Source organism: Kogia breviceps, chromosome 8 (assembly GCF_026419965.1).
Source record: "Kogia breviceps isolate mKogBre1 chromosome 8, mKogBre1 haplotype 1, whole genome shotgun sequence".
NCBI classification, from domain to species: domain Eukaryota; kingdom Metazoa; phylum Chordata; class Mammalia; order Artiodactyla; family Physeteridae; genus Kogia; species Kogia breviceps.
The window spans coordinates 38,737,186-39,025,543 of record NC_081317.1 but is presented as its reverse complement, the minus strand read 5'-3'; the positions used below and the strand labels follow the sequence as shown (position 1 = coordinate 39,025,543).

The following is a 288,358-nucleotide window of genomic DNA, read 5'->3' as shown; positions in this document are numbered from 1 at the left end:
AATAAATTATTTTCCACCTCAATCTAGAGGCAGGTCATAATTCAGTCTATCTTTTAGTTCAGTTCTGTGCACTGGGTGAATGGGATTCTAAGGCAGCTGCTGAAGACTCCTGCCCTGAGGCTCTCCGGTTCCACCATTAGGACCGTGAACACTGGCGTGGGCTTGGAGGTGAGTACTTGCCAGACCCACTCAGATTGTTTCCAAGCCCTCCACTCAGACAGGGGCCAGAAAATCAGGGCGTGCTTTCTTCACCACTTCTCTTAGGAATCTAGGTTGGTTTTGCCGATGGTTGCTCAGAGCCTCTCATTCAGCTCAGTTGATTAAAAGGGAAGCCTCACTTATTTTTCCTCTGTTTTTTCTGTTCCAGTTTACTTAAGAGATTGGCTGATACACATTTGAAGAAAAAAATAATAATACTTCACCCTGACTCCAGGTCTGACTCCAGGTCTGACTCCTCTCTTTCTCTTTGTGGGAAATTGAATGAACCTGCCTATGATTTGAGAACATAAAGTGACCCAAACCCCTTCACCTACGTGCATAGTTTGATGCCACCACTTCTCAGGATTACTTTCTAAAACCCATAATACCAGATTGGATTAAAAGATATACCTTCAATGAATCCCTTTCTTGCCAGCCATCTGCCCTAACACTACTGAAGGGAGATGAGGGGGTACAAGGAGGCAACCCAATCTCAATGACTAGCTTCAGAATCATTTTGATTCTTAAAACATGCTGACCTGTTGTAAAAACAGAATAATTCTAGGAAACATAGTCCCCAAACCAGGTACAGTATAAATTCAAATGTCTTTAGCCAATTTCATCATACTCTTCTGAGTTTGAGTCCTGGGAAATTTTTAAGAAATTGGGATAATTTAGTCCACAAAGAAAGAGAAAGAAGCCGGAGAAGGTTTGAATGCCTTGAGATATAATAACAGCTGTTATAAGGGTCTTACCATTCATTTTTATTTATGTCCAATAAAATCAGCTTAACCTGCAATTATGTAGCTTTCAGTTAGAGAAAGATCTTAAATGTGTGGATAAATAAGCTTTGGAAGGCCATCCTCACTCACACTGGGGAGCTTTTTTGCTTTATTGGCAGCTCACCGGAGGCAGGGGAATGAAGAGATGGCTACCTGAGCTCCCTGGAGTCCTGAGTCCACCCTACTCATTCAACAGGCATTGACTGGGTATCTCTATTTGCCAGATACTTGTGAGATTAGGAGTACAGAGTGAATCAACTAAAATCCCTGCCCTAAGGAGCCCATGACCTGCCAGTGGAATCTGGTTTATACAGTCCTTTGAGAACTCTGTCCACCAGGTAAGGGGAAGTCACTCCCTTAAGCCAAATTCCTGCTGATCTGAGCATCTCTCAGACTCACCTGCTAATATAAGTGCAGCTGTAATTTAGCCTAAATCACTGAACACCAGGAATCTATGCCTTCCCTGAGAAGACTCCAGCCAGCATGGGAGGAAAGAGGGTTTTTTAAGCATCCTAGAAGTACCTTTACATGTATTATACATTATGGATGATTGAGGAGTAATGAAAGGAAGGAATTCCTACCCCAAATTGGAAATTTCAATGCTGATCTCTCTCTTCTGCAGCTGTAGTCAAGGCTTTGCTTGCCTGTCCAGGATCACAAGTTTTGTAAAAAAAAAAATCAAAGCGAGGGTAATATCAAGACTGCACACACTGAAATGTGAAAATGTGTCATATATTTCCCTTAGTTCTCTTAGAACTAGGTCATTAATAGCATGCTTAATTAACGACAATTTTTCATAGATGTGTAACAGTCAAGGTTCCAGTAGGAAAGAGTTGACATGCTCAAATTAGGATAATTCAAGAAATATTAAATCAAAGAACTATTTAAAATTTTGCAGGGAAACCACACGGAATAATGCAGTCCCCCGGAACTAGTGTCACTGTAACTAGACACTCGGGACTCAAGGGAAGAGAGGAAGGCATGATTACCAACCGGAAGGTGAAAATCCTGTAGAGGATGTCATCTTGAGAGGAGCTGCAATTTTCTGTCAAAGGGCACAGCCATCCAAGGCGAGCCCACAGGAGCAGGGATTCAGGAGAACAAATATCCCAACCTCACTCTCCTCCCTCCATCAGCTGAATCCAAGAGGGAGCTGGAGGGCAAGGAAGCCCATTTGTTCCATCCAGTTCATTACCATTAGGAAGAGAGCCGGGGAGAGTAGATGTGGACGGGCAAAGAAAGCATCCAGCCCAGAACCCGAGGTCTGAAAATGACAGTTCCTAGAGTCCCCCAAACAACTTTAAAATTATCACAGTCAACCCAGGGTGATTAAGAAACAGATGTAGCAAATTCTCAGTCCAAATTTGACCAACCTCCCAACCCAGCTTTCTGCCCCCCATGCACTCTTTTCCAGGCTTGTGTCATCAAGTGCCAACGGACATCCTTAATAAGTCACCGGAATGTGTTAATGAACTCAGTGGGTGGAAACATTTCACAAGGCATATGTCTGTCAAACCATCATCTGGTACACTTTAAATATCTTACAATAATTATACTCCAATAAAGATGTTAGAAATAAATAAATAAGTATCTTACAATTTTGTTTGTCAATTATGACTCAATACAGCTGAAAAAAATAATAAAATAATTTTTTAAAAGTGAGAAAAATAATGTCACCTGAAAAAATGAAGATACTGGTAACAATTTAGTAAATGTATTTAAGATAAAGGGTCAGAAGCATGATTAATAAATGGAGGAACACCCATAAATATTCAAAACCTTTCACAATTTTTTCAAATAATTCTTGCTTTTCTTCTCATTGTTCTATATATTCTATATTGTTCTATCTATATCTATAGATAGATACAGATTCTATAAAAATAGAATGAGACTTGCCATTCAAAATACCCAACTGAATACAAATATTTACCTTTTCTCTCTGAAAAACCCCCACTGAAATAATAAAATAAATATAAATAATTAAAATAAATCCATAGCAATTCCTGTAAACCAGAGAGCAGTGCCACCAGAAGATCAGATAGTGATAAATTTAGAGATAAAGCAGAAGGGAAGCAATTGATGGCAAACTTAATAGGCCTGAGGCACTCATAAACCCAAAATTAACAGGGAAGGACATCCCAAAGTAGTGAGGTTCTCCATTCAGAACTTCTGAATAATCCCAAGTCAGCAACAGAGGCCTGGAGAAGGGGCCTTTAGGGGGCTAAAATCTGACCATTGGCTCTAGCTTTCTGAAAGTGCACTTCTGGTGAGGCTGCGACCCTGGGTGGTTGCTGGGAGGCACCAAAGCTGATTTTTATAAGGGACAGATGATGGCCTTGTAACCCAGAACACAAGCTACTAGCACACCTGCCTTGTACCTGGCAAGAGAAGGAGACCACCGTACAGGCTGAGGCGCTGGAACCCACACTGGACACTGTCAAAAACAAAGTACAGCGAGTAAATTTGCAGCTCTAACTGGCTTTATTCAACAATTCCTGAATTGGGCAGCATCCAATCTAGCAACTTGAAGGACGGACGCTCAGCTCCTGGGAGTGGTACAAAACGGAAGGCTTTTATAGAAAGGAAGGTGGGGCAAGGAAGCCGTTAGCAAAAGAAACAAAAAAAGGTTAGTTTGGGCCAGGACACCTTCTTTTTGGGGGGTAGGGAACAGCACGGGGTTTATCGTGCAGATTGCCTCTTCTTCCTCTGGAGGTGGGGTGGGGGGTGGAGAGGACCTACCTGACCAATGACCTCGTTGGTGCTGAACAGAAAACTGGTTGATTAAGATTACATTTCTGGGGAAGGTCGTAACTGCAGTTAAGTTTGGTATTGAATCTAGGTTTGGCATCATGAACTTTAACACAAGTGACACCATCTTGGGCCTGTGGTTTTTCTCTTTAACAGCACTTCGGAGGGGGACATGGGCTCCAGGTCCACAAACCAGCTGATGCCTTTCCTAATTATTTCAATCAATATTAAATTTAAGAAATTTTGTTTTAAAAACATATGTGTAGTATAATCCCACCCTTCAGAAATTATTTCTGTACGTATGTGTGTACACCCACACCTAGATGCATAGACAGGTATCTATTTTAACGTTCAGAAAATATTAACACAGGTGTTTGGGGGATAATTGGATTTAGTGTGGTGTGTAGCCTTCTTTTTATACTTTTTTTTTTTTTTTTTTTTTTTTGCAGTACGCGGGCCTCTCACTGCTGCGGCCTCTCCTGTTGCGGAGCACAGGCTCCGGACACGCAGGCTCAGCGGCCATGGCTCATGGGCGCAGCCACTCCGCAGCATGTGGGATCTTCCCGGACCGGGGCATGAACCCATGTCCCCTGAGTCGGCAGGCAGACTCTCAACCACTGCGCCACCAGGGAAGCCCTACTTTTTATACTTTTTAAAACACACACCTGTAAAGATTGAATGGACCACAAAAGGTGACGTATCCTCCTTACTGTGTCAGAGCAGAACTGGGACACAAGCACAACTTCTTAATTCCTCTACTTGTGGGCCTGTGACTCCTCGGTCACACCAGCTGCAGCAACCAGCCTTAACAACCAGCAGCAGACCCCCAGGCTCCCAGAGGAACGTCGGGTGCCTGACTCACCAGCAAATGTAATTCTTAGAAAATTAGGGGCCAAGGGATGTGATGGGGGGCTCTAAGAAAATCAGGAAAAGACTGAACTTCCTGCCAACCTAATGGGTTAGAACTGAGACTCTTTGTAAGTGGACATCAAGACAAGAGGGGCCTAATCTATTCTTCCACGCTGAATCCATTATCGCTCTCAGGTGTTACCCTTCTTTTCAACTCTGTTCCCTCATTAGAAGGAAGACAGGAAGGAAGGATTGCCATTTATTTTTATATTTTTGTATCTGTATATATATTGCTATATATCTTTATATATTTATGTATCTCTGATTTGCTAACTCAGTCTTTTAATCAACTACTTTATAACACATATTCCAGTAGCAATTATTCCATTTATCTGACAATTTCTTTCTTCTCCCTCTATCCCACACTGGAACATAATCTCTAGGAGGGCAAAGAGAATACCTATTTTGTTTATCACAATATTTCCACTGCCCAGCACAGTCCAATGTCTATGTAATTAATTTTAAAATGTCCTTAGAGAACAGACTTGTGGTTGCCAAGGGGGAGGGGGGTGGGGGAGGGATGAATTAGGAGTTTGGGATTAGCAGATGCAAACTATTATATGTAGGTTGGATAAACAACATGGTCCTACAGTACAACACAGGGAACTGTATTCAATATCCTGTGATAAACCATAATGGAAAAGAATGTTTACAAAAGAATGTATATATATATATATATATATATATATATATATATATATATATGTATGTATGTATAACTGAAAGAGTTCGCTGTACAGCAGAAATTAACACAACATTGTAAATCAACTATACTTGAATAAAATAAATTTTAAAATAAAATTAAATAAATAAATGTCCTGAGTGTCTACCATGTGGCATTTCATCCCCTGGGTGCTGTATCTACATCATCTCATTTTAGGGACTTCCCGCAGTTGGACTAGATATTCTGAAATAGCTGCCCATCACAAAACACTCAAATGGTGGATGAATTCATCAAACACAATTTAAACCACGTGTTGTACTCACAAGAAAAGAAAAGACATCTCCACCCCACGTCACCCCACCCAAAACCCCAAACTTGAAAGCTTAAAATAGAACAAATTCAGTAGCTGGGGCTACACTGGAGTGAGAGCCAATGCTGATGTCAGGGACCCAGAGCCTCAGGAATTCACAGTCACGGGCATGGGAATAAGATACCGGGCCTTGAGTCCACTGAAAATGAGACTCTTGCAGAAAGCCAGGACCCCTGAAGTGGCTACAAACTCAGTGAAAGTGTGGGCAGGGGAAAATCAGCCAGAATCAAAGGGAACCCACAAGGAAACTTACCTGTCTCTACCAGCTCCCAGTAGAAAAATCAATAATCCCATAGTCTCCCTGGAGAGTCTGTAAACATAGGCCTGTTCACACAAGAAGCTGAGAAGAAATCCACCCTGGCTGGGAGGGGCTTTGCAATGTGTCCCCTTGGCTGGGGTCAACCACACATCCCCAAATTCCCTTCATCCCAGGTTTCCTGTCAGAGTGGGAGACAAAAGAGACCCTGTGGGAGATTTGGAGGCTGGAGGAGAAGCGGCAGCCATGTTGAAGCTCACACACTTCCTGGTTTACCTGCTGGTGCACCTCAACAGCGTGAGGCCACAGCCACTGCTCCTGCTTCCTCTGGACCCTCATCCGCTTCTCTGACTCCTGGGCCAGGTGTGTGTGTTGAGCTTCATGATGGAGAGCCCACACCACCAAGATCAAAGGTGGTGAGAACGGACATGGTTTTCGGTCTGTCCTCTGAGACTCCTGTTTCTGCAGTGGTCTGGCTTGTCCTTGCTCTTCCCCATGCTACAACCGTCCTCTCTTCTTCAGCACCGTGGGACTTGGCTCCAGCATCAGATGCAAAGACTGCAATCCCACAGAACCTGCTGAAATGGCAGCCACGAGTGCATAGTCAAGTGCTGCAAAAATCATATACGTGTACTCATCCTGGTGGTCCAACTGCTCTAACTGAACCCTGAGTGACACAGAATTTGGTACCTAAGTCTGGTTCTAGAGGAGCAGAACCTTAAGGATAGGTTCCCTGAATTGCTTCTGGGTTTTCTTTTCTTATTATTTTTTAAAAATTGAGATATAATTGACATATAACATTGTATTAGCTTTAGGTACACAACATAGTGGTTTGATACATGTGCACATTGTGAGATGACTACCACAATAAGTCTAGTTAACCTCCATCACCACAGTTACAATTTTTTTTATGATAAGAATCTTAAAACTCTACTCTCTTAGCAATTTTCAAATATATAGTACAGTATTATTAACTACAGTCACCATGGTGTACACTACATCCCCAGGGTTTACTCATCGTATAAGTGGAAGTTTGCACTTTTTGATCACTTTCCCATTTTGCCCATCCCCCCCCCCACCTCTGGCAACTACGAGTATGTTCTCTGTATCTATGAGCTTAGTTTGTTGGGTGCTTTTTTGTTTGTTTTATACTCTATACATAAGAGCATATGGTATTTGTCTTTCTCTGTCTGACTTATTTCACTTAGTATAATGCATGCCATCAAAGTCCATCCATGTTGCCACAATGGTAGGATTCTTTTCTTCTTTAATGGTGAATAATATTCCATTGTGTGTATATATATATCACATTTTCTTTATCCATTCATTCATTGATGTATGCTTAGGTGTTTCTGTGTCTTGGCTATTGTAAACAATGTTGCAATGAACATAACTGCAGTTATGATAGTGATATCATTTCCTTCAGATAAATATTCAGTAGTGGAATTGTTGGATCATATGGTAGTTCTATTTTTAGTTTCTTAAGGAAACTTCATACTATTTTCCATAGTGGCTGCACCAATTTACATTCCTACCAATAATGCACAAGCATTCCCTTTTCTCCTGTCCTCCCCAACACTTTCATTTCTTGTCTTTTGGTAATAACTGTTCTAAAAGGTGTGAGGTGATAGCTCACTGTGGTTTTGATTTGCATTTCCCTGATTATTAGTGAACTCTGGCACATTTTCATGTGCCTGTTGGCCGTTTGTATGTCTTCTTTGGAAAAATGTCTATTCAGATCCTCTGCCTTTTTTTTTTTTTTTTTTTTTTTTTTTTTTTTTTTTTTTTTTTTTGCGTTACGTGGGCCTCTCACTGTTGTGGCCTCTCCTGTTGCGGAGCACAGGTTCCAGACGCACAAGGCTCAGCGGCCATGGCTCACGGGTCTACCCGCTCCACAGCATGTGGGATCTTCCCAGACCGGGGCATGAACCCGTGTCCCCTGCATTGGCAGGCAGACTCTCAACCACTGCGCCACCAGGGAAGCCCTCTGCCCATTTTTAATTGGATTTTTTTTCCTGAGTTTGTATGAGTTCTTTATATATTTTAGATATTAACCCCTTGTCAGATATATGATATGCCAATATTTCCTCCCATTCCATAGGTTTCCTTTTCATTTTGTTGATTCCCTTTGCTATACAGAAGCTTTTAGTTTGATATAGTCTCACTTATTCTTGTTTTTTGTTTGTTTGTTTCATTCTTGCCTTTGTTCCTTTTGCTTTTGGTGTCAAATCCAAAAAAATCATTGTTAAGACTGTTATCAAGGGTTCTGGGTTTTCTGATGTTTGGTTCTCTGGTCTAATTAGATTTAAAGGCATTAATGACTCTGTTTCCAGTGGTAAAGAAGGGACTGGTCTTTAGTGAAGCAATAAAACAAAACAAAGTATTGTTTACAACACATATTCTTTCTTAGCTCTGCTCTCTGTCAACTGAAACTGTTCTGGTTCTTGAAATGTTTGCTCCAGACCTAAGATTAGAAATTATATAATTCTTCCAATCGTGTGCCTGAAGGCTAGAGTTAATGTATGATTTTCATGTTTTCTTTCATTTCTTAAACCTTAATTTAGCTTTTATCTTTATAAATATATACATAATTTTCTAAGCTTTTTTCTTTCCTGGTTGACCCATGCTCTTGAGTAACCCCATCATGACATGTCATTTGGTATCTGCCTACCCAGAGCCCCTTCTAAGGAAAATCACTCTACCAACAGCCCCTGCCACCTAACCTTAAAGCACGTGGGTCCTTTACACACTTGTCTTTGCAGATTGGGCTAGGAAGGGGAGGACCCTCGGGATAAGGGTGACACTGCAGAGGGACCAGGCTGAGTCTCTCTAATCTAGTTCATCTCCTGGTGTCTCCTGGGACAGAGCTGTTGGGACACCTTTTCCTCAGGGTCCCGTGTTTGGGGTGGTCCCTGATAGCTCCCCTTCACCTACACCTTCTTACCCCCACTCTATCTTGGGACATGAACCATTTTGAAAGTTGAAAGTGAAGTTGCTGCTGTGAGAAAATGAGTGTAGCGCAACATTCAGCTATGGACCTCACCAGCCGGCCATCAACTCACCTTATCCTTCTTCCTCAAACAGAAACACCTTTCTTTTCAAGTTGCTTTTGTTACAGAATTAAGGAAGTGGCTGCTAGGGCTTGGTGAGAAAATCCACCAAATGTCCCAAGTGTTGCTAATGCTCAGAAAGACAGGCTTTGTGTATGTTCTTGTGAACAAAGTTTCCTCCCATTGGTGGAAGAAATGCCAGATACACCAAGCATGGATAGTACCAAATTTATAGTTTCAACAGAGACAAAAAAGAAGAAAAAATTACCAGCAGAGACATGTCCTCTGGGAGAGATTTGGTAAATACTGAAGATTCAAGTCTCATCCCCCAATCCCATCCCTGTGGGGCCTTGTCAGCAAATTCATTGCCCTCCCAACCATCAAAGGAACACTTGTTTCTCACAGAAGAGCCCTCAAGAACCTCAAATGCAAAGAGAAAAAGCATTTCAACAACAATGGTTTCAGGGGAACTTTTCAGAAGGAAAATCTGCTCAACTAAAGATGGGGGATGGAGCTCTTCAGGAAATCTGTGACTCTCGAAGAATACTGGTACAAGGGAACTTTGAAGTGGTCCCTGAGGTTGCAGGGGACCACTAAATGGGCAAAAGATGGCAGGCTGGAAGCTCCACTATCAAGTTACTTGGACGAAAGTCGAGCTTCCTAAAAAGCGTGAAACAAGAACACATCATATGTTCAGGAGCAAGTGTTTGAGACGCCTAAGTGAATGTACCTTGTGACGGAGCTTTGTCGGGAGGGAGAACTTGAAGAAATTCTGAGAATGAGTCCAGGTTGATCATCCAAAGCCTCGTTCACATCAGCTAGAGCATATCTTCACAACAGGATTCACAGAGATCTGAAGCTGTAAAGCACGATGGTTTAAAGCAGCTTTATTAATGCTACCAACTTCAACATAAAGGCAATTGTGGCTTAGCTGTGCAGAAGCCATGCTGTGAGGCACACGTGGGACCCCTGCAGCTATCAATGCCCATGGCCAAAGCCAGCAGTGTGACACTGGGTCACAGATGCGTAAGGACATGTTATTATGTGGGAACCACACTTTTTAGCAAGCTCAGAAGAGAAATTTTTGAATTAATAAAAAAAGAGAGAACTGTGTTTTGAAATCCACTTGGGGATTCGATAAGTGACTGTGCCAAAAGCATTTTGAAACAACCTACAAAAGTGGATCTTGCAACTAGAATCCCGCTTGAGGAACTGTTAGATGACCAGTGGTTAGCAGGAAATATGCTTTCTCGGGCAAGATCAACCAATGTGCTGGAAATTCTTTAAGAGTGGAAAAACAACTCAAGAACTGATGAAGAAAACACAGAAGATGGAAAGAAGAGCAATTGCTCCATTCGAGGACAATCGAGAAGTTACCAACCCAGGGGAAGTGGATCTGGTGTCATAACACTTTGATTGAAGAGGAAAACCAGCACTCTGCTTGTGAAAATGTAGCTCCTGTGACCAGAAAGAAGGTAAAATGGCCTATTTGGACATGTTCTCTTCAGCCTCCACATCTTGCAAACTCTTTCCAATTGGGCTCAAGGAAGAGAAATCCATTGTGATTTTGAGCCAAGGACTAGCAACCAAAGGCACTATTATTTTTTTTAATTTATTTATTTATTTATTTATTTTTGGCTGTGTTGGGTCTTCATTTCTGTGCGAGGGCTTTCTCTAGTTGTGGAGAGCGGGGGCCACTCTTCATCACGGTGCACGGGCCTCTCACTATCGTGGCCTCTCTTGTTGTGGAGCACAGGGTCCAGACGCGCAGGCTCAGTAGTTGTGGCTCACGGGCCCAGTTGCTCCGCGGCATGTGGGATCTTCCCAGACCAGGGCTCAAACCCACGTCCCCTGCATTGGCAGGCGGACTCCCAACCACTGCACCACCAGGGAAGCCCCCCAAAGGCACTATTAAATCCAATGCCTTGTGTAGAACCAGAAAGTGTATAGTTTCCTCCCATGCTGACCAGTACAATGACAGGCTGCTCTTTCTAGTGATAAGATGAAAGGATGGGGGGAAAGGGTGGAGCTATGCTGAGCCTGTTAACACGCTGAGTCCTATGTCTGCCTGCCTGCAACCATTTAAAAGTGAAGCTGGTTATCTCCAGAGCAGCATGATCTGCATAAGGGGCGTTAAAGGACAGCCACTGATGGGCTTGAGGGCAGGCTGTGGCAGGAACCCAGTTGGGACAGATACAAGGGTTGTCTAGATAGGCAGAGACCCTCAAAGCACTTGGGAAGACTTCGGGGTATTCTCACTCAGTTTTATTTATATCAAGTTGTATATAGTCACAATTATTTATACAGGAATACAACTGGCCAGATATGATCATGGAGGTCCCAGATTAGATGCACTTTGCAAGAGAAGACTTTGTTAGGAAATCCCCTATAATCTTGACATAGGCTTTACAGGAAAGTGCTCTGGCCATTCACACATGTTCTCATGGTTTTAGGTTGCTAGAGATTGCTCAAGACAACTTATTTTAAACTTGGAAAAATATATTTTCTAACTACTTACTATTAACCAGCTGCTAAATTCCCCATACATTGATAGAATTAATTAAAAGTAAATGTTAAGCTTACCTCCCTTGGCCCCTCAAAAAGTGAATTTTGCAAGAGCAAGGGGAGATTCACTGCTGCTGGCAATGTAAATCAGAACAAATTTTCTGAAAGTTATGGAGCATATACCAAAAGCCCTCACAACATGCATATCTTTGCACAACATCTTTGGCCTTGGTTTTCTCATCTGTAAAATGAGGACAATGATGTCCCCTCCTCAGATTGCCATGCGACTACTGAAATTCTGTGTTCAGATCAGCTGAAATGAATAGCTGCTCAGTAAATGCCACTTCCATTTCTCTCTTACCTGTGGTAAAACCCCATCTTGTTTGCCACCGTGTCCCTTTGCTGAAGTCCTGCATATGTACAACTCGGTGGATACCATGACTACTTGTGTTATAGTTAGACCTGGTGCCTTGTGGCATGTGCTCTGAGATGGCTTTTAAACAGGGATGATAAGCAAGGTAAGTCTGAGGCCAAGAAGCCAGATGCAAGCAGCTCATGAGACATTAAATCCATGATGTCCTCACCCTGTTAGCTTTGTGTTCTGATCAAATATGCCTAGAAGGAGACAGAAAATGCACCATGACTATCTGCGGTGTACCCAGGACTGTCACATGTGTGATCTTATTTAATCCCTACAGCAACCAGATGGAATAAAACATTTTTAACTCCACTGTAATGGGTGTTACTGTAATGTAACATGGTGGATGAGGCTCCGCAGCTCAGAGGAAATGAGTGGCTCCCACATGGCAGTCAGAGGTAGATCTGGGGTTTAACCCAGGTCTTCTGACTCTGAGACCCATCCAGAGTCACCACCCCAGGAGGACTTCTGAGTCCATTTCTGACCCAGTCAGCACTTCTGTGTGCAGGCATCATGCTAGTTCTGGGAAGGCACAGGGCAGTGAGCCAAAGCCCTGGCTCAGCACACAAACTTGGGTTTCCACTGGGGAGTCGATTTGTGGGGAACAAGGAAATGCACTGAGGGGAGCCCCTGGGGTTGGATGGTCAGAAGATCCAAGGAGACTGTACTTGAAATGATACCTGGAAGTATCAACCCTGTAAACATCTCAGGGTGGGGAAGACCTAGCAGAAGAGCAAGAAGAGCAAAGGCCTTGGGGTGGGTGGGGAGTGAACAGGGAGGGGATGGAGGAGAAAGAAGGCCAGTGTGGCTGGACAGAAGGAAGAATGGAGAGCGTGAGAGAGGCAGGGGGTGACCAAGGTCTTGATCAGCCAGGGCCACGTGGACCAGGTTGCGTTGTACTCTGAAGTGTGGAGGGATACCTTTAAAATGTTTTTAGCAGGGAAATGACACCATCTGATTCATAGTGTTTAGAGACTTCCCTGGCTTATGTGTGGGGAGTGGGGCGAGGGCAGTACCACCAGCTTGGGGGCTGTTACTGTACTTCCACAGTGAGCTGGTGGCGCCTGGCCAAGGGCAGAATCAGGAAAATGCAGCAAAGTGGACCCTTTTGCTATTTTTGAGGTATCACTGAGCCAACTTGCTAATGAGTTGAGTCTGTGACGATTGGGAATAAGGGTAGGGGTAGGGGAAAGAAAGAATTTGAACAAGGTGGGTGGTGAGGCCATTAACTGAAATAGGGAGGCCAAGGGAAGAAACAGATAGGACGCTGGAGATGAAGAACTCTATTTTGGTTGTGGCAAGTTAGAGGTGCTGGTTAGATACCCAGATGAATACAGGTAGGCAGCCGAACTGACCTTTTGCCCTACGGAGTGATCAGAGTTGGGTTGTATCAACTAGGAAGTGAGTACAGAAGAGAGAGAGTCTGGGTCCTTGTTTAGAAAGTTGGAGCAATGATGCTGCCTGCTCTGCCTTAAAGATGGTCTTGACTAAGATTGAATGAGGTGAGTGCAGACTTCTGTTTCAACGTCAGGGATCGTCACTAAGCTGCAAACACCACACCACCATTCCTTCTTCTCAGAGATAAGATGGCTGATGAAGAAAGATGGCTTTGTGGAGAAGCTCTCCTACGGTGAAGGGTTGGAAGGGGTGCTGGAGTGATCACCATTCTCCCCTCCAGCACCAGCTGGTTTCTCTGAGTCCTGGCCTCATTTCAATGAGCCTGGGACAACTAAAAATAAGTTGGTCTTCTTCCCCATCCTGTCCTGTTTCCGTGAAGCCCATCACCACCGCACAGAAATACGTAACACGACGGAGCCCATCATGTTGTTGAGATGCTCGTGAAACTTTGGGGCAGTTGACCTGAGAAATGTGAGTAATGCCAGTGCTTCCTTTTCTCAAACTTTATAGGCACATATTTCTCCATGGAGAATTTAACACATGGGAGTTTTCATTTTGTAATTTCCAGATGTTCTGCTATTATCTATGAGGAAGACAAATACCATTTATTTTCTTTGTTTGCATATTAAACACACACACACAACCGTCCTCTCATCTAGCTACAAAGCAGAGGATATTTTTTTCTTTGATCTTTATCTTTCCTCTCGCTTTGAATACAGATCAAGCACGGAAAATTTCCAGTCATAGGAATAATTCCTCCCAAAGCTGTGATGCAAATGAGGAGGGGGTGGTAATGATGTACACCTGGATACAAGGCTGATCACTAATTGTGGCATCCAGGGGGGCAAACACTGGCCTGGGAAGGCCGCCCCCACACTGTGTTCACCCCTCCACAGCTTGTCCAGCCACTCAGCCACCCTGGGCTTCATTTCCCACCCTTCCAATAAAGAGGATGAAAGCATTCATTCTCTCCCCAAAGATGCCATGGAAAGGGCGTGTGAGAATCCACTGTGTGTGCTGTGTGGTCTAGGTCACTCTAAGATGGAAAATGTAGGAACGGAAGTATGAAAGTAAAAAACATGCTTCAAGGAGAAAGTCTTCTTTGATCTCACTTGGTGATTAAATAAATCAGTATTATTCACCCAATACATATGTTTCCCACTCATTCCCTCAAAAACACTATATACAAGTAATATTATAAATGTCTATGTACATATATGTCGAGACACACATACTTTTCATACGCAATTAGACACAAGGACACTGTAGGTTGCATGTATATTAAACATCTTTTCTGAACTCCTACCCTGTGCCAGGGTCTATGCTAAGTGCCATGGTTTCAAAAATGAATAATGCACAAAATATCTTTTCTTGTGGAGTTCACTGTCTAATAGTGGATACAGAGTTCTAAATGATCTCAGCCTGCTTATCAAGGGCAACATTAAGCATTTTGTTCAGATATAGAGAACATTCAGGGGAGATTCAGAGCACTACTATCTTGCAGAAACTAGAGGCTGAATAATGGCCCCCAAAGATATCCACGTCCTTACCCCCGAAGCCTGCAAATGTGTTACCTTAAAGGCAAAGGGACTTTGCAGATGTGATTATCCATGTGGGCCCAATGTAATCACAAGCCTCCTTATATGAGGGCTGCAGGAGGATCGGATTCAGAATAAAGAGATGTGACAACAGAAGCAGAAGTTAGAAGGATATGTTTGAAGATGAAGGAAGGGGCCACAGGCTGAGGAATGTGGGTGACCTCTAGAAGCTGGAAAAGGCAAGGAATGGATGGCTCCCTCTGAAGCCCCCAAAAAGGTATCAGCCCTGCTAATATCCTGAGTTTAGACTTCTGACCACCAGAACTGAGAGAGAATAAATGTGTGCTGTTTTAAGCCTCTAAATTTGTGGTAACTGGTTATGGGGGCGACAGGGAACTATTGTATTGATAGAAGGCTAAGAAGGGATTCCTGGAAGAGGTCAGATTTTGGTTTGAAAACTCAGTAGAATGTTTCAGGAAGCCAATACAGGGCAACAGGTTGGGGCAGCCAGAGAGGAGAGCATCTCAGCAGTGGGTGAGAGTATAGAAGCAGGTGTGCTACAGAGGCTTCACTTTAGTTTTTTGTTCTGTTCTGATGGTAGAGGGTAGTAGAGAGGAGGGAGAGGTTACACTAAGCCGAGGTGACACTAAGGCCTTGCATGGGGAATATCAGTTATCTTTGGCCACAATAATGCTGCACAGTACAAGATGCCAAGACTGTAGCTTTAGACACCAGCCATTTCTAATTTCTCACAAATCACTGGGTCATCTGGGGGGCTGTGCTGATGTGAGCAGACCCAGCTGATTTAGTTGGGCTTCTCACACATCTGCGGTCAGACAGCAGGTGGGCTGTGGGATGGTTGGTCCAGGTTGACCTCAGCTGGGAGGTCTTGGCTCTCCACGTGTCTCTCACATCCTTCCAGGGGTGTATCTTGGGTATGTTCTCTCAGTAGTAGCAGGGTCAAAAGAGAAGAAGCAGAAATTTACAAGCACTTTTCAACCTTCCTAAAGATTATTACCATCCCTGGTGACCTAAATGGGAAGATTATTAAAGATTATTATTAAAGATTATTACCATCCCTGGTGACCTAAATGGGAAGGAAATCCAGAAAAGAGGGGACATATGTATACATCTAGCTGATTCACTTTGCTGTACAGTAGAAACTAACACAACATTGTAAAGCAACTATACACCAATGAAAATTAATTTTTAAAAAAAGAAAAAGTAAAGGGGAATAAAAGGTTACAAACCCAGTTATTAAATAAATAAATCATGGGGATATAATGTACAGAATAGGGAATATAGTCAATAATATTGTAACAACTTCATAATGTATAAAAACATTAAATCACTATGTTGTACAACTGAAACCAATATAATATTTTTATGTTAACTGTAATTTAATTTTTTTAAGTGAAAGAAAAAAAAAAGATTACTGCCAACCCATTGGCAAGAGCAAGTCACAAGGTGTAATCATTTGCTAGGGCTGCCATAACAAAGTACCACAGACTAAGTATCTTAACACAACAGAAATTTATTTCCTCACAATTCTGGAGGCTAGAAGCCCAAGATCAAGGTGTTGGCATGGTTGTTTTTTTCTGAGGCCTCTCTCCTTGGCTTGTAGATGGCCATCTTCTCCCTGTGTCTTCACGTGGTCTTCCCTCAGTGCATGTCTGGGTCCTAATTTCCTCTTCTTATAAGGATACCAGTCATATTGGATTAGGGCCACCCTAATGACCTCATTTTAACTTACCTGTGTAAAGGTCCTATCTCCAAATACAATTACATTCTGAGGTACTGCTGCGGGGATTAAGACTTCAACATACGCATTTGCGGGGGGGACACAGTTCAGCCCAGAACACATGGCTTAGTCCAGAGTCAGTGTGAGAGGGGGATACCAAAGGGTGTGGACCCTGGAAAGCATGAAAATTTGGGACCATTAATGTAATCCATCTACCACGCAAGGAATTGAGAATTTTGATTGAGATTCATTACATGATTGGAAGCCTGAGGACTTTTAGCTGGGGAGTATAATAAAAATAGATTGCATTTAAGGAAATTATAGTTCCCAATATATTCCTTGCTAAACAGAACATTGATTTACAGAATAGTAATAAAAGTAGGTTCTAAATGTCATGGCTTTGATGCAACATACTGATTTCAGTTATCTATTGCAAAGTAGCCCAAACCTCAGTGCCTTAAACAACCATTTATTGGATTTCATAATTTTACGGATCAGGAGCTTGGGCTGGACTAGCTAGGTACCGCAAAGCCCCGAGAGACAACTTCCAAGAGAGAGAAAGTAGAGGATTGCAGTCTTTCAGGGTTTGTGGCCTCTTCTCCATCCTGGAAAACTAACCCACACACCTATGCATGGCACCCAGGGTCTCCCAGCCTGGGCTCCTGTGTTCCTTGGTGCTACCAGCAGCAGTGGGTTCCATACCCACTGAAAAGAGGTGGAAAGAATGAAGGAGGACGACCTTCTGGCCCTTTCCTCTTGGTTTTATAATTCTACTAGCCTCCTCCAACAAAGGAGTGAGGGGTCTGGGAGAACATCGTTCCAGCTCCTCGGCCCCACGAGAGCCCGGAGGTGGGGCTGAGTTCCTGGAAGGCTTTTTCCTTCCACTCGCTCCTCTCAAAAGTGTTCACTTCTCCCGAATCTCCTCAACCCACCTCCCCTGCTCAAAAGAGAAAGGCAGTTAATCTTCCCGCTATGCACACTGGAATTTATGTCTGGGATTGGGGTCCCCCAAAGTGGACTCTGAGACGAGGACTCAAGTGCAAGAAGTTAACTTGGGAGGTAATGCCAAGAAGCACCAGTATGGAGTGGGAAAGGGAAGGAACCCAGGAGAGGACGTGTTAACCAGCAGATAGCCACGATGGGCAGCCAGGGCTCACCCTTGCTTACCTCTGGGGATGCCGTAGAGGGTACCTCAGAGTTGGCCCATGCATATGGCATGGAAGCCGGGATATTGACTTCCAGCCCCACCCATCCTGGCTGACGACTGCTCTGAGGCACCAGCTCCCCTGCACATTGCACCTGCCCCAGGAATGGGCCTAGCAGCCAGAGGCAGACTCAGGCAGAGCCACAGATGCTCCTGTAGGAAGCTGCCAGCATGTGCAGGGCAGGAACAGTAAGTGGTGAGGGGATAAGGATGGGGCACCAACCATGCCTGCCAACAACTCATACCCAAGGACCCACATCATGGCCTTTTTTACCAGTTACATCACTGAGACGTTTTTCTCAAATAAGAAGAAAATCAAATTTTGAATGTAGTATGTATCTTCAGCAAAATAAAATATAATGAGAGAAGTTAAAACAGTACAGAAAAGTAAGGAACCAAAAATAAAAGTCAGTCTCATCTCTGTCTCCGTACCCCATTCCACAGAGGTATTCACTCTCTTAACTATTTTCTGTTTTAAATGCTTGGTTATAATCATCCCTCTAAATCATATACTTAGGCAGGAGGTCCTCATTATCCAAGGACAATTGGCACCAGAAAAAAAGCCACTTAAAGTGAACCCATTTAAAATGGAGATCAAAATTTCACAGTAAATGGTGATTAGGAGATTATCTTGGAAACTGAAACTAAAAGGATAAAAATAAGTGTATTTTATTTAATTAAACTTTTACTATAATGGCAACTGTGCACTAATTCTTAGAAAGAATAAAGAATAAATCAAACATTTATAGGGTTTGGGGAGTAATTCTGCAGACAAAATTGCATAATAGCAGGATAAGACATGGTTCGTTTCATATTTGACTTTCACTGTTTAATCATAGACTGGTCATTTTTGCAAAGAGCATTTGAAGACATCATAAATTCCAAGCACTTCTCTTTATTGTGTGATATTCAAATGCATTTCCTATGAATGACTGCACTGTTGTCAACCTGCTCAGCTTTTCCCTTCTCAGTTGTTAACCGGCCTCACTCCACCAAGTCCTTGTTTGTCCTTGACTTTGAGTGTCATTCACGAAGCTGTCCTGTATCACTTTAGAGTTTACATAAACTCCTACATCTTATCTAAGGTTTGCAATTGACTGAATTAGTGTAATAGGTGCAGATAACTGCAAGAGTCAAGAAGGGAAGATGTTTTAGTAGGTACTAATTTTACCAATATTTATATAGTTTTTTAATATACGCATACTTTGACAACTTTTGATTCCCTACACAACCTCATAAGTACAGAGACCAGCATAATGAATATTCAGATAGCAGGGAGCACTGTACCTCCATTTCTTAATTTACCAACTTTGGACAATATCCACTGACACTCCCACTGTGAAAGATGGGAAATCACTGCCCTTGAATTGCCTGCTTCATCCCCACTCTCCGAACCGCTGGATTTTTGTTGTATAATCTTATTCGTTCTTCTAGGTTTGCCTTTATACTTTTAGATGTACTTAAACTTCTATTTCCTGATCCAGAAACATTAACCATCTCTTGACTCTGTCCCTGAGAACCACTGTCTTGAGCCACCAGCAGAGCTTGCCCAGAGGACCGAAGAACATGGAGACACATGTCAGAAGTCATGACCACTGCTGTGCAGGCCCCTGTAAGGCAGTTGAAATAGCAGTTGATTCCGACCAGGTCTCTAGATCTGTTCTGTTTTCAGTTTCATGGGGAAACGGAAGTTGTCGACTGTGCCAGAAATGCACACCCGTACGCAGCAGAGAAACCATCTTTTATATGACAATCTATTACGAAAATAGGAGCTAACGTCAATGATAATTTTCAAACCAATGTGTCTATCCCGTAAAGTGAATTAAACCTAAAATCTGAAAGAACAGTAACCTTGAGGGCAGAAGTTTCCAAACCTGGTAACACATCCTAAGCACCGGAGAGACTGATTTCCCGGCCCCACTTCTGGCCTCTGGGAGGAGGGCTGGGGAATCAGGCTTTTCATCAGGAATGCCAGGTTTCTGATCCTTCGGGAGCCACTGCAGCCCAGGGCCTCACAAGAGCACTTCCGGACCACCTCTGTAGAGGTGGTCGGTTGTCCTGGCTAAAGCCACAGGCACTAAAGGGGGAGGAGGAGGGGTGAGAGAGGGGAAGACAAGTAGTGTGTACCTCACCCCCACCTAGCGCCAGGCCAGGCTCTCCACGTGTTTTGCCCCCTTTCATTCTCACAACACTGCCATGAAGTATTAATATTCCCATTTCACAGATAATAAAACTGAAGCTCAAAGAGGTCAGGCAAATTATTCAGGTCATTTAGCTTATAAATGGAAAAACCAAGATTCAAACCCATGTAACTTGACTAAGCAAGACCATTTCCGGCTACAGAATGGAGAAGATGGTGTGATGGCTTGAATTGGGTCCCCTCAGATTTCATATATTGCAGCCCTAACCCCCAGTACCTCAGTTTCTGACTGTACTTTGAAATAGGACATTTTAAAAGATAATTAAGGGCTTCCGTGGTGGCGCAGTGGTTGAGAGTCCGCCTGCCGATGCAGGGGACGTGGGTTCGTGCCCTGGTCTGGGAAGATCCCACGTGCCGCAGAGCGGCTGGGCCCGTGAGCCATGGCCGCTGAGCCTGCGCGTCTGGAGCCTGTGCTCCGCAACGGGAGAGGCCACAGCGGTGAGAGGCCCGCGTACCGCCAAAAAAAAAAAAAAAAGATAATTAAGATTAAATGAGGTCATAAGGGTGGGCCCCAAGCCAGTAGGACTGGTGTCCTCGTAGGAAGAGGAAGAGACACCAGGTATGCAGCAGTGCAGAGGAAAGAACCGTGAGGATACAGGGAGAAGATGGCATCTTCAGGCCAAGGAGAGGGGCCTCAGGAGAAACCAAACCCGCAGCACCTTGACCTCGGACTTCTAGCTTCCAGAGCTGTGAGAAAATAAACGTCTGCTGTTTAAGCCAGCCCATCCGGGGTATTTTGTTATGGCAGCCCTGGCAAATGAATACAGAGGGGAAATGGAAAACACAAGGAGGAAGAAGAGAAGGGAAGGGAAAATAAAAGAAAGGGAAGCAGAACAAGTAAGGAGAAAGCATTCATTCTTGGTTGCACTTGGGATTTGGGGGAGGAGCTTGCACATCATGAATCTGTGGAAGAGCAGCGAACAAAACTTGGAGGAAGCCTCCTTTAACCACTGACAGGGAGGCCCCTAGAATGAGCTGCACATGGACATGAGCTCTCTACACGTGTCCCCATCCCTCCTGAGCATCTGCTGGCCCCCAACAAGGGATGACCTCTGCTTCCCCACCTCCTGCACTTGACATGACCGGATGCCCCAAATGGAGGCATCAAGAGGAAAACGTACAGAAGTCCAACCAAACAGTCAGATTCTGTTTTTCAAATGGGTTTTCAAATTCATCATGGAGGGATGGTTCACATCTGTGTTTTTCCCAGCTTTGCAGCGCTGTGTTTTCCCCATCCTCACTGCTACTGGTTCTGACTTCAAAGGTCCAGGGAGTTTTTAAAGAAGCGAATTGAAGACAAGCAGCTTTGTCTCCATCAAAAGAGGATTCCACAAAGCAGCAGCAGCCCTGCACACAGAGTGTGTTGATTGCTCCACGTTCAGAGTTAACAGCCTGTCAGCTGGGGAGGGGTCCGCCCTGGTAGGGCCGAGGCACCTGCCGAGGTGTGTTCACAGCAGATGCTTCCATCTTGCTTTAATGTCATCTAATCATTAGAGGAAGCGGAGCTTAAAAGAGATTCTGTCTGAGGATGCAAAGGGCTGAGCACCTCACACTAGTAGCTGAGAAAGTAGGGTCTTCAAAGATGTGATAAACTCATAACCACAGGGAAGTATTGTTAGTGCTAGGGAGAGAGGATTCTTTTTTTTTTTTTTTACTTTGCATTAGAGATTCCCAGAAAATAGGACAGTTTGGGGTTGTTTGCTTGTTTTGGCTTATAAACAACAGGAATTTATTTCTCACAGCTCTAAGGCTGGAAGTGCACAATCAGGGAGCCAGTATGGCTCGGATATGGCAAGAACATTTTTCGGGGTTGTAGATGACCAACTTCTCTCTGTGCCCTGCCGTGGTGGAAGGGGTGATGGAGCTCTCGGGGGTCTCTTTTATAAGAGCACTAGGCCCAGTCATGAGGGCTCCACACTTGTGACCTCATCACCTCCCAAAGCCCACCTCCTAATACTAACACACTGGGTGGGTTTAGGATTTCAACATATGAACTGGGGGAAGAGGGGGACACAGACAGACCACAGCACAGGGTGACCAGGGAAGGCTCCTGTGAGGTGTTTAAGCTGAGATCGTCAATGAAGTGGGACTTCTGTGGCTGCAGGTCTTAGAAACACAGATCAGAGTCGCAGGCACACACACCCTGAAAGAACGTGTTGACTTGCCTAATAAGAAAGTTGAGGATTGGCTGGCTTCAAACATGGCTGAACTTGGGACAAGGTCACTTACCGTGTTATTAGTTTGTGTTTGGCTCTCACTGTGTTTTTCCCCTCTGAGTACCAGAAATGTAGTCATGCCTTCCTTGTTTCCAGACTTCAGAGAGTTGTGTTATAGGGAAAACAGCAGGAGTTGCCTGTATCCCACTCACCTTTTGTTTCCCTGAAACATGGTGTCCTTGGGAGGGTGCCTGCGTGTGGGAGCCTCTAAAACACACCCTGAGATAAGAACTTCAGTGCCCATAGCTGTTTGGGAGGCATTGTCAGCAGCACCGTAGGAGTGAGGGGAAGTAAAGGAGGGCAGGAAATGGGCAGGTTACCAGCATGGGTGACTGGAGCTCACGCCCACCGGGAAGCTCTGTGAGATGGTGTAGACAACGCCTCTGAGATATCCCAGTCGAGAGGGATATTTATCCACGAAATCCCATCCATCATTGGTTGAGGGCTGTTCCTGGGGGTCATTAACAGCCCAGTACTTCAACCTGCCCTGTGAGCAGGCCAGGAGGCTGCAGAGGCCGTGCACTTGCAGTTGGAAGGGGCTTGGGAATCATGAGGGCTGGGGGACTTGGGTGGGACACCACAGTCTCTGCCCCAAAGGTTATGCTGAGGGAAAAGAGAGAGGTGAGTGCCTTTGAGGACCATGAGAGAGAGGAAGAGAGTTCCCAGGAATGAAGGGGTCAGGTGTCCCAAAGACTGGCAGGTTTCACACATAGGTTGGTCAAGACCTAAGGTTATGGGCCCCAGAGAGGCAACAGGACTGGACTGGCCATCCTGTGTTTGTCTTCTACATTTTTGGGACCCAGGAATTGTTCCTGCCACTGGGGTTTAGCCTCCTAGGGTGCACTTCAGAACTACCAATCAGAAGAGACACCCAACGAATATTAAAGGACACTCAACCAATCAGAATAGATGTCCAACAAGTTAGAACTGACATTCAATGAGTCAGAACCAACGATGGCCATTAACAATAGGTTGAATAGATAGAATAGCTCTAGCTGTAGGGAAACCCAGACCTAAACACAGGCTTGAGGTCAGTGAGCTCTGAGTATCAGTTCCCAGCCTCCACTTCCCGCATCCTTTCTCTCCTCCACATTGTCTCTCAGCAACTCAATACCTTCATGTGGCCCAGTGCTCTTTGCTTCAGAATTCTCACTCAGGAAAGTCTCGTTTATCAGTCATTTACACTATAGTCTGAATTTAAGACACTAAAGCATCTGAACAGTGAGCTTCATCTTGATTGTGGAAGAAAAGGCAGAATCTCCGTGAAAGACACATCTACAACAGGTGAATTTGCCCTGAAACAACCCCATGGTGACAGCCCACAGGGGTAGCCTATTAAGTAGGACAATCTTACTTTAGTGTTTTTAGGGATATTGCTGCCTGCCCAGACCTGTCACAGCTATTGGGTCTTCTGTCCCTCACATGTCAAAGTCTGATGACCACCTAGGTTACCAACTCAGCTCTTCCTTACCAACCTACCCACACATAACACGGTCTCACCAGAAACCAGCTCTGTGATTTATTATTCCACCAGGCAGTGAGAAGTCTCAGGCCTTTAAAAAAAATTTTTTTTTGGTTGCATTAGGTCTTTGTTGCTGCACACAGGCTTTCTCTAGTTGCGGCAAGGGGGGCTACTCTTCATTGTGGTGCGTGGGCTTCTCATTGTTGCGGAGCATGGGCTCTAGGCACATGGGCTTCAGTAGTTGTGGCTCATGGGCTCAGTAGTTGTGGCTCGCGGGCTCTAGAGTGCAGGCTCAGCAGTTGTGGCGCACGGGATTAGTTGCTCTGCGGCATGTGGGATCTTCCCGGACCAGGGCTCGAACCCATGTCCCCTGCATTGGCAGGCAGTTTCTTAACCACTGCGCCACCAGGGAAGTCCCCTCAGGCCTATTTTAAACAGAAAGTCCTGTGCCAAGTACAAGACGGTGACAACCAGGTTCCAAAGAACACCATGCGTGTGCTCTTGGTTATCTTGGATTAGGTACGGAGCTGCGGAAGGGTCAGGAAGAACTCCTGTCTAAACTTCCACAGCAGCATCGGGTCCCTCCTTACTGTTCCCACAGCTACAACTCACCTGAGACTGCATGTCATCTCAATCAGTCCCCCAAACCCGAGCAAGTTCTCCACCCTGACTTCCAGCCACCACCCAACACCCTGTCCTGGATTTTGCTGCAGATGTTTCATTTGAAAACACAGCTTGAGGTGAGCCATTCCCCCCCAGCTGACCCTCCCCTGGGTTCCTGCTGCCTATTCAGAAGTTCCAAGCACTGAACCTGGACTCAAGGTAATAAAAACAACTGGTGCCCTGCAGCTTTCCTGCACTCTCTTCTCCCAGTTCCAGAGTCCAGGGAACAGACCATCCCAGCCTCAGTGGGTAAAACAACAGCCCTTTACATGCCCATGGATTCTGTGGATCAGGAGACAGAAGGGCACAGAAGGACAATTTACCTCTGCTCCGACGCGTCTGGGGTCTGAGAAGACTTAGAGGCTGGGGTGACCCAGTGTCAGGAGATTGGAGTCACCTGAACGCCCAGGCCTGGGCTGGGAGGACAGGAGTGCTTGCCAGGGTGCCTCCGTGCAGCCACTCCATGTAGAGCGGCTTCCTCCTGCCCTGGCAGGCTCAGCAGCGTCAGGCTTCATACACGAGGGCTCAGATGCCATTGGTGAGTGTTCGCACCTGCAGGGCAGGAACGGCAACTCCTCTTACGGCCCGGCCTCAGAAGTCCGGTGATGTCACTTCCACTGCATTCTGATGACTACATACAGGGCATGGCCACAGGATTCAAAGGGAAGGAAATTCGACTACACCTCTTGATGGGGAGAAAAATACGGGCTCATCTTTGGAAAATACGATCAGCCGCATACCTCAGAGTCAGAGGACACATTGGCTGTTAGCCAAGCATGCCCACTCTCCCACCTCTTGTCCCTTAGCCCCAGCTGCCTAAGTCCGACACACCCCTCAAGGCCCACCACAAATACCACCTCCTCCATGAAGCCAGTGCCCCTGCCGAAAGTAAACTCCTCCTCCTCTCCACGGCCCATGCTGTAGCTGTTCTTCTCAGGTGTCTACCCTCTCCTACCCTGCAGCCTAGGTGTCTGGGCCTGCCCTGGCTCATGCCCCAAGCTCCCTCTGGCCCTTCTGTGTCTGAGCATTGGATTGACCCGCAGCAGGTTCAAATCCCCTACGTTTTCCAAGAGGGCACTGTGCACCGTGAGGGGCCAGAGTAATGGGAACAACATGTGCCGGACATGTGTCTGTGGATGAAATATGTCTCTGGAAAGTTTAGCAGCCTTTGAAAGCAGCCCAAGCCTGGCCCAGCCCCAGCTGGCATGCTCTGGAGGACAAGCTGGGCATTGTCACTTGTACTGTCCAGGCCCACGTTCTCACCCACGGCTCCTTTAATATGATGCTCTGAAACGAGGTTCCCCAACACGAGACAGACATCGCCACCAGGGCTGCATGGGGCAGGCTGGCACACAAGCTCTTGGCTGTACAAATTCTCGGGTCCTATGGAGCCTCGGGTCAATCTGAGACATCTTTTCCATCTGGTCAATGGCACTCATGTGAAAGACTGTGGCTGCTCCATCTTCTTTTTTTTTCCAGCTTTATTGAGGTATAATTGACAAATAAATTGTAAGATGTTTAAAGTGTACATCATGATGATTTGATATATGTATACATTGTGAAGGGATTCCTCCCATCCAGTTAATTTCCTCCATCTTCTTGATGAAGTTCTGCAATTTATACACAGGGGTCAGATCCAGCCCATTGCCTGCGTTGGTAAAGTTTTACTGGAACACAGCCATCCCATTCATTGCATTTTGTCTATGGCTACTTTCCCACTACAGTGGCAGAGTTGAGTGGTGGAGGAGATCATGCCGCCGGCAAAGCCTAGAATATTTCCTATCTGGTCCTTTAAAGAAAAAGTTTTGCCCAGCCCTGCTCTAGATGCTCCTGGATGCCCTCACCACCCCCCAAGTCTAGAGATGGGTGTCAGGGAGGAACAGGACCAGCTGGCATGTCCCACCTTTCACTCCACTCAACCAAAAACATAGCCCAGGAGTTCAAACAGGGAGGAGAAGACTTCAGAAAGCCCATGAGAAAGAGTCCCACATAATGAATGGATCAAAGGCATAACAAGAAAGAGACCCCTGGGACCACCAGGCCACCCAGCCTCTGCTTCTCCCATCTCCCCCTATAGAAGGTGGGAAAGCTCCCTTTCCCCACTTTAGTAAGAGCTGGGATTGGTATTGTACTAAGGGAAAACCCAGAAAAAGAACAAAAAAAGAGGGTTGGGGTACGTCAAAGTCTCAGGAGTGAACCTGTGTACAAATGAAGGAGCATGCTGCTGAGGGAAGGAAAGTCCAGCTCCAATCAGCCAAGCGAGAACTTCCCCCAGACTCAGGGCCTGCAGCCCCCCTCCACCAGGCTGGGACGCAGTGGCTGGCTGGCCATGAAAGCTGGGTCCTCACATAAGATTCAGGTCCACTATACAAGGTTCTGGTTCTCTGGGGTCCTTTCCCATCCCAAATCACAGCTGTCACCACTGTCCCAGGACCCCTCTTATAGGACTAGTAGACCCATTCTTCATCGCCACGGTGAACCACCCGCCAGACGAGTCCCTACAGAGGGACACTCTTATTCTTGCCTACCTGCAGGAGACAGATGGAGACCCTCCCCTGAGCCCAGGGAATGCTCAGATGCTTTCCTTCTCAGGGGATCAACTTGTAGACTTTTCTTTAAGGAAGGAAGCTTGCTGAATCCTAGTCCATAAGGCGTTCCAAATAATGAGTTCCAAGAGTGAATCTGTCACTTGCCAGCTTTGTAACCTCGAGCAAAGTACTTAAATCTCCTGAGCTTCATTTTCTTTTTCTGGAAATGGGATAATAATACCACCGGGATGATTAAATGATATATATGAGGCCCTTGGCACACAGGATAAATGAAGGCTTTAAACAAATGGAAACAGTGGCACGTATGTGACAGGGGAAGTTTCCTTCTCTCACAGCACCCCTTGGGAATATCCCTGTTTTCTCCCTTTTAGCCCATTTCACCCAATTTGTCTTTATTTTTCCCCACAGAAATTCCTTTCTCTTTTTATTCCATTCTTAAGGCAATAAAGAATAGGAGATACATTTGTAAATTAAATTTCTATTTGATTAATTATACTATATTGAAATTATTATACTAAACTGAAATTATACTATATTAAAATTTGGCAGAACAGTCCTTTACCTCTGCTTCCTTTCTTTCTTACCCCAGACCAAAATTAGCCCCCATATGTGGAGCCAAATTTATTTATGAATACATATATATATGTGTGTGTTTGTGTGTACCTGGTTTGCATAAAGATGTAACTAAATAAAACTTTTAAAATATTAGGACTGAATGTCAAAAGACCAGGATTCAAGTCCCTGCTTTACCACAAAAATTTTGTATAACCTTTGGAGAGTCACCTGACCTCTATGGGCCTCAGTTTCCCCATCTGCAGCATAAGGGATTTAGACTAGATTTTATTATGTCCTTGCTGTATTATAGGATATACACTGTGAGAAAGGGGTTTGAACCAAAGGATCTGAAGGCTCTTCTGATTTGGAGCCTATCAGTCATTGCTGAGTCAAAGCTGGCAGGCTCCTGGAAATGAGAAAAAAAAATTTTTTTTGCCAATGATAGAATTTATTTTATTTTTAATTGATTTATAATTAATTAATTATAAAATTATTGAATTAATTTTAATAATCTAATTAATTTAAAATAATTAATTTTAAAAAAAAATTTATAGTTGATTTACAGTGTTGTATTAAGTTCAGGTGTACAGTAAAGTGATTCATTTATACATACATATATTTTTTTCAGATTCTTTTCCCTTATAGGTTATTACAAAATATTGAGTAGAGTTTCCTGTGCTGTACACTAGCTCCTTGTTGTTTATCTATCTTATATATAGTAGTGTGTATATGTTAATCCCACACTCCTAATTTATCCCTCCCCCTCCCTTTCCCCTTTGGTAACCATAAATTTTTTTCCTATGTCTGTGGGTCTATTTCTCTTTTGTATGTAAGTTCATCTGTATCATTTTAGAAACCAGTTTTTAATTTGATTTCTTCTTATGTCAGTCCTCCTCATTTTTGCTCTCTCCCCTAATCATGTAAACTTCCCCTGCAAATTTGCCCTCAGTCATCCTTCAAAGAAAAGAAAGTCTAAAAGAATCTGCAAAATCCCTGATTATCGGAACTCAGCATTCTGTGGGTGTTGGGCATTTTCAGAACATACGCCAAGGAGTGGGACTCTCAGAGGTGATCAGCTGTGTGCCATGAAGCCAAATGTGTGTGTGTGTGTGCGTGTGTGTGTGTGTGTATATATATATATATATATATATATATATGTGATAAATATATGTATGTGTCCTTGGTTTGCATAATGAAGTAGCAAAATAAAAAGGAATTATTTCTAAAGGCATCATAAACGTCATCTTCAGCAACTTCCAGAAACCACTGACTGGGTGGGGTTAGTGCCCTGCCTCCAGTTAGTAGGTCCATTTACCTGAGTAAAGGTACATGAGTGAACTTATTAGGGAAATGTGGGTTATGGTAATGATTGCACCACTTGGTAAGTTTACCCAAAAATAAAATCATCGAGTTGAACACTTGAAATGGATGAACTATATGATATGTATACTGTACCTCATAAAGTATTGTTGTAATTCTAAAATTCACAAGTTTGTATTTTAAAATCCTTTTTTCATGACCCTGCCTCTGAGCCTCACTAAATCAGCTGGGTGAACCATACTGCATTTTCACCTAATTGTTGCCAAAGGTTTTACACTAAAAATGTGGAAGCTTCAAATACGGAGCTAACACTTTGAATCCCACAAGACCTACGCAGAAAGGTTTTTTTAAATTAACAAGTCTCCAGCTTTGATACACCTGCAAGGTGTTCGTATTTCTGTAGGCTGGGGTCTAATTGGTCAGGATTTTTTATCATACTTTCTTCTCTCTTCCTCTAGAGCCTCCTCCTGGGGAAAGAGAGACAGCTAGACAGTCAGAAGTGTTTGAGGCAACCTGCAATAGGGGCCCTATTCATTCCTGCACTCCCCTTCACCCAGCACATAGTAGAAGCTCCATAGTTATGTGCTGAATAGAAAGGCAGGGCATTTGTATTTCATTTGGGAAACATACATGGTCCACCTCCCAAGCACCTCCAAGGCAGCAGCTGGCTAAACACAGCAACAGTGAGTCAAATTTGTGTTTGCAGGGGAAACAAATAATTAAAACAGATCAAAGACTCAATGTAATTATTAGAAACATGCTCATCGTTGTTCAGTGGCCACTGAGGATCTCCACTCTCAAAGATGAAGAAAAGGCCACAGGCAGTGTTTTAAAACTGTCTTCACTCCCTAACCCCATCCCTTGGGTTTAGTTCTCTTTTTCTACTGAGGGGCTGACATTTCCTCTTGCCATATTTGCAACCAAAGGATCAGTCCCCTTCTTTCTCAGCCTGTTGGCCTCTTGTACATCCTTTAAGACAACCTTAAATGCCACGCCCTCTGGGAAGCTGGTCCTGGTCCCTCGGGGGTCAGGCTCACAGCTGTTGGAGCACTTCCTACTGCTTTGCTCTATGACCAGAGATGAGGCTGCTGACTCTGCCCCAGGACCTAGGCCCCATGAGGGCAAAGCCAGTGGCACTCACCTCCTTGGCCTTTTGACTGCCCACAGCGTGCAGGTACCCAGCCTGTGCAAAGAAAGGCTCACTCAGACACACACCACTGACTCAACAATGACAGTGTCTCTTGCCCTCCTGGAAGGGTCCACCACACGCCCCGCTGCCTTACGTATCCAGCCTCACTCGCCTCTAGAGTCACCAAGAAGAGAAAACATTCTGACCTAATATTTGCTCCGCCTCTAAACTGTCTGAGCTAGTTTTCACCTGGTTCCTCCCTGTCCTCCTCTGCAAAGCCATGCCTTCCATTCCATCCTTTTCCGTTTCTTTGTTGCATCAAATATCCGCCATCTCGCCTGATGCCCTCCCCCTCCTTCACTTCTTAACCTCTCAGCAAACTCCAGTCAACTTTGCCCTCGCCTCCCTCTCACACGCACCAGCATGCACACATGGCAGTGACAGGGGAAATGATGCAGGAAGGGAGGCGGAGAAGAGGAAACCAAAGAGGGAGGATCCAGGAGGGGACACTGGCACAAACACCACGACATATTGGCGGCCCCGGGCTTCTGCCATCAGCCTTCTCTCCAGGCAATCTCATTCCGCCTCTAAGTTTCCGTTAGGAGCAGCACGACCCACAGGCCACTCGGGTCTTTGTCTTCCCGGGAAGGGTCGCCAAGCATGTAAACTTTACCCTTCCCTCCCCGCCCTTTCCATCTGTCCACCCTCCATGCCCATCTCACTTAACGGCACCCCACCACGTGTGTGGGGGCCACACATGGCCGCTCAGGGGGCCCCGGCATCAGGCACCAAGGCCCAGTCGCTAAGTCTCCAGACTGATTCTTTTTTTTTTTTTTTTCATATTTTCTATTTCTTCCTGGTTCAGTCTCGGCAGGTTGTGCATTTCTAAGAATTTGTCCATTTCTTCCAGGTTGTCCATTTTATGGGCATAGAGTTGCTTGTCGTAATCGCTCATAATCTTTTGTATTTCTGCAGTATCAGTTGTTACTTCTCCTTTTTCATTTCTAATCAGACTGATTCTTGAATCCTTCTCTCCTGCCACTACTTTCTTGGCTCTCCAAGTCCCCGACAGGCAACCTTACAGAGCTGACTCCAGCCTCACCTTCAGGTGACATTTGGTCACGTCACCTGCTCATCTGCCTTCGCTGGCTCCTCATCACTCAGAGGTTACTGTCCCCAGCCTCGGTGTGGCCTTTGAGACCTTCTAAAGCCCTCACTCCGAACCTTCCTGCCACCCCCCACCCTTCCTTCCAGCCTCACCAAATGACTCGCCCCTTCTTACCCCACCATGCCCACCCTGCTCTGTGTCTCTACAAGTGGTTTTTTCCCCTTCTCACCTTTAGAGATCCAGCTCCCTTTCCTTGGCGCTCACGGCACAGTCACAAATCTAGCACTTCCTGCCCTGCCTGAGTGGTCGATCTGTGTTTGCCTGTCTGTGTCCCCATCCAAACTGTAAGGATTCTTAAAGCAGGGACTCCAATTTGCTCACCTTCACATTGCAGTGCCTCACATACTGCCTGGCACATAGTAGGCATCTTAATAGGTTTCCATGTTATTCAGCTATGGTAAAGCCAACAGATCGGGAGAGGATTGCCATTGAAAAAATAGTTGATTACTCCCAGTTCCTAGGAGAAGAGGGCCCACCGCACCTCAGGGGCCACGTGGAGAAGCACCAGGATGCATCAGGAGGCAGAGGGTGTGAGGGGAAAATATGGATGAGAGACTTGATTGTGGTTTCCACAGAAAGCAATGGGTGAGGCAAGGCAAACAGGCTTAAAATTGGCTCGTTTGAATAGTTTCAGAGCACTCAGGTGGGGGAAGGGGTTTTCCTAATTGCCTGGCATCTGGCCCTTGGGTGATAGGGCAAATGGATAGTGGCCCTAAGTGTGAAAATCCAGTAAGGGAGGTAGTTGGGGGGTAGACTCTGGATTAATCGCTTTGGAATTGGAAAGGCACCCCTGGGAGGAGGACATGTGAGGCAATGAGGGAGACAAGACAGCAAGGGCAGGCGATTCAGGCATATTTTCAGTTTGTCCAGAACAAGGTGTGTCTGACATATGCACGCAGGGCAGACGTTAAAGCATCAAGTTTACAAGATGTTTAAAAACATGGTTGGGTAAATGGATGGATGGATGGATAGATGGCTCATGTGCTAGTAGTTTCAGACAGTCTAGAGAGATCACTAAAGCATTTTGATGTTCCATCCTTTAGTTTTTTGCATATTGCAGATATAGGAGAATTATGATTTGTCTGTAAAACCATTTTCAGAAAAACTTGAGAAATAACAACAGTTTTGTTTCATAGCCTGGCTATGGTATATATATTTTACAGATACCATTTATTCACAACTTTTTCCTTCTAATTATGGTTAAATATGAAACTCACTGTAGTTCTAAATTGGGTGAGAGGAGTGGGGTGTGGAGGGGGAGTGTGGAATCTATATTCACCATCCCAATAAATGCAATAAAACTGCAATATCCTGGTTTTGAAGAGCTCATTTGCGCTATTAGAGTCCCAGACCTGAGTGGGATGTTCAAGCTCAGATGGGAAGCAGACTTTAGGAAACTGAGCCTCAGAATGGTTCAGTGGCCTCAGAAATGACTGCGCTGAGACTGACACCCCAAGTCCCCTATGCCTGATGCCCAAGGCTCTCTCTGTCTCTCTGCAGCTGCAGATACAAATGTTTGCCACCAATTAACAAATTACTGATTTCAAACCTAGTGCAAAGATGTTTCAAAAGGAAGCCACAGTCTGGACACAGAGCCGGAAATTCAACTCTCAGACACATCCCAGAAATATCCCTGCTGTGTGTTCCCCACTTTAATCTGTTTTCTGTGATTATAAGGGGATTTAAACTTTTTTACAATGCCATTACCAATCTCATTTAAAAAAAAAAAAAAAACATCCTGCCAGGGTACATAATCCAAGTTAATATAAATCCAAACAAATTCAAAAGGAAGAAAGATTGTATTTAGAAGATGGAAGAGAGCAAACCATCGCCATTACTGAAATCTCATTTTCAATGGCTTTGGTCCACACTCAGAATAGCATTGAAGACCATTAGAGATGCTCAGAGGCGAATGTGAAGCTGAGATATCCACGTCTCCCAAAAGAAAGGCACAGGGGCTCGTGTAGCGTGGCCTTTAGCTGGAAGCTAATAAAAAGTGGGGAAACAAAACACATTACTGCAGTCAGGACAAATGAGACGGTATTTGGTTAAGCAGGCCACACAGTTTATTGCCTACTTCTCAGGCCCCAGTTCATTAAGCATTGCTGTTGAAAAGCATGGTTGATCCAAGTTCTAAATGAAGCGGACGCTCTTGGCAATGAGAGATTTGGGTAACTGCAGACTAAACCTGTTTAGTTGTTTTCCCACAGGTGACAGAGCACAGGGGACAGAGACCAAGCAGTCAGCACGCCCAGCCCCTCAATCCGGGGACATACAGCAACCCTGCTCAAAAAATAAGGCATCGTCAGGGACCTGGGGGCACTTTGTGCTGCCACCATGTCTCTCCAGCCTCCAACACCAAAATCACATCTCCCCTGGCTTTGTTAGTTCACTGCTATTTTCTCTCTGCTGGGCTAATCGCAACAGCCCCACTGGGGCAGTCGCTGTCTTCACCATGGTGACCATGTTTTTCTCTTTCTGTCCTGCCACTGCCCCTGCACCAGGACCCCTAGGTATCTTGTCTCTGGATAAATTTGCTAACCTGCAGGAAAACTTCCAATTAAAAAAATATATATCCTACTCCCCACCCTGACCCCTCAAAATTCCTTGAAGGATTTCTTTTTTTTTTTTTTGTGATACGCGGGCCTCTCACTGTTGTGGCCTCTCCCGTTGTGGAGCGCAAGCTCCCGACGCACAGGCTCAGCGGCCATGGCTCATGGGCCCAGCCGCTCCACGGCATGTGGGATCTTCCCGGACCCGGGCACGAACCTGTGTCTCCTGCATTGGCAGGAGGATTCTCAACCACTGCGCCACCAGGGAAGCCCCTTGAAGGATTTCTAATTCCAGCCCCAGCACCTGTTAAAAACATAGTCCCAGGTGACTGCAATGCATACGCCAGGATTAAGAGCCCTGAATATTATCTCTACTTATTATACAGACGTTATTATACTGAAATAATACTTTGCATACACTGGATTAGTTTGAATATGGACTAGACAGTTGATGATATTATGAAATTATTGGTAATTTGCTTAGGTGTGATACAACACTATGATTGTTAGGAAGATTTAAGTACACACTCATAGAGATAGAGAAATCATACATAGAAAAATGTAAATCACTGAATCTAGATGGAGCATATGAGGGTGTTCATTTTACTATTATTTCAACTTGTCTCACACTTGGAACATTTTCATAAGAAAACGTTGAAATAAGAAAAAAGTCAAATACATATTATTATAAAATACTTATTATAACTACAATTTTTAAAAAATATTAATTAATTAATTAATTATTTATTTTGGCTGCACCAGGTCTTATTTGTGGCATGCATGCAGGATCCAGTTCCCCAACTAGGGATCGAACCCAGGCCTCCAGCATTGGGAGCATGGAGTCTTACCCACTGGACCACCAGGGAAGTCCCTATAACTACAATTTATAATATGAAAAAATTTTAATTTTTATTACATACAGATTTCCCATTTCAAGATATGCTAATCATTCAGAAATCTAAGAGAAAGTGACCAAAAAAGTGTCCTCTGCACAGACTTCAGGGAAGGCAGTTCAGGAATGTTCCTCAAAAGCAATTCCACTGCTAAGAATTTAGCCTACACAAGTAAGAAAACAAAGGGAGCTCAGACGTATGAAGAAGGATATTCAATGCAGCACAGTTATAAAAGCAAAAACACCCCTCGATTGCGGGCTGACATAGCCACAGGGTGGAGTAAGACTCAGCCATTACAACTGAGGTTACAGATCTATGTGTGTTAACCTGGGGGAAGATGTCCACAGTTGAAAAAGGCAGGTTAGGTACAGACAGGCAGACACATACAGACAGGGAGACATTATACCTTTTTAAATTTTGGGTCTTCAGTCTTTGTTTCTTGAAAATTTTTAAATGCTCATTTATTACTTTTGTAATTAGTCAGGGAAGAAAGGCCATTTCCATTTGGGAACCAAAAGGACTCATGCCTTGTGACCCAGAGTAAATCAATGGGGCACAGCATGTGCCACAGGGCCCTGCCGGTCCCCAGGGAGAGGAAGGATCGCTCTTGACAGTTTCCTGCCCGTCCTGAGGGAACACGTGCACCCGGACCCCTCCCAGGGACGAGAGGGTGGACCCAGTATCCCAGCTCTCAGGCTCCTGCGAAGGAAGACCACAGGGTGCCATGCTTCCCCTCCTCCCTCCAGGCTGCCAGGCTGCATTTCATAGTTTGACTGAGAGTGTGCCATCCCGTCTGTCTCTCTACAAACAAATGGAATATTCTGAGCTTCCAGCATTTGGAGGCACACAGCTTGCATGTTTTTAGGAAGAAAAATAAACACTGTGTATGGTAACAACGGAGTCCTGATGGAGAAAACATGCTGCCATCCAGAAGCACTGGCACAGCCCAGGCCCCAGACTGCCGGCAGGTAGGGACCGGCCTGGCAGTGAGGGGGCACAGGCCTGGGGGCGAGGAGCATCGGAGGCTGTGTGTGCACGTGCCATCGGGAGGACACACTTATCTGGTCATGTCCCCCCCGCTCCTGAAGAACAAAAGGCACATGTTGTTTTTCCAGTGGCGACAGTCAGTTGGTGGCGTCCAATTCCCTCTGGGCACCCAGTCACGACTCCCATCATTCAGGTTCGCCCCTTCCCCCCAACCCTCCCCCCACCTCCTCCGGCTGCTCTAGGGACTGGAAGGAATCGACATGAGCTCACACATGAGTTTCCAACCCATTCCTTAGGACCACTGAGCAGTGGTTCTCAAAGTGCCGTCCTGGACCAGTAGCATCCACCTTGCAGGGAGCTTGTGAGAAATCCAAAGGTGTAGGCCCCCCCCGACCTACTGGAGGGGGGATGGGCAAAGGCAAAGAGCAAGAGTGTGGGCCCAGGAATCTGGACCCACTTACCAACTGTCCAGAAGGCTCACCCAGTGGGTTCTAGTGACGCCTCTTTGGCCAGCACTGTGTCCTATGGACACTGCTCCCTGCAAGGAAGACTGGGTAACGTCGCTATTTCATCGGGCCCATTTAGTTGGGGCACAAACACACGCACACACGCATCCCCAATAAACCAGGCTTCAGTCAGTGAGGAAAAAGGGAAAGAAGGCTGCTGGGAGTTGAGGTGGGGGGAGCCTGCTGCCTTTTGTGTCTCTTCTTCATCCTCCCTCTCTCGGCCTCTTATAGCAAACGAACCACGGAGAATGGTCCACCATCTACACTGGCAGACTGGAGGGTGCTGGAGTTGTGGGCTTTCCTGCAGCGTTCATCCACTTCATCCCTGATCACCTTCCGTGTAAGGGCAGGAGAAGGTAACCCCCTCTCTGTACTCTCTCTTTTCTCATCTTAGGATAATACTCCCTTTGGTGGCAGTTCACTCCTGACGTTAGAAAGATGTCCTCACCTTTCCTCACCAGAGTCCTTTCCATATGAGCTACATGCTAGCAGATCCTGGTCTCTGTCCTGAGCAGGAGCTCTGTGTGTGGTGCCCACAGGGAGGGCATCTTTATTCAGCCTGCACAGTCCTGTCTGAGCCAAGGACCAGCCGGCCGCGCCACTGCTGACCTCGCCAGCCTTCTCCTTCCCCCTTGCCACCTTCTAATCTGACCACACTGAGCGCCTGTGTGTCTCTCTCCAGGCTTTTGCCTACTGTTTCTGCTGCTCCGAATTCTCTTCCGTGGCTTCAGAGTCTGAAGTTCATCCCACAGGTCCCAGCTCAGACAGAACTTCCTCCAGGAAGACTGACCTGACCACACAGGCCCAGGTGAGATGCTCATCCTCTGAGCTCCTCTTGTCCACCCCAGCCTGCTTGGCTATCGTTCATTGCTGCTCTTCCTCACATCCCGTAGACCAAATGACCCAAGGCTAAGGCTGGAACAGCAGTAGGCAGGAACCTCGTTCTCATAAGAATAGAGCATCCTTCTCATACGGTAACTGACCTAACTGTCCCCCGGCACCAGGATCACCAGATGGGCTATTTTTGAGACTCTTTCGTAAAAAGAAGTCATTGGGCCGTAGTTGATAAATGAGCAGTGAGCAGAAAGAAGATGGGAGAAAGCTGAGTCAGTCTCTGGATTTTGCATGAGAGTCAAGAAATCACCACCCACCCCTACCAAAGTTGTCCCATATTCTCCCCCCGACAGCAATGGGCAGCTTGACTCCCAGGCCAGGCTCTGAAAGCAGGGCCTCATCTCTCCCACTGGTGCCTGCTTCCCTTCCTTCTGCCTGGGGGTTTCCTACGAAGGCCTCCTGTGTGGCCAAGTGATGATCAACTGTCTCCAGGCTCCCTGTTATAATCAAACGGAGAACCCCAGGCAACATGCGGCAAAAGTGAAATAGGTGTTAAAGAATACATTTCTCACCAAGAGGCCCGTGGGCTGCCAGAGCCTCCCAGGAAGCTTGCACCTGATGCCAAAGCAGGCCTGGGCTGTTCTGGGAGTAGTGGCCCAGAGAGGGGTTGACCTTCCTCTCTCCCCAGTCGGCACATGGACTAGGTCAGGCCCTCACTTATCTGCAGATAAAACCACCATTTCCCGCAGAGACATGAACCCCTATTCCCAAGGGAACAGAACAATCACAATCATGTTCTCCCCGCTGCTTTACCACCCCTCCTACGACTTTTTATTTCTTCTGGGTGCTCTCTTCCTCATTTAAAGGCTGTAGACCAGAGTAGCTTGGGGAGATCTTTGTAGCATGTGTTCCCTAGTAAACAGTGGCGAAAAGTAAAACCTGATAATGGAAAAAACAACATCAAAGGAAAGGAGAGGCAAGAACAAACACTTGTTTAACCCAGTATGTGCCCTGCGCGGTAATAGCTTTTCTCATTCATTATCTTAATACCCACAACAATCTTCAGAGGTAGGTATTACCGTATTACAAATGAGACGATTGAAAATCATAGAGGTTCAGTAATTTGTCCAAGATCACACAGAAGAGGCAGGAAATCCTAAAATGATCACTTTTTTTTTTTCTTTTGTTCGTGACTTTAAGGTGGCTGACCTGCTCCTCTGCAATGTGAAGTCCATCTGCCTTCAAAAGACCCCTCCTCCCCCGCCAACGGCTCACCCACTCCCACCCAAGCCCCTGGCTCGCAGGAGCCTTTGTGTCTGTTTGACAGACCACGGGAGAGAAAGCTGGTCCAGGCACAGGTCAAGCTGCAAAGCTTTTTGGAATGAGGGGTTTAAAACTCACCTTTTTTTTGAATGATTCCAATTCTGAGAGAAACAAATGCAAACCAGAATTCTTTGGCTGCAGTCTTTTGGAATATCTGGACACTTTTCCCAGAATGTGACATCATTTTCCTTCCAGACTTCAATGTTAAAAAGAGCCTGGCAAACCCCTTGAACTATTGTCTCCTTCAAACACAATAGGGATTGTATGTGTGTTTACCACTTGGAAGAAACGCTCTGTGGGACAAGACATGCTGACAGCCTGTTCCAGTGGCTAAGGGGATCCTTAGACTTGTTGAACTTACACTGAACAGACACACCTGCACACACACACACACACACAGGCCACTCTTGCGTGGTACAACCATTCCAAACCAGCTGCTAGTTTTAAACAACCCTATGAGGTGATCAAATTGACAAAACTCAGCAGGAAGCCACATTTTCTCTCTCCCATTCAGGTAGATCAGGCAAAAGTGCCTGATCAGGAAGAATTTTAAGAAGGTGCCATCTTAAAATGTCTAACTGCTTTTCTGCCTGGATGGGCCCAGCAGATTTTGTTCAAGGAAGAGTTGCTAGGTGACCTTCCTGGCTCTTTAAAGGTGACGGCATAGGCCTGCCCTGGGCCTTAACAAAGGCCACTCCTTCTAGAATCACTTTCCATGCAGAGCAGGCTGCCGGAGAGACGTGAGGACATTTGCTGTAGAGCAAGGACACCTCCTGGGAGCACAGGGATAGGGAACTGACCTGAGTCTTTGAGGTTCATGATTCTAGAGTCTCTCGGTTGGACTGGAACATTCTGGCCATGGTCAACCGGCAGGATAGGATCAAGAGCTGGTCAGAAAACAGGCGTTTGACTGACAAGCCCAGCTCAACACCAGGACCAGCTGGCTGGGCAGCCCTCCTAAAGCAGCTGCCCTGAACAAAACAGGCAGAACCTTCAGAAAGCATGTAAGTGGTTTCCTTCAGAGAAGCACAGAGGCTGCCAGGGATCTGAGCGAAGGGCTTGGGGGAGAGGCCTGACATTCGGAAACAGGGCTGATCCCTTTAAACTGAACAAACCCGTTCTGTAAGGTGGGCAAGAGGGTGACTGTGGCTCACCTTGAACGTTACAGGAAGACATCATGCCCGTCACACCACTCCTGGGTCTGTGCCCTAAGCTGGTCAAGTAGGTCATTCAGGTTACACCCCGTGCCGCACACTCAGCCTGTAGTAGAGACAGATTGGGCGTCCCCTGCTGGACTTCTTTCCACTCCAAAGACTGAGTGCCTTGCCTGCTTCTGGGGAAAGGGGTGTTGACTACAGAAATGAGCCCCGTTGAGGGTCACCAGGGAGCGCACAAGACGCCCAGTCAGATTTGAGCTTCAGATAAACAATGAAGAAGTTCTTAGTGCAAGAATGCCCCAAATATCACACTGCTGTGTATCTGAAATTCAGGTGTAACCGGGCATCGTATCTTTTTGTCTGCTAAACCTGGTGGCCCCAGTCTCACTGCAGAATCTGCTGTGGTCCTGTTTTCGTTGTATTCTTCCCATGCACCGAACACAGCCCTCTGCCTTCTTCCCGTGAATCAGAGGAAGTGATTGGGCTGAGCGAGGATGAGGGTCCCTACCCTCATGGGTGTGATTTTTTTTTTATTTAGTCAGGAGGGGAGGAGGATATAAAAGAATTGATGCCTTAGGAAAATAGGTTTGAAGACCCAGGAGGCCCACGGGAGCTGTGGACTTGAATTCCTACCATTCTTTGTGCCCTGCTAAGCCCTGGGACAACTTAATGATCCCATCTGTTATGTTTTCCTTTTTGAATCTTTTTTTTTCCCCCAAAACTTAAATCAACAGTAAGCAGGGCCCAAAGTCCCATAACCAAGCTGTTCAGTCACCTGCTAACTGCCCCTGGTGAGGGCGTCACACCCACACAAATGTCCCTGTCCATCCCACATCCACATCAGAGATGACCAGCTGGGAGGAGGAGTGGCTGGCCCTCCTGTGAGAGCAGAGGTGGGGTGGCCCGAAGCTCTGAAGGGCGTGCACCCTGTGGGAAGCTCTCCTGGCCGCACCTCCCTTTGCATCCTTGGGCCAGACCCAGTGCACCAGCTGGTGCAACTGTTTTTGAGCATCATCACGCCCAGGGCCAGCAGGAAAGAGCGCCCAGCAGAAGAGCCTGCTTGAGTCTGTGCAAAGGCAACTGGAGACCCCAGCCTGGGGAGGCCAGCCTCATGTAACAGTGACCTCCAGACCAAGGCCGGCCCCAGGGACCTTTGCAGGGCAGGCCATCACCAGCCTGCTCTCCTCTGAGCCACCCCCACCTACCCATCTCTCCCAAGGGTCCCAGGACAGAAGGAGAAGCCCCAGTTTTGAAGGGGCTTTAAGGAACATCTATCTCCTTCCACCTCCAGTTTCTGTCCTCATCCCTGCTTGCATCCCTGCAGAGACAGGGAACTCACTCCTCCTCAGTCAGCATATCCCCCCCCATTCATCTCCTTTCATTGAGTCCAAACCCATCAGTGCCCACAGTTCCACCCAGACCCCATCTAGAGCCCTGTACCAGGGGCCCATCTAGAGCCCTGTAGTCCTTCTACTGTACGAAACCTGTACCAATTTGTTGAGCAGTTCTCAGCCTTTTGGGGGTACAAGCATGAAACAGTTTCGTTTTTCGCCAAAGATTTTTTTACTGAGGTATAACTGACATATAACATTATATTAGTTTCAGATGGACAACACGATTCAATATTTGTATATACTGCAAAATGATCACCATGATAAGCCTAGTTAACATCTGTCGCCATACATAATTACAAAAAAATATTTTGCTTGTGACGAGAACTTTTAAGGTCTACTCTCATAGCAACTTTCAAATATGCAATACAGTATTATTAACTATAGTCACCATGCTGTACTAACATCCCCAGGACTTACTCATCTTATAACTGGAAGTATGTACCTTTGGACCCCCTTCACCAATTTTGCCCACCCTCCATCCCTGCCTCTTGCAACTACCAATCTGTTCTCTGTATCTATGAGCTTGGTTGTTCTTTGTTTTTTTAGATTCCACATATAAGTGAGACCACACAGCATTTGTCTTTTTCTGACTTATTTGTAATAGGGAAGAACAAATCTGACTCCATATTAGATCTGTTCCTTTTCCTGTGCTTAGTCATGCTGGCTTCACACCTTTTGTAAAAGAATGTTGCCTATAGCCTGAAATATACAGGATAGCCTATTCTCAGGGTTCTGACCTTTGAGTCCATTCATATAGAGATAAAAAGTTGCAGAATATCGTTTCCTGACATATGTGGACAGCTGCAAGAACAAAGGATTCCGACTTCAAGAAGTTTAACTAAGTTTGCACACCACTCCCTCACTTGGCCTTTGAAAGTGCCTTGCTGAAACCCTTCAGAGAGTTCGGGGTTTTCTGGGCATAAGCCAGCCATCTCCTTGCATGGCCCTGCAATAAACCTTTCTCTGCTCCAAACTCAGACGTTTCAGTTTGTTTGGCCACATGAACTTGCATTCCGTAACAATTTCGCATAACATAATGGTCAATAATTTTTGTCAATCATACTGTGTCAAATCTCCCATTTCCTTCCCTCGATGACATTTTGAGTTCATACATATATTTAACTTTGATCCAAGCCTCATCTTCTCCCTCCTCCAGTGCTGACTTGAGGGAGACCCTGAGCACATGCAGGGAAGAGTTTGTGGCTGAAATTCACATCACCCCTGGTCTTTGGGTCCACGCCCCTCCAGCATGTGGGGGTGAGGAGCAGGGAGAGGCAAATGAGCAAGTGTTTCTTTAGTTCACTGGGTCCCACTGTAGCCTTCTTTCTGTTGGTTGCCTCTGCTTCTCGGACTGAGAGTTAGCGACAAGATTTGGTCCAGCTGTAAACCTCCTGGTTGGGTGGCACAGCTTTTCTGGCTCACGTCGAGGGGCTGTTGGTGCCCTCTGGGGGCAGGTGTTTCAGGAAGACTGTGTCTGCAGGTTCTTCCTCATGGCACAGTTCCCTGCAATCTCCTAGTGCCCTCAGCTTGATACCCACCAGGGTTCTTGGCCTTCACCAAGCAATGGAAATTGACTAGAAGCCAGACAAGAAATTCAGGCAACGCTTTACTGGGGTCCCTGCTGCAGCAGTTGTAGGGGGTGGGGGGGAGCAAGAACAAACAACAGGTTCCCTTGCTTGCTTGCTCCCTGAGGTGCAGGGGTGTGTCCAGGGGGTCACACCGGAGGGGAGAGGCCTCGGTGTTTTGCCCACCCCTTAGGCGGTGTTGAGGGCTGGGGGCAGGCTCAGTACCCTGCTTTTGCTCCCAACACCCTGATTTTTGCTCCCGGCTCTTCTGAAAGGGCAGTTCAGTTGGTTTTTGTTTTTGTTTTTGTTTGTTTTAGCCTTTTGTATCTTTTGGTCCAGAATTTGCCCCAACTGCACATGCACACTGTTATTTTTAGTCCCATATAGTTTCTTTGTATTTTGTAGCTGGAGGAGAGGTGTGTCCATGTGCAAGCACTGCAGCACTGCAGCAAAGGGTCCCAGGTCCCAGGCCTGTCTCAGGCTCATGTCACCAGCATCCAGCCCACGGCCCTGGAGTAGGGTAGGCCCATCTGCTGGGTGGTGCCCTCGAGGAGGATGCTGGAGAAGCAACTCCATGGCTGCTCCCACAGCTCCCCCTCCCTGGTGCACCAACACCTAAGCACCCCTGTCTCACCTTGCCTATCCCGTCCACTGGCTCAGAGAACTCTGTTCACTGGTAATCTCATATGTATCGAAGGCACAGATATGACCATGCTTAGTGAAAACAGCCGGAAAATTCCACCTTTCTGATATTAAAGAGTTAAAATGGCCAAGGTCACTCCAACGGAATGTAACATTGGAGTAGATTCAAAACGCAAGGAAAATAAGACTTACATGGCTGAGAGCACTGTGGAGGTGTGCAATTCTCTCTCTGCATCTTGAAAGTGTCTCCCCACAAATATGGACAAAAAACTGGCTGAGCTATTCAAGTCCAACTGGGTCAGGCAACTTCCCAGAGCACCCGGCAGTTATGGAAGACAGTGCTGGGCTGCTTCGTGGTTTCATCTGCTATGTTTTTATCTCTTTTCTCCCCAAACTTAAACCAAACTGTTATTCCACATTGAGAATTCATCACACGGAAAGCCTTAAAATTCAACCCATTCTGCACCATTGACTTTTCTGAATGAGGAAAGCATATTTTCCTCATTCTTGTACTCTCATAACTCAAAAGGGGTTAACATAAACTTTCCATGTGCTGGCAACAAATAAAAAGCAGCACCTTGAAGCTGAAGCCAAACACGAAAACGTTTAACTCAAAAGCAACAGGAAAGGTGGTTAGTGTTGTTTATCCAAGGAGATGAGTTGCAGCTTCATTAGACACACACAGAACTCATCACATGGGAGCTGGAAGGCTGGTGGGTTTTGTTTGTTTTCCCTCCTCTGGATTAGTTTTCTGTTGCTACACATTTAGCAGACTAAAATCACTCCAAATGTAGCTGATTAAAACAACACAAACATATTACCTCAGTTTCTCTCAGTCAGAAGTCTGGGCCCAGGAGCTTAGAGGGCTCTGCATGGCCTGAACTCACACAAGGCTGCAGGCAAGGTGTCAGCAGGGCTGTGATGCTCTGGGCACCAGCTGGCTTCCAAGGTCATTCAAGTTGGCAGATTTCCTTTTCCTGGAGAACTGGAGTCCCACTCCTTTGCTCTGGGCCAGGGTCGCTCCCAGCTTCTGGGGCCGCCCGCATTCCTCGGCTCACTGTCTCCCCACTTCCATCTCCAAAGTCAGCAACGGGTGCTTCAGATCTCTCTGACGGATCCTTCTGCCTCCTTTCTCTGAGTCCTCTGCCTTCCTCTTCTGCTTTTAAGGGTTCGTGTGATTACTTTGGCACAACCAAATAATCCAGGATAATGTCCCTATTTTGAAGTCAGCTGGTTGGTAACCTTAATTACATCTGCACAACCTTTCAGCAGTACCTAGATTAGTGTTTGGTTGAATAACCAGGGAATGGGAATCCTGAGAGACATAACTAGTATTTTACTGATCACACTCTTCTTGCCCTCTCATTTGCTAACTTGGTTTTTAGTTTAATTTTCTTCTTGCATAGATGGAGATCCAAGCAATTTTAGTACAAATTTCACTTCCTTTCCACTCTTCTGATTTGGGGGGTATTGGGGTGGCAGCATCTCTGCCATGGCAGAAAAATCACTGGACTTACACACCACACAATCACATACCACACCACACACACCACATACAAATACATACCACACACACATACAATATACACACCCCACATACACACAAACATACCACATACACACCTCACCACACACACACACACACACACACACATCCTACATGACTCATGCACATCTCTTAACAGGAGATCAGCTGGAAACTTTTAGGTCAGGAAAAAAGATTATGAAAATGGTACCATTTGTTCAAACTACTTGGTTAATGAGGACATTTCTGTAAAGACAGGTATTTTCCACTCGCCCACAATGGGAGGTAGAGGGGCGAATGTTCCAGAGGGTGAGGGGCAGTCACCCAGATCTCTGTGAGGACTTCCAGTAGGACGTGTCTCTATGTACGATCAATTTGCCAACATTATCTGCCTTAGGTAAATTTTCTGCAATGTGATTGCCTAAATTAAGGTGATTGCCTAAAATACCTTCCATTCATATGTGTAACAGAAATCGGAAACACTTTGCAGAGGTTTGAACAACATGCATGAGTAGACAAGGGGCTCCGCACTCTCCACTTCCCCAGGCTGACCCTCCTTAGGGACTCACTCAGCAAATTCATTAATCAGGAATTTGTTTGCAGTTCTGGTGGGAAGGAAAATTATTTGTCAATTGCCCTAAGACCTGCTAGCCTCGGAGAACTGCACTCTGTGACATATTGACGTAGCCTAGAATCCTTAGTTGAAACGTCAAGATCCATAGTGCACAAGCACTCGTTAAATCCAAACCCATGATGACAGACAGAGCACAGGTAACTCTGGTGTGACTATCTCTGTCCGTTTTCCCTCCTGGATTATGGAGCAGGTTGCGGCAGACCCTGGCTCAGAGGGAGGGTGGGCTTGTTTCTGAGGACTCCTAGTGGGCCTCTCACCCAGGGCCAGCTAGTGGCCTGAGGGATCTGGGGGTCAGCTACAAACTCATCCCCAAAGAAGGGAGTTGAGAGGCAAACCTAAGAAACCCAACTGGTTGTTGGATCCAGAAGTGAAATCAGGGGTTGATACCCTCCCAAAGATTCTTTAGCTTTCTACAACATAACACTAATCCCATTGCTTATTTGCTTAAGATCCATCTGTAGCTCCCCACTGACCTATGGAAACAAACTCCATAGCATAGCTTCCAAATCCCTTCATGACCAGAGCACCTCCCCACATCTCCTCGCCTTCCCACCTCCAGCCTCTGTGTACCTTGTTCCCTCTGCCTGGGATACCTGCACCTTCCCCCACCTGCTCTGCCTGCACGCCCCCTCTGCCAGCTCCCTTCTCCACTTTTCAAGACCCAGCATTCTTTTTTTTTTTTTTTTTTTTTTTTTTTTTTGCGGTATACGGGCCTCTCACTGTTGTGGCCTCTCGCGTTACAGAACATAGGCTCTGGACGCGCAGGCTTAGCGGCCAAGGCTCACGGGCCCAGCCGCTCTGCGGCATGTGGGATCCTCCCGGACCGGGACATCGGCAGGCGGACTCTCAACCACTGTGCCACCAGGGAAGCCCCCCAGCATTCTTTAAGATCCAGCTGGGTCTCACATCCCTGCACGTTTCCCAGAGGCCCCCTTCGGTATTGGTTGTTCCCGTGTGCCCCCTCAGCACTTTTGTCCCTTCTCCTGGCGTCATGTTCTGTCTTGCATCGCTGTTGTTTATTGAAACCATGCCCTTGCAGATAAGAACCACGCCTTACTCCCTTTCACATTCCTTTCACTTACCACAGTGCCATACACATCAGTACTGAATAAAATTTTGACAAACGAATGAGTGAATGAATACTCTCGATTAAGAGCTGCCAAGCTCATAGGCAGATTTTCTATGTGTCTCAAATCCAAAGGCAGGTGGAATTTCTCCTCCAAGAATACAACAATTAAATCACTGAGGCAATAGGAAAGGAAAACTTTTTTTTTTTTTTGGATAGATCTACCAAGAATAGAAAGTACAACTTCTAAACAAAGGATAGGAACATAAACATAAAGCTTTGAAAAAAAAGAAAAATCAGTCCTGAGGTGCTTTGCTACAATTCTGCAAAATAATCAAAATCTTAACCAGTATTTGGGCAATGACTTGACATTTTGTGCCTTTCAAAATACAAAATGTACCAGCACAACTGCAGACCAATGATCAGACAACTAGTGTCACTGAAAAGTCCATTACCAAATCCCATCTGCCCAGATTTCTCATTTCACACGTGCTATCATCTTGCTGCTCTCCTATGCCACCACTTAAAAGCCTCATTATTAGGCATGGGGAGTGCATATTTGGATGGTAGAGTATTTGCAATGATCCTTTAAGGTGCTTCCCAGAGCTATAAAGTCAAAGCTATAAATGGCAAGATGGTTAATGTTAATTGTCAACAGAATATGAAACAAGTCTGAAATTGAGTCAGTTCTGCTCAGCCTAAAATGATGTGCCAGCAGAGTGTACACATCAGAAAAGATCTGATGAGGGGGCAGTTCAAGGAGCAGAGTCAGAAAGCTGAGTGGCCTCAGGCAAGCCATTAAGCTCTCTTGGACTGAATTCATCTTAAAAACAGTGGGGGACTCAATGACCTCTGAGGGTCTTTTCAGCACTCAAGATTTTATGGAAGGACAGAAAATTTCTGAAATACTAAGTAGAATAAATGAGAGTCAAATGGCCCACGACCCACAGAGTTACGCTATTTACTGAGCTGTTATTTTGTCCCGGGCTTTATACATGACACTCTACAGATTTGGATTTCTATAACCTCACAAGTTGTAACAGTATTTGGTGAATTAATTAAATAGACAGTAAATTCTCCGTCCAACACAAACTATTCCAAATTAGTAAAGTAGACCTATGAAAGGGCATCCTCAGCCCCATAAGTTATTTAAATCAGACTCTACGCAAACAACAATGTGAGTGACTCCTCAAGCCCACACCAGGCCCTGTGCCCCTCCCAGCGATAACCCTGATAAAAGGAAACATTCATTTTCCCAGGAGTATTACCATCTAGTTTCATCAATAAGGACAACAAAATAGAGACATGGGTCTGACAAAGATGCAAAGGCTGAATTAGCCAGGTACTAAGAGCTGTTGGGTTTGCCCTGCTAGTGGTTCACTGATGAAAGTGTGTCCGATTTCCACAAAGTCTAGTGACATTTTTGACCCCAAAGGAAGAGGCAATTTCTAGACAGTTTTAGGCAAGATACAAAGACGATAGAATATCTCTTGCTTTCCTTTCCTCTGTTATAAATGTGCATTATTATCTTGTGGGAATAGAGTGGACTAAATTCCTGAGTTGCATCATTTTCTTTCAGCCAATAGGTTGCCGCTCTTACTTCGGGTCTCTCTAACCTCACCAGCTGTGATAGTAGTACTTGGTGAATTAATTAAATGGACATTAAATCCTCCACCCAATGCAAACTAATCCCAAGTTAGAAAAGTAGAACTATGAAAAGGCACCCCTGGTTCCTTTGAACCAAGTCAGATAATTTGAAAGAATCCACAATTAATAAGATCCCAGGCCTCTGAAACTGGGACACAAAAACAAACGTACTGTGGACAGCTGGCAAACACAGGGGTAGTGCTGATGAGCAGGGAGGCTAAAGATGAAAACAATCATTTGAAAGATCTATGGAGAACTCGCACCTTGGGTGTTATGACATCTGTCCCTAGTAAGTTCTTGGGCAGGTGGCTTTGACTTGGGGTGGGGGTTATTTGAATATTAACATACCAAAAATGAAAGGTAAAGTCTTGCTCTGCTATGCCCAGCTTCTACCCCTTTGTCATCCTGTGTGGACTTGTAAAATAACACAATTTTTGAAACAACTTTCCACTTCTCTAAGCCTGCAAAAGTAAGTTTCATTGTTGCTGCACAAGTTGACACTTGCATACAATGCAAAACTGCCCTGTGAGTCACAGCCCTGTCACTGCCCCTGATTCTGCATTCTTCGGCCCATTGATTTTACTCATTAGAGTGCATGACTGTCTCCATACAAAGCCCCCCTTGCACTACCTGTACAGTGGATCCCAGGCAGGTGCCTAAGAGGTAACGGACACACTGTAAAGTGTGGCACTTCCCTTATGAGGGAACTCTCACAATCCATTTTATTAATCAATGGTTTCTCATCATGTTGATCCTCTAGACTTATAAACAAGTAGCATAGGAGATATTTTAGACATATATATAATTATTATATAATAATAATATATAATTATATATATACAATTATATAATAATTATATATATATAATTTTTCTCAGGACCTGCTTTTTTCTTTCCTTTTAACAACAACAAAAGGTTTATCATGGGTATAATTGGGGAACTGGACCATGTAGTGGCTGAATTGCTATCTGAATTCCATCACGCTTACCCACAAGGAGGCATATGACGGGGGACAGCCCATAAACAGAGCTACTCCTGGGAAGTTAAATGTGACGGCCATCCTGCTATAGTTCCTGAGTTAGCGAGGGTCCTGAGATTTGACTTAGAAGTATTGCACTATACCTGTTCCTTGAGGGTATAAGCAAAATGGCAGGCCCATGTAAATAAGCCATGCTTGAATCATACTGGCCATGAAATGTACTCCCTGGTGAGATACTGTGGAATCTAGGATGACAATTTTGTAAAACCCCTAATGCCAGTTCTTACTAGTCACTTTCCTGCTTGACTTGAATAAGAATCAACTGATTTTCCAACATTTATTAGTTGTGTGATCTTCAGCAAGTTCGTTTCCACATCTGTGAAATGGGTATAATAGTACCTGTCATTGGGTTGTTGTGAAGATTAAATAGACATACACATAGTACATAGATTGTAGCATTGTAGGTACTCTGCAAATGCTAGCCTTTATTATCATCAAAGTGAAAAGCATTATTTTATTCACTCCAAGTATAGGACAGATCGACATACTTTGGAGTGGTCTTACTAAAAGGTTTTGTAAATTTGATGGGCTTATCTGTAAATATATGTGAAAGTTCCCATGTCACAGTAACTAGAAGTAAAACAATGTAGAAGAGTCCTAGAGCTCTCTTCCTGTTCAGGATGCTTGTGCTTTTGGGTTTGGTATACAAACCCGAAGAATGACCCATGGTGGATGTCTTCTACAATGCAGGCAAAAGTGCACCTTGTCAAAATGGTACAGCGGCAGTTACCCAGCTTTCCAGTTGATACTATGGCACTCATACCTTTAGAATTACCAAAACTTGAGGATGATGCAAGCCAAATTTAGCCAGCCAATGAATAAAAAAGTCTCTATAAAAATTTGGCCAAGGGGCTTCCCTGGTGGCACAGTGGTTAAGAATCCACCTGCCAATGAAGGGGACACAGGTTTGAGCCCTGGTCCAGGAAGATCTTACATGCTGCAGAGCAACTAAGCCCATGCGCCACGACTATTGAGCCTGCGCTCTAGAGCCCATGAGCCACAACCACTGAGCCTGCATGCTATAACTACTGAAGCCTGTGCATCTAGAGCCCGAGCTCTGCAACAAGAGAAGCCACCGCAATGAGAAACCCACGCACCGCAACGATGAGTAGCCTCTGCTCGCTGCAACTAGAGAAAGCCCGTGCACAGCAACAAAGACCCAATGTAGCCAAAAGTAAATAAATAAAATAAATAAATTTATTTTAAAAAAGAAAGAACATGCCATGGAATATACTTTAAAAAAAATTGGCCAAGAACTCAATCATAAACTAATACAAATATAAAGCTGGAGTGTTTAGGTTATCTTATTCTTGTTTTGTATTATACAAAGGCTATATTCCTCCAACTAAAATTCAATCTAGAAAAACAGGTAATTGTGGGTTTATTTCTAAAGCTTATTTGTTGGCCCTGTCAGTTAAAGTGATAATGAAGCTACATAATAAACTATCTTCCCAGTAAAAACATAAATTCTTTAAAGAAAACAAAACAAAACAAATGTACTTTAGGTAAGTCTATGAGACAAAATGTACTCTATGTAAAGTATGTTAGACAAAATTCTTTTCCCTCACCATCACAGGTATAAAAGTAGCCTTGAGGGAAAGCAGAAAAGACAGAGAAGGGCTTGTACTAAACCATTACTTATTTTGTTAAACATAAAAAAGACTCCAGGGTCTTTTTCCTTTAAAAAAAATAGATAGATAGATAGATAGATAGATAGATAGATAGATAGATAGATAGATAGATAAAATGGTTAGACACAAAAACTGGATGGACCACCTTCCTCCTAACCACCCATAAAAATACTGATTTGGAAAATAGGAGAATCATTCCATGGGCGAAAAAAGAAAATGTTTCCATTGAGACCGTTTTCATGAAGCACCCAAGAGAGTGCTTCACACACACCCGATACTGTCAGGTTTAGCTCTGCCCACACACCTTGGGGACCCTGTGGTGCATAGTGATAAAACAGTTGCATATTTTTCCAATATCATCAAAATTTCTACACAAGGCTGGCGGGGATGGCTCGTTTGCAGAGGTAGCACAGGTCACCGATTACTCCCTGTGAGAAAAGCACAGGGTGGTCGGCAAAGGGGCCGAGGGCGGGTCTGAGCCCTAACTCTGCTATATACTAGAAGTCCAGGTAAGTCATATGGCCTAAGCCCCACGTTCCTCACATATTAAATGGCAATGCTAATGTATCTGTTTAATAGTGTTGTTGTGATGCTCAAATGAAGTAACTTTTAGGAAAGCACTTCTTAAACTTTAAAGAGCTGTTGAAATGCTCTTTAATCTATGAATCTTGTGTGGATGAAAGGCAGGGATCTGTAGTTCCAATCAGTGGGTGGATGGAAATTGGTAACTGAGTAATATTAAAACTTCATCCCATTGTATTTGCTCATTGGTCTAACTGACGTAACTCAACAAAGATATCTCTGTTCCCTCTCAGCTTGCTCCCTGGGTCCATCTTGTTATATGATGCACCTTTGAGGAGGTATTCACTTTCAATATTAATATTTCACAACATTTGTGTCCTCCATTACTACCTTTTTTTTTTTTTTAGCGGTACGAGGGCCTCTCACTGTTGTGGCCTCTCCCGTCGCGGAGCACAGGCTCCGGACGCGCAGGCTCAGCGGCCATGGCTCACGGGCCCAGCCGCTCCGCGGCACGTGGGATCCTCCCGGACCGGGGCACGAACTCATGTCCCCTGCATCGGCAGGCAGACTCTCAACCACTGCGCCACCAGGGAAGCCCCCTCCATTACTACTACAGAGAACTTTCAAGATGCTGAAAAGTCAGCTCGTGGGATAATATTCTTTCTGAACAAACCAATAACAGGTCTCATCACTGGAGGAAATAATTCCTGAGTTTCAAGTAGGCAATGACAAAAATATGTCTTGTTTCTGGCCCAGTAAACTTTTCTGGCAGACACAAAATGAGTTTGTCTGACATGTTTGAGTGGCTATCTGCTGGTCTTGCCTTCCCATGGTGTCTCTTCCTTTTAACATCTCTTAGGACATATGCTTTGGGTGGAGCCACCCCCTTCGGGAATGGACACTGAAGGTTGCTGGGTTTTCAGGTAGGTTTCAGACATACACACCTGTGTAACAGACATATCTTTTCCAGTAACAGAAAATTCAATTTTAAACAGCCTACACCTTGAAGGTGATTTATAACTGACGCAATTGAGATTTCACAAACAGCTTGACACAGGGCTCAAGTGAGAGAAAGATCCAGTTTCCCTCAATGTCTTGCCTCTGTTCCTTCAACACTGGCTGTCTCGGGCACGCTCTCCTCTCAGGGCTGTATGGTGGCTGCCAGCAGTATATCGTTCCTTACCAAGAAAGGGTCTTTGCTCCAGCACTACCTTCTCAAGTCCCAACAATCATTCTGTTTGGATTGGCTTAGATGGTGTGCCTGCCCCAGACGCTCAGCAGAAAGAACAAGCTGGCTGGCTCGGCTCAGATCATGGGCTCCATTCCTTAAGTAGGTACCTCAGAACACACAGATCTTGAAGGCTGGTTAGGGCAAAGGGGAGTCTGGATGTGTGCCCACAGCATCCTGTAAGTGATCTGGGTTAAACAGTGGTGTCGTTTTTGATATTTTTTCATCTTGTGTAGCTCTTCAGGAAGGGGAAATAAAGGTTGGCAAAGGTAGTTATCATTGGACATTCCTCTATATTAAATACAAATTATAATCCTTTAACAGCAAAATTTTTAGATTCTGAAATTTATCCTATCCAATTCATGCACTCTGTTTCAAGTGCCCACATTTTGAAAGAAAAAGAAAACAGATGAAATGTCAAACATTTCTAAGAATTAAAAGGAGGAAAACAGGAGAAAAGTCATAGATAATACGAAGAATAGGAAAGCGTAAGTAATTTTAAAACATGACACTGTAAATAGAGTACATAACTTCACTATTTTATTATGAGCACTGAACATGAAAATACATTTTCAGTCTTAAACTTCTCTACTTAATTACACCTTCAGCTAGAGAAAAAAAAGCTTGCAGAGAAGTCAACCTATTTTCAAAGGTGTAGACTTTATTAAACACTAGCCTTTCCACTTTAATTTCCAATAATGAGAATCTCTGCCTTTTATAATTTCTTCACATTTGCCATTTATCACAGATCTTTATGTGGCCTAAAAGTACACTAAAAATATTTGGAAGATCAGCATCATAATTACCCCGACTGGATTTTCCCTGCTGCTCACCTCACCTTCGCTGGGCACTCCATCAATGGTGTCTTTGAGAAGGAGAGTAGAATCCAGTTGATATTATAAAAATAAACCTTCCTAAATATTTGGAGCCATATCTCTTCAGCCCTTTAAAGCTGTCTGGGTTTACAGGTAGGAGGGCACTACAAATCCATTTCCACTTCACAGGGCTGAGTATGCTGTGTGCAGATGCACATCCACAGAGACCCCTTCAGTACTCACCAAGGTCAACCATGTCCCAGACTCCCAAATACCACTCTGACTGGCCTGCATGATGCCTCAGATGCCACCATAACAGGGCCAATTCACTTAGATTTAAGTACTGCATGTTTAGCAAACTCAAATTGAAAGAAAGGTTGAATGACTCAATGCCCCCAATAACCAGCCATGCTCTGAAGACTTGATCAGATTTGACAGAGGGTGCCAGCAGGTCCAAGAGCCTGAGTATAAAGAAGGCTTATGAGGTAGAATGGGCAGAATAAATGGCCATGGGCCTAAGTTACTGTTCAGGGTCTAGAAAGAGGAAGCCACCACAAAGGCAGACCAGTATAGGTAAGTAGAAGTGCTTTATAAACATCATTAATAGCGGAAAACAACTGAATTGTAACATTTGGAGGACTAAATCTTCAAAACACTAACGCTCGTAAAGAAAATGAGACTTTCTTCTTAGTTTCCCTTTTTCTATGCAGGAATTTGAATATGCTTTAACCAGAGAAATGTTTACTTAATAATTAATGACAATATTCTGTCATGTAAAGTAGAATAGCCTTTCAATTAAAATATTGCTTCAACAGGTTTTTTGCTAATGGAGAGAACTAGGGTTTACATATAGCTACTAAACTTTCACCAAAATAAGAGAAAATTCATTGATTTTCAATTAATATTTTGTAATGATTAAAATACATATGGGAAAATGAAAAGACTTATAAAGATACATTTATAGTTTCATTACAGTTTATTTCTGAATCATGCACAAAAACAACTCCATTAGTACAATTATTGTATTATCCATTTCAGTGCTTATATTAATATGATCATCTTAATTTGGATACTTGAAATTCAGAAGCATCATATCCATTGCGGTTCATATGCTCTCCAAAGTGGAACTCCAGCTTACTTATTTGTAATTAGGATTCAAACAAATGTCCATGTTTCTAAACACCACACAAAAACAAAAGTGGCAAAAGTGGCAGAGACTGATTAAGAAAGATTCTTAACGCAGAACAAAATCCTGTATTCAAACAACACTATGACTGCAATAAAGGAAAAGCCATTGTGAACCATAGGTTTTTGCCAGACAAATTTTATAAGCTCAAGAAAGAATGACCCTCGAGCTTTTAATATTTCTCATTTTGGGAGGAAAGGCAAAGAACAGCATCTCCCCTTCTTTGGTAAGAATAGGAGGCTAGTTGTCAGGAGACCTGGGCTAAAGCCCTGGCTCTGTCCCTCAGTGACCCTGTGACCTCACCTGATCTCTGCCTATTTTCTCGATTCTGCAAATTAACTTGATGTCACTCATCCCTGGTGCTGAGAAACTGCGATGCTGAAAGAGCATGAGGTCATACCAGTGACTCTCACAGTGTGGCTCCTGCAGCATCACCACCTGAGAATTTTTAAGAAATGCAAATTTGGGGGCCCCACCCCAGAACAGAATCAGTAATCTGTGTTTTGAGAAGCAAGTCCAGGTGATTCTGATGCACACAATATATACCGTATACCAGGGGTCCCCAACCTCCAGACCGGTACTGGTCCTCGGCCTGTTAGGAACCGGGCCGCACAGCAGGACATGAGCAGTGGGCGGGCGGGTGGGCCAGCAAAGCTTCACCTGCCACTCCTCATCACTCCCCATCGCTCCCCACTTCTCCCCATTGCTCCCGATCGTTCGCATTAATGCCTGAACCATACCCCCACCCCACCCCCACCCCCACCCCCGGCCTGTGGAAAAACTGTCTTCCATGAAACTGGTGCCTGGTGTCAAAAAGATTGGGGACCACTGCTGTATACAGTTTGAGAACCACTGCATTAGATCAAAACTACAGTTAAGAAATTCACAGTTCCAAATTCAATGTAAATTAAATAAATCTAAATTCCATAATAGACTCAGTTTATCAGCCACATTAATATTCAGGATTATGGCACTGAAGGCACCTCAATCATTCTTTGAAAATCTAAAAAGACATAGCTACAAAGGTAAAATTTAGGGCCTTTTTAGCTACAAATAGCCTATGAAACTTAGTTTTATCCCTAATTAGGAAAGTTAGGATTTTAAAGTATTTCTTACTTTTCCAAAGCTATTTATTGTTAAAGGAAAACGTCATTTCCTAACTATAAAGACCTTCTCTTCAATCTTGTGAATAATTATTTAATAAAAGGCATATTCAGGTTTGTAAATATACTAAAAGATATGCCTGATCTATAGAAAATATTATAGCAGTACATGGTAAGGGGTTTTTACACTGCTAACATAAGAAACACACGTTCTGAGTTATTCTGCACATTCCAGTAGCTGCAGTTGCCTTTCACACAAGACTACCTTGGTTTTTAATGTCTAGTTTTATAAGATCCAAGAGAAGTGCACATACACACATTGTGGCTCCATAATCCACCCTCAGAAAAAATTATAATTATATATGTAATTACTTTCTATATATAGAAATAATAAAATAACCTTATGAATTGTTAAATTATTAAATAAATAATACTTTACCTTGCTAGGGTATCCTCATCTTTCAGGTCACCACACATTAAGAGGGCTGGTTCAGTTTCACAATCTATTTAGTCTTTATTTTCTGACATTAATAAGAATTAGGCTATTTAGAGAAAAGACCTCATTATCAAGGCCCCTTGCTATGTTTTTAAACATGGTTCCTCTGACACCAAAAAGAAGCTACACTGTGGATGAAATGCCTCAAATAAAACAATGAAAATCATTGATTTGGAAAATGCAAAACTCAAAAAAATGCTCTTTTATAATTTCTTTTCCATAATTACAGGTTTTTCAAAAGAGATTTTTAAAAATTCTCTTCCGGAATAAGTGAAGATAATGTGCCAAAACCAAAGTACCCGAGTACTGGCAAGAGTCTGTTCATAAGTTATCTTTTTGGATTTGTTTTGTTACAACAGAAACTTAGTTCTTAAAGCACTTATCCAAAGACCCTGGACTTGTTTTATTTTACTTGAGGAAAAAGACATTCCTGCAGCAGGACAGCTTAAACTTGGGAAGATGTCACTACAAGAAAAGGCTGGAAAAAAAAAAAAAGAAAAGAAAAGAAGAGGCTGAAATTCACTGTCATCTTCTAGGACTCGGTTACCAGTGTCTGCATGCCCTGAATTCACTTTAGCACATCTAATAAAAGCACAGCTCAGGAGGTGCTATATAAGCTTCATATACATTTAACACTGGCTCGTAGCCTCACTGAATTTTTAAAGCTTTTTAACAAACTGACTGCAGTGATAGACTTTAGGTGCAGCCATGAGACACAATTTTAGAGAAAAGAGCTGTTCAAGTATATTTTTTATGATAGACAGGTATACTTATACTATAAAAAACTTAACACTAGGGCTTCCCTGGTGGTACAGTGGTTGAGAATCCGCCTGCTTAATGCAGGGGACATGGGTTCGAACTCTGGTCCGGGAAGATCCCACATGCCTTGGAGCAACTAAGCCTGCGAGCCACAACTACTGAAGCCCACGTGCCTAGAGCCTGTGCTCTGCAACAAGAGAAGCCACTGCAATGAGAAGCCCATGCACCACAAAGAAGAGTAGTCCCGGCTCGCTGCAACTAGAGAAAGCCCGCGCACAGCAACAAAGACCCAATGCAGCCAAAAATAAATTTAAAAAAAACTTAACACTAGTAAATTAAGCATTTTTACAAATTTTTATCAATGTTTTCAGATGTCAGATTATCATAATATTCCCCCAAAGATTCTATAGACCAAATAATCTGAGCTGGTTAAAAAGAATGAAAAAATGAATGCAACATTTAATAGAGCTTTTATTTGTTTAACTTGGTAAATGTAGAATGTAATGGTTTCAAGGAAAACTCTGGAGTATTTCAGTCACAACTCAACAGTTAATATGATTCTGAAGAACAGTCTTATCTTCAATATCTACCCACCCTTACACAGACACATCTACAGGAATCCATGTACATACATATTAGTTTTCAACAACCCAGGATTCTCAACAACTCTAGAATTTAGATTTTATATTCTCACACACTTCAAAATTATCCATTTGATGCAGGATATAACCATAAGGAGATGAAAATTCATGCAATGATACTCAGGTTTTGAAAAAGTAAATCCAATATTTGATACTTCAATGCTATGTAAAGTGCATTGAATATCTAAAATAAAACAAATGCCAATTTCATCATGAATTAATAACATATTTATTGTCTTGAAACCAAAGAGGCCCAAGCTGCTTTCTGTCTTTCTGAGTCACCTCTCTATACACTCATTGCTCTCAAACTTCCTGTGTAATGAAAACCAAGATATTTCATTTCTTCTATGCAGTTCACAAGAGATGGCAAAGGGCTCAAGGTAGGTATGTTCTTGATAATTCAGAGTCAGAAAGTACTTCTTCTTGTGCAGAAGGTTCATAGTCTCCTGCATTTTCAGCCAATTCAATATCTAACTCATCATTACTTTCTGCACTGTAATCAACTTCTTCAAGGAATCGAGGTTCATCTTCATCCAAAACATAAGTGGTGGGGCTGTAGCCAAAGCACATGGAACACACAAGATTTCGTTAGTTTTCAAGGCTCTAATATAAGATTATTTGGCCATGCCGGATTAACTTTGATTTCAATATAATATAAGTAATTTGGGTTAATTTTTAAAATGTTACCCAAATAAACAAATTAAGTAATTTGTAATAGTGGAAATCTATTGCATTGATAATAAAGGGTGAAATGCTAATTTCTAATTATCTGACAAGAGTGTCAATATATATGCTACAATTAGATAGCTACAAAAAACAATGGACTCTCTCATTAGGTTACTTCTTTGAATGATTCCATCAATTTGCAGACTCTGAAAGTGTATTTTAATCACTATAAATCAAGTAACAGATAATTTCAACAGGCTTTATAAGAAACTGTGGTATCTAATTGGTTCCTCCAGTAATGCCCTGAAACCACTTATTCTAAGTCTGTAAAGTAATTATTTGCCATAAAAACGGCCCATATACCCATCCTCACAGTTTCCACTGGTCAAGAATAAAAATGAAAAACAAGTGAACACTCCATACCCAGATTAATTACTTTCCCTTGGGACACAGAAGAAGATATTTGCTAAAAGCACTAAGTGCTTCTAAATATTTCATTAGGCAGGCTGTTTGGGATTAAGACAACCCTTCCACTAGGGTAACATATTCTTTCCTCTTCAAAAAAAAATCACAGTATTCTGATTTCTCCCAATTGGGGAGATTTTACACACACATACACACACACACACACACACACACACACACACAGAAAAAAAAAAAGAAACACTACAGAAACATTTCAACGTCCCCATTTTGTGACCAAAACGATCTCAGCTTCATATATATATATATATATATGTTTGCTTATATCCCACCTCCTTCCCATTGCTGATACAATTAAAAGCTATAAAATCAGACAGTAAAAGGGGAACAATAATCTTGTCAAATGAGCAGAGAGATATTAGGCACCTAAAATAAAAGAATTCCTGCAACTGAATATTAAATTCAGTTCAGATATCTGGAAGTTTAAACAGGAAAGACAAGTTAATGGATTATATTGTTCTAATTTTCTGAGACAAGAAGGCAAAACTCATCTGGTGAGAGTATCTTTTTTCCTAGAATTGTTTTAATCTTGCTAATTAAGGAAAAGAGAATAACACATTGCAAAACCACCTTGATCTTGTATAGTAAACTTCCTCTTAAATGCTGAGAGCTTGCACCATGATACAGTAGTCCTGATAAATCAAGCTGAATGGTTTGGAAGGTTGTGTAAGACTTTACAATGCATCTAACATTCACAAGAGCAATTTCACCATTATGCAACTAAAATATCATCACTCTGTTAGGTTTTTAGAAGAAAAAAGTTGCATTAAAAAATTCTTTGACTTTAAAATGACAATTATTCTCTTTCTTTCTTTTGAAAAACTGTTAATTCATTCCATCTTGACCTTGGTGTTTCAAATTCTCAGGTTGTCCCAGGGAAGCTACATACTAAAATATTAATCAATTTGAACAAAGGGAAAGAGTTTAAAGAAAAAGCCTAGTCTTATAAGCTGTAAGTCAATAAGGAAACTGAAGGAGAGAAGTTAATTTAGGGACAATAAAGATGCCCAGGATCAAGCCACAGAAGCTTCCAGAAAATAAGAAGACTTGAAGCTGGTATCAGATGCTGGCAAGAACTTTCAGACAGAGAAGCACAAGCTGGAAGGCAAGCTCCTGGAAATTCAGAAGAAAACCCACAATAAAGAACGTTCAGGGCTCTGGATACAGAAAATAATTTAAAACTGTAAGTTCTTGGTTTTGGCTTATTCATATGCCGCCTGTGACATGAACTCCATTCACGTTCTGGCATCACCCATTCTAAGAGCCAGGAGTGGACTAGTTTCATGTTCTTAGCCCACTGCTGTAACCCACACTGGCCCTGATATTTGACTCCTGTTTCTGTGGATCCTAACAAAATCATGTTCCTAGCCCAGCTTCATTAAGGTCTACACCACAGCTGAAATATTCGGTACATCCTGCAATGGTAACGGGGCCAACAGTGCTAACTTATGGTGGGGAGGGGGGCAGAGGGGACAGGATAGGTCAGTAGATCTGGGTTTAAGGAACTAGGGGGATACTGAGATGAGGAAAGAGAAGGAAGAATACAACCCCCATCGCCCACTGAAAGCAGCCTTCTTACTGGCACTTTAGATGTTCTTCTTTTATTAAAGCCCACCTGCCCTTTCTCTATACATGCCCTTTGTACCCTGCACATTCTATCTGATGCTTCTCATATGCATTTGAAACCATCTATTGAGGGCCTGCCTTCTCAGTACTAAATCATAGGTGTCTCTTGGCACCGCCTGCCGGCTCCCAGACTACCTGATACACTGTAGCCCTGAACATATGTTTGCTGAACTCTATGAGAAGCCACAAGGTTGACAAGATCATCCATTTTCATATCATCCAATCCCAGTGATTTTACCTTAGTGAAAAAACTTAAGGCACTAGATCAATCCTAACAACTCAGCTTTACTTTTATTAATAATTCCAACATATGTTTTGAGCACTTTACAACTTAGGAAGTTCCTGCACACACATGATCTCACAATAACCTTCACTTCAGAGAAAGACTAAGGTAATTTGCCCTAGTGTTATAAAACAATCCGTTTATATCAGCAGACAGGAATTCAAATATTATTTTAATCATTAAAACATCTAATTTTTTTATTGGGGTACAGTTGTTTTATAATGTTGTGTTAGTTTCTACTGTACAGCGAAGTGGAGTTCCCTGTGCTATACAGCAGGTTCTCATTAGTTGTTTATTTTATACATATTAATGTATAGGTGTTAATCCCAATCTCCCAATTCATCCCACCCCACCTTTCCCCCCTTGGTGTCTAATCAACATTTAATTATTTCCCATCACTACTACATTGCTTTTCCCACCACTACTTCCTTGTTCCCCTCATTTTCTTCACATATGTTTACTCCTTTTGCCCTGTTTTTGTTTCATTCTAGTAGCTGTTCCATATATACCTGCCTTAATATCCTTCTATTCTGGATTTTAGAAACATTTCATTCTAAAAGAGAATAGCATTTTAATTCAAAAACAAATCCTCCTCATGCTGCTACAGGGAAAATCTCAAAACTTTCCCCCAAAGGGGATTCTCACAGGACAAATCATTGAAATTCTCTGTTGTATGGTATCGTTATGATGTGGAAAAGGTTTATTAATTCTGCTTCATTCAGATTCAGAAAGTTTTCTGGCTATCCTTATGTTAAACTATTAAGCACTGCACAAAATTAAACCTAAAAAATTGTCTCCCTCAAACATACGCTCATCTGCTGCCATTACAGCTGTTCTGACATCCGAGACACCAGGGTGTAGACCCTCAGCTCTGTTACCTGTACAAGCACGGAGGAAATATGGAGTTGGAAAGTCTGGGTTTGTGCCTCTACTCCTCTGTTAACCAGCTGCGTGATCTTAAACAAGTCACTTACTTGCTCCAAGCACCAGTTTTTCTCAAGTGTAAAGCAGCCCCACCACCTCACAAAGTGGTCTGGCTCAAATTAGATAGTAAATGGGAAAGCATTTGAAACTCCTAAGCTGCACAAATATAAAATGTCATTATGACATTAATAAAACCTACCTTGTTAAAGAAAAAAAGTAAATCAATCTTTCTCAATTCCTAAAGAGTCCAGGTGATGGGCTGCGCCAAGCCCAGCAGACTAAAAATGCTGCCTTACCTTTGTAACTCAGGATCCTCCCTTAACCCTGCACTCTTTTACAATTCTGAGATCAACCTACCTGTTTTCAGACAGTAAAATTTTAAAATAAATAAATAAAGATACCCTGGAATTTGTAAATAAGTTTTAGAATTTCTGAAACTTATTTACAAACAGAAGAATATTCCATTGCCCACATTGTCAGAAATTTGTGACTCGCTGACTGTGTCTTTCGTGTGTTGAAATGTTAAGTCTAAGGTGAAAGAAAATCTCTATCTGCACAAATATTGGAGAGTATTTTACTTATATAATTTGATTCCTACCCTATAGCCTCTACTAAATATCACAGTTAACAAAATTATCCATAAAAAACACAAATAACAACTTTTGTCAGTCTTAAGTGCCCACGGCATACATATAAGTACTTGCACGCACATTCACATGCAACACACACACACACACACATACACACACACATGACTGTACAGAATGTTTAAAAAGAGATTACCTATTTGGAAAAAAAAGGAAAGTAAGTTGCTAATTTACTGATACTTTGTTGGAAAAAAAGTGTAACAGTTGCCTTTGGTTAACAGTAAGTCACTAAACTCCAACTTAGTTTGCTATTGATCTAAAAACACTCCTTGTGCATAATGAGAGCATTAAATGGTTTATTCTCAAATAATACAGGACAGCTCCAAAAACTGAAACCATTCCCTTTCAGTAATTTTGCTTAGTCATTTGGAAGATGCAAGATATAAGGAAAGTACAGGGGAATTTTGGAGTTAGACATGGATGCAATTCCTGGTTCTGTCAGGATTTACTAGATGGATGACCTTGATAAATTCATCTCTGAGCCTCGATCTACACACATATGTAGAGGGGTTACAATTCCATCTGTCTCTGGTCATGCTCAGTAGAACATTAAAATCTCTGAGATAACAATCCAACTTAACAGAAATTCGGAATGGGCACGCGTGTTGGGGGTCCCAAGACCACCCCAGGTTTAGTGATTTGCTAGGGAGACTCAACAGGATTCAGCACGGAGTTGTATTCAAAGCTATGACTTATTACAGTGAAAGGATACAAAGAAAAATCAACCAAGAGAAAAAGTACATGGGGCAAAGTCCAGAGGAAACCAAGGGCAGGCAAGGGCAATGGCTAAGAGGCAGCGTAGTCATCAGAGCTTTCAGCAATTTCAAAAGGATGAAGGCAAAAATTGGAGTTCAGAGCTGCGAAGTTTCCTGAAGGAAGGGAGTTACAGAGATGTGACCCCCAACAATTCTGACCTAGAGGTATTTGACAAATTCTTAAAATACACAATGCAAGAAGCGGAAAAGCAAAGCAGAAAGTAGCAAAACAAATAAAACAGAAAATAACAGAATTTTTGGCCCTCTTGTGGTGCTAAAGAAAGGAGAAACACTGGGCCTTCAATTGTGACCTCTGGAGGGCTACAACTTAGAAAGGGGGGAGGGGTGAACCGAGAATTACACAAGCTTCATAAGTTTTGCAAACCCATCTCAAGTCAGCTCAGCTCCTCACTCATTTGGGGCGATCTGCCCTACTCTACGGCCTGCCGGAGGACAGTATGAATCCTCTTTGAATGAATATGTACTCTTCTTATTCTGATATATTATATTCTTATTTTGAAGTCTCAAATAGACACCTATGTGAGAAGAATAACTTCATTCTTCCAAGAGGCTACCAAGAATTTAACACATAAATATCTATAAATATATCTGGTCATCCAATGTCTTGTCCAGCTAAGTCTTAGAGACTAACAATGACTAACTTGACACCTACCTGAATCTCAATGATAAGGATGATCATTGCCTCCTCTTATGATAAGCCTCAAAGCTTTCATTATAGTCAAATCTGGCCTGTGGTCCTAAGTGCTCACTTAAGTCCCAGTTATTTTTCTAGATGATTTCAATTTCCTCTCTATTTGTGGGTACAACACCATTCACTGACTTAGTACAAACACACAAATGGTTCACTTTCAGTTATAAGCAACTATGATTTCCAGGGGACTTGGAAGTTGTGATATTATCTTCAATTACATGGCATGATTTATCTGCCTAGAAAATATTCCAGTAGCAATTATAGCTATAAGAATTTTCTACGTGGTAGTAATAAATGACTCTCATATGCAAACCAGACTCAAATATGTGTATCACAGTCATTAAAAAGGAAGATCCATTTTTAAGATTAGCTTGATTAAATGGTAAACTGTACATTAAAAATGATGCACATTAATATTAGTAAGCTTTACTATACTAGATATTGCTGTGAACATTTGGCCACAAATGATCTATACTGACAGACTCTTCTTGACCAAACTTGAGGCAGGGTCCTCTGAGTCCTCTTTCTGACTTGGCCCTGACCTGGGTCTCTGTCCTTAGTTCAGTGGCTCTGCCTGCTTATTCCAGGTTTACCAAGAATCTTGCTGAGTCTGTTAATCCCTTACTCTCGGTATCTGATCACCCTGGCCTGCTTTCAGCAAAAATTCTGTCATGCCCATTTAGCCAGAATCTCCCTTACCCCTGATGTTTCCTCTTAGAAATTTTCCATCCACAAATTCCCACTCTATACCTCAGCTATAAATCTCCACTCTTCCATACTGTATTTCAGAGTTGAACTCAACTCACCCCTACTGCAAAACCCCACCGTAGCAGTCCTCCTGAATTAAGTCTGCCTTGCTGTTCTTTAACAAGTATCATGAATAATTTTTTTTTCTTTAACAATATTAATTTAATTTTCTCAGAAGAAAAAGTTCTTATATATTTACAAATAAACACTAGCTTCACATAAAGAAAGTGTGGTTAATTGGAGGATACTGTTTCATTCTAATGTTAATAGTGTGCAGCAATCAGTTACCAGTAACTTCCAGCTATCCTCTCTTATACTTCTAGGGACAGGGTAGAGCCTTCAACTAAGAACATTATGATGTTAACTGGTCCATAGACCTGTACTCATTTCCTATACCTTAATAGAAATGTACTCTACATTTATCAAAACACATCAAATTAGATTTTTAAAGAAGCATTCACACAAAATAGAACTAATGTTAAGCATGTTTTAAAGGCTTTCTTCAGCTTAAGTCCTATTAATTTTATTAGTTGCATTAGGAAAAATTTATCATCAACTTTTCTTATGTCTTTGTATATGCACAAAAAGGAATTAAGTAGTGATACATGGATGAATCTCAAAAACAAAGGTAACTGAAAGAAGCCAGACACAAAAGTCACATACTGTATGATTTCATTAATTTGAAACATCTAGAATAGGTTAATTCATAGAGGCAGAAAGCAGATTAGTGGTTCAGGGGCTGAAAATGCTGCTTAATGAGTATGAGGGTCTCCTTCGTGGGTGATTAAAAAAAGTTTGGGTACTACAGAGGTGATTGATGGTTGTAAAATATTGTAAACAAACTAAATACTATTAAATTGTTCACTTTAAAAATGGTAAATTTCATGTTGTGTGAATTTCACCTTAATTTAAAAAAACAGGTCCAAATACAGTTTGATTATAAGATAATAAGTAGGCTTCATTTAAACACGGCTATATTTTTTATTACAATAAAACACTGTATAGAGTTTGGTATTTTTCAACTTCACTTTCCCATAATGTTTCAAACATACTTAAAACCATATGCCTATTATCCTGAAATTTAGTCACCATCACAATTTCCTAATGAGAAGTATTGTTAAACACTTTATCAGTTTTCAAATCCTTTAAAAGAGGGCCACTGAGAATACTGCTTAGTTCAGGTAACAGGTAAAATAAAAACACTTTTGTTAAGTTCAAAAACACTATATAGCTGTGTATGGTCAGGCCACTCAAGATGGCTGTTCTCTTGCTCCCTGTACATCCCCCACTCAAGGAGTGCCTGCCTCTCACCCACACCCTACTGGCATGACTGACCTTCCCTCTTAATCACAGAGCCTAATAAGTAACTTGCCCTATGCCCCATCCTCCCACCCCTACCCCCAGCTTAGTGACCTTCTACTCTTCAGATCAGAATGGCTCCACCTGCTAGTTTATCAAAGGGGCTGTGAGGGATGGGCTCTTCTGCTTGTTTCCCTGGTAACTGGTGAGCCAATCTGATGCCAATTCTCTGTGTAACTGGTAACACCCACCCCCACCACCGGTAGTGAAGACTGCGGCCATGTCCTGCCTGCTGTCTCTTTCCAGGACCTTGCATCGGACATGTAAGAGTCACTATCCAATAAACCAAAGATATCTTTAGCTGTCAGTGGGCTCGCTCTTTGGTTTTAAGGCTGGGCAATTACAAGGTGTGCAGGACTGTAGGGTGTAGCCTAACAAGCTTTAAGTTTTTAAATGAGTTCTACCAACATCCTCAGCTTTGACCTAAAAGAAACACACCCCCTAGGAAAGACATAATGCAGACTTAAGTGTTGTATGAAATGGAATTTTTTTTTTTTTTTTTTTTTTTTTGCAGTACACGAGCCTCTCACTGTTGTGGCCTCTTCCGTTGCGGAGCACAGGCTCCGGACGTGCAGGCCCAGCGGCCATGGCTCATGGGCCCAGCTGCTCTGCGGCACGTGGGATCCTCCCAGACTGGGGCACGAACCTGCGTCCCCTGCGTTGGCAGGTGGACTCTCAACCACTGCGCCACCAGGGAAGCCCTGAAATGGAATTTTTATTACACAACAAATACAATTGGGTAAAATTAAAATGATTTGTGTGTGGCAATTTCCAACAAATGCCCTAAGAATATAAAACATAATTAATTTTCAACCACAGGCTTCAGTGAGAAGCAAGTTCTATAACTTAAGGTGAACATAGTGGACCTCAAAAGCCACTAAGATGATGGGAAAAAAAATAACTTTTTAAAAAAGGATAAACCTATAAAAAAGAAAACTGGAGAGGAGACAATAGCAAAGAAGAGATATCAACAAAATGTTGGAGGATGGAGGAAGATGGATGAAATTAGTAGGTCTGAGTTCTAACTTCCTCCAATTTGCTGAGCATCTACAGTAGGGGAAGCCAAGGAAAAAATGCCGATTTGTATTACAAAGCCCTAGAACAGTTCAGGAATTGAAGATAATGGTTATATGGGGGAACTGAAAACAGAATTGGTTAAAAGGTATTATAAAGAGCAATTAGAACTTTAGATCCCCTTGCTTGGGCCATGCCCTAGTTCAAAGAGATGGAAAGGTGACTTTCTAAAGACTTTTTATCAGAGAGGCTATTCACTTAGGGCAAAAGACAGAAATGGGGTAAAGGTGAGGAGAGTAAGTGAAAGTTTGCTCAAAATAAGTCCTACTAGGCTCCCAGAATGCTGGCTTATGCGTCTGGGCAATATTTCTCAATTTCTAAAAATCATGCTCCCAAGTTTTTTCTAGAGTTTTTTCCCGCTAATCCCCCCTTAATTAACTACAATTAAGAATTAAAATGATAAATTTCACATCAGATTAGACCCAGCTAAAGGAAGCATGGGTGAATTAAAGGTTGGTTAGAAAAAACATCCAAAAAAAGCAGATGGACAAAAGAATAGAAACTTATTCATGACAATAAAAGACACAGAGGATATAGTTAAAAAGGTCAAACTTAAAAGTAAATGGAGGGGCTTCCCTGGTGGCACAGTGGGTAGGAATCCACCTGCCAATGCAGGGGACATGGGTTCGAGTCCTGGTCCAGGAAGATCCCACATGCCATGGAGTAACTAAGCCCATGCACCACAACTACCAAGCCTGCGAGCCTAGAGCCCATGCTCTGCAACAAGAGAAGCCACTGCAATGAGAAGCCTGCGCAGAGCAATGAAGAGTAGCTCCTGCTCACCGCAACTAGAGAAAAGCCCACGTACAGCAACAAAGACCCAGGGCAGCCAAAAATAAAATAAATTAATTTAAAAAAAAAAAAGTAAATGGAGTCCCAGAAACAGGGAGATATTGGAGCAGAATCAATGTTTGAAGAGAAAATGGCTAAGAATTTCCCCAAACTGATAGAAGACATCAAGCCACAAATTTAAGCAATCTTGTGAATCCCAAGCAAAATAAATAAAATCACATCTAAGTTAAACCCCTAAATAACTAAAGACTAAGAGAAATTCATAAAAGCAACTTAACCTTAAAAGATAGATCACGTTCAAAGGGGCAACAATCAGACTAATGGCTGACTTGACAACTCAGTGGTAGAAGACTGAAGACAATAGAATGATTCCTCAACATGCTGAAAAACGTCGCTCTATCCAAAAAAACACCCCTCAAAAATGAAGGTGAAGACTTAAGAGTATTCCTTGAGTAGAAGAAAAATTACCCCAGACAAAAACTGATACAAAGAAAGAAATGAGAAAAGGGGCGGGGAGTGGTGAGGCAGTAAATGTGTGGTGAGATCCAATGACTGCATAAAACAGTAATAACAGCTACAAAGTGTAAAATGCTCATAGTATACTCTATCTGACAACAGCAGTACATATATTGAGAGGGGGTTAAATGGAGTTAACATACAAAGGATCCTATATTGTCCCAAGAGATAAAAATTCACATTTATATTGACTTTGAATATAAATAAGAATATGTTTTATATAATATAAATGTAAAAAGTTTAGTTTAAATAAATCAAATATAAATCTTTTTAAAAACACAGGGCAAGTAGAACAAACAAAGCAAATAATAAGCAGGTAGATTTAAATATAAATATGTCAATAATTATAATAAATGTAAATGAACTAATGTTCCAATTAAAAGATAACTGTCAGACTAAAATTTTACAAAAACAACTATATTCTGCTTACAATATATTTACATATAAGGAGACAGAAGGTTAAAAACAAACACTAAATAAAAAGAAAGCTAGTTATAGCTTATATACATGTAATACCAACATGGTTAAAGAATCTGTCTGCTTTTTTTTTTTTTTTTTTTTTTTTTTTGTGGTATGCGGGCCTCTCACTGTTGCAGCCTCTCCAGCCGCAGAGCACAGGCTCCGGACGCGCAGGCTCAGTGGCCACGGCCCACGGGCCCAGCTGCTCCGCAGCATGTGGGATCTTCCGGGACCGGGGCACGAACCCGTGTACCCTGAATCGACAGGCGGATTCTCAACCACTGCGCCACCAGGGAAGCCCTGTCTGCTTTTTAATATAAAGTCTTATATTCAGAAGTTTTAAGCATTCCAAGTAAAATAATTTTACAGATCAGTAGTTTTTAAGCTTTGTTCAACTTCTAATTGATTTTTAGATTCCAATTATTGTTTTTAAAACTAAAGTATCTTCTATTAAATGAAGCATTGGTATATATACTAAATGGAACAACTGGGAAATTATTTTTCGTAATTATCAAAGATTCACTTTGAATAAGTCTCTTACCTTTTTCTTAAGTTTATTTAAACAAACTCAAATGTTATGTGCCAAATACCTACAGGTTTATGGTGTTGTGAAGACTAATTATTTGTCATCTATAAATGAGTCACTGATTACCTTGACAAAGGCATTTAATGTTTACTATTCTTGCCGCTGCAATGATTCCAAGTTTACTTGATATAAATTGCCTATAGAAAATAAATTAGTTCACAACAAATAAATACTCTACCTTGAGAAACAGTTAGTTAAACCTGAAGAAGATAAAACTAAATTGAGAGCTACTATGTGGCATAAAACCATCCACATTGTACACAGAAACAAAAGCATAAATTTGACAGGGGAAGATGGGTTTGAAGGATTTTTAAGGGTCAACTCACTAAAAAAAAAATGGGAAGAACTTATATTCATTCAGATGATACCTCAGGTTCACATTAAAACCAGGAAACAGAAAGTTACCAAGGACAAAGAAAGGATCCAGAAGAGTACAGACAATAAAGAGAAAAGGACAGGAAGGTAATCTTAGTAAAAGTAAGTGGTTTCCTAGTTCCATCTCTAATTCCATCATTTGCCTTTTTCACTCCAATATGAAAAAGTGGCTTCACCTGCTTCTGATTCCATATTCAATCATCAAGACCTCTCCATTGCCACCTGATACTGTCTCCTCAAACAATCATTGCCACGTTACCTCCTTATATGAGCTCTCATCCCCTTCTCAAACATGAATGATTCCAAACAGTTTCCTCAAGGGTTTTCTTGCCTCTACCTTCCCAGCTTCAATCAAATCTTTACACTATTTTCAGGCAAAAACCACCAATTAGCATACTCCACCCAGTGGCTTCAAAACTGCCTACTGCTTAAAGGATAAAGTCTAACATCCTTACACTGATATTTAGGGTACTGTAAGACCTTTCCCCCAACCAACAAGCAATCCAACCCAATTGAATCTGAAAATCTTATGTAGCAACCTACCACTTCCTCAACTCAATATGTGACTGCACTATGCAAGGCACCATTAGACAATGTTGAAAGGCATAAATATGGTCCCTGAGGTTAACTAGAAGTTAGCTAGGTAGGTGTGACTGACAGACTTCTCTCAGAAGCTGGTTTAGACAAGTACATGCTTTGAGATCCTTATTATCCTTGCTCTAACCACAGAGCAATGATAGATAAAATATAAGACAGGAAAATAAAAAAGACACAGTTGCATACAGAAACAAGATAAACATCTCCTTGGACCAGAAAAAGCATAGAGGCACAAAAATAGGTTATGGGTCTCTGAATTCCAGGTCCAAGAGCAGGCAGCAGTAGCTCCTTCAAAATAACAGGGAGGCTTAAGTGTCCTAGAGCCAGGGAATTAAATCCAGACTCATAGCAGTCGAGCAGCTGGAGTGAGGCTTTCCACTTTAGAAAGGAGGCTGAAAAAATAAGGCTGAAACTTCTGCCTAAGGCTAAGATTTTATAAAGTTGCAATTATTAACTCAGAAAAGAGACAAAGCAGCAAAGTCAGAATCCTCATGAACACAGTCACTTGTCCAGCAAAATCCCCAGTATTGTTGAAGGACGGGAAGTAGGAAATACAAGACTAATAAAATGCTAGTGTAAGCTAATATAAGCTTGGACTGGAGCCTAGAGAGGGCCAGGTAGAAGCAACACAAAATCATTAAGGGATTAAGGGCAGAGACTTGAAAAAGCTGGGGGTTTGGGGGAAGCTCTCATTTAATATGAGCTTGCAAGTTACAAAACTCTTGAGAAACCGTGATGAGCTAACAACACAAAAATAATGGCATAATCTACAAATGACTATGAAAGTGTTTAGGGTCTTCAAAGAAGGGAAGAATAGTAGCCATAAGAATAAACAAGGAATGATGAAATTTTAAATGCAGAAACAAAAAAGAACCAATTAGATGTGAAATATATAATCTTTAAAATAAAATACTCCCATGAGATAAACTTTAGACCAGAAACAACTAAATTTAGTGAATTATAAAATGCTACTGAAGAATTTACCTAGACTGAAGTAGAGATAGAAAATGTGAAAAAGTTGTTAAGAGACATGTGGAGAACAGACAGAGATGCTCCAGTGTAGGAATTCTGGAAGAACAGAATAAAGGAACTGCCAAAGCAGCAATTTTCAAAAAAAAAAAAAGGTTGAGATTTTTTTCAAAATTGAAGAGTCCTCAAATTAAAAGTACATATTAAGTGTTAACCAAGGTATATTCTTTTTAATATACCACTCCTAAACACAATGCACTGAAACTGAATAGCACTGAGGATAAGGATAAAACCTTAATAAACAAGTGGAGGCATAGACATTTTGGTAGAGGAAAAAGCAAATGCAAAGACGTTAGGATGATAAAAAGATTTTCATGTTCTAGAATAGCACTACTCAAGGTATGGTCCACAAATTCTTTGTTATTGGTCCATGGCAACAAAAGCCTAGGAATTAAAATGAAGTGTTCAGAAACTTTTACAACAATTTTACATAAAATTATGTGTCTGGTGACTCTAATAACAGGAAATTGGAGCTTATATTTGCATTCCTTGGGGTGCCCTCTTCCATTTGTATAGTACTTCATTCTTACTGAATTTTAGTCAATTATCAATCCATAACAAATTGGAAAATAAAAACAAGACCTTTGCTAGTTTAGGAGTACTGTCATAAAAACTAAAAGATGGTCAGTGCGGTTGGAATGGTAAGAATACAGAGAGAGAGTAGGACAAGCTAAAGGGGGAAAGAAAGGTAAAGATAGCTCTTTCTGGACCTCAGAGACTCTGATAATGGATATAGGCCATATATGTGGAAAATAACTGAAGGACTTTAAGCAGGAAAGTGACTACTTCGTACAAAGAAACTGGAGGATACAAAAAAGTAGGGAAAGACCAGTCAGAGGCTATTGGAGTAGAGCAGGCAAGAGATGATGGCAGCCTGGACCAGTGTAATGGCAGAAGTGGTGGAGAGAAATAGAAAGACCTGAGAAATATTTTGAAGGTGAAATCAAAAAGCCCCAGGTGATGGACTGGATTAAGGGTAAGAGAGAGAGAAGGAGATGCCAAGAATAAGATTTCTTACAAGAGCAATTGGGTAGAGGGAGGTGGATACAGATGAACAGGTTTGTTTGGGGAGAAGTAGGAGAACAGAAGTCACGAGTTGAGTTTTAGACAAGTTAATTTTGTGTCCAAGTGTACAAAGTCAAGTCAGAAGTTGGATACGTAAATCTAGAGCTCAGAAGAGAGGTCTGGAAGATTATATGTATTCTGGAGTTATCAAGACACAGATGTAATTTAAAATCACTGGAATGAATATCACTTATGGAAGTGTGTAGGGTGAGAAGTTGAAAGAGGAGAAAAAACAAAGAAGATAGAGAAGAAACACTCAAAGGAAAGTTTTTGAACACCACAACCCCCGTTTTTGGTCTCAACAAACAAACCCAACTGATCTGTGTTACATTTACTATAGCTTTTATTTCCAAGGTAATTGTTATCAGTGATTGCCAATGCACAGCAAAACTAAAGGATGATTATCAAAAGCTAGGAGAAAGAGGGAAAGGTAAGAAATATGTCCAACCTCCCTCCCACCCATTTTACCAATAATGCAAATAATGACAAGAATTTACAATGATTCTTGAAAAGTTTCCAAGAAGCAATAAAAAGGACAGCCAAATGAGTAAGCAATCATTATTAAATAAGATTTTAAAATCATAAATGACAGGAGCTATGAGGAAACGATCTTTGTCAGTCTTGGTGGTGGGGGAGCAGTCTTAAAAGCAATGAGTATATACCAATAACTCCATTGGAAACTTTGGAGCTAGCTAGTTTCATCTTCAACCAACAATCAGAACCTCTCTCATTTCTCCTTATTCACTCTACCTGTATTAGAAACCAACTAAAACAAAAGAAAATAAGAATAACAGAAATCTACATTCAAGAAGCAGCACTTTGAATAACTGGACACCAGTAGTATACATTAGAAGTATCAACCTCAAAGAACAACTCCAGAAAGCTCTGCAGTCACCTTTTCCCTCAACTTACCATAATACCTGGTGCTTACAATACAGAAGTATTACACTAGCATAAGCTTCTAAACATTTTGAATTTTAATACATCCTGCATAGGATTTATCAGTTATCATTCCTTGCTTAAGAACATATACAGTTAATACTTCTCTTCTATAAAATCCACACTAACCTTCCCACGAAACTGAACACCTGCTCCCGTAATGCCTTCTTCAACATTAGCTTTTCTAAGCTCCAAGCAATCCTTTCCACCTTACCTAAATTAGTCTACTTCTTATTGCCAACTTTGTTTTCTTCATGTTAGCTCCTATTTCTTTACCAAGCCTCATTTACTATCTTTCAAGTCCTAGCCTAAAACTTACTAAATTAAGAAATTCATTCCACATAAATCCAGGTGATTTTAAATTACTTACTCAGTAACTTTTTTCTCAATATGTCTATGCAATTTTTAAATTTTGTAATTTTAAATATATTAATGTATTTTCTGTATTTTTTATAATCACCATCATGCCCCTTCACAAATGTAAATTGTGCTTTTTCTATTATACTGTCAGCTCCTTTCAGAACACTGTCTTTTGGGGAATAACAAAAGTATGAAACACAACGAAGAGCTCATGCCATGAGACCATTCTGTCAGGCTGGGAGAGGTGTCTGTTCTAACTAATGTGCAGAAATGAACAGAGTCAATAAAAATGAAGAACTAGGGGAATATGTTCCAAACAAAGAACAATAAAAATATCCAGAAGTAGATCTTAATGAAATAAAGGTAAGTGATTTACCTGATACACAGTTCAAAATAACGGTCATAAAGATGCACACCAAAGTTAGGAGAGTAATGCATGAACAAAGCAAGAACTTCAAAAAAGAGACAGAAAATATTAAAGATTCCCAAACAGAAATGATAGAGCTGCAGACTACAATAACTGCACTGAAAAATGCAATACGACAGTTTCAACAGCAGACTAGATCAAGTGGAAGAAAGGATCAGCAAACCTGAAAACGGCAGTGGAATTTTTTCAAACAAAGGTGCAAACAGAAATAATGAAAGAGTGAAAATAGCTTAAGATATGCATTATAGGGGTTCCAGAAAAAGAGCAGAGAAAAGGAGGCAGAAAGGTTATTCAAGAATTAATGGCTGAAAACTTCCCTAACTTGGGAAAAGAAAGAGATGGCAGACAGCTGGATCTAGGAAGCCTAGAAAGTACTAAAAAAGATAAATCCAAAAGGACTCACACCAAAACACATTATAATTAAATCATCAAAAGTTAAAGACAAGGAGAATCTTCAAAGTAGCAAGAGAAAAAGAAACTCATTACATACATAGGAACCCAGATAAGACCAAAAACAGATTTTTCAGCAGAAACCTTGCAGGCTAGAAGGGAGTAAGATGATATACTTAAAGTTCTGAAAGGAAAAAATTGCCAATCAAGAATACTCTACCTGGCAAAGTTGTCCTTCAGAACTGAAAAAGAGATATAAGTTTTCCAGATAAACAAATGATGAAGGAGTTCATCAACACTAGACCAGTCTTAAAAGAAATGTTAAAGGGAGTTCTTCAAGCTGAAACAAAAGGATACTAATTAGTAACAGGAAAACATGAAAGTATAAAACTCACAGGTAAAGGTAAACATATAGTTAAATTCAGAATATTCTAGTATTGCAATGGTGATGGTACATCACTTATAAATCTAGTTTGCAAGTTAAAAGGCAAAAGTATTAAAAATAAATGTAATTACAATAATTTGTCAATGGATATACAATGTGAAAAGATGCAAATTATAACATTAAACAAAATGTGAAGGAAGGGGAAGTCTTGGTATGCATTTAAAGTTAAGTAATTATCAGATTAAAATAGACTGTTTATATTTTAAATGTTTTACGTAAGAGCGGCAGCCTTGGCAAAAAAGAAAAAAAAATGTTTTATGTAAGCCTCAGTGCACTGCCAAAACCTATAGTAGATACACAAAAGATAAAGAATTAAAAGCATACCACTACTGTAAGTCCCCTACATACAAATGAGTTCCATTCTGAGAGCACACTCGTAAGTCCAACAAAATTAGCCTAGGTACCTAACTAGCACAATCGGCTACATAGTACTGTACTGTAATAGGTTTATAATATTTTTCACACAAATAATACATAAAAAACAAACAAACACAAAAAATAAAATATTTTTAATCTTACAGTACAGTACCTTGAAAAGTACAGTAGTACAGTAAAACAGCTGGCATACAGGGGCTGGCATCGAGTGAACAGGCAAGAAGAGTTACTGACTGGAGGAGGGAGAGGAGAGATGAGAGATGATAGAACTGAAGGATCACCAGCAATAGGAGATGGAGGGCAAGCTGCAACTTCACTCATGCCTGACACTGATGACATAGGTTCTGGTTCCTTGCTGGATTCAATTCTATCTACCCTCTTGAAAAAATGATCCAGGGATGTCTGGGTAGTAGCTCTTTTTTTCTCATCATAGGTGACACAGCAGCACTGGATTGCATTCTGAACAGCTGTTGCAACCTTTGTGTACTGTTCTACATTCGGCTCCTGTTCCTCAAAACTAACAGTGCCTCCTCAAATAAAGAAAATCCCCTTGCCATTTCTGGTGTTGTGAATCTCTTTGGTTCTTCAGTTACTTCTTCTTCTTGTCTCTCTTCATCCTTTCTCTGGGTCTCCAATTCCATCAGGTCTTCATTAGTAAGCTCCTCATGTTGCACAGCAAGGAGTTCAATGAAGTCGTTCCCTTGCAGATCTAGCTTGAAATAAAGATACTGTACTACTGTACTCTATACAGTACTATACAGTAAAGTACAGAAAAGCACAACCACTTGTAAAGGATGCACGCAGATGACAATGTACACCAGACACATGAACTAACTTACATGATTGGACATGTGAACACACGTTTCCATCTTTGAAAGTTTGCAACTTGAAGGTTCGTGTGTAGGGGACTTACTGTACAGAAAATTATCAAATCACAAAGGAAGAGAGGAAGAGAGGAAGAAAGAAACAAAGGAATTACAAAATAACCAGAAAACAAAATGACAACAGTAGGCCCACACCTACCAATGATTACTTTAAATGTAAATGGACTAAATTCTCCAATCAAAAAAAGGAGTGGCTGAATAAATAATAAAAGAGACCCAACTATATGTTGCCTACAAGAGACACCTCAGTTTCTTAGTTTTAAGGACACACATCAACTGAAAATGAAGTGATGAAAAAATAAATTCAAATAGGAACCAGAAGAAAGCAGGGGTAGCTATACTTATACCAGAAATAAAAGACTTAAGCAAAAGACCAAAAAGAGAAAATAATAAGGTCATTATATAATAATAAAAGGATTGGACTTCCTTGGTGGCACAGTGGTTCAGAATCCGCCTGCCAACGCAGGGGACACAGGTTTGAGCCCTGGTCCAGGAAGACCCCACATGCCACGGAGCCACTAAGCCCATGCACCACAACTACTGAGTCTGTGCTCTAGAGCCTGCGAGCCACAAATACTGAGCCCGTGTGCCACAACTAAGGAAGCCCGTGCGCCTAGAGCCCATGCTCCACAACAAAGAGAAGCCACTGCAATAAGAGGCCAGCGCACTGCATGAAGAGTAGTCCCTGCTCACCACAACTAGAGAGGAAGCCCGCATGCAGCAACAAAGACCCAATGCAGCCAAAATTAAATAAACAAAAAAATAAATTTTAAAAAAAATAATAAAAGGATCAATTCATCAGGAGGATATAACAATTGTAAATATTTATGCACCCAACATAGGAGCACCTAAATATATAAAGCAAATATTAACAGATCTGAAGGAGGGAACAGACAGCAATATAAGAATAGCAATGAACTTCAAACACCCACTTTCAACAATGGATAGACCATCCAAGACAGAAAATCAGTCTAAAAAAAACCACTGGAATTAAACTACACATTAGACCAGACGGACCTAACAGATATATTGAACATTCTATCCAAAAGCAAAAGAATACATAAACACACATGGAACATTATCCAGGGTAAATCATATCTTAGGCTACAAACAAGTCTTAATAAAGTTAAGAAGACTGAAATCATATTAAGTCCAACCACAATATAAAACTAGAAATCGACTGGGAATTCCCTGGTGGTCCAGTGATTAGGGCTCCGTGCCCTCACTGCTGAGGGCCTGGGTTCAATCCCTGGTCAGGGAACTAAGATTCCATGAGCTGTGCGGTGTGGCAAAAAAAAAAAAAAAAAAGAAAGAAAGAAAAAAAAAAAGAAAACTAGAAATCAATTAGGAAAACTGGAAAATTCACAAGTACGTGGAGATTACACAACATGTTCCCAAACAACCAATGAGTGAAAGAGAAATCAAATAATATCTTGAGAGAACTAAAAATGGAAACACAACATACCAAAACTGATGAGATGCAGCAAAAGCAGTTCTGAGGGAAGTTTATAACAATAAATGCCTGAAAAAAGAAAGATCTCAAATAAATAACCTAATTTTACACCTCAAGGAACTAGGAAAATAAGAACAAACTAAGCCTAGACTTAGCAGAATGTAGAAAATAACAAAGATCAAACAGACATAAATGAAATAGAGACTAAAAAGAAAAAAAATCAATAAAATTAAGAGCTAATTTTTTTAAAAGATAGAATAGACAGTGAGACTTTCCAAAAAAAAAAGAGAGAGAAATTATAAATGAAACAGGAGACATCACATCAGATACCTCAAAAATACAAAGGATCGTAAGAGACCACTATGAACAATTATACACCAACAAATTGGACAACCTAGAAGAAATGGAAAAAATTCCTAGAAACATACACGCTACCAAGACTGAATCATGAAGAAATTAACAGAAAATCCGAACAGACCAATTACCAGTGAGGAAACTGAATCAATACTCAAAAACCTTCCAAGATAACCCCAAGACTAGATGGCTTCAATGATGAATTCTACAAAACATTTAAGTAAGAAATAATAGTAATTATTTTCAAACTCTTCCCAAATTAAAAGAGGAGGGAACAATTCCAAATTCATTTTACAAGGTCAGCATTACCTTGATACCAAAATCAGAGAAGAAATTTTAAAAAAAAGAAAATTATTGGCCAATATCCCTGATGAACTTAGATGCAAAAATCCTCAATAAAATGTATTAGGAAATCATATTCAACAATACATTAAAAGAATCATACATAAACCATGATCATCTTGCACCCTGAGATGCAAAGATGGTTCAACATATGCAAATCAATCAATGTGATACACCACATTAACAAAATGAAGGATAAAAATCATATAATCATCTCAATAGATGCAGAAAATCATTTGACAAAATTCACCATCCATTCATGATAAAACTCAACAAACCAGCATAATAAAGGCAATATATGACAAGCCCACAGCTAATGTCATACTCAACGATGAAGTACCAAAAGCTTTTCCTCTAAGATAAGGAACAAAACAAGGATGCCCGCTCTCACCACTCTTATTCAACACAGTACTGGCTTGAGCAATTAGGCAAGAAACAGAAATAAAATGTATCCAAATCAGAAAGGAAAAAGTAAATTTTCTCTATTTGCAGTAGACAAGATATCATATAGAATCCCTGAAAACAGCATAATGTTAGAAGTAATAAATGATTTCAGTAAAGCTGCTGGATACAAAATCAATATACAAAAACCAGCTGCATTTCTATACATTAACAATGAAACATCAGAAACAGAAACCAAGAAAACAAACTTACTATAGCATCAAAAATAATAGTTAGGAATAAATTAACCAAGAAGGTGGAAGATCTGTACACTGAAAACTGTTAAGACACTCTACTCTTATGTTCAAAGCAGTATTATTCACATAGTCAAAGTATGAAAACAATCTAACTGTCCATTGATGGATGGATGGATAAAAATGTGGTATATAGATATACAATGGAATATTATTCAGCCTTAAAAAATAAAGGAAATCCTTTCATTTGCTACAGCATGGATGAAACTGGAAGGCATTATGCTAAGTGAAATAAGCCAGACAAAGACAAATATTGCATGGTGTCACTTACATATGAAATGTTAAAAAAAAAAAAAGAATTGGAACAACTCAGTAACAAAGAGTAGGAAAGTGGTTGCCAGGGGATATGGGGCAGGCAGAGGACACAATAGGAAGAGGTTAGTAAGAGTGATACAAACTTTCAGGTGCTGAGATGAATAATGTCTGAGGAAGTAATGTATAACATGGTGACTATACTAGATAACACTGGATTGTATAATTGAAATTTGATAGGAAAGCAAAACTGAAAAATATTCCCTCACATATGACACAAAGGTAAACATGTGATGTGATGGATGGGTATGTTAATAACTCAGTGGGGTAAATCCTTTCACAATGTATACATATACCAAATCATCACAGTGTACATTTTAAATATCTTACAATTTTATTTGTGAATTTTACCTCAAAAAGATGGGGGGGGAGAATACATGAAATAACTTAAAAGTAGGCTTCTAAACATTAATGAGGACAACTTTATTTATACTTATTTATAAATCAATATATTTATATTTATTTCTATTATCATTTAACAAGTGTTTTGAAATATAGAGAATGCAGAGGATCACTGCCTCAATTATCACATTATATAAGAATCAAGTTCTAATTAATGTTTTACTACACTTAAAACTACTAAATTGATATATATATATAACATAGCTTGGCAATAAATTAACAAATCTTATGTCAATGTTCAACAATAAAAATCATGTAGGTTCTATAAAATGGGACTATTCCTACCCATATGTATCAAACTATAAAATGTTAAACTCTGGTACTATGATTAAGAATTATGATACTAAATTATCTCAGCCAATAACTGATCAAATTTTACATACACTGAATTTTAGGAGCAAAAGTTTACCTACTCAGAAGGATACTACTTGGCAGATGTAGTTATATTTTCAGAGGGATATTAAATTAGCTGTTTCTAGTAGATGTAACCAGAAGGTGACTGGAAAGCCATCTGATATTTGTAGATTATCAACAAAATAAAATTTCTTTTGAACTATGAATCTTGGCTCCAAGCCTTCTTAATTTACATATTATCTGATATAAGTAACTGTTTTCCACACTGTTTATTTTTAAGTTAAAAGTAAATCATTAAGATCACTAAAACAGCATTCCAAATATAAGGATATTTCATTAAACTTTTATCCAAATACCAACCAATGTTAAAAGAAGCAAGACTTACGTATATTAATTCTAAAAATGCTCCTGGCTGTCAAAATCTCTGTGCCTTTCCTCTGCGTAACTAATTTAATGAAGTTTAACAGTATACTACCATACAACAAAAGAATAAAACAAGTATGTCTTACCTAGTTACTTTGCAGCTCGAATCAATCAAGTCATTTTCAAAGTCAAGCAGGCTAGAAGGCAGATTATATTCCAGTGGGGATGTCAGTCTTTTCAAACGCAATAGACCAACACAAAATTTTGCTCCCATCTCTTCCAATTCTCGAGTACCAATCTGTAAACCCTAAAAATAAAGAAATAATAAACATGCAACTAGGACATTTGCTATCCTCTGGCTATATCTCATTAAAATTACATTAAAGGAATTTGTAACTATATTAATAAAATAAAAGGCTGGCACTTTGTATGAACCTAGGACTCATAAGCACAGTGTCTTAACAACATAAGATTATTTTAAGTCTCAAAAGAAACTGTCTTAAAAAACCGTTTCTAAAATGTCTATGCTCGTTCACTGCATGCAAACTATTTTCACCAATGGGGAGGAAAAAACAGATAAACACCTTGTGGTTAAGTTATTCTTGGAGCTCATGGGTGAAATTATATTTTTACAAGATCTTGCTAGTACTTCTTGTAATCTACTACTTGTATGCTGATGTTGAAATATTATGGTGCTACAATCAAGGCTCCAATTTGTATACTTGAACATTAATTTATACATACTTTTCCTGAATGATAAAAAGAAATTGCTGAGTAAAAAACAAACAAAAGAAAGGTAACTATGTCAAAAAATATTCAGACGAATCTAACCTAATGAGGCAGCAGTAAAATAAGTTCTTATGTTCCATGTCAGTTAAGAATGCCCATTTCAAAGTTGGTCTACTAACGTAAAAACAAAATTTTACCACAACCCTTTTTTAACCAATAGTTTTTCAGTAAACAATATAAGATTTACCGAAAGTTAAACATTACCAAATACAAGGATAAAAATGGACTGTAAATCAAGACGTTGCTTATCACTTAATTTTCAGATGAAAATGAATCTCTAAAATAAATGCAATCCTTACACCAACAAAGGTTGTGGGCGTAGATGAGAGCAGACTAGATTTTCAATGACCAGACTAAAAGCACACAGTAACTGAAGAGATAAATTATAAAAACTGTTATTTACTCTATGTAACACATGCCTTCATAATAATGATTGACTGATTGTTTAAATAGTTTGGCCATCTCCAAATATTCTAAGAAATGTGACCTAACTGACTTAGAAAATGCATTTGCCTTCTTAATCTAAAAGCTTTAGAAAGGCTATGCCTATTTCTGAATTAGCTCATCAAAAATAAAAATAAAGAATATTTGAAGCCTAATTTGAAGTAATATAAGAACATTCTTGAGGGTGAAGAGATTTGTTTCTTAAAATATTATTAGACTTACACAATTTATTAGCTAATATTAAAAAGTTTGAAAAGTATACATTATGTGGAGGGGGGAGGATGGGGGTATATGGGAATTCTGTAGTTTCCACTCAATTTTTCTGTGAATCTAAAACTGCTCTTTAAAAAGTTTATTGGGGGCTTCCCTGGTGGCGCAGTGGTTGAGAATCCGCCTGCCGATGCAGGAGACACGGGTTCGTGCCCTGGTCCGGGAGGATCCCACATGCCGCGGAGCAACTAAGCCCGTGAGCCATGGCCGCTAGGCCTGCGCGTCCGGAGCCTGTGCTCCGCAACGGGAGAGGCCACAACAGTGAGAGGCCCGCATACCGCAAAAAAAAAAAAAAAAAAAAAAAAAAAGTTTATTGGGACTTCCCTGGTGGCGCAGTGGTTAAGAATCCGCCTGTCAACACAGGGGACACGGGTTCGAGCCCTGGTCCGGGAGGATCCCACATGCCGTGGAGCAACTAAGCCCGTGCGCCACAACTACTGAAGCCCACAGGCCTACAGCTCATGTTCGACAGCAAGAGAAGCCATTGCAATGAGAAGCCCGTGCACCGCTATGAAGAGGAGCCCCCGCTCGCCGCAGCTAGAGAAAGCCTGGGTGCAGCAACAAAGACGCAATGCAGCCAACAATAAATAAATAAAAATAAACTAACATTTTAAAAAGTTTATTAATTAAAAAAAACTTTAAAAAAGTATATGTTATGATCAAAGCACTGAATTTTAGATGTAAAACCTTAGCTTATTATTAGTAGTAAGACATACTTCTCTCCATAGGAGTTTTAAATCAATGTAACTCTATCACTGGAAATCATGTAAAGTATATATATGTCAATGTAAATCGTATAAAAGAGAAATGACTATATATTAGGTATCTATTTTATTTTAAAAATTTTATAATTTTTAGAAAACTCATCTAATGTTTTATGTTTCAGAATTTACTTTAGTAATTTTTTAAATGTCGTTTTTTCAATGACTAAATAAATTTATCAGAACACAAAAAGAACATCTAAAAAAATCCAATGAAAGTCTATCAGTAGAATTCAAATATAGTAAGAAAGTGCTATTATTATGCAACAGATGATTTCAAGGGGCATGCAAGTCTCAGCTTCCCTGACTTCTTCTCTCCCTACTCCCAGAGACTAGTTTCATAGACACTGACGCTTTAATTTACCTTCTCCAGCCTGACTGCATCTCTTTAAGAATAATTTATAGTCTATTTCCCTAAATCATAGGAACTATCTATGGTCCTTTACAAAAAAGACTGTCAAGCTTTTTTCCATCCCACACACTTACAGTCCACTAAAGCAATGATTAGGAGGCAGGGTTTGTGGGCTGGAGTGCTCATGCTCCTCTCTTACCACAATCGTGCTTTTGGTAGGCTAGAAGACACTGTTTTACAATATTTGAAGAGATTTCAAAAGAGCACAGTTTGGAAGAATAGTATACTGTGGTCAACCTAAATCTTAGGGAAGAGTCACTCTACGGAAAGTACTGAAATTTCACTAAGTTCTACCCATCTAGGCCCCCAAAGTTTGAACGCCAGTTGCAAAATCTATACAATTTTCTTCCAGTTTGTTACAGACTGGAAAAATCATTTAAGCTCTCCACTTGAACATTTTGGCATCAATCATAGTATGTTTACTACTTTTTTTTTTGTGGTACTTTTTTTTTTTTTGCTGCTACATTTTTAATACTAACCAATTGGAAGATTTTTAACTCTTTCTAAACATAAAGTTATAATCACTTTTATGTGAGGTATATGAAAATCACTATGAGATTCAGATTCCTCTTGCCCATGTCAAAAAAACAAAACATGGGCTTCCCTGGTGGCACAGTGGTTGAGAGTCCGCCTGCTGATGCAGGGGACACGGGTTCGTGCTCCAGCCCAGGAAGATCCCACGTGCCGCAGAGCAGCTAGGCCCATGAGCCATGGCCACTGAGCCTGCGTGTCCGGAGCCTGTGCTCCGCAACGGGAGAGGCCACAACCAACAGTGAGAGGCCCGCGTACCACAAAAGAAAAAAAAAAACACAACAAAACAGAATGAGTGGAATAATTAGCATGACACCTGAAAAGCTTTTTGTGACAAGGCAAGAAAAATAAATATCCGGGTTTACAGTTGCTTACCTCAGGTCCAATTCATTGCCTTTTAAATTCTCAATCTTTTGTGGTACATACATACAATGGAATATTATTCAGCAATAAAAAAGAACAAAATAATACCATGTGTAGCAACATGGATGGACCTAGAGATTGTCATACTGAGTGAAGTAAGTCAGACTGAGAAGAACAAATATTGTATGATATCGCTTATATGTGGAATCTAAGAAAATGGTACAAATGAACTTATCTACAAAACAGAAATAGAGTCACAGATGTAGAAAACAATCTTATGGTTACCAGCAGGGAAACGCAAGGAGGGATAAATTGGGAGATTGGGATTGACAATATAAACACTACTATATATAAAACAGATTAACTAATAAGGAACTACTGTATAGCACAGGGAACTCTACACAGTACTCTGTAATGACCTGTATGGGAAAAGAATCTAAAAAAGAGTTGATATATGTATATGTATAACTGATTCACTTTGCTGTACACCTGAAACTAACAAAACATTGTAAATCAACTATACTCCAATAAAAAAAAATTTTTTAAGTTCTCAAACTTTAAAATTAAAAAATTCAAAGTCACCTAACATTTAATTACTCTTAAATTTCAAAAGTAAAGTCTGAACTCATTGTTTCCCATAAAAGCCTATGGTACCACAGAAGAGGAGTCATAGTAAAGACTTAGTGATTAGTGAAGGAATATACATTTAAAAGTCACACACACACACACAAAATCTAAATTAAAAAAACTTAATGTCATGTGTTTATTTCTAAATGCATAAAATATATTTACATCCAATAAATTAAAATGATAGAACATTTTATTAATAATGTACTACTTGCACAGCTCATTATAAATTACTAACCATTATTTAAATGTGTATTACAGCATGCTTTCTTAAAAATTATGACTGTAGGGCTTCCCTGGTGGTGCAGTGGTTGAGAGTCCACCTGCCGGTGCAGGGGACACGGGTTTGTGCCCCGGTCCGGGAAGATCCCACATGCCGTGGAGCGGCTGGGCCCATGAGCCATGACCGCTGAGCCTGCGCGTCCGGAGCCTGTGCTCCAAAACGGGAGAGGCCACAACAGTGAGAGGCCCGCGTACCACAAAAAAAAAAAAAAAAAAAAAATTATGACTGTAAATAGACTCAACGAAGATTTCATAAGGATCCAAAGCAAGCTATTTAGTTCAGAGAAGTAAAAACAAACAAAAACTGTTCTTAAGATCACATATAATTCAATTCCATTATTGCAAGTTATATTTAGCTCAGTATAACAAACATATCATTTAATACATCTTGAAAACTACTAGAGCATATATGGAAGACTTGAAATATTTTTATTGCTGGAAGTCCTGAGATGTTTTACCTTATATTTTCCCTGATCACAGCCACACAAAGTACTCTCCATGGTATAGCTTCTTTGTACTCCTATCTCTCTCCAAACTACAACACGTGCTGTAGATTCTTTAGATTTTTCTACTACGAAGCTACAGCTGCTCATGCAAAATGCTGGGGCAATATGACTCAGAATCTTAGGCAAAGTCTGCAAAGATAAGAATGATAAAATATTTCAAGAGCTTTCTTTTATTGTCATTTAAAATTATTTTAATTTCTAAATTTTGAAAAATTTTTATGAAAGCATAGTCATTAGAGTAGTCACGTGGATCTTCTTCTTATATCCCTTGCTATTCAAAACACTGAAAGAATCCTCTTACTAAATTAGACTTTTCTGCTTTCCTAGACAATATTAATCAGAAAATAGAATGAACAAAAGGATAATATTCAGTAGCAACCAATAAGTGGAATAAAACCATGTAAAAATGTTTTAAAATACGAAGAAAAACATATTTCAAAAAATGAAGAAACTTTAGTCATGAAGATGTCTTGACTAAGAGATTTAACACTGTAAACGTCAATCACCCCTAAATGAAACAATAAAGCTAAGACAGTCACAGTCTAAATGCCCACAACATTTTTGCAACTTAAAATTATTCTCAGGTTCACGTGAAAATGAAATATAGCAGTATATCCTGGGGAATTCTGAAAGAAAAGGCTATGACTAGAGAAATAATCTGACAGATAATTACGTATCTAACATTAGTTAAATGATGATACTGTATAGGAATAGATGCATCTTTAGAAAGAGAGTTCAGAATTAGAACCAAAGGTATTTGTTAAAATTAGTATTATTATTAGTGAGGAACATTGATCATTCATGAAAAGCTGACACAACTGGTCAGCCACTGAGAAAAATCAGCTGAAGTCACTCTCCATTGAATTAACTCTAATTAGATTGTGAATTTAAATTTTAAATTAATAAGTTAAATTTCTAAATGAAGCTACAAATAGTAAACATAGAACTCCACTTTTAAAATCTTAGCAGAAGTCTTTCTAAGCCTCAAAACCCAGAAGCTACTTAAAAAAAGAAAATCAACAAATATGATAAAAGTTTTAAATCACTATACATCATAAATGAAATATTTTAATATACTTATAAAGAGTACACTTATAAAGTTATTTTTTAAATGATAATTAGATACTTGTACAAAAGTAAGCAGAGAATATGAGAAAAGGCTATTTTTTAAAAAGAGAGAGATCATAATTGGCCAAACACAGAAAAAGATACTTGACCTCATATATTATAATTACAGATACACAAACTAAAACCATCAGATATGTTTTTCACCTGGCAAAGATGACAGTAAGATGTTTGGAGAAACAGCACTATCATTCACTGGGGAGTATCAATTTGTACAATCCTTATGAAAAACAATGTGGCAATACTAATGAAGTGACCACAACCAAGGGACAGTGAATAAATACATTTTGGTATAGCTGTACAACAATAACAAAAATACACAATGAAAATCTTGTGTGGCTATCAAAAAGATGAAGACAGATCCAGATATGAGGACCTAGAAAGATGGCCAACAAACATTATGTGAAAAAAAAGTTGCTGTGGAGCGTTAAAAAAAATAAAAACCACAAAAACTTGATATACTATGTTCATATACATCTATGAATGAATGTGCTTAGAGGTAAATCTCACAATACACATGGTGAAAGTGATTAGTGATTAATTGAGAGAAGATGACTTTCACTCACTACTTTACATTTCTGGAGTGTTTCCATTTTTTAACATAACTCTAATCATTTTATTTATTTGGGAAAGAGGAAGAAGAGAGAGGACACCAAAAAGAAAACGTGCTTTGAAGTTTTGCTAAGGGGAGTGGTATGTTACTGAAACTTGTTTTTGGAAAATAACCTGGGTTGCTTGTTTAGGCGTAAATAAAGTAAGAGAGACACTGTGACAAAATGAAAAGCACACAGTACGTAAAACAATAGATCTCCCTTCAGTCCTAGGCAGACCTCAAAATATACCCATACATGTGGAAACAAGGCCTGTAACAGATAGCTTTATAAAATCGGCAGAGGAAGGAGGTGCTGTTTAATAAATGGTGCTGAGACAAATGATTATACATGGGGAAACTAAAATCAGACCCCCACATTTCATACAAAAATAAATTCCAAATCGATTAAAAATCTAAATGTGAGAAGCATTTTTAGAGGAAAAACTTTCAGTTTTTCAAACTTGAGTATGATATTAACTGTGGGTTTGTCATAAACAGCCTTTATTATGTTGAGATATGTTCCCTCTATACCAACTTTGATGAGTTTTTAACATGAATGGATGAATTCTGTCAAATGCTTTTTCTGCATCTATTGAGATGATCATGTGATTTTTTATCCTTCCTTTTGTTAATGCGGCATATTACAATGACTGATTTGTGAATATGAAACATTCTGCATCCTTAGAATAAATCCAACTTGATCATGGTGCACGATTCTTTTTATATATTGTTGGATTCGTTTTGCTAATATTTTGTTGAGGATGTTTACATCTGTATTCATCATACATACTGGCCTGTAATCTTTTCTGTAGTGTCTTTGGTTTTGGTTATCAGGGTAACGTTGGCCTTGTAGAATGAATTTGGGAGTGTTCCCTCATTTTCTGTTTTTTGGAGGAGTTTGAGGAGGATAGGTAATTAGCTCTTCTTTACATGTTTGGTAGAATTCCCCTTTGAAGCTGTTGGAACCTGGACTTTTGTTTGCTAGGAGTTATTTTATTACTGATTCAATTTCACTACGAGTGATCAGTCTGTTCAGGTTATCTATTGCCTTGGCCAAAAAGTTCCTTTGGTTTTTAAGTAAAAATAAAAGACACATTTTTCATTTTCACCAAGAACTTTATTGAACAATGTATTCACCCTTTTGTTCCACTACCTTCTGCCATTTTTCAGGCAACTTCATAATTCCATCTTCCCAAAGATTTTTATCTTTCTGAGCAAAGAACTGTTCCAGGTGCCTTTTACAGTCTTCCAGGGAATTGAAATTTTTTCCATTAAGAGAATTTTGTAAAGACAAAATAAATGGAAATCCGAAGGTGCAATGTCTGGTGAATACAGCAGATGAATCAGAACTTCCCAGCCAAGCTGAAACAGTTTTTGCCTGATCATCAAAGAAACATGTAGTCTTGCATTATCCTGATGGAATATTATGCATTTTCTGTTGACTAATTCCGGACACTTTTCATCGAGTGCTGCTTTCAGTTGGTCTAACTGGGCACAGTACTTGTTGGAATCAATTGTTTGGTTTTCCAGAAGGAGCTCATAATAGAGGACTCCCTTCCAATCCCACCATATATACAACATCACCTTCTTTGGACGAAGACCAGCCTTTGGTGTGGTTGGTGGTGGTTCATTTCACTTGTCCCACAATCTCTTCCGTTCCACATTGTTGTACAGTATCCACTTTTCATTGCCCATCACAATTTGTTCTAAAAATGGAATGTTTTCATTACGTTTCAGTAGAGAATCTCACGCGGAAATAAGGTCAAGAAGGTTTTTTTCACTTAACTTATGTGGAACCCAAACATCAAAGCAATACACATAAGCAAGCTGGTGCAAATGATTTTCAACGTTTGATTGGGATATTTTGAGTATGTCGGCTATCTCCCATGTGGTATAATGTTGATTTTTCTCAATTTGATCGCTATCAACTTCAACTGGTCTACCTGACCGTGGAGCATCATCCAGCAAGATATCTCCAGCACAAAACTTCACAAACCACTTTTGACACGTTCGATCAATCATAGCACCTTCTCCATACACTGCACAAATCTTTTTTTGCATTTCAGTTGCATTTTTCCCTTTCTTGAAATAATAAAAACTAATATGACAAAAATGTTGCTTTTTTCTTCCATTTTCAATATTAAAATGGCTATACAAAAATTCACCCATTTTGATAAGTTTTTTAAATGCATGCTGACATGACAGCTGTCACGATACAATCTAACAAAATTATTCTGAATGAAGTTAAAGACAACTAAATACTACTAGAGCCATCTTATGGAAAAAAAACAAACTTTTTGGCCTACCTAATATATCTTCCTGATTCAGTTTTGGAAGATTGTATATTTCTAGGAATTTATCCATTCCTTCCAGGTCATCCGATTTGTTGGCATAAAACTGTTCATAGTATTCTCTTATTTTTTTGTATCTCTGTGATATTGGTTGTAATTTCTCCTCTTTCATTTATTTTGTTTATTTGGGACCTCTCTACTTTTCTTAATGAGCCTGGCTAAAGGCTTATCAATTTTGTTTATCTTTTCAAAAAAAAAAAAAAAACAGCTCTTGGTTTCACTGATTTTTTCTATTTTTTTGGGGGGGGGGCGGGCTGTCTCAATTTTATTTCCACTCTGATCTTTATTATTTCTTTCCTTTTGCTGACTTTGAGCTTTGTTTGTTCTTCCTTTTCTAATTACTTTGGATGATAGGTTAGGTTGTTTATTTAGGATTTTTCTTGTACAGGATACAAGATTAAAATACAGAAATCCATTGCTTTTTTATACACTGATAATGAACTATCATTAGTTCAGGAATCCAAAACTAATTCCATTTAAAACTGCATCAGAAAGAATAAAATACATAGGAATAAACTGAAAGACCTATACTCTGACAATTATATAACACTGATGAAGGAAACTGAAGATGATACAAAGAAATGGAAAGATATCCCTGTTTATGAACTGGAAGAATTAATATTGCTGAAATGTCCATACTACTCAAAGCAATCTATAGATATAATGCAATCCCTATCAAAATATCTAGAATACCCAGGACATTTCTCAGAGAAGTACAACAAATAATCCTAAAATTTATATGGAACCACAAAAGACTATAAAGCAATCTGGAGGAAAAAAAAAACAACAACAAAGCTGGAGGTATCACTGACTTCCTGACTTCAGACTACACTACAAAGCTACAGTAATCAAAACAGGAATGTACTGGCACACACACAAAAAAACCTGACATATCAAGCAATGGAATAGAGAGCACAGAAATAAATGCACTAACATATGGTCAATTAATCTATGACAAAGTAGGCAAAAATATACAATAGGGAAAAGACAGTCTTTTCAATAAGTGGTGGTGGGAAAACTGGACAGCTACATGTAAAAGAGTGAAATTAGAAACAGTTTCCATATCGTATGCAAACGTAAACTCAAAATGAATTAAAGACCTAAATGTAAGGCTGGAAACCATAAAACTCACAGAAGAAAACATAGGCAGAACACTCTTTCATGTAAGTCACAGCAATATTTTTTTGATCTGTCTCCTCAGATAAAGGAAACAAAAACAAAAATAAATAGCTAGGACCTAATTAAATTTAAAAGCTTTTGCACAGCAAAGGAAACAACTGACAAAATGAAAAGACAACCTATGTAAAGAGAGAAACTATCTGCAAATGATATGACTGAAAGAGGTTAATATCCAAAATATATAAATAGCTCATACAACTCAACATCAAAAAACCCCCAAACAACCCAATTAAAAAATGGGCAGAAGAACTGCATAGATAATTTTCCAAAGGAGACATACAGATGGCCAACAGGCACTTGAAAAGATGCTCAACATTGCTAATTATTAGAGAAATGCAAATAAAAATCACAATGAGGTATCACTTCACATTGGTCATAATAGCCATCCATCATCAAAAAGTCTATAAATAATAAATGCTGTAGAAGGTGTGGAGAAAAGGGAACCCTCCTACACTGTTGGTGGGAATGTAAATTGGTACAACCATTATGGAGAATAGTACAGAAGTTCCTTAAAAAACTAAAAATAAAGCTACCATATGATCCAGCAATCCCACTCCTGGGCACATATCCAGAGAAGACAAAAAACTCTAATTCAAGATGATACACACACCTCAATGTCCACAGCAGCACTATTTACAATAGCCAAGACATGGAAGCAACCTAAGTATCCACCAACAGATGAATGGATAAAGAAGATGTGGTGTATATTATACAATGGAATACTCTCAATAAAAAAGAATGAAATTTTGCCATTTGAAACATCATGAATAGACCTGGAGGGTATTATGCTTAGTGAAATAAGTCAGACAGAGAAAGATAAATACTGTATATTATCATTTATATGTGGGACCTAAAAAATAAAACAAATGTATATAACAAAAGAGAAACAGACTCACAGGTATAAGGAACAAACTAGCCATTACCAGCAGGGAGACGGATGGGGTAGTGGCAAGATAACAGTAGGCAATTAAGAGATACATGCTATGTATAAAATAAACAATGCATGAACAATACAAGGATATACTGTACAGCACAGAAAATACATCCAACATTCTATAATAACTTTAAATGGAGTATAATCAACAAAAATAGTGAATAACCACACTGTACACCTGTAACTAACGTAATATTGTAAATCAAGTCTACTTTAATTAAAAAAATGTGAAAAGCAAAAAAAATTAGAAAAAACATTTAAAGTGAAAAATCTGAAACAAAATGGCAACATTTACTGAATCTGAGTAGTTCCTGTATGTTAAATTATCTTCTGTAGTTTTATGCGTGTTTGAAATTTTAAAATTCCTGCCTTATCTGTCATAATTACCCTGTATCCCACATCTTCCACAACATCACATGAAGCTGCATTGTCATTCGTGTGCCACACTGTCTCTTTGATGCTGCAGCCATACATAAATACATTCTTCTTTCGGGAGTGGCCATGATAATCACAATAAACCTTGAAAAGATAATATATTTTAAAAATAAAATCCTTCAAATTCATATATTGCCAAGTAAAGCTAGCTAATATGAAGCCAATAAACAGTTCTGTGTTCCTTTGTCCTTTTATTGTAACTGAGCCACCATTTAACAAGTAGAATCAATAAAAGTAATAATACATATCTACTTCTGGAAAGGATCTATGATTAATCCTAGAATGGCTAAATCCATTGCAGGTAGGTCCTGCATCAAGCCACGAGTTCCACTCTTTCTTTTGTATCTATTATTCATCACTTAAAAAATAATTCAATTACAGGTCAAATCTACAGCTGCACTCATCACTGCCCCAAGGGTTGTTAAAATATTTACCTAATTTAAGAGAACATAAAAAATGCTTTCATGAAAAACATTTTAAAAGGGGTATGGTTTCACTTTAATTTTTAAGAGCATCATTTTAAAAATAGAAAATGGACAGATATGCATGCCAATTTTGTCCCTCTGCAAAGTGTTCTATCTTTCCCAAAGGAAGATTAACTCATTTAAAGATTAAAATAATGGAAACATTCTAAACAAAAGTTGCTGAAAACAGAAGAAATACACATACACAGTTCAGGAGAGCCTCCCACCATGCCTATACTACCTTTCCTATGTGTATAGTCGAGACTTACCTGCTTTAGAGTTAGCTAAAGAGCTCAGAAATAAGTTTCTACTAGTTTGAGAATTTGGAAGATACCTATTGTACTTTTACCTTGATATTGTTCAAACAGTGAAGTTAAATAGCTAAAACTTACAGCCAGTAGTTACCACTATTCATAAACAAAACAGAAAAGTAAAGGGCTCATGAGAATTATAAAAATTAAATCTAATAAAATAAGAATATGGATACATTGTATTAATTTGACAACATAATTAATACACAATAGATAACAAAGATGTTTTAAAGAAACTGCTTTTGAAATTAACACCCAGCTTTTATAACCAGAAAATAATCTACAAAATACTAACTTACAACATAATCACCTCTTTGACTATACAAATAAATATTGCCACTTACCAGTGGTAAACGCTTCACTGCAGCCAGATATTGCAGCAGACCCTTGGCATGATAAATTGTAGGATGTAAATCTGGATTTGGACTTTGCCATTGCCTATTCAAATCCTCTCCACTTAAAGAACAGCGGTGACTACACATATGTAAACACAATGACAAACATTGGTACCAATAAACTCTTACATACACTTGATTTAATTTTATGATTCTATTCCACTAAATATTTCAAACAGGTATAAATGGTGTGTTCACCAGAATGCATACTATAGTCAGTAAGTAAACATTTATTTAGCATTTGCTATGTGCAAGATCTTGTGTTACATGCATTTAACTGTGGTAAGCTTGCAGTTTTATAACTCAAAATTTTCAAGCTATAGGAGAAATTCTCCATTCTGGGGTTTTGTTCCATACACCATAAAATTTATTCATGGTCATATTTTCCATTCTGACTACATAATAGTCATTTCTTATGCTAACATTCTGTATTTTGATTGTATCAGTTATTATTAAAAGTGCTATCTGGGACCTCCTTCTAAGAAAGATAAGTATTGTGTATGAAAAGCACACATTCTTGCAAAAATTCAAATACATTTTCATTAATCATAGGTATTAAGTATTAAAGCTACTGAGCAAAAATTTAAGCAAACGGTCAGAAGGTGATAACAGAAATATAAACAGATTTCTAACTGGTCAATATGTTTCTGAATAGAAACATAAAATCTAGACATAAAATCTCATTCTAGTTCCATAATCATACTACCTAAAAAGAAATTATTCTATTTTTTTAATTCAAAAATTTCCTAAATATGAGAAATATTCATGGTTCTTTTATTGAATAAATAAATATGGTGTCCTCGACTTTGGAGATGCTCATGACAGTTAGACTAACTCCCCCTTTTCAGAAGCACTAAAGAGACCTTGGTCTAATTGACACAATAAATGAACTGTACCAACTATAAGCCACCTCCACTTAAAAAGTAACACTCCAATATTTCCACTCTAAAGAATTCCTACTCATATCAAGAAGAGGTTAGCAGATGGTGCCAATATTCCATATTAGTAGAAAGAGATCCCAGAAGATTCTAAATCTTAAAACAACCTAAGATCATGCCATGACAAATAAAAAGGACTATAAGACGATGTGCTAAAAATCTTTTTCATATCCCAATACTGTGATCTTTCTAAAACAATCCAAGCAGACATACATTTTATAAAATCATATTCTCAATGAATAGATACAGAATTTCTCAAAATATCATAGTACTAATAATATACAAATTATATTTTCATTTAAAAATTTATCAGATTAATTCTTCACTAAATTTTTTTTGTTCTAGAAAAATCTCTAGATTTCTTTTTGAAATTAACATGGATGCTATTATTTCAATAAGTTTATACAGGACAGCCACAACAATCTATAATATTTCTATGACTATTGCTTAACTTACTTTCCATTGATGACACCATCTGGATTTAGCATAGGGACAATTTTAAAAATATAGGATTCTCGTAAGCTCTGAGCAGTAGGGTTATTACTCATGAGATACTCCAATGTTCCTTTCATTACCCAACTTGCATTAGTCTCTCCAGGATGCACCCGAGCAGATAAGAAAACGTAAGGGCGATTTCCTAAAGTAGATATAAAACCTCAAATTAAAATGAATGTCTACTAAAAGTCTGTACGATGTTTGACTTTGGGGCTTTAGAAATATTTCTACTCAATTGTGAATACTGATATAAACTCAAAGTAGAACTCACTGTGCACCTACTATATATAAGCACTATACTAGGCCCGCTAGAGAAAACAGATATAAAAACCATATAAGTCATGTCTTATATGAACATAACACATTAAATAGTATTTGAGTCATTTATTTCACAATGATTAATCTAACATATAAAATTAATTTTTAAATATTATCTTGGTTTCATAAAGAACAAGTATTAGGGGAAAATAGATGAAATATAAATTTATTTTTCATAAAGTCATGGAAAAAAGAAAGAAAATATAATCTTATTCCTGTTTTATAGTCGCTATGATAAGCACAGAACAATAGGTATATCTGCTCAGAGATTTACAAAGAAAAATATTTTTCACTATACATTTAGATATACAGGGCTACAATATAACCATTCAGTTCATCTGCTCATATTTTCATGAATAGCAAGCTCTTTCTCTTTCCTGAAAATATTTTACCTTCTTAACAAAATTAGAACAGTCTTCTTATATGTATATATATTTTTTACCATAGCTGTACATTTGAGGCAACTTTAAAAACATAAATGGCAGGGAAAAACAAGTAGCTATTCAGTACTAGCATCAAAATACTTGATAGGTTTATGGTAGTTTTATTTATAAATAAAATTAATTGTAAAGTCTTAATCTGATGGTATAATTTGTTATACTATACTTTGGGTATGACTTCTAAGAATAAGAACTACAGAATATTAGTATCAAGAGACCTCAGACATCATCTCAGGCAGCTCCCTCACATGAGGAAACTGAGGCCCAGAAGTGGGCCCGAGCTAGGCAGTAACAGGACCCAGACTAGAACCCAAGACTTCTGATGCCTATTCCTATTACTAATGCCCTTACAAAATAGTCATGAAGCAAAGAAAAATAAGTAAGAATGATTGGTATTGTGAGTAAAGAAGACAAACTTACTGAATTGACAGATATGTTCATAATAATTAGACTCTGGCATTGCTGTTATAGTCACCAAGGGACAGCTGTTTCCAGACAGGGTTTCACATAACACATCTTTTCGAAAATAGATTTGCTGAGGATTGTGTGCTGTTTCCAATTTTTGAAGATGCATCTTAATAAAAATTTAAAAGCAAAGTATATAATCATTTAAAAACTCCCTATGATAAACAGAAATAAATGCATCCAGATCTTGAACATAACTAAAAGTGAATCAGATTCCTAATCCCTTCTCCAGGGATTAGGGTCCAGATGCAGTTAAATATCAGTATTTGGGAATTTGAGAAAGGGGATAGATACAGTTTAGATATCCTTAATAGTGTGATATAACCAGTGGGGTCAGTGGCAGTGGCCTGTAAATAAGCACATTAGTATTTCTATAGCAAAGCATATGAAGAGTCACGCTAAGTAGAATCAATATTCTAAATAAGCTCACATCAATTCAGGCCAGGCTTTGCTGCCAAATGGGTTATGAAAATGCTTTTGGTTTTCAAAGACTTCTGAATGTTGAAATTTTGTGACTATAGATCTGTTAACGGCAACCTAAAATATGGAGAATGAATATTATGCAGCACAAATTTTTTAACAATCTTTCCTGATTTCAAGATTAATAAAGGCTCATTGTAAAATGTCTGGAAGACACAGAAAGTACAAGAAAAAATTTTAAACACCTATAACTGCATCACCTAGATTACTACTAACAAATGCCAATATATATAAATAAAACTGTAATTACATGTAAAAGACTTTTTATAATCTGATTTTATCATTTAATAACTTATACATTCACATTAAGATATTCAAAATTATAAGTATTATGCCATATCATTAAACATGTTGAATATATGTCTTTTGAAAACACAAGTTTTAATGGTTTTAGTATATGGTCACACCAAAAATAAATTGTTCAATCCCTTATTTTAAAGATACTTAGTTGGTTTCCCAACTTTTGCCTATGTTCGTTCACATAATCATGATTTACCATGTGGTCACTATTTCTGGGCTAGAAACTATGCCAGGCATTGGGGATATAACAATGAATAAATGGTCCCTACCCTAGAAAAAATATACAGTGCTAAGAGAGCTTGAAATAAGAGTCTGGGCAGGGAGGAAAGGTCTTCTAGAAAAAAATTACATTTAAAGTGAGATCCAAAGGATGAGTGAAATGGATAGAAAGTGCACTGTAGGCAGAAGGAAAGCATACAGGAAGACTATGAAATAAGAAAAAAGAAGGACATTTCAAAGAACTGAAGAAGATTCATTATAGCTAGACCAGAAAGAAAAGGGTATGAAATCGAGAATTTAACACAGAAGGAAGGGCCTGGTAGCCCAGTCCTTCCCAAAGCATAGTATTTGGTAATAACGATAACTAAGTGATATGTGGATAACCTTTAAAAAAATTTTAATAGATATGTATTTTATTGTGAATTAGAAAAAAAGTGTAGCACATTAAGCCTGTAATTCCACAGATATTAACTTAGGATGAGGATAATCTTTAAAGAGTGAATTACTTTAAAGTCTATTTAAAAATATTAAGTAAATAACAGTTCAAACAGTATGAAGAAATGGCCAAAACTGTGCAAAATAGTGGAGAAATGACTGAATGAGCTATGGTAAGAATTTTAGACTTCATACAAATGGCAAGAGAAATCACTAAGGAGTTTTAAGGAGCAGATTTATACGATTAGATTTGCCATCAAAGAGCCCTCTTGCTACAGTGTGATAAAACAGTGATGAAGAGGAAAGGGGATACAAGTGAATTTTGGGACACCAGTCAGAAAGAGGGTGGCATAAGTCCAGGTGAGAAACAATGATAATGCGTGGAAAAGGTCGTGGCAGTGGGACTGGAAGAAAGTAGGGGCATTTAAAATATACTAAAAAGGTAACATCAGTAAAGGACAGTAACAAATACCATGTAAATAACAACACTATATTTCTGATGCTATGTTATTCAGCACAGAAAGGTATCGGTTTACACCTTTACTGTAGGTTGGAACCTTACTAAAATAGAGTGAGCCTCATTTAATGTTCTCGGACTTGACATTTCTTCTGCTCTATGGACTATGTTTTTCTCTCATTTTCTCCTCTCTCATAATTTGGAAACTTGTTTCTAATCATAGTGTTCCACCTCCTTTCTGGGTAAATTGATCATACGAAGCTTCATGATCCTTGATCATTAGGACAGACATTCTGTTCTGAGTATAAATCTGCCACGGTAATTACTTGAATTTTTTGTTTTACAACGCAAATAATCAAAAAATCTCAAAAGAACCCACAAAACAACTCTTATACCCCATATTCTAAGCAATCTGGATCTAGGACTCCATATGAAACCATTAGAAGAACTCACAACAGAAAAACTTAAATTGCATATACATTTTCTACTGTTACATTTTCTGTGAGATTCAATGCTTTTCATTAAAAAAGTAGAAATCTCACCTAGTTAAAATTTATAAATTGTGATTTGTGGATTTCTACCCAAAGTGGAAAGTAAAAACATGTCATATTTCCATAGTATTTCTATTAAATAAAAATGAAGACTATATTCCCATTTTACTTTAATGATTTCAATAAATATTGTATTATTTCCTAAAGTCATCAACCCTGAATCTTTTTCTTATCTTATTTAGATATTTAATTAAAGCAATTTTTCTTCAATTATCTGACACATACACATACAACACAATAATGGTCACAGTACAACTTAATGAGTTCTCACCTGTAAAGTTGAATATGTATATGGATAGTGATAAGCAAAGTAGCACACATCATCTTTATGTGGAAAAATGACAGTGAATGTAATTGTATAGTAGGATTTTCCCTTTTGCCCACCTGCAGCAATTGAACTTCTTGAGAAGTGATTTCTGCAACAGAAATGCATGTTTATTTCATCCACACCAAAATTCTTATTTTTCTTGCTATTTTAGTAAACAGAACTTCAGAAAAAAAAAGAAAAACCATGGTTTGTAAAAAAAAGTTTAAATAGTCTTAATAATTAGACTTGGGGGACTTCCCTGGTGGGCTAGTGGTACAGACTCTGCCTTACAATGCAGGGGATGCAGGTTTGATCCCTGGTCATGGAACTAAGATCCCACATGCCGTGGGCAACTAAGCCCTCGCGTTATAACCACTGATCTCACATGCCTCAACTAGAGAGCCTGAGTACCACAAACTACAGAGCCCACGCACTCTGGAGTCCGCTTACCACAACTAGAAAGAAGCCTGTGTGCCACAATGAAAGATCCCACATGCCGCAACTAAGACCCGATGCAGCCAAAAATAAATTAAATAAATAAATAAATAATAAATCTCTAAAAAACTATCAGTATGTTGTTTAAAACAAAAATTAGACTTGGTACTAAAGAAGCAGTTAATTGCTATCAGCCAACATCATGACTTTACACTTCTGGATTTACTAATTAAATAGAGCTACTTCTCTATACATCAACAGAAGTTTTAGACCACCATTCTTTGATAGCCATACACATTACTGGATCCAGGCAGTGATCACCAATGGCTGCTACAACCATTGGATGAAAGGCTGACGGATCAGACAATACCTGAATTCAATGATCAATTTTAAAATTACAAAAGAATAAATAACCAGAGATGATATGTTTCCTAATATGATGCAACAGGAATTCCCTGCACCATCTATGAAGTATTCTTGTCAAAAATGAAACCTGAAACTGATAAAGCTTCTACATCTAACTATGAGTTTATAGGAGATTGGTGAGATAGAAGAATTCATTAACACCACAGGGATACAATCAGCAAAATCCAAAATGTGGAAAATCCTGCATGACAAATGATCTAATTTCTTCAATAAATAAAGGAGAAATTTTAAAATAGTGAAGAAGGAAGCCTATAAATTAAGAGACTTAAAGGATATACGTGTGATCCCTTGGTTGGTCTGATTTAAACAAACCAACTATAAAGTAACATTTATGAGACAAGTAAGTCCATACATTGACTGGATATTTTATCATATTAAGGAATTTTCTTAGGTGTGACAACGGCCTTGTGGTTAGATTGTCTTAAATATGTATCTCAAAAAGACAAAGACCTTTGAAGTATTTATGGATAAAATATATCTGGAAAAATATAAGGATAAAATATGTCTTAAAAAATTCAGTGTGGAGGTAGGGGTGAAAGTATAGCTAAAATGAAACCATGTGTTGATAATTGTTGAAACTCAGTGATGAATACATGGGGCCTCATTATCCTATTATCCGCTTTTGTAAATGTTTGGAGATTTCCATAATAAAAAGTTTTTAAAACTACATATTACTTTCCAGACTTTAAATATCATTGAGATATGATGACCTAAAGATGCTTTGGTCTATCAACTTCATTTCTAAAATTCCAAATCACCTTGTATTATTTAAGCCATGAACTGAAGAAAACCCATGGCCTATATAGATTACTTATTCATGCACACAGACATTCAAGGTAGATCACAACCTTAGAACTACCCTGGGATCAGACCTTCTAATATAATCTTATAAAAATTAAGCTTGCTATTAATGAAAATAAAAGAACACTGACCTAAAAGAATGGTAGAGTCTTCATTAACTTAGCCACTACAATCTTGAATAGATACTCAATGACAAGGTGCTAAGAGTTGAGGAAAATGCAAAATAAGGTCCGGAAGTAGATCCTGCCAACTCTTTTACTCCAAAAGCTTAACATCTAATTGGGGAGGTAGTCAGGTCACCACATTACAGCTACATGGCATTTTATAGGTTATATTCACTCACATACTCATGGAAAGCAGTTTTATTCTCATTTTACAGATGAGACAAAGAAGTATCAAAGGACAGTGCAAAAACAGTAGTTTTTAATCCCCACTATCTGGATTTCAGGCTTGAGGAAAGCAACTAGAACAGTGCTTGTTACATAGAAAGTGGTTATTAAATATCTGTTGAATTGGCCTGACTTCCAATTCCAGATCTGGAAGTAACCAAAAGAAAAAATAAAAACTAAACAAACAAAAATCCTTGCCATCACCCCTTACATAAAAAAGAAAAACCACCTGAGATGCTATGACCATTCACTTTAAAGTGTGAAAAAGAAAAGCATTCATTGATTGATTTCTATTGTGCAAAAGAAAAGCATGAAAGAAATACTTTTTGAAAAACACTGTTTCACCCCTTAACAATTTAAATCATTCTGCCAAAAGCTAACCAAGCACTTCCCAGATAATCACTGCTCCACTCCAACTTATGAGAAAGAGATAAATGATAAAGTATATTTATATTAGCCTACCATTAAAAGAAATATGAAATTCATTCAGGTGAAGAAGAATTACATATAACCTTAGGCTTCTTTCCCTCATTTATTTACTATTTATTTTGCTACTAAAATGGGGAAAACCCTACTGAGATTAATTCCAAGGAACAATTTCTTTCTTAGAAAGTAACAGCACTTAAGATCTAGTTTTTCCAAAACCCTATCTAAACCATTAAAAACAGTTTAATTTTAGAATTATTCTTCTTCTAACAGACAAAACTAAAAGAAACGGAACATTAGTGCTAGTTAAGCATAATATAAAAAGTCAAAATCCACTAAACAGAAATGCCAGAATTAAGATTAATAACAGAGAAAAACAGGGATGTCAAGTGCATTCAATAGTGGATAGAAGTTATCTTGAAATGTATTACATGCAGAAACAGCAAAAATGCAAAGCAAGGCATATGATAATCCTAGATTACTTAGTCATGAATTGAAGAATAATCCAATTATTCCACTGAAGCAATAAATGATTTCTAGCACTTATTTTAACTTAATAAATAGATCACCTATTTGAAGTCAAAATTGAACTGTGAAAGTAGAAGTAATGTAACTGTGGAATACATCTCCAAGTAAAATATTTTGGAAGTTAAAATGAGGTAAACATTTGTGTGCAGAAAAGAATTACACTTAATATCACCAGAATAATAATAAAAAAAAACCACTGTAAATTATTTCCTAGAGTTTCTAATTTCAGTCTTACTCAATGAAGTATCCAGAGTTTTAAAGCTAAAAAAGCTGAGAACACATCTAAGTGGGGGAGGCAAGATTTGGACCTAAGTCTGTCGTCTGTCTACAAAACACGTTTTATTTCCACAAAATATATCCCCATAATGGATCTCAAATTTTTAAAAACTCTGTTGGAAGTAATATTAAACCATATCACCAAATTCAAAGAACACAATAACTTTTTATCTTTGAACTGAAATAAGACGAATTAATATTTCATTCTGTAAACTGATGTCCTATTATTGTCAGAATACTTACTTATAGTAACAAATGTCAGTCCCCACACGAATCCACCATGGTCTAGCATTTAACGCTTCCTGAACTGAATACATGAGTGGTTGCATACCTTTGACAGAGAGAAAAAAAGAGAAAATTATTTCCAGAATTTTTGAGTTAAAAATTAACCCTGCCATTGTAGAAAGCACCAAACATTCAGGAAAGCTAAAAGAAAATACATTTTAGTTTTTCAGTATACATTTAAAAAATCTGAGATCTTTCTTTAAAATCTCCTAAATCAATCAATGATATATTTTATTTCTAGTTTTAACTAAAATGGAGTTACAACTTCAATGAGTGAAAAGTCATTAAACATTTTTCTATTATCTTTTCTATAGTACATCAATTATATACATCATAATTATAATGTATAATTATATATAATATATAAAAATTATATATATGTAATACATATTACACTAAAAATTATACATACATTCCTTATAACAAGTGAAACAGACAAAAATATATATTAAATTAAATATAATCACCCCTCTCTAACTCTCCATAGATTCCCATCTACACCAAGGTAGGGAAAACAATGCCACTAAAATGGCATGACTGTTTTCTTCCTCAGCCTTCTCCATACAAATAGGTGTTTATAGCATGGAGAAGGAGAGAGGGGATGAGGAGGAAGAGGGACTGTTAACAAAAACAGAATTAAATATATAGTATATTTTCTTAGGTAGTTTTAGAAATATACTTTCCATATCCACTTTAAAATTATTTTAAAGGTTTCTAACAGGAATTAACAAAATTCATATGTTAATTTTGGGAAGGTTGACAATTTTTATTGAGATCTCATTCAACTTTCATTTCTTCATTTTCTTGCTACAGAACCATTATGTTAAACTTATCTCTGAGCATTTTTATTAGTCTTTAATAGTCTCTTGGGTTTTCTAGGCATGCAAATCATATCATTTGTAACTTAAAATATTTTATCTCCTCTTTTAGTTTTTTTTTTTTTAAGAAGATGTTGGAGGTAGGAATTTTATTTATTTATTTATTTATTTTTGCTGTGTTGGGTCTTCGTTTCTGTGCGAGGGCTTTCTCCAGCTGTGGAAAGCGGGGGCCACTCTTGATCGCAGTACGTGGCCCTCTCACTATTGCGGCCTCTCTTGTTGTGGAGCACAGGCTCCAGACGCGCAGGCTCAGTAGTTGCGGCTCACGGGCCCAGCTGCTCCGCAGCATGTGGGATCCTCCCAGACCAGGGCTCGAACCCGTGTTCCGTGAATTAGCAGGCAGATTCTCAACCATTGGGCCACCAGGGAAGCCCCCTCTTTTATTATTTATAACAGTTACTTTATTTTCTACTTTTATTATATTTAAAGAAATGAAAAAAACTCAAAAATGATTCTGAATATAGTGGTAAGAACAAAACTTTGTCTTGATAATTTTAATCAAAATACTTTGCCATTCAATGCAATTATCTGCCTATTGTTTTTTAACAAATCAACTTTATCTTATTTAAATAATAGAAAGAGCTAACACTGAATAATTTCTATGTGCCAAATACTGCTCTAAGCATTTTTACATATGTTAAGTCATTAAATCCTCATAACAACCCTCTGTGGTAGGGTGCTATGATTATTCCTATAACTGGAGCAGTTTCTACCATAATTCTTATTACATTTAAGTGTTTTTAATTATTTCATCAAATGTCTTTTCAGCATCCAGTAACAGAATCACATGGCTTTTCTCCTTTTGTCTCTTGATGCAATAAATTGATAGATTTCCTATTGTGAACTATCCTTGCTTTCCAAGAAAATGCTATTCTTTTACTGCTGTATGATTAAATTAGCTAAACCTCATTTTTGAATTTAAAAATTGGTCTTTAAAAAAAATTACCTTTACCAAGCATTGGTATAATATTATACTAGCTTCAGAAAAACATATTAAAAAGCTGTCCATCACTTATTAGAATAAAAGTAAAGACTATTTTTTTGAAGTAAATATAATTTAGCTGGAATATCATCCTGATATGGTGACTAATAAATACATTTTTTATTTCGTTTTCAAGTTATAGTCTGTTCAGAATCTATACTTTTTTCAATCAATTTCAGTATTTCTATGTTTTGTTCTATTTCTATCTCATTATTTTTGGCATTTTAAAAATTTCTCTTCTCTATCCTTTTGGTTTTATTTTTTGTTTTTCTAATATCTTTAGTACTTATTTTTTGAGTAGTTAAAAACTGAGTACTTGAGCAATAACTTATTTTCAGTCATTTTTATTTTAAATAATGCAGTTATTAAAGGCATTCAATTTTCCTCCAAATACCAGTTTAGCTATGCCCCATAAGTCTATAAAGTGTTCTCCTTTGCTATACTTTCTAGATCAGAACCATCCAATTAAGCTTTCTGCCAGAATGGAAATGTTCAATATCTGTCTGCACTGTCCAATGTGGCAGCCACTAGCCATGTGTGGCTATTAAGCACAGGAAATAAGCCTAGTGTCACTAAAGAACTGAATTTTAAATTCTCACAATAACTGTCTTCTAATCAGGTTGTAATTCTCGGAGCTTTTGCTCTATCTATGTGGGTGCCATGTGGTTATGGCTGTTGTAGTGTATAAGAGGTTAGTGTCTGTATAGCAAATGAAACCATCAACAAAATGAAACAGCAACCTAACAAATGGGAGAAAATATTTGCAAATCATATATCTGATAAAGGGTTAATATCCAAAATATATGAAGAACTCATACAACTCAACAGCAAAAAAACAAACAATCTAATTGAAAAGTAGACAGAGGATCTGAACGGACATTTTCCAAAGAAGATATACAGATAGCCAACAGGTACATGAAAAGGTACTCAACATCACTAATCATGAGGAAAATGCAAATCAAAACCACCATGAGGGCTTCCCTGGTGGCGCAGTGGTTGAGAGTCCGCCTGCCAATGAAGGGGACACGGGTTCGTGCCCCGGTCAGGGAAGATCTCACATGCCGCAGAGTGGCTAGGCCTGTGAGCCATGGCCGCTGAGCCTGCATATCCAGAGCCTGTGCTCTGCAACGGGAGAGGCCACAACAGTGAGAGGCCCGCGTACTGCCAAAAAAAACAAAACAAAACAAAACAAAAAACCACCATGAGATATCACCTCATACCTGCTAGAATGGCTATTATCAAAAAGACAGGAAATAATAAGCATTGGTGAGGCTGTAAAGAAAAGAGAACCCTTGTGCACCGTTGCTGGGAATGTAAACTGGTGGAGTCACTATGGAAAACAGTATGAAGGTTCCTCAAAAAGTTAAAAATAGAACTACTGTTTGATCCAGCAGTTCTACTCCTGGGTATTTATACTAAAAAACTAATTCAAAAAGACATGCACTGTTCCCCACATGCTCATTGCACCATTACTTACAATAGCCAACACATGGAAGCAACTTAAGTATCCACTCATGAGTGAATGGGTAAAGAAGATGTGGTATGTATATAATGTATGTATGACTGTGTGTGTGTGTGTACATAGTGGAATATTATTTAGCCATAAAAAAGAAGGAATTCTTGCTATTTGCAACAACATGGACAGACCTTGAGGGCATTATGCTAGTAAGTAGGACAGAGAAAGACAAATACTGTATGATCTTGCATATGTGTGAAATCTTAAAAAAAAAAAACAAACTCATAGATACAGAGAACAGAATGGTGGCTGCCAGAGGCAGGGGCTGTAGGGGTTGGTAAAGTGGTCAAAAGGTACGAACTTTCAGTTATAAAACAACTAAGCCATGGTGATATAATGTACAGCATGGTAACTATAGCTAATAATACTACAGTGTGTTTTTGTAAGTGGCTCAGAGAATAGATCTTAAGAGTTCTCATCACAAGAAAAATAAAGTGTAGTGATGGACGTTAACTAGACTTACTGTAGTGATCACTTCACAATATATACAAACATTGAATCATTATGTTGCACACCTGAAACTAATACAATGCTATATGTCAATTATATCTCAATGGAGGGAGAGATTTGCAATTATTATAGCATTTTCAAGGACTGCAACTTGTAAATACACAATATCCAGTCAGTGCTTTTAACCCTGAATTATTCTTTGTCTGACATTAATATTACCACTTTTCCTTTACTTTATTTGCATTTACCTAGTTTATCTCTGCCCAATCATTTCTTTCAATATTACTTTATCATTTAATTAATAAACACACACACACACATATTCTCCGACCCTACAAATTGTATATAATTTTTGATATCTGATTTTTGAGGACATTTTGGCTCATTCATAGTCAGTAATGACAGACAAACATTTCATTTCATTCCTTCCATCTTACTTTCTTTCTACTATTTATTAGGGGTTTTTTTCCTTCTTTACAACTTATTTCACTTGCTTGGTTACATTTTTCCACATTTCCTTTTCTTCTTCTAACATTTGAAAGCTTTCTTTTGTGTTTCTCAATTCCATTTCCCATCCTAATAGTTATGATTAACTGGTATTTCTCTAGTATACTGTTATCATATTAAATAACTAAGCAATCCCATCAAGACACGTTAGCTTTCACTTCTCCCATATCATCCCTTTTAGAACGTTTTCACTTAACACATTTTATAAATTTCAAGTCTTCTATCTTGAGATCTTTTTCCTCATTTATTTTTCTCAGACAGGGTTCAGGGTAGCAGATTTTCTGAATTATACATATACACAAACATGCAGTTTGTTGGCCGTGACAAACAAATGACAGATTTTGCAAAAGACATTTGGCGCTCCTCTAGCTTCTAGCACCACAGATGAAAGTCCAACACTAACCTAATTTTTTCACACGCATAACAACATAATGATCAAGAGCATGCGGTCTGTAACCAGACTACCTGGGTTTGAATTCCCACTTTACCACACACCACATGCATGATCCTGGTCAGATTACTAAACCACTCATGCCCCCTTTTTCTCTTCTGTGGATAACAACCTTGCTAGGTTGGTTTGTTGTGTGGATTAAGAGTATCACATGTGTTAGCACCTAAAGAAGGCCTGGAACATGATAAATTTTCAATAAACATTAGCTGCTGTTATTATCAATATTATTTAAGTACTGTAACCAGTTCTTTTAAAGTGGAAGTATGTTAAGATTTTCTCTTTATATCTGAAACTCAGGTATTTCACTGGTACATATAAAAGATTCCTGTCTTCCTTATTTCTTCCTAGGAGTCAGTCAGTGAGGCATTTCAATCCAAAATTTCAACCTCTTTCAGGCACACAAAACTCATAGTAATGGTTAATTATAGTCAGGTGGAACAAGGTTCAGGCTGAAGTCAAAGGGCATAAAGATTTATCTGAAGTGTTCTAATTTTATAACAGACAATGTATTCTCTTATTACTTTTAAAATGATGGTTAATTCTGGTCACAGTGAAGGGAGCTATATTTGGAAATTCTGACTATAATGTAAACCATCTGAACAAAATAGGTTGCCCCAGTAAGAATAAATCAAATGAGGAAACTCAGATTGAATAAATCACAATCTACTCTACCTGATACAGAAAGGCCATATTTGAGTAACTGATTTAGTCATTAGCCAAAGGATAAACTTTTACGTGTATAAAATAAATATGTTAAGAACTGTCAAGCTTGTCACTTGAATACAATCAAAATATTAAACTGCCAGAGTGAAACCAACATCCAATGGCACTAGTCTCTAATAATATCTATGTAAAGGCTTAAGTTGTACTGAGTACATGCTCAGTAACAAGTGCAGATACAATGAAAGACAAGGTGTTTTAGGCCCTAATCATCAAATGTATTGTGAATCACTGACTCAAAATTTTCAAGTTGAAGCTAACACCATCATTTAACAGATGAGGGAGAGCTTGAATAACCTGAAGTGACCTATCACAAGCTGCATATATATTATCAGTAACTTTACAGAGAAAAAAACATATGCCTCTAATATGGCTGGTATCATAGCAGAGAGTCATACTAAAAACAGGAAGATGAGATTCTTGGTCTGGAGGGTAATGGTAGCCACTTGAATCAGAATCACTCCACACATCCTCACCAAGAACAAATAAATAAATTCAACAAGTAGCACAAATAAAAACCACACATGCCCAGGCTTTCAGCATTACTGGAAGGCAGAATATGACAGACTTCAAGGTGCCTTTATGTAGAAAAATGGGTAAAGATATACCACAGAAGTGGAAACAATAAAGGAGGGATTGAAATCATGAGCTCAAAGTAGATTGCAGGCTAAAAAATACTAAGTGACATGAAGAAGGAATTTTGTGAAGTCACAATTTACAGTGAAAATATAGCAAGACACAATATCTTTGCACCAGATAAGACCAACCTCTTATATAAGGCAGAAACTACAGGAAATACAGGAGAAGTATTAGAAACATACTACTTATAGCAGATGCTAACACTCCACTCTCAGTACAAGACAAACCGATTAAACAAAAATTAAGAATATTTATATAGATCTAAATAACATAATTAACAAGGCAAATCTTATATAGATATGTTGAACACTGTATCCTGACAGTAGAGAATATACCTTCTTCTAAGAGTATGTGGAATATTCACAAAAATTGACTATATATTAGGTCAAAAGGAAATGTCAGTAAGTTCCATAAAAGAGAAATATTACAAACAAAATTCTGATCACCATGTAATAAAACTAGAAATTAAAATCAAAATGAAAAACAAAACAAAACGGGAGGATACCCACGCAGAGGCAGGGGAGACAGGTTGACTTGGGTGTCAGATCTTGAAAGGGGTGCGGAGGGCATCTGCCCGAAAGTGCAAAGGACAGACTGTTATGTACACTGGAACTGATCAAATAAATAAATATATTAAGAATAGTAGAAGCCAAAATTCTCCATGTTGGAGAAGGAAGTTGTAAATATGGAAAGAAAACTAGAATAAATCCTGTGCAAGTGAAGGTATCAGTGTAACTTCATGGAGATACCGTGTGTGTGCTTATGTGTGTGTTTGTGTATAACATACACACAAAAAAATAAACATACAGATACGTATAAATTACTACCAATGAAAATTTCTATATAAACGCTTTTATATACAAATACATATTCCCTAGCTCTATCCATGGACAGGTCCAATAACAATGTACACACTATGCATACAGATCTTATTTTTAAAATACCATTCTCCAAACCAGGGCTTTTTGAAGAAACGACTGTTGAAAGGCAAGATGAGCCCTGAGCATCTTGTGCCAAAAAGCAAGGACACCCATAAAGAATGACAGGAACATATCAAAAGAACACACAATGCAGCATGAAGGGATCCCAATGGCCAAATCCTGGGCAATTTAAACATCAAAATAAATAATGATAGCAACAAATTACAACCCACTGAGTAAAACAGTAAACAATTCTATACTGATATTAACATGTAAAATACTTACTAACTACAAAGAGAAGAAAGGTAACTTTACAATGGAAAAGTCTGGCAGACACCAACTTAATCAAGTGAATAAATTATTACTATCAGTAATAAAACAAAATCCTGGGTCACCAAAACACAATGTCACTTCTGTGATGTTCCTCCCAAAGATGCCTAATTTGAATCAAATCATGAGGAACATGAGACAACTCCAAACTGAGAACCATTCTACAAAATAAGTGCTATAATTTTCAAAAGTGTCAAGGTCATGAACATTAAAGACCGCAAAACTGTTCCTGACTAAAACAGTCTAAAGAGACTTGACAACTAATTACAACATGTGGTTTGAGCTGAATCCTTGTGCTATTAAGGTCATTAATGAGAAAACAGGTGAAACTTAAATGGGGGGGGGGTCTAAGGATTAGATGGGATTCATATATCAATGATAATTTCCTGATGTTGATAGCTATCCCATAGTTACATAGAAAAATGCCATGTTTGCACAAAATATACTGAAAGTGTTCTAGGGTGATGGGGCATCACTTTCGAAGCCCAACATGTAGATAAAGGGTACAACTCTTCTGTAAGTTTGAAATTATTTCCAAAAAAAAATTTAGAAAACAATGATCATAATCTGAACTACAGTCTTCTTGTTATATATTTTGTGCGTGTCATTTTATGTTCCTAATAGGATCTTCATAGTTCATTCATACATTGCCTCATTTATTTAATAACTATTTACTGAACATCTACTAAATGCCTTACTATAACTAACAGTGGTCAACAACAGATACTGTCCCTGATCTTGTGGAATATACAAATAATTTGCGGGGAGGGGCACATAGAGAGGAAAAGTATTAATCAGCCACATACAAAAACAACATAAAACTGTGAAGAGCGCCCTAAAAGGAAAAAATTACAAGCAACATTTATCAAGGGGACTAAGCCAGTCTGGGGAGTCAGGGAAGACTTCTTTAGTCAAGAGATAGCTCAACTTTCAAGTATGGAATTAACTAATGTGAGCAAGGTGGGAATGCTACAGAATTGACTCCAAAATTCTATTTTGTTGCCTGGTTCCACATATGTTCAATTTATATAAGAGAGTGGTTAAAAATCTTCATATATCTGGAAGATATGGGGGAGGAAGGGCAGGGGGAGAAAGAGGGAGCTTGTGACTAAAGCTCTAAGTTACTAAAACGCAAGACTGCCATCTAATGGTAATTTGAGCAAACCCCTTTCAAGTAAGGGGGGGGTGGCGAGAGGGCGGAGGGAGTGACGGATTACAACAGATATATCAGTAGTATATAGTGATATAAATTCTCACATACAAACTTACAAATAAGATCATTCATTGTGAGAAAACTAAGAAAACTAATATTTAATAGAATCACCTAAAAATTCTCCAAGAAAAGGGCAACTTGTGAAACAAAAGAAACTATAATTCTGCTCTTTTTTGAGGGACACTGCCAAAGAACAAGACCTCTATTGGGCACATCTGCTAGAAGAACAAACATTTAAATACTCCCCCAAGGAGCATGTCCCAATGGGGAAAAAATTTTTTTTTTACAATTTCCTAATTAATATTATTTCCTGACTTCAATCATGCATGGCAATTAAATAAATTCTTCCAGCTGAAGATGCTTCCACTGCAAATATCTTCAGTCATCATTACCATCCCTGAAGTGAATTCAATATGAATCTCATGACAATTAACATTAACTACATAGCTGGTTATCATTTCTTAAAATGCTGAATTCTAATTTACTAAAATATTGGTCTCTCCCTTCTTCTAACTCTACTGATGTTCAGACAAACCAAGATTTGCTGTATGTTGCATTACCCTAACAAATCTAACAGTAGATTCATTTAAAAATTACATCTACCTAACAACTCTTTCTACAGCTTCTACCAACCTCCTAGTTAAGTACGTACAAGTATAGGAAAATAAAAGACTTAAAACAGACAACTTCTTGTCAGAATCTGGGAGGAATCTCTACTAAACTTAAGACAGATGGAGCAGGACTGAAAGAAATCCAGTACAGAATATGCCTCACAATCTATTTTTATATATACATATTTTAGTTTCCCACAGCTAAAAGAAGTGTTGTACTACACCTTGTAGGCCCTCAAAGAATAACACATAAAGAAAATAAAGAACAGCAAAAATAGAAAACATTTTAAAAGTATTAATTATAAAAAGAATTTTAAATAGGTTAAAATCACATTTTAAAAGTCAAGGGTCGAACAAAATGCAACCTCTATTTACAAAAACAATCAGTAAAGATGTATCAAACAAATTCAAATCAACATAATATAAAAATACAATTCTGGGCAAAAGATACTGAATGGAATGAATGTGACTATTTTATACTGTTAATGGGTATATACAAAAGGAACAGGAAAAGTTATAAATGTCTATGTGCCAAATGATACAGCATTAAAATAGAAAAAAAAATGTATATATTTTAAATACCTCATTTTAAATGAGGTATTGACAGAAACATAATAGAAGTGAAAGATTGTTGAGTTTTCTTAAGCCTTGGGAAAGTAGACAAGATAAAAAATAAAAAGGATACATGTGGGGCGCGGCAAAGCGTTGCCGCAAAGCAGGGTAGAAAAAGCTGAGTCATCCATCCTGTAGCCAGTGCGCATGCGTTGAGATATGCTAACAAGGTTTTAGAGCAGTAACCAGTCCGAAGGCGACGTGTAATTATGCCTTCGATATGAACCAATCAGAGACTTGCACAGTATCCTGAATCTTATATAGGCAGCTGCCGTTACGGCTGCGGGGTCTTCCTTCCATCTTTCTCTAACCAAGCTGTACTCCAATAAAGTGTGATACGAGAAGAATCTAGCGTGTGGCGACTGTTATTCTGCTGGTCAGACGCAGCTCGCCATAGATACAGAAAACTGAATAAACAGATTTATAACAATAAACTTAACAATGTATGTTAAATTATGTTGCCAACAAAGAATACATATTTTCCAAGAACCTGTGAACACTAAAATTGATCAGATATTAAGCCATGAAAATTATTTCAAATCATAAATTTCACATCTATGAATAAAATTGATTAAAATTTGAATGCAATGAGAAAAATTATAGCCAAAATAATTTAACCAACTAAAAATATAACAAACCCTTTTCTAAATAATTATTGGGCCAAAAGGGATACCAAAACCAAACACAATTAGAAGCCACCTAGAAAATTACAAGGTCTTAGTATCAAAATCTGGAGGGGAAGGGATACAGAACTAAGTTGTAATCGAGAACAAATCCAAAACCTAAACGCTTGCAGGAGACTTCCCAAGATGGCAGCGTAGAAAGACCCTGAGCTCAGCTCCTCTCGGCGGCACACCAAAATCACAACTATCTGCAGAACTACCTATGAAAAAGACTAGAACCTACCAGAAAAGATCTTCTACAACTAAAGATATAAAGAAGAACCACAAAGAGACGGGTAGGAGGGGGAGAGTCATGGTATAGTCAAGATACATGCCCCTCAGTGGGCAAACAACAAACAGGAGAATACAATTGCAGAGGTTCTCCCCAGGGAGCAAGGGGTCTAAGCCCCACAAGAGGATCCCTAGCCCAGGAGTCCTGTGCCAGGAAACAAGCCTTGAGAATGTTTGGCTTTGAAGGCTAGCAGGGCTTAAATTCAGGGGGGCTGGAGGGCTGTGGGAAACAGACGCTACTCCTAAAGGACACACACAAAATCTCACACGTTCCAGGGACCAGAGAAAAAGAAGTAATTTGAAAGGAGCCTGGGTTAGACCTAACTGTTGATCTTGAGAAGTCTCCCAGAGAGGCAAGAGGCAACTGGAGCTCACCCTAAGGACACAGACACTGGGGGCAGCCATTTTTGGGCGCTCGTTCTATCAGACACTGGTGCTGGCAAGTATCACTGTGGAATCCTCCCTCTAGCTTATTAGCCCCAGGACCCCAGGATTCAACAGCCTGTAGCCACCGGTTCTGGGACACCTGAGGCCAAGCAACTAACTGGGACAAGACATACCCCCACCCACCAACAGGCAGGCTGCCTTAAGAACCCCTGAACAGACAGCTGCCCCAGACACGGCTGTGACCACCAGAGGACCCAGGACCTGGCCCCACACACCACTGTGCAGGCACTAGATCTGGGACCCCCAGGGCCCTATGGGCAGAGATTCCAAAACCCAACTCCACCTACCAGCAGGAAGCTGACACTGGCCTCAGGACCAGCCTCACATACCACTGGACAGGCACCAGCCCCAGGACCCACTGGGCCCAGCCCCTGCCCCAAAACAAGCCTGCTCTAGCCTCAAGACCAGTCTCACCCACCAGTGGGCACTCACCAGTCCCAGGACAACCTCAGCCCTGAAGCCTTCCAGGGCAGGACCCAGCCCAACCACTAGCAGGCCAGCACCAGACCTGGGACAGTTGGGCCCTAGTCCCACCTACCAGCAAGCCAAGACACGTTTCAGGACACCCCAAACCCTGCAGCCAGCTTTATCAGGAACCAGCCCCACCTTCCAGTGGTCTGACACCAGCTCTGGGACCCCTGGGCCCTCTAGCCAGACCCCAGGACCCAGCTCTGCTTGTCAGTAAGGCCAGCCCCAGCTCCAAGACCTGGCTTCAGCCACCAGTGTGTGAGCACTGGCCCCAGGATCTCCTGGACCCCAACTCTGTCCACCAGTGAGCCAGCACTAGCCCTAAGGCCCCCTGGGGTTCCAAAGCCAGCCACCTCACGACCCAGCCCTACCAATCAGTGACTGGCAGCCTCCACACAAGGCAGGGCTTGGCAACCAACCAGACCAGGGGCCAGCCACACCTACCAGTCCACCCACAGTGGTCAGCCCACAACAGAAGGACCCAAAAAGCCCATATAGGAGGCACCACTAGAGCACACAGTTCTAGTGACCAGAGAAAAGTACACAGCTGGGGTGCGTAGAACATCTACAAAAGGGTACTTTTCTAAGGTCAGGAAACATAACCAACATACCAGATACATAAAAACAAAAATAACAACTTAGGCAAAATAAGTTGACAGAGGAACACATTTCAAATGAAGGAGTAAGATAAAACCCCAGAAAAAGAACAAAGTGAAGTAAATATAGGCAATCTACCCAAGAAAAAGTTCAAGGTAATGATCATAAGGATGATGAAAGAACTCAGGAGAAGTAAAGATGCCCAGGGCAGGAAATTATAAGTTTTTAACAAAGAGTTGGAAAATATAAAGAACAACCAAACTGAGATGAAGGACACAATAAATAAAACAAAAATTACACTATAAGGAATCAATAGAAGACTAAATGATACAGAGGAAAAGGATCAGCAACCTGGAAGACAAGAATAGTAGAAATAGAAATCACTAATGCTGAACAGAAAAAAGAATAAAAAGAAATAAGGACAGTTAGAGACCTCTGGGGCAACCTTGAGCATACTAGGATTCACATTATAGGAGTCCCAAAAGGAAAAGACAAAGGAGCAAATAACACATTTGAAGAAATAATAGCTGAAAATTTCCCTAACCTGTGAAAGGATACAGACATCCCAGTGCAGAAAGCACAGAGAGTCCCAAACAGGATCAACCAAAAGAGGACCACACCAAGACACAATGTTATTTAAATGGCAAAAACATTTTAAAAGGAGAGAATATTAAAAGGAGCAAGGAAAAAGCACTAAAAGGGAACTCCCATAAGACTATCAGTTGACTTTTCAGGAGAAACTCTGCAGGCCAGAAGGGAGTGGCATGATATATTTAAAATGATGAAAGGGAAAAACCTACAATCAAGAATATTCTACCTGGCAAGGCTCTCATTCTGATTTGATGGAGAGATCAAATGTTTTGCAGACAAGCAAAAGCTAAAAGAGTTCAGCACCAACAAACCAGCTTTATAAGAAATGTTAAAAGGACTTCTGTAAGTGAAAAAGAAAAGGTTACAACTAGGAACATGAAAATTATGAAAGGAAAAAGCTCATCAGTAAAGGCAAACATACAGTAAAGGTAGTAAAACAACATGTACAGAGCTAGTAGGAAGGTTAGAAGACAAAAGCTGTAAAATAAGCTATATCCACAATAAGCAGTTAAGGAATACACAAAACAGATGTAAAATATATATGATATCAAAAATGGTAATTGTGAGGAGAAAAGAGTACAAATACATGGTTGTTACAATGCATTTGAAATTAAGAGATCACCAACCTAAAATAATCATGTATACAAATACAGATTGCCACATATAAACCTCATGGTAACAAGAAAACAAAAATCTATAATAGATACATTCACAAAGAAAAAGGAATCCAAACATAACACTAAAGATAGTCATCAAATCATAGGGGAAGAGAACAAAAAAAAGAAACAAAAAAGACCTACAAAAACAACTCCAAAACAATTAACACAGTGGCAGTAAGTACATAAGTATCAATAATTACTTTAAATATAAATAGAATAAATGCTCTAATCAAAAGACAGAGAGCAGCTGAATGGATGCAAAAACAAGACCGGTAATATATGCTGTCTACAAGAGACTCACTTCATATCCAAAGACACAAACATATTGAAAGTGAGGGGATGGAAAAAGGTATTCCATGCAAATGGAAATCAAAAGAAAGCCGGGGTAGCAATACCTGTATGAGACAGAACAGATTTTAAAACAAAGACTGTGACAAGAGACAAAGAAGGATATCATATAATGATCAGGGGATCAATCCAAGAAGAAAATATAACAATTACAAATATATACACACCCAACATAGGAGCACCTAAACACAAAGAGCAAATATTAACAGACATAAAGGGAGAAATCAACAATAACACAATATTAGTAGTGGACATTAACACCCACTTACATCAATGGACAGATCATCCAGACAGAAAATCAATAAGGTAACACTGCCCTTAAATAACACGTTAGAGCAGATGGACTTAATAGATATATATAGAACACTCAGTCCAAAAGCAGCAGATAACACACTCTTTTCAAGTGCATATGGAACGTTCTCCAGGATAGATCCCATGCTGGGCCACAAAACAGGCCTCGGTAAATTTAAGATAACTGAAATCATATCAAGCATCTTTTTTGACCACAATGCCATGAGACTACAAAAAAGAAAAAAACACAAACACATGGAGGCTAAACAATATGCTCCTGAACAACCAATGGATCACTGAAGGAAAAAAAACCTGGAGACAAATGAAAACAAAAACACAATAAATCCAAAATCTATATAATGCAACAAAAGCAGTTCTTAGAGGGAACTTTAAAGGAATACAGCTTACCTAAGGAAACAAGAAAAATCTCAAATAAACAACCTAACTTTAAACCAAAAAAAAAAAAAAAAAAAAAAAAAAAAAAAAACCTAATCCTACACCTAAAGGAAAAAGAACAAACAAAACCCAAAGTTAGTAGAAGGAAAGAAATCATAAAGATCAAGAATTAATAAAAGAGACTAAAAAAAACAACAGAAAATATCAGTGAAACTAAAAGCTGGTTCTTTGAAAAAATAAACAAAATTGATAAACTTTTAGTCAGACTCATTGAGAAAAAAAGGCCCAAATCAATAAAAATCAGAAATAAAAAGGGAGAATTTATAAGCAACACCACAGAAATAAAAAGAGTCATAAGAGATATGCCAGTAAAATGTACAAACTAGAAGAAATGGACAAATTCCTAGAAATGTACAATCTCCCAAGATTGAACATAAACAGAGCAATTACCCATAATGAAATTGAATCAGTAATTTTAAAACTCCCAAAAAACAAAAGTCCTGGACCAGATAGCTTCACAGGTGAATTCCACCAAACATTCAGAGAAGAGCTAAAACCTATCCTTCTCAAACTATTCTAAAAAGTTGCTGAGGAAGGAATACTTCTGAAATCATTCTACGAGGCTAGCATCACCGACACCAAAATCAGACAGAGATCACAAAAAAAGAAAATTACAAGTTAATACCACTGATGAACATAGACTCAACAATCCTCAACAAAATATTAGCAAACTGAATCCAACAATATGTTAAAAGGAAACGATACACCATTATCAAGTGGGATTTATTGCAGGGATGCAAGGATGGTTCAATATCCACAAATCAATCAATGTGATACACCACACTGATAAATTGAAGAATAAAAACAATATGATCATCTCAAAAGATGCAGAAAAAGCTTTTGATAAATTTCAACATCCACTTATGATAAAATCTCCACAGGAAGTGGGTACAGAGGGAACATACCTCAACATAATAAAGGCCATATATTATTAGCCCACAGCTAACATCATACTCAATGATGAAAAGCTGAAAGCATTTCCTCTAGGATCAGAAACAAGGATGCCCACTCTCCTCACTTTTATTTAGAAGTCCTAGTCACAGCTTTCAGAAAACAGATAGTAATAAAAGGAATCCAAATTGGAAAACAGAAAGTAAAACTGTCATTGTTTGCAGATGACATAACATTATATATAGAATATCCTAAAGACACCACCAAAAAACGACTAGAGCTCTTCAATGAATTCAGTAAAGTTGCAGGATTCAAAATTAATATATAGAAGTCTGGTGCATTTCTATACACTAACAACGAACTATCAGACAGAGAAATTAAGGAAACAATTCCATGTACCAACGCATCAAAAAAGCATAAAATACCTAGGAATAAACCTACCTAAGGAGGTAAAAGACCTGTAATCAAAAAACAAAACGACACTGATGAAACTGAAGAAGACACAGATGGAGAGACACATCATGTTCATGGATTGGAAGAATCAGTATTGTTAAAATGACCATACTACCCAAGGCAATCTATAGATTTAATGCAATCCCTATCAAAATACCAATGGCACTGTTCACAGAACTAGGACAAATCAATTTAAAATTTGTATGGAAACATAAAAGACCCTGAATAGCTAAAACAATCTTGAAAGAGAAGAACAGAGCTGGAGGTACCACGCTCCCTGACTTCACACTACAATACAAAGCTTCAGTAATCAAAACAGTATGGTACTGGCACAAACATGGATACACAGATCAATGGAACAGACCGGGAGCCCCAAAATAAGGATGCACCCCAATGTTCATATTGTTTACAATAGCCAAGATATAGAAGCAACCTAACTGCCCATGAACAGATGAATGGATAAAGAAGATGTGGTGTACACACACACACACACACACACACACACACACACACACACACTAAATACTACTCAGCCATAAAAAAGAATAAAATTTGCCATTTGCAACAACATGGATGGACCAGGAGGGTATTATGCTCAGTGAAATAAGCCAGACAGAGAAAGACAAATACTGTACTTTATCATGTATATGTGGAATATAAAAACTAAAACAAACTAGTGAACATAACAAAAAGGAAACAGAATCACAGATATTGTGAACAAACAAACTAGGTTACCAGTAAGGAGAGGGAAGGTGGGAGGGGCAAGATAGGGGCAGGGGATTAAGAGGTACAAAGTACTATGTATAAAACAATTAAGTGTCAAGGATATTGTACAACACAGGGAATAGAGCCAATATTTTTAATAACTATAAATGGATTATAATTTATAAAAATTTGGAATCACTATGTTGTACACCTAAAATTAATATTGTAAATCAACTATACCTCAATTAAAAAAATACTCTAGGGCTTCCCTGGTGGCGCAGTGGTTGAGGGTCCGCCTGCCGATGCAGGGGACACGGGTTCGTGCCGCGGTCTGGGAAGATCCCACATGCCGCGGAGCGGCTGGGCCCGTGAGCCATGGCCGCTGAGCCTGCGCGTCCGGAGCCTGTGCTCCGCGACGGGAGAGGCCACAACAGTGAGAGGCCCGCGTACCGCAAAAAATAAAATAAAATCAACAAAAACCCTAAATGCTTGATCATCAAACAAAAATAAATTTAAACAAATTTAAGCAAGTAAACTAGAAGTTAGAAAGAGAAAAAATATCAACCTGCAGGGAGAACAAGGGAGAAATTAATAAATTAAAAAAAAAAAAACTTTTAAAGGAAATAATAAAACTAAGAGCCAGGTTTTTAAAATAGTAAAATAAAACATATTACGTTTTAAGCACACACACAAAAAAAGGAAAGCAAACAAGGGGACATGCAAGTACACATACTACAGATATCACATACAACTCTCTGCTAGTGAATTCTGAAAATCTAAATGTCACCTTTGTAAGAAAAAATAAATCATCAAGACTGCCTCAGTAAAAAATACAAAACTAGACTATATGGAGTCACATAAAACTGAAGAAGTTACTTAGATGCTCCCTCTCCCCCCGAAAAAGGGGCACAGAATCAGACTACTTTAGAGGTGCATTATTTCCAAGTTTCATGAAAATATATAAATGCTATTTAAACTGCTCCAGAACACTGGGTAGGGAAATAAAAGCTGTTCATTTAAGTGTTCAATGTTAGCATTAGCCTGCTTCCAAAACTATAAAAAGATAGTCCTCCAATCAGGAAATTGTTCTGTCTAACTTATGACCAATGATATAAAAACCTTTAAACAAAATACTAACAAATGCAAAATATTTGTATTAAAGATTAACTCACAGGGCAAAACAGACTAATTTCTGAAACTCAAGGATGTTTTACTATTAGAAACATTATTAAATAATTATAATACAGCACATTAACAGCTCACAGCATTATATGGTCACATTGATAAATGCAAAAAGTGAAATAAAATATTTCTAATTTTAAAAAATCGGTAAAAATAGCAATTCTTTAGTATAAGAAAGAATATATATCCCAAAACGAGCTGACATACACAACATAAATACTAGCAGGATTTCCCTGGCTGTCCTGCGGGTTAAGACTTCACGCTCCCAATGCAGGAGGCATGGGTGCGATCCCTGGTCGGGGAACTAAGATCCCGCATGCCGTGGGGGACCGCCACAAAACACACACACACAGACACACACAGACACACACAGACACACACACACACACACACACAAAGAGCACTCACATTAAATTCAAAATCAAACAAGGATGCCCAAAGTCTCCTTTTAGTTTAAACAATCTCAAAGTTCCAGCCAAAAGCAATGAAACATATACGATATAACTAGGGATAAGGAGAAATTCTAGGGACCTACCAAGAAAATTCAAAATATCAGCTGAGAAACTATGAGAATTAATAAGAAACTAAGGAGTCTGATTTTCAAGTAAACATATAAAAATCCTTAGCTTTCTTAATTATAAATAATAACAAGCTTGAAAATAGGGAGAAGTACTCTTTCACAACAGAAAAAAGAAATACATAAAATACTTAAGAATGAAGGTATACTTAAGAAATATATGGAACTTACAAAAAGAAAGCTAAAAAATTTAGGTGAGAACATAAAAAACTTGAGTAAACAAATACACCATGACCTAAGTGGCAAGATCGAATACAATAAAAGAAATCCAATTTCTCCCACATTATTCTATAAGTTTAATGCAATGGAAATTTGGGGCACTTGATAAAATTACTCAGAATGATATTCAGAATAAACTATTCAGGAAAAATAAAGTTAGAAAAAGTTGTTAAATTGTTTTTGAAAAAGACTACAGGATGTTAAACTATATTATAAAGTCAAAATAATTTTAAAAACAAAATGGTTCTAGAGCAACAATGATGTTACACAAGACTGAAAGGTCAGAATAATTAAAATCAAGTGGTACTAGAGCAACACACAGCCCCCAAACAAATGCTAGTATATCGTGAAGGCCACAGCTTGTGAGAGTTGTGGTGTTTCAAACCAAAAGGGATACACAGTATGACTAACAGGTCAGAATAATTCCACCCAAATTCAGAAAATCATAAATTATGAGTAAGCAATAGTGTGATACCTTAAACCAGTTTCTAATCTGTTTTTTTCTAAAGTGACCGTTTTCTATAACAATATAACAGGGCAACAATGTACAATGTCTTCTGAGTGATCTTCCCTATCCTGTTTTTACTAGTGGGTCAGGAATAGAGTTGCAAATGAGTTACAAATGTAAACGTCTGACAACTCAATGAATTCATCAACAACAGTTTAAAACTCTTTTGAGAAAGAATTAGTTCAGCTAAAGCTGCTTAACTACAAACGATAGGATTACGTTTGATCCCAATTCACAGAATATACCAAAATAAATCCTGCATGGATGAAGTTAAATATAAACACTAAAATCATACTATCAAATGCACTTCAAAGAAGCTGAACTAATTCAACACTCCCACCAACACTGTAAGGACCCATTTTCCCTAGTCTTCACCAACATAAGTTCATTTCCTTTGAGAAATTCTACTTGGAGGAATTTATGGCAAAGCAATAATCAGAAACATACACACAAAAAAATAATTAAAGATATCTATTGCAACACAGCTCCTAATTTTGAAATGTTGAAAAAGCCAAATTCTCATCAATCTCTTATCATTTAAAAAATTATTGTACATTACTCAATAGAATACTATACAAACATCAGTAATGATGTTGCTGAAAATATGTAATGGCACGGGGAAATGTTTTTACAATATATTGTGTAGTTTAAAAATATAGTTTACAAATGAGTTTTCATATTGTGATCCCAAATCTATAAAAGGGTAAAATTTAATTTTAAAATTATGTGAATGTGAATAAGTTTAAGGATGGCTAACAAAATGCTAAACAGCAGATTTTTTTCTTCTCTTTTCTTCTTAGAGATTCTTCTCTAAAGTGTATTTTCTTTACCAAATTCCCTAATTTGGACAGTGGATCCCATAAGATCCACTGTTCCTAATCAGAAAAAAAAAGAAAACACATTTACAGCTGGCAGACAAATTCCACTTCTGTGAATGTGTAACTAAATTATTATACACACAAATATTTAGTACAATGTTTATCTCAGTAGTATTTAAAATAGAAAACAATTAGAAACAACCTAAGTTGTAATAGGTTCACTAAACATTGTAATCATTTCATGATGTAAGTCAAATCATAATGCTGTACACTTTAAAGTTACACAGTGCTGTAGGGTCGGTCATATCTCAATAAAACTGGAAGGAAAAAAAAAGCAAGTCCAACAACAGAATGTTTGGATAAATGAGTTACAGAACTTCCACAGGATGTCCATTAAACTCTGCTTCAGATGGATATTTAATAACCAGAAAAATACTGACAATATAAATATAATGTTTGGTTAAAATACAGACTATGAAACTGCATGGGTTGTGAGCATTATTTTTTTAAAATAAATACATAACTATATGTATGGAGAAATCACATACTGCATTATTTTAAAAGCTGGAAAGAAACAACAAACATTAAAATAAGTTTATCGGGCTTCCCTGGTGGCGCAGTGGTTAAGAATCCGCCTGCCAATGCAGGGGACACGGGTTCCTGCCCTGATCCAGGAAGATCCCACATGCCGCGGAGCAACTAAGTCTGTGTGTCACAACTACTGAGCCTGCACTCTAGAGCCCACGTGCCACAACTAGCAAAGCCCGCGCGCCTAGAGCCCGTGCTCTGCAACAAGAGAAGCCACCACAATAAGAAGCCCATGCACCACAACGAAGAGTAGCCCCTGCTCACCGCAACAAGACCCAACGCAGCCATAAATAAATAAATAAATAAATAAAATTTATAAAAAATAAACAAATAAAATAAGTTTCTCTGGATGATGTACTGTTGATGGTTTTAATTTTCTTAACAACACTGTGTTTTCCAAATTCTCCACAAAGTAGGTTTGGAAAGGATGATATACATACAAAAATACCCAAAGGGCAGGAGAAACTTAAAAACTAAAGCAGCCATCTGTCTCGTTGTTTTGATTTAGTTTTACAGAATTTTATTCATTTTAAATTTAAAATGACACTAAAGGAAGAAATTATCACACAGAAGTATAGTTTTTTTTAGAGAGAGAAGCATCACTCCAAAATGTGTGCTTTTAAGTGTAAATATTAAAATATTTTAATGAAGCTTAAAGTAGTAAGTACTATTTTATAAAAGTGAATAAATAAATACAGTTAGTAAAAATGCCATCTACCTACAGCGCTAGTATTTGAAACCCTGGCTTTGGTAATCCAGTACAGCTATGTAAGATGTAACCATGAGAGGAAATCTGGTGAAGAGAACATGGAACCTTTCTGCAACTTCTACAATACTTTAACGTTTTATGAATCTATTCAAAATAAACAGTTAAAAAGAGACTGCTTTATGTAATTCTCTTCTGGATGAACAGACTTTATTAAAATATGATTTTAAGCAGCATACATAATAAATCTTTATAGCTGTATTCAATTTGTATGAAATCAACCTCACTTATTACATTTTAAAGGGCTTGCTTTTATAAAGGTAACTCTTTTCACCAAAAAAGCAAAGCTTAGCTTATGTCAAATCTTGCATAAATATCTGAATTTTGAAAACTAGAAAAAACAAAAGAACACTGAAACTTAAAAAACATTAGTAATTTTTCAAAAACTTCTATCCTACAGTTACAATGCCTGCATGCCCTCTAAATTGGGAAAGAAAGTTGTCTTACCATAATTAAATTGACTGTTGGACTTTTCACAGTTAATGATGTTGAACCTATAAGCAATGCTTGGTCGCATTCCACTGACTTCAAAGTAAAACCACTGATGATAATGATTACTATTTATATCTGAGTTCAGAATAAGGTCATATTCATTTCTGAAAACAGAAAATAAACAAATTTGATGAAAATTAGGAAAATAATCTGTGCACATACAAAATGGGAAAATTTTTAATGACTTACTTTCTAATTTGAATTACTTTGCGCAGATTCCCAGATTCAAATTTGGAGTTAAACTTCAAAATATCTCCATCTTCTGGAGTGGTATAACTAAATGAAATTTTAAGTGAATAATAAAATACATTGCATTTAAACAAGTGAGCAAAAAATAAAACAACACTACAGATTAATAATATACCATTATTGCTGCCTCACCCTCCTCATTATTTTTAAACCAAAGAACAAAACCAACACAAGCAAAATACAAACTTCGGCTAATATTTAGAGACAAAAAAATTATAATTACAAGTAGAGATTTGTTCCCACATTTATAGTCAGTGTTAATCACAAAAATTTTAGAAATCACTAAGAAGTTATGAATAAGGTAGATTTGTTTTTCATTTTTGAGAGTATTATTTCAAATTCAGTCATTAGCTCTGACATAACTTTACCCTAACTCTCTAACAAAAATCTTTTTTAAATGTTTTATTTCTTCCAAATGAGACTACTGAAATATGAAACTTCCCCAAAATATTAGAATTTTGAGGGAGAGGGAAAAACCACGTGCAGGCTGATTAAATTTCTTATTTGATAAACAGTAGTCACCTTCATCATTTTTCATTTTCACTTATTTACTTATATTTAAACCATAAAATACAATGGTATGAGTGATAATCCTAAATTGGAAGTGATGTTAAAACATCAAGGATCACAAACAAATGGCTTCAAAGGTCAGGCAAGTAACTTAAAGGACTGAAGCAGATTGTAAGCAGTAAGAGACAAAAGAGAGAAGTGGGGACTGTGGAGAGTTAGGAAGCATATGTTCCTTCTAAAGGGAATGGTAATTTGTTGTCCTAAGGAAATGAAGGCTCAGTATTACAGGACAAAATTTCAGCATTCATGTGATATCTCCACTCTCTTAAGTGGAGGTAATTTCAGTTTTTAAAAATGAAGCATCAGTTTGTGACCTTCCCTTATTAAACCCATTAAAAGCCCACCTAAGATCAAATAAAAGCTTGCAATATATTCAATTTAAGTAAATAAACATGATTTACATTACCATTACATCTCTGCTAAAAGATGAAAACGTAGTGAGGGTTAACTAGGTGGAAGTTAACTATATTTTTTTGTCTTTTAAAAGAACACTGAAATTTTACAGTAGGAATAAAACCAATAAAAGTAAAACAAACAAAAAGCATACTTACTTTGGGTTATCTAAATCATATACCACTCTATCTATTATATCACTCTGATGTATTAGCCTCTCAATATCTTGGGCAATTTTTGTCCTGAAATCATAAAAAAGAAGTTTGACCAAAATTCATTATTATCTCCCAAGTTTTGGATAAAAAAGTATAAAATGATTAAAAATATTTCTTAAAAATGATCACTCCTCTACATATTTTATGTACAAAAAAAATCAATTCATAACATGACAAAAACCAGTATTTTAAGTCTGAGTTACAGAAAATAGCTACAAGGCCAATAGTTTTCAAAAAAAAAAATCTTGAATGTCTATTATGCTTTTCTACATAGAAATTCTTAATCTAGCAGTTACACAGTTAAGCATGATTTATTAATTTTTATTTTACAAAAAATAACTCATCACTCACAAAGCAGTATATCAAGAAAAAAACCCAGTATCAAAGGATTATGATATAAATCCTTGATTTAGAGTCAATGTTGTAACTTTCAAAAGTCAAATTCTTTCTAAAGAAACAAACTTTTAAAAAGCTATTAATTATAATAATAACAAATCCAAAATTTATGTCAACCAGATCTCCAACAATGAAAGAGATGGCACTTACACACATACCATAGCAAAAAATACAAGTGTTCAAGTATGGTGAATGACTAATTACATCCATTTGTTAAAATAATTTATTAAATCTTAAGGTTGATATCTACCACAAATGTGCAAAAAATTAATACTTACAAAAGTTTGGGGCTTTACTTAAGGAAAATGGTATTAAAAGGCTGATATAATAGCTCAGTTCTACAGCAATGTTCTGTAATGTAAAACAAGGTAAAAAATCTCGACACCTACAGGGCCAGCAGGTGATGTACCTGAGACCTGTGGAAAACTGGGGAACGCAGACTCTGTCTAAAAACAACTGAATGTTGCCAGGTAGGAAACAGAGGTTAAGGATGTCATACCAATTTTCTGAGAAACAGGAGAAACTTGGATCTCTATGTGGAATCTCTCAAATGTTAAATGTTGGCATTCATTCAAAAAACAAAAACAAAAACCTCTGCAAGTGAAGCTAAAATCACGAGCAAGTTGAATATGGCCTACAGGCCACTGGTTTTCAACCTCTGACACTGCATTTTCGGGGATATAACTCCCCATTTATATTAAATTTAGATTAGACCTAAAACTAATACCTGAGGGAAATCTTGCCCTGCCCTCAGACCTCATTAATAAAGAGGGCAATTAGCCTTTTATTCATACATTTGTGTTAAGCAGCCCAGCTTTCATAAAAGACATCCTTCGTTACTTTACCTCAGCTGCCTATTAAAATATATGGCTCTCTAGTCAAAACAAAACATAAGTATTTTCTAGGTACCCTTAGGGACTATAACCTCAAACTATTGACATTCATCATCAAAGGCTTGGCTCAGAAGAAAATAATTTGTGTTGGCTCAGAAGAAAATAATTTGTGTAAGGCCATCTGAAAAATTTGCAGCCCATTCAGTCTAGTAAATACTCAAATGTTCACATGATATGTGGCCAACACCAAAATTGTACTTTTGTTAGGTTTCAACCATTACAGAACAACATTATGAGAAACAATTTAGTACACCTCATTGCTATATTTACTCAACCATCAGGATATTATGGGATATGTTGTTCATTACATAAGTGTTCTCTGAGGACCCGTAGAAGATATTCTTCATGAGTATGGTATAATCACATATATATGATCACTATGTATGAATGCCTAACAGGATGGGCTCATGACGTAGACCAGGCTGACTCTTGGCTCTGCCATTTGCTAGCAGTGTAACCTTGGATAAGTTCCTCAAGAATCCTAAGCTTCAGCATGGTCTTCCATAAAACAGGAGAAATAATAGCAATTTCCTCATAGAGCTGTTATACCATTAAATGACATAATTTATAAGCATATACACACTGCATACAAAGTGCTTTTTACTTATTTCTGTGTCTGGCCCGTAAAAACCCCCCAATATAAAAGTTTTCTGCTAGTGTTGCTCCTATTAATATTTCTATTATCTCCATTCCAGAAGTACATGAACCATTCTAAACATGATATAAAGAAATCCAAGGTTTTGCTTTCCTTATTTTACTTTTGCCACAATTCCTTCACCTACTTTTTAAATTTTAAATTTCTCAACAGGTAATATATTGACCTGGTACAAAAATCAAATATTACATAAAAGTATAAAATGAAGACTCTCACTTTCAACACAACCCACACTGTTCATTTATCCAGTTAACTACTTTTATTACTTTCCTTCTTCAAGCACCTTGATTATTTTATTTAATAATACATCTTGTAGCTCTTTCTATCAGTGTACAGAGATCTTTTTTGTTTTTTAATCATTGCAAAGTATTCATAGAATGGATATACTGTAATTTATTTAACTAGTCTCTAATCGATGGACATTTGAGTTGCTTCCAATCTCAAAACAATGCTACAATGAGAAACTTTGAACGTAGATGTGCAAACTACATGTGTAAATGTACATATATATTGTATATATATATATCATAAATTTTCAGATGTGGGATTAATGTGTCAAAGGAATTTAATTTTGATAGACTGTCAGACTGCCCTCCACAAGAGGTATTATCACTTGAAAATCCCACCATCAATGTATGTGAGAGCCTGTTTCTCCACAGCCTCATCAATAGAATATACTGTCAAGCTTCCACATTTTAGCCAATTTTTGATATGTGGGAAATGATATCTCAGTACATTTTAATTTTCATGGTGGGACGGGGGGAGGGAGGTCCACGAGGGAGGGGATATATATGTACATAGAGCTGATTCACTTCATTGTACAGCAGAAACTAACATAACATTGTAAAGCAATTATACTCCAGTTAGAAAAAAAAAGTGTCTCTTACTTTGAAAAATGCTGAACATATTTCTGAGGTTAACAGTCACCGTGTTTCTTTGCCATTTTTTTCATTTTATTTTGCTGAAAGTATTTTCGTAAAATACCTTAAATGCTTTTTTAAAACAAGGTAACATGAATTATATTTTATAAGAAAATATCTATTATTATAAAATACAGCTAGGCAATTTTTCTAAAACATACAGAAAAACAATGGGAAGAAAATCAAAATGCTAATTTTATGTAATATGAAAACAAGGAAAATACACCAAAAAATGCTAAGCACACTTTAAACTGAGATTCTTCATTTTAATTTTTGATCCAACTTAAACCAGAAATATGGATTTCAAGTAATCATCATTATGTATTTACAATAATTTTTTTAGATGTCAGTGCATTATCCACATTGAGATATGAATCTTAAAATGGATTCTTCCCCTTCCAAATGAGGTGAAGAGATTTTTAATGAAATTTTATTCATTTATTTTACTTTCTTTTAAAAAGATCAGTGATTACATACATGAAAGATTATGATAAAGTAGAAATTCAAAATGACAAAAAGATATTTTCACTGAATAATTTTAAGGAATCTAATGCTTCCTTTTCTGAAAATGATAAAATAGTAAATCCTCATTAATTCTGACATCAGTCATTTACAATGTTACTGCACTCAGATAGGGACTGAGCTAAAAGTTGACATTTACAAAATGTTTATCATTTGCTCAAAAAAATAAGTTTCAGAAGATGAGGCAAATAAGATAAACTAGAATCAATATCCTCAATGTATTTCAAAAAAAAGGAAGCACTTCTGAGTATTTTAGTAATACCTATTACCTGGCCCATATTTGATATTTTATTACAAATACAGAACCATAAAGCCTTCAGACTACCTAGCTACAGGGGTCAGCAAACTTTTCCCATATACGGTCAGACAGTAAATAGTTTAGGCTTTGCAAGGCACATGGTCTCTGTCACTACTATCTAACCTTGCCACTGTGGTGAAAAAACAGCCATAGATAGTACATAAACAAATAGGACTGGCTGTGTTCCAATAAAACTTTATTTATGGACACAAATATGAATTTCATATAATTTTAATGTGTTACAAAATATTATTTTTCTTTGGATTTTTTTGAGCCATTTAAACATATAAAAACCATTCTTCGCTGGTGGGCTGAACATAAATACTCAGTAAGCTGTATTTGACTTGTGGGCCATAGTTTGCTATCCCTGGTCTAGATGAACTATCACTTTCTTGATCGTGACCTTCAAGAAATACATTAAAAAAATCACAGCCCTATATATACACACACACACGCAAGCATACACACACATACACACAAGCATACACACACATACACACACACACAGCTGAAACAAAAAGTTTATAAAACAATACCTGGCTGCACTAGATGTGACACACTGTTACTTTCTCTTTCAATACTGGCTACTAATGGACATCAACCCACAGTTTCAAAAACAGTGACCTGCTTTTAGTTAAGAAAATTGGTATCTGGAGAAATAAAGTGATTTGTTCAAATATACACACACAAAGTCAGTGGGAGAGCTCAGTCTAGAATCCATGTGTTTCAACTTGCTTTTCAGAGTATCCTGACCTGCCAAAACGCCTCACCACGCCACATGGCCTCAGCACTCTCAAGTCAAGTCCAATTGTCCAAGTATTGCCGCTACAGGCATTTGTTCTTCCAGTCTCAAATTAATGTCACCTGAAGGAACAAATAATTCTGGTTTTCTACCCATTATTCAAAAATGATGGGAGAAAAGCAGCTTTGACACATTGTATCTCTCAGCATCAGGATGACACTGCCCACCACAAATTCCACATAACTACTACAAATATTTGCAGAGTTCATAAAATAAGGAGAAAAAGAGTAAAACAACCCTCAAATATGAGAGTACTGCTGCCTAGTATGTATTGATAATTCAGAAACATTTTAAGTATATATTTTTTGCATTAGTTGTATCTAAAGCAATTAATATTACTGGGGAAAGTCCTACACATCTAAATAAACAGAATCACAATGTTTGGTTTCATTGACAGAGTTATATTCCTGCCTCACATCAAATATCCGACACCCATGGAAATTTTGACAAATGATATGAAAATGGAAATTATGACAAAAAAGATGAAAGGTGTTCTTTGAAACACTCACAGTCACACAAAATATATAATGATGCAGCAAAAGAGACTAGCAAAGGTTAGATTACTTCATAATCTCTGACTTATTTCTGCTGCAACAAATCAGAAGGCAAAAAAATATTTTTATCAAGGTGATGAAAATCAGTGGGGTAAGAAATCTTTGAAACTTCCAGGAGTAATGGATCATCTAACCCTCCGAGGTGTTTTAGGGTCCTATTTTTCTCATTTTAAATTTTCCAGAGTGGATGAAGGAAACCGGGTTGTAAATCATTGGGTTTTCTGTGTTTTCATTTCCTTGAGCTCCATCTCCTTTGCATTTTAACTTGCACCAACACACCCACCTTTAGAACACATATCCCAACTCTGAGTGACCTTTTTATCATTTATCATGCTGTTTAGTTTCAAAATTATATCTTAAAGCTTTGGTTTGAATAATATAACAAACTCTGTGGTATATTACCCTGTGTAGAGAGGCAAAAGAAAAAGTCAATTACTTCAGGAAAAAAATCTGAAGGTGGCCTAATATACTCAAGAGGTCGAACTTCTAATCTGTTGATTAGATGCGTAAAGCAATCACAATGTCTGTGTTTCAAGAATGAGGTGAAAGAATTCACCATAAATATGAAGAAAGAGGGGAGGACTGAGAAGAGTCACAGTAATTCCAGTCTGTATAAACTTCTCCTCTACCAGGAAAGGCATAGTCCTGGGGAGACAGCAAGTAGACTATGGGACTGTGGGTGGAAGAATCCTCTCTTAAAGACCCAGCCAGGCAATGACAAAGCCCAACACTAGAAAAAGCTGCTCAAAGAGGACAGAGGCCACCAGAGTTGGCCTCTCAGAGTTGAGGGTGTAGCTCCCCACCCGCAGCACAAACGTTTTGAGAACCCACAGAGTAGGTATAACAACTATTCCTGGCCATGATACATTTATTTGCAGTATAGCTACACTTAATTAAAACAAGTTTCTTTACTTATCAATATCAATAAATGTATCAACTGAAAAGGTGATCTAATGTTAATCAGAAGCTCTGCTTAGCAGGAATTTATGTCTTTTATTAGCACAAATGGGTAAAATACTTAAATAAAAGTCTTGACTGAGAAAAGCTTTCATAAAAAAGTCCATGAGGGGAAATAAGAAGGATCCTTGGTAGTTAAATTAAGGCTGAGAATCAGAGACCTATATAATAGTTATAGCCCAATTCCACAATCTTCCTTCCTTCTAATCTTACTTCAGATATTATAGGCTAATAAGGAAAATTAAAACTTTCAGACTGAGGCAATTTAATGAGGAAACTTGCTGTCAGTATTTAAAGAACGCTTAAAGTTCAGGAAGTGCCTTCTGTAGTCAAGATGACATCTTTGACTTTCAGGAGATAGAGAGGCTAAGCGGTGATGCTGAAAAGGAGAAAAATCTAGCCGCTGACTGATTCTGACTCATGCCAGGCATGTCAGTTCAGGTCCTTCAAAAAGCAAATGCCAGACACAATCACAATCTCTTGCAGCCAACTGTGCAAGAGATCTATTAGGGGAAACACGTGTGAAAAACAAAGGGGAGGGGGAGCAGTAGTTAGGCGTGAAAGGCCTTCAGGTCTGTCCCAAAAGCAGATTTTACCTCTGGGAAGAAAGAGAACACTGAGTAGGAAAGCCTCACACTGCAGTGCAGCTCTGCACAAGTCTCGACCATGCAAACAAGAAGCCACAGAGCAAAGACTGCCTATGATCAGATCCCCGCATTGGTCAGGAATGGCTCAGCTCTAGTACCACAATCATGGTCAGCCAAAGGCTGAAGCAATGCAAAGAGGACATGGTCTCAGCAATAATACCGCAAGGGATCTCCAAAATACAGTGGCTGAAGGCTGGGGGCAACTACAAGCCTCACAGAGGGTTCTCTCAGGAAGGGAGAGATGAGAAACTCATTGCCATGGCTGCCACAGCCCACCCTTGTGCTGCATGGATCCACTTCTCCACCCATCTTTGGAGAGCAGCTGCTCCACAGTTCCTGTGGGCCTCTACTAAAGAGACACTTAGAAGAAAAACATGGGGCTTCCCTGGTGGCGCAGTGGTTGAGAATCCGCCTGCCGATGCAGGGGACACAGGTTCGTGCCCCGGTCTGGGAAGATCCCACATGCCGCAGAGCGGCTGGGCCCGTGAGCCATGGCCACTGAGCCTGCGTGTCCGGAGCCTGTGCTCTGCAACGGGAGAGGCCACAACAGTGAGAGGCCCACGTACCACAAAAAAAAAAAAGAAGAAAAACATGAGCAGGACAAACGCTGTCCCCATCCATCACTGCAGTTACTCTCAGGGCTGCAACTCATCTCCATCCTCCGATGTCTATCAAAATTCCCCTCTGCCTCACCTATCACACCTCTGCAGGTCTTGGTAACTGATGTGATTAAGTGACCCAAACATTCCTTAGGTGTCTGAGACCCTGGCAATCATATCATCCTCATTCCAGGGTGGCCGTCATGTGTCCACTCACACTTAAAGTTAGTGGATCACTTGAGTGCCACCCATAGTCAACCTGCTGCCATTGTGTAGAAGCAATCCTACCTCCTTTAGCTGATCTGGGTCCTGTCTGCTGGTCCTAGACACAAGAGACTAAAGTAAATCACTGGCAACCACAGCTTGCAGTCAGACTGTACCTTGCTATGTCCCTGTGGAAAGACTACACCCACTTTGGGACTAGGACTACTAACGCTGCAGAGCTCAGAGGCGCAGGGACACACGCCTGCACAAAGTTCCCCAGCGGGACACTGTGAGCTACGGTAAGTAGGACTATTTCTGTTTCCACCTTCTGCTTCCCAAACCCATTAGTCTTTCTACTGGGGATACAGAACCAAATGGAAGTTTCTAACTTAGTGCCTATACTGCATCCTGAAAGACTGCAGCCCATCCTTGTAGAGTATTTCCTCTGAGTTGGAGCTTCATCTGTGCCTTCTGAAGGCCACTCCAGCACTCCAAGAGGCCTGTCGCCTCTGGATGATGCAGTCTGTGATACAACCAGTGGAGGCAAAGGCCCACCCTCCCACGTCCCAGCAAAGTCAGTCCCTTGTTCTGATGCTATGTTGTATGTGATTCCATACCTATGGATCAAGGAGTCAATTGGTAGCATTAAACATATACTAAGTTGCCAAGTAAAAATGATTAATTATATTATTTACTAAATATAAAAAATAAATAAGACACAGGTGTTGCCTTAAAGGAGCTCATAGTCTAAGGAGGATCAAATATGCACAGTAATGTCTTCCTTCATCATTACATACCATACTCATAGCAAGAACATATAAATGTTCTTAAGTACTGGTAAGCCACCATCACAAACCCGTAATCAGAACCTCTGAAAATAGTCAAGTTGCACCAAAAATGTATTTACATGCCCAATATTCACTAGTTGGCAACAGTTAATACTAATCATTATTTTTAAAATTAATTGGCGATATTTAATAAGTTCAGTTCTATGAATCCCAAATTTTTATATTATATATTTCCAATTCCAAATTTTACAACAAAATAATGCTGCCCATATTGCTATTTTTAGATTATATACCTAAATCAAGTTCAAATAATAATCAAATTACTAAATTAATATATAACTAATATAATATTTTTTCAAAGACTACTAAATAATCTTTTTATATTTTCAGAATCATTCTAAATAGAAAATTTCTAAATTGTACAATGGTTAGGTTTATTATGCTGGCTTCATTTGAATAGGTAATGAACTTAGAAAATAAAGTAAACCCATACAGATAATTTCAAAACAATGCAAAATTTCCAAAGCAGGATAAAAAAATGACACTAACTTTATTTTTTTTCTTTTGATAGGCAAGAAGTAGATTTATTACTACAGGATGCTTGTGAGGGATACAAGCAGGCAGGTGAGGGGGCTCTGCCGACACTAACTTTAATTACGAGTAATTTTCTTCCTAAATACCCAAAGCAGTTTTTTTTAGCATGCTCCATATTTTGACAATGATCTTGTTTATGAGGAAGAGGAAATCTGCAACTCACCTTTGTACACCGTAAGGTCTTTCCAAAATAGGCTCTTTGAATGGAGGAGGAATGTGACCAAAATAATCAGGATAAGCCACCTCTGAATATTCTGGGACAGACTTTGTACTTTTCACAATCTCAATATAAAGATCTGAGTCATGGAGTGTTGGTCCATCAGGAACTTCAACTAATGCTTGTTCCACTGAGGCAGTAGACTCAGTGTCTTCATCATCCTCAGTTTCGACTCCAGTACAGCAAAGCTTGCCTAGCTGAACAGTTCTTCCCTCAAACAGAACATTCCCACAAGTAGCCACGTGTGAACATGCATTAGCGCACATAAGGGCAGTGACAGGGAGACTGTAGTCCTTCTTCATTCCTGCAGTAAAACCCGGGGCTGTTTGAGAAGGAATATTCTGCAATGTAATTCGGTCCAAGGCCTTCACAATATCATTGTTTAAGCCATGGCCCGATGAAATAGTTCTATTTTGATCACCACCTAGCTGCTGTTGTAATGTTCTGTCATTATCTTTAATGTCTTCTTTTGCCAGATCCACACAGGCTGGTTTCTTATTATCTTCATCTCCTTTAGGAGACACAGTCGCCTTCATTACAATTCCTTTTCTTAAATTGCTGGAATTCCCAGATGCTTCCTCTCCTGCTGTGGGAACAACAATAGGGCCACGCACTTTTCCCTCAAATACAAAAGCTTTTGGTTCTCTGGAGATTAAATCATAGTCCTTTAAAAATAAAAAAAATAAGTTTAATCTTTTATATGTAAATATTTACACGTATTAACAAAACTAAGATCATATTCATTTTATATGCTGATTCAGAAACCTAACATTTGAAAATTTTAAAGATGGATAAAACAGGGTATATTTTACTTTTGCTAATAAAAGACAAAATGTTTAACCAGCACAAAATTCATTACACTTATTTTACTTTTTCTATTATAAAAATAGTGCCTATATATAACAAAGATGAGAAATTTTAGAAAAGTATAGAGACATTAAAATCATCTGAAATCTGGGCTTCCCTGGTGGCGCAGTGGTTGAGAATCCGCCTGCCGATGCAGGAGACACGGGTTCGTGCCCTGGTCCGGGAAGATCCCACATGCCGCGGAGCAACTAAGCCCGTGAGCCATGGCCGCTAGGCCTGCGCGTCCGGAGCCTGTGCTCCGCAACGGGAGAGGCCACAACAGTGAGAGGCCCGCATACCGCAAAAAAAACAAAACAAAACAAAACAAAAAAATCATCTGAAATCTATTAAAGGAAACAGAACAGCTAAATTGTTATTCACTAATTCAACAGATATTTAGAGTGTTTGTTTTGTGCCAAGCACTGTTTCAGGCACTTAAGACCCATCAGTTAAAAAAAAAGAACTCTTCCCTTTTGTAGCTTATATTCTACAGAAGGAGGGGAGAGGACTGTCAATAGAAAAAGTAATAAACATGATACAAATACATTTTATGGAATGTTAGAGGGTAAAGTGTTAAAGCAAAAGAAGAGGGGGGAAGGGGTAATGTGGACTGGGAGTGCCAGGGGGGGTGGCAATATTAATGCCATTGATTAGGGAAGGCTCACTGAACAGATATAAGCAAAGACAGAGAGGGCTGCCGGTTCCCAGACTCCTGAGTGGGAGAAGGCCTGGTGTGGTCAGAGAACAGCAAGGAGGTTAGGATGGCTGGAACAGATGGACCAAGATGAAGTCCAAGAGGTAAAGAGGACCAGATACTGTAGGGCCTTGCAGACTATTGTAAGAATTTTGCTTTTTACTCTGAATGAGACGGGGAGCCAATGGAGGGTTCTGAGAAGACGAGAGCCATGACATGACGTATTGGGGGAGGGGGGTGGGGAGAAAAGACAAAAACCAAAACTGTAGTGCAGGCTCCTTAACCACAGCATTTAGGCATTTGGGGCTACGTAATTCTTTTTTGTTTAGTTTGGTTCTTTCTGCGGAGGAGCAGTGGGGGCGGGGGGTAATAGAAGCAGGAAGACCAATTAAGAGTCCTCTGCAGTAATCTACGGAAGTTGTTAAGAAGTGGTTGGATTCTAAATGTATTGTGAGAACAAAAAGACATGATATCCTGATAGACCAGATACAGGGTAAAAGGTACAAAGAGAGGTCACAGATGGTACCAAAGTATTTGCCTGAACAACTGAAAAGCATCAGGAGTTTAGCTTTGGCATGTTAAGTGTGAGCTAGTCACATATAGACAAGGATGTAAACCAGGCAGCTGAATGTATGCATTGAGAATTCAGAAGAAAGGTGTATGCAGAAGATGTTACTTTGAGAGTCATTCACATACAGATACTACTCCAAGCCATGAGACCGGAAATCATCAGTGGAAAGAAACAGACAGATAAGAGAAGAAGACAAAAGACTGTACACCTCGGTATACTACAATCTTAAGAGGTTGAGGAGATGAAAATGAAACAATAGGAGATGGAGAAGAAAAAGCTGGGCTGGAAACATGAAAACCAGGAAAGAAAAGTGTCCTGGAAGACAAGTAAAAAAAAAGGATGCTGCTGACAGATCAAGTAGCCTTTACTCTTTTTATACTTTTAGACATTTTTTTGGTCTATGTAAGACTGTATCAAAAAAAAAAAAACTCAATGAATTTAACCTTTGTTCTATTGCTGGGCATTAAATCCTTCACAGAATATGGAAGTATTTAAACAAAAAAATAAGATGTATATTTAAGCCATTTCCAAAATTTTGCTATTATAAAGAACTCTGCAATGAACATCCTTTTGCATAAATTTTTTGTTTAGGATAATTTCCCAAGCACTGAAATGGAATTACAGAGCCAGATACTATAATCAATTTTAATGTTTAATACAAATTGTCCAAATGCCTTCCAAAAATACTTATATTAATACTATTCCCAGTAACTGTATATGAGAGTATCTATTTCAACTTTTCTCTTCCTTGACAACATTAGGTACTATAGTTTTTAAAAATTTTTTCTAAAGTGGTAGATAAGAAGTATGGTCTTGCCGCCACTTTAATTTGCATTTCTTTGACTAATGAAAAAGCAAACAATTTTCCATATATCTATTAACCAGTTTATTTCTTCATAGGTAATATATTTGTTCCTGGAATATAGGGATTTTCTTGTTTTGCAGTATAAATTCTCACATTTATTTACAAACACACACACACACACACACACACACACACAAACATACACAGCGACACATCCCTTAACCCATTTTTGCAACAATTTTTCTGGATTTACAATTCATCTTTTAATTTTGTTTAACTTCTACACACACATTATGTAGTCAAAATTAAGACTCTCTTCTTTTGTGATTCATTCCTTAAATATCCACTGTATAAAAACCAAGGATTCAAATATAATTCACTTTTGGCCTCTGTACTATATCTAATCCAAGGAGACAAGGAGGCACAAAGGAGGTAATGGGTAAGTGTCTCTGCATTAAAAGGGCTGAAAGGAAAAAATCTGCATTTAAATCTGTTGTAGGAAACCTGGTGGGCTAGGTATCTACCCCACAGAAACATTTACAACTGTTGGAAAATATATTAAAATATTTTGGGAGTTCCCTGATGGTCTAGTGGTTAGGATTCAGAGCTTTCACTGCTTTGGCCCAGGGTTCAATCTCTGGTCAGGGAACTGAGATCCTGCAAGCCACACAGCACGGCCAAAAAAAAAAAAAAAAGATATTAAAACATTTTAAGTATGACAACAAGTGAATAAGAAAGCAAGGATTAAAAATCAAATAGTAAGTGAAGATGGGATCCCAAAGTTGTAAGACTGAAGCTGGCTTTCACTTGAAAAATGTTTGTTAAAACAGGTGACCTAGGGTATAGGTCTTGCCATCTCAAAAAGTATAAAGAACAGGAGAGTAACCCAGAGCTTGCATAAAGTGGGGAGTCCAACAGAAGATACCCCTCCCATAAAGAGGAACCCCAGAAAACTAAACCTTCAATATACAGGCCCTAGAAATACCCTACCACAAAACAAATATAGCAAGGAAATTCAACTGTCTCAAACCTTAGCACTTAAGAGGGTGAAGAATAGTACTACTCACAAAATGGTACCAAAAGCCTGCTATCACACCACATGAATTTGCAGCCTGAATTCACATTATCAGGGTGGTCCAAAAATCCCCAATGAGGAATTTAATCTATTACAGTGCTTGTCAAAAGCAACAACAACAAAAACTTCTGGAATTTCCACAAAATTATAAAGAAACCGAGCAGCTCATGGTAAAAAAAAATTTTTTTAAATGCAAGAAATTCAGACACTAAAACTATAAGACTAAGGAATGCCTATATTTAATATGTTCAAAGAAATGAAAGACAAGAAACAAGAAGTTAAAGACTGATGAAACATTTTTTCAAACCTTCTAAAAATCAAAAACAAATTTAAAATGCCTAATGTATGTTTCTAATGACAGATTAGATGGAGCAAAAATTAGAACTGAGGAACTGGCAGACTGTTCTGATGAAATTACCTAAATGCAGCACAGAGAAACAAAAGAGAAGGAAAACATTTTTAAAAGAGTTAAAAGATATGTAAGAGAGTTAGAAAATCTATATTCAATTAGAAATGCCAAAAGAGAAGAGAGAAGGAAAGAGAAAAAGGCAGTATCTAAAGAAGAGAATAAAGAATTTTTCCAAATCCTATGAAAAAAAAACACTCACAGATTCCAAAACACAATGAATCCCAAACAAGACTTAGCAAATATGTACACTTAACAAACATTTCTGGGAAACTGTAGAGCACTGAAGCTAAAGAAACAATCTTACAAGTCACCAGAAACAATTTCTTATAAAGTGAAAACATACACTCAACCCATCAATTTCACTTGTAGGTATTTATCCAAGAGAAATGAAGGCATATTTCCTACAAAGCTTTCCTACAAAAAAGCTGTGTACACACATGGTAGTATTAATTGTATTCATGATAGCCCCAAACTGCCAACATTCCAATACTCATTAAGAAGTGAATGAATAAAGAAATTGTGGTATATTCATACAATGAAATACTACTCAGCAATAAGGAAAAAGAAAACACTGATAAATGTAAAACACAGGTGAATCTCAAAAACATACTGAGCAAAAGAAGCCTTACACAAAAAAGTACATACTATATGAGCCCAGTTTTGAGAAATTCCAAAACAGGCAAAATTAACCTGGAGTGACAGCATATCAGTAGTTACCTGGGCAAGAGATGAGGATATTGTCTAAAAAGAAACCCAGGCAGAATTTCTGGGGTGACAGAAACAATTCTACATCTTGACAGGGTTGGTAGTTTCAAGAAGAATTACAAAATAAATACATTTTTGGACCAAAAAAGAGACAGATAGACAGACGCTATAAAACATTTCAAGCAGGAGGAAAGCAATTCAAACAGAAAGTCTGAGAAACAAGAAGAAATAAAAAGTAAAAAGGTAGTGAAAATGTGCATAAATCTTAAACACTGAAACTAAACACAAAGCAGTAGCATCATATGAGGTTTTTTTTTAAAGCTAGAGTTAAAATATAAATTCAAAGCATGTAAGTTTTGAAGGTTTGGAAGGTGTATATAAAGTATCCTAAGTTTCCTTTTATAATTAAGAAGAGAAAAGAAAGATCCTAATTAACTTCAGAATTTAGTAAATACATATATTTACTATTTTATCAAGAGTAACTAGAGGGCTTCCCTGGTGGCACAGTGGTTAAGAATCCACCTGTCAATGCAGGGGACACGGGTTTGACCCCTGGTCCAGGAAGATCCCACATGCCACAGAGCAACTAAGCCCGTGCACCACAACTACTGAGCCTGTGTTCTAGAGCCTGCATGCCACAACTACTGAAGCCCACGTGTCTAGAGCCCGTGCTCCACAACAAGAGAAGCCACCACAATGAGAAGCCTGTGCACTGCAACGAAGAGTAGCCCCCACTCGCCATGACTAGAGAAAGTGCACATGCAGCAACGAAGACCCAACACAGCCAAAACTAGAATAAATGAAGTAAATAAATTTTTTTTAAAGAGTAACTAGAATTTTTGCATATATGTCAAACTTACACTTTAAATGAATGCAATTTGTTGCACATAAATTATACCTCAAGAAAGTTGAATAAAATTAAAATAACGAGACTGTATAGTTTTCATATAAAGGTGAAAAAATTATACCTCAAGAAAGTTGAATAAAATTAAAATAACGAGACTGTATAGTTTTCATATAAAGGTGAAAAAACTAAAAGGAGGAAAAATAATCCAAACAAAGGCAAGAAAAAGACACAAAGACACAGAGATGAAACAAATAAAAATACAAAATAAGATCTCACAAATTCAAATATATGAATAATTATATGTAAGTGATCTAATAAATAGCAAAGACTCAGACTTCAGTTTTTAAAATCCAACTATATGCTGTTTAAAAGATAAACAGCTAAGGGTAACAAGAAGTTGGTGAAAAGATTTTTTTTTTTTTTTTTTTTTTTGTGGTACGCGGGCCTCTCACTGTTGTGGCCTCTCCCATTGCGGAGCGCAGGCTCCGGACGCGCAGGCTCAGCGGCCATGGCTCACGGGCCCAGACGCTCCGCGGCATGTGGGATCTTCCCGGACCGGGGCACGAACCCGTGTCCCCTGCATCGGCAGGCGGATTCTCAACCACTGCGCCACCAGGGAAGCCCGTGAAAAGATTTTTAAAGATACCAGGCAAGTAACTAAAATTTATGTAACTATATTAATATTTATTTTTTTAAAAAAACTTTTTGCCTTAAAGTCTTACAGATAAAAACTAACTTCAATAAAAGGTTCAATCTGAGGGTATTCCCTGGTGGTCCAGTGGTTAAGAATCCACCTTCCAATGCAGGGAACACAGGTTCAATCCCTGGTCGAGGAACTAATATCCCACATGCCACAACTGCTGAGCCCGTATGCCTCAACTAGGAGCCCGCATGCTGCAAACTACAGAGCCCACATGTTCTGGAGCCCATGCGCCGCAACTAGAGAGAAGCCTGCGCGCCACAATGAAGAGCCCATGCACCGCAAGGGAAGATCCTGCATGCCGCAACTAAGACCCGACGCAGCCAAAAAATAAAAGTTCAATTTGAAAGGAAGAGAAATCAATTTACATTTATACACAATAAATAATAAGCCTCCAAAAATATGTAACGAAAACTGACAGAGCTGCAAAAAGAAATATATTTGCATTCATAATGAGAAATCTTTAACACACTTTTCTCAGTAACTGATAACATAGGAATAAAAATCCTTAAGAATAGAAAAGAGCTTCTAAACACAATTAACAATCTTGTCCTATTAGGCAAACATACAACCGTGCCTAACTGCAGCAGAGTTCTTTTCAAAGACATGAGAAATAATAACAAAAATTGACCATATTCAAAGTTATATGCCTCAAAAATTTCAAAAGATTATAATCATAAAGGGTATGTCCTCTCATCCTACTACAATATGCTAGAAGTCAATAAAAAGATAAATAAAAAATTGGAAATTAAAAAGCAAATTCTGACATTACCAATGAATCAAAGGAAAAATCATAATGGAAAAAAGTTTCAAAACAAAGATAATGAAAGCACTAAATTTCAAAACCTGTGTGATGCAACTAAAACAGTAATTAGAGGGAAATTTATAGCCTCAAAATGTAAATATTAGAAGAGAAGAAAAGCTGAAAATTACTGTACATCTATCTTAAGATGATAATAAAGAGAGAGAGAGAGAGAATGAAAGCAGGAAATATCAAGACATGGCACTGTACGCATATCATTTAGAAATATGGGGACTAACTTCAAAAACATATGGAAAGGTGATTGTAGGAAACAGCAGATAGGAAGGAGACTACAGTTTTTCCTGATTAGACTATGTAAAACTATTTGCTTTTTAAACTTTGACCATGCATAACTTTAATAAAAATTTAAAACCAAATTAAAAAGCGGGGAAAAAAATAAACATAACGGAAGTCCATATGGTAAATGTCATCATGCCACCACAGATGTATGAAAACAGAGCTGTGAAAATGCAGGATTTTGACACTTCTAATATTCTGCTATCAAGAAACAAAAGAAAATAAAACTATACTTGTCCCTACAAATAAATAATCATAGCTTTAAAAGCATGTGTAAGGCCCCCTTAAAAAAGTCTGTTGCTAACTACTTTAATAATTCTTTATGTGGACTCCAAATGCACTCATTCTGCCTCTGTCAGGCCATTGAATAGTAGCTTTAACACATCTGGAAACAAAGTGGGTGGTGTTCAGGTAAAAACAAACACATTAAGTAATTTTAAGCTTCAGTGGTTGATGTTGAAAGTGACATGCAAATCCAAGTGCAAAAAGTCATAATCAAAATTAATTCCATTTCTTTTTAGTATCTCATGATCTGCCATCTCATATTATGGTATCATCTGATACAATGATAGCTGAAAAAAATTATTTCAAACACTTCCTATTTAGAATCAACCAAATATTTTTAATTCTCAAAAATACATCACTTAAATATTGCTGCCTATACATAGTTCCAACACACACTTAAAAAATTAGACAGTAAAGTGTTTGAACAGTGTATTCCTCTGAAACTGAAAAATGAGAAAGAGTGCCAACACAATTACTTTAGAATGATTTTCCAATTACGTACATAGAAGAAAATGTGCTACTTCCTGCAACATATACTACATACATAGAGCTAACTATTCTACTTTAAGCTTTAAAAATATGGCATTAATAAATATGTACTATCTGAAATATTGGAATTAAGTTCTTTTGCTTAAACACAATAAAAAGGGGTATCTCACTTGGGAAGAATCCTCAGAGCTCTTAACACTCAGACACACCTGTCTTTACCATCTGACCCTGGTCACACCAAGTCAGGCCAAAAGTAGGAGTCTGTTCTAGGAGCAGCCAAACTAAAGGACAAGTTGGCCAGCTCTTCAAAGGTGCCAAGCAGGAAACCATCACGGGTGACCTATTCTGGTTGTTGAACTAATAGGCAAATGTACAAGTATTCATCAACATAATCTACAAGAAAAGAACTGGCTTGTGAAATAATGAGAATCAAAATCCTGACCTTAACACCTGTTAACAAACTAGTCATCTCTATTCTCACATCAAAAACTCCTACAGTTTTTACTCACATTATATAATTCTTATATGTATACAAATAGAGAAGAAAATAGGTCATTTCTTCACAGAATAATCAATTCCTTCCCCAAACCCCTTCCACAATATATTTTTTCTGCTTTAAATTGGCAGTATTTGTTATCTCTGGGGTTTTATTTTAAAGTGGTTCTTAGTTGGGCACAAAAGTGTGAAAAGAGCAGCCAGATACTTCCTGTAGGTGGCATGAAAGAAAATCACCCTGTATCCTTTCCCAAATGCTTCTTCTTGTCTTCTTCTTTGACAAGTAACCTCTCCTTCATTCCTGCCCTCTTTCTACTACCCCTGATTTCAACGTACCTTCCAACATACCCCAAATCTATGGGGAGTACCAAGACACTGGGGGAGGGGGAGAGGGAGCAACTTGCTGCTTCTTCTATTGCATCCAAAAGCTCATTAGTTCCCAAAGAGAAACCTGAATAATTAGAACTGTGAAATGTAAACATTAGCTAGCAAGTATTTCTGTTTTTATTTCTCACATATAGCTTCACATTTAAGTCTTTTTCTTTGAGCAACCAGGAATTAAGTATGTGAAACTTGGCAGGGTCGGGGAGAGGGGGTTTGCAGCAAGAGCTAAATAAATCTAAGATTATTAGTTCAAACCCTTTTACAGTTAAAGATTCTGGGCAGTTTCAGGGACTTACTCAAGAACCCACTACAAGTGAGCAGCAGAGTGAGCGTAAGAAACTATATTTACTACTAGCCATCAATTCAATCAGCTTTACTAGCTGTGTAATCCAAGCTGAATACTATATTCTAGTAAATAAATGAGGGTAAGAAATGTTAACAAGAAGTCACTGTCCTTATGAAGCAACTTAGATTCAAAGACTTCCAGTTGTCCTCTTTCCCCGACCTTCCATGCTTATATGGTGACTATCAGGAAAAACAATTCAACAAGCATAGACTACATTTTTAATTAAGCATTTTCTCAGCTCTCATCTCCCCTCAGTTGAAAGCAACTGATAAAAATAAGGCTTTAACATAAGATTCTGAAATGCCATTTTAAAGATTATTTTTTAAAAGAATAAAAAACTATGTCAATTAACTTGATAAACAAAAATGATTTAAAAATTTTACAGCTAGTCCAAAAATTAAATGGCCTAGTCCCCTCGTTTTGCTAACAGCAATTTGTAGCTCAGAATGCTGAAACAACTGTCTGATGTCACTCAGAAAAGCAACACTACTTTCATTTTTTAGAAGTGAAAACAGTGATTATAGCTCTAAGAAAAAAAGAACTTTTTCTTAAAATTATTTAAGATGCTGAATTTTCTGTGTACCTGAAAATCATCAACAAGCTCAGGGAAAAGGTGTTCATACATTTTAAGTTCTTCTATTGTTCGTCCTGGTTCTTGCTGGGGTTTTAGTTTGTTAATATCCGTTTCAATATCATCATTCTGAAATAATAAAAATAGTATGTCACCATTTAAGAAAAACAAAACATTACAAAATACATTTCAGATTTAAAGCTTTCCAAATTATTAATTACATGTACATAGAGAATAATCACTGCAGAAGGTTGTATTAATTTCATTGTAAATTAAAATTTGCTTATGTTTTTTGGTTGTTGTGTTATTGTTATTTTGGTTGTTATGTTGTGTTTTCTATTCATCAAAGATTATTCTAACATAGCATGGTATTTGGGCTCCTCAAGATAGAAAAACTAACATCAAGATCGAAACTAAACTATGTTCCTCCCCCAATCTCCCCAACTGCCATCGTTTTGCTCAGATTAAAGGGCAGTAAAACTTAAGAAAACTAAATTGAAAAACGTAAGTATATGATGGTGGTGGTGATAATCAAAATAACTAAATTTTATAGAGCAATGAAAATATGTAAGGGACTATGCTAAGGATTTTACATAATGATCTAATTTAATCTGCATAAGAATACTATGAAGCAGATAGTATCATGACCTCCATTTAATTAAAGAGGAAACTGAGGTACAGAGAGGTTAAGTGGCTTGCAAAGAGAGGAGCCAGCATGTGAAATCACTAATCAGTGATTTCAAAGAATACACTGTTAGTCAATATAACTCACTGCCTCAAGAGCACTAACGGTTATCACACACCCTTAGAAAAGCTCATTACCACCATTCACTCTGTTTTTCAGGGGAAAAAAAACAATGAGGAATGGAACAACAGCCAAAAATGATTTCCATGTCCCTTTGGGAAAAAAAAAAGAGGGTAAATGTAAAGAAATATGACCTCGGAGGAATAGGATATGTATCCAGGATCAATTTGATCTGTACGTGTACAAAGAGCTAATGTACATCATGATGGAAAGACAAGTGTGAGTTACCTACTATCCAAGTTATTTTCTAGGACCCTCAACTCTGGCCTTACACAAATACAAATCCATCGTTACCTTCACTGACAGCTAAAGAGAGATAATAAGACCACTTATTTTCAATTGGTAATCATCTTCAATTTTACATTTATCTATCAGAGTAAAGTACTTATTTTTCAGACTTAAATTCATTCTACTATGTGTCAATCCTTAAAATGCTTTATATACATGTACCTGATTATATTTATATATTGTCATATTAACACATAATTTTAAAAAGAACAATATACTATATATTTCTCACATTTCATATTCAGGGATTTAGCTATTATTTCTTTAACCAATAAAAAGATTTTCCCCATTGTCATAAATAATAAAGACTGGTTTTATTTAGAGTATCATATTAATTACTGTATCATAATTGTGTAATTATTATTACATGAATATATAATTTCATATATCCTTAAATTCTGCATTGATGAACCAAAAAATGTAACTTTCTTGGTTAGCATCTATTAAAGTAGATAATACTTTCAAAATAATAAAAAATTTTTAAAAGGTATTCCTTACTCTAAACATATTTGTAGTTCAATATTCATTACTATTTTATGAAGATATCGCTTTACAAAGTAGCTATTTTAAAAATTAAAAAAAGATTTTCCTATAAAAGAGGCACAGTGAGGAAAGAAAACTATACTTTGAGAGGTCAATAGCAAGAAATTTTGTGTTTTGGTTCGGGGAAAAACAAAGATAAAGAGCTCCTGACAGACTCAGAAGAAATAAACCTCCTACTACTCCTTAAAGTTCTTCTAAAATTAAGGAGAAAAAAAAAGAATGCATTGAAGCTTATATACTGACAAGTCCTGGAAATCTGGAGACGACTCTTCTACAACAGAACCTCCAGGTTTCTACAAATACTCCAAACCCTGAAAAATCTGGGGCAAAGAGAATTGAATCACTATGGTGAGGAAAAAACAGTCTCTATGACTACAGTCACATTAGAACACAGATATTAAAGCCACTACAATGTAGCAGGTTCACCTAAAGCATGAAAAAAGTGATGTGATTTAGATAAAAAGGAAAAACTAAGGAAAGTCCAAATGTAACAGACAACGTGAGTAAGAAGCAGACAGTGGTAAAGAAGAAAAATAAGATAACACAGCTCAGCAGTGTCAAAGAGCCAACAATTCTGTAGCCCTTGCAAAAAAGTAATATTTAGCAGAGCAGAGTGGTAAAGAAAGCAAACATTCACACCAGACTGCTTTATTCTGCATCTTGGTCCCACCTCTTATCAGCTACACCGATAACCTTTCTGTACCTCTGGTTTCTAATTATCAGCCCTGTAAAGCTGAGGTAATAATACCACATACCTTATAGGATTACTATCAGGATTTAATGGTTACTACAGGCATACCTCGGAAATATCTCAGCTTCAGTTCCAGGCCACCACAATAAAGCTAATGTCGCAATAAAGAGAGTCAGACGAATTTTTGGTTTCCCAATACATACAAAAGTTATGTTTATGCAATACTGTGGTCTATTAAGTGTTCAATACATTATGTCTAAAAAAACAATGTAAATACCTTAATTAAAAAATACTTCATTGCTAAACAATTATAACAGTAACATCAAAGATCACTGATCACAGATCACCATAACAAATATATTAATAATGAAAAAGTTTGAAATATTGTGAGAATCACCAATGTGACAGAGACATGAAGTGAGCAAATGCTGTTGGAAAAACGGCACCAACAGACTTGCTCCACACAGGGTTGCCACAAACCTTCTTCAATTTGTTAAAAACACAGTATCTGCTAAGCTCAATAAAGGGAAGTGCAATAAAACGAGGTATGCCTGTATATGTAAAGTGCATGGACTAGCACAGGATTAACTGTTCAATAAATTCAATCTATTATTTTTTCTTCTTATTATAACTGCTGTGTTAAGGTAAAATGGGGAAAATGTGAGCAATCTCGAATACCCCAGTGAATAACGCTGCCAATAACTATATTTTATAGATCTGACTGTCAAAAAAGACAAAGAAATCTGTGGAAATGTTCTAAATTAAAGGAGACTTAATAGACATGACAATTAAATGCAATACCTGATGCGAGATCCTATACTGGAGAAAGAAAAAAAATCTTTTAAAGGGGATTATTAGATCCACTGACAAAATGGAATGTGGATGGTAGATTAGATAAAAATGATATATCACTATAAATGTATTAAGTTGGTAATTGTATTGTGGTTATGTAACAGAATACAGTCAGTCCTCCATATCCACAGGTTCCCATTCCTCAGATTCAACCAACCATGGATTGAAAATATTAAAAAAAACAAAACTCCAACAAGTAAAACATGAATTTGCAGCACGCCAGCAACTATATACACAGCATTTACTTTGTACTTACAACTATTTACATAGCATTTACATTGTATTAGGTATTATACGTAATCTAGAGATGACAAAGTATATGGGAGGATGTGTATAGGTTACATGCAAATACTATGTCATTTCATATAAGGAACTTGAGCATCTGTAGATTTTGGTATCTGAGGTGGGTCCTGGAACCAATTCCCCCTAGGACACTGAGAGATTACTATATCACTGCCCTTAGAGGAAATATACACTAATGTATTTAGAGGTAAATGAGCATGATACATAATATATGGAACTTATCCCCATATGATTTTTTAAAAAATTTTAAATAGGTATTCATGCATACACACTGACAATTTCCAAGCAGAAAAATTAGAATCACTGTTATAAATTCCTATTGAGTTCTACTTCCCTGCCAATCTCCATTTTTACATCTGTAGTGGTCACAACAGATATTTTTAATGAGGACCCTGAGCCATGAAGAATAAATTACACTCAACATACTTTGTTTTTAATACACATGGAATCATACATAAAAGAAAGGTTTCCATCAAAATACAAAACTTTAAATTATAAACTTAATATTAATCTAGGAAATTTTACTATCTCTAAACACTCACTTCCCAAAGAATCCAAACAGTTGATTTTAATATACCTCCTATTATCTAAGGAACACTTTACATGCAGAATAGAAACTCTTCTAACTTGGATCCTACCAGTTCTTTCGCCATATCAAGTCCAGAACCACCAACACAGTTACCCCAGATTTTTGCCTTGAACACCAGAGCCTGCAATGTTTTTGTCTTTGTAGCTTCTTGAGGCCAGGATGCATGCCATCACATTGTCTAGACTGGCTACCATGACAATTTCGCCAAAGCCTGCCTTGGTGATCACATCTGGTGATAATAAAACTAGTTCTACATCTGCTATTAAGATAGAAATCTCCTTCCAGTATCTTAGATCCTATCTCCAGAGAGAGTCAAATACTCAGTGTACCGCAATTTTGATGTAGCATTTCAAGACAAAAAGGCCCAAGCAGACAAGAGTCAAATGAACCCCCTGTGCCCCCAAAAGGCATTAAGCTAAACAGTTGAAAAATAAAGGAGTTAAGATGTTTTTCTGCATATACTAAAATGGCACCCCCCACCACTTAACAAAGCAAAATGGGTTGCCACCTAAGAGTCTAAAAAAACAACTTTCCTTCAACCTTAGGTTTCCTTAGACTTTAAAATCTAAGTCAGAAAGGTTAGATAAAATCTTCCTTGTCAGAGAGAGTTAAAATAACTTATTTTAAGGCCCTTTTCAGACTAATGTATTCAAAGCAACATTATTTTCCTTTCAATAGCTTAGCGTCCATAGTCATCCATGATAAAAAGATGTGGACAAAACAAATTAATCCACTGTTAGCTATACATATGTACCCAATCTTTGTTCTATACCTGTGAATACAATTTATAAAGTTGACTAAACACAGAAATTTATACCAACCTTAAAATTTTTATCTAGGTCATCTTCATTTTCGGTTTCATTTTCAGCTTCTAAATCAATATCATCGTTGTCATCACTTTCATCTACTACGTCATCCACTGTGATACAAAATGTGCTATAAGTAGGTCAGAGGTAAGCATTCTATAACATGCACATCTAAAAGTAGAATGTTATATATATATATAACACTGGTATTTCAATCACCAATGGAAAAGTAAATGAAATTTCCTTATAAAAAATGTCTCTGAGGTTGTTCCAGGTGTTGAAAAACCTATGAGATGAAGTGAAAGTACTTCAAAATTTGGAAAAGCACTCTAAAAATGTAATGTTGTCAAGTTCTAAAAAATTAACAATGTCTTACATTGCAACAGCCTGAATGAAACACCTCATTTCCTGTTTATGATAAATTTCAATAACTTTTCATCCATTTACAATTCACTCCCCATTTATTTCTTTCACCGACTGCCATGTACCATGCACTGTGTTGTGTGCTGGGAATTTTTTAAAAGACGTGTAAATATACTCCCTGCCTCAGGGAGCTTATGAAGTTAAAAAGAGAAAGAGCAAAAAATAATTATAATACAAAAGGTATACACTAATGAAGGCGTATACTTAAAAATGCCATGGGAATGGAATAATAAATGCAAACTGCCTAGGGCCAAGGTTATTAGTGATCACTTCACAAAACAGGTAATAATTAAGCAGTATTTTGGAGAAAAATATAGCAGCTTTCTGGGTGGACATAAGAGTATGTGAGTGTGGCTTTTAGGAAGAAGAAATGATAATTTAAATTATATCTTTGGAAAATAAGTTAATCGTGACTTAACTTGTATGCTTGAGAAAGTACTAGGAGAAGCAAATAAGAATGAGAAAATGAAGGGTATGATAGGCCAATTAGTTTAGATTTTCACCCGATGGAAGATAAGCACTGGGGATTTTAAAGAGGAGAGTGATTTAACTTACATTTTTCAAAAGATCACTCTGGCAGGTATAAGAAAGGGAGCATATATATGGAGGGGGACCAATTAACAGAGGAAAAGACAATAACTGTCTGGACCAATACAGCAGTAATGGGGATGAAGAATGAATATGCATTAGAGAAACACCCAGGAAACAATGCAAAAGGACATGAGGACCATAGAGGTGGGGGACACAAGGAAAGAAGAGTAAAGGAGTACTCTGAGAGTACTCATGTAAGCAAATGAGTGCATTAAAACAAAGTAGAGAATATTTTTAAAGGACATTTTTCTAAACTTTGTTTTTATCTTTTTACTCTATTGAGGAATAATTGACAATATAACTGTATATATTGAAAGTGTAAAATGTGATGATATATGGTAAAATGGTAAATCATGGTAAAATGATTATCAAGATGAAGATAATATGTCCATCACCTCACATGGTTAACACTGTTAACACTTTGTGTATGTGTGTGTGCGTGTGCACGTGGTGAGAATGCTTAAGATTTACTCTCAGAAACTCAATACACAATGCCGTATTATTAACTATAGTCACCATGTTGTACATTAGATCCTCAGAACTTAATCTTCTTAAAACTGAAAATGTACACCCTTTGACCTTATCACCCCATTTACCATTCTCCCAGCCCTTGGAATCCAACTTTCTATTCTGTTTCTATGAAATTTTTTTTTTTTTTTCAACGATTCCACATATAAGTGATACCATACAGTCAGTATTTGTCTTCCTCTGCCTTGCACATTTCACTTAGCATAAATGCCCACCAGATTCATCCATGTGTCCATGTTGTTGCAAATGGCAGCATTTCCTTTTTTTAATTGGCTGAATAATATTCATATATATGATATATGTACATCATATATATGAATCACTTTTCCTTATCCATTCATTCATGGAAAGACATTAAGGTTGTTTACAAATGTTGGCTATTGTAAATAATGCTGGAATGAACATGGATATACAGATTCTTTAAGGTAAGGATTTTGATTCCTTTGGATATATACCCAGGAGTGGTTTTGCTGATATGGTAGTTCTATTTTTAATTTTTTGAGGAACCTCCATGTCCTTTTCCATATTAGCTGTACCATGTTACATTCCCACCAACAGTGTATAAGGGTTCTGTTTTCTCCAAATCCTCGCTATTTGCTCTCTCTTCTTTTTGATGATAGCCATTCTAAGAAGTGTGAGGTAATATCTCTTTGTGGTTTTGGTTTGCATTTCCCTGATGATTATTGATGTAAGGCAACTTTTCATTATCTACTGGCCATTTGTACATAATTCTTCGGGAAAATGTCTATTCAAGTCCTTTGCCCATTTTTAATTGGACTATCTTCTTTTGTACTATTCAGCTATGTGAGTTCTTTGTATTTTTTTGATATTAAACCCTTATTAGATATATAGTTTGCAATTATCTTTTTCCCATTCTGTAGGTTGCCTTTTCAATATATTGTCTCCTTTGCTCTGCAGAATCTTTTTAGTTTGTTGTAGTCCCACTCGTTTATTTTAGCTTCTGTTGCCTGTGCTTTTGTTATCTTACCCGAGAAATCACTGCTAAGACCAATGTCAAGGATCTTTTCCCTTAAGTTTTCTTCTAGGAGTTTTATACTTTCAGGCCTTATATGTAAAGTCTTTTATCCATTTCGAGTCAATTTTTGTGAATAGTGTAAGACACGGGTCCAGTTTCATTCTTTTGTGGATACCTAGTTTTCCCAATACCATTTATTAGAGACTGTCCTTTCCCCATTGTGTGTTCTTAACACCCTTATCAAAAACTCGTTGACCATAATATGTTTGGGTTTATGACTGGGCTCTCTAATCTGTTCCACTGGTCTATGTGCCCTGCTTTATTTGAGTACCATACTATTTTGATTACCATAGCTTCACAATAGCTTGAAATCAGGAAGTGTGATGCCTCCAGCTTTGTCCTTCTTTCTCAAGATTGCTTTGGCTATCTGGGGTCTTTTGTGGTTCCATACAAATTTTAGGATAGTTTTTATATTTCTGTGAAAAATGACACTGGAATTTTGATAGGGATTGCATTGATTCTGAAGATCACTTTGGTCAGCATGAACATTTTCATATTAATTCTTCCAATTCAAGAATACAGGATATCTTTCAATTTTTTTGTGTGTCTTCTTCAATAACTTTTAACAACTTCTTATTGATCAGTGTATAGGTCTTTCAATTCCTTGGTAAAACTTATTCATAAGTACTTTATTGTTTTGGATGCTATTGTAAATGGGATTGCTTTCTTAATCTCTCAGATAGTTCATTATTAGTGTGTAGAAATGCAACTAATGGTTTGTATATTAACTTTGTGTCCTGTACCTTTACTGAATTCATTTATTAATTCTAACAGTTTTTTGGTGGAGACGTTACAGTTTTTTATATATAAGATAATGTCATCTGCAAACAGATGATTTCATTTCTTACTTTCTGACTTGGATGTATTTTCTTTTTTCTAGCCTAATGGCTATAATTAGGATATCTAGTACTATATGCTGAGTAAAAATGGTGAGAGTGGGCATTCAGCTTTTGTTTTTCTGTTGAACTCTTTATGTCTCTTTCACTTCTGAAGGACAACTTTGATGGGTTTTTTAAATTTATTTATTTATTTTTGGCTGTGTTGGGTCTTCATTGCTGTGCGTGGGCTTTCTCTAGTTGCAGCAAGCAGTGGTTACTCTTCATTGTGGTGTGTGGGCTTCTCACTGCAGTGGCTTCTCTTGTTGCAGAGCATGGGCTCTAGGCGCACGGGCTTCAGTAGTTGTGGCACATAGGCTCAGTAGCTGTGGCTCACGGGCTTAGTTGCTCCACGGCATGTGGGATCTTCCCAGACCAGGGCTTGAACCCACATACCCTGTATTAGTAGGCAGATTCTTAACCACTGCACCACCAGGGAAGTCCCAGGTAAAGTGTTTTTGATTGAGTTTTTTTCTTCAAGCAATTTGAATATATCATCCCACTCTCTCCTGGCCTGCAAGGCTTCTGCCGAGAAATCTAGTAATAGGTTTATCAGTATTACCATGTAGACAACAAGTTTTTTCTCTAGTTGCTTTCAAAATCCTCCCTTTGCCTTAAGAGCCTGATGAAAATGTCTTGGTGAAGATCTCTTACGGATGAACCTATTTGCAGATCTTTGAGCTTGTGCACCTACATAGCCATATCTTCACCAGATTTGGTAAGTTCTCGGGCACTATGTCTTTAAATCAGTTTTTTGTCCCTTTCTCTCTTCTTCTTCCGAGACTCCCATTACACAGATGTTGTTTCACTTAATCGTGTTCCACTATTCACATAGGCCTTCTTCACTCTTTTTCTTTCTGATTTCTTTTTCTCCTCTGACCTTATAATATCATGAGATCTGTCTTCAAGTTCACAGATTCTTTCTTTTGCTTGATTGAGCCTGATACTGAAGTTCTCTACTGCATTATTCATTGTATTCTTCAGGTCCAGAATTTGGTTCTTTTTATGATTTCTTTCTCTTCGTTGAACTTCTCATTTTGTTCATGTATTGTTTTCCTAAGTTCACTGAATTGCTTCTGTCTTCTCTTGAAGTATCTGAGCTTCTTTATTTTGAATTATCTTTCAGATAACTCACATATCTCCATTTCTTTAAGTTCAGTTACTGAAAAGTTACTGTGTTCCTTTGGCAGTGTCATGTTTCCTTGCTTTTCCAGGTTTCTGAAGGTTTTGTATTGATGTCTGCACATCTGAGGATGCAGTCAACTCTTCCAGCCTTTTTGGACTGGCTTGGGTAGGGAAAGACTTTCACCTGCAGGTAACTGTAAGAACACCAGCTGGGTAGCATGCAGCATCTTTGCTTCCTGGGAAGGCACAGTGGTAGCATCTTTATGCAGCTCCATCAGTTGAGGTCAACATCAGCACTGACTGTAGGGGTCTTCTGTGGCCTATACTATGGAGGTCCTTAGGTAGCAGTGGTGACTAGAGCTATTGGGATCCTCAGGGGCAAAGGCTGCTAGGGTCTTCTTGTACTCCTCTTTTCTGCCTATATGAGGAAGTTCTAGCTAAAGGGATCCCCCTTGGCATCTGATCTGGTATGCTGGATCTCACAGCAGTAACAGAGCCAGCCAGGGTCCTACAATCAGGTGCATATGGAACTACCACAAAGCCTGGGTCCTTGGGCACTGGTGCACTTGCTGTGGCAGTGGCATTGGTGTCTAAGATGCAAGAATGTGCAGCTCTCATGAAAATGAGGTCTGGAGCTCTGGGGCTCACTGTAGTTGAGTCCAGCTGAGGGGAGATGCAGCAGCTATATGAGCCCACAGCAAGAGCTCCATACCCAAGGAACAAATGCAAGAGGCAGGACTCCAGGCAGCTCAGTCAGCTGAAATCAACTTTGGTGAAGACTTGGGAGGCCTCGGAAACAAAGGCTATAAACATCCACAGCAGCAAGGCTCACTGGGATTCTTCTGCTGTCCTTTTCTCCATGGGGTAAAATTCTACTGAGGGGAACCCTCTGGTACCAAGCTGCTCTGGACTGGGGGATGGGGTGGAGATAAAATGCTTCCTGTACTTTTCTATGTGGCCATCCTCAAGTTTTGAGTTCTGCACGGTTTCTGATGCTTCTTCATTGAAGTTCAGAGCTATCCCTGAGATATTTTCATGAGTTTTTAGTTGGTTATTTATTGTTTTTGCTGCATTTTCAGGGGAGACAAGTGTTGGGACCTCCTACCCCTCCATCTTGCTGATGTAACCTTCTTTAAACTCTTTTATACTTCCATTTCCAATCTGATTTATTACAGCAAAGATTATAAATTCCTCCAACCCAAGTATCTGTTCTCCTCTCCTTCATTTCAGTAACAGAACCTCTGAGTTTTAGCTAGAGGTTATAGATTCCAGCATCCCTCACAGTAGTTACAGCCATATGACTAATTTTTGGCCAACAGTATGAGGCAAAGTTGTAAATACAAACTCCAGATCACATCCTTTAAAAAGAAAATTGCCCTCTCCATTTTCTTCCATTACCATTTTCCACATACACATGAGGAAACCACCATAGGAGATGATGAAAACAAAAAGAATCTTTTTCCTTTGATGACCTGGTAGACAGAGGCCTACTGTCCAGGATCACCTACCCATCTACTAGATGGGTATGTGAGAGAAAAAAAAAAATCTATCTCATGGCAGTGTAGCAAATAGGCTCTGGAGACAGAATACCTAATTCAAATCCTGGCTCCTTGAGTTATTAACTACTTGACCTTGAGCAATTACATAAGTTATTTGTGTCTCAGTTTCCTCATCTATAAAATGGAGATACCTACACATACTGTTCTTGGGAGACTTAAAGGAGTTAATATATATAACATGCCAGGCAAAGAGTATGTGCTATATGGGACTTCCCTGGGTGGTGCAGTGGTTAAGAATCCGCCTGCCAATGCAGGGGAGGGACATGAGTTCAATCCCTGGTCCAGGAAGATCCCACATGCCATGGAGCAACTAAGCCCGTGTGCCACAACTACTGAGCCCATGTGCCTAGAGCCCATGCTCCACAATAAGAGAAGCCAACACAATGAGAAGCCCATGCACTGCAACAAGGAGTAGCCCACACGCAGCAACAAAGACCCAGCACAGCCAATAAATAAATAAATAAATTTTTTAAAAAGAGAGTATGTACTATAAAAATGCCTGTTATTACTATTGTTGCTTGAGGGACTGTGGTACTGTACTGGGTCACTGTGTAATAGCAGCTCAGTCTATCCTAACAAACAGAGTTACCAAATTGCTCTAAATTCTTTCAGAAATAGACCACACAAAGTAAGTATTTATATTGCATATAGTAACTGGGTCTATTATGTCAATGTACTAATGCCAGTTAGTCATGGATAAACATAGGAAAAACTGACATTTGGAAAAAGAACTTTTAGGAAAAAAGAATTCAGAAAAGCACTGAATTCAGAAAAGCCTATTGCAAACAAGAAAGACAACTCCTTGGATAGGGAGAAGGGAAAATGCAGTTCAGCATCAAAAAGAAAATATGTTTTTAATTTTTAGGCAAACCTGTCAAATATCTTCCTTTATAGGTATTTTCCTTTGGTTTCATACTCCAGGTGTGAAATGTCATATAGCTTAGGGTGTCTGAGACCTTCTTTTCTATTCCAATGATCTATTCTTGTACCATCACCAATAAATATCAATTATCATAACTTAATCTCACAATTAAAATCAGGAAATATAAATCATCCTTGTTGTTAGTTTTCAAAATGTCCTTGGCTCATTTATAGTGAAGACAGAAACAGAGGAAAAAACTTAAATGGCTATCAATAGGAAACCAGTTAGATAAATTATACTATATCTGTATGATATAACAATTAAAAGGTACAAGTCAGCACTTTCCATAAGGCTTTGGAAAGTATATTTCAAGGGGTTTATTGTCCTATTGCTCCTATAAATGTGATCTTTCCCTTTGTGTTTTCTGTTACTGTTTTTTGTTTATACATACATATACAGACACACATGCACGCGCTTGCACACACGAAGGAAAACTAGTGAATTTTATTCATCTATCTTGTAAACAGGACTTCATTGAACTTTTATCTGGTCTAAGATACATTTTATAATTGATTTGCTTGGATTTTCCACATGAGCAATAACATCCTCTGCAGACACTGATATAACTTTATCTCACTCTTTTAATGATTAATACCTTTCCTTTCCCTGTCTTACTGACTTGGCCAGAGTTTTCAAAACAATGTTAACTAATAATGGTTGAGAAAGGCTTCCTCTAACACTTCATAACTATATGTGATGTTGGTTGCTGATGTGAGTTAGATAATACTCAGCTAGCATGGAAAATATTCCTTAAGAAATTTTATCTGGAACTAATAATGATTTTTATCAAAACTCTTCATGGCATTTATTAAGATAATCATTGGTTTTCTTGCTTTGACCTACTGATAAATTTTAATTAAAGTCTTAATATTACAATAACTTACTTTCTAAAATAATCCTTACTTCTTCAAAGTGTCCTTTATCTGAAAATGCCACTCAATTCAATTTGCTAGTATTTTAGATTTTTATATTTATTTTCATGAGTGACAATGATCTGTAAGTTGTTTCAGGTTATTCTTACCAGGTTTTGATTTCAGCAACATACTAGCTTCTAAACCTTTCTTTTTTTTCTATGCTCTGGAAAATAAAGCATAGGAAAATTTCTTGAAAGTTGAGAGAACTAATCTATAAAGTCATCGTTGTTTGGTGTCTTCACTGAAGGCAACTTAACTGTATATTCAGTTGTGGGGTTTCTACTATTTAAGTCAATTTTAGTTATTTATATTTTCCTAAAATATTGTCCATCTCAATCATATTTTCAAATGTATTAACAGGAGCTATCTTTAGCATCCACTTAGATTGACTGGATCTCCTCTATTTAACTTGCCAAGAACTTAGAGGTATATTAAAATCACCCACTAATGCTGTGTTTCTATCAATTTCTCCATATTATCCAAATAATTATAGCTTTATTTACCTTTGTTCTAGTGCTTGGCACACTTGTTATTATCTAGCTTGTATACAATCATCTTTGATATCTTGCTTTAAACATTTTGTTCTGTATTTATATTTTGTGGGGTAGTAATAATGTCTTCCTCACCTTTCTTGAGCTGAGAAAAACAGATACACAGTTGCCAATCTGTTTATGTTAAGCTTTCAGTCTTGCTGTTTTAGAATTTCCAGGATGTATCAGCTACTTAGATTTTGGTGGGTTTTTTTTTTTTTGCGTTACGCAGGCCCCTCACTGTTGTGGCCTCTCCCGTTGCGGAGCACAGGCTCCAGACGCGCAGGCTCAGCGGCCATGGCTCACGGGTCCAGCCGCTCCGCGGCATGTGTTATCTTCCTGGACCGGGGCACGAACCCGTGTCCCCTGCATCGGCAGGCGGACCCTCAACCACTGCGCCACCTGGGACGCCCTAGATTTTGTTTTAAACCCAACCTGAGAGTCTCTTTTTTTTTAATGGGAGTATTTTATCCTTTTAGATATCTTATTACTGAAACTGATTTGCTTGTTCTCGCTTTGTATTCAGCATTCTTCAGATTTTGTGCATCTTGGAAATTTTCTTACTTGTCTATAGCAGTGATGGATGGACCTCTTCAAGAATCTTTTCCAGGGCTTCCCTTCCCTGGTGGCGCAGTGGTTGAGAGTCCGCCTGCCGATGCAGGAGACACGGATCCGTGCCCCGGTCTGGGAAGATCCCACATGCCGCGGAGCGGCTGGTCCCGTGAGCCATGGCCGCTGAGCCTGCGCGTCCGGAGCCTGTGCTCCGCAACAGGAGAGGCCACAACAGTGAGAGGCCCATGTACCACCAAAAACAAAAAAGAATCTTTTCCAAGAAGGATTATACATTATTTTATACAGAATTTAAAAGGGTTCTTAGTCTCTAAGGTCCAGCCATGGATTCCTATGGTTCAGTAGATTCTAGTCTAAGGATCTCTGCTCTAGGTGTTACTTTTACATTTTGAAACACATATTTGGGCCACTATTTCTATAATTACCATCTTAGAAATACAACATTATAATTTAAGAAATCTATGAATATAAATTGCAAAAGATACAGTTTACTATAGCCGTATATTATGTATCTTTCACCAAAAATTAGTTGATATATTTCAGAATAATAGTAGAGCAACTATTTAGTATTACATAATTAACAATTTGTTATGTTAAATACAATTACTCTACTACCATGTCTTCTGCATTCTTGACTTAATTCATCACTGGCCTGGCTGAAGTATTATTTCAAATAATTACTTCAGAAGGGTTCCTGGACAATATGCTTTTGTACCCTTGCATATCTAAGAATATGTCACCTTCACATATGGGTGGCTTCTAATAAGGGTTCAGAAATCTTGAGTCAGAACTCTTTTCCTTCAAATCTCCAGAGTCTGCTTCACTATCTTTTGGCATTAAATGTTTAAGAGAATAAGTCTTGAGGCCAGCTCAATTCATCCATTAACAAATGTTAAATGCACATTTATTATGCAAAAATAACTGCATAACTCATGCAATCTAATGCATGCTGAGGATAAAATGAAAGTAAAAACAACAGTCCTAGCTTCATGGAATTTACAGTCTAACTGAGGATAGTAAAAAAATAATGAAAATTGTGATAAATGTAATGAAGCCTGATATGTGAGAAAATGATGGAGACCAGGGTGTTTTCCTTGTGTCTATGCAATTGCTATTAGAACCCTGCTCTCACATCTTATTCATGAAGGCTTCTTAGTCAATTAAAGTCTCCATTTCTAGTTCAGTGATCCATCAGTCTGAAATGATGCAGAAAAGCAGCCCACAGAAAAATATTATCTCTGTCTTTTTTTTCCCTATGTTTGATATATTCCCTGCACTACAAGTCAGCTTTCTCTATCCATGTGATTATTCTGGACACTGAACAAAGAACACTCCGGAGCATATCCTATCTCTCTCCCAGTGTTACTACCTGCCACATATAGCAAAGTCTCACAAGCTTTCTACCAGTTAGACCACCACTTAAACCTCCATAATCCTACATTGAGAGAGAAAGAAATTCCAACAGCTCCTTGATTGTCCCTCCAAAAATTAGGTACTAGTGGCCCTCAACCTGGAGCCAGAGATACTGCATTTCATAGAAGAGTGAATAGAGTTGACACTCTTCCTTAATCTATTCTTTTCTCCAACATGTTTGTTGCACACCCTATGTTTATTCTATGAGAATGCTCCTTTTATCTAGTTTTCAGATTCAGTACAGATTTTTCCCCTATTTTTGAAGTCTGTTGGCAATTTTAAATGGAATGAGAAGAAGCAATTAGATCACTGTTTTCATTTAGCTATGTTTAATCAAGTCCCAGACTTAGACTTTTAAACCTTTTAAAGGAAGTTTCTGAATAATCCATTTTGATATTTTGTGTAGACTAAACTTCTACTTTAATAATTAAATACTTTAGAAACGAAATCATAACAGTGAACTCTGTGATATATACCATACGTAAATCTATATCAAGGATAATAAACTAATTATAATTACTTGAAAATTTTCTTAAATCACTTACTTAAAAAAGTTGCTTTCAAATATAATTAAAAACCTCTTACTTTTTAAAAAAGTGATCACCTAACAAGAAAATACTTTAGAAATTCTATTAATAGCCTAGACTACTTTCTCTTTTTTGTGGTATGCGGGCCTCTCACTGTTGTGGCCTCTCCCGTTGCGGGGCACAGGCTCCGGACGCGCAGGCTCAGTGGCCACGGCTCACGGGCCCAGCCGCTCCGCGGCATGTGGGATCTTCCCGGACCGGGGCACGAACCCGTATCCCCTGCATCGTCAGGCGGACTCTCAACCACTGCGCCACCAGGGAAGCCCTACTTTCTCTTTTTAATTTTGCTATGTCTTATCAAAAAAATTCTGCTTTTTCCCCACATTAAGAAGTGGAAACTCTTACTTCCTTTACTATGTACACAATATTGCACCAAAAATGACAAAGAGCCAATTTATGATAATTTCATATTTTCTATCAGGTAACTAACTGTGCAAGTTTTGTTAAACATAAACCGTAACATATCTGATGATTAGACATCTTTAACTTTAAAAAATGAAGTTCATTAAAAAGCTACAAATGTAAGCTCAAATATAATTACCTAAACAGTTAATGTTTACATTCTTAGATTTTGAAAATTTATATAAACTATCAAATACTGTTCCTGTGTGGTGCTTAAAGTTTTTCACAATTCACATTTCCACATATGTAGTACACCCCACATTCCTTCCCTTACTCAATCTCAATTTATTATATTTGAAGAAATATTTATTAACTAAAAAATAATACGAAAGTTTATCATGTTCATTAAAGCCTTCTATTGCTAGGGAGATGAACAAAAGCAAAAACAGATAAAGTCACACAATTCCAATAACCACTGAAAGCCAGCTTCTAAGAAGCATGTGGTCCTACCTTCAGGGGGTAAACTGTAGAGCTGGGCCACAGGTCCAGTCACAGGAATAACTGGTAACTGGAAATGGAAAGAACTTTTAATCGTTGGGAGTGGCAGGCGATTTTTAGGGAAACATTTCCTCATTATCAGACTGGAGGTGTTGACAAGAGGATCAAGGGTCCTGACTGCCAAACATTCCTGTTTTATAAGAAAAGAAAAAAAAGATAATGTGCCTTTGGTGGATAAGTGAAACAATTTGACATGACTTCGGAAAGTAATATATTAATAATTTTCAAAAGGCAAATAAATATCACAAAACCCAATATTTTTAACATAATTATAAAACAGCTTTGACTAATCAGAAATATCTCTTTGCAAGTAAGAACCTCATGTGGCAAATTTAGCAGTAATTTTCCTTAAATATTTTAACTAAGCAGAAATCAGTACCATCTTTGGTACCAGAAGTCACCAAAGTACTAAGTAGTATCTATGAGTGACTTAGGGAGCATTTAGCAAGCCTAGGGTATAAAATAAAAATGAAAATTTAAGGGAAAAAGAAAAGAAGAAGAAAGATTAAGAAATTAAGAAAGGTGTAAAAAATAAAAAGGAATGTGCATTTGGCTGAGCCTTTCTCAAAATTCTATCAGTTATCATGCACTAGCACCCCTAATAAGTTAGCTGTTCAACTTATAAAAGAATAGCCTGAATATCACAATTTTAAGTTTTAAGAGTTTAATTTGCTATCCTGGTATCTAATCTTGAAAAGGACTAGTGAACAGGGAATTTGAAACTATTCATATAATACTGTTATTATTATTGACAATTGACATTTAGACGGCTTTAGATGGCACTTTGATAACCTGTGAAATTTTCAATAGAAATCTTCACACCTGACCTGTCAAAACAGATGAAAAACTAAGGCTCATTAATGTGAAGTGGCATAAACAAAGTCACCCAATTCTTCCTCATATATTAAATATCCATCACTGTCTATATTAGGAATAGTAAAAAATAAGTGCATGTGATTGATCTAGAAAAGAAAAAGCTAAGAGTTAACATAAAATATGTGTTCTTAACTACTCTCACACAGAAAAAGATTATTTTTTGTATGTAAGACCAAGAGGGCACAACCAAGATGACTGGTTGGAATTTTCAAGACAGATTTTGTTCTAATAATTATAGCCTTGTAAAAATAAAAGGCTACTTTGCAATATCCCCACTCTCCATAACTGACAGTCTTCTACAGATGCTAGAATCTTGCTAAAGATATTGTTGAGAAGGTTTATGCATAAGATGGCTGGCAGAACCAGGATTCCTAACTCCAGGTTTCACTTCTGTACCTGCACTACTTAAAAATATTCTCTCCAGAAGAAAGACTGAGAACAAACACCATATCTGCCTTACCAGCCATAAAGGATTCATGAATACTTATGAGGGGAACATACAGAACTGAGTACAGCCAACTGCACACCTTAGAAAACGTGGCTATATGGAATCCCTTCCTGCCCAGTGGAGAGATTTATATACATATTTCTTTTACGTAGTGGGGAAAAACCTCATATTGCAGAGATATGCACTGAGCACTTTCTCAAACTCAGTCTGATGTCACATTTGAGAAACGATTGTGCCTTTTGGCTTTCAGATTTTTAAAATATATTCATCATACTTTTTGAGTATTTTTAGAAATACTCAGTATTCTTAAGAACCAAATCCTATCATTAATAGATAATCATAATAATAGGAAGAAAATTTAAAACTCACTTGTGAAGTGTTATAAAGAATTTTCATCCCATTGGCATCAATAAATGCTTTTCTTCCCAACTTGATGCTTGTAACACTTTTTAAACTCTGTAAAATTCCTTTTCGAATGAGCATGTTTCTATGCCGATTATCATGGCGGTGCCAATCTACATAAATTGTTAAAAGGACTTGGACATATCCTCTGTCTACAGCTCTCCTGGCATTTGTTTCTTTAACAAAAAAAAATTGAGAAAGAATATTTTTTAAATAATAAGAGACATTGGTAGAATAAGTCAAATTAAAAACATAACCACAATACTGGAATGAAGTCTTACAATACTTTTTTTCCAAAAAAAAAATGGCAACCACATATTTAAATATTTTTTAGCTAACAAAATAAATATGACAAGTTCCAGGTAATTTTCCAGAAACCTGCCCATATCTTGTTTTGTGGTTAATAAATATCAAAATATCTTTAACACAATTAAGGTTGTATATTTTTACATGTTAATGCTAACAAAACTTTCATATATTTTAAAACTTATGAATATACTGACTTTCATTACACCAAATGGAATATATAAGCCTTTAACACTAGCTGTGACTATGATTTTGTAAAAGCCATTATCATTATCGCAACTTCTATTACAATCTTTGTGTGAAATAAACTCCATTGGATTGTAGCTCCTACTACAAATTTTATGTGTTTCTATTGAAATTACTTTAAATTTTAATTACCCCCACAATTATATAAATATCCATGCTACAACAAAGCTAAATGAAAAGTACTTAAACAACTTTTTAGTAAGTGAAATGTAAGAAGCATTATATGATTAGAAGATAGTGCTTTATTGTCATTAATTTTTTTTTTTTTTTTTTTTTTTTTTGCGGTACACGGGCCTCTCACTGTTGTGGCCTCTCCCGTTGCGGAGCGCAGGCTCAGTGGCCATGGCTCACGGGCCCAGCCGCTCCGCGGCATGTGGGATCTTCCCGGAGCGGGGCACGAACCTACGTCCCCTGCATTGGCAGGTGGACTCTCAACCACTGCGCCACCAGGGAAGCCCCTGTCATTAATTTTTTAATATATGAAAATACTGCATCAAAAATTGTTTTTGTAAACACTCAATTTTAGTGGGGTAAAATTAACAGAAATAAATCCATAAATTTGATGTACTTCATTTTTTTAATGTTAATATTTAAGATTTTTAATCAAAAGGGTGCATTTCACTAAGATGAGAGCAAGGGAATCATATCTTAGCAACATCCTGAGTCACACAGCACCACATGGGTGGGCCAATGATAAGAGTGCAAGATAATGTGGAATACCAACCCATCTGAGGTTGTTTAATCAGAAATAAATACCAATCTCTTCCTCATCTACATTTACGTATAAAATGACCACCTGGCTCATGGCATGGACACTAAGATAATGCAACAGTAAGGCTGTGCTGCTTTTAGTTACCTGAAAGAATTACTACAGTTTTAAATGTGCTAATACCCACCTAAAACATAAATACACTGAGATCAACAAACTTATTAATGCCCTCTTAGAAATTATGTTCTGATATTTGAGAGCTGGAAGAAACTCACAGGGGCCGGAGGGGGGCACTTTCTTATGTAAAAGGTTTAATACCTCTGTTGTGTCTGGAAGAGCTAGTTTGCTAAGGCTGTGGCTATCTATAGAACAGTTCAATAGTTCTAACTCACAATAGTTTCATGTATTCTAAACAAATATACACATTTTGTTTACACCAATTGGAATATATAAGCCTTTAGCTTACTAGCTTTTTAGTATTACCAGTAATACTTAAAAGATATTACTATCATAATGTCTTTTAAGAATCACTGTAACTCCTATTACAAACTGTGTTTCCACTGGAATTCCCAAAAGCCTAAATGGTATTTATGAGAAATATTTAAATTCTTTATTGAAGATCAAATAAAAAACTTGTGCATAACTCAAACACAGGTGCTGAGTGACTCTTAAGAGAAGTGAGCAGAGCTATCTGCAATCCAGGATCATTTACTTGTCAGTTACTCTTTTACCTGATGGAGCAAACAGATATATTTGTCCACCATCCTCCTTTGAAGGAGAAGAAGGGAAGGAGTAAAAGGAAGCTTATTATTTAAAACTGAAGATATCAGCATTTCAGTCATTTTAGGTTAAATGATTTCTAAAAATACTTGAAACTTAAGAGTTTCAGTTTTTAGTGACTTCGAATTAGTGACTTTGTCATCAGTGATTCTGAAAATTAGTAAGCTTTAATAAGACTTTAGTTTTTAATGGCTATTTTAATCTACTCTAAATCAAAATATATGCCTACATTAATTTAAAAATTAATCTTTAAACAATTTGAACCACAAAGGCAGGGAAGGCACATCAAAGCAAGGCTACAGATATCTTTGAAATTAATCCAAATATTCTAATCTTGGTCTAAAATTTATCACATCATATATGAAAATGAAGCTACATAGCTAATCTAATTGAATAACACACATATCATTTCAAGGATAAACTGTTAACTGTATTTTGTGCACTCTAGTTTATAATACTAATACCTAAGGTGATTCTTTAAATTTAATAAATCATTACCAAATATCAGATTCTCAATCAATTCATCATTTGCTACTGTCCTTCTCATCAAACTTAAAGGCAAGTTGGTCTCACCATCAATAGACAGTTTTGGGGAAAAGTAACATTACAAGCCATCAACATAGATCTTTAGGACTAAATGTTATTGTGGTTAAATAAGATGTTAACTTAATCAACCAATGGAATGGGGGAATGGGAGTGCTAACAAAAATTAATATTTAAAATACAGACACTGAGTATCATGGAGAGAAAAAAAGCACATAATGCAGATGGTTACTCTCCAAAAGCACCATATTGTGTTAAGACACATTTCCTCCAATACTTCAATTTTGAAGGTTAAAAAAATTGTGCTTTAGTCTGTAAATGCATTTAGTAAAATGTAAATTTACATTAAGTCATTTTTAATGTTATAAATTTGAATTTTATGGTAGAAATAAAACTTCTAATAAACAGGTCCTAACTGAAAATCATATGTTATATAGGGACAGTAGTTGTCAAAGATACTCTTCATGGTAGATGTTCTCAAGGCCATGTTAGCATCACTTTTTCAAAATGATACTATATAATATTTACATATTACTTTCCCCTACTAACAAGGCTTTATGTTTATAAAAGTAACTTAGAAAAAGGGAGTCAATATACTTGAATAAATTATATAACTGTACTGATAAATTAGAGCTCAATAAACATAAATGATCTTAGTTATGATATATATCAATCAACTGTATTAAAAGATAAAACCAACTTTGACATTAAATTATTATGAACAAGCTTTATAAACATAAACTAAATCTACATTTCCAGTTTCTTTAACGTAGTAGATAGAATACTCAGAAAAATAGTATCTAGTATTTCTAGTATTTAAAAACTTACTTGATTTTAGCAATGCAGCAAGAGTGTCTAAAGCAACCCTGTCAACATGAGAAAACACAAACAACAACAAAACTAGTAAAATTAATCTACAATAGTAAATTCATACAATCTTTTCAGATAAGTAATTAGTATCTACTCCAAATGTCATTCCTGTTATAATCAATTACATATGGTGTTTCTCTATATGCCTCACTTCCTTCAGGTTAAAATTGGATATGAGGACGATTGAAATATCAACAAAAAAGCACCATAAAAATGTTTAAGAAAGAAAAAGAAGAAAATTAATAATGTCTAAGTCTTCGTATCAGAGGTTAGGTGAATGGAATCATTGTACCTGTGTCTGACTGGGACAGAGTTCACAAGGGAATAATACTAAGAATCATAGATTCTGATTCACAAAAAAATTAAAACAAAAACAAGTTTTAATACAAAGTTTGCAACTACAAAATTCTACAGATATTTGTAGCTATCTGACTTCAAAGTATTTTAGCTCTATCAAGCAATAATCCTAACATTTAACGTAATAACAAATGTAAAATATTTTGGAACTAGGAGTTTTGGGGAGAGGAAGTATAAAGCCTTAACATTTTTCAGCCATACAGCACCAAAGAGAATAATGACCTAATTAACATCTCAAAAATTCTCACTGCCCATTAGAGGACTTATGTATTCTTTGAATATAAATATGCAGTTACACACAGTGAAATCAGTGGCCATTAAGCAGCTTTAAAAATATATATAACATCACTGTAGAAAACCTGTAATTCAAATATTTTTTTTAAAATGAGTTATTGAAGAAATGGAACTTTCAGGAACTTAAAAAATTTAAGCCAGTACCTCTTAGTAAGATTTCAACAAGGATAATTAATTTGCATAAAAATATGTACACTGTCAAATTTAAGCATTTCACTCATCACTAAGCATTTGTTGAATGCCTACTAGATACCCACAGTATCAGGTTCTTCATGGGTATAAAATTAGAAAACAAAGTTATCTCTTTCACAGATAATTTTACAATCTAGATAATGTAATAACATGTACACATCTATAGAAAAACTACTCAAGAAATTAAAACTGAAAACAAGGTAATAGAGTTAATAAAGCTGCATACACATTAGTGGTACACATGGCATGACCAGATGATGACTTCTAAGATGACTTAGAAGATTTAAAACAGATACTGATTTAAGATGGATATTGGTTCAAAATAAAACCTGAAACAATAATCCAGGATTAGGTACAGACTAAGTGCTCATTTATAATAAATGCTCATCACTGCTACCCTCTAGAGCAAGTTGTTAACAGTTACATTTTGGTTTATTGACACAAATAAAGCAACCATATAAACATTTATTTATGATAACATTTGTAAAATAAAAACAACAGTATATGCTCTAAAAAATATAAACTCCTGCATGTAACTTTCTCAAAACAATGTGCAGTTTTGGTAATGGCAAGTTAAAGGTAAATGAAAACTATAAACTTAGAATTTTCACAGCACTGAATCATCAGTAAGAAACTTTTCATAATCTTATAATTATGCAATAAAATGCACTTAAGACTGTAAAACTATCAGAATAAGGATGACTTTTAAATTAGTCAAAATCAGAACTAAATGGATCTTCTAAGTACAATGGCAATTTTGGGGAAAAAAAGAAAAGAAGACTTCATTCAGCAAGACCTGATAAATGCCAAAAATTGTTACACATGCCTTGTATATGTGTTTTCTAGTTTAATTTTTTTTTAAAAAAATTCCTAGTCCATAGAATTGGCATATTTTATGAATAAGGAAACTAAGGATTTCAGAATATAATATGCCTAGGGTCACATAAAAACTAAATGATATGAAAAATAAATCATACAAGATTCTTATTGAGAAAGAAAATTATGAAATCAGAAACGTCAGTCTCCTCCAAAAAGATATGTTGAAGTCCAAACCTCTAGCACCTCAGAACATGGCCTTATTTGGAAACAGGGTCTTTGCAGATGTAATTAGTTAAAATGAAGTCATGCTGGAGTAGACTGCCCTTAATCCATCAAGACTGATGCTCTTATAAAAAGAGGGAAGACTATTTGAAGACAGACACACAAGGAGAGAACACCATAAGATGACAGAGGCAGAGACTGAAATGTTGCACCTACAACCAAGGAACACTAAAGATTGCCAGCAAACCACCAAAAGCTAGGAATAAGCAAGGAAGGATTCTCCCCTGCAGGTTACAAAGGGAACACTGGTCCTGCTGACAAGTTGATTCTGAACTTCCAGCCTCCAGAGACAATAAATTTGTTATTGTAAACTACCAACTTTATACTAGGTACTTTGTTACAACAGTCCTAGGAAACTAATACAATCACTTAGAGGCAATCATCTGCAATGAACTCAGAATTTTCCCATCTACAGCTAAGTCTTAATTCAAAATTTTAAAAATCTTAACAGTACTTTCAGAAACAGTCTTTCTGTCTGCTGGCAGTTGTTTACAACACATTTGAACCAAACAGAAGTGCTCTGACATTTCCTAAGCCTTAAAGTACAGGTTTTTCTCTTGCTGTTCATTCTTCAACACTGCCGAAACTGGGTATGCACCCAATTCTTCTGCCCATCATGCTTGCTCCACAGCCCCATTAGATGAAAAGAAATTATGAAGTCTGGTGCAAAGTCGTCTTGACAGTTTTCCCAAGATGTTTTTTAAAAGGTATTTTTAAAAACTTCAGTACAAAGAAATCTCTGTAATTCTATGCCAGTTATAAGCCAGTATGAATTCATAATATAAAAATTACCCAACAATTACAGAATAGTATTTATTGAAAAGTACATTTTTATATGTTGATTAGAATTTCTCAGCACCAATATTTTATATTTCCTCATGTATTTTTCAGTCTTCATAAGTCCCACACAGAATAACACAACTAACAATGGCTTTAAAAGTAGCCTGTGGCTTATTCATTTGGGAGCAGTGAGGGAGGAGAAACTGAAGCCCCAGGTACTCATGAAGTTATTTAAGTTGGGGAGGCCTCAATCCTTGCAATAACCTCCAAACCTGTAGTGAAACTCAGAAAGAGTTACAATAACTTTTAGCATTGCTTCCTTCTAGATTAACAATGTTTATATCCAAAACCTAAAATTGGAAAGGAAAGGAAATTCTAAAGGGAAGCGCTGCTCTTCAAATATAAATAATAAACCTCAATGTTCTTCAACTAACTAAATGCAGGGCATTAAGGGGAGGAAGAACTGGTATACAAATACTCTAGATGTTGAGATTGTTTAATTAAGGGGGAGATCCTACAATTATTCAAAATAATAAAGGAATCATGATGTAGATGTATGGTCAATGAATGGTTTATCCTTTTTTTTTTTTTTTTTTTTTTTTTTTTTTTGGTTTATCCTTTTTAAATTAAAATAAAGAGTTCTTTTTAAAATATAGAAAAAAGAATGAAGGAATAATGTAGATAACTTACATTCCTTTCTCAGAAGTTTAGACCCACTGATTTATACATGGTTTTGGAAATAGTCCATGTTGTATATTATACAGATACTTGTGAAATGTTCTTTTCTCCTAGGAACTTTTTATATTAGATTTGGTAACTTGGTTACAATAGAGCAATGTAGATCTTAAGTAGATCATAACCAAGATAAAGATTAATTTTAAAGCACTTTAAAGATCAAGAAGAGAAAAGGCATAACAACTTTAAAGATAAAGGATATATTTTTAATATTAACTAGGATTCATTCACATCCACATTACTACATTACTTACCTAAACTAATTACACTGCATTAATATAGGCATTGTGCTATTTACAAGAATCACCTCATTAAATCCTCATAACAACCTTATGATGTAGGCACAAATACTACCATTTTACAGACAGGACACAGGGGCATAAAAAGTTAGGCAACTTACTTCATATCATGAAGCCAGTAAGAGCTAACACGCAAATCCAGTTCTGCCGGGCTCCAGAGCCCACTCACTACACTACATCAATTCTGGAAGTTGGTTTTACGAATTGTGAACAATCATTTTCTTTATCTTGTCACATTTCATCAGATGCTCTAAGACTGTGTGTATGATCTTTATTTAAGTAAATATGCTGTCATCCCACCAAATAGTATTTAATAAATAATTATATGTGCAAGTAAGCTTCCATTTTCAAGAAGGGTAAAAGCTAAATATCTGACCTTTATTAAGAAAGGGTGAAAAGACTGGGTATGTTCTGGACATTGTTCATTTGTAAAATTTAACCAAACAGTTGATGTGGACAAGTTCTTCCTTATAAAAGAATCACAGCTAATAAAAGTAGAAAGAATGAGAAAATTAGAAAAGTCACTATTTTGGAACCTTTTAAGAAATAATGGATCATCAGGCAATGCTATGAAATATTGCTACATTTTTAGGTTAAAGGGGATGGAACATTTCAACTCAATGATTTTAAGTGGTGCAAAACAGAGACCCAGCACCACCTATGAAATATTTTGACTGTTAAAAAAAAAAAACAAAAAAACAAATCTAATCAAGCCTCAAGCTCCATCAGTCTACAGAAAATTTGAGGGATATATGTACAAATTAAGTGACCCCAGTATACAGTCATCTTAATCTATGTTGGGACATTCTATAAGATGCCACCCAGTTCCTTCAACAAATAAACAAAACAGAACGGAAAAGTAGGGGGACTGTTATTGATTGCAAAAAATTACAAGACTTATCAATCAGGTAGAATGTAGGGCCCTTATTTGGATCCTGATTTGAACAAGCCAACTGTAAAAAAAAAAGACATTCCTTAGACAATCAGAAAATATTAGATGATCTTAAAGAGTTATTAATATTGTTGAACAAAGAAATTATACTTTGGTAACACTAAAAGAAAAAAACTATGTCTGATAGTGATCATACTAAAGAATTTACAGTATAAATGTCATGGCTGTTATTTGCTTTAAAGGGCATTTGGAGACAACTGGAGAAAACTAAACACACTGGATTTTAGATTGTGTTAGGGAATTAATCATTTTGTTGAGTATGATTATAGTATTATGGTTATTTTTTAGGTCCCTATTTAGCAGAGTTACATAATGAAGTATTTAGGGGAAAAGTGAGAAAATATCTGGTATTTGCTTACAGAAATTCATATATATGTGGATAACATCTGGGATTTGCTTAAAAGTACCCCAGGAAAAATAAATAAAGGTCTGGAGGGGGAATAAATGAAACAAACATGGCAGAATGTTGATAACTGTTGAATGTAATAAGTAATAATTAATATAATATAAATGCTGTATTTGAAAAATTCCATGATAAAAAATTTCTTTAAAGAATGACCATTAATTTGGCTTAAGTCCTAACTATGATGAAATAACTGAAACTGCTTTCATTTTCTGAGGTTGAGACCTACAAATGAATATGTGCATATGTGTATGCATATTTATTTATTATTTATTTATGGATATGTGTATACACACACACACAAATACACACATATATAACACATATTTTGAGATATATATACATATCTCAAAGTAAGAAAAAGAATAACATGATTTTGACAAAAAAGAAATGTATAAATTTAAAATATATCCAGATAATTGTAAGACTGAAGGAAGTAGTCATTAAAAGACTGTAAAATTGGGTAGGGAATATAGTAGGCACTCAATAAATGTTTCTGAATGAATGATACTCTATAAATGGCCTTTTTTCCTATTATAGTATGTAGGAATGTTCAAGTCTAAATTTCCATAACACTATGTTCAATGAATTTATCTAATTTTGATATATTTTTGAAGATTAAACTTTATACTAAAGAAAATCTTTATCATAATTAAATCACTATTTAAGAACTGAGAAAGGACCCTAGATACAATTTAATTCATCCTGCTCATTGTACAGATCAAGATGGTAAGGCCCAAAATAACAAAGGGTATACCTCTATTTACACTTAAAACATTTACTCACTTCATAAGACTGGAATTCTTCTTACTAAATGGTCCGATGATTTTAAACATCAGTTCTACAACTCCATTTTTCCCTAAGGATACAGAATTCACAGCTGGGAACGTGAAAAAAAAAAAGAAGTGATTTAAAAACCTCAGTGAGTAGAAATGTATATACATGTGATACATAGCCAAAAATATATACAAATTGTTTAGTAAATGTGAACTCAAGTCCCTCGTAAAGTCCACCTTAGTCAATACTTCAAAGGAAGGGGATTTTTTTGCTTTATTTTTTAATGGGAAGTTGCAGGGAAATTGCAGTTACATGTTGTTAAAACAAAGTGTTAGACAAAGGCATGCCAATGGGAAGATGAGGTGGGAAAAGAAGTTAAAACAAATTATGAAGGGTCCTAGAAGTTGTTAATTCTTTCAACTGCAGGGAATTACCCAAAAGGAACAACAAATCAGATCTGCATTTTAGATACAGGTCAGATCTAACAGCAATGTAGGAAAGATGGATTTGAGAGACACGTTAGGAGACTGTGGTCTAGACGAGAGGTAATGAGGACCTTAACTAAAGCGACTGCAGTAGGGAAAAAAGGTAACCACTTTAGACAGAACATGCAAATAATTACCTAACCAAAAAATTGTGCCTAACATTTTCAATCCTGAACAAATATTATTTAAAAATTATAGATACACTGTTTACTGGCCTCCTGGTGCTTAATTAAATAAAATGCCACCGAAAATGTAGTTCCTAAAGTTTTGTATGACAATTTAAATTTCCTCTATATCTGTTTATTACTCCATTATCGCTTCTAATTTTAGTCTGTTTTGTCTTCCTTTTTCCTTCATTCAGTGGTTTATGTTTTAATTTTAATCCAATTGTTTTATTTTTTAAATCAACTTTTGAAGATTTCATAATGTATTTTTTCTTTACTATTTCATTCCTCTGCTTTCCTTATGTTTATTGCTCTGTTCCTATTTTCTTTGTTTAAACAGCCAATTAATGCATTTCCTTATGCACTTCTTAATTATTTAAGTGTTAATTATTTAAGTGTTCAAAACTATTTTCCTGTGAGTACACCTTTGGCTATACTGTCAAAGTATAGATACAGATAAATAAATACACACACACACACATCTACCACTTTGATTATCATTATTTTGTGATGATGTTCTGCAATAATATGTACTGTACAGTCTCAATTCTGGGTATTTTGTTAATCATTCCAATCCCATAGTCAGGGAATAGAAGAAAATCCATACCTCAGGGGCTTGGCACCTAATATTACATTAGTGAGAGAGGGAGAGAATGTGTGTGTGTGCCCATTGGGAGACACTTCATCTGAGACTCTCTCCCTGTGATTACTGTTTTCTCCAGCTTCCTCAGAGGCTCCTGTGCTATTTATTTTCAGTTCTGCTACTTCCCTATTCATTACTGAAGAGAATTAGCTCCAGGTGACTATGTCACCGCATTTCTTCCTTCTCAATTTTCCTCTCATCTGTGAAAATCCAAATAGGCATAGCAGTTTTTCCAGCTGCCAATATCCTCATATTCCTCCAAATCTTTTCCACAGGCCACCTACTCATTCCCCTTACTACATGCCTTTACAAACTGGGGGAATTAATGAGAATTCTGAAGATTTTGTCAGCTCACCTTCTTACCCTACCTCACTTTTGTGGTGGGGGGTTAGAATTACAAAGAGCCATATTAAATATTCTCTTTCCTTGTCCACAAATTTTAGAGATTTATGGAGTTAAAGTACAAAATTTTCATTTTGTGTTAACTTCACAACACTGAGCTAACTAAAAGCTGCTCTGAAACACTCACAGTTGGCAGAATATACTCGTAAAAGCTGAAGACAAGGCAAAACCAAGCGATGATTCTGCAAATTCTGCTTGACCAAATTCAGGGTTATATTTAGAGCTCCATTAATTCTAGCTTTCACTCCAAATTTTTTGTCTGTTTAAAAGAAAATGAACAAACACAATTTATTCATATATAACTTCTGAATAAAATGAAATGTCATAAAACAATGAAATTTCTAAAACTAATACTGTAAATTCATATTATCAACTAAAAGTTGATCTGAGATAATTAAAGCTGTACTCACTTTCTTATATGATTATGATTAAAAGCTTAACTAGTCTGTAAGCTTTTTAGGCACTGAGACGTGACTATAAGATGACTATTAATGAAAAGCAAACACATTCTACCTGCATGCTCCTCAAAGCATTCGCATCCACACTCCCACCTTCAGGCCTCAACAATATCCATGTTATGTGTATCTTTTATAACATATATATGCCAGGGACACACACACCAAGACACACTTCTGACTTTAATGCATTTTTTCTTCCTTTTTCCACCATATGCAATAGAATTACTCAGGAATTTAGGATCCTAAATTCTTGCAGGTCACTGGTTGACTGTAAAAAGCATTCCATGTCTCAGACCAAGAAAAAGCAGTAGTATTTTAGATTGTAAAATTTACCAGTTTCAAGGCACACAGAATTGATAACAAAAACAGTTCCACCTGATAGTCATACAAACGGAAACTCTTACCTTTTGGTCCAATTTTTGCAAGAATGGAATGAATCTGCATCATTAACTCCTCATTCAGGGGAGATTCTTTGCTGGCATTCATAAGTAACTGTAATAATATTTGTGAACCACCTTTGGAGACTAAGAAACTCGCTCTTCGACCTCCACCTAAGAAGTTTTTTGAAAGAAATATGTTGAAATCGCAAATACTTCTATAACATATTAGATATCACAACTTGTTAGCTTTAAAGAAGTATTAAAAGTGATGACTTCAGAAAGCAAACAAATAGCATCAAAATAAAATTTTATTTTATGTTAGCTTAAAAAATAGCACAGACAGTAAATAGAAGTGATGCAAAACTCTACATTCAAGGCTCTAAAACACATGGGTTTGAGGGACACCAGAAGATACCAAAAATAAAGCAACAACAAGAGTATGACATTTTCGCTTCCAAATTCCAATACTCAGAATAGCCTCTGTATGAGTATCAGAAAATTCCAAAAAAAGTACACATGATGCATTTCTGATCATTGTTTACAAACAGAAATTATACCAAAGGAAACAAAAACTTACCAGCTGACACCAGCTCAACAAGAATGCTTAAGATATTAAGTGTAGTTTGAAGATCTTTCGTGTTCTGAAATAAATAGTTTATTTGCTTTATTAAAACATTGTAAATTTGTGATTCCCAAACTTTTTCTGTCTGTCGGGAACCACCTATATTTTACAGATGACCTTTTTGGTTTCTCTAAGAATAAACATATTCAGGTTTTCACTATTCTCACACATCACTTCAGTCTCTTCTTATTGCCCTTAAAATTTTCTGGAAATCATCTGAGCTATTATTTTCTTATTATCAACAGGAATTAATTTGTCATTTGAACTCATCAACTTCTACCAAATAGATAATACAAATAAATGTATCAAAATATAAAAGGCACTACAATGTACATATGGTGACTATTCAGTGAGCTCCCTTCTCAAAAAGTAACTGCATTATCAATTTCTTATACATCCAGCAAGATACTATGCACACATAAAAGTAATCCATGTAAATACACACGTACACATAGATTTATTTCTCCAAATGGTATTACTGCTCTATAGATAACTATTTTTATACTGATATTTTTACATGTCAATAAATAGTTTCTTCATCCTTTTTTAAGGGCCACATGATATATTCCACTGCATGGCAATACCATTGTTTATGCAACCAGTCACCTATCAATGGGATATTTAAATTTTTTTAATCTTCTGTTATTAAAAATTGCAACCAAAACTAAGTACGTACACTTACAGGGAAGCAAGTACAACTGTACGTGGGATAAATTCCTGGAATTTCTGGGTCAATGATATGGGCATTTATTTTGATAGTAGATATTACTAACTTGCTCTTCATTGAGCAATTTACACTCCAACCCACAATGCAGAAAAGTAACTATTGCCCAAAGTCTGAACAACCAATCTAATAAGAGAAAATGTTTAAATACTATACTTTTGTTATATTTCTCTTACTAAAAGCAATGCTTGGATGAAGAAAACCACACAGACAGCAGAACTGTGGCCTATTCAAGGAACTGCCTCATCCCCAGAGTAGAAGGATTTTACAGTGCTTATTTAGAGGAATTTCGGAATTGCAATGTATCAGTGACAGGAATGGGACTCTTGTTCTTCCCCTTTCCAAAAGGGAATAAGTGTTGTCTACTTCACCATTTAAGGGCAGAGACTAATGGAACCAGAAAGTCAAATCCAGACCAGAAAAAGGACCACACATTAACCAGAGACCCTCGTCTTAGCACTGGGGGTGTTAACTGGACCACTGGCTTACTAGGGATGGAGTTGGAAGAATGAGAGACAAACATTTGTTAAAGAAAAGAATAGACTTGTGGCAGGAGCAGTATTGCTAAGTGTTCACCTTCTTCCTGGGTACACAGCCAAACCACATTTTCCAGCTCTTTTGCAATTAGGTTTGGGCCATGTGACTGAGTTCAGGCCACTGGAATCTGAATGGAAGTTGCACTGCTATCTCATTTACCAGGGAAGTGGGATAATTTTTTTTTGAATACTGTTTTTTATTTTTAATTTTTAAAAAATTTTATACAATTTTAAAAGGTTACTTTCCATTTACAGTTATTACAATATATTGGCTATATTCTCCATGTTGTACAATACATCCTTGTACAAAACTATATTGCACCCTATAGTTTTTTTCTGGGGGGGAGGGGATATAGTTGTTTTACAATGTTGTGTTCGTTTCTACTGTACAGTGGAGTTCCCTGTGCTATACAGCAGGTTCTCATTAGTTATCTATTTTATACATATTAGTGTACACATGTCAATCCCAACCTCCCAATTCATCCCACCCCTCCTTTCCCGCCTTGGTGTCCATACGTTTGTTCTCTACATCTGTGTCTCTATTTCTGCCTTGCAAACAGGTTCATCTGTACCATTTTTCTAGATTCCACATACATGCGTTAATATATATTTGTTTTTCTCTTTCTGACTTACTTCACTCTGAATGACAGTCTCTAGGTCCATCCACATCTCTACAAAAAGCCAATTTATTGTTTGTAGATTTTTTGATGATGGCCATTCTGACCAGTGTGAGGTGATACCTCATTGTGATTTTGATTTTCATTTCTCTAATAATTCGTGATGACTAACAGACATATAGGAGAAACTGACAATAATACATAACAGTAGAAGACTTTAACACCCCACTTACATCACTGGACAGCTCATCAGACACAAAATCAAAAAGGCAACAGTAGTCTTAAATGACACCAGAGGTCAGCTGGACTTAATAGGTATCTACAGAACATTACATCCCAAAACAGCAGAATACATAATCTTTTCAAGTGCACATGGAACCTTCTCCAGGATAGATCACATCCCAGGCCACAAAACAAGTCTCAACAAATTAAAAGGCACATGAAAAGATGTACAATAAGGATAATTATTATAGAAAAGCAAATCAAAACAATAATGATATATCACCTCACACCTGTCAGAATGGCTATCATCAAAAGGAACACAAAAAACAAATGTTGGCGAGGATGTGGAGAAAAAAACCCATGTACACTGTTGGTGGGAATGTATATTGGTGCAGCCACTGTGGAAAAGAGTATGGAGGTTTCTCAAAACTAAAAATAGAACTACAGAATGACCCAGCAATTCTAATCCTGAGTATATATCCAGGAAAAAATCCACTAATTTGAAAAGATATATGCACCCTAATGTTCATAGCAGTACTATTTACAATAACCAAGATATGGAAGCAACCCAATTATCCATAAACAGATGAATGGATAAAGAAGATGTGGTATGTGTGTGTGTATATATATATATATATATATATATATATATATATATATATATATACATACACACAATAGAGTATTACTCAGCCATAAAAAATAATGAAATTCTGCCATTTTTAGTAATGTGGATGGACCTAGAGAATTTTATGCTTAGTGAAACAAGTCAGACAGAGAAAGACAAATATTGTATGCAATCACTTATATGTGAACTCTAAAAAATAATACAAATGAATGTATAAAGCAAAATTGGAACATTCTCACAGATACAGAAAACAAACTAGTGGTTACCAGTGTGGAGAGAAGATGATGGAGGGGCACATTAGGGGTACAGAATTGAGTTACAAACTACTATGTATAAAACAAATAGGCAACAAGAATATATTGTATAGCACAGGGAATTTATAGCCATTATCTTGTAACAACGTTTAATAGAGTATAAACTGTAAAAATACTGAATTCACTATGCCGTGCACCCTGAAACTATAAAAAATATAATATTGTAAATCAATACTATACTTCAATTAAACGAAAAAAAAAACAACAGAGAATTCCCTGGCAGTCCAGTGGTTAGGACTTCACACTTTCACTGCTGAGGGCACAGGTTCCATCCCTGGTCAGGGAACTAAGATCCCACAAGCCATGCAGCACAGTCAAAACACACACACACACACACACACACACACACACACACATGAACTCACTCCCTGATCATTTTTTTTCCAGTTCTAAGATATAATCTGACATATAACATTGTTTAAGTCTAAGGTATACAATGTACTCACTCACTCCTTATTTTTAACATTGCACTGAATAAAATATAAAATATTGATTCTGACTATGCCTTGCTGATACACCCCAAACTGTTATACTAGCATTTAAACTTAATTAATATCAATATAATATAGTTATTCAACCAATGTATGAAGTGAACTTAATCATAAATGAATAACTAACAGAATAAATGAGAATTTCCAATTTCAATCTTTTTTTTTTTTGGCCATGTCACGCATTATGCAGGATCTTAGTTCCCTGAGTTGGGATCGAACCCATGCCCCCTGCAGTGGAAGCACAGAGTCTTAACCACTGGACCGCCAGGGAAGTCCCTCAATCATTTATTCTAAGCTACAGATTTATTTCCAACTAATGCTTTATTTTCTGTTACCAATTTGAATGGCATGTTAAGATTTAAAATATGGTTATCATTATAATCATAGGGAAATACACTTAGAGGGTAACCTAATATATGTTAGAATATTTATATACCCGTTCCAAATAATTTTAAAAAGAAAACAAACTTCCATTCATTGGCTCTACCTCTAGGATAAAAATTTTGTACTTTGTAATTTTTTTTCTCTCAGTATTGGTTGCTATTAACAGCTACATAATTAAAGCATGTCAGTGACTTACCTCTAATGTTGACAGCAGAACTTCCATTCCTGTAGAACCTTTGGCTGTCATTTCTCTCCTTGTTTTTTCTGAAAAGTAGGAAAAAAAGTTTTCTTCTAAAACATGAAAGAAAAAAATTACACATAGTTTTATCACACAGTTAACATTTACTAATATTAATTAGATTAGTTATAATTATATTATATTAGATAATATTCCCCATGGTATACAACATATGCTGTGGCCTATCTTACATCAAATACTTTGTACCTCTCACTCCTCACCACTATATTGTCCTTCCCTCCCTCACCAATGGTAACACTAGTTTGTGCTCTATATCTGTGAATCTGCTTCTTTGTTATATTCACTAGTTTGTTATATAAATTAGATTCCACATTTAAGTGATATCATACAGTATTTTTCTTTGTCTGACTTATTTCACTTAGTATAATGCCCACCAAGTCCATCCATGTTGCTGCAAACAGCAAAATTTGTTCTTTTTTTATGGCTGAGTAGTATTCCATTGTGTGTATGTGTGTTTGTGTGTGTATATCACATCTTCTTCATCCATTCATCTGTTGATGGACACTTAAGTTGCTTCCATATCTTGGCAATTGTAAATGATGCTGATATGAACATTGGGGTGCATATATCTTTTCAAATTAGTATTGTTGTGAGTTTTTTGGATATATACCCAGGAGTGGAATTGCTGGGTCATATGGTAGTTCTATTTTTAGTTTTTTGAGAAAGCTCCATACTATTTTCCACAGTGGTTGCACCAATTTACATTCCCAACGACAGTGTACAAGGGTTTTTTCTCCACATCCTCACAAACATTTGTTATTTGTGTTCTATTTGATAATAGCCATTTTGACAGGTGTGAGGTGATAGCTCATTGTGGTTTTGAGCTACATTTCACTGATTATTAGCAATAATGAGCATCTTTTCATATGCCTGTTGGCCATCTGCATTTTCTCTTTGGAAAAATGTCTGTTCAGTTCTTCTTCCTATTTTTTAATTGGGCTATTTTTTTTTTAATGTGAAGTTGTATTAGATGTTTATATATATTAGATATTAATCCCTTATCAGTCATATTATTTGCAAATATTTTCTCCCATTCAGTAGAAATGGAAACTAGATGATCCTTTTCATAACAATATATTTTTTTTAAAAGGCTGTCTTTTTGTTTTGTCAACGGTGTCCTTTGCTTTTAAATTGAATTAGGTTCCATTTATTTATTTATTTTTGCTTTTATTTACTTTGCTTTAGGACATGAATCCAAAAAAATACTGCTGCAATTTATGTCAGAGTGTTCTACCTACATTTTCCTCTAGGAGTTTTATAGTATCCAATCTTACATGTAGATCTTTAATCCAATTTGCGTTTATTTTTGTATATGGCATTAAAGAATGTTTTAATTTCATTCTTTCACATGCAGCTGTCCAGTTTACCCTGCACCACTTACTGAAGAGGCTGTCTTTTCTCCATCGTATATTTTTGCCTCCTTTGTCATAGATTAAGTACCTGGGTTTATTTCTGGGCTCTCTATCTTGTTCCATTGATCTATGTGTCTGTCTTTTGTGCCAATGCCATACTGTTTTGATTACTGTTGCTTTGTAGTATAGTCTGAAGTCTGGGCATGTGATTCCTCCAGCTCTGTTCTTCTTTCTCAAGATTGTTTTGGCATTTGGGGTCTTTTGTATTTCCATACAAATTTTGAAATTACTTGTTTTAGTTCTATGAAACATGCCATTGGTATTTTGATAGGGATTGCACTGAATCTGTACATTGCCTTGGGTAGTATGGTTATTATAACAATACTGATTCATCCAATCCATGAACATGGTATATCTTTCCATCTATTTTTTTTCATCTTCAATTTCTTTCATCAGTGTCGTATAGTTTTCAGAGTACAGGTCTTTTGCCTTCTTAGGTAGGTTTATTCCCGGGTGTTTTACTCTTTTTGATGTGATGATAAATGGGATGGTTTCCATAATTTCTGTTTCTGATATTCTGTTGTTAGTGTACAGAAATTCAGCAGATTTCTGTATATTAATTTTGTATCCTGCAACTTTACCAAATTCATTGAGGAACTCTAATAGTTTCTGGTAGCATCTTTAGGGTTTTCTATGTATAATATCATGTCATCTGCAAACAGTGACTATTTTACTTCTTCCTTTCCAATTTGGATTCCTTTTATTTCTTTTTCTTCTCTGATTGCTGTGGCTAGGACTTCCAAAACTATGTTGAGTAAAAGTGGTGAGAGCAGGCATCCGTGTCTTGTTCCTGATTTTAGAGAAAATACTTTCATCTTTTCATCACTGAGTATGACGTTAACTGTGGGCTTATCCCATATGGCCTTTACTATGTTGAGGTATGTTCCCTCTATGCCCACTTTCTGGAGAGCTTTTACCATAAATAGATGTTTAAATTTGTCAAAAGCTTTTCTGCATCTATTGAGATGATTATATGGCTTTTATTCTTCAATTTGTTAACGTGGTGTATCACACTGTTTGATTTGTGGATATTGAAGCATCCTTGCATCCCTGAGATAAATCCCACTTGATCATGGTGTATGATCCTCTTAATGTATTGTTGGATTCAATTTGTTAATATTTTGGTGAGGATTTTTACATCTATGTTCATCAGTGAGATGGGCCTGTAATTTTCTTTTTTTGTGATATCTTTGTCTGGTTTTGCTATCAGGATAATGCTGACCTTGTAGAATGAGTTCAGAAGCATGCCTTCCTCTGAAATTTTTTGGAGTAGTTTCACAAAGATAGGTATTAACTCTTCTCTAAATATTTGGCAGAATTCACCTGTGAAGCCATCTGGTCCAGGACTTTGGTTTGTTGGGAGTGTTTTCATTACTGATTCAGTTTCATCACTGGTAATTGGTCTGTTCATATTTTGTTTCTTCCTGGTTCAATCTTGGGAGATTGTACGTTTCTAAGAATTTGCCCATTTTTCCTAGGTTGTCCATTTTATTGGCATATAGTTGTTCATAGTAGTCTCTTATGAGCTTTTGTATTTCTGTGGTTTCAATTGTAATTTCTTTTTCGTTTCTGATTTTATCAATTTGAGGATTCTTTTTTTTTTTTTGATGTATCTGGTTATAGGCTTATCAATTTTGTTTATCTTTTCAAAGAACCAGATCTTATTTTCACTCATTCTTTCTAATTTTTTTTTAAGTCTTATTTCATTTATTTCTGCTCTGATCTTTATGATTTCTTACCTTCTACTAACTTTGGGGTTTTTTTGTTCTTTCTTTTTCTAGTTCCTTTAGGTGTAAGGTTAGGTTATTTGAGATTTTTGTTTCCTGGGCTAAGCTTGTATCACTATAAACTTCCCTTTGAGAACTGCTTTTACTGCGTCCTATAGATTTCAGACCATTATTTTCATTTCATTTGTCTCCAGGTATTTTATGATTTCCTCTTTGATTTCTTCGGTGATCCATTTCTTGTTTAGTAACGTACTGTTTAACCTCCACATATTTGTGGTTTTCACAGGTTTTTTTCCCTTGTAGTTGATTTCCAGACTCATAACATTGTGGTTATAAAAGACACTTGATATGATTTCAAATTTCTTAAATTTACCAAGGCTTATTTTGTTGTCTAGCATGTGAACTATCTTGGAGAATGTTCCATGCGCACTTGAAAAGAATGTGTATTTTGCTGCTTTCAGATGGAATGTTCTATATATATCTATCAAGTCCATTTGGTTAAATGTGCCATTTAAGGCCAGTATTTCCATATTGATTTTCTGCCTGGATGATATGTCCCTTGATGTAAGTGGAGTGTTAAAGCCCCCTACTATTATTGTGTTACTGTCCATTTCTCCCTTCATGCCTGTACTTGCTGTATGTGTTTAGGTGCTCCTATATTGGGTGTAAATTTATTTACAATTGAATTGATCCCTTGATCATCATGTTAAGTCCGTCTTTGTCTCTTATAATGGTCTTTATTGTCTGATACAAATATTGCTACCCTGGCTTTCTTTTGATTTCCATTTGCATGGAATACCTTTCTCTGCAGAGGAAATGTTTGAAGCTAGCAGAGGCTGATTCATGAGGCTCAATGAAAGAAGCCATCTCTATAACATAAAAGTGTAAAGTAAAGCAGCAAGTGCTGATGTAGAAGCTGCAGTGAGTTGGCTACACAAAACAGATTTTCAATGTAGACAAAATAGCCTTATATCGGAAGAGATGCCATCCAGGACTTTCAGCTAGGGAGAAGTCAATATCTGGCTTCAAAGCTTCTCTCATTAGGGACTAATGCATCTCATGACTTGAAGTTGAAGCCAGTGCTCATTTACAATTCCAAAAATTCTAGGGCCCTTAAGAATTATGCTTAATCTACTCTGCCTGTATTGTATCAATGGAACAATGAAGCCTGGTTGATAGCACATCTGTCTGCAACATGGTTTACTGAATATTTTAAAGCCCACTGTTGGGACCCACTGCTCAGAAAAAAAAAAAGATTCCTTTCAAAATGGGACTGTTCACTAATAATACACCTTGTCACTCTGATGAAGAGCTCTGATGAAGATATACAAGATTAGTGTTGTTCTCATGCCTGCTAACACAACATCCACTCTGCAATCCATGGATCAAGGAGTAATTTTGCCTTTCAAGTCTTCTTATTTAAGAAATATATTTCATAAGGCTATAGTTGTCATAGGTAGTGATTCCTCTGATGGATCTGAGCAAAGTCAGTTAAAAACCTGTAAAGAATACACCATTCTAGATGCTATTAAGAACATCTGTGATTCATGGTAAAAGGTCAAAACATCAACATAAACAGAAGTTTCAAAGAAGTTGATTCCAACCCTCATGGATGACTTTGAGGGATTCAAGACTTCAGATGAGGAAATAACTGCAGATATGGTGGAAACAGCAAGAGAACTAGAATTAGAAGTGGATCTTGATGATATGACTGAATTCCTGTAATCTTATGATAAAGTACTAACAGATGAGGAGCTGCTTCTTATGGATAAGCAAAGGAAGTGGTCTTGAGATGGAATCTACTCCTGGTGAAGATTGCTGAAGTGACAACAAAGGATTTAGAACACTACAAAAACTCAGTTGATAAAGCAGCAGTAGGGTTTGAGAGGATTAATTCCAGTTTTAAAAGAAGTTCTACTGTGGGTAAAATGCTATCAAACAGCACCACATGCTATAGAGAAATCATTCATGAAAGAGTATGTGTGGCAAACTTCACTGTCTTATTTTAAGAAATTGCTACAGCCACCCCAGCCTTCAGCAACCACCACCTCAATCAGTCAGCCACCTTAAATATTCAGGCAAGACACTCCAACAGCAAAAAGATTATGACTCACTGAGGGCTTACATTTTAAGCAATAAAGTATTTTTTAATTAAGGTATGTACATTTTTTAGACATATGCTATTGCACACTTAATAGATTACAGTACAGTGTAAATGTAACTTTAATATGCACTGGGAAAACAAAAACTTCATGTGACTCACCCTACTGCAATATTTGCTTTATTGCGGTAGTCTGAAATGGAACCTACAATATCTCTGAGGTATGCCTGTACTTCCACATATGAGCCACAGCATATATTAAAAATAATTTACTATTGATAATAGTTGTATAATATAGTTATAATGTCCCACAGTTTGGCTACATCAAAATTAATTTAACCATTCTCCATAGTTGGATATTTAAGGTTGTTTCTTGATCTTTGACTTTACAAACACTGAAATAAACACCTCCAAATATTCTTTTATATAATAAGATTTTTATTTCACTCAGATTTCTGAGTGAAAGTGTTAAGTAAAATAGCAGGTGCACTTTAAATTTTAATAAACATTGCCAGATTTTTCTCCAAAGTTTATAATAATTATTGTACCACCTACAGTGTATGAGAATACCCTATTTTCCATGCCTTCAACAGCAATGGATATTGTCATTCTCGAATTTCTGCCAATTTAAGTAGTGAGAAATATCTTAGTTGTTTTCATTAGTAATTCCTGACTTTTAAGAAAGTAAAGAAACTTTTCACATGTTTACTGGTTATTTGCATTTCTTCTTTGAGCTGTAAATTCCTAATATTTCTCTCTCAAATGGATAGACAACTGGATTATCCTATAAATAATGATGGGACAATCTTTCACTACTAATTTACCCTGTGTTAACTATAAACAGAGTCATTGTATTATACAACCCCAGGGGGCAGTATTCAGGGGCTGGCTCCCCCATTTGTGGGTGGCAGGGTGGGGAAAAGGACAATCTCTGGTAGTGGTATGACTAGGGGCATTTTCAGTAGTGATGTTGGAGTCGGGACTTCTAGACTATGATGGGAAGAGTCTACAGTGGTGAGAGCAATTATACGCAAGTAGTATCTATAGGTTCAGAGAATTTGTTTTCTTTGTTTTTGCTGGGGTGTTTTGTTTTAAGTAGTTATTTCATATGCGAATACAGTGAATATACTTGGTACATCTACCTATCTTTGTACTAATACAGTGACCATCCTTATACATCTACCTTAGTTGATAAGCACAATATTTCAATGACCTACACCTCCAGAATAATGAAATAATAAATAACTAAATAAATTTAAATAATTGTGAATTGTCTGGATCTTAATTGTAACAGAATGCCTTCAATGTGTCACTGTTAAATATAAAGGTAGCTACTGGTTTACCCTTATTTAGAAAAAGAAAAATCAAGGGTTTTTTTTTTTAATCAAGCACAGATTTTGGAATCTTAAGTTTCTTTTTTAGCTCCTATTGAGATAATCACATGGGTTTTATTCAACCTGTCCAAATAATGCTATACTGATATATTTATTGATATTATAATTGGACTTAATTCATTAATGTTTTATTTGGGATTTTTCAAATTTAGGTTCCTGAGTGCAAAGTTAATACTTTTCTTCTCTTGTACTCTGTCAAAGTTTTGATACCAACTCAGTAGTACTAGCTTCATAAAACAGATAAATTATGCCTAATTACAGATATCATTTATTGAACATTTTTAACATTATTTTTACATGCTTCTCATGTAAATTACATGATAATTACATGATATCTCTTACCTCTATTTCAGAGATGGTACAGCTAAGTCCTAGAGACTCAAAACTTCCCTAAGGTCACCCAATCACTGAATGACAGGGTTTGCATTTCAAAATGGGGAACAACACTAATAACCAACATAATACCTGCCATCTTTTTTGTCAACGTTCTAGAAAAAGTAGTACTGGAATTAGGTGTTGTCTGAAAATTGGGGAAAGGGGGGCATTCATATATAAGTAAACTCATAATCACTTTTTAGAAACAATGCTTTGAAGATCAATTTCTTCCACAGTTATTCACTTTTCTACTTCTTGAGTCTATTGGAGAAAGTTCAATTTTTACATAAAACCATGTATTTATCAAAAGTTTGAACATTCTTAGCATCTACTTTTAAAGAATTAAGAAAGCATTCCAAAAACAAGAGATTAAAGTTTACCTTGACTCTGAGCCAGATGAAGAATTTTTGATGTAACATATCTGGCAGTATCTGATTCTGTAGATTCAGTATTGATCTTCTCCAGCTGAGCCAGGAGTCCCACAATCCGAGAGTTATTGGTAAGGCTAAAAAAAGAATGTTACTTTAAATTAGGGCACATTCTACATCAATTGCAAATAAAATACTATAAAGATCAGTGTTAAAAACAAATCAAAATTCTACCCTTCTAAAAACATTAAGCATTTACGCAGTCACATTTCCTTCCTCTGTGTTAGAGCTTAACATTTCTAATGTTCTGTTGATTTACGTGAGAAACATTCTATTTCAGGAAACCACAAATGTGCATTCAACCCTATCCAGCAATCTTTTATCACATTCTGACAATTCACCTTTCCACTCTCCAAGCAGACTTTTTATACATCCTATGCTCTCCTCAAAACTCTAACCATCCCTTCTAACCCACTCCATTCTCAGTTAGTACCCTGCTTCATAACTATTATAAAATCAAAAAAGAATACATTCATTTTCCCACAAACAGTTCCTTAAACCTCTCTGATTCTCTACCAACATTCTTTCTTCTTTATTCCCATTCATTATACATTTGCATATCTGGTGCTATTTTAGGTACTACCAACAGTAAACAAAATGAACAAAAATTCCTGCCCCTCAGAGTGAACATTCTAATGGGACAAATTAAATACATAAGTAATTATATAGTACGAAGGAGGTAGGAAGCACTATGGAGAAAAGCAGGTTGTGGGAATAAAAGATGCAAGTGTGCGGAAGGTTGTAATTTTAGACAGGGTGGTCAGGGAAAACGTTGAGAGGGTACCATTTAGGGAAAGGCCTGAAAGGAGTAAGAGAGTAAATGGTGCAGATACCCACAGAAAGAGCTGACCAGAAGACAGAGTCACAATCATCAAAACACCAAGGCAGGACCATGCCTACTGTATTCAATTAAGAGTGAGATGGCCACAGCAGACTTAAAGGAGAATAATGGTAAAAGATGAGGTCAGAGTTGAGGGTGGGGTAGAAGAGAGCACAAACATTTTGAGCCTTATAGGCCATTGTAAAAACGTTGACTTTTTGCAACTAAGTGAGACGGGAAGTTTTTGAGGAGAAGAGTGATGTGATCTCACTTGCTTTTATTTTCTTTTTGGCTGCATTGGGTCTTTGTGGCTGCACACGGGCTTTTCTCTAGTTGCAGCGAGCGGGGGCCACTCTTTGTTTGGTGCGCGGGCTTCTCGTTGTGGTGGTTTCTCTTGTTGCGGAGCATGGGCTCTATGCACAAGGGCTTCAGTAGTTGTGGCTCACGGGTTCTAGAGCACAGGCTCAGTAGTTGTGGCGCATGGGGTTTGTTGCTCCGTGGCATGTGGGATCTTCCCGGACCAGGGCTTGAACCTGTGTCCCTTATGTTGGAAGATGGATTCTCAACCACTGCACCACCAGGGAAGCCCTGGCTTGCTTTTAAAAGGCTCTCTTTGGCCGGTATGTTGAGACTCAAAGAACAATCCCTCCACTGGCATGCCTGACCCCAGCCCTTCTTGCATTCCCAATGTATTTGTTCCTTCAATTAATCTTTCTCTGATTCATCATTTAGCTCTCCCTTTCAACTGGATCATACCCATTGGCATACAATATGATCCAGGAGCTCCCACTAGTTACCACCCCATTTCTCTGCTACTCCTTGAAGGAAATGTCTGTACTTGACCTCTCCATTTCCTCACGTGTTGTTCACTTTTTCAAACTACTAGTTTGGCTTCTGCACTCTGAGGTCTCCCCAAAACCTCCTGTGGTCACTTCTTTCCTTTTCAGATTCAGAATCTCAGCCCTATCCCAATTAGCTCCTTCTTTCTTCACTTTCTCCCTTGGGCTTCAACGGCTCCATATTCTCCTGATCTTCTTCCTATCGCCACTTCCTTTAGATGGACTCTACTGGCTCCTCCTACAACAAACCTCTAGATGCTGAGGACCCACCACAGCTCTATCCCCAGCCCTCTTCCCTTCACTCTCTCCATTCTACTGCCCCAAGCAATCTCATCTAACCCCACAACTGGGGGTTAGATTAAAACTGATATGCTGCCTGGCTCCTACATTCAACTCCAGCCTCAACCTGCTCCTCTTCCAAATCTTAACTTTCCCAAACTCACATGAAACCGTCAGTTGCTCAAGACAAAAATCTAGACTCCCTTTCCCATGCCCAGCTCAATATTAGCTCCACTTCTAAAACACCTCAAATCCATCCACTTCTCTCCATATCTTATCATTATTACTACCCAAGTCCAAGCAATCATCATTTCTCACTTGGCAATTACAGCGTCCTAAATAATCTGCTTTCATTCTTGCTGCCCTCATACTGGGATCCAAACACACTGGCCTTCTACCAGTTCCTTGAATATAGCAAGTTTCTTCCCAATCTCAAGGTCTTTATACTTGATGCCCTCTCAAACTAGAGGATAATTTCTGCCAGTTCTTCAAATGGCTGACTCCTTCTCATTTCAGGTTACAACCTGAAGATGTCCCCACTTCCCCACCAGCCCCCTCAGCTTCCAATATTAAAATGTGTCCTGCCGCCAGCCGCGGCGGGTCCTCAAAGTGCAGCAACAATCGACGAGAGGGGGTAGGGAACTGAACGCACCAAGGTATGGGATCAGAAGGGCACAGACAAACTGATGGTTGCAAGGCAAGTTTAATAACAAAGCGTAGCCGTATATATATACCCCTAAAGCAGGGAATTTGCTTAGTCATGCCTTATCGGCATCAGCTGCTTGATTGGTTTCTCGGCTTCTCCCTCAAAGGCACCAAATCCCCTCCAGGGTTGCTTTTCCTAGCTTTACGGAACAACCAGGGACTCCCAGTAACTGAGCAGGTCCCTGGAGCGATTTGGCCAAAGGCCATCTCCTTTTTTACGTTCATACCATAAAGTCCAGGATGCATACCAAGGAGAGTACAATCAGGCCCTGAGGCTTATGAGGGTCTTAATGGTGCCTTCCTCAGAGGGCAATGCTCGCCACATTCCCCCCTCTTTTATTTTTTAAAGCTTGATAATGCAATTTCAACCCATACACCTCCTGACGAAGAGCAGCGAGACGGCCAACAATATAGCGTAATAAACAAGGTAATGCAATTAACATCAACAATACACATGACCCCGCGGTAATCAATCCTGTGATCCATTTTGAAACCAAATGCATTGGATGTAACCATTGAAGCTGATCCAAGAGTCCTTGAATTAATTGTTGGGGCCCATCTTCTTGTAGATGAGCTTCTTGAATTGCTTGTATTTCCGCGTTAAGTTTTTGTATGTTCAAACTAATGTGTCCATCAGTCCATACACTTATTCCAATGAATCGTTTAGGTCTTTTTTTAAAGCTTCAGATAATTCTAGCCAAGCTTGTATGCTAGTACTATGATACCATGGTTCAGAAATATTTACAGGCAGCATTACATAGGAAGGTTGTTTTAACATCATAACAGAAAAAGTTCCTTTCATAGGCAGAAGGCAAGTACTAAAAATAAAATTCTGACAAGTTATATTATATCCTAAGGAACCAGAAGTAAACTCAATCTGTAAATCTCCTATTAGCAAGGCATATGAAGGTGTAACACAAGTAATAACCGGTTGATAAGAATAAGACAATGCGAACTTCCCAAAATCCCAATGCCTATAAAAAACCAAACTATTATTAGTAACAGAAACTGAAGAAATTTAAATGGTACCATTATTATAATTTAAGGTGCACCAGATTTGAGAATTCAAAATCAGATTGGGGAAAATCAGAAGGAAAAAAGGAGGGAAACTTCAAACTTGTAACAGCTTTAACTACCTTTGAACTATGGCCGGCCAGTAAAGTCCCTTGTCCTCCTACATATACTTCAACACAAAAATAGTATCTTTACCAGTCTCATTCTTTCCATTTTTGTTATTGTTGCCCTGTGAAATCATTATTTCTAGAACAGCAAGAAGATGTAAAGCTTTCTCAGCTTGGTAGGTTAACATATACAGGTCTACGAACAAAAAACACACTGCTTGGGCAAATTTTTCTTCAAAAGGTTCTATGAACTGATAAAGTTTTTCACCAACGGATATGGCTTCTGTATACTGTCGGACATGATACAGGATGACTGCTTGATTGTAATACAACATACTGTTTTCAAGATCATCTAGTCCATCCATTTCTTCAACAGCCGAGTGCCCCTGATTCTTCAGTTGGTTAAGTGTCTGTCTTAAACTATCTGTTGTTGTCTGGTTACTTTTGAAAAACTCAGCTACTGCCGCATTCAAAATTATTTTATAAACATCTTTGTTTATATCTTGTAGGCAGGCAAGATGTTGCAGACAGACATCATAATTTCCAGCTGTAAAAGCCTGGAAAGCACTGGTGGACAACTCCTTCTCTAGATCAGTGATCTCTGGTCGCTTCTTGGATACTTCTTGTCCCATATTTTTTTACTTCTGACTATTGCCCCGAGTTACTATCAACTTTACTATGTGGCCACACTTTCACTCTTCACTCCGGGGATTCACCTACCGAGATTCAGATGTCCTTCTTGTCAGGTCCCTGTTCGGGCGCCACTTGCCGCCAGCCGCGGCGGGACCTCAAAGTGCAGCAACAATCGACGAGAGGGGGTAGGGAACTGAACGCACCAAGGTATGGGATCAGAAGGGCACAGACAAACTGATGGTTGCAAGGCAAGTTTAACAACAAAGTGTAGCCGTATATATACCCCTAAAGCAGGGAATTTGCTTAGTCATGCCTTATCGGCATCAGCTGCTTGATTGGCTTCTCGGCTTCTCCCTCAAAGGCACCAATTTCCCCTCCAGGGTTGCTTTTCCTAGCTTTAGGGAACAACCAGGGACTCCCAGTAACTGAGCAGGTCCCTGGAGCGATTTGGCCAAAGGCCATCTCCTTTTTTACGTTCATACCATAAAGTCCAGGATGCATACCAAGGAGAGTACAATCGGGCCCTGAGGCTTATGAGGGTCTTAATGGTGCCTTCCTCAGAGGGCAATGCTCGCCACAGTGTCCAATGATGTAAGCTTCACAAAGGTGAAGACCTTGCATGTCTTATTCTATATACGTAGTATTTCGAACAGTGGCTGGCACAGAGTAGGCAATACCCAGTTATATTCAAAATGAACAAAAAAATGAAGAAGCATAGGGAAAACAGTATATTTATACTTTTTTTAGATTAACAACTAGACTCAATGCTTTAAATTTGGAGGTACTTCATCTGAAAAGGTATCTGGAGGATAAAAAAACATATTATGATACTATTTAAGAATGTAACTAAAATAAAATAATACAATATTTCCCAATTTTGCAAATAGCCAGTATAGTATGGAAATGAAAAGATATATCACTATGTATAAATCTCTAAATGGAAAAACAATTCAAAATATATACACTATGATATTAACATAAAGTTTTTAAACATACAAATTCAATACAATATATTCTTTAGTGTGTGTGTGTGTGTGTGTGTGTGTGTACATATATTTTCCCCTCCCCAACAATGGTATCATTAATATGTTTGTCTGTCTTTATTTTCTGTAAACTAGTAGTCGAATTTAAAGGCCTAATCTGATCAAGGCCTGATTTGGTGACATGAATTCTTTATAAGTGGTACTATAATCTTCCATAAGGAGGCAGAGGCTGGTTATCTTACTTTTGTAATATAAGCAGTCACTGGTTACCACTGCCTAGATCCATTACTTTAGTAGGGGTTGAAAAGCACTGATACTCTACCATTTCCATTCCTTCTACTTCTTAACTAGGACAACTCCATAAAAAGAAAAATCCCTTACTTAATTATCCAGAGGTATAATTCATCAAATAAAAGCAAAGTAAATGCTGGATTTTTAATTTATCTTTATTTACCAGTTTTCAGAAGAATGAGTTCATTTCCAAAAGTCCTCCCCAAGTAATCAATTAAGTATTTTGATTTCATGTATCAATATGTACTCACAGATTTAAACGCATATGATACATTTTATCCACTGTAGTTATTAATGCTCAAATTGCCCCATCTTTGATCAATGGGAGCCTCTTCCAGTGGGCTCCCAAGTCCTTTTGTTATTATCCTAGTTTTTGATAGCTTCCTGGATTTCTGATATAACAAGACTGTTATTAGGCCAGCAGTTCTTAGTATGCTCTACAAAACTGAGTACTTGAGACTGTTTCCGAAAATCTGTGAGGTCAAAAACTATTTTCGTAAAAATACTAAGATACTATTTACCTTTGACACAGTGTTGACACTTACATTGTTGATCTGAAGGCAATGGTGGATAAAGTGCTGGCACATAATACAATCAAGACAGTGACACCAAATTGTAGTCACTGTGTGATAACTAGCTGTCGCCATGTTCTTCACCAACATGCACTCACAGTTAAAAACAAAAATACCAGTTTCACCTATGACTATACATTTTTTAAAATATTCTGTGTACACATAAGACATTTCAGCTGCACAATGAAATACGATGGTTGAGGAAAACACTTGTGTGGTTGTTTAAACTGCAAGCTGAACTAGTTACTTTTTCCATAGAACATCATTTTTACTTTAAAAGAACAACTGACAATGATTATTCACACTGGGGTATTCTGGCATACATTTTCTTGGCAATAAACAAAGTAAGTCTATCATTTCAAGGAAACAACTGATAGATTTGTTACCAATGATTAAATGTGAACTTTCAAGCAAAAATTAGAATCTCGGAAAACAAAGATCTACCATCATGACCTTGACAGCTTCCCCCTACTTAAAGAATTTTCTGATAAAATCACTGGTGGTATTAGTAAATGTAATTTTTTTAAACTGTGTAATAAACATTGTCAATATTTAGAAGGTCTGCATAACTCACTGAATCAATATGTTCCAAATACTGACCAATGTGTGATGTTACAAATTCAGACATGGGAAAAAGAACCAGTCAATATGCAAAAGAGACCAATGGATTTTAATGTAAAAGAAAACAAAAAGTTCACATATGTGGTTTCTGGTTCCACAGTGCAACTAACCTTTAAGAAACTACCATTTATCAAGTTTTAGTGTAATATCAAAGAACATTCACTTCAATTTGAATTTCAAACAATATGGCTTTATTTCTAAAGTACATTGTTATCATTCAGAAATGTTTATTCCTCACCTATAATTATTACTCTTGCTTTAATCACATTTTTACTGTTTCTCTCCAAATACTGAACACACAACTTTATTTTCTTCCATCATAAATCAAAGGACAATTAGCCACAATTATCTGAAAAGGCCTTTTATTCAAGTATTCCTTCCTTTGCTAAATATATATCTATGTGAGCCCATATAGTAGTCATATACTTTAACAACACAAATACACACAAAAACATATATGTATGTATGTATAACATATGTGTGTACTATATACAATATGTATATTGATGTATGTATGACAGTTTGAACTCAGAAGCAGATAAGAGAGTCTAGCTGTCTTCCATTAAGCCAGACATTAAAGAGATTTGCAAAAATGTAATAAAACATGCCACCTTCTAAATATTTTTGACAATTTAGTTATTTTAATATAAAATATTACTATGTTATTATGCAATGGGTTTATTACTGTTATTTTTAAATGAAGTAATAAAATATTTTTAATTTCTCAGTTTTAATTTATAATATGGTAAATATCAATAGATAAAAAAATAACGCACATTCAACAAAAGCTTTTCAGAGTCATTAATTTAAGAGCACAAGGGGGTTCTTAGACAAAAAGTTTGAGAACTGTTGTTCTCAACTTATCTTGCACATTTTGTGCTCTGATCTGGAATCAACCCTTTCTCCAAAAAGCCCTGGTTCTTTTTGGTAAGAAATGGTATTAAGGGGCTTCCCTGGTGGCGCAGTGGTTGAGAGTCTGCCTGCCGATGTAGGGGACACAGGTTCGTGCCCCAGTCCGGGAAGATCCCACATGCCACTGAGCGGCTGGGCCCGTGAGCCATGGCCGCTGAGCCTGCATGTCCGGAGCCTGTGCTCCGCAACGGGAGGGGCCACAGCAGTGAGAGGCCCACATACCGCCAAAAAAAAAAAAAAAAAAAAGAAAGAAATGGTATTAAGACACCACAGTCTACACACTAGAGAGCAAATACATCTTTAAAAATAATTCTGTAACCTAGATTTAAGAAAAATTTGCATTATGGAAACCAGAATTCTGAAATTTAATAATTGAGTGGGGTTTTTTGTTTAGTTTTCTCCAGTTATTTTTCTCTTAAAGGTCATCTGTTAGCATTTTTCAGTAGCTAATGAAACATCTACTATTAAAAATATTCAAAAACATACAAAACACACTGATCATAACACATGCTCTGTTCCATTCCAAAGTAAGAGTTTGAATTTTAAATTAAATTACACCACTATCAAAGTGAAACAACTTGAAACTAAGTGATTTCTTTCTAAGAATCATGCTCTTACAAATTATAGATGGATAGATGCATGAATTTTTTGAAGGACGGCAAACAAATGGAAATTAAGAACGTAGGCAAGTTGATTTCCCTATTTTTACTTTTCTCATTGACAGAATAAAAACTGAACGAAATATTCCAAGCTACCCCCAACTTAGCTCTAAAAATTTAAGGCTGTTGACACTAATGTTGAGAGAACTGCAGGGTGAACACCAGAGGGCAGCTCTACCTACTGAATGATCTTTAGACTTTGGAAAATCCAAGGATAAAGGAAAAAACAAAAGCTATACAGCTATTCAATGAACAATCTGAGCTACACAGCAGAGCAGAAAACTGTTAAATAAAGAGGCTCAGACAAGGATTTATCTTCCCTGCCTTGCCCTATTTTTTAGGTGAATCAAAATGAGACCAAGACCAACCTCGGGAGGTTCCATTTATAACTGCTAATGTTAATTACTTTATAGTAAAAAAATCATGGAATTGAAAATATGATCAATGTGAAATATATCAAATCGAGTTAACTTTCCAATATATATTTTAAAGACACTATCACTCAAATATTTGTTTCACTGTAGTGGTCTCCTACTGCTTTTGATTGAGTTTACATTGAGCCTTACAGCTATTTCCCTAAAAACATAATTTTTTTGTATGTTACAAAAGTCTCAATGGTGTATAGATATTATCTTGCAACAAATAATTTCCCAAGCAACTTCAAGGGCTAAAGAACCTATCTTCACATTATAAATAAATTTTATTACCTTTTCATCTTAAAATGTAAATTGAATACAGATAGTAAATGTCTTCATAAATGAGATATAAACATCTGACAGCAAAAAATTCATTAAAATATATCAAAGTTTTAGACTTAACCAGGACTCATAGTAATTAAGATTTAATTTCTAACAATATAGTTTTATGTCCAAAATATACACATTATCTTTCAGAAATGGTTGTTCCTCATTTATAACTCTTTATTTTTATTACTTTTGTTTTAATCACATTTTTATTGTTTCTCTCCAAACACTGATCACAAATCTTTATTTTTCTTTATCGTACAGCAAAGGACAATGAAAAATAGAAATTTCACTATCATCCCTTTATAGAAATAGTTAAATATTTAAATACATAAGTTTGGAAAATAATATTCTAACTGGAAGAGAACAATACTTCTCTAACTACTTCTAAGATAATAATTAAACACAATAAAGGCTTCTTTAACAATAAATGTAGCTCAATAGTATCAAGTGATTTGTTAAAGAAAACCAATAAAAGTTTGTTAAAAATTTAAATTACCTGATTTATACCAGTGTCAACAATAATTAAAGTTATCCTTTAAATTTCTTCACCAAAGTTAACTAAATGCTAAATATTTTATATTCATTATTTTTAAAAACTTCTCCAGTCATGTTCATGTGGGATTTTAGGTAAGTGCATATGGCTAACTTCTAACTTTCCCCCAATATTTGTTCTCTCCTTTATAGTAACAAGAGTTTTAGCCAGGCCTATTCCAATTCTGTTAAAACCACATTTCTCAGCCTCACTTTATACTCTTAAAAATTATTAGGGACACCCCTCAAAGAGTTGTTATTTGTATGGGAAATAGTGATAAACCTGAAAAACCAGTGCACTGAAAACTACAAAATACTAGTGAGAGAAGTTAAAGAAGATCATAAATAAAAGTGAGATATATCATATTCAAGAGTAAGAAGACAATATTGTTAAGATATCAATTTTCCCCAAAATGATCTACAGAATCAAGGCAATCCCAATCAAAATACCAACAGGCTGTCGTGTAGAAATTGTCAGACTGATGCTAAATTCATATGGAAATGCAAAGAACCTAAAATAGGCCAAACTTTAGAAAAAAAAAGAAAGGTTGGCAGATCAACACTATATGCTAAATTCATATGGAAATGCAAAGAACCTAAAATAGGCCAAACTTTAGAAAAAAGAAAAAGGTTGGCAGACCAACACTATCTAAATCTTGAGACTCATTATAAAGCAACAATTATCCAAGCAGTGAGGTATAGGCACTAAGACAGACATGTTGATCAACGGAACAAAACAGTATAAGAATAGACCTACAACATCCACAAATAACTGATTTTTGATAAAGGTACAAAGGAAACTCAGTGGAGAAAGGACAGTCTTTCTAAAAATGGTGCTGAACAACCAGATATCCATATGCACAAAAAAAAGAACTTCTATCCATACCTCAGACCATATATAAAAATTAACTCAGAAAGGAGCATAGACCTAAATGTAAAATGTAAAACTATAAAAACTTCTAGAAGAAACATAAGAGAAAACATTGGTAATATGGGTTATGCAAATATTTCTTAGATACAACTCTAAAAGCATAATCCATAAAAGAACAAATAAGCAAAATGGAAATCATCTAAATTTGAAACTTCTGATCTTAAAAGATACTGCACAGAATATGAAAAGACAAGACTGGAAGAAAATGTTTGCAATTCAAATATCTGATAAAGGACTTGTATCCATAACATATTTAAAAAATTCTAAAACTCAACTATTAAGAAACACTACAATTTCAAAAATTGGAAGATTTGGAAAGATATTTCACCAAATAAGTGCATGAAAAGATGCTCAACATCGTGTCATTAGGGAAATGCAAATTAAAATCACAATGAGATACCAATACACCCCTATTAGAATGGCTACAATTTTAAAAGAATGATCATAAGAATTTAAGAATTTAAAAAGAATGACCATGCCAAGTGTTGGTGAGAATGTAGACTAGAACTTTCATACACTGCTGCAGGGAACAGAAGATGGTATTAATGTCTTTGTAGAACAGATTGTTGGCAGTTTCATAAAAAGAAACAGACCTACCATATGCTTCAGCCATTCCATTCCTAGATATTTAGCTAATAGAAAATAAAGTGTAAGTCCAAAAATGTTCATAACAGCTTTATCTGTAACAACCAAAAACTGGAGAAAACCCAAATGTCCAAAAGTTGAATGGATAAATAAACTGTGGTATATCAACACAATGGAATACTACTTACTAATCAAAAAAAGGTATGATTGCAAGAGATGATTCTCAAAAATAATTGCGCTGAATCAAAGAAAGCATACCCACACCCCTACCTTCTACCTCCACCCCCACCCCCAAAAAAGAAATACTGTGTGGTCCCATTTATATTAAGTTCTAAATAAGCCAACACATCTGTAGTGACAGAAAGCAGATCAATGGTTGTCTGGAGTGAGGGATGGGGGGGGGGGAAAAGGTTACAAAAGGGTACCAGGAGACATTTGAGAATAATAAATATGTTCAGTATTTTGATTGAGAGGATAATTCCAGTTATACATAGGCCACACTTACCAAACTGTACTCTCTATGTACAGCTTGTTGTAAGATGATTATATCTCAATAAAGCTGTTTAAAAATTCATAGGTACTGTTGGTGTAGTGGATAAGGCAGAAACTAAAGAAGAGTGGTTAGAGAGTGTGAAATGAGATGTAGATTTCATTTATAGGCTATTTCAAATTTTTTATCTTTTGAGGAAATCAGATAAATTGAGCAGTAACAGAAGAACAGAGTCAAAATATTAGAAAGCCTAGATCATGTTTAAATGATAAAGAATGGAGGAGTTAAAGATTCAATACAGAACAAAACTAATGATTAAAAGACCCTGAGAAGGAAAAGGAGAGGTGAAATCTAGAACACAGGTGACAGTATTAGTCTTTAACAAAAAAACAGACATACCCTCTGTTGCAATAAATAACAGGAAGGTAAACAGAGGATAGAATCAAGTAAAGGGGAGTATGCAAATTTTGTATAAGAAATATAAGGATAATAAACTGCATTATCTCTATGATATCACAGAGAAGGACAACTGCTGAGGGTATGTATATGATACATCTGAGGATTTCAAAGATTTGAAAGGTATGAAGAAAGTGTAAAACAGTCATTAAAAAAATTGAGAGGGGCTTCCCTGGTGGCGCAGTGGTTGAGAGTCCGCCTGCCAATGCAGGGGACACGGGTTCGTGTCCCGGTCTGGGAAGATCCCACATACTGTGGAGCAGCTAGATCCGTGAGCCATGGCTGCTGAGCCTGCGTGTCTGGAGCCTGTGCTCCGCAACGGGAGAGGCCACAGCAGTGAGAGGCCCGCGTACTGCAAAAAAAAAAAAAAAAAAAAAAAAAAAAAAGAATTGAGAAAATGAGCTTTATAGAGAACCACAGTAGTAAGAATACTGATCAATAATGATCCATAATTTTTAGCAATATCTTCCAAGTTAGTTCATCCTCCAACATCATTCAGCTGCTCAGTAAAGGTCTACCCAGGGAAAGGACTTCGTCAGGTATGTGTGATGAAATAATACAAAGTGAGGTAAAAATATTTCAGGTATTCCAAGAGTGTAATGATGAACAATGGATTCTACACTGGGTAAGAGAGGAAGAGATGATAAAAGTCAATAGCTCAGAGCTCTGGATAAGGGAGAACTCTTTGCAGTACAGCCACTTGAACAAGTGAGCTAGAAAGGTAAAAAGATTTTGATAACATTTAGGGCATGAACATGATGATAGAGAGTAGGGAGTAGAGAAAAATTCTGCTTCTTGTATCTTATAAAATTTTCATTACTTGATTTGTCTCACCATCCACTCACATAGTCTTTAAATCTGCCAAACTAATCCATCCAATTACAGTCCTTGCCTAAACTCAGCAAGTATCAATATTCCACCCACTCCTCCAGATTTGCTAAAAAGTAAGTCTCAAGCCAGCGCTGCCTCTTCAAGTCCATACCACACAATAAACACCTATTTATGAGGATCCTGTTTTCTAACTCTACAGACCTCACAATTTAACACTTCACTGTATACTGATTAAACCACTATACTGCATTTGTTCAGGTGTTTTCATCAGGTTATAAGCTTCATATAAAAAGAATAGGGCTCAATTCTTCAGAACATACTCAACACCCATTTTCTGCAAAGCACTGTTAAGTGTTATATTTATGTTTCTTTTCTACTCTCACAGATTCAGTGCTGGGTCAGGTACATAAAAGTGTTTAATAGATATCTCACAGTTGAGAAATAAATCTAAAAGGGGCAAGAAAATAAATAAACTAAAAAGAGCATGTATAGAAGCCTTTAAAGACAGAAAGAATATAAGTTTTCTGTGGAAATGGATGTGCTTTGATCAAGTCTTATGTAAGGAAAAACATTCAGTGGCCAGACAATATATAAATAAGTGAGCACAGCTGTGTTCCAGTAAAACCTTATTTACATACACTGAAATTTGAATTTCATATAATCTTATGTCAGAAAATATTATTCTTCTTTTTATTTTTCTTCCCAACCATTTAGAAACGTAAAAACCACTCTTAGCTCACAGGCCACACAAAAATAAGAAGTAGGCCAGATTTGACCCATGTATCCCAGTTTGCTGACTCCTGCTTTAACTGAAAAGTTAAACACTAATAAATATTAATAAAATAACATAAATATTAACACACTGTATTTAAACCACTATTTCTTAAAGTAAAAAGTTTCAAATGATCACTTCAAGTATTACTTCTGTAATTTATACATACTGGTATTTAAAATCGCAGTACCAGGCCTTCCCTGGTGGCACAGTGGTTAAGAATCCACCTGCCAATCAATGCAGGGGACACAAGTTCGAGCACTGGTCCGGGAACATCCCACATGCTGCGGAACAACTGAGCCCATGCGCCACAACTACCGAAGCCCGCACGCCTAGAGCCCATGCTCTGCAACAAGAGAAGCCACCACAGTGAGAGGCCCGCGCACTGCAATGAAGAGTAGCCCCCACTCACTGCAACCAGAGAAAGACCACATGCAGCAACAAAGACCCAACTCAGCCAAAAATAAATAAATAAATAAATAAATAAATAAAAATAAAATTGCAGTACCTTTTCTCTGGTATCACTTTTAACTTGCTCATCTTGAATTACTTCATTTCACCATTGCAGATAATCTGAAAAGAAAAAAAAAGTTAATGATATTAAACACACAATTCTGTTTTCTATATATTAGATGTCATAAAAGCCATACAATTGAAAGTTTTTACCATGGGCAACATAAGACTGGAAACCACAGGAGAATGTTCCAGTTTTATGTGCTTCTGGCAGGCCACTTCAATGTGCAATGTGTGACTATTAAATTACCTAAAATCAGCCAGTAAAATGTTATCAAAAATCCTAGTGCAGGGCTTCCCTGGTGCCTCAGTGGTTGAGAATCTGCCTGCTAATGCAGGGGACACGGGTTCAAGCCCTGGTCTGGGAAGATCCCACATGCCGCGGAGCAACTAGGCCCGTGAGCCATAACTACTGAGCCTGCGCGTCTGGAGCCTGTGCTCCACAAGAGAGGCCGCGATAGTGAGAGGCCCGCGCACCGCGATGAAGAGTGACCCCCACTTGCCACAACTAGAGAAAGCCCTCGCGCAGAAACGAAGACCCAACACGGCAAAAATAAGTAAATAAATAAATAAAATAGTATCTGTTAAAATAATTATTAAAAAAAAAAAAATCCTAGTGCTACAAAAATGCAAAAATTTAACATAACACAATTTATGATACAGTGCCAAGATTTCTTTTTAGATAATTCAAATTATCCTTCCTGTTCTAATACTCCACCTTAAAATACTCAAAACAATCTCAGCATCATGTGATTAGTGTATTGTCCACCATTCACACAGCAGTGCAATACTGGTAAACACATATGATTATTTCTATATGAAAACACCTTAATCAGAAACAAATTGTTTAGACAGAACAAAAACCTTATAAAACATCATCTCATTTAATATACTTATGCATATTTTCCCTCAATCAATACAGGTTTCATCTTTAGAAAGTGCATATTACACATTTAAAACCTTAAATCTTTTTTTTTTTAATAGAGGGAACCTAATATAGGAATTGGTTACATGGGTGTTGAAAGGCTAGCAAGCAAAAGAGGAAACTTCGGGAGGCTCAAGATAAAGAGTTGCAGGAAGCAGTTACCACCCTGGGCTGCAAGGACAAGAGGGAGAAGGGGTTTAAAACGCTAAATCTCAATTCACACAATTTTTATAATTTTTCAGATTTATTTTACAACTATTCACCCCCCCAAAAAAAAGAAACACTGGATATCTTTTAATTTTACATATCAATGCTTATTAATGAAGCAGAATTTTGCGGCATCACAAGAAGTTTAAAAATTACTGCCGGTCTTCCCTGGTGGCACAGTGGTTGAGAGTCTGCCTGCCTACACAGGGGACACGGGTTCGTGCCCCAGTTCAGGAAGATCCCACATGCCGCGGTGCGGCTGGGCCCGAGAGCCATGGCCGCTGAGCCTGCGCGTCCAGAGCCTGTGCTCCGCAACGGGAGAGGCCACAACAGTGAGAGGCCTGTGTACCGCAAAAAAAAAAAAAAAAAAAAATTACTGCCAATTCAACAAGTTACATTCTTATGCAATATTTAGTAATGCTACATTTAAAGGAAAACAAACATGCAAAAAAAGAGACTTCAAATTGTTTAATATAATAGATTTAGAAGATATAGATATTCTGGATGTAGTTCTTAAACACAAAGAACTTTTACATTAACAAACTAAACATGACTTTTTTTCATTTTTCTAATTAACTCAATTATGAAAGAGGAAACATTTAGGGTTATGTACAAAAATTACATAGGCTGTTTTTAAGGTAGATAAGAAATTTTTTTAATGTTGTTTTTTCTTTTAATTGACTTTTTTAATGACTACAAAGTCAGAGTAACTTTTTCCAATTTTCAAATTAATTAAGGGGGGGATCTTGTGTGTCTTCAAAAGTGTTGTTGCTGCCATAAACAGAAGTCAATTAAGCTACTTCTACTTGTTGAGCGGTATGACTTTCTCTAAAACTACATTAACAGCAAGCCCACCTCAGGAGGTGAGGGGCCACATCTTGCCTGTCTCAGGTGCCCAGGGTAAAGAGAGCAGTAATGCTGACACTGGCAAGCATACTGAAGCAAGATGATGGGTCTCAAAGGGTCCCGGACATCAGCCATAGCCTCCAACTCTGCTCGGAGAGCTTCTATGAGAGACATGCTGCTTATTAAAGAGGGTGCAGGACATGAAGTTAATTTGTAATACGTTGCACATGTAAAGTGCATTTTTCTGATCCAAACAAGCTTCACTGCTTTCAGCAAACTGTAACTCCAACCTCCCAAAGTGAAATGCTTGACCAGGATCACTGGTAAAATATGTCTAAGTTTACTGAGAGAACATTCGGTTGATGGCACCGGCTGGGCTCCCATGAGGACACGGAAGGATGTTGTTTCAGGATTAAACTCTGTTTACTGATCCTCTCAATTCTGATGCTCCACTGAGTCATGAAGCTGCAGAACGTCATCTGTGGGACAAGGAGGATTTGGGGAATAAAGTTGAAGACTATACGAAGCGTTACGCCAGATGATAGGAGGAGAAGGTTGCAGGGCTCATAGGCTGTGTGTTACAAGTCTGTCTCCAACTTAAAAGGAAGCCCTCCTCCCCAGTCATCAAGCTCCCTCTCAGTCCCACTGGTTGTCCAAGTCCTGTGACCATGTTTTCCTGAGGAAGAACCTCTTCACAACTGCCCATTGTACATGGAGAGTTCTACATAAATACAGCAAGAAAATGTGTTTGAAGTTCTAAAGGGTTGCCTCCTTACCTTAGCATATTTACTTTTTCACAACTGTACTAAACAGGCCTCTGCTGAGATTCCTGAGAAGTTGTAATGAACTCAGAATTGAGCTTGGAGCTTGCTTTTTCCCTTTTTCCCAGACAAAATCAGTTCCATGCACAAGTGATGATGTGCTCAGCGTAGCTTGCAGACTGGTGATAAGAAATCCGTTACAAACTGTGATTGGATGTAAATTCTCTTAGCCCTTTCCTAGATGTCATGAAGCTTCCCGGAATGTATAGAGTCATTCACTGTAGATCCCTACTGAAATGCACACTGTATTTAACGTAAGTATATTTGGAACAGATTCATAATTTGTACAATTTAATGCTTTAATTATTTTTCTCTATTGTCATTTAGTTTGTATTTTCATTGTATAGAGCCAACAGAAGGATATTAAGTCAAGCAACTACTGAAGAGAAATACAAAGAAAATACAAAAGAAGAAAAAAAAGTGCATTTCACTAAGCCAATATGCCCCTTACAGTTTTTCTTGCTGAAGCCTGATGCCACAGTACTTCAGAGAAAAAGAAAAGCCTTCTTTTTTCTGTGACAGTTTGTGTTCATTACAGTATGGTGTAACAGAAAGAGCAGGAACCTAGAAGCAGAAGTGTTGCCATCTCACGAAGTTTTGTGGCTTTGCCAACCAAGTGTGGCAAAGCAAGAAAGGGACAAAGCAGCTGAGACCTTATGCAAGGGAGGCTGGAAAGTCCAAGATCAAGGTGCTGGCAGTTATAGTGTCTGGTGAGAACTGGCTATGTGGTTCATAGACCCCCATCTTCTCACTGTGTTGTGGCATGGGGGAAGGGACCAGGGGGTTCTCTTAGGTGTCTTATAGGAACACTAATCCCATTCATGAGAGCTCCACCCTCATGACCTAATCACCTACCAAAGGCCCACCTCCAAACACTACTGCACTGGGCATTCGTTTTCAAAAAATAAATTTTTAGGGACACAACATTCAGTCTGTGGCACTATCTGAATCACTTTTATGATCTGACCTACCTCATATTTATTTTAAAATATTTCAGGAGGTTAGGAAAAATGGACACTTTAACAGAGCTTAACAGTGGTTACCTCTGGGATGGGAGTGAGTGGAAGAGGGGGCTGGAAAGCAAGGTGATCGTGGAAAAAAGATCTTTGATTTCTTATGTTTCGCCATATTGTTTTACCTTCTTATTTTGAAATTATTATAAATTCACAGGAAGTTGCAAAGATAGTAGAGAGAGGTCCCGTGTTCCCTCTCTGTTTCACCCAACAGTTATATGACATTTTATGCTAACTCTAGCACAGTATCAAAGCCAGGAATTTGATATTCATACAACATGTTTCTCTAGTTCTATGTCATTTTATTACATGTGTAATTTATGTAACTATCATGTTTTTCTATATTTTAAAAATATTAGAAAGCATGGATTTACCTGAATAATTAACTTTTAAAAGATGATGAAAATCACTGTAATCTCAAAATTCATTCATTTAACAAACATTAATGGCTACATAGCTTCAACTGTGTATGGCCAAAGTAAGTACTTCCAAGAAGGAGCATTTGATATAGCTGATCACTCTCTCTTCTTGCAAATACTTTATTTATATGGCCATATTTTGTTTTCTGCCACTCCTTCTTAAGTTTCCTTTACTAGAATGCCCCAGGGCTCAGTTCTGGTCCTTTTCAACTCCAGTCTCTTCCTTGGTGATCTCAACCAGTCTCATGACTACTCAACATTTCCACTTGGCTCTAATAATATCACAAACTCAACATATATAAAACTAATCTGACTTTCCCTTCCTTTCCCAATGTGCTCTAACCTCAGCTTTCCCCAACTGTACTTAGAGACAATTATCTCTCTACAGCTGCTCAGTCTAGAACCTTAGCATCCTTCTTGACTCCTGTTTTATTTTACACCCCACATCCAACCCATGAGGAAGTCCTGATAATTCTGCTTTCAAAATATATCCAGACTCCGATCACTTCTCTACATCTACTACCATGATTGGGCCACTGCCCTTATCAGTCTCCTTTCACTCTATTCTCAACACAACATCCTGACTGATCCTTTTAAAAACTTGGAGAAAAGAGAAAAAAAAAAAAAACATAGATAAATCTTATCAGCACTCTGCTCAAAGCCCAGCAATGCTGCCCATTTTGATGACATTAGGGACCCTAAGGGAATACCCCAGCCCTTCCCTCACTAACCTCATCTCCTACCTACAACTCTTCTCCCTCACACTGCTCTAGACACACTGGTTGGGCTTCTTTGCTTTCCACCAATATGCCAGGCTCACTCTTGGCTTACTACCTTTGCCCAACCTGTTTCCTTTGCCCAGAATGTTCTACCAGATATCCCAATGACCAACCAACTCCCAAACTTCCCTTGCCCAAGTATCACCTTTTCAATAAAGCCTATCCCAACCATCCTATTTAATACTGTAAATCACTTCCAGACCCTGGCATACCCACTGCCCCTTGCCTCAGTTTACTTTGTCTTTTTCCAGAGCACTTACTGCCTTCTGTGACAGGATGGTTCAAAAGTATCAGAACACATTGAAAATTGTACTACTCAATAATAACTGATTATAATTGAACAGGTGTCAAAACAAATTTTTAAGGGAACAGTTTATTCCCATATACTTATAAATGCTCAATATATGGCCCTATCACACCACATACATCAATTCTGTACTCTAATTCATCCCAGACTCTTAGCAGCTTATCACCACTAGTGACTACAAAAGAACCACAATGGGTTCCTTCATTTCCTCAAGGTTTTGAAGAAACCAGCAGCAACCCAAGGTTCTTGATATAACCACGTAAGTCACGTAGTTTAATATCTAATATCTTGGTGGTCACTTACTTGACTCTTTTTAATCACCTTGTAAACTAGACAATTTAACTCTTTGTACTATTTATTATCTATTTCTCTCCACTGGAATTAAAGTTCCATAAGGGCAGAAATCTTTGTTTTGCTCACTGTCTCCCAAGTACCTAGAACAGTGCCAGCACATTGCAGGTGGTAAATAAATTTCTGAATGAACAAAATTTTGAGGAAACTTTACTACACAAATAAGAAATCTTCATTTTTAAAAATCCAACAATATGGTAGATATATTGGCATGCAATATCTATCCCAATTTCGCTCCAGTGTGCCTTCCTGTACTACAGGAACGTGAAAGCTTTCCCCTAAAAAAGTATTTCCTAGACTCTCCTGCAGCTAGGGTTCCAGATGTTTTCCTCAATTTCATCATTTATGAAATTTATTAGACTGAAAGTCACAAAAAGGCCACTTGGTCCCAAAGGTAAGTACCAACTTAAACGTGCTTAGTTCTTCTACAGCAGTGTATGGAGAGGTCCCAAAGTCTAGTCAGGGTTTCTCAAAGTGGGGTCCACAAGCTGAATTCTTTGAGAGCTCATGATTGGGGGCCGGGGGTTCTTTTTTCCTTCTCTTTTACTTTTGTGCACCAAGCAATGGCAGCATAATTAATAATTTTGTTACATATCAGCTGTGTGTGATAGTGCATAGTAGGACCATGTTCATTTGGTTAGAGTTGGCCTTGATAATTGAAGACTGCAGGACACAAGGAGAAGATAATAGGCTAATGACTATCAGCCTCTCCCTCTCAAATTGCATCCCCTAATGTCCCCTTGTGTACTGCTAACTGCCTTATAGGAGCAAACAAACTCTACAAGTATAATGAAAAACTGAAGGGAAATTTTAATTTTAATGAAAAAAACTTTATACCCAGTTGCCCCCATTCCTAACACTTTGCTATTGGTCTGAACATTCCAAAATGTGGACTAAGTAAGTTACCAGGGACTTCTACTGTGAAATGTTTGGACTTTTTGTGATTTTCTCATTTAATTGTCTCGTATGCCCTTATGTCTCACACATTAACATTTGTAAATTTACAAATATGCCTGATAATCCAATGTAGCAATTTTTGAGGCTGAGGTGTAAAAGGAAGGTCAGTGGACAATTCTGGTAAGATTAGTAATGAAGAGTTGTATCTTGCGAGTCATTTCACTAAATTAATGCAAAAAGAGACACACAAAAAACATCCTTCTAATGAAAACTACTTATCAATGGATTTATACAATGGAATATCCTTTTCCATTTTGTGTTGTCTGTGGAAAACAACGTTTCAAGTGCAGCAATGGCTCCAGCAATATTCAAAAGACACAGCTGCAAATTATAGTCATTTGACATGTTAAAGATATTAATGGGATCTCAAAATAAGCATAATAAAGCTTTTGCTTTAAAAAATAACATATAATGAAAAGGTTGAGGTAGCAAGTTATATAGTAGCAGATCTTATTGACCAGAAAAAGGAAAGCCACCCCAATTGCTGAGAACCTAATACGGCCAGAATGTAAAATTACACTGAGTGAAATGTTTATATGAGATGCAGTAAGAGAAATTTTTAAAGTTCTACAGTACAATAACAGTAAGGTAAGTCAATGTGTTGACATGTCATGTGATTTTAAAGACCTACGTGATAACAGGAAAACAAGTTTCTCTAACCAGATTGATGAGCCAACAGAGTTCATAATCTGTAATATTTATAAGATTACATTATGTATTTATAGATTTTATAAGATTTGAAAATGGTGAAATGAAGAAAACTTTTTTTTGCTACAGAGTGCTGCCCAAAGCCAGCAAAGAACAGGATATTTAATGTTTTGTCCTCTGTCTAGAAACAAAAGGTCCATCTTGGAGGAACTATGTTGGCATCTGTGCTGAAAATGTCCCACCAATAGCTGGCTCCATGAGAAGATGTGCCACTATTGTTTAAACTCCCCCCACACACCCCCAGAAAAAAACAAAAAACAAAAACCTGACTTCTCAACACAGTGTTTTCTTCACAGAGAAATGCTAGTGTCAAAAGCTCAGGGAGATGAAATGAAAAAGTTCTATTTGAAGCTACAAAAAATGACTGACTTTATTAAACAAAAACCTGTTTACTCAAAAATGTTTAAAGAGCTATGTGAAAACCTGGACAAAGAGCACATAAATCTCCTGCTCCGTGCAGAAGTCCAGGGGCTTAGCAGATGAAGAGTTCTCAACAGGACATCCGAGCTAAATGGTGAGCTGCAGGAGTACGTTCGCAAACACAGTAGGCCAGATTCTGCTAAGTGCTTAGAGGATGAAGAATGGCTACTGAAACTAGCCAACTTAGCAAAGATTTGTTATCACATGAAACAAATGAACCACTCTCTGCAAGACCTTATAGAAAGCATTTTGACTTCAAGTGACAAGATTCTTGGGGAAAAGATCAAGCAACAAAAGGATATCAAAAGATGCTCTTATTGCTGCTTGGACTTAAGAGTGAAAAAGGATATATCTGCAAATCTCAAGTCTTGCTGACCTAGGGGAACAAAATTTAAAAATAAAATAGAACAGTATTTTCCCTTTCTTTTCAAACAAGTATAAGGCTGAAATGAGAGACCCTTTCTCTGAATCATCTGTGCAGGCTGAGAACTTGACTTTGAGGAGGAAGAATTTTGTGCACTGCGGTCTGATTATGAAATCAAGATGGTATTTACTGATCTGCCCCTAAAAAGTGCTGGATTTCTATCAAAGAGTAGTGTCCTGCAAATCATAAGAGGGTAATGAACATTTTGCTGCCAGCTTTCAATTTCCCTATATGTGTATGGAATTTTTTGTTTAACAAGCATCAAGAGCAAGGAGGAAATCATCTTATGTCAGTTGAAAATGAAATCTGTGAATGGTTATTTAAAGTTCAACCAAAGAAAACAAAAACAAGTTTCATATGAAAGACATAAACTTCACTCTTTATTTTTAGTTTTAAAAACTAATAAGCTTATTGTATAAAACCTTTTCATAAAATATCAAGTGATCAACACACATATATATACTCATTTGTAATTCCTGGACCTATATTTGAGCCTCATCATGTCAGTCAGGAAAAAAAGAGTCTGTTTTTTTTCAAATTCTGGTATAAATTCTAATGGGCTATATTTGTATTAACATTACTTTGGCTTATAGTTTTTAGATAGCAAATATCTGCACTATCAATAATTTTCATGTTTGTAGTAAATGCTAGTTAAAATCAGTTTACAGTGGTACTGGCAAGAAGATAGACAAAGAGACCAATGGAATAGAACTGCAAGTCTAGAAATAAACATATACATTTATGGCCTACTGGTTATTGACAAGGGTGTCAAGTCCACTCCATAATGAAAGAACAGTCTCTTCTATTGCTGGGACAACTGGATTTCCACATGCAAAAGAATGGATTTGAACACCCACTCACACCATAGATAAAAATTAACTCAAAATGAATCAATGACCTAAATATAAGCACTAAAACTCTTCAAAGAAAACATGGGAGTAAATCTGTATGACCTTGAATTTGGCAATGGATTCTAAGTTATGGCAACAAAGGCATTAGGAACAAAAAATAAATAAATAAATTGAACTTCAAAATTAAAAACTTCTGTGCATCTAAGGACATTGTCAAGAAAAGTGAAAAGACAACATACAGAATGGGAGAAAATATTTGCAAATCACACATCTCATAAGGGTTTAATATCCAGGGACTTCCCTAGTGGCTCAGTGGTTGAGAGTCTACCTGCCAATGCAGGGGACAAGGGTTCGATCCCTTGTCCGGGAGGATCCCACATGCCGCAAAGCAACTAAGCCCGTGCGCCACAACTACTGAGCCTGCGCTCTAGAGCCCACGTGCCACAACTACTGAAGCTGGTGCACCACAACTACTGAGCCCACATGCCACAACTACTGAAGCCAGAAAGCCACAACTATTGAAGCCTGCACACCTACAGCCCATGCTCCGCAACAAGAGAAACCACTGCAATGAGAAGCCCACACACCGCAATGAAGAGTAGCCCCTGCTTGCCACAACTAGAGAAAGTCTGGGTCCAGCAATGAAGACCCAGCCAAAAATAAGTAAATAAATAAATAAATTTTAAAAATAAAAGAATATGGATAAACTGAAACCCTCACACATTGCTGGTGGGAATGTAAAATGGCGCAACCACTGTGGAAAATAGTTCAGCGGTTCCTCAAAAAGAATTACCATATGACCCTGCAATTCTACTCATAGGTATATACCCACAAGAATTGAAAACAGAGACTCAAACAGATAATTGTACATCAATGTACATAGCATGCTTCACAACACAAAAACATAAAAACAACCTAAGTGTCTACTGAAAGATGAATGCACAAAATGTGGTATATACACACAATGGAATGTTATTTAGTCATTAAAAGGAATAAAGTTCTAACACATGCTAGAGTATGAATGAACCTTGAAAACATTATGCTAAGTGAAATAAGTCAGAAACAAAACAACAAATATTGTATGCTTCCACTTATATAAAATATCTATAACAGGCAAATTCATAGAGATATAAAGTAGATTAGTTTACTGGGGGCTGGTGGCAAGGGTGAATGGGGAGTCACTGCTTAATGGTTGCAGAGTATCTGGGGTGATGACAAATTTTGGAAATTAGATAGTGATGACTGTTGTATAACATTGTGAAAGTAATTAATGCTACTGAATTATAAGCTTAAAAATGGTTAAAAGGGGGCTTCCCTGGTGGCGCAGTGGTTGAGAGTCCGCCTGCCGATGCAGGGGACGCAGGTTCGTGCCTCAGTCCGGGAAGATCCCACATGCTGCGGAGCGGCTAGGCCCATGAGCCATGGCCGCTGAGCCTGCGCGTCCGGAGCCTGTGCTCCGCAATGGGAGAGGCCACAACAGTGAGAGGTCCGCGTAAAAAAAAAAAAAAAAAGTTAAAATGGCAAATTGTATGTTAAATATATTTTACCACAATAAAAAGATAATTTTTTAAAAATCATCTTATAATATTTTTTAAACTAAGTCTACCAAGTCTACTTTCAAAAAAATTGAAACCCATTTTAGCTTAAGCCAGTTATTTAACAGAAATTTATTAGCATCACCATATGTGTTTTTAACAATCATAAAAAGGAAAGAGATTAGTCTCCAGAACAGTAAGCTAAGTTTAACTACCTGGTTATTTTTCAAGTAAGGTTGGTTAAAGTCTTTATTTGCATAAATAAAGAGAAATAAAATTACTCTTGTACAAGCCATATTCCACAAGCTATACTATTGATACCTTGTATAGTAAAAATCTGTAAGACTCCTAGGCCTACTTGGATAAAGTACAAAAATACAGTGGGAAATTTAGGAAAAGGAAAAACTGTTTTTTCTACCTGCATTACTAACGCACATAAGAGTTTATATCCTGTGTGGGGATGCAGATCCATACAAAAAAATAGACTAATTAGATGGCCAAAATAAATAGACACAGAAAAATATCATTCTCTATCAAAAAAGCATTAGGAATCATTACTGGAGTACTGTATTGTAAGGCCTAAAATTTCAAGTGCTGTTCAGACAGCTTTGAGCCTCACAGGGCCCCAGAGGCCTAATGAGAGTTCTCCCACCCTCACCATAGCCAACAGGAAAGACTCTTCACCCAGCTATGTCCACTATCACCTGAACCAGTTGCACTCCACTCAGTCCTCAACCGAACTAGTTTCAGTTCCCTGCCAGTCCTCAGAATTATTCAAACAAACTAATCACATCCTCCCACGGGGGTGGAGAGTTGCAGGGAGTACTTCATCCTTTTGTTACTCCAAAGCCAATCTCCCATAGACAATTTGGCTAGTTCACTCTACTCCCAAGTACCATTCCCATAGGTTGTGAGTACATGTAACTAAAAAATTGCTGTCTCATCTGATCAGGGTCAGGTAGAAGCCATCTTGTACAATTTAGGACAGATCTCTCTTTCACCAATCAAGTGAAGGGAGGTGAATAGGAGGTGGTCAGACAATTACTATATCTAAACTTTCTGTTTACACTAATATCACACCTGTAACCTGAGACCTGAAAATTATTTCATGGATCCTCCAGGGTATAAAAACTGAGAAAAGCTGGTCTGGTCTCTCGTAGGCAGGGCTGGTACAGACCAGAACAGGTCTGCTGCGGTTCTAGAGCTGGTTAAGTATAGCAGGAGATTCCTGATCACCATGGCCTCCTGACCACAACATTTTCCTGATTTTGAAAAAACAGCAGTAAAGATCTAGAGGCAATTTCACAATTAGACAGGAGGCCTCTTAGTCAAAAAGAGACAATAACTCCCTGTGTTTCTCAGTTCTGTGCAGAGGTTTTGAAGGTTGTTCCTTTGAAGCTCAATCAAGAGTCTCTTTCTTTAGATGTCTAAACAATTGTGTAAACCACTTAATAGCTGTGCTAGATATTGATTCATTCCCCCTCCTCTCCAAATTCACCCTTTTTGCCTGTACTGTGAAAATGGATTTATGCACTTAAAATATCAATTTCTTTGCCAACTGACATGATATTAAGCTTTGTCAAGAGAGCACTGGAAAGACACTGTAGGGGAAAAGGATTTTGTTTCACAGTTCCAATGTGCTCACTTGGCTGCAGCAGGCAAGGCTTCTCCAGGACCCATCCCGACAAGGATGGCTTCTCCAGCACCAGATTCCTGCAGCAGTGCAGCTTCTCCAACAGGAGGTTAGGCAGTTTTGTAGCAGAGTGCCGCTGGTGAGTCACCTCCCCAGGAACGCTTTCCCTGGTACCCAAGAGGGCACATATCCAGCAAATTCTCCTAGTGCCACACCTTACCTACCTGACTTGAACGTGCCCTACCTAACCAAGGATAGACGTCAGTGAGCCCTGGGGTTAGAAACTGCTCTTTATATCAGCTATTCTTATATTCTTTAGCGTTACCTTGACTTCTTACTGGTAAATCCCATATTGCTCCAATCCCCTGTTATACTCAATAATTCTTTTGTTGTTGTTGTTGTTGAAGTATAGTTGATTTACAATGTTGTGTTACTTTCTGCTGTATGGCAAAGTGAATCAGTTATACATATAAATATATCCATTCTTTTTTAGATTCTTTCCCCACATAGGTCATTACAGAGTATTGAGTAGAATTCTGTGCTATACAGTAGGTCCTTAGTTATCTATTTTATATATAGTAGTGTATATATGTCAATCCCAATCTCCCAATTTATCCCTCCCTCCCTTTCCCCCCAGTAACCATAAATTTGTTTTCTACATCTGTGACTCTATTTCTGTTTTGTAATTAAGTTCATTTGTACTTTTTTTAGATTCCACATATAAGCAATATCATGATATTTGTCTTTGTCTGACCTACTTCACCTAGTATGATAATCTCAAGGTCCACCCATGTTGCTGTAAATGGCATTATTTCATTCTTTTTTATGGCTGAGTAATATTCCATTATATATATGTACCACATCTTCTTTATCCAATCCTCTATCGATGGACATTTAGGTTTCTTCCATGTCTTGGCTATTGTAAACAGTGCTGCAATGAACACTGGGGTGCATGTATCCTTTCAGTTTATGGTTTTCTCCAGATATATGCCCAGGAGTGGGATTGCTAGATCATATGGTAGTTCTATTTTTAGCTTTTTAAGGAACCTCCATACTGTTCTCCATAGTGGTTGAACCAATTTACATTCCCACAAACAGTGTAGGAGAGTTGCCTTTCCTCCACACCCTCTCCAGCAATTATTGTTTGTACTTTTTGATGATGGCCATTCTGACCAGTGTGAGAAGATACCTCACTGTAGTTTTGATTTGCATTTCTCTGATAATTAGTGATGTTAAACACCTTTTCATGTGCTTTTTGGCCATCTGTATGTTTTCTTTGGAGAAATGTCTATTCAGACCTTCTTCCCATTTTTTGATTTTTTTGTTTTGTTTTGTCTTTTGGTTTGGGGGGTTTTTTCTGACATAGAGCTACATGAGCTATTTGTATATTTTGGAGACTAATCCCTTATCAGTTGCTTCATTTGCAAATATTTTCTCCCATTCTGTGGCTGTCTTTTCATTTTGTTTATGGTTTCCTTTGCTGTGCAGACACTTTTAAGTTTAATTAGGTCCCATTTGTTTATTTTTGTTTTTATTTTTCATTACTCTAGGAGGGATTGCCTGTCCTAAATTGTACAAGATAGCTACTACCTGACACTGATCAGATCAAAAAAGATACTGCTGTGATTTATGTCAAAGAGTGCTCTGCCTATGTTTTCCTCTAAGAGTTTTATAGTGTCTGCCCTTACACTTAGGTCTTTGATCCATTTCGAGTTTATTTTTGCATATGGTGTTAGAGAATGTTCTAATTTTATTTTTTTTTACATGTAGCTGTCCAGTTTTCCCAGCACAACTTCTCAGTTTGGCTAAGATCAAGTGTAGTCAATAATTCTTTACACTACTCTTTCCCTGTTAAATTACTGTGTGGCTTCTATCTCCTGATCAGACCCAGACTGATATACCCCAACAATTTTTTAAGCTATTTAGTACCCCACGGTAAATAAATCCTCTCTGCTTAAGTTACATCAAGTGGATTCTGTCCTCTATAATTAAATTTTCACTGTTATCTCTTTGAATAAAGAATTTTGGGGGGTGGAGGGGTGGAAGGATTTTACAATATTCATAACATCTTTTTTTTTTTTTTTTTTTGCAGTACGCGGGCCTCTCACTGCCATGGCCACTCCCATCGCGGAGCACAGGCTCCGGATGCACAGGCCCAGCGGCCATGGCTTACGGGCCCAGCCTCTCCATGGCATGCGGGATCTTCCCGGACCAGGGCACGAACCCACGTCCTCTGCATCAGCAGGCGGACTCTCAACCACTGTGCCACCAGGGAAGCCCCATCATTTTTTTTTTAATTAGGAATTGATACTAATTATACATAGCCAGGGTTAAGAATGGCTACTGAAGATTATATTCCCAGGTCAGGCTATTAAATACTTTAATTGTAATATTAACTTCATCTTAGAGTACTATCATTCCTGTAATGCCTAACCACTATTTTTAAAAATTAGTCTACAGTGAGATACCACTTCACACCTACTAGAATATCTACAATAAAAAACACAGATAATGACAAGTGTTAACAAGGATGTGGAGAAACTAGAACCCTTATACATTGCTGATACAGCTGCTTTGAAAACAGTTCCTCAAAAAGGCTAAAAGGCAGTTCCTCAAAAGGCTAAACATAAAGTGACCATAATGATGACTCAGCTATTCCATCTCTTGGTATATACCCAAAGAAATGAAAAGTTATATCCATACAAAAACCTGTACACAAATGTTTATAGTGGCATTATTCATAAAAACCAAGAAGTGGAAACAACCCAAATGCCCATCAACTGATGAATGGATAAATAAAATGTGGTATATCCATACAATGTAATATTATTCAGTGACAAAAAGAAACAAAGTACTTATATGTGCTACCTGGATAAACCTTAAAAATATTATGTTAAGTGGAAGAAGCCAGTCAAGAAGGACCACATAATTATATAATTCCATTTATATGAAATATCCAGGATAGCTAAATCTATAGAGACAGAAAGTAGATTAGTGCTTACCTAGGAGAGATGGGGATGGGTTTGCGGGAAAAGGCTAAAAGGGTGTGGGGCTTCTTCAAAGGGTAATGAAAATGTTCTAAAACTGACTGTGGTGATGTTTGCACAACTCTGTGAATGTACTAAAATCCACTGAATTACATACTTTAACTGGTGAAATTGTATGGTATGTGAGTTATATCTCAATACAACTATTTGAAAAAAAAAGCTTAATCTCTGCAGGTACTTTCATAATTCAACCATTCCTAAATCAGGGTTAGAGACTTAAATCCCTCTGTACCTCAGTACCTGTTTCTCATGATGGAATACAATATCCTTTACACAAAAGCAAAACTACAGACCCACCTGGCTCTTGGGAATATGTATTCTGAGTTACTTACTCAAAAGAGGTTTGGGGACAAAAAAAGCTACACTATGCTGTCACATAAAAATCCACAGTATACACCTCCCTCAGTTGGGGGAAGAGTCTATATAAATTGATTTTTATATATTTAAATGTGGCTTACACTAGAATTAAATGTGGAAATCTGGCCTTAGCAGAAAATCATACAAGCAAATAAACTTGCTCAAGCTAGCCCACACATAAGGAAAAGTAAACAATTTTGCATATTCTAGCTCAAAAGTACAAAGGTTTGGATATTCTGAATTTTTGAGATTTCCCTGATCTTTTGCTCACAACTAGAACTAGTTCCAGAGCCTAGAGAATCTAAAAACTGAAACCCTCAGTTCTCACTGGCTTAAGCCTGGAATCAAGCTCATCAGACAAGTCAGTAAACAGGCACACAGACATAAGTCATCAGTATTTCATACATGTAAGCTGTCCTAATTTTCATTCCACAAACAAGCCACAGAAGAAATTCTGACACACAGCAAAGGTAAAGCTGTATATTCTAAATATATAAAGACTTCAAATACACGTGGTTTTAAATTTATTTCAAGTCAAACTGCTAAAAAAGAAAAAACGCCAAGAACCATATATTGTTCACATTCCAAAGCCCCATCTAAATCTATTAAAAACAATCTGAGGAAATATGATTCCCTTAGACTTGACTTGCTTAAACAACTTGGTCCAGTTCCCATTCAGCCAGAATAACTTCACTAATTTACTCTCATCTGTTTACTAATGGGTCTCCCCACAAGGTATCATTAGACAAAAAACTTCCACTATTTAAAAATGTTTGAGAAACACTGCTCTAATCAATAATAAAAACCTTTGCTGTTAAATAACAAATAATTGTTCTTGTTGGAATGGTTGTGGGCAACTAGGAAAAGACTGCAGTTAAAGAAAGTCTGGGTAGCTGGTCCTACCATGGGGAATGGGAAAACAAGTATGCTGAAAAGAGCTTTTTTCAGCTCTCCCTTATTGTTTCATCATCTAAAAGGAAGAAACCACTTTTCAAGAATATAAGTGAGCTACTATTCCCCCACACCAGCTATGTCAATGTGATGGAAAATTGTAAATCCTGATTATTTAATAAGAAAGATCCCAAAGAATATGCTCATACCCCTTTCCCTTATTAAAGGAAAAAGAAACTTTAAAGGAAGGAGGTAAATAATATCTATCGTCTAAAGGAAAGAAGAGTAACATTGCCAGCAATAGGCAGACGGAGATTATTATCATTTAAATTAAGAGAGAAATATATACACTGGACATGATCTGTATTTATTAACCTACTCTAAATTACAACATTAAGGTATATATTTTCATCTAGTTACCTTAAACATATGACATTTTATGATTAGTTTACTAATGTTTTAAGCTGATCTACAAACAGGCAAATTTATTTCACCTATATTACTGTCATTAATTTTATCAGAAAATGTGGATAACAGTAAACCTATAAGAAGGTTATACCTTTCACCTTTCTTCATTATACATCCTTATTAAAAACACAAGAGTTTGGATGGTTCACACACTACTCCACAAAAGATGCTCTGACATTTACAAAGGTCTAATTTGTTCTGCTATGTGATGTTTTAATTATACTACAAATAATAGGGTTTTATTGTTGGAGGAGCAGAATCCAACTACACTTCAACTTAATTAGTTTATTTAAAATAACTCTTCCACCCAACACTGATTCCAACTGGCTATTTTTATACTTAAATGGCAAAATTCCTAAATCCATATAGGTGATGGAAGAAATTAAAATTCTTACCTTGAAACACATATCTTCCTTGCCTCTAACCTATGACTCTAACCCATTAAAATGGTTTAAGTTTTGTTTATTTGTTTCTTTGTTTGTTTTAAGGAAAGTACCACAGCCCTAAGTCACCTCCCACTAATATCACAATAGGAATCAAAATATACAGAACATGAGGAACTCAAAAAGCTATGAGGCATATAAGAAACTAATAGCAAAATGACAGAAGTTCCTCCTTATGAATAATTACTTTAGATGTAAATGGAGTAAACTCTACAATAGACATTGACAAAAATGGATTTTGAAAACATGATCCGGGCTTCCCTGGCGGTGCAGTGGTTGAGAGTCCGCCTGCCGACGCAGGGGACATGAGTTTGTGCCCCAGTCTGGGAAGATGCCACATGCCGCGGAGCGGCTGGGCCCATGAGCCATGGCCGCTGAGCCTGCGCATCTGAAGCTTGTACTCCGCAACAGGAGAGGCCACAACGGTGAGAGGGCCGCGTACCACAAAAAAACAAACAAACAAACAAAAAAACCATGATCCAACTGTACGTTCTCTACAAGAGACTTACTTTATTATTTTTTTAACATTTTTATTGGAGTATAACTGTTTTACAATAGTGTGTTAGTTTCTCCTTTACAACAAAGTGAATCAGTTATACATATACATGTTCCCATATCTCTTCCCTCTTGCGTCACCCTCCCTATCCCACCCCAAGACTTACTTTAGATACAAAGGTACAAATGGGTTGAAAGTGAAAGGATGGAAAAAGGTATGACATGCAAATAGTAACCAAAAGAGATCACAGGTGGCTGTACTAATACCAGACAAAACAGACTTTAAATCAAACGAGGTTATAAAATACAAAGAAGAACACTATATATTAATAAAAGGCTCAAGAGAGCAAGAAGATATAACAATTATAAACATTCACCTAATAACTGACTATCAAAATATATGAAGCAAAAATTGACAGAATTAAAGGGGAAAATAGACAGTTCTATAATAACAGTTGGCAGTTTCAACACCCTACTCTCAATAATGGATAGATCAATCAGACGGAAGATAAGTAAGGAAATAGAGGACTTGAACAACACAATTAACCAACTGAGATAACAGACATATATAGAACATTCTACCTAACAACAGATTATACATTCTTCTCAAGTACAAGTGGGACATTCTCCAGAATACACGATATATCAGGCCACAAATTATGTCTCAATAGATTTTTAAAGACAGATAATCATACAAAATATTTTTCCTAACTACAACAGAATGAATTTAGAAATCAGTAAAAGAAAAATGAGAAAATTCACAAATTTGGGGAAATTAAACAATACGCTCTTAAACAACCACTGGGTCAAAGTAGAAATCCTAAGGGAAATTAGAAATACTTAAAAGACAAATGAAAACAAAAAACACAACATACCAAAATTTATTAGATGCAGTGAAAGTAGTGCTAAGGGGGAAATTTATAGCTATAAACACATATTAAAAAATAAGAAAGATCTCAAATCAACAACTTGACAATTTAAGGAACTAGAAAAAGCTGAAACCCAAAGCTAGCAGAAAGAAGAAAATAATAAAGACTAGGGCAGAGATAAATGAAACAGTGAATAGAAAATTAATACAGAAAAACCAACAAAAACAAAAGTGGATTCTTCAAAAAATTAACAAAATTGACGAAACTTTAGCAAGATTAAGAAAAAAGAAGCAAATTACTAATCAGAAAGTGCAGACATTACTGATTCCACAGAAATAAAAAAGATTTTATGAGCGTACTGTGAACAACTGTGCACCAACAAAGTGGATAACCTAGGTAAAACTGACAAATTTCTAGAAACCTATCATGTCACAAAGAAATAGAAAATCTGAATAGACCCATAACTATTAAAGAGACTGAGCCAGTAATCAAAATCCTCCCAACAAAGAAAAGCCCCAAAACTGATGGCTTCACTAGTGAACTTTACCAAACATTTAAAGATTATCAATGCTCAAATTCTTCAAAAAACTGAAGTGGAGGGAACATTTCCTAACTCATTCTATGAGGCATCGCCCTGATATCAAAGCCACACAAAGACATCACAAGAAAACTACAGACCAATACCCCTTTGAACACAGAACCAAAAAATCCCCCACAAAATACCAGCAAACTGAAATCAGCAGCCTAAATGCAAATCAAAAGCACAATGAGGGCTTCCCTGGTGGTGCAGTGGTTGAGAGTCCGCCTGCCAATGCAGGGGATATGGGTTCATGCCCCGGTCCGGGAAGATCCCACATGCCACAGAGCGGCTGGCCCCGTGAGCCATGGCCACTGAGCCTGCGTGTCTGGAGCCTGTGCTCCACAACAGGAGAGGCCACAACAGCGAGAAGCTCGCGTACCGCAAAAAAAAAAAAAAAAAAAAAAAAAGCACAATGAGATATCACCTAACACCCATCAGGATGGCTACTATCCAAAAAAAACCCAAAAAACAAAAAAAACCCACACACAGGAAATAACAAGTGTTGACAAGGATATAAAGAAATTGGAACCCTTGTTCAATGTTGGTGCTAGTGTGAATGTAAAATGATGCAGCCGTGATGGAAACAGTATGGTCATTCCTCAAAAAATTAAAAATAGAATTACCATATGACCCAGCAATTCTACTTCTGAGTATGTACCCAAAAGAACTAAAAGCAGGGTCTCAAAGAAATATCTGCACAACCATGTATACAGCATCAGAATTATTCACAATAGCCAAAAGGTAGAAGCAACCCAAGTAACTATCTATGGATGAAAAAACAAAAAAATGAACAAATATGGTATATACATACAATGGAATGTTAACCAGCCTTAAAATGGATATTCTGACACATGCTACAGTGTAGATGAACCTTGAAGATACATACTAAAAGAAATAAGCCAATCACAAAAGAGCAAATACTGTATGATTATATTTATATAATGTAGATAAAGTAGTCTAATTCAGAGAGAGAAAAAACAAAATGGTAGTTGCCAGGGGCAGGTGGGAGCGGAAGAAATGGGCAGCTATTATTTAATGGATCGAGAGTTTTAGTTTTACAAGATGAAAAGTTCTAGAGATGGATGGTAATAATAGATGCACAGCAATGTGAATTACTTAATGCCACTGAACTGTATATTAAAAATGATTGGGCTTCCCCGGTGGCTCAGGGATTACGAGTCCGCCTGCCAATGCAGGGGACACGAGTTCGGGCCCTGGTCTGGGAGGATCCCACATGCCACGGAGCAACTAAGCCTGTGCTCCTACTGAGCCTGTGCTCTAGAGCCTGCGAGCCACAACTACTGAGCCCACATGCCACAACTGCTGAAACCCACGCGCCTGGAGCCTGTGCCCTGCAACAGGGGAAGCCACCACAATGAGAGGGCTGCAAACCGCAGTGGAGAGTAGCCCCCACTCGCCGCAATTAGAGAAAGCCCGCGTGCAGCAATGAAGACCCAATGCAGCCAAAAATAAATAAAATAAATATTTTTTTAAAAAAAATTATCAAGGGCTTCCCTAGTGGCACAGTGGTTAAGAATCCACCTGCCAATGCACGAGACATGGGTTCAAGCCCTGGTCCGGGAAGATCCCACATGCCGCAGAGCAACTAAGCCTGTGCGCCGCAACTACTGAGCCTGTGCTCTAGAGCCCGCAAGCCACAACTACTGAGCCTGCGTGCCACAACTACTAAAGCCCATGCGCCTAGAGCCTATGCTCCAAACAAGAGAAGCCACCACAATGAGAAGTCTGTGCACCACAATGAAGAATAGACCCTGTTCAGCGCAACCAGAGGAAAGCCCACGTGCAGCAACGAAGACCCAACGCAGCCAAAAAATAAATATATAAAATAAAATAATTTATTTTATTTATTTAAAATGCTAAATTTTATGTTATATATATTTTACCATAATTTCTAAAAATAAACTTTTAAATCAAAATATGGACCAAAAATATGAATGAGTCAATATCTTAAAAATTGGAAAAAATAAGTTTCAAATGTAAACACAAAATTAAAACTGGGGGGGGGACTGGTTACATGGTGGAGTAAAAGGACATGCTCTCACTCCCTCTTCTGAGAACACCAGAATCACAATTAACTGCTGAACAATCATCAACAGGAAGACACTGGAACTCACTAAAAGAGATACCACACATCCAAAGACAAAGGAGAAGCCACGAAGAGATGGTAAGAGGGGCACAATCACAATAAAATCAAATCTCATAACTGCTCGGTGGGTGACTCACAAACTGGAGAACACTAATACCACAGAAGTCCACCCACTGGAGGGAAGGTTCTGAGCCACATGTCAGACTTCCCAACCTGGGGGTCCGTCAAAGGGAGGAGGAATTCCTAGAGAATCAAACTTTGAAGGCCAGCGGGATTTGACTGCAGGACTTCAACAGGACTGGGGGAAACAGAGACTCCACTCTTGAAGGGTACACACAAAGTAGCGTGCACTGGGACCCAGGGGAAGGAGCAGTGACCCCGGGGGAGACTGAACCAGACTTACCTGCTAGTGTTGGATGGGCTCCTGCAGAGGCGGGGGGTGGCTGTAGCTTACCGTGAGGACAAGGACACTGGCAGCAGAAGTTCTGGGAAGTATTCCTGGGTGAGAGCCTTCCCAGAGTCCACCATTAGCCCCACCAAAGAGCTATGGTACGTTCCAGTGTTGGGTCGCTCCAGGCCAAACAACAAACAGAGAGGGAACCTAGCCCTACCTATCAGGAGCCAAGTGGATTAAAGTTTTACTCAGCTCTTGCCCAACAGAGCAACACCCAGCTCTACCTACCACCATTCCCTCCCATCAGGAAATGTGCACAAGCCTCTTAGATAGGCTCATCCATCAGAGGGCAGACAGTAGAAGCAAGAAAAACTACAATCCTGCAGTCTATGGAACAAAAACCACATTCACAGAAAGATAAACGAGATGAAAAGGCAGAGGGCTATGTACCAGATGGAGGAACAAGCTAAAACCCCAGAAAAACAACTAAATGAAGTGGAGATAGGCAACCTTCCAGAAAAAGAATTCAGAATAATGATAGTGAAGATGATCCAGGACCTCTGAAAAAGAATGGAGGCAGAGATTGAGAAGATGCAAGAAATGTTTAACAAAGATCTAGAAGAATTAAAGAACAAACAGAAATAACAATACAATAACTGAAATGAAAACTACACTAGAAGGAATCAATAGCAGACTAACTGAGGCAGAAGAATGGATAAGTGACCTGGAAGACAGACTGGTGGAATTCACTGCTGTGGAACAGAATAAAGATAAAAGAGTGAAAAGAAATGATCACAGCCTAAGAGACCTCTAAGACAACATTAAATGTATCAAAATTTGCATAATAGCAGTCTCAGAAGGAGACAAGAGAGAAAGGACCCCAGAAAATATTTGAAGAGATTATAGTAGAAAACTTCCCTAACGTGGGAAAGGAAATAGCCACCCAAGTCCAAGAAGTGCAGAGTCCCATACAGGATAAACTCAAGGAGAAACAATCCTAGACACATAATAATCAAATTGGCAAAAATTAAAGACAAAAATTATTGAAAGCAGCAAGGGAAAAATGACAAATAACATACAAGGGAACTCCCATAAGGTTAACAGATGATTTCTCCTCTACAAGCCAGAAGGGAGTGGCAGGACATATTTAAAGTGATGAAAGGGAAGAACCTACAACCAAGATTACTCTACCTGGCAAGGATCTCATTCAGATTCGATGGAGAAATTAAAACCTTTACAGACAAGCAAAAGCTAAGAAAATTCAGCACCACCAAACCAGCTCTACAACAAATACTAAACAAACTTCTCTAGGTAGGAAACACAAGAAAAGGACCTACAAAAACAAACCCATAACAATTAAGAAAATGGTAATAGGAACATATATATCGATAACTACCTTAAACATGAATGGATTAAATGCTTGAACCAAAAGATACAGACTGGCTGAATGGATACAAAAACAAGACCCATATATATGCTGTCTACAAGAGACCCACTTCAGACCTAAAGACACATACAGACTGAAAGTGAGGGGATGGAAAAAGATATTCCATGCAAATGGAAATCAAAAGAAAGCTAGAGTACCAATACTCATATAAGATAAAATAGACTTTAGAAAAAAGAATGTTACAAGAGACAAGGAAGGACACTACATAATGATCAAGGGATCAATCCCAAAAGAAGATATAACAATTATAAATATATATGCACCCAACATAGGAGCACCTCAATACATAAGGCAACTGCTAACAGCTATAAAAGAGGAAATAGACAGTAACACAATAATACTGGGAGACTTTAACACCTCACTAACACCAACGGACAGATCATCCAAACAGAAAATTAATAAGGAAACACAGCTTAAATGACACAATAGACCAGATAGATTTAATTGATATTTATAGGACATTCCATTCAAAAATAGCAGAATACACTTTCTTCTCAAGTGCACATGTTACATTCTCCAGGATAGATCACATCTTGGGCCACAGAAGAAGCCTCAGTAAATTTAAGAAAACTGAAATCACATCAAGCATCTTTTCTGACCACAACGCTACGAGATTAGAAGTGAATTACAGGGAAAAAAAAAAAAGTAAAAAACACAAACACATGGAGGCTAAACAATATGTTACTAAATAACCAAGAGATCACTGAAGAAATCAAAGAGGAAATTTTAAAAAATACCAAGAGACAAATGACTATGAAAACATGACAATCCAAACGTATGGGATGCAGCAAAAGCATTTCTAAGAGGGAAGTTTATAGCAATACAAGCCTACCTCAAAAAACAAAAAAAAAATCTCAAATAAACAATCTAACCTTACACCTAGAGGAACTAGAGAAAGAAGAACAAACAAAAACCAAAGTTAGTAGAAGGAAAGAAATCATAAAGATCAGAGCAGAAATAAATGAAATAGAAACAAAGAAAACTATAGCAAAAATCAATAAAACTAAAAGCTCGTTCTTTGAGAAGATAAACAAAATTGATAAACCATTAGCCAGACTCATCAAGAGGAAGAGGACTCAAATCAATAAAATTAGAAATGAAAAAGGAGAAGTTACAATGGACACCGCAGAAATATAAAGCATCCTAACAGACTACTACAAGCAACTCTGTGCCAATAAAATGGACAACCTGGAAGAAACTGACAAATTCTTAGAGAGGTATAACCTTCCAAAACTGAACCAGGAAGAAATACAAAATAGGAACAGACCAATCACAAGTAATGAAATTGAAACTGTGATTAAAAATCTTCCAACAGGGATTCCCTGGTGGCGCAGTGGTTGAGAGTCCGCCTGCCAATGCAGGGGACACGGGTTCGTGCCCTGGTGCGGGAAGATCCCACATGCAGAGGAGCAGCTGGGCCCGTGAGCCATGGCCGCTGAGCCTGCGCATCCGGAGCCTGTGCTCCGCAACAGGAGAGGCCACAACAGTGAGAGGCCCGCGTACCGCAAAAAAAAAAAAAAAAAAATCTTCCAACAAACAAAAGTCCAGGACCAGATGGCTTCACAGGTGAATTCTATTAAACATTTGGAGAAGAGCTAGCACCCATCTTTTTCAAACTTTTCCAAAACACTGCAGAGGAAGGAACACTCCGAAACGCATTCTATGAGAACACCAGCACCCTGATACCAAAGCCAGACAAAGATACTACAAAAAAAGAAAATTACAGACCAATATCACTGATGAATATAGATGCAAAAATCCTTAACCAAATACTAGCAAACAGAATCCAACAACACATTAAAATGATCATACACCATGATCAAGTGGGATTTATCCCAGGGATGCAAGGATTCTTCAATATACAGAAATCAATCAATGTGATACACCATATTAAGAAATTGAAGAATAAAAACCATGTGATCATCTCAATAGATGCAGAAGAAGCTTTTGACAAAATTCAACACCCATTTATGGTAAAAACTCTCCAGAAAATGGGCATAGAGGGAACCTACCTCAACATAATAAAGGCCATATATGACAAACCCACAGCAAACATCATTCTCAATGGTGAAAAACTGAAAGCATTTCCTCTAAGATCAGGAAAAAGACAAGGATGTCCACTCTCACCACTATTATTCAACATTGTTTTGGAAGTCCTAGCCATGGAAATCAGAGAAGAAAAAGAAATAAAAGCAATACAAATTGGAAAACAAGAAGTAAAACTGTCACTGTTTCCAGATGACATGATACTATACACAGAAAATCCTAAAGACGCCACCAGTAAACTACTAGAGCTGATCAATGAATATGGTAAAGTTGCAGGATACAAAATTAATGCACAGAAATCTCTTCCATTCCGATACACTAATGATGAAAAATCTGAAAGAGAAATTAAGGAAACACTCCCATTTACCATTGCAACAAAAAGAATAAAATACCTAGGAATAAACCTACCTAGGGAGTCAAAAGACCTGCATGCAGAAAACTATAAGACACTGATGAAAGAAATTAAAGACGATACCAACAGATGGAGAGATATACCATGCTCTCGGATTGGAAGAATCAATACTGTGAAAACGACTATACTACCCAAAGCCATCTACAGATTCAATGCAATCCCTATTGAATTACCAATGGCATTTTTTACAGAACTAGAACAAAAAATTTTAAAATTTTTATGGAGACACAAAAGACCCCGAATAGCCAAAGCAGTCTTGAGTGAAAAAAGTGGAGCTGTAGGAATCAGACTCCCTGACTTCAGACTATACTACAGTAGTCAAGACAATATGGTACTGGCACAAAAACAGAAATACAGATCAATGGAACAAGATAGAAAGCCCAGAGATAAACCCATGCACCTATGGTCAACTAATCTATCACAAAGGAGGCAAGGATATACAATGGAGAAAAGACAGTCTCTTCAATAAGTGGTGCTGGGAAAACTGGACAGCTACATGTAAAAGAATGAAATTAGAACACTCCCTAATACCATACACAAAAATAAACTCAAAATGGATTAGAAACTCAAAATGGATTAGACTGGACACTATAAAACTCTTAGAGGAAAACATAGGAAGAACACTCTTTGACATAAATCAAAGCAAGATCTTTTTTGATCCACCTCCTAGAGTAATGGAAAAAAAAAAAAAAAATAAGCAAATGGTACCTAATGAAACTTAAAAGCTTTTGCACAGCAAAGGAAACCATAAAAAAGACGAAAAGACAACCCTTAGAATGGGAGAAAATATTTCCAAATGAGTCAATGGACAAAGGATTAATCTCCCAAATATATAAACAGCTCATGCAGCTCAATATTAAAAAAACAAACAACCCAATCCAGAAATGGGCAGAAGACCTAAATAGACATTTCTCCAAAGAAGACATACAGATGGCCAAGAAGCACATGAATACCTGCTCAACACCAGTAATTATTAGAGAAATGCAAATCAAAACTACAATGAGGTATCACCTCACACCAGTTAGAATGGGCATCAGAAAATCTACAAACAACAAATGCTGGAGAGGGTGTGGAGAAAAGGGAACCCTCCTGCACTGTTGGTGGGAATGTAAATTGATACAGCCACTATGGAGAACAGTATGGAGATTCCTTAAGAAACTAAAAACAGAATTACCATATGATCCAGCAATCCCACTACTGGGCATATACCCAGAGAAAACCATAATTCAAAGACACATGCACCCCAATGTTCACTGCAGCAGTATTTACAATAGCCAGGTCATGGAAGCAACCTAAATGCCCATGGACAGATGAATGGATAAAGAAGATGTGGTACATACATACAACGGAGTATTACTCAGCCATAAAAAGAAACGAAATTGGGTGATTTGTAGAGATGTGGATGGATCTAGAGGCTGTCATAGAGTGAAGTAAGTCAGAAGGAAAAAACAAATATCGTATATTAACGTATATATGTGGAACCTAGAAATACTGTACAGATAACCGATTTGCAGGACAGAAGTGGAAACACTGATGTAGAGAACAAACGTATGGACAGCAAGAGGGGAAAGCGGCAGGGGGTGGGGGTGGGGATGTGATGAATTGGGCGATTGGGATTGACATGTATACACTGATGTGTATAAAATGGAAGACTAATAAGAACCTGCTGTATAAAAAAATAAATAAAAGAAAATCTGGACCAAAAAAAAATCTGTTAAAGAGGAAAAAAAATCAAATTTAATTTAAAAAATAAATTACAACTGATTAGATGAAATTAACATATGAAAGAGGCATTTTCAAGGCAAAGAAAAAATCCCAGAACTCTAGAATTGTAGCAGGCTTCAAAGATCTCGTGGAAGTCAAATTCTTTCACTCTGTAAATTAGGTGAGAAGCTCCTCAGGGAAGTTAGCTGTCTTGCATCACCTATCATCAGTCATTTCTGCCTACATTCAACAAGAAGCTGTGCCTTCCATAAATTAACAAATCTGGAGTTTTTGTCAAAAACAGCATTCTTTAAAAAAAATAGCATTCTTTTCAATTCATTAAACTCTATTATATGTAGACGGTGTTAACATTTTTATTACTATTATTCTACCATAAATCCTTCAATGACATTATTATTATTATTATTCCCAATGTAACCTATACCCTTATAATCATAATCGTAAATCATTTTCCCCATAGGGAAAAGATGTGACACAAAGACAGCAAGTGCTGGGCACCTCTCCTTAGGATGGTTCATCCTCAGCATGAAGTAAGTGAGAAATGAAGGGAGCTAAGTAGTTTGTCTTTTTTTTTTTCTAGCTTATGAGCGGGGTATCAAGCAAGTTTTCCATACTGTGCCTTCACTATATTTGTCTAATATGTAAAATCCAAAAAAAATTAGATTTGAACATTTATGTGGAAATGTACTACCAAATCTTCTTGTTTTAAGATAGTGTAATTTCGGAATACTAATAATATAGCCCCCTTGTATCAGCACTTTACTAAAATCCTAAGAAACCTCTCAACTTTCTATGAATAACCTTTACTCTGCTTAATTTTTTTTTTTTAAAGAAGGCCTTTACAGGGACCCAAAAGTTTGAAGCAAAAATACACTAGAAATAGTTACTACCACTTCCCATCCTAATCAAAGTTTGGTAGAAATCCCCTATGATTTATACTATAAGTCCTCAAAGTGTGGTCTGTGGAACCCAGGGGTCCCAACACCCTTTTAGGGGGTCCACAAGGTCAAAACTATTTTTATAATAATACTAAAACATTATTAGCCTTTTTAACTATATTAACATTTACACTAATAGTACAAAAGCAATGGTGTGTAAAATTTCTGGCACCTTGGAACAAATTATAATGGTGGCACCAAACTGTACTGTTATTAGTGATTGTATTTTCACCATCAAGCACCAGCAATTATATATATAAAAAAAAAAAGAGTCTGTTTCACTTAAGAAGGTCCCTGAAATAGTAAAAAAGATATTAATTTTATTAAATCTTGGCCCTTGCATACATATTCTTTTAATGTTCTATGTGAAAAAAATGGTTAAGTATGCATGAAGCATTTCTTGCTATATACTAAATTATAATGCTTGATGGCTGTCTCAAGGAAAAGTGCTTCTGTAACTGAATTGAGAGCCTGAATTAGCCTTTTTCATTAAACACCACCTTTACTTAAAAGAATGACTTAGGTGTTTTGGCAGAGGTTTGCTCAGAAATGAATGAAGTCTATTTGTCACTTACAGGAAACAACTGACAATCATATTTGTTGCCAATGATAAAATTTGAGCTTCAAGCAAAAATCAGATTTCTGGAAAACTCATATCCACCATCATGTCACAACTGGGACAGCTTCCCAATAACTTGTTTCTGATGGAATAGGTGGTGATATTAACAAACATGATTTTTTAAATATTTTATAATGAAAAGTAACTCACTGAACCAGTATTTACAAATGACCAGGGCATGATGTTATAAATTCAGGCATGGGCATTAGATCCACTCTAAGTTCAGACCAATGGATTTTAACATAACATTATTAAAAAGTCCAATGTTATGATTTCAGATTCCATACTGCAACTGTCAGGGAGGAAGAAAACTTTCCTCTACCCTTCTTCTAGGTTATTCTGGCTGGTCTAAGAATTAAAGTGGCATGAGACAGATTAACAGGAGAAAAGCAAATTTAATTTCATATGTATGGGAATCCCATCCACATAAGGGTTCAGAGACCCTACATACATCAGAGTTTCAAAGACAGAAAGGTAAAATGAAGTGTATATGTCATCCTGAGCTACAGAATGGGATAGGGGCCTGGGGCTTCCAAAAACTAAGGTCATTCACAGGACAATAAATAAGAAGAGTAGATGTCTGACAATACGATGTTTGTCTGCCATATAGATGGGGCTACTAGGATAAAATTTATCTCTGGTAAGAACTCTTTTTCTGGGAAAAATCCCCAATTTAAATTCTTCTAGGTAGTTAAGGAAGGGGTAGTAGTTTCCTTTGAACAGGCAGTTTCTCAACTGCCTTTAGCTCAGAATAATCCACACTCAAAAGTGGCACATTTTGGGGAGGTTCATTCCAAACCCTTATATAACTAACTAAAAACTGTCATATGCTGAGTTTTGATGTAGTACCAAACAAGTATATCCATAATTATCTGGAGGCTATCAAAATATCCCTTCCTTTATCAGTCATTAACTGTGTGAGGCTGGATTTCTCTGTATATATACTTCAACCCAAACAATATATTGCAATAGACTGAATGCAGAAGCAGATATGAGAATCCCGCTGTTTCTATTAAACCAAACATTAGAGATTTACAAAATCTAGAACGGCCAGTCTTCTCACTCCTTTATTTATTCTTGAAAAATAGTCATCTTTCACTAAAAAATATGTTTGTATTAACATGTAATGGGTTTATAATGATCATTTTAAGTGAATTAATAAAAATTTTGCATCTTTGCTTTAATTTATAATATATAATCCACAAAAGCTTTTTGTGGTGCTCAATTATTTTTTAAGAGTATAAAAGGGTCCTAAGACCAAACATTTGAAAGCACCTGATGTAAAGAACAAAGTATTAATATCAGATCCCTGCAAACCAAAAAGAACAAGAAGTACATTAAAAAAATTTTTTTTTAGTTTTCCTAGGAAAATTACATGAAAATTGAAAAGGAACACAATGTCAAATCAAAATTAACCTCATTCTAAGTAACATCAATACAGAATTTTTTTTAAAAAAAGAATGCTGGGCTTCCCTGGTGGCGCAGTGGTTGAGAATCCGCCTGCCAATGCAGGGGACACGGGTTCGTGCCCCGGTCCGGGAAGATCCCACATGCCGCAGAGCGGCTGGGCCCGTGAGCCGTGGCCGCTGAGCCTGCGCGTCCAGTGAGAGGCCCGCGTACCACAAAAAAAAAATTAAATTAAATTAAAAAATAAAAAAAAGAATGCTTAGATGAAAGTGATATTGTATATCCTGGAAACATGCAATATCTTGATCAGATAAACACATAAATATATCCATTAATAGTTTGATAGATAATATTTTTGATAGCTGTACATAACAGCCAAAGAAACATGCAATCACAAACTCAAAAACAGGTGATTAAAATAGCAGCCACCACCACCATGAGGGAGACAATCCAAGGTTCTGTCAGAAGGGACAAACAGAGATACTACAGCCACTCGCCGGCAGCATCTCAGGGCACCCAGCTCAGGGTCTAGCTGTTCTAAACTAAATTACATGCTTCCGAGTCAGGACAGTAAACTAAGCTCTCACTTAGCCCCAAAAGAGCAAATGGGTCATCGTCGAATTAATCTGGAATAATGCTCGATCAGCCAAAAGCCCCTTTTCGGCCTACTAGATCCCTTGCACTGAAGAAAAACACTAGCAATATTTCCTGAGCATTTACTATGTGCCAGGCATTGTGGCCTAAGCACTTTATATGTATTAACTCATTTAATATTCAAGATCATCTTAAGAGTATATACCATAATTATTCCCATTTTTGGAGTTGAGAAAATTGAAGCACAAAGAAGATAAATAATTTGCTCAAAGCAAAGCCAGGATTCAAATCCAGCCTGTCTGGCTCTGAGGCCCAGCCCCTTAGCCACTACACTGTAGTACACAGAGGCACAGTAACCAACAATAATATATAAAGTTTAAATTCAGTGTCCACTGTTGACAATTTCTGTTGTTTACACTGAGACCTACTGCCTAAGAGAAGCTCCCAATTTGCAGAGAGCCCTCTGACAGGCTCTGTTCAACTTCCAGGTATTAAGGGGCTTTGAGCAAGAAAAGTAGATTTTGGAAGGTGAAACTGTGGAAGAGATATTTTTGTCCAAGATATAGAATATAATACAAATTAGATGATTTCACACGTCTTGAACCTCTTTTTCTTCCACTATTGAAGATAAAACCGTTATTATATAAGAATCTAGCTAGACTATTCCAAAGAGAATAATGCCTCACTTCAAGTCAACTGAAAAAGCTTCATAAAAACTGCTTTTATAAAAGTTCAGATTACACTATACATTTAAATGTTTTGCAATGTGGCTAATTACAAGGGTAGCTCTATGTCTATACTTTTCATTTCAGTGTCCAGAATGAGACTGCAGTTCTAAGTATGTGTTGAAGCAATTCAAGGCAGAGTTTTGAGGTCATAAAAAATGAACCTAGGGCTTCCCTGGTGGCACAGTGGTTAAGAATCCACCACAACTACTGAGCCTGCGCTCTAGAACCCGCGAGCCACAACTACTGAAATCCGCGCGCCTACAGCCCGTGCTCTGCAACTAGAGAAGCCACCGCAATGAGAAGCCCTCGCACTGCAACGAAGAGTAGCTCCCGCTCACCGCAACTAGAGAAAGCCCTCGCACAGCAACGAAGACCCAATGCAGCCAAAAATAAAATAAATAATTTTTTTTAAAAAATGAACCTATAACTTCATTGTAGAAATTAATTCAAGCAAAGTGGAATGGGAAACAGAACAAGTCATGTTACAACTCAGCCTTAAGGATGAGAAATAAGTAGTGGATAAGACACTGCTAACTATCTCACAGTAATTACATAAGAAAATGCTTACAGAGTTTTCAGGGATTTGTTTGGTTTTAACATTTGGCACACATTTTAAATTATGTACCACATAAAGTGCCTTAAATAAACTACTACTTTTTTAGCCTACTGAACTGAAAACATTCCACAATACAATTACAAAAATAACTTTCTGGTTTTCTCAAGGGAAAAAAAAGACAATTTATAAGACGAATTCAGAGGTTAAAGAAAGAGATAACGCGATTTACAACACGAACATAAATGGTAAGTGAAAATGAGTGATCCAGAAAACTGTTAAAGTCCCTTCTACCTACAAACTGTCGTACATCATAAACACTGCTAAAATTTTGAATACCTGAAAGAAAAAAAAACACACAGAGAATTAATATTGCCAAAGAAAATTTCGACTTAGTCTTACAACATATTAGGTCATCGTGAGTGCTAGACCTGCAAGCACTTGAAGAAGCTATCTTAAAATGAGAAATGGGCTTTAAGTTATCAACATTCACAACGATGTGTAAAACTCTATTCTGTGATGAGTAAATGCCCAGGAAAGGAAACGAACCAATTCAAAACTGCACTGGTACTTTAAGAGACTTAAAGGCACAGGAGGGAAACAACCATTGAGCCCAGCAAGCCTTTGCGCTGGGTCGCAGGAGTCCCTGAACCCTTGCATAAAGAACCCGCAATTCAGGAAGGAAGGCTGGAGGGAAACTCTGCACTGTCATCTAGGGCGATCTGATTCAGGTTCAAATCAAACCCACAGGGCGCCAAGTTGTAAGCAGAGAACACACTTCAGGCCAAGCCACCCATTGAGAGGGAGCAAGCCCAGCCATCGCCGACGTCACACCACAGCCCACCCTGAAGCCCGGCGCACCTAGGGGGTGGGAGCTGGGGCGGCTGGGGAGGCGGGGTGCGCGCCCGGCCCTGCCCGCCGCCCCTCGGCTCCGCTCCGCACTGTACCGCAGCCACCCGCTCGGTCGCCACCGAGAGAAAGGGAGAGCAGGGTAGGGGGCCGTCTCTGCCCGGAGACCGCGCCGGGCACCCTCCGCGGGGACTGGAGCGGGGACGACCGAGCCTCCATGGGTGGGGGCGGGGCGTTTTCCAGAAACCGGCCAAAAGCCCCACCCATCAGGGGTTCCCCTCAAGACCCGGTCTACCCCCTGAAAGACACGGGTTACACAACCTGTCAGGTAAGGGGCGGAGGGATCGCAGGGCACAGACCGGGGCGGGCCCGCGGTCGCTCCTCCCCGGCCTCCCCAGCCCCCAGGAAACCGCGGCTGAGGAGACAGGAGGGGTGGCTGGCGGGCGGGCTAGCCGCAGCCGAGGGGCTGCCGGCCGGGACGCGCTGACGGCTGCAGGGCGCTCACCGGCTCAGGATGGGGCGATGGCAGGGACTGGGTAAAGCTGCAGCACCCGGCTTGGCGTCGGCAGCGCGGGCAGCTGCTCTCCGGGGGCCCGGCGGATGCCTCGCCGCCCGCCGCCGGGTGTTTTCATACAAACCCCGGTGACAGAAACGAAGGAGGAGGCGGAGGAGGCGGAGGCGGAGGCGGCGGCGGCGCCGGCGGCGGAACCTGCCCGCATCCCGGGCAACGTCAGCGCGGCGCCCCGCCCACCGCACTCCTCGGCTAGCCGGTTCGCGCGCGCTGGGAGGGAGGGAGGGTGGGGCACGCGTGCGCGTGGGCCGGGCGGGGCGCGCGCCGCGGGGAGGGCGGGGCGCGCGGGCGCGCGCGGGCAGGAGCGGGGTTGGGCGTGTTGGGGAGCGCGCGTGGAGAAGGAGGGAGCGCGCGCAGTGGGGAGGGCGGGGCGCACGCGCCGTAGTTTGGGGGCGGGGAAGGCGGGGCCGAGAGTCTGGAGCAGGGCTTGTGCGCGACGGCGGCTGTGGTCCCCTGCAGCTGTAGGCCCACCCAACCAAATGGGTCTTCGGGCGGCTGCCCGTGTCCCGCAGGTCAGCTTCCTGTACGCTCCCAGTTAGAGACAACGCCTTTTCCCAGAACTAAGCCGGAGCCCACGCCCACCCTCTTAGGAGGCTTTTAGCAGCACCGGACCAGCACCATGCCACCCCGGTACCTCTCACCCACGTGGTACCGGGGTGGCATTGGACCCTGCAGACCGCGGTAAAACTTAGCCTTTTCCTCACCTCAAGGAGAGTCCATAATAAGAAGGTGAAGACAAGCAGGTATCACAGCTGGGCTCCCAGAACACAACGAAATTCCACTTTGCGGCCCTGCCTCAGTAAATCAGATACCTAGTGCTGCAGCGAACAAAATAGCATGATGATTTATTTTTTGCTTTTTTTTTTGTAATGTGCGTACATATAGTCACAAAAAATGGTAATGTTAAATGGACCATTGAAGGCAGAGACGGAATGTTTTACCTGAGACAAAGTAATGTGTCAGAAAGGTAAAGTACTGATACACCCCCTTCTGTTTTGACTGCATGTAAACGTACTATAATATATTCTTAATGAATGCTGCCATTTACTTTTTTTCAAGAGCATGGATCATGTTTGCTGCTGTTTATAGTAGCTGTTAAGGAATGTAAAATTATTAAAACCAGTTGGGGAATAAATTGAGAGCTGTGAGGTTTTAGTTTTGTTTTCTTAATCATCAAGTTTAAAAGAAATTAAGCAGGTGTGAAGGTCATTCAAAAGGTAACCCGAGGTGCAGCACGTGTGCTTTCTGCAGTTTGCCCTTGGCAGATGTCTTTACTCCGATAAACAAGAGACTGCCATTTTATAAATGCCAGTTTCCTTGACTGTGAGCACCAGAAGGCAGGGTACAGTATTTTAAATAATTTTAAAACAACTACCACCCCAAACCACCCAGGCTGAAAAGCATTATCTGAGAACACCTAGTTATCTAAATATTTAACACTTTACAGAAATTAAATGTATGTAATATACATGAAACTTTATTCAAAGAGCATCTTCCTAAATGAATTAACCTGCAATGTAGAAATATAGATAAAAATGTGAATGTGTGTTTTTGCACAATTTGCATTCAACTTTAACAAAGCATTGTTAGTGTGGTTCAATGGCCAGGACACAGACCCAGTAGATTAACCTACACAACTAAGTAAAATGCAGAACCAATCCCTGTTGTTCCCTCAGCTTTGTCAACACACCCTATTATGATACATAAAACTCGTTGTAAATAATTGTATGATGTAGACCAGAGTCTGACCATACAGTGATATTCATTTAACTGGGATTCTTCAAATCAGTCTAGCCTATACCTTGTAAATATTCAATAAATGATTATTGGGCTTCCCTGGTGGCGCAGTGGTTGAGAGTCCGCCTGCCGATGCAGGAGACACGGGTTCGTGCCCTGGTCCGGGAAGATCCCACATGCCGCGGAGCAACTAAGCCCGTGAGCCATGGCCGCCAGGCCGGCGCGTCCGGAGCCTGTGCTCCGCAACGGGAGAGGCCACAACAGTGAGAGGCCCGCATACCGCAAAAAAAAAAAAAAAAAAAAAAAAAAAAAAAAAAAAAAAAAAAAAAAATAAATGATTATTTTAACTTTGGACTAGACTGGGAGAGAAGGGTGAGCGTTGGAGCCCAACTGTCTCTTTCTCCTCTTTTGGTGATTTCCTTACCTCCATACCTTTACTAGAGAAATATACAAAATGCCACAAACTTTATCACGAAACTTTATAGCCATAAGGTTTAGAATAATAGTGGTCCTCTCCCAGTCTACAGTCATTTCCATCTGGAACCATAAATGTTAGAGGCACAAGCTCAATCATGAAATTTCTGATACATATCCAATCTTCTGGAGTTGTAACAATCATCAATTTATTGAGCACCTTCTATGTGCCAGACACAATCCTCCTGAAATCTTCTGAGGAGTTAAACAAATGATAATGCTCAACAAAATACCTAACAGCTGTTATATGTCAAACTAAAAGGTTTCCCATAAAAAAAAACATGGAGCAGAAGTGCAGCAAGAGCAACCTGAGCTGAACCTAAACAAACATGACAAGGCTGGGAAGGAACCCAGCATTTCACACAATGGTGTGGTTCTGGGGGCTAAACCCTTTTACAGTGGCAAATGGTTTCCAGTGGTCAGGTGGTAGACCGAATGATATACGATTCAGAGTCAGAAAAACTGAGTTTAACGATCCATTATCTGTAAACCACTATACTCTCACTTTCTTCATTTGTGAAATGAACTTAAATATTCCTGCCAAATCTGACATTTGAAAATTTGACATACCCTTTGATCCACTTAACGAAATTTATCCTAAGGAAGTAACCAGGGAAGTGGCAGAGATTTAGCTAAGTGAATGATTATCCCAGAGTGGTATTATAAACCATCTTAAGTGTTCAAAAGAAGGCACCTGGATAAACATATTATTGTACATCCATGCAATAGATGACTAGGAAGCCATTAAAAATGATGTGGTAGAGAAGGAGTTTTTAACCTGGGGCCCAAAAGGTTTCATTCATGAATAGCTGTGGATTTACCTTGAGGCTAATGGAGTGAGCAGTGAAGAGAGCTCTCATAGCCCCCCACTTGTGCAGGCGCCTGTGAGTGCTGAATTGCTGAGAGTTAAAGAATTGTCTAGGCATGAAGGGGAAGCCAAGTTGAAATCAAGAAGGATTTCTACATAGCATTTCTGGTAAATTCCTAAATAGATCTCATTTAAAAAGCACCTGAATCTCCAAGTCTCCAGCAAAATATTGTAATTTCTCATTCTAAAGAAATATATTTATATATAATTTTGTGTTTTCCCTTTTAGAGGGCTCCCCACAGTGTAAGAAGGAGGGAATTTCCCATCATTTTCATGTCAGTTTCTCAATCCTACAATCTAGACAAGTGTTTTGTTTTGTTTTGTTCTTAATAACCAAAATAATAAATTTTTAACAGAAATCACAAACACTAAAAAGTACTCTTTATTTCTATGTAATAAAACTGTTTAGCATTTCCAAACGACTAATAATTAACTGATTTGAAAACATTAAAGAAATAGTTTCATACCAGCTAATCATTAATTAGATTGAAATTTAGAAATGAGGAGTCAAAATTAAATTCACTTTCTCATATTTAAGAAATTCTTCAGTGTCTGATATATTGTTAAATGAGAAAAGCAAGTTGTTGAACTGTATGGATTGTATGAAGAAATTCGTATTTTTTAAAAATCAATACTACAGAAATTATTATGCATTTATAGTTTCATAAATAGGGTTCTATAAGGGAAAATACCATTCTACTTACTAGAAATACTTGGGGCCAGGTTGGGGTAGGCACTGCCATTTTATATATTTTACATTATTTAAATGTTTTAAAAGTAGGCATGCAACCTAAGAAAAAATAAAGTTGAAAACAAAAAATAGGGTCTCCAAAATCATATAAACTTCAAATCCCATAAATCCTGGATCCTCCTCTATTTATTAACTGATAAATTTTAATTGTGTAATTGCATAGCTGCTTCTTTTGGGACTTAGGGAGTATAGCTTTCATTAGATTTTTTTAAAATAAATTTATTTATTTATTTTTGGCTGTGTTCGGTCTTCGTTGCTGCGCGTGGGCTTTCTCCAGTTGTGGAGAGTGCGGGCCACTCTTTTTTTTTTTTTTTTTTTTTTTTTTTTTTTGCGGTATGCGGGCCTCTCACTGTTGTGGCCTCTCCCGTTGCGGGGCACAGGCTCCGGACGCACAGACCTAGTGGCCATGGCTCACGGGCTTAGTTGCTCCGCGGCATGTGGGATCTTCCCGGACCAGGGCACGAACCCGTGTCTCCTGCATCGGCAGGCGGATTCTCAACCACTGCGCCACCAGGGAAGCCCTGCGGGCCACTCTTCATCGCGGTGCGTGGGCCTCTCACTGTCACAGCCTCTCCCGTTGCGGAGCACAGGCTCCAGACGCGCAGGTTCAGTAGTTGTGGCTCACGGGCCTAGCCGCTCCACGGCATGTGGGATCTTCCCGGACCGGGCCACGAAACCGGGTCCCCTGCACTGTCAGGTGGATTATTAACCACTGCGCCACCAGGGAAGCCCCATTAGATTCCTAAAGAGGTCCAATTACAAAAAGATTAAGATCATGGTTTAAGAGGAATACACTTAATGACACATAAACATATTCATGATACATTGTTTTGTAAGTTAGCAGATTACATGCAACATGATTCCATTTTTATAAAAACATGTCTGTATAAAAAGAAGACTGGAACATTAAAGTTTTAACAAGTTATCACTTGATAATGGAATTATAGATCATTTAAAATTTATTCTTTTATTTATCAATGGTTGTTCAACTTTCTGCAATAAAAATATGATATTTTAACAAAAAGGTTATATTATTTAAGTTATCATAACTAATTTTGAAAGTTGTTGAGCAGATTAGAAGTTATAGTATATGTATGCTTCCCTGGTGGTGCAGTGGTTAAGAATCCGCCTGCCAATGCAGGGGACATGGGTTCGAGCCCTGGTCGGGTAAGATCCCACATGCGGCAGAGCAACTAAGCCCGTGCACCACAACTACTGAGCCCGCACACCTAGAACTCGTGATCCACAACAAGAGAGGCCACCGCAGTGAGAAGTTTGCGCACTGCAACAAAGAGTAGCCCTTGCTCTCAGCAACTAGAGAAAGCCCGCATGCAGCAATGAAGACCCAATGCAGCCAAAAATAAATAAATTTTTTTAAAAGGTATAGTATATGTAAAAGCAGGTTGTAAATCATAAGGTCCCTACAAAGGTTAATTATTGCTTTTCTGGCTTTAAAGTAGCCACGGAACATGGGCACCAATAGACTGCATTAGCCTGAAACCAAAGGCAACCATTGTGAAGTCTCATTTATACATTACTCTCTTCTGTCACAATCGACTTTGTGGACAACAGCTTTTAAAACAAGAGTTAATGCAAATATGAAAGATTTGGATTTTTTTTTTTAACTACAAAGAGAAGTCATGCAGAATTATCTTCAGTTTAAAAATAAATAATTTTTTATGAATTATTGAAGAAACATTATTTCCTATTTTTAGATATGTGAAATTTGGGCATACCTTTATACTCTTAGGGCTAGACTGGACTTTGATTCCTCTCATCACAATGAGATGGAAATTTCAGGACAACAATCAATCAAATTATTTGTTCTCTATCTGTATCAGTCCCCAGGTTCAAGATCCAGATCTTGGAGAGAGCACAGCAGTGACTCACAGAGATGATGGTGAAGTCTCCGTGGTACTGTGCTGGCAGAACTTGCTGGAAACCTGTCCTTTGGAACTTACTAGAACTCCATCATCTAGGATGCTGGGGAAAGCTCTTCATGTGGAGGCATCCCACCGAGACACTCCACTATGAAACTGCCTGAAGGGGTGCCAGCTGCTGGCTACTGGGTGCCATGCATTGGAGAAGTCACCGATTGGGACTTAATGTTGGTCTTCACTGTTTGCAGGTTAGGCACTCAGAAGTAGTGTCAGCCAAGTCAGCCTTAGTAAGCATAAGCCACGTTGCTGAGCCCATGCATAGCCTCTATCCCAACCACTGCAGCCACTTTGCTCAGGGGTCCACTAAGCAAACACTGCGGTGGCTGGGGAAAGTGACTGACATCTCAGAGAGCATCATTTTGTCTATCTGGTAATTAACCTTCCCTGCAGTAGATGCCCTTAGGTGGGCTTTCATGTGGAGCACAAATATTTTCACGGTTTGTGCCCATTTAGAGAGGTCCATCCACATAACCTCCTTTGCAAACTTCCTCGTCCGTCACCAATCTCTCAATCCCATTTCTTCCAAGTCCCTAACACCAGCCCAACAATTGGCAACTGCCCAAGAAGCAGCATAGATCCATACCTATTGATCAAAATTCTGCCCATTGGAAGGATTTTCCTTCACTGTTGTCCTTCAGGATCACCCCTGTGTGGGCTGTAATGCTGCAGCCGTCTACTTTTGTATGGTGCCAGCATATTTATAGACCCATCAGTAAACCAAGTTTGATTTTTTTCTTCCTCAGACAGCTGGTCATATATACAGTGTCTCCCAAAATATCTAGGTATTATTATCTGTAGTGCTTTCAGTCTTCCTTCTAGGTGGGAATCTTTGATTTGCCAAAGGACTCTAGACCTGTGATTACTCCCTGAGAAACTGAGACTTAATGAGCTTTAATTCTGGGACACTGGTAAAAATACTTTTACAACTTCCTTTTGCATTGTTTAAAATTCAAAGTGACAGGCTTACGCCTTAATTATTTATAAAGAAATGCATGTCAAAAAAGTAAGAAAACAGGGCTTCCCTGGTGGGTTGGGAGTCCACCTGCCGATGCAGGGGACGCGGGTTCGTGCCCTGGTCCGGGAGGATCCCACATGCTGCGGAGCGGCGGGGCCGTGAGCCATGGCCGCTGAGCTTGCGTGTCCGGAGCCCGTGCTCCGCAGCGGGAGAGGCCACAACAGTGTGAGGCCCGCGTACCGAAAAAAAAAAAAAAAGTAAAACAACAGGATTCATAATTAAGAGGGATTTTAACCAAAGGATTAGTGGATATTGCTCAAAGAGACATGAAAATATCTTACAGGGAAAAACTCAGTGGCTCTGGCCTGCATTGCTTGTGAACAATGGTCATGATATGCTAGTATATTTTTCCTATAAGAAATGAAAAATTGCTACTTGGCTAGAGCCAGCCATTTCAGGCTCCATTTGGAGATTTTCCCAAGAATTTTGCACAATACAGAACAGCATAGAAGGAATGCTTGATTTCTCTGGAAATTCATTTCTCTTGATACCTGTGGAAGGCAGAATCATGCCCCCTCCCCAAAGATACCCACATCCTAATCCCCAGAACCTATGAATATATTACTTTACATGGCAAAGAGACTTTTCAGATTTATTAAATCAAGGACCTTAAAATAGGAAGATTATTCTGGATTATCTGGATTATTCTGAATTATCTGGGCCCAATCTAATCACATGAGACCTTAAAAGCAGAGAGTCTTTCCTGGCTGTGGTCAGAGGAAGATGTGACTATAGAGGACAGATCAGACAGGGGCAACATTGCTAGCTTTGAAGGTGGAGAGAGGAGGCCATAAGCCAAGAAATGCAGTGGCCTCCAGAAGCTGAAAAAGGAAAGGAAAGGGAATCTCCCCAGACTTTAGAAAGGAATGCACCCCTGTCAAAATTTTAATTTTAGCCCAGTAAGACCTGTATTGGACTTCTAATCTACAGAACTGTAATATAATTAACGTGTGTTATTCTAAGCCACTGTGATTATGGTAATTTGTTACAGCAGCAATAGAAAACTAATACTACCTCCATGTTGATTATCCATAAGTAATGAGAACTACTCTGTCTACTTGACTTCTTAAATACACATAACCTACTCAATTCTAAATGTGATTGTGCTGGGGTTTTTTTCTTTTGAACTTTCCAAACAAAAATGTAGATATGTTTCTTACTTCTGAATTGGAGGAAGTCTCATTATTATGCAGTTATCATCTTACCAACCCCCAACCTTCACCCCCAAAGTCAGGATAGTTCATTCTCTAAATGAAGGTATTCTTACAGTAACCTGCATACACCAGAACTTAATTCATGTTTGCTGATGATTTTGACAATAGTAATGACCATAGATGGAAGCTTTCTCTAACCATAAAGGAAAATAATGCATAAAAACAAAACAACAATGAAAGACTTTTTAAGAATATTTTAGTAGAAGGAAAATGTTTGAGCTCTGTTTCCATATATAAACCAAAAATCTGCTCTTTAAATTAGCTGTTACACTTTACAAATATGCTTGCATAGGCTCAGAGTGTCTCTGAAAAGCAAACAAGGAACTGATAACAGTGGTTGCTTCTGGGGAGAACTGGTAGACTGTGGTAGAGAGACTCACATTTATTGAACACCATATTATGCTTTTAGATTATACTGTATGCATGTAGTATCTAGTAAAATAACTACTTGATTTTTTTTAATTTGAAGGCTTTACATTACCTTTTATTTAGCATTTTATATAGAGAAAAGGCCTTTTGTGTAGAGATCAACCTGTACCCAGGTATTACAGATACAGAAACTGTGATGAGAACCAGTCAAATGTCATTACATTGCAAACTCAAAGTTTAAACCTCCTCTTAAAAAAAAAGTCATGTGGAAGAAGAAAAAAGTCATGTGTATGTGGATGAACATGTGTGTTTGTATAAATGGCTAGACTATACACCAGAAGTAATAGTGACTGTCTTTGGGTGGTGGATAAAGTGATTTTCATTTTCTTCTTTTTGCTTTTCTAATTTTCTAAAAATTTTGAGGGACATCAGGTCACTTTTGTAATTAGAAGAACCATTTTCATAGACAGAAACGTCCCATGACTTGAGCTTAGCTCACCAGACTGACTACCTTTTCCAGTTTCCTTGTAGCAGAGAAAGTTTCCCAGTTGCTCCATGTAAGAGAGAGCTATCTCAGAGAGGAAAGTGTGCTGACCACCCTGATCGAAATCTCAGAAGCGCAGTTCCTCACTGATGAGTCTAGTCTTCAACATGGTAAATCAAGAAGTTTGAATTTTCAGTCGGTGCATCGCAACTTTATCAGTTAATAGGAAGCTGATTGAAGTTAACTAAACTCACAAGTGGCCGAATTATGCCCAGAAAAATAAACTGTTAACTTTAATAAGGGATGTGCTTTTTCTGGCAAACAAAACCTCTGGCCTACTATTTTTGAAAGTTTTTTTTAGCGGTGGTATGCTTTCTCTAAGCAACTGTTTTGTTTTGGGTTTTGTGTGTGTGTGTGTGTGTGTGTGTGTGTGTGTGTGTGTGTGTGTGACCAATATGTAAAACAGAGAAAATGAAGCTGCTCCTGTTGAAGACAGATGAAAGGGCTGCTCAGCCTGGTGTGATGTTCTCCTCTTTCCCCAGATGTCCTCCAGAACAGTTCCTTAGAAGCCCCAGGACTTGAAGGAATACCATCTGACACCAATTCATCTACTGGTACCAGATAAATAAGCAGAAGGTTGCTTAGTGAGCATAGACCTGAAGGAAGGAGACTTGGAGGAATACTCCATCCAGGTTCTGGGAAATGTCTGGTGAGTTTTCCCAGTTCCACACAACACATGCCTCTCTGAGAGATGGGAATGTACATTTTCCTGATAGATAGGCTCTCTTTGCTTCTAGCAGTGCTGGACAGTGGTGGACTGGTAAACCAACTCTCTGAGAACTAAACAAAACTAGCAAACAAAACTCCATGGTCTATAGCAACTGCCAATTTCTGTGGTATAAACATTCCCACTGTGGCTGATTTCAAGGGACCAACAGAATTTACCTGAATATTTAACAATCAGTTCTGTAAAACCCATACTGCCAACTCCAGTGGAACACTGCTATATGTGTGCTCCATGCAAAACACGGTTTAGTAGGCTATAGCTTTCTTTGCTAATATTCCTTGTCTTGATGATATATGTAGGTCAGCGATATAAAATTTAGAGGTTTCCTGAATCTCTAATAGTCACACATCTACAAACCATCTCTGGATTGTTTCTGCCAAAGGTAAATCTACTTGTCATGTGTTCATTCTTTCTTGTTTTATTCAGAGGGCAACCAAATTCTGAAAGTTTCACTATTTATTGACAGCAGTGATTCTGACAAACTGTAGCCATCTCTTTGGCCTGGTGATGATTTCATACCTTACAGGCCTTTTCCTCCCTTGTGAATCATGCTTCTGTTTATTCCTGGAAGTGAAATGGACAATTTTTAATAAATGCTGTGTTCATACAGCCACAGAAGAATGGACCTGAACAAATAATTGAGTTAGTCTCTCTTACTATTTATTATCCATATGTTCTGGTTTCTTACTGAGGGCCTGCATGACCAGTCCTGCTTTCTAGGATAAGGTCACTACTGATTTAGTTTTTTGCAGATTACCATCTTGCACAGAACCATAAACACTGTAAAATATTTCTATTCACCTCCTAGGCAATGTTAGCTAGTGTCGACTAAAAAAAAAAAAAAAAAAAAAAAAGCACAACCTAAAAGTTGAGAGTTATGTTTTATTCGACAGACGTTCGACTTAAACCTGGGAGACAGGACGCTCAGATCTCTCTGAGGGACCTCTCTGAAGAGGCAAGGGGAGATGCCAGGATGTATAGGAGCTTTTGCAACAAAGACCAGGTAGTGGGAACATCAAAAGATTACTGTTAAGAGATATGGGAACATATGTATATGTATAACTGATTCACTTTGTTGTAAAGCAGAAACTAACACACCATTGTAAAGCAATTATACTCCAATAAAGATGTTAAAAAAAAAGATTACTGTTAATTAAAGAAAACCAGATATCTCAAGTTAAGGTATTTAGTGCTTTTCTATGTATAGGAAGATGCAAGGGTCTGGGCTCATTGAAATCATTCCTTTGATATGCACCTCAGCTATCTGCCTCCAGTATTCTGCTTTTCCCCATCCTGAATCACCTCAGGGTGCACAGTTGGGGGTGACTGTGGTGGCTCAGGGCTTGGCAGTGGACAGCCTGTTTGTCTCCATCCTGAGTTCCCTCAGGGCTCACAGTCAGGGGGGCTGTAATGGGATGGCTTGATGGCTGCAACATCCTTTGTTTGCTGATATGGCAGGGAACATTTTTAATTCACACTAACCTGAGTGGCTGATGTGAAATAAAGAAAACTTAAAATAAATGCCTACCCCAAATACCTCCGACTGCAGGTTCATCAAGTTCCCTGAAATTCTCAGCCTGGGAGTCACTCCTTTGAGGCAAATTCTAATTCTCCAAAGGAACTTAGAGCTATGAAATATTTAATTTATGAGGGAGATGCCTTAGCAGTTAGAAACATAATTTTTAGATATTCATGAGTTTAATGAAAAGAAGATAGGCCACGAAAGACAGATTACCACGAAGGAATGGGAGAAAGGTTCAGAGCTTGGAAGAATGCTACATGTGGGCTCTGGGCAGAGCAAAACACAGTGAGCTTTGAAAGTGAGTAGAAGTCCACAGTAATGGGAGGTGAATTACTCGAAGACAGACTATAATTCTGTGACTTTTCTTGTCCTCTCTTGCTGGCTTTGATTCTAGCACATACATGATTCCGGAAAACAAAATGCAGCATTCCCTTTTCTAATTGAAGTACCTTCAGTTCCCTTGGCATTGCATCCGAAATTGAAAAGTGGATAAGAACACTATGAAGATGTACCAGCCAGTACAGAGCTCTTCCCTCTATGAATTAGCAGCAATCATGAGTATTAGTCAACAGAGTGTGCCTGGAAGGCCCCTAGAGTGTAATGGGATCAGGTATCACTAATGATTACAGGAAGATGAAAGCAGACAGTAGCTCAAGGAGGAATTTGAGCTGAGGCAGGCAGCCTGAAGCAACTGGAAAGCCAAGTCATTACATGTGCAAAATCAATCCTTCTGTTCAGTCTTTGGGAGACTCCCCTATTGCCAAGAAGGGTTTAATTCAATTAGCAAAGAGCTGTGGGGAAAAGGCTTGTGCAACCTTGAGCCTGGCTGGATATCTTTAGCTCTAAAGCAAAGTTATTTTGGGAGGATCATCATAATTCGCTTGCTTCAGCACTAAACGCATCCAGGATATGCTCCCTGAAACTCAAAGGAATGCTCTGTCTCACATCCTGTGTTTCTGCATGTAACTTTCCTTGAACTTTACTACTGCTCCCTACCTCCATCTCTCCCTGCTTCCCACCGTAAGCTCTCTTCTCCCTAAATTGGATAAGAGCATTGTGAAAGGACCTTAAGTTGCGGAAGAGGAGCCATCTCTAAATGGAGCTATGAGGAGAAACTCCAATTCAGTGTGTGCCCTTGGGTAAGCCATGCCACCTCTCTGAGCCTTGGTTCCCTCTTTTCTAAAACTGAAGTTCTGGAAAACAAACGAACTGCAGGGCTGTACTAAACAATCTCTAAGGTATTATTCCAAACAAGTGTGCCAGCTAACATAAATGTGACCAGAACAGCTTACAGGCAAGCTGACAGTCATCTGGTTGCCCCTGTCTAGCCACACTAGCATGCAGAGGTATTGAACCCCTTGGCCTTTAGGGCAGCTGGAGCCCCTGAGTCTGCCACTTACAGATGCAAACCTCCCAATCCCTTTTGGTATGCAATATATATACCGATTTCTATGGGAAACACTAGAAATCATTAAGATCCCTTTCAGAGCTAACATTCTGTGAATCTGTAAATGTGGCATTTGCATTTCCCAGAGGGAGAGCTTCCAAAACCCTCAGGAAATATGCCTGGGAGGCCATGAAAAAGATCAGATTAGGGTTTTCTTTGGAGAGTCTCAAAAAGACAGGAAAGATGCTCACAGCAAAGGTAGAGAATTTGCCTGTAGTTGTAAGAAGAGTTGGCCTTTGGAGACACATTAATATTTTTGCACCTGAATAATAATAACGATAATAATTCAAAGGCGGTCCTTCATACAGATCTGGTAGGTATATGCTTGGTAATAGAGGAATGAATACATGACCTTTACTAAGAAGCCACAAGGTACAGTACTAGGATTATACCTGTAATCCCATAGTTTCCTTGGTTAGTCTCAAGCTTGCCAGATACGTATATCTGTTGCCTCTACTAGACTCTGAGGGCCCCTTAAGCAAGGACAATTTGTCTTACAGCATTTAGCAAAGTACTTTGGATATGGTATATACTCAATGCAAATTTGCTGAGTTTAATTTAATTTAGAGATACCAGCTTCAAGAAATTCCTGCTTTCAAAATATTTGCAGTGCATGGGGGGAACAAAACTAATCAACTTTAATAATTATACACATTATAAAATTAATTATGCTTATTAATATGGAAATAATTCTAAGAATGCTTCTTAATATAAAATAGTAGAAACAATTCAGTTTTACCTTCATTAAATGCGCTTTCATTTTTACCTTTCATTGCTCTCCCCTGTGGCCTAAAATTGACCTGTTGTTCCTATTTGATGGGGGAGTTCTACTCTCCTTTTCAAAACCACAGTTTCCCCCTTGCTCTCTGCATGGGTAGCTCTGTCCAGCCTTTGGGTCTCAGCTGGGTTTCACTTTGATATCTCCTGGGCAGAGACTGAGCTAAGGACTTAGGAAGAGATTACTTAGAGAGAGAGTGGAGAAGAATGAGACAAGGAAGGAGGAAAATCCAATAAAGGACCCACTTATTGGCTGGGTACGATTATGGACTACTGGGGCTCCCTCCCCCTAGGAACCCTCTGCTGCATCACGTAGAATGTGCATCAGAATTGTTCTCTGAAATGGTTGGAGTCTGGGGCCTTTATCCACCAACTTCTCTCCTTTTTTGGTTAACGGTTGCCCCTGGTGAATGCTTCCAGTTTACCCTGTACCTGGCAGAGCAAGCTCCCAAAGAATTTCTGCCAAGAAAGCCCTGAGGCAGAATTAGTAGTGGGATGCTGTCTGCACGCAGGAGAACTGACCCCTACAGGTGCAGTGCAAATCGAACGCAGGTTAACCCCCATGAGGCTTTGCTGAAATAGGCAGCCACTAAAGCATTTTGCCTAACAATATTGATCAGCTTTAGTTTAATTATCAGGATATATCATTGTTTATCTTTGTTCATGAGCATCTAATGTTTGGGGGGCTTCCTTCTTCTGGATACAGTACTGCAGTTTTCCTCCAGGAAAGCCACTTCTCTATTGACAGCTATTAGGCTTCAAAAGTAGAGTCCACTCCTCGTTCTACTAATGGCCAGGAAGCAGTGTGCTTCACAGTCCAGTGGATGTGTCTCTTGCTTCAACAGTGTTTGGACAGAACAGACTCAGAGACGCCCCTTCCTCCAGCCCCCATCTACCCTCCAACCTATTTATCAGTTGCAACCTTTGGACCAACCACTCAGCTCTCCTCGGTCTCAGGGACCAGCCAACATCATTTTCTGAGCTTAGCTCCTTAATGCCAATCAACCATGAGCTCCCAGATTTGTCAAAATTATTCCACGGAGATAGAGGCTGTCATCAACCGCCCGGTCTACATGCATCTGCGGGCCTCCTACACCTACTGTTACCCGAAAAACTGGGTTTGCCTCTTGTTGGGTGTCGAGTTAAAAGATACAACTGTGGAAGAACGTCACCTGCCATATCGGTAAACAAAGGATGTTGCAGCCATCAATCCCTCAGCCACTGCAGCTGCCCCGACTGTGCATCTGATTCAGTATGGAGGCCCTAGACAGTTAAGGAATGATTTCAAAGAGCCCAGACTCTTGCATCTTCCCATACATAAAAAAGTACTAAAATAACTTAAGATGTCTGGTTTTTCTTTAATTAACAGTAATCTTTTGATGTTCCAACTACCTGGGTTTTGTTGCAAAAACTCTTTTGTATCCTGGTTCCTCCCTTACCTTTTTGGAGCAGTCCCACAGAGCTATCTGGCTGTCTTCTGGTCTTAAGTCCTCAGAAAGTCTGCTGAAATCCTCAACTTTTAGATTGTGCCATTTTTTCAGTTGACACAACCAAACCAAAGATCAAGAAAAGGAAGGATTTATTACTTGCAGCAAGTAAGGAGAACACTGGGGATATTTCCCAAAGCAGTGTCTCCCTAAACAGTACAATTGAGGAAGCTAAGGGTACAAGCATTTTCATGAAGGGACTTGGGTGGTCAAAAGACTCCAAGTTTTAGTTGATGGAAGTCACAGGGGTCCAGAAAAGGTTAACATCATCCTCCCTTAGGTGCCAGTTGATCTGGTGGTTGAGAGCTTCAGGTTAACCTTTACCATTGAAAGAGAACTGGGGGTTTTTACAATTGATATATTATCTTTGCTATTGTTACTTCTCTTACTTGACAATAGTCGTTTGTTTCTGCATTCTTTTGCTCTCTTAAGATCATTAATTACTGAAATCTGTTCAAGGACTAGCACTGTGGCCAGACTTAGATCACAAAATGGCTTAGGCCAGAAATGGCTTATTTATGTCAAGAAAGCCATGACTGGTTCTTTCTCTGGGGACCCCCTACCCTATCTGCTTATACCAACTCTCTCTGGACTTCTATTTTGACCTTGGCTACGATGTGTCTCTGCAGGGTGTGGGCCACTTTTCCCACAAATTGGCAGAGGGGAATCCCAAGGGTGCTGAGAGTCTCTTGAAGATGCAACACCAGCAGTGGCCTCACCCTCTTCCAGGACCTGCAGAAGCCGTCCCAAGATGAGTGGGGTAAAACCCAGGCAGCTACGGAAGCCACTGTGCTCATGGAGAAAAACTTGACCCAGGCCCTTTTGGATCTGCATGCGTTGGGTTCTGCCTGAGTAGACCCCCATCTCTGTGACTTCCTGGAGAGCCACGTCCTATAGCAGCAGGTGAAACTCATCAAGAAGATGGCAACCACCTGACGAACCTCCACAGGCTGGGGGCCCCGAGTCTGGGCTGGACGTGTATCTCTTTGAAAGGCTCACCCTCAAGCACGACTAGGAGCCTCTGGAGCCCAGCAGCCTTTGAGGAGCCCCTCTGGTGTCAGGGCTTCTGCCTGAAGCCTCTCTCTCTGCAGCCACTAGGCTGCTTTGGAACCACCCTGGAGCCCTAACCCAAGCCCTGGACCAAATGGAAATAATAAAGCTTTTTGCAGCAAATAATAATAATAATAGTGGCTAGGAAGCTCCTGCTGAACCAATCAGAGCATCACATTCCCAATCAGCCAATGAGAAGCAATGAAATATATTCTAGGACTCTCAGTTTGTAACACATTTGCTGCACTGAGGGGAGAACTAGTTTAAGGACTGAGCCCACACACGAAAAGCAGAACCAGGGGTGTAAGAGAAATAGGTTTTGGTGACATTGCTTGAGGTCCTAGATAAAACTTCATAGATAGTGTCAACTGAAAAAATACACAATCTAAAATTTGAGAATTATGTTTTATTCCGTGGACAAAACTGAAGACTTAAGCCCAGGACACAGCATCTCACAGAGACTCTGAGAGACTTCTCCGAAGAGGTAAAGGAGGAGCCAGGATACACAGGAGTTTTTGCAACAAGGACCAAGTAGTCAGAACATCAAAAGTTTACTGTTGGGGGACTTCCCTGGTGGTGCAGTGGTTAAGACTTCACCTGCCAATGCAGGGGGTTCAGGTTTGATCCCTGGTCAGGGAGCTAAGATCCCACAGCCAAAAAACCAAAACAAACAAACAAAAAACCCAGAAGCAATATCAAATTCAATGAAGACTTTAAAAATTGTCCACATCTAAATAAATAAATAAATAAATAAAAGAAAACCAGACATCTCAACTTAAGGAATTTAGTGCTTTTCTGTGTATGGGAAGATGCGAGAGTCTGGGCTCACTGAAATCATTCCTTTGACATGAACCTCAGCGATCTGGGGACAGTATCCTGTGCTTTCTTTTCCTTTTTCTTTTTTTACTAATGGCCTACTTGAGTTGGTTGGGGTTTTTTTTAATTTTTATTTTATATTGGAGCATAGTTGATAAACAACATTGTGTTATTTCAGGTGTACAGGTAAGAGATTCATTTATACACATGCCTATTCTTTTTCAAACTCCCTGTGGTTTCTCATCCTGAGTCTCCTCAGGGTGCACTGTCGGGTGAGGTGGGGGGATGGCGGCAGCAGCTGACTGCTAGATGGCGGCCATCCTGTTCATATCCTGAGTTCCCTCAGGGCTCACCGTCGGGGCAAGCTGTAATGTAATGGCTTGATGGCTGCAACATCCTTTGTCCACTGATACCGCAGGTGATATTTTTTTTTTCATTCGCAGTAGCAAGCCCGATTTCTGGATTTTTTTTTTTTAATGAGCCAATAAATTCCCCTTTTTGCATGAGTCAGTTTGGGTTCAGCTTTTCTATCATTTGCAACGTTAAGGATCTTGTATTGTCTAACTCCCCCAGTAGACCGTATGTTCCATGCGGGCGGAGACCTTATCTGTCTCAGTCACCATTGTATAAGCTGATATTGGCACAGTGCCTGGCACATAGTAAGTGCTCAAAAATTATTTGTTGACTTAAATAATTTATTCGGCTCCAACTCTGAGTAGTGTAAATTACACTACCGAAGAAAAGTCTAGTGTTGAAAATAGTATGTAACTAAGGTAAGCTGTATTCATTCAGGTGCTGGCAGGAAATTAGGTCCAGATTATTTAACTGAGGAGGCTTTAATGAAGGGATTATTTAAAGAGTCCCTTCATGAAAGGACCATGCAAGAGAAATTGGGGGCATCTAGAGCTTGCAACAGTGAGAATCCATTACCATGCCTAGGGCTGAAGGGGACAAGGGGAGGAAACACTGTCATTAAAGCTTAGGGAGAGCAGAACTAGGGAGGAAGGGCTGTGGTACAAGAGCTAGAAATGTGGAGGAAAGTTGCCACTGTCAAAACCACAGTGCTCCAGGAGGGAAGAAATGGTGGAATTAATACCCTGACCTCTACTTCCTCCTTGCAACCCTGGCAAAACCTACCCAGAAGTCAGTCTATAAAGGAGCCTGGGTGACATGATCCCTAGAAGTAGCCTCCAGGAACATGGAGAAAGGCAAGAGAATGGATCTGTATGGTCAAATGGAGAACAACTAAGACAAATAGAAGATTCTCTTGAGAGAATAAAGAAAATAGACCACAGAAAAGAGGAAGGAAGTCAAATATGACAGAAACTTTCAAATCAAGTGTCAGTGCTGCTGCACTTCCTTCTTATTTTTTTTCTCCTTGTAATAGGTATATATCCCTCTTCATTTTTCCCAGTTGACGCTTATTACTGCCCTCATCTTCTTAATGTTGTCTTTATGTATGAGTATTTTTTATTGCAGTGTAATTGACATACAATATATTAGTTTCAAATGTACATCATAGTGATTTGATATTTACATACATTTTGAAAAGGTCAGATTGATGTCTAATTACCATCTGAGACCATACAAACTTAATACAGTGTTATTGAATATATTCTCTGTGCTGTACATTGCGTCTCTGTGATTTAACTTTTTTATAACTCAAAGTTTGTACATCTTAATCCTTTTCACCTGTTTCGGCTGCCCCCCAACATCCTCCCATCTGGCAACCACTGTTGTGTTCTCTATGAGTCTAGTTTTGTATTGTTTGTTTTGTTTTTTGGATTCCACATATATGTGAAATCATATGGTAATTGTCTTTCTCTATCTGACTTATTTCACTTAGCGTAATAAACTCTAGGTCCATCCATGTTCTTGCAAATGGCAAGGTTTCTTTTCTTATGGCTGAATAATATTCTATTGTATATATACACCAATATCTTCTTTATCCTTTCATCTATCAACAATTAGGTTTCTATATCTTGGCTATTGTAAATAATACTGCAAAGGATATATACATAGGGTTGCATATATCTTTTCAAGTTAGTGTTTTCTTTTCTTTTTTCACTATTCAACTCATTCTACGAGGATGGTATAATTTTGATACAAAACCAGGAAGGGAAAATAGGAGAAAGGCAAATTACAGGCCAGTTTCACACATGAATACAGGTGCAGAGTACTCCTTAACAGGATATTAACAAAATAAATCCATCAATTTAAAAAATAACAGTTTTACACTAAAAGCAAAAAAAAGTGAAAATAGACAAATTAGATTACAATAAAATTTAAAACTTCTTCATCAAAGAAAACTGTTTTTTTGAATTTTTGAATTTTATTTATTTTTTTATACAGCAGGCCCTTATTAGTCATCTGTTTTATACACATCAGTGTATACATGTCAATCCCAATCGCCCAATTCATCCCACCCCCACCCCCACCCCCTCACGGCTTTCCCCCCGTTGTGTCCATACGTTTGTTCTCTACATCTGAGTCTCTATTTCTGCCCTGCAAACTGGTTAATCTGTACCATTTTTCTAGGTTCCACATATATGCGTTAATATACAATATTTGTTTTTCTCTTTCTGACTTACTTCACTCTGTATGACAGTCTCCAGGTCCATCCACGTCTCAAAAAAATGACCCAATTTCGTTTCTTTTTATGGCTGAGTAATACTCCATTGTATATATGTACAACAACTTCTTTATCCATTCGTCTGTCTATGGGCATTTAGGTTGCTTCCATGACCTGGCTATTGTAAATAGTGCTACAATGAACATTGGGGTGCATGTGTCTTTTTGAATTATGGTTTTCTCTGGGTATATGCCTAGTAGTGTGATTGCTGGATCATATGGTAATTCTATATTTAGTTTCCTAAGGAACCTCCATACTGTTCTCCATAGTGGCTGTATCAATTTACATTCCTACCAACAGTCCAAGAGGGTTCCCTTTTCTCCACACCCTCTCCAGCATTTGTTGTTTGTAGATTTTCTGATGATGCCCATTCTAACTGGTGTGAGGTGATACCTCACTGTAGTTTTGATTTGCATTTCTCTAATAATTAGTGATGTTGAGCAGCTTTTCACATGCTTCTGGCCATCTGTATGTCTTCTTTGGAGAAATGTCTATTTAGGTGTTCTGCCCATTTTTGGATTGGGCTGTTTGTATTAATATTGAGCTGCATGAGCTATTTATATATTTTAGAAATTAATCCATTGTCTACTGATTCATTTGCAGATATTTTCTACCATTCTGAGGGTTGTATTTTTGACTTGTTTATGGTTTCCATTGCAGTGCAAAAGCTTTGAAGTTTCATTAGGTCCCATTTGTTTATTTTTTGTTTTTATTTCCATTACTCTAGGAGGTGGATCAAAAAAGATCTTGCTTTGATTTATGTCAAAGAGTGTTCTTCCTATGTTTTCCTCTAAGAGTTTTATAGTGTCCAGTCTTACATTTAGGTTTCTAATCCATTTTGAGTTTATTTTTGTGTATGGTGTTAGGGAGTGTTCTAATTTCATTCTTTTACATGTAGCTGTCCAGTTTTCCCAGCACCACTTATTGAAGAGACTGTCTTTTCTCCATTGTATATCCTTGCCTCCTTTGTGATAGATTAGTTGACCATAGGTGCATGGGTTTATCTCTGGGCTTTCTATCTTGTTCCATTGATCTGTATTTCTGGTTTTGTGCCAGTACCATATTGTCTTGATTACTGTAGCTCTGTAATATAGTCTGAAGTCAGGGAGTCTGATTCCTACAGCTCCGCTTTTTTCACTCAAGACTGCTTTGGCTATTCGGGGTCTTTTGTGTCTCCATAAAAATTTTAAAATTTTTTGTTCTAGTTCTGTAAAAAATGCCTTTGGTAATTCAATAGGGATTGCATTGAATCTGTAGATGGCTTTGGGTAGTATAGTCATTTTCACAGTATTGATTCTTCCAATCCAAGAGCATGGTATATCTCTCCATCTGTTGGTATCGTCTTTAATTTCTTTCATCAGTGTCTTATAGTTTTCTGCATACAGGTCTTTTGTCTCTCTAGGTAGGTTTTTTCCTAGGTATTTACTTGTTTTTATTGCAGTGGTAAATGGGAGTGCTTCCTCAATTTCTCTTTCAGATTTTTCATCATTAGTGTATCGGAATGGAAGAGATTTCTGTGCATTAATTTTGTATCCTGCAACTTTACCATATTCATTGATTAGCTCTAATAGTTTTCTGGTGGCATCTTTAGGATTCTCTATGTATAGTATCATGACATCTGCAAAACTGACAGTTTTACCTCTTCTTTTTCAATTTGTATTTTTTAATTTCTTTTTCTGCTCTGATTTCTGTGCCTAGGACTTCTAAAACTATGTTGAATAATAGTGGTGAGAGTGGACATCCTTGTCTTTTTCCTGATCTTAGAGGAAATGCTTTCAGTTTTTCACCATTGAGAATGATGTTTGCTGTGGGTTTGTCATATATGGCCTTTATTATGTTGAGGTAGGTTCCCTCTATGCCCATTTTCTGGAGAGTTTTTACCATAAATGGGTGTTGAATTTTGTCAAAAGCTTCTTCTGCATCTATTGAGATGATCACATGGTTTTTATTCTTCAATTTCTTAATATGGTGTATCACATTGATTGATTTCCGTATATTGAAGAATCCTTGCATCCCTGGGATAAATCCCACTTGATCATGGTGTTTGATCATTTTAATGTGTTGTTGGATTCTGTTTGCTAGTATTTTCTTGAGGATTTTTGCATCTATATTCATAAGTGATGTTGGTCTGCAATTTTCTTTTTTTGTAGTATCTTTGTCTGGTTTTGGTATCAGAGTGATGGTGGCCTCATATAATGAGTTTGGGAGTGTTCCTTCAAATTTTTTTGGAAGAGTTTGAGAAGAATGGGTGTTAGCTCTTCTCTAAATGTTTGATAGAATTCACCATTGAAGCCATCTGGTCCTGGACTTTTGTTTGTTGGAAGATTTTTTTTTTTTTTTTTTTTTTTTTTTTGTGGTACACGGGCCGGTCACCGTTGTGGCCTCTCCCTTTGCGGAGCACAGGCTCCGGACGCGCAGGCTCAGCGTCCATGGCTCACGGGCCCAGCTGCTCCGCGGCATGTGGGATCCTCCCAGACCGGGGCACGAACCCATGTCCCCTGCATCGGCAGGCGGACTCTCAACCACTGCGCCACCAGGGAAGCCCTGTTGGAAGATTTTTAATCACAGTTTCAATTTCATTACTTGTGATTGGTCTGTTCCTATTTTCTATTTCTTCCTTGTTCAGTCTTGGAAGGTTATACCTTTCTAAGAATTTGTCCATTTCTTCCAGGTTGTCCATTTTATTGGCATAGAGTTGCTTGTAGTAGTCTCTTAGGATGCTTTGTATTTCTGCGGTGTCCATTGTAACTTCTCCTTTTTCATTTCTAATTTTATTGATTTGAGTCCTCTCCCTCTTTTTCTTGATGAGTCTGGCTAATGGTTTATCAATTTTCTTCATCTTCTCAAAGAACCAGCTTCTAGTTTTATTGATTTTTGCTATTGTTTTCTTTGTTTCTATTTTGTTTGTTTCTGCTCTGATCTTTATGATGTCTTTCCTTCTGCTAACTTTGGGTTTTGTTTGTTCTTCTTTCTCTTGTTCCTTTAGGTGTAAGGTTAGATTGTTTACTTGAGATTTTTCTTGTTTCTTGAGGTAGGTTTGTATAGCTATAAACTTCCCTCTTAGAACAGCTTTTGCTGCAGCCCATAGTTTTTGGATTGTCCTGTTTTCATTGTCATTTGTCTCTAGGTATTTTTTGATTTCCTCTTTGATTTCTTCACTGATCTCTGGGTTGTTTAGTAAAGTATTTTTTAGCCTCCATGTGTTTGTGTTTTTTACCTTTTTTCCCCTGTAATTCATTTCTAATCTCATAGCATTGTGGTCAGAAAAGATGATTGATATGATTTCAATTTTGTTAACTTTACTGAGGCTTGATTTGTGACCCAAGATATGCTCTTTCCTGGAGAATCTTCCGTGTGCATTTGAGAAGAAAGTGTAATCTGCTGTTTGGGGATGGAATGTCCTATAAATATCAATTAAATCTATCTGGTCTCATGTCCTTTAAGGCTGCTGTTTCCTTATTAATTTTCTGTTTGGATGATCTGTCCATTGGTTTATGTGAGGTGTTAAAGTCCCCCACTATTATTGTGTTACTGTCGATTTCCTCTTTTATAGCTGTTAGCAGTTGCCTTATGTATTGAGGTGCTTCTACGTTTGGTGCATAAATATTTTCAATTGTTATATCCTTTTCTTGGATTGATCCCTTGATCATTATGTAGTGTCCTTCCTTGTCTCTTGTAACATTCTTTTTTTTTTTTTTTTTTTGCAGTACACAGGCCTCTCACTGCTGCGGCCTGTGAGACACAGCCACCCCCTGCCTCTGCAGGAGACCCTCCAACCCTAGCAGGTAGGTCTGGTTCAGTCTCCCCTGGGGTCACTGCTCCTTCCCCTGGGTCCCGATGCACACACTACTTTGTGTGTGCCCTCTAAGAGTGGAGTCTCTGTTTCCCCCAGTCCTGTCAGAGTCCTGCAATCAAATCCCACTAGCCTTCAAAATCTGATGCTCTAGGATTTCCTAATCCTGTTGCTGGACCCCCAGGTTCAGAAGCCTAATGTGGGGCTCAGAACCTTCACTCCAGTGAGTGGAGTTCTGTGGTATAAGTGTTCTCCAGTTTGTGAGTCACCCACCCAACAGTTATGGGATTTGATTTTATTGTGATTGTGCCCCTCCTACCATCTCATTTTGGCTTCTCCTTTGTCTTTGGATGTGAGGTATCTTTTTTGGTGAGTTACAATGTGTTCCTGTTGATGATTGTTCAGCAGTTACTTGTGATTCTGGTGTTCTCACAAGAGGTAGTGAGAGCACGTCCTTCTACTCTGCCATCTTGGTTTCAGCACAGTCTATTTCAAGAGAATTGCCCTCCATCCTCAACACCCAACTCACAAAACTAGTTACTGGTGAGGCTCACTTCTCAGTGTTCTCCAGCATGTTGTGGTACCTGTCCAATAATAGCACCATCCATGGTTGCCCTGGTCTCACTTTCAGGACGGGTATTTCAGTTCATCTGCGTTAGCCCCATGCTCGGTTGCCCTCAAGTTAGTATTTTCATTATCTTTGAGTAAATACCCATAAGTAGAAATGCTGGATCATATCCTAATTCTCTTTTAAGTTTTTGAGGAACCTCAATATTATTTTCTGTAGGGCAGCACCAATTTACATTCCCACCAACAGTGCACAAGCATACCCTTTTCTCGACATTGTCACCAAAACTTGTCATTTTTTTAAAAAAATCTTTTTGATAATAGCCATTCTGACAGGTGTGAAGTGTTATCTCTTTGTGGTTTTAATTTGCATTTCCCTGATGACTGGCGATGTTGTGCATCTTTTCATGTGCCTGTTAGCTATCTGTATGTCTTCTTTTCAAAAATGTCTATTCAGATCCTCTGCCCATTTTTTAATCAGGTTGTTTCTTTTTTGATATTAAATTGTATGTATTATTTATATATTTTGGATATAAACTCCTTATCGAGTACATGATTTGCACATATCTTCTCTCATTCAGTAGGTAACCTTTTCATTTTTGTTGATGGTTTCCTTAGCTGTGCAAAAGCTTTTTAGTTTGATGTAGTCTTGTTTGGTTTTGCTTTTGATGCCCTTGCCTGAGAAGACGTGTCAAAAAAATATCTCTAAGAGCAGTGTCAAAGAGCTTACTGCCTATGTTTTCTTCTAGGAGTTTTATGGTTTCAGGTCTTACATCCAAATCTTTGATCCATTTTAAAATTATTTTTGTATATGTTGTAATATAGTGGTCCAGTTTCATTCTTTTGATGTATTTGTCTAGTTTTCCCAATACCATTTATTAAAGAGATTGTCTTTTCTCCATTGTATAGTTTTACTTCCTTTGTCATAGATTAGTTGACCATATAACCGTGGGCTTATTTATGAGCTCTCTAGTCTGTTCCATTGATCTATGTGTCTGTTTTCATGCCAGTACCATACTGTGTTGATTACTATCATTTTGTAGTATAGTTTAAATTTTAAGGGTACAGGATACCTCCAGCTTTGCTCTTCTTTTTCAAGATTGTTTTGGTTATTTGGGGTCTTTTGTGGTTTCATACAAATTTTAAGTTTCTTTGTTCTAGGTCTGTGAAAAAAATGCCACTGGTATTTTGGTAGGGATTGCACTGAATCTCTAGATTGCTTTGGGTAGGATAGACATTTTAAAAATATTAATTCTTCAAATCAATGAGCACAATATATCTTACCATTTATTTGTGTCCTCTTCAATTTTTTTCATCAATGTCTTATAATTTTCAGAGTACAGGTTTTTCACCTCCTTGATTAAATTTATTCCTAGGTGTTTTATTCTTTTTGATGCAATTGTAAATGGGATTTGTTTTGTTTTGTTTTAATTAATTAATTAATTAGTTTATTTTTGGCTGCATTGGGTCTTTGTTGTTGAGCACAGGCTTTCTCTAGTTGTGGTGAGCGTGGGCTACTCTTCATTGTGGTGTGCAGGCTTCTCATTGTGGTAGCTTCTCTTGTTGCAGAGCACAGGCTCTAGGCACGCGGTCTTCAGTAGTTGAGGCTTATGGGATCTAGAGCTCAGGCTCAGTAGTTGTGACGCACAGGCTTAGTTGCTCTGCAGCATGTGGGATCTTCCTGGACCAGGGCTCGAACCCATGTTCCCTGCATTGGCAGGTGGGTTCTTAACCACTACACCACCAGGGAAGCTCCTAGGGTTGTTTTTTAAATTTCTCTTTCTGAAAGTTTATTATTATAGAAATGCAACCAATTTCAGTATGTTAATTTTGTATCCTGCAACCTTATTGAATTCATTTATTACTTCTAATAGTTTCATGGTGGAATCTTTAAGGTTTTCATATATAGTATCATGGCATCTACAAATGGTGATATTTTACTTCTTTTTAATTTGGGTGACTTTTACTTATTTTTTTTCCCCTAATTGCTGTGGTTAGGACTTCCAACACTATGTTGGATAAAAGTGGTGATAGTGGCATTCTTGTCTTGTTCCTGATCTTAAAAGAAAAGCTTTCAGCTTTTTATCATTGAGTATGCTGTTATTTGTGGGTTTGTCATATATGGCTTTTATTTTGTTGAGGTACACTCCCTCTCTACTCACTTTGTTGAGAGTTTTTATCATAAATGGATGTTAAATTTTGTCAAATGCTTTTTTCTGCAGCTATTGAGATAATCATATGATTTTTATTTTTCATTTTGTTAATGTTGTATACTATGTTGATTGATTTGCAGTTGTTGAACCATCCTTGCATTCCCAGAATAAATCCCACTTGATCATGGTGTATGCTTCATTTAATATATTGTTGAATTCAGCTTGATAATATTTTGTTGAGGATTTTTGCATCTATGTTCATCAAGGATATTGGCCTGTAATTTTCTTTTATTGTGGTGTCTTTGTCTAGTTTCAGATTCAAGGTATCGCTGGCCTCATGAAATGAATTTGGAAGCATTTCTTCTTCAATTTTTCAGAATAATCTGAGAAAGATAGGAATTACCTCTTCTTTAAATGTTTGGTAGAACTCACCTATGAGGCAGGCTGGTCCTGCAGTTCTGTTTGTTTGGGGAGTTTTTAAATTGCTGATTCATTACTAGAAGTTGTTATGTTCAGCTTTTCTATTTATTCATGATTCAGTTTTGGAATACTGTGTGTTACTAGGAATTTATTAGTTTCTTCTACATTGCTCAATTTGTTTGGGTACAATCGTTCAGAGTAGTCTCTTATGATCCCTTGTATTTCTGTGGTATCAGCTGTAACTTGTCCTCTTTCATTTCTGATTAACTTATTTGAGCCCTCTCTCTTTCTTTTTTGGTGAGTCTGGCTAAAGGTTTGCTACTTTTGTTTATCTTTCCAAAGGACCAGCTCTTTGTTTAATTGATCTCTCTATTATTTTCTTAGTCTCTATTTCATTTATTTGCAGAATCTGATTTTTATGATTTCTTTCCTTCTACTAACTTTGGGACTTATTTGTTCTTTTTCTTCTAGTTCCTTTAGATGTGAAGTTAGATTTTTTAGTTGAAATTTTTCTTGTTTTTTGAGGTAGGCCTGTATCTCTATGAACTTTCCTCTTAGAATTGCTTTGGCTGTGTCCCATAGATTTTGGAGAGTTGTGTTTCTATTTTCATTTGTCTCTAGATATTTTTTAATTTCCTCATTGACCAATTGACTATTTAATGGCATGTTGTTTAGCCTCCACGTGTTTTTTCCAGTTTTCTTCTTGTAATGATTTCTAGTTTCATACCATTGTAGTTGGGAAAGATGCTTGATATGATTTCAATCTTCTTAAATTTATTGAAAACTGTTTTGTGGCTTAACGAGTTCTATCCTGGAGAATGTTCCACGTGCACTTGAAAAGAATATGTATTCTGCAGTTTTTGAATGGAATGTTCTATGTGTATCTATTAAGTCTATGTAATCTAATGTGTTGTTTAAGGCCAATGTTTCTTTATTGATTTTCTGTCTGGATGACCTATCTATTTATGTAAGTCCCAGACTATTATTGTATTACTCTCAGTTTCTCCCTTTACATCTGTTAATATCTGCTTTATATATTTAAGTGCTCCTATGTTGGGTGCATAAATATTTACAAATGTTATATCTTCTTGTTGGATTGACCCCTTTATCATTATGCAATGCCCTTCTTTGTCCTTTGTTACAGTCTTTGTTTTAAAGTCTATTTTATCTAAGTATTACTACCCAGGTTTCTTTTGATTTCCATTTGTATGGAATATCTTTTTCCATCCCTTCACTTTCATCCTGAGTGTGTCTTTGGCTTTGACACACTCAGGCTGAAAGTGAAGGGATGGAAAAAGAGTGAGTATCTAGTAGGCAGCACATAGATGTGTCTTGGGGTTTTTTAAATTCATTCAGCCACCCTATGTCTTTTGACTGGAGAATTTAGTCCTCAACACTTAAAGTAACTATTGACAGATATGTACTTATTGCCATTTTGTTAATTGTTTTCTGGTTGTTTTCATATTCTTCTCTTCCTTTTTTCTTTTCTTGGATTCTTCCTTTGTGGTTGATGATTTTCTTTAGTGTTTGTTTGGGTTCCTTTCTCTTTATTTTTTTGTTTATTTATTATAGGTTTTTGGTTTGTGGTTACCATGAGGTTCATGTGTACAATCTATATATAAAGCAATCTATTTTAAGTTGATAGTTGCTTAAGTTCAAATGCATTCTAAAAGCACTACATTTTATCCCCCACACAATTTATGTTTTTTATGGCATAATTTACATATTTTTGTTTTGTGTATGCATTAACTATTTATTGAAGTTATAGTTGCTTTTACTTCTTTTGTCTTTTAACCCTCATACTAGCTTTACACATGGTTAATCCACTACCTTTACCAGTGAGATTTTTTTCCATATATTTTTAAACTTATAGTTTGGCCTTTTCTTTTCCACTTAAAGAAGTCCCTTAAATATTTCTTGCAAGACCATTTTAGTGGTGATGAACTAATGTAGTTTTTGCTTGTCTGGGAAACTCTTTACCTCTCTTTCAACTCTGAAAGATAACCTTGCCAGATAGAATATTCTTTGTGGTGAGCTTTTTCCTTTCAGCACTTTGAATAGATTATGCTACGCCTTTCTGGCCTACAAAGTTTCTGCCAAAAAGTGCAGTAATTGCCTTATGGAAGTTCCCTTATACACCACTAGTTTTTTTCTCTTGCTGCTTTTAACATTCTCTTTCTATCTTTAACTTTAACATTTTAATTATAATGTGTCTTGGTATAGATCTCTTTGGGTTCATCTTGATTGACACTGTGCTTCCTCAATCTGGTTAGGGAAGTTTTCAACCATTATTTCTTGAAATAAGTTTTCTGCCCCTTTCTCTCTTTCCTCTCCTCTGAGACCCCTGTAATGTAAATGTTAGTATGCTTGATGTTGTTCCAGAGGTCCCTTAAACCATCTTCATTTTTTGAAATTCTCTTTTCTTTTTGCTGTTTTGATTGGGTGATTTCCAATACGTGTCTTCCAGATTGCTGATCCATTCTTCTGTATTATCTAATATACTTTGGATCACTATAGTACAATTTTCATTTCAGTTATTGTATTCTTTTTTAAAAAAATAAATTTTATTTATTTATTTATTTATATCTTTGGCTGTGTTAGGTCTTCATTGCTGTGTGCAGGCTTTCTCTAGTTGCTGTGAGCAGGGGCTACTCTTTGTTGTGGTGTGTGGGCTTCTCATTGAAGTGGCTTCTCTTGTTGCAGAGCATGGGCTCTAGTCATGCAGGCTTCAGTAGTTGTGGCATGCAGGCTCTAGAGTGCAGGCTCAGTAGTTGTGGCGCATGGGCTTAGTTGCTCTGAGGCATGTGGGATCTTCCTGGACCAGGGCTCGCACCCACGTTCCCTGCATTGGCAGGTGGATTCTTAACACTGCGCCACCAGGGAAGACCAATTGTTGTATTCTTTAACTCTGGTGGGTTCTTTATTATATTTTCTAACTCTGTTGAAGTTTTCACTATGTTATTTCATTCTTCTTCCAAGTTTGGTGAGCATTTTTATGACCATTACTTTGACTTCTTTCTCAGATAGATTACTTATCTCCTTACTGGGGTCTTTTTTAAGGTTTTTGTCTTGTTCTTTCATTTAGTACATATTTCTCTGTTTCTTCATTTTTCTCAGCTCTCTGTGTTTGTTTCCATATATCAGGAAACACTGCTACCTCTCAGTCTTGAAGGAGTGGCCTTGTATAGGTGGTGATCCTTTCATTCAATCATAGCTGTTGGTTGCCTCTTAAATCTTTGTGGTTGTCTATACTACCTGGTTTATTCTGAATATACCCCTGTTGTTGAGGGTGTACTGTCAGTGTTCCAAGGAGAGGAATCTCATTTTGCACATAGTTTCAGGCTGATTGGATGACAGACCCTTATGCAGCTCTTAAAGTGTACAGATATGTACAGTCCTGTGGGACTGTAATTGTAATCCTGCTGGCCTCCAAACAAAGAGATCTGGAGGTGCCCCTGGGCAAGAGTTGCAAAAATCAGGGCTCCTGACAAGTGTATACGCTCCTTTCTGGGGAGTCTTGTCAAGCTGTAGTGATGCCAAGGGAGTGTACAAGGATAGTGTCTCCCTGCTTACATTCCTCGAGAGCACCTCCTTAGCCTGTAGGCATGTGTGAGACCTAAACCCTCTCCCTCAGGGTAGTGTCATTATGAACTCATGGATTTTAAACATATTTGAAGTATTTTTATACCTTGCAGTTATCATCCCTATTAGTGCTCAAATTTCTCTATCTTTGGCCAGTGGAAATCTATTCAAATTGGTTTTAAGTCCCTTTGATACAAACCTAGTAGTCTTTGGTAGTTTTCCTATTGTCTGGTATTAAAAGATATTCCAGCCTCATCTTTTATTTTCCTGTCCCAAACATGGAAGCAGCCATTTCTCCAAGGAATCCTGGTGCTCTTTCCTACTCAGTTGAAAATACCTAAAAACAATAATCAACTGGATAGCAATGAGGACCTGTAGTAGACAGATCTGTGGTCTCAAACTAGCATTTTTCAGTATATCATTGTTTCCAGGTCTTAAGTAGTGATAAGAAATTATGGTAAATTGCAAAAATGGACACAAGTCCCTCCCTTTCCTGTATACCACATGTCTCTGACCTTGACACTTCTCCCATTGAGATATGGATCTATTTCTCTTTTGAGATATGGATCTATTTCTCTAACTCTAGAATTTGGGCTTGGCCATGATACTAACCTTGGCTAGTGGACAATGGGAGAAGTGACAAAAACACAGATTTGAAAAGCACATGTGCAGTGGGGGCTTGATCAGGTACTACTAGGAACAAGCCTGGGTTAGCTTCCTTAAGAATAAAAGACCACATGGTGAGAAGCACCCACGATCCTGGCTGTCCCAGCTGAGACCCCATACATGTGATTGATGCTGTCCTACCCAATCCCTCCCCAAACTGGCCTCCCAAACCAGAAGAACCACGCAGCTAACCCACAGAATCATGAGAAATAAAAACATTTGTTGTTAAGCTTTAGAATGGTTTTGTTAAGCAGTAAAAGCCAACTGATACAAAAATATGTATTTTAAAGTAACATATATCACTTGTCATTAATACTTTAAGCTAAAATGCAATTTTACAGGGCTTTTACTTAATCCTTGATCTTTCACTGAAACTTCTTTCTCTTACTCCAAAAATTCTTATTTTAAACAAGATGAACATGATTAGTTATTTGTTTTATCCCAAACTATAAGCCTAAAGGTCTCAGAACAATAGTACAGTCATCCCTCGGTATCCCTAAAGGATTGGATTGGTTCCAGGAGCCCCCATGGATGCCAAAATCCACAGATACTTATATCCCTTATATAAAATGTTGTAGTACAATGAATACAGTTGGTCCTCCATAACCACGGGGTTTGCATCTGCAGATTCAACTAACTGCAGTTGAATCCACGAATGCAAAACCTGTAGATACTAAGGGCCAACTTTACTAACGCTACCTCTGTCACAGGTTGGGTTTTCTGGAAGCAGATACTGAGATGGAGTTTAGGATACAACATGAGAAAGGAAGGTGGAGGAAAAAGAATTGGGCAGAAGCCAGATCAATGTGACATGATGTGATCAAGTCCCTCCAAACCTTGGCTAATCCACAGGAAATATGGGATGGATAATGCCTATCACATATGTCTCATATTGGACTGAATTTGCCAGAACTTTATATTCCTGTCCTGCTTGGTCACCAGATGTGGGCTGTACCAGGAAGGGCATGCACCAGGCAGGGCAGCTCTGAACTTGAGGTTAACCCGGAAGGAGTTGATAGCCCAAGGCTGGCCACTGACCATACTCCCTGCTCTCAATGGGAATCTGGGCAGCACTTCTGCATGTCTACAACAACCTCCAACAATATGATTATTGAAAACAGTTTAGGATTATGTTAATAGTTCTTTTTGTCCCTAGGGTATATACTTTAGGTATATACAGTCAAATTACTATATTTTAAAGACATTTGGAATAATGTCTCTGTCTGTAGTTAATACTAATAACTGGATCTCTTTTTTAGTTTATTTGTCTATATTTTAATTTTTACACTTAATTTTATATTATGATTATGTGGAAATATTTACATGGTTCCAAAATCAAATATATGAACAAAATGTATTTGAAAAAATCTAACTTTTTTCTCTGACCTCAGCTTACAGGTAAACTATTTTTTAAATTTAATGATTTGTCCTGCCATTTCATTGTTACTTCTAAATCATTTCACTAAGCAATTTTTTTTTGTACCACGGGCCTCTCACTGCTGTGGCCTCTCCCGTCGTGGAGCACAGGCTCCGGACGCGCAGGCTCAGCAGCCATGGCTCACGGGCCCAGCCGCTCCGCAGCACGTGGGATCCTCTTGGACCAGGGCACGAACCCGTGTCCCCTGCATCGGCAGGCGGACTCAACCACTGCGCCACCAGGGAAGCCTACTAAGCAATTTTAAATAAATCATTTCATTGGGTAATTAGAGTAATTTTGTTAATTACATTTGCCTAGAACTTCAGTTTACAGAAGTCTTCTTTGATCCATGATTGCATTGTGTAAAGGGCTTCCAGAAGACAATGTACCATTAAGTCTCTTTATGGACCTATTCTCTAGTGGGATGTGCTCCTAAAAGACACACATTCTCCTATTTGACAATTATAAAGACTTAGGTAATTTGTACCTTTTGGATCCAAGTCATCACATAGAGGTATGCATGCCAGCATATCAGAATGAGCCCTCTTAAAAATGATGTACCGTAGGTTAACAAATCTTTTTTCCAAGTGTTATTTGGCTCAGGCCCCTCTCTTGGTTCCACTCCAACAGCTATATCAAATGAGTAAGAAATTGTAATTCACTTCCACAATGCAGCACATACAATTTGGAAGGTGGTCGCTAGGTACAGAGGAGATACAACCAAAAAGACAAGGAAGGCCCAGTGCCTGACTTCAGAAGCTAGGAATCAAGTGGATTTTTTTAAAATTTAACTTTATGTTTGGCTGCATTGGGTCTTTGTTGCTGCACCTGAGCTTTCTCTAGCTGAGGCAAGTGGGGGCTACTCTTCGCTGCCGTGCGTGGGTTTCTCATTGCTGTGGCTTTTCTTGTTGTGGAGCACGGGCTCTAGGCACGTGGGCTCAGCAGTTGTGGCTCGCGTGCTCTAGAGCACAGGCTCAGTACTTGTGGTGCACAGGCTTAGTCACTCCACGGCATGTGGGATCTTCCCAGACCAGCACTCGAACCCGTGTCCCCTTCATTGGCAGGTGGATTCTTAACCACTGCGCCACCAGGGAAGTCCCTCAAGTGGATTTTAAAAGCAATTCCAACAACCTCCCAGAATTTTTGTTCATTGAAAACAGTCCTGCTTCACATAGAATTTATTTTCTAGGAAGCTTCATCAAATGTAAGACTTAGAACCAGAGTTTGGGAATATTTTTAAATGCCACTACTTCTTTATTTTTCTCCAGATTGATTGTGGAAAAACCACTTTGTGACTTTAGGATCATACCCATGGTTCTGTAAAAGCATACCTATGGGTTTTCAACATTTCTGTGCAGGGTATTAGCAATAAGGTAACACAGTGGCTCCCTCCAACTCAGAATGTTCCCATTGTGAACTTAGGAAAAAACAAACTAACCATGCTATCAAAAAGACTTACATAACATTTCCACATAGCAGCAGCTGTTTTCTGTCTGTGGTTTTAGACCACAGTCTCCAGAGAAACTTCTCTAAAACAAAGCTGAGGAACTTCCCTGGTGGTGCAGTGGTTAAGAATCCACCTGCCAATGCAGGGGACACGGGTTCAAGCCCTGGTCCGGGAAGATCCCACATACCGCGGAGCAACTAAGCCCATGTGCCACAACTACTGAGCCTGCGCTCTAGAGCCCGTGCTCTGCAACAAGAGAAGCCACCTCAGTGAGAAGCACGCGCACCGCCACGAAGAGTAGCCCCCGCTCACCGCAACTAGAGAAAGCCTGAGCAGCAACGAAGACCCAGTGCAGCCAAAAATAAATAAACTAATAAAAAAATTAATTTTAAAAAAAAATCTCAGTTAAAACAAATCTGGTTGAAACAGTTTCCTGAAGGATGTAGTTAAAAAATGAACTCACTAAATAATTTTTTACTTCATGTCTTATTCCCCAAACCTCATAATTAGGAAAGAAACCAAAGAAAAGGCAAAATAATTTTCTCTTATTTTCCGTGTTGTCAACCCTTTAGAAAGATAAGAGTGCAAAGGTCTGTCATTGAGAGATTTAGGGTCTGTGGATAGGAAGGTATTGTTTTGGTGTTTTTAAAAAGGTCAATGCAAATATACAATTGAAATTATCAATCCAGATTGCATGATTTTATAAACATTCACTTTTAGTGAATACTAACCTTGTACTAGACCAGGAATCAACAAGCTATGGCCTGTAGGCTAAGTCCAGCTCACTGTCTGGATTTAGAATCTTAAAAACTACTATCCTCATTACTATTTCAGTTTCTTCATAAACTGTTCAGTTCTTTTTCTTCTGTGGCAGTTTAAAGACCTTAACTTTCTGGCTAGCTAACTTTGATGTGTAGAAGTAGATATGCATGGGGTCTGGAGTGAGCTTCAGATCCTGCCTAAGAATGCCTATACATTTTGAAATGATTGGGGAAAAGAATCAAGGGAAGAGTAATATTTTGTGGCACATGAAAACTATATATGAAATTTAAATCTCAGCATCCATAAATAAAGTTTAATTGGAACTTTACCACACCCATTCATTTACGTATTGCCTAAGTCTGCTTATATGCTGCAACAGCAGAGTTGAGTTACTGCAGCAGAGACACTATAGGTCTCAAAGCTTAAGATGTTTTCTACCTGGATCTTTACAGAAAGCTTAACCAAGCCCTGTACCAGGCAGAATAAGGGTGAAAGATACACTGATGTATCATAAAAGACAAGATCCCTTGCCTCATGGACTTTACCACCAAGATACTCTCTCATTTAAATCTCACAACAATTCTAGGGGAAAAGGTACAATATTATTATTACCTCCATGAAATTACGAGACATGTTGTTATTATGCCCACAAGGCAACTAAAGTGAAACTCATCACATCTTCAAAGATCACTGAGGGAGGTGGGATATGCACCTCACTCCAGAACCCACCCATAGGTATAATACTTCTACTCATTGGGGTGGGCTGCTTAGGAAGCTCAGCTCTTTACATTGTAAAACAGAAACAAAACAAATCTGACTCTGAAGATAGTAAAATAGCTATGGAGATATTATTATTATCAACAGGCTTTATTTTGGGACAGTTTTAGATTTACAGAAAACATTGAGCATATAGTACGAAGAGTACCAATATATTACCCCCGACTTCTGCACACACGGCTTCTATTTAGTGACATTTTACATCGGTGTGGTACATTTGTGATAATTAATGAGCCAATTTTGATGCATTATTATTATTAACTTAAGCCCATATTCTATTCATATGTCTTTAGTTTTTCCCTACGTTCATTTTCTGTTCCAGGATCTCATCTAAGACACTACATCTAATTGTCATGCCTCCTTAGGTGCCTCCTGGCTGTGACAGTTTCTCAGAGTTTCCTTGCTTTTGAGGAGTACTGGTGAAGTGTTTTGTAGAATGTCCCTCAATTTGAATTTGCTTGATGTTTTTATCATGATAAAGAGGGTTCTGGGTTCTGGGAAGAAGACTACAGAGGGGAAATGTCATTTTCATCACATCATATCAGCAGTATAGACAACCATCATGAGTTGTAATCATTGGTGCTGGCCTTCATCACCTAGCTGAAGCAGTATTTGTCAGGTTTCTCCAGCATAGAGTGACCCTCTTTTTCCCCTTTTCCATACTGCTACTGCACTCTTTGGGAAGAAGTCACTCTGCACAGCCCACACTTAAGGGATGAGTCGTCACATTCTTCTCCTTTAGGGTGTAGCATCTACACAAATTATTTGGAATTTTTCTTCATAGGAGATTTGTCCCTGCTTATTAATTTACTCAATCATTTAATTATATCAATATGGGCTCATGGATAGTTATTTTATACTTTGGGTTATAATTCAATATTACTTTATTTTCTTGCTCAAATTTTTCCAGCTTTGGCCATTGAGAACTCTTTCAGTTGTCTCCTTTGCCACTTTTAAATACTCCCATAAATGTCTTGTTGTTGTTGTTTTTAAGAACCTCCTTACTTTCTGGTGCTACAAGATGTCCCAGGCTTTTATATATCCTACCCCAGTCCTAGAATCAGCCATGGTTCCAAAGAGCCCATTAATTCTACTGGATAAGGGTATTAGAAACCAAAGTTTGGGCAATGAATATACTTGTTGCTACCAGGTGTTGTTTGCTTAGGCCCTCTCAGCTGACAGAGACAAGAAATATTATATGTGTGTAAATACTAATCTGTGTGTGGTAGGCCAAAAATGCTCCCTCCTCCTATAAAAAGATATTTGCCTTAAATCCCTGGAACTTGTGAATGTACATTATCTGGGAAAATGATCTTTGCAATTGTGATTGAGGATCTTGTGATGTGGAGATAATCCTGGATTATCTGCATGGGCCCTAAATGTCATCACATGTATCCTTATGTAAGAGACACAAAGAGGAAAGACATATAAAGAGGAGGAGGTGATGTGGTCATGGAGGTGAGATTGGACTGATGCAGCCACAAGCCAAGGAACACGGGAAACCACCAGAAGCTGGAAGAGGCAAGGAACAGACTTTCCCCTAGAGCCTCCAGAAAGAAGGCAGCCCTGCTGACACACTGATTTTAGACTTTTGGACCCCAGAATTCTGCTTGCTTTAAGCAACCCAGTTGTGGTAATTGTTACACAGCCACAGCAAACTAAAACACCTATGTATATACCTAGGTGTATATTTCTATCACCTGTATCTACATTAAGCTAAACATGAGTTCTAACTGATGTCTCCAACTCTAATCCATTACATGGGTCATTCTAGCCTCCTACCCTTGCTGATTTGTAAATTCCCACTTCAATGGTAAGAAACCTGGCTCCCTCATCTGTCATCAACTCATTAAACTGTTCAAGTCCAGTATACTTGTAGGAAGAGTATCACAATTCTGATTCTCCCAAAGGGAACAGTTTTATCAACCAGAATATGGTACCATGTGCAGTTCCTTTTTCCCTTCATCTTACAGACTGCATTCATTTCCAAAGTTCTTTAAGTCAGCAACTTTCCCCCCATTTCCTTCAGTGAGGTTGTTTCATACACTTGTAATACAGTTAGATTCTCTTGAATCTGCATTAGTCTGCATTGTTTCATGATATACCCTGACCTCCTAAATTGTAAAAATATTCGCATACATTACAGTTCATTCTTTGTGTTGTAAGGTTCTGTAGGTTTTGATAAATACACTATGTCATGTATGCACCATTACAGTATTATGAGAATAGTTTCATTGCTCTAAAGTTCCCCTCCCTCCCCAAACCCCTGGAAACCACTGATTTTTTTTTACTGCTATTGCTATAGTTTTGCCTTTTCCAGAATGTCATATAGTTGGAATCGTACAGTATATAATCTTTTCAAATTGGCTTCTTTCACTTAGCAATATGCATTTAAGATTCCTCCATGTCTTGTTGTGGCTAAGTAATTCATATCTTTTTGTTGCTAAATAATATTTTATTGTATGGATGTAGCATAGTTGTTTTTGTGTGCTCATAGGTCTTCAACACAAGTAGGTAAATATCTACTAGTGTCATTGCAGGATCATATAGTAAGATTATATTTAGTTTGAGGATATTATTTTTATGGATATTCTTATTCTAGAAAAGAAAAGCATTTCATTGATAGCCTTACTCTTTTAAGTAAGAGAATTCAGGTGCTGTTTTAGCATCTGATTGTCTTCTCTATGCCTTTTTATTCTCCATGTCATTTTACTGCATAAGCAATAAAATCTTGCCCATTTGTAAGACCCAATTTGAAATAAGAAAAACTCTGAATTAGGTATTTAAAATAGTTTCATTACTTTCACATATGTAGAGTTATGAAATTAATGGTCAAGTTTGCACTAATAAAGTTTTCATTGACTAATAAAGGAATTGCTTTTCACTAATAGATATGAATTATCAAACATAGTACAGGGCTTCCCTGGTGGCGCAGTGGTTGAGAATCCGCCTGCCGATGCAGGGGTCGCAGGTTCGTGCCCCGGTCTGGGAAGATCCCACATGCTGCGGAGCGGCTGGGCCCGTGAGCCATGGCCGCTGAGCCTGTGCGTCCGGAGCCTGTGCTCCGCAATGGGAGAGGCCACAACAGTGAGAGGCCCGCGTACCGCAAAAACAAAACAAAACAAAAAAAAACATAGTACAATATGTGTAACTTGAAAACTGTATGAAAGCAATATTCTTACTAATATATGTCTAACATTCTTTGTATTAGGATAACAAGTTTGCCTCTTATTTCTCTCCCCAACCACTGATGGGTTAAAATATGGCCTACAGCCTGCTCCCGTTATTTCCCTTATGCATAATTAATGTTATATATTTCCTCCTAATTTCCTTGAAGTGGGGACTATAATCTTTTCAGTGGGGACTATAATCTTTTCAATCCCAATTCTTAGTCCAATCTGACATATATTGGCTACTCAATAAATGTTTATTAGGAGGATGGATGGATGATCTTGAAGTTAGAAAGAACTTTGTGAGTCAGGGTAGCTTTCAGATAAATAATCATCATCCCAAACCCTTCCTGGTCTATCATGTATTCTAAATCAGTGGAGTCTGAATTAATGAAGAAACTGTTGAAGAATCTGTGACTCTACACTCAGCACCTTTTACATTTTACTTCTACTCAGTATTTATTGTCTGTTATGAACTCAGCAATGTATAGTCAAACACAACCTGTACAGCATACTCCCCCAACCACAAGAAAGCCACTGCACCTCTGGCAGTTGACTACCTGAACATCAGATGCCTGGGCTAATAGGATCCCACAAAGATCACGCTAGCCAGAAAGACTCTTGGAAAATGGAGGAATTTTCCAAAAGCCAGAGAAATGAGATTAGTAGAAAGACAGAATGTGGAAGATCCTTAAAGGCCTTGCCACTAGGACAAGGAAAAACCATGAGAGAAGAGAAAAGTTAGGCCAGAGCTCAGATGGAGACCAGCTTTCATCTCAACTGAGGTTGACCATAATGGGGGGGCTCAACCATCTGAGGAGGCAGGCTGGTTGGCCGCCTGCAAAACATTCAGCAGCTGACCTTGACAATGCACATAATAGGAAGGGAGAGACAAACACTGTATTTCAGGATTTCTCAAATTTTAATGTGCATACAAATCACCTGGGAATCTTGTTAAACTGCTGATTCTGATTTAGGGACTACTGATAAAATCTTGATTCTGATTCAGAAGATCTGGGGTTGGGGCCAAGAGTCTGCATTTCCCACAGGAAAAAAAGTCCATGGACTACAGCTTGACAAGCTGTGTTTGACTGAATTGCAATGGAAATTCATAAGAACTCTCTACATTTGTTTAAGTTTATCTGGAAGTGTCTAGATTAAATTTTCTGATATCAGGCAGAAAGGGAGGCTTGAGATAAAAGTTCAGTTTTGGGGAAAAAAAGTTCCATTTTTATACACCAGATTTTATGACTTGAGAAATCCAGACTCACTTTTACTCTGTCCAATTCAAATATGCCCTCCTCCCCGAAGTCTTTCCACATATTTCCATGGTTGGGATTAACTATTCTTGAAAACTCATCTCTCATATGTTAGGGACTGAATGTTTGTGTCCCCCCAAAATCCATATGTTGAAATCTAACCCCTAATGTGATGGTATTTGGAGGTAATTAAATTATGAGGGTGAGGCCCACATGAAGGGGATTAGTGTCCTTATAAGAGGCCAGAGAACACAGCTTGCCCCTTGTTCAGCCATGTAAGGATACAATGAGAAGTCAGCCATCTGCAGCCCAGAAGAGGATCCTCACCAGAACTTGACCAAGCTGGCACCATAATCTGGGGCTTCCAACCTCAAGTACTATGAGAAACAAATTTCTATTGTTGAAACATCATTGAATTGATGGTATTTTGTTATAGCAGCCCAAGCTAAGACATCATGTTTCTTGTAAAACTCATTTTAGTATATATTCCACACATTTCATGCGTCAATGTTAGGAAGGAAGAATTTTCCTCTACCCCTCTAGGTTCTTCTGGCTGGTCTAAGAATTAAATTGACATGAGACAGATTAATATGAGGAAATCAAACAATCATTTAATAACATATATACAAGGGAGGGACCCAGGGAAACTGAAGTAGCTCTTCCAACTGGCTGAAACCCTCACTTTAAATACCATCTTCAGCTAAAAACAAAAGAGGATGTTGGGGGTAGTGGTTTGGGACTTCAAGGGGAGGAAAGCAATTCATGTGGAAATGAAAAAGCAAATGTTTGGTAAACAAATGTTTGCTGGGCAATGCAGAGACAATGGGACACAGAAAGGAATTTTAACAGACTCTGTGTGCTAGGTTCCTCCTTGTCTACACACCTAGTTCACACTGTAGTTATATCTATGGTGATACCACCCTTCTGGTCCCATATCTACATTCTTCTAGGCAGTTAGGGGGAAGGTCAAAGGTTCTTTTGGACCTTGAATGTTTTGAGTTTGAAATGATTAATTAATGATTAATTAATAACAATTAATTATTATTAAATGTTGTAGGGCAACAACAAATTTTGTTCCCCTGCAACAGTTATTTAGTATAATGGCAGAGATGGGGTTATCTCCTCTCTTTTTCCCCAAGCAAAGTGATTCACAGAAAAGTAGTTGGTGATTGCTCCTTGAATTGAAAATACTGGTTAAAAATATACTAGCGATAGAATGAGAATAGTATCTCAAAAATTAAGTACTGTGTCATGAAATCAAGCATTAATCAAAAAACATTTGAAAAGACAAAAATGAAAACAGTGACTGTTGGCTGGAAATTTCTCTAAGCAATAGAAGAAAATGTTCTCACAGTTTGGGGAGAAAGGATGATTCAGCTGAAACAAGTCCATAGTTGTTTAGGTAATAAGTATTTAACCTTTAAGACAGCTAAAAGACTTTATCTTCAGTAAATCTAAAATTATCTTTTAAAGACTGTAAAGCTAATGACAGTTATAACATGCAAACTTAAAAATATATATATTATCCAAGTTAGTTTATACCTTACAGAAAGCTGCCAAGCTTCAGTTTTCTTTCAGCAATCGTATTTCAAAAAATTAGGTATAGCAGAATTGTTCCATACATGAAAGTTAAGTTCTAATATAAAACACCAAAACTGAAGGCTTCCCTGGTGGCGCAGTGGTTGCGAGTCCGCCTGCCGATGCGGTTGGGCCCGTGAGCCATGGCCGCTGAGCCTGCGCATACGCGTCCGGAGCCTGTGCTCCACAACGAGAGAGGCCACAACAGTGAGAGGCCTGGGAAAAAAAAAGAAAAAGAAAGACCAAAACTGAGGTTAATCCAAGTTCCTCTTTAAAATCCTTTATCATTTGTATATAGTTGTAATCAATTTTCTTTTTTTGTCAAGTACATGTAGTTGAATTCATATAATTTAGATTCACGCAGTAAGCTAGATCTCCACTGTATAGCATTGAGAAAATAAGAATGTTAAAAATGTATCTCATTAATATCTATAATCTGTTCTGTTTTTGTTCAGAACAGCAAAGAGCTGTTAGTCATTTGGCAAGTAAATCTAGCATGGACAACAAAGAAGAAAAGCTCTTCTTGGTTAGAAAAAAAATATTCCTCCATTCCCTGACATTAAGATTATGTACATTAGGGCATGAATTAGGTGGGCCTCAAAGGATCTGAGCAATAAATTGTATACAAATTCATGTGCTCACATAGGATGGGAAGACATGAGCTATGAAATCATTGAAAATCTAGAACCTGTTTTGTTGACCATGAAATCCTGCCATAATGATCACAGTCCTTATAAAAAGATAAAATATTCATTTAAATGGTTTACTAGCCTTACCAAAGTCAAGAGTGAAATTTAACTCTGCTTTTAGGATTTCCTGCTGTCCACCAGTGAGCTTTTCCAAAATCGTTACTGAACAGCTGCACCTACTAGACCATATTCTAATAGCTGGAGAGAGCCATCCATGATTAGCCCTGACTGTTAGTAAAACCAGTTTGTTTGGTTATTTTCCCCTGGACTTTTATTTCTTTTGATCTATTTTCTAATTCTTGTGACAATATCAGTGTCTTAACTGCAGTAGAAATAGCAGTATCTTCATAGCTGATAGAGCAAGTCCTTCCTACCTATTCTTCTAGTGCCTTTGCGATATTGGGATCTTTTATTTCTATGTAAAGTTTTTTAAATTTAAAAATGTAAATTTAAAAATGTTAATACAATTTTAAGGGTTATTTTTCATTTACAGTTATTACAAAATATTGGCTCTATTCTCTGTGTTGTACAATACATCCTTCAGCCTATCTTACATCTAATAGTTTGTACCTCCCACTCCTCCACCCCTATATTGCCCCCACCCCCAACCACCAATTTGTTCTCTATATCCGTGATCTGCTTCTTTTTTGTTTTATTCGCTAGCTTGTTGTATTTTTTAGGTTCCACATATAAGTGATATCATATGGTATTTGTCTTTAACCAGTTTTAATTCACTTTCAAGTGCACGCAGGAGTATGACTGACACAGTGTAGTCAAAGCGATACCTCTGAGAACCGGAAGGTGTTGAAATGAGAAACTGTTGGTGAGAAGGAGCGACCTCTGGGGCTCCGGATCCACGGGTCTCCACATTCACAAAGCCCCCTACAAGCAATCCCGGGGGGCCCCAAGGCCTTGGCCGCTCAGACGAGGAAGGCTTCCCGGGTTCATATCGAAATCTTGGTCGTTTGTTCTCCGGGCCCTAGAGCCTTGCTGGCAGAAGGGGAGCGACTGGGAGTCTCCACAGCCCCGCCGCCCTCCCGCAGCCTGAAAACCCTGCAGACACAGCGGCTAGAAGTACTGAGCGCCTACCAGTACGTGCTCACTTTCCTCTTAATGGGCCCTTTCTTTTCCCTTCTTCTCCTCTTCCTCCTCTTCACGCCACTCTGGTGTTTCTCTGTTCTCTACTTGGCATGGTTATTCCTGGACCGGGACACATCCCACCAAGGCGGAAGGCGTTCCGAGTGGATAAGGAACTGGACTGTTTGGAAACACCTAAGGGATTATTATTATCCCATTAGACTGGTGAAAACAGCAGAGTTGGCCCCCGACCCGAACTACGGGCTGGTCTCTCACCCACGTGGGATCATGATCATCGGAACCTTTTGTAACTTCTCCACTGAGAGCACCGGCTTCTCCCGGCAGTTCCACGGGATTCGGCCCTCGACACCCGCCCTCTTCTAGCTCCCAGTCTATCGAGACTGCGCTCAGTGTCTGTAACCAGATAGTGGAAGTGGGAAAAGGGGACAGAAGGCATACATACTCTTGTTTCTATAGAGTTACTTCCACTCCTAAGCCACCAGCTAAATTCAGTCACGTAATCACAACCAACCCGTGGCAGGCTGGGAAATGTAGTCTAACCGTGCCATTTAGGAGGGGAAATGCATTCTCTCTGAATAGCTAGTAGTTCCATCACGTCAGACAACCACGCACAATTACAGTGATTTGGCAGACTATTTTCTAGGTTTGAGAGTCATTCAGATTAGGATTTAGGTGAGCCTTTCACTTTGTAAGATTTGAGTCTGGGACTGTGAGTTTGCTTTCACTGTTGGAACTAGGATGCATACCATGGAGAGACCCGCAGACAGACGCAAAACCAGAGCTAATAAGATTGCCATTCTTTGGTAAGAGGGACTGCTGCCACCTGGAGGATGAACACCAGAGTGAAAATCCAATTCCTGGGAAGCTCAGACAGCTGTGTGAATGCATGCTCTTAAGCTCTAACATTTCAGGTGAAATGGTGCATAGGCGCAAAGCCTTTTCCTTCCTAAACTCTACCCAAGCAACCAGGATTAAAACGGAAATATAATAATGAGCCAAGTCAAACTGTGAGGGAAGAGCTTTGAGTGCTAGTTCCAAGGCTTTGCTGTGCGGCTTTGAAATCTTCACATTAGGACCTGGCTCTCCCACTATCTAATTGGTCAAATTCATCTTCTTTTTTTAAGTGCATAATGAAATAGAGAGCAATAAGTTCCATTATAAATTGCTCATTTAAGAATTCCCTGAGTGAGAGACCTGTACCGGGCAAGGATCCAGCTCTGATGTGCAGCTGTTGTATGCTGGTTTGGCATGTACCTGAATGTTCAGGCATCTGCCATTTACATAGTCAAACATTTTTAATATCACCCTTGCTAAGATCCCCACTCAAGGATCATTCCCCCAGACTTAGGGAAAGAGACTCCTGGCCTCAAAGGAAGGCCTCCTTAAAGTCAGATTTTGATAGGATGTCTCTGCTATGTAAATGTTTCTCCCCGCCTTGGTAAGGAATCTGTTCCTCCAGGGTTGGAAGGGCTATGTCACACTTTTGGTAAAGGAAATGTGTTTCCCTTGAAAGCTATCTTTGAATAAGATAGGACGGCCCACCTTAACAGAGAATTAGCAAGTAAAGTTGTGTAGTCTCAAATTCAGTGGAGCTCTTATTTTGATTGGTTCTAGACACTACCAAGTACACACTAAATCTAAAATAAGAGGTGTCAAAGACTCCCAGAAAACAAAAGTAAATAAAACAAATGAAGCCAAACTATGTACTCTTTATATGAGCGTAAGTTTGAGAAAAACTTTTCAGGATGATAGAAATAAAAGTGTGGACTTCATGAAACAACCAAGCAATAAATTATATGCTATAACCCGTGCAAATACTTTGAAATAGATTAAAGAGATGGGTCTTTAGAGAACTAAATTTTATAATTGTTTTATACTTGGAATATGTTCCTTTTCTTTTCCAAGTGAAAATCAATTACTCAGTTGAGTTATGAAACCTTTGCTTAAAGGTAAATATTATCTTTACCAAATAAAAATGTAACTTTGGTTTATTAAAGTATTCCTCAGTACCCCTGCTACAGAGTTATAAGATTAGGACCAAAGAGATACAAATTGACACCCTTGGCATTGGACAATCAGTAGCTGTAAAAAATTCTTTAAAGAACTTTTCCTTGTACTAGGATCTTGTACTATAATTTACAGGGCTTTAATACTAGACCATAAAATTAATTTGAAGAATTTTGTTTTAAGCGTTAGCGAAATTTACTTATATCTTCTAATACTGAAAAACTCCTAAACAAATTTATTTTTATGAATTTGAGTAAAAGGATGGATAGACGTCTTCACCCTGACTTTTATCACAGTGCAAAAATGAAATGCAAACATGACGTAGTTTATACAAAGTTTGAATTTGTTTTTGGCAAAAGGCTAATTAACTAACTTCCTAAATTTGTTACATTTATTCTTTACACCATTATTTAAAAGTACTATATAAACGAAAACATGGATTCAATTAAACCGAATTTTTTTGTTATTGCTGTACGCGGGCCTCTCACTGTTGTGGAGCACAGGCTCCGGACGCGCAGGCTCAGCGGCCATGGCTCATGAGACAAGCTGCTCCACGGCATGTGGGATCTTCCCAGACCAGGGCTCAAACCCGTGTTCCCTGCATCACCAGGCGGATTCTCAACCACTGCGCCACCAGGGAAGCCCTAAGCCGAATTTTTAAAACCACTGTTATACAATTGGCTCTGGTAAATTTCCAACACTGCTGAATTATGTGGACCTACAGAGATTTTCCATTTACACTATCCGGGTGATGTTTTAAGGTGTTTTATTTTTCTGATATGTTCTTAATATTAGCAGTGATTAAATGATTTAATGTCAACTTAGATTATAGGTTTTAACTGGCTTTGAGATCTTGGAATAACAGTAAATTGAAGTAAATAGTGAGGATTCTTAGGGTGCCAGGAAATTTTCTAAAGGTAACATTTTAAGGGACAGAGAAGATAAATTATGCCTGTTGTGTGTTTTTAAATGAACTTTTAAAGGTAACTGTAGATTCACATACAGTTGTAGGAAAAAATAGAGGTCTCATGCCTGTTCCCTTTACCCTAATGGAAACATCTTGCAAATATCAATGCAATATCCCAATTGAGATATTGACATTGACGTAGTCAAGATACAGAACAGTTCCAGCACCGTGTTGCACTTTGAAAGTCACAGCCACTTCCCTCCCACCCTCACCCCATTCTCAACCCTGGGCAACCACTACTCTGTCCTCCCTTCTTATAATTTTGTCATTTCAAAAATGTTATATAGGGCTTCCCTGGTGGCTTAGTGGTTGGGAGTCTGCCTGCCAAAGCAGGGGACACAGGTTCAAGCCCTGATCTGGGAAGATCCCACATGCCTTGGAGCAACTGAGCCTGTGCACTGCAGCTGCTGAGCCTGTGCTCTAGAGCCCATGCACCACGACTGCCGAAGCCCGCGCGCATGCCTAGAGCCCGTGCTCCGCAGCAGGAGAGGCCACCGCAATGAGAGGCCTGTGCACCGCAATGAAGAGTGGCCCTCGCTCACCATAACTAGAGAAAGCCCACACGCAGCAACGAAGACCCAACGCAGCCAAAAATAAATAAATAAAATAAATTAAAAATTTTATATAAATGGAGTCATATGGTATGTAACTATTTTGGCTTCTTTCCATTCAACACAATTCTCTGGAGGTTCGTCCACATTGTTGCATGTATCAATAGTTCATTGCTTTTTATTGCTGAGTTGTATTCTGCAGTACAGATGTATCACAGTTTGTTTAACTATTCACCTTTTGAAGGACAACTGGATTGTTTCAAGTTTGCAACTATTATGGATAAACTACTATAAATATTTATGTACAGGATTATGTGTGAACATAGGTTTTCATATCTCTGGAATAAATGCCCAGAAGTGCAAATACTAAATTGAAGGTTAGTTGCTAAATTGAAGGCTAGTTGCGTTTTAAGAAACTTCCAGTTTCCCAGAGTGACTGTACCATTTTACTTTCCCACCAGCCATATCAGGTAATATAGTTTCTCTGCATCTCCAACAGCATTTTTTTATTTTAGCCATTCTCTTTAGGTGTGTGGTGATTTCTCATTGTGGTTTTTATTTTCATTTCCCTAGTGGGTAATGATGTTGAACACTTTTCAAGTACTTGTTTACCATGTGTATGTTCTTCAGTGAAATGTCTCTTTATGTCTTTTGCCCATGTTTTTATTATATTGTTTGCTTTTTGTACTGTTGAATTTGGAGAGTTCTTTATACATTCTAAATAGTATTCTTTTGTAAGATTTGTGGTTTGCAATTGTTTTCTCCTAGTGTTTTTGCATCCTTTTATCAGGGTCTCTCACAGAACAAAAGTCTTTAATTTTGATGGTGCACAATTTATCAATTTTTCCTTTTTTGGATCAAGTCTGAAAACTCCTTCCCTGGTCCTAAATCCCCAAAATTTTCTGCAATGCTTTTTTTCTAAAAGCTTTATAATTTTTTTTTTTTTTAAATTTTATTTATTTATTTATTTATGGCTGTGTTGGGTCCTCGTTTCTGTGCGAGGGCTTTGTCTAGTTGCAGCGAGCGGGGGCCACTCTTCATCATTGTGCGCGGGCCTCTCACTATCGCGGCCTCTCTTGTTGCAGAGCACAGGCTCCAGGCGCTCAGGCTCAGTAATTGTGGCTCACGGGCCCAGTTGCTCCACAGCATGTGGGATCTTCCCGGACCGGTGCTCGAACCCGTGTCCCCTGCATTGGCAGGCGGATTCTCAACCACTGCGCCACCAGGGAAGCCCTAAAAGCTTTATAATTTTATATTTAAGTCTGTAATCCACTTAAATTCACTTTTATGCAAGGTGTGAGTCTGAAGTTGAGGTTCATTTGTCTTTGCCTGTGGGTATCTAATTGCTCCAGCATCATTTGCCAAAGAAGCTATCATTCTTGCATTGAATTGCTCTTGTACTTTTGTCAAAAGTCAGTTGACACATCTGTGTGACTCTATTTTTAGTTTCTCTGTTCTGTTCCATTCATCCATGTGTCTGTCCCTTCTCAATATCACACCATTTTTATTACTGTAGCTATGTAACATCTCGAAACCAAGTAGACTGAATCCTCCCATTTTACTCTTCTTTTTCAAAATTGTTTTAGCTAGTCTAGTTTCTTTGCTTTTTCATATACATTTTAGGATAATTTGTCTATATCCACAAAAAAATTTGTGAGGTTTGGATAGAAATTATGTTAAACCTGTATATCAGTTTGGGAATAATTGACACATTTACTATGTGGACTCTTCCAATTCATGAACACAATATGTCTCTCAATTTGTTTAGATCCTCTTTGATTTCTCTTATCAGCACTGTGTAGTTTCCAGCATATGAGTCCTGTGCATTTTTGCTGAATTTACACCTAAACATTTCCCTTTTTTGAGCAATTGTAAATGGTATCGTATTTTTAATTTTGGTGCCTAGATGTTCACTGCTAGTATATAAAAATACAATTGATTTTTGTACATTTATCTTGTAATCTGAACTTGCCAAACTAACTTATTAGCTCTAGGAGTATTTTGATCAACTTTCTAAGGAGATGATCATGTCATCTGCATTAAGACAGTCTTATTTTTTCTTTCCAAACTATGTAACTTTTAGTTCCTTTTATTGCCTTAATTGTATTGGACTTACTACTTAGAAATTCCAGTACTATGCTGAATAAGAGTGATGAAAGCAGACATTCTTGCCTTGTTTCCCAGTCTTAGGGGAGAAAGTATTCTTTTTGGTATCTGCAGGGTTTGTAGTGATATTCTCTGCTTCATTCTTAATATTGGTAATTTATCAACTTTGTTGATCTTTTCAAAGAACCAGCTCTTTGTTTCTTTCATTTTCTTGTTTTTCTATTTTAAAATTGCATTGATTTCTGCCCTTATCTTTATTATTCCATTTCTTGTGCTTTCTTTGGTTTGTTTTACTCTACTTCTTCTATATTCTTGAGGAGGGGGCTTAGGTTATTGATTTGAGACTTCCTCTTTTCTAATGTATGCATTTAGTGCTATACATTTCCCTCTCATAGCTTTAGCTATGTTTCACAAATTTGGATATTGTCTTTTTCATTCAGTTCACTGCATTTTAAAATTGCTTTTGAAACTTCCTCTTTGACTCATAGACTATTTAGAAATGTGTTTAGTTTCCAAGTGTTTGGAGATTTTCCTGTTATCTATCTGGTATTCATCTCTAACTTGATTCCATTCTGGTTAGGGAATACACTCTGTGTGGATTTTTTGTATGATTCCAACTCTTTTAAATTTGTTGATTTATGTTCCATGGTCACTTGAAAAGAGGAATATATGTATTCTGCTGTTGTTTGGTGGAGTATTCTGTAAATGTTATTTAAATCCTGCTGGTTGATATGTCCTGGTGTGGATTTCTTTAGGTTTATCCTGTTTGGGGTTCACTCAGATCCTGAATCTGTAGGTTGACGTGTTTTGTCAAATTTGGGAAGTTTTCAGCCCTTATTTCTTTCAGTACTTTTTCAGCCCCATCTTCCTTCTCCCCTCCCTCCAGGACTCCAATGACACAAATGTTAAATCTTTTGTCATAGTCTCACAAGTCCCTGAGACGCTGCCAACTTTGTTTCAGCCTATTTTCTCTCCGTTGTTCAGATTGAGTAACTTCTATTTTTCTGTCTCCCAGTTCACTCGTTCTCTCCTCTGTCCCCTCCATTCTGCTGTTCAGCACCTCTATACCAAGTTTTTTACTTGGTTATTGTGTTTTACAGTTCCACAATTTTCCTTTAGTTCTTTATACCTTTATCTATCTTTGCTGAGATTTTCAATTTCTTTGCTGAAGCTTTCAATCTTTTTCATTTGTTTCAAATGTGTGCATAATTGCTTATTGAAGCATTTTTATCATGGCTGCTTTAAAATCTTTGTCAGATAATTCTAACATCTCTGTCACATCATGTTGGCATCTATTGATCGTCCTTTTTCATTCAGTTGAGATCTTGGTTCTTAGTATAATGAGTGATTTTTTTTGAAAACTGAATGTTCTCCTATTATTCAATAAAACTCTGGATGTGAATTAACCCCTCTGTTTTGGGAGGCTTTCTTTGCCACCCCTTCAGCAGGAGAAGGGGAAGATGCTGTCTTGTTACTGCTGGGTAGAAGTAGATGTCCAGATTCCCCAGTTGGCCTCCATTGACACCTGAGGAGGAGCTATCTCAGTACTACTGGGCAAGTGGGAGTTACCTCTGCTCACATGATCTCCACTGACAGTCTCCCCAGTGAGGAGGGGGAAGGGTGCCTTGTTACTGCCAGATGTGAGTAGAAGTCCAGACTCCTTCTGTGGTCTCCACAGGGGCAGAGGTGGAGTTTGGTTGCTGGAATGAAATTTTCAGCTCCCTTCTAAGCTTTCTCTGCTACCACCCCTGTAGGGGGTTTAGGACCCTAGTCTAGGCTTTCTCCTCAGATTTTACTGGTGTGGGTGAGGGTGAGGCCACAGTTTTTTTCTATGGTATTTGGCTAGAATAGAGTGGTTATTGTCTAAAAGTTTTCTGCTTTGCCTAGCTGCCCTTTCCCTTATCCTTTGGCTAGAAAGAACAGCCTTTGGTTGGGGCTATTTTTGTTTGTGCACATTGATGTTTCCAAGTTGCTGACTTCTTTAGCTCCATGTCTGAGATATATGAGGCCAAAAGGAAACCCAAGGAACTTACTACCATGTTGTTCCTTGGACCCTGCGGCTCCTAGCTGGTCTGCCTTCTTCTCTCCATGTGTCAGAGTTTTCTTATATTTATTTTATGTATAATTTTCAGGGTTTTTATTTGTACTTAGTGAGAGGGATCAAGAAAAGTATGCCTACTCCATCATCCCAGAAACACAAGCCTCTAGTCTGTGTTTTTCTTTTTTTAACTATGTATTTTTGGCCAGATATAAATTTATTTCTTCTTCATAACACTTAAATTATGATGGTACAGTCATTGCATTTTAATCATTATCTTATATATGCTTGGAAAGATCTATTATATTTTTTGAAAACTAAAGTTTTAAAGCTTTTTACTGTCATTTAAACATTGCTTGATATGACTATATACATGTTATTTATAAATACATATCAGGACATATAAAAATTAATGAATAAATTCAAATGTAATGCAGAAGAGAAGACTGGAAGTTCAGAGGATTGCATCACTGAGTTTGCAGTCTGTTTCAACATGATTTAGTGAAAAGTTCGTTTTGCCTTTTGTGCAATCTTCCCAGGTGGCAGAACTTACTGTTAGACCCGTATGTATAATCTCACTTTTCAAAAATCTGTTAATATTTGTACTGACTCTAGTTATGCCTCTGGGTCCTTTGCCTTCATGTCCATAAACAGTTGCCCCCCAAAAAACCAAAAAAAACAAAACCAAAAAACCTCTAAAGATTCCTTACTTTTGGACAAGATAAAAGTTCCTAATAGCATGTCACATTCTGCTGTGGTTGTTATAAAATGTTGTTACTCTCATCAATAATCCAGTCACAGCTATAGGCATTCTTTTTTCTTGAACATGTTAGCTCTTCTCCAAAATCAGAAAACCGACAGGCTATCCATGCATCCAGGTTGTCTTTGGTGCACACCGATGGCCACTTGGTAACACCAAGGTGTACTCCCTTCCTTGCTCAGAATCCAAGAGGGAAATGCTAGAAATAATTAGGTAAGATTGGTAGGCTCCCATCCCCAGTTTTTGTTTTTGTTTTTTGTAATTGCTCTACAGTATTGTCAAAGCTGCCTCACTTGTCCATGAACTGGGACCAAATGTCACAAAAATTTCTGAGGTAGCCTGATTTACTGGTAAACATTTTTTGGTCAGAAACTGATTAGTATTCATTTTCATCAGTCCTTACTGGGGAACTTTTACACAATGCCAAGACTGAACAACAAGATTATTAATCCTCTCTTTTGTATTGACAAAGATTGGAACAAAGATCATTACTGGAATTAAAAGTGTGTTTCAGTAATCCAGAGTAATCCAGTACTTTGATGCTTGATCAATACTAAGCAGCATTCTACCTGGACTTCAAGTTGCAATTTTAAGATGAACAGGGTTCTCTGTCAAGAAAAGAGTAAAATTGACCTTCACTAAAAATCATGGGCCCAAACTGGTAACTGTGACTGCATGATTTGGTAGCCTAAGAATACAATAATAATACATTTTTTGATTATCATATCAGTGTACAAAAAATGTAAGTATCTCTAATTTCTGTACCTGCTTTTACACATCATTCATCACTGTGTGAAGGATCACTAAGATGCTTTGTCTTTCACCTGGATAATAGATGTGATGACTGAGCAGATGAAGGCAAACAAGTAGCTGAATATTGAGCTGGGTATGGCAGAGTTCTAACTTTGCAGACTGGCACTTCTCTGTTTTATCCCATTGAGAATATACTGGGTTCCTATATTGTTGCAAAATGTCAGTAGCAGCACCAGACCCTAGGCTGTGCTAAAAATATGACCCTTGCATATTTCCACATTGTTCCTGTGGTGAAACTTGCAGCTTCCCCACTTGTTTGTTTTTGCTTTCATTGCCTGTGCTTTGGGTGTCAATTCCAAAAAAATCATTACCAAGATAAATGTCAAGTAGCTTTTCCCCTGTGGTTTCTTCTAGTTTTCGTTTTACATTTAAGTCTTTAATTCATTTTGAGTTGATTTTTGTGTACAGATAATGGTTCAGTTTGATTCTTTTGCATGTTGATATCCGGTTTTCCCAATACCATTTATTAGAGACTATCCTTTCCCATTTAATATTCTTGGGACGTTTGTTGAAAATTAGTTAACTATGGGCTTCCCTGGTGGCGCAGTGGTTGAGAATCCGCCTGCCGATGCAGGGGACTCGGGTTCGTGCCCCGGTCTGGGAAGATCCCACATGCCGCGGAGAGGCTGGGCCCGTGAGCCATGGCCGCTGAGCCTGTGCATCCGGAGCCTGTGCTCCGCAGTGGGAGAGGCCACAACAGTGAGAGGCGTGCGTACCACAAACACACACACAAAAATTAGTTAACCATATATGCGTACGTTTATTTCAGGTTCTCTATTCCATTGGTCAGTGTGTCTCTTTTTATGCCAGTATCACCTTTGTAATATAGTTTAAAATCAGGGAGCATGATGCTTCCAGCTTTGTTCTTCTTGCTCAAGATTGCCTTAGCTATTTGGGGTCTTTTATGGTTCCATAGAAAGTTTAGGATTGTTTTTTCTATTTCTGTGAAAAATGCCATTGGGATTTTGATAGGAATTTCAACTTAAAGAAAAAAACATTACAACTCATAAAGGCACCTATGTGGAACCTATGCTTTCCCATACTTGCCATGCATTTGGTCCATTTCTTGCCTTATAGGTTTAAGTTTGCACAGTACCATCCCAGTTTACACCTAATATTTCGGTATAATTATTAATAGCACCCCTTTATACTCTCAGAAGTATCCCAGTTTTGATGAGAAATTATATGTTCACCTTATACATACATGTTGTAATAGCTCCAACATGAATTATCTCCCAACTCTCCATATTGAAAAGGTTCACAGCTTCCGTGACATAAATAAAACACTACAGTTTGATAGAATA

General features: G+C 38.2%; 2 protein-coding genes and 1 pseudogene across 4 annotated transcripts; 2 read left to right on the top strand and 1 right to left on the bottom strand.

The window, feature by feature from the left end:
* Nucleotides 1–57,000: 57,000 nt before the first annotated feature.
* On the bottom strand, nt 57,001–235,089 carry AGTPBP1 (ATP/GTP binding carboxypeptidase 1). Of its 3 annotated transcripts, none has more exons than XM_059072436.2 (26): nt 234,999–235,089; nt 201,324–201,388; nt 186,991–187,115; nt 179,539–179,606; nt 175,382–175,445; nt 174,829–174,975; nt 174,094–174,225; nt 172,282–172,375; nt 166,341–166,378; nt 162,896–163,104; nt 161,155–161,332; nt 149,245–149,342; nt 144,365–144,481; nt 133,978–134,696; nt 124,929–125,012; nt 123,748–123,834; nt 123,514–123,662; nt 101,679–101,766; nt 98,119–98,263; nt 95,361–95,514; nt 94,144–94,324; nt 92,699–92,828; nt 91,532–91,663; nt 84,916–85,092; nt 80,125–80,285; nt 57,001–57,741 (listed from the first exon to the last, which is right to left on the bottom strand). In XM_059072436.2, the coding sequence occupies exons 2-26, from the start codon at nt 201,353–201,355 to the stop codon at nt 57,564–57,566; spliced, it is 3,687 nt and encodes a 1,228-aa protein (XP_058928419.1). In that variant the 5' UTR covers nt 201,356–201,388; nt 234,999–235,089; the 3' UTR covers nt 57,001–57,563. The 3 variants fall into 3 exon arrangements, with proteins under 3 accessions (XP_058928419.1, XP_066897324.1, XP_058928421.1); XM_059072438.2 differs by lacking the exon at nt 57,001–57,741 and adding an exon at nt 75,435–75,528; XM_067041223.1 differs by lacking the exons at nt 166,341–166,378; nt 172,282–172,375; nt 174,094–174,225; ... (4 more) ...; nt 201,324–201,388; nt 234,999–235,089 and adding an exon at nt 165,468–165,525.
* Nucleotides 203,376–203,848, top strand: LOC131761566 (NEDD8-conjugating enzyme UBE2F pseudogene; annotated as a pseudogene).
* Nucleotides 213,582–251,988, top strand: LOC131761571 (uncharacterized). The gene is made up of 7 exons (XM_067041062.1): nt 213,582–213,633; nt 229,266–229,335; nt 234,496–234,821; nt 235,950–236,031; nt 240,736–241,022; nt 244,459–244,625; nt 250,566–251,988. The coding sequence occupies exons 1-5, from the start codon at nt 213,582–213,584 to the stop codon at nt 240,926–240,928; spliced, it is 723 nt and encodes a 240-aa protein (XP_066897163.1). The 3' UTR covers nt 240,929–241,022; nt 244,459–244,625; nt 250,566–251,988.
* The last annotated feature ends 36,370 nt before the right edge of the window (nt 251,989–288,358 follow it).

What these genes read in the sequence shown, in the direction of transcription:
- LOC131761571 (XM_067041062.1), top strand. Translation starts at nt 213,582, where the DNA reads ATGGCTTCTCCAGCACCAGATTCCTGCAGCAGTGCAGCTTCTCCAACA. An exon ending in TGCAGCTTCTCCAACAGGAG is followed by an intron (nt 213,634 to 229,265) that starts GTTAGGCAGTTT and finishes TTTTCCCCATAG; the next exon opens with GGAAAAGATGTGACACAAAG. An exon ending in CGGGTTACACAACCTGTCAG is followed by an intron (nt 234,822 to 235,949) that starts GTAAGGGGCGGA and finishes GCGTACATATAG; the next exon opens with TCACAAAAAATGGTAATGTT.
- AGTPBP1 (XM_059072436.2), bottom strand. Translation starts at nt 201,355, where the DNA reads ATGAGCAAGTTAAAAGTGATACCAGAGAAAAG. An exon ending in AAAGTAATTCAAATTAGAAA is followed by an intron (nt 123,663 to 123,747) that starts GTAAGTCATTAA and finishes TTCTGTTTTCAG; the next exon opens with AAATGAATATGACCTTATTC. An exon ending in GATGGTGTCATCAATGGAAA is followed by an intron (nt 92,829 to 94,143) that starts GTAAGTTAAGCA and finishes ACATATGTGTAG; the next exon opens with TCACCGCTGTTCTTTAAGTG.